This window comes from Phaenicophaeus curvirostris, chromosome 2 (assembly GCF_032191515.1).
Source record: "Phaenicophaeus curvirostris isolate KB17595 chromosome 2, BPBGC_Pcur_1.0, whole genome shotgun sequence".
NCBI lineage: Eukaryota > Metazoa > Chordata > Aves > Cuculiformes > Cuculidae > Phaenicophaeus > Phaenicophaeus curvirostris.
The window spans coordinates 40,592,157-40,880,514 of record NC_091393.1 but is presented as its reverse complement, the minus strand read 5'-3'; the positions used below and the strand labels follow the sequence as shown (position 1 = coordinate 40,880,514).

General features: G+C 39.4%; 1 protein-coding gene across 1 annotated transcript; it reads left to right on the top strand.

Annotated features, from left to right (window-relative positions):
- Window positions 1-75,297: 75,297 nt before the first annotated feature.
- Window positions 75,298-233,048, top strand: MAN1A1 (mannosidase alpha class 1A member 1). Its single transcript, XM_069851778.1, has 12 exons — window positions 75,298-75,882; window positions 114,064-114,160; window positions 127,012-127,127; window positions 140,143-140,223; window positions 165,737-165,831; window positions 203,753-203,876; window positions 206,226-206,319; window positions 211,252-211,367; window positions 223,755-223,974; window positions 224,789-224,961; window positions 230,232-230,347; window positions 231,697-233,048. Exons 1-12 carry the CDS (start codon window positions 75,298-75,300, stop codon window positions 231,821-231,823), a joined length of 1,944 nt encoding a protein of 647 aa, XP_069707879.1. The 3' UTR covers window positions 231,824-233,048.
- The last annotated feature ends 55,310 nt before the right edge of the window (window positions 233,049-288,358 follow it).

Here is a 288,358-nt window from a genome sequence, read left to right as displayed (position 1 = left end):
TCTCCAACAATTTCAAATAAACTTTCAAAAACACGGTAAAATGGTCATGTAAGAAAAATATTATAACATGTGGCCCCTGGTACTAATTCCACACTAAAAATAAGAAGAAAAATCCTGGTGTTAATTTCCGTACAATCATTTGAAGGGGCATCCCACATCTGGCATCTGTGAGATAACAGACATTTCAGGCAGGGAGAAAAGCATGGAGGAACTGCTGTGACTTCACAACAACCTTGCAGCTGTGCTAGCCCATTTGAAGTCACTGCTAAGGGGACTGAAGCACTACTTATAGCAATTCTCTGCAGGCTGTTGTAAATCTATACACATCATGAAAATCTTTTCTTATTTTGGATAAATCACCAGCATTCTTTAGCCTACATGACCCTTCTAATACAGAGACATGCAAAGTGATAGCCAGATCATTCCGATTTCTCCTCTACCGGTGATTACAATATTCCTTTGGAGTTATGCTCTATTAGGCAACACAAGCAGAGATCAATACTCAGATCTTTATCTCTTTCAACTTTATTTGCTCTGTGCTTTCTGTGGGGAAATGATATCTAGTAGTTTCTGGTTTATGGGATTTTGAACAGCACCAAGATAATACAGTTCAGGACAATTGTTTGCCTGAATAATAAACTCATATACATACCTCTGAAATTAAGTTAAAACTTTGTTTTATCAGTGGAAAAGGAAAGGAAATTATGAGTCTTTTTCTCAGCTTTAATCTTATTACACAATTTTCTACTTGGATTATATGAGGTAAGAAATCTCATGCCTTGCTATAAAACCCCCATTAGGGTCTCTGTGGTAGCACTTTATAAAAGCCTTTGAGCTTCCAGGCAATGGATGAGGGAGGTGGAAAGCTGCCTGCAGACCACTCTGGACAGACAGTCTCTTCCCAGATTGCTGTACCAAATGTGAGTATGGCCCCTCAAACTGCCTTTCCCTTCTCCCTTGCCTCTGGGCTACTATCGCTTTGTGGTAGGCTATCGCCTCTAACCTTTTCCAGCAGAAGGGACGGTATGGTAGCTTCAAGCAAAGCGAGTAAGTTATCTTAAACTGCTGCAGGTAGTGTCTCTCCTTTTCCAAAAGCAGCCTTATGAAAGCAAGACCTCTCTTCAAGGGGTGCTAGTCAGAAGCAGGAGGTAGCAGCATCTCCCATCAGCTCCATTCTTTACCAACTGAGCACAGATGGGAGAGGCACTTGGGTATTTCTTTGGACTTTCAGGTCTCCACAGACAGATGTGGAGAGCCTTGAGCTCTGCTACCTGTGACCAAAACCAGCAGTCCCTGCTAGTACTTGCCTGAGCTCATCAGCTGCAGAAGGGTGTATAAGTGAGGGTGCACTGATGTGCTAATGCAGCTCTAAGCATGGCCTCCTTTCCTCACATCTATGTAATTACAACACAAACACCTTCAAATTGCATCTTGAGTTTTCACAAGTACAGAAATAAGTATGTGTGGCAAAGGCACCAGAATGAAAATAGCTGAATTTTTTTAGACAGTGCTTCCATGGTTTCCTGCGTCTCCTAGGACTTTTCAATAGGGCTCGTTGCTGTGACCTTCAGTCTTCCCACGAGCAAGAAGTGCTCTGTCCTGCCCAGAGTTTTTACAGGTCTTAGTTCATTTGAAAGGCACATATTCCTAGAATCTCCACTGGAGAACCTGTATTAGGATTCATTCTTCCAACATGCCCATCTCATTGTGTGAGACTTAGTAGCGCACCCACACACTTAGGAGGGTTGTTCCTGCTTTAGAGTCAAACACGTTCAAAAAGCTTTGCTGGATCAGGATCAGAGTATTCACCACCAGAGGGCACCCACAGGTGGCCAGGTTTATTCTCTTTTTTACATATTTTTATGATTTTTCTTGTGTAGTATTGACTAGACACAAGAGTATCAGAGACTATCCTGGCAGCTGTGATTGTTTTTCTTTTGATTTTAATTTGAATAGTCATGTGAAAGCAGGTGCATCAACAGCACTACACACAAGTCAGACATGCTCCAACATAATATTCCCCTCTGTTCTGACTCACTACTCGACTGCATGTTCTTGCTTGAGGATCCACCATGGCACTGCAGATTTCATTTCACCCACATACACTCCCAAACCACAACACTGTGGACTGAGATGGAAAGATCACACACTATCAGAGGTATCAAGATGAGACACCGTAACTGCTTACCATGTATCTTATTAAGTAGGTCTGAAGAAAATATCTACAGCATCTCCTTTCAAGAACTTACCAACAAATCATGTCTGTCTGTACAGTGTCAAGATGTTACCACATCAGTTTTAAAAACTTCATTTTATTGTGCATGTTTTCAAGGCCAAATGTCACCCTGCTATGATTAGAGGTATTCTCAGATATATGGGAAAGCTGAGCCATATAGACATGGACAGTTTTTAACATCTTAATGTTTGTAAAAACTATTGTCCAACAAAGTTGGAGGCCACTAATTCCCCAGGTGTGTATGCTTCTGGAGAGTTTACTTGGTTTAATTAGCAAAGCCTGAAAATGTGCCTTCAATTCATTTAGGTGTGCTAGTCACAGAACCACAACACTTCACAGCAATATCCCTTGTCTATGTGGAACAAGCCACGCTCACATCTACATTGAGTCACAGAATAAAGGAGTGTTAACAGACAGAATTTAAAAAGAGAGGAAAAAAAACCCACAACATAAAAGCCATGTTATGTTTTCTTCTGGTAAGATAGAAGACATCCAGATGTCCAGAAAATCACATAGCCATATACACTATACTCTGGCTAGTCCATATTCCTAGCACTGCACATCTCTTGTACCTATATTCTTCTTTTCCACGGTTTCTCCTGCCTTCATCGCTCATGGAGGAATATGGACATGGAGAAGACTAGAGGCAACACAGAAAAGACGTCCAAGCAGACAGGGATCAGGCTAGGAAAGCTAAAGCTCTGATAGAATTAAATCTGGCCTCACAAAGTTCAACAAGGCCAAGTGCAAGATCCTACACCTGGGTCGGGGCAAGCACAAATGCAGGCTGGATGGAGAATGGATTGTGAGCAGCCCTGAGAAGGACTTTGGGGTACTGGTGGTTGAAAAGCTGGACATGAGCCAGTAATGTGCACTTCCAGCCCAAAAGACAACTGTATCCCTGGCTGCATCAAAATAAGTGTGATCAGTAGGTCAAAGCAGGTGATTCTCCCCCTCTGCTCTGCTCTCATGAGACCTCACCTGGCATGTTGTGTCCAGTTTGGTAGTCCTCAGCACAGGAATGACATGGATCTGTTAGAGTAAGTCCAGAGCAGGGCCACAAAGATGGTCAGAGAGCTCAAGCATCTCCCATACAAACACAGGCTGGGAGAGTTGAGCTTGTTTAGCCTAGAGAAGAGCAGACTCTGCAGAGACCTTATAGAAGCCCTCCAGTTCTTAAAGAGGACCTACAGGAAAGGTGGGGAGGAGGTTTTTATCAGAGAGTGTAGTGATAGGTTGAGGGGTAACGGGTGTAAGCTGAAAGAGGGAAGATGTAGATGAGATATTAGGAAGAAAATTTTTACTGTGAGGGTGGTGAGGCACTGGCCCAGGTTGCTCAGAGAAGTTGTGGATGCCCAGTCTCCGAAGGTGTTCAAAGGTGTCCATGCCCATGACAGAAGGGGTTGGAAATAGAAGATCCTTATGGTCCCTTTCAACCCAACCCATTCTATGATTCTGTGTAGGCCACTGTTATTGTTATGCAACTCAGAACAATATATCTAAGGACTCTTCAATTCTCAGGTCTTTTTTTTTCAATTTGATATTAAACTGGTTCTACCATGAGAGATACAGAAAGGTGCAGGCACATACAGGTTAAATAGCTAACAGTTTATTTGTGTTGTTTTAATACAACTTCTGGTAAACACTGGCAATGAAACTCAATATAGTTAAGTGCAGAAGGATGCAAGTAAGGAAAAGCAATCTAAGATTTACATCTGCAGGAAAAGGCTCAGAGCTGATTCCCAGTCAGATTGAGATTTTCATTGTATAATATGTCATTTAAAGAAAACATCAGCATGACATTGAGCAGAGGCCAAATAACTCAATCAAATGTTCAGAATTATGAGGAAAGTAAGAGAACTGCACTAGTTTTGGTTGCTTTCTTCATACTGGCTGGCATCCTGCTATGTTTTTTTATTTTTGCTGAAAACAGTGTTGATAATGAAGAAAAGTTTTCACTATTGCTGAGCAGTGGTTACGCAGATTGAAGGCCTTTTCTGCTTCCCATGCTGCCCCACCAGTGAGTAGGCTGGAGGTGCACAAGGAATTGTGAGAGGACACAGCCAGGACAGCTGATCCCAACTGATCAAAGGGATATTCCGTGCTTAGCAAGATAAAGCTGGGGGAGGAAGGAGGGACTTTCTAAGTGATGTCATCGGTCTTGCCAAGTAACTGCTGTGCATGATGAAGCCCTGCTTTCCTGCAGGTGGCTGAATGCCTGCCTGCCAATCGGAAGTAGTAAACAAATTCCTTATTTTGCTTTGCTTTTGTGCACAGCTTTTGCTTCACTTATTAAGCTGCCTTTATCTCAACCCACCGTTTTTCTTGATGTTACCCTTCTGATTCTCTTCTCCATCCCACAGTGGGAAAATAAGCAGCTGTGTGGGGCAGAGCTGCCTGCCAGGTTTGACTCTGGTACACCATCACACATATCTCTTCATGAATACTGTGTACTGTTCTTGTGCCCCTCCTCATATCAAAAAGGAGCTGAGAAAAGATAGCAGACAAGCAAAAGAACAATGAAGACAATTAAAGAAGTTGCCTGAAGACAGTTTCAGAACGGTTCCCATTACAAGGAACAATTGAAATTACTAGTCATATATTCAGAGTCCAGCTGAAGGTGCATTGCAACAGGGTATCTATGAAACCATAAAGAAGCAAACAAGGAACAAAGGTTGAGAGTTCACCAGCTAAAACTGGTGAACCAGTGGCATATTAAAAGTAAGCATGGCAGAAACACTCCCTATGAAAGAGGAGAGTTGGGGAATTCCTTGCAGCAGTATGCAAAAAGCTAGTTATTTCACATAAGTTTAGAGACAGATTGGATAAATAAAAGAATTCTAAAGACATGATGTGGTTCAGCAAGTCTCTGACCTGGAATATGTTAAAGCACAATGTGGGGACCTATCACGTTATGCTTGTTCTCTTACACACTCTCTGCACCTTGCTGCCCACATGAAGGCAGGTTTCTGTATCCATTTCTATTTTTAGAGGGTTAAAGAAAAAAATTCCAAGAAAATATCCAATACACCCCAAGAAAGTTAACAAAGACCTCCAGGGAAGAATCAGAAGGAGGAATTTTTATCAGCAGGTCTGAGTCAAGGAAATGTAATTGTCAGTGGAAACACAGCTTTCATCTGAGGAGATGAGAGAAAACTGAAAGGGAAGTTTTAGCTCATGGTTCTTCCAAAAATGCTCAAAAAAACCCCACACAGCTAAACAGGTGCAAATAAAATGTGTGCCTAGAGGCCTCTCAGTTCAATAGATCTCAAGAAACTAAACTGGCCTATCTAATTTATTAGGCTGTTAACCCCAAGAAGAAAGTTTTTTATGGAGCTGTAGCAACCAGAAACCACTAAGAGAGAATCTTTCCTTTCATACTGCTTTTGCGCCCAGGGCCTCAGACATTCTTAAGGCAAGTTTACATCAGATGCACTAAGAGCAATAAACTGCCTTCCTCTCCCCAGATCCCAGCCACAAATAACATAAAGAGCCCTCCCTGTAACGGAGAGCCTCTTACCTGCAAGAAGACTCCTGGAGACATAGAGAATCAAACTGTGACTGCTGCTTAATAAACAGACATCACCCTAAACAGCATTAATTAGATTCACATGATGCTACACAGTGGCAGGAATGCAGTATTGCAGTGCATGGTAAATGAGAAGTTGCAGTTACTTATTAGTGGGTATTTTTTTATTCCTGTTAAACATAGATCTGACTGGATGAGAGGTGTTGGCATTTCCCTGGCTATAACTGAGTACCAAGGCTAATACCTTAAAAATAACAGAAGTAGAAGCCACAGCACACAAAGCAGCATGAATTGAAAAAATATGAAATAGGAATTAAGGAAATGTTTGATTGGCTTAAACCAAGATATAGACCTTGTAGCCCATAACAAGCCTGGAGACTAACCACAAGCTAGTGCAAAATAGCACATGGGTTTAGAAGTTTGGAGGCTATTTATTTATTCATTGTTTTGATATTGATTCAACTGTATTTCATATTGCACCTTCTAAATCCAGTATAAACACTTGAATAGTGAGTTTTTCTTTGTCCTATCTTTCAACTGATTAAGCTAGAAGTTAAGAGTGAAGTAAGTTTCAGTTTGAATTATAAGCACAACAGCTTCTCTGGGCTATTTCTGGGGTTTTCCTACACTGAAAGCATTGGGGGAATGACAGTTTAGACTGCTCTAAAACCACACAAATGGGCTCTCAGTGTGTGATGAAGCATCCCTTTGGAGAGCTAATTGAAAGAAGCAGCTCCACAATAGCTGTTCAAGGCCAGATCTCCATTGGAGACTGTTTGGCCAAAATAACTGTTGACAAAGCAGCCAATATCTAAATCAGCTGCTTGAGCCAGACTCTGGCAAACCCTGCTCTCTGCCTTGCTCAAGCTCAAATAGAGTATTCCCAGAGCCCTATGTGGAGCACTGGTTTCCAGTGTTACATCCCTGCACTCCCTGCACACAAACCAGCTGATTCTGGAAACGTAGCATGCCAGGGGATGGTTTTGGTGTATCGGGAAGTCCTAGAGTGAATCTCAGATCCATAATTCTTGCATATAGGTTGACACCGGAATGATTTGAGAGAATATCTGCTGTTAGATCAAGCTGCATAGCTGGAAATTGTTTTAAAAGGAGGCATAAGTGTACATGTGTTTAGAGAACTAGTTGCTCAGCTGGATACTTGCAAAGCCTGCAAATTGGGTGCTGTTTGTACTGATATAAACTTCTTCTATCACATTAAAACTAGCCCTCTGTGGGATAATGAGTGTCCTCTTCCATTCAACACGGCTGGCACAGTTAGATAAGTCAAAGCAGAATGATCAGGGCATTTTTGTCTGCAAAACACCTTATTAAAGGATGTTGATGGATAAGCAAAGAATAATATGGTGGGGAAAGAAGAATATTACTCTATATATGAATTATTTTTTCCCAGGCTCAGAATTCAGGTCCTTCAATTTACAGTGATGTATAATGTCATGTCCACCTAAAAATAAAAAATATAAACCTACATCAGATTAGATGGTCTTTAAATTTTCTCTGTAAATTGGATCAGATTTGATCTGGAATTCACTGACACAAGCAGTGAACTCTAAAATGCTCTTTTCATCCAGACATTGTTCAGAGAAGAGCTGCACTCAAATTATTTTCACTGTTTGGGACAACATAAATGTCAAAAGAAGAATGATGCAAAAGAGCACAGGAGGTCATATAATTTTTCTCATTCTGATAATTTAAGATATTAATGATCTAGGTAGCAGCTATTTAAAGAATGCAATATATACTTTTCCATCCAAGCTTTCCAAAACTACTTTTTTTACAGCACCTGACAGTGTTTGCAGTGCTCTCCGCAAACTACATACATAATTAATTTATTGTGGGCTGTATGAAACTACTCCAGAAGGGGACATCACATGTGCAGCTGTCAGCTGCAAAACTCAGTTCTGTCCCTCAGCTTTGTCTTTCACATTTCCATTATGCTGCACCTGGAAGACATTTTCACCATTACCAGACACATATAAACAGTAGCTCAAAAGCATAAATAAATTTACAGAGGGGCTACTCATTAAGACTCAAGCATCGATTACAGACTGTCCTCAGCACTATACAGCACTAGACATACACCAAAAGATGACTTTCTCTTCCATTTTATTGATCCTGTGAAATTTTGCAAGTCTACTGCCTAAAATCAGTTTAAGGCTCAAATATTCACCTCCATAACTCATTCAATTACAACCAATGGTTTCCTACTTGATGACCTGACCTATTCCTCATAAGAGAAGACCATTTAATATATCATGTAAAAATACTTTTCTCTGCATTCTGCCCAGTGGACTACACTAACATCATTTGCAAACGTAAGTTACCACTGCAGAGTGTAGAAGCTTTCCTATTTGTTCAACAGATGAAACCGTATGGCAACGTGGCAAGTAACTCAGATCCTGCCTGCTGTCAGAAGCAGATGACAATGAATGAATGGGTGACAATGGATGACATTGATTTCTTTTTCTTGCATACTGATGATCATCAAGCATAAAATCACAAGTTTTGGTTAATCTGGGACTTCTAGAAGTCCGTTTGAAAATTGCTTTAAATGAGTGCTCAGGACACAAGGTACAACCAGCTGTTTGTGGACTAAATTGCTTATTAACAGGTGACCAAAATAAATAAGCAAGAAAAAAATGTTTCAAACATATAATAATTAAAAAACAATGTAAAAAAAAAAAAGAGTAGAATTCTGCATAGGAACGTTATTCTACCCTGTTTAGTTAATGCATTTTGGCACTGATTTATAGCCCTATCTCCTCAGTTAGCATTAATATTTAAACTACTACAATTCATTAAGCTATGGGTAAAAGCTAAAGAATGCTCATTATTTGGGCCAGAAGATTTGTTCTATTATTTTTCATACAGAGATAGGGTTGTCCCTTGGCATTACCTGCCTTGAATCTGAAAACTTCTTTTATCAGTTTTGTTTTAAATTTGCAGTGCCTTCCTCTCTTTATTTCATTATTGTAGTTACTCCTACTCTGGAACTATTTGTTAAAAAACAAAACCTAACTTGCTTTAAAAGTAATTTTAATTTTTAAACACAGAGATACTCATTAAAAGTGGTTTTATTTCAAGGTTTCATTTGTTAGCCCAATATACCAGTTAAAAAATTTTTGTGTTCAGAACACCTTCTCACTCATATTTTTCTAAGTGCTTCAGACACTATGAGAACTTCTAAGTATGTCATGTTTATTAAAATAGACACATTTCTTTACACAATTCTTTATCTCTTCGTAAATCCTATAGCATCTTGCTGTCTGAAAGCCACATCTGACCTTAAACTTGAATATGTACCCCCACATTTAATAGAGTAAGAAGCCCTTCTGTGACTTTTCGCAATCCAATATTTAAAATTACTCAGCATTGTTATTCTCCTATCACAGATGGTGAAATATGGTCAGAGTGCAGTGTGAAAACTGCTTAAATCAAAGTAAATTTGTGCTACCCATGAATGGAGGGCTCCTTCATTTCTTTCTTCACTTCAGGTTGTATATCCCTGGGCTCAGAGGGTCACAGAGGGGCAGAATCGCTAACTCAACGGGATGAAAAGCAGCTCAGAATAAACAGCAATTGAGACAAGTATCTTTTTAGTATATATCAGTGCTTTACACAACAAAACATGCAAGAGATATAGATTTCCCAAGGGCTGACAACATATAAACCAGATCCCATGATACACACCCCATGCACACTGCTGCTGTGCCTGGGCTTGTAGATCAGCTGTACTATGCAAACATTATCACAGCATAAATGTTTAATAATGGAAGGAGCCAATGTGATTGATATAACTAGAAAGCAAATCCAGTTGTGTATTGACTGCACTATTCCACTTCCCCTGCAGCCTAACTCTGGAACTTAATGAAACAAAAGGAGTACATTAAATTTGTGCTGACAACAAAAAAACAAAGCAAGGATCTTTTAGCTATTCTAGGAACCACCTATAAAGCTTAGTTGGCTTAGAGCAACAGTAAGTCAAAATCTTTATGGGGAAAATATGTGATGTTGTAATGTGGTCATCCCGAATGTATGGTTATAAAAACTTTATAGCACACCACACTTTGCAAGGCACTATAAAGATTTTATGGCTGTGCATTTGGGATGCATCCTTTGCTCATGAGTGATGGAGCCACCAGTGAGTTATGCAAGTCTTTTCCAGAGGAGTGGCACAGAACATAGACATTTTTATAGCACTCCACACCATCTCAAGTAGTAATCTGGGGATAGGCCCTTTCAGTTTCCCTTTTACTTTCTTTTTTGTCCCTGTTGGAAAAGCAGTGATTAGAAGCAACGTCATATGAGGAGTAATAAAATTAATTTCCATTAACGACAGCCATCAGCAACCATTTATATAACAAAGTTCTGTCAATTCATTTTGTGAAGTTGAAATGTGACTTATGAATGCCTGTTCTATGGTCAAGACCACAGATCATTGAATCATAGAATCACAGAATACCGGGTTAGAAGGGAACTGCAGGACCATCTTGTCCAACCTTTCTTGTCAAAAGCATGGTCTAGACAAGATGGCCCAGCACCCTGTCCAGCTGAATCTTGAAAGTGTCCAATGTTGGAGAATCCATAACTTCCTTGGGGAGATTATTCCACTGGCTGATTGCTCTTGTGCATTCTATGCATTATACTCTAGAGAAGAAAAGATAAAAAATTTCTTCTTTCCATCTCTGTTCACATACCAAATGCAGCAAATACATAGGGAGCTGATTTGAACTTCCTGATGTCATGCACCAACAGTGGTGTTTAATAGGTTCCAGTGACCTGAGCAAAATTGCAGAAAACATGAAGCTTTACAGGTGGCAGTGAGGTCCAGTTCAAAGACAGTAAACTCACTGCGGTAAAACTGAAGGTTTATTTTGGCCCTTCGAGTGCTCCATTACTGGCAATTACATAGGAGAAGAAAAGAATACAGTATGAACTTTAAGTCCAAGTTATGTTCACAAGGGCTGACAGGCAGGAACAAAATTGTCTTTTTCATTGTTCACAGAAGGCATTTGATATGGAAATAATTTAGAGATGATAGGCATGGAACTCCATAGTGCCATTTTTAGAAGCATTTTTCAGCATAAAGTTGTACTTTAAACTGCTGCCAGATAATCAAAGGATTTGGGAGCAGCAAATGATGCTACTACTCTCTGATGCTATTACCTTTCTGCCATAGACCGTCAATTTATGTGACTGAAGAGAAGGAAAAGCAAGAAAACAAAAGAAGACAGATGAAAAGATGAACCAATTGCTCTCTTTTCACCCGGTGGTACAATCTAAAGGAGATCCTCAGCATCTGACTTCAGCAAAATAAGGTTAGAAGAGTCCAGAGCTATCCATACCAGCAATGTATCAAATTTCTTGGGAGGTGCTCCTGAAAACTGCACTGAAACCAAGCTTCATGACTCACCTTGGACACTTCCCTGAATGTCTAACAACCCCCTTTAACAATATGAAAACTTCAGAAGTGGGAGACCACTCAATCAAAGATGAAGTAATGTTGGGGGAAGATGTCTGTTAATCACTAGCAATACAGGTTTCAGAGCTACATATGGGCTGTGCATGGATCTTATTTAGCAGAGCCCATTGTAAAGAAAGGGGGAACCTCTTTCATAAAGTTCAGTACGGCCCTAGAAGCACCAAAGCCAATTTGATGATGGGAGCCAGTGCATGGGCTAATTGAGCAAGACAATATTTAGAAACAAAGTGGAGGGCAAAGGATGGAAAGACACAGAGTCTTTCAAAGAGGCCTGGGAGGGTCAGTCAGGCTCTCACACCCACACAGAAACCCTTTCTCACTGACTGGCAGTGGGTTCTGCTCTGCTGCTTTGAGGGAAGCTTATCTAGCTTTGTTCACAGTGAAGCGTGAGATTAGATTAGACAAAATATTCATATAGCTGTTTCAAATACCTTTCTCTACTGCTTTTCTCTGTTGCTAAATGACAATGGCTCTGCATGAAGAAGTATGCTGGTCAAATATAACAGTGTTCAGAAATGAGGAATTGCAGGTGCCCAAAATCTAGTTGGAAATATAGGATGAGAGTAATTCACTGAGATACAGCAGTAACCTTATATGCTTGTCCTGGAGATGAATGGAAAGGGTCTGATTTGAGTTGGACTTTGACATTAGCATAACTTAAGTGCAAATTAATGAAAACGAACACCCTTTCAGCTGTACAGACAAGACTACAGTAAAGCAACAGGGATACAATACTGAAAATACAAACATGTCTAAAAGCTCCTTCCACACCAATGAGCATAGGAGTAAATCAGTCATCTCTAGGTGCCCAAGGATACAATGACAAGAGGCGAAAGCATCATGTGTGCCAACATCTACTGGCACTTTTTTCCAAAAAAATGTCGTTTAACATTTAATACGAGACAGCTTTTCAAGATTTGTTGAGTATTAAACAAAACAGATACCCATAGCTCACTAACATGCTTTTGTTATGCTCCATGGCTCAACATAGAGCACCCCTGGCTTGCCACTGAGAATCTGCACACACTGTAAAATAGACTGAGCAAATTAAGTACAAAACTTAAAGGAGATTGACTGTTTCTCAAAAAAAGAAATATCAAGTGCTTTGATTGTTCGACCCTACCTTCTGTCATTAGACTGGTAGTGAAAACTAAAGCCCTGAGCTCTGTAATGGGAGAGATGGTGCTCAGTGCAAGACTTCCTTGATATTCAAGGTGGACATTTGCTAACCCACAGCAAAGACCTATGCCTTTCCACTATCCTTCCATATTAGTTTGAACCGATAATTTCTCTGTTAACGTCCTGCTTACCTTGCTGACTGAAGAGAGATTTGTCAATTATCTTTGCCATTCAGAAGTATGTAGTTAAAAGAAGAAAGACAACTGTCAGAACAAAAGGGAGAATGTGTTCTAAATCAAGATTTGAAAACATCTATAAATATTTCCATTAATCCCATGATTTAAACCAATGTATTTTATTCCCCCATAAACAAAGTAAAACAAAAATACAGCTAAACTTCCCTGAGTAGATCTAACATTCAGTGTTTTCTGTCTTCTCATTGTACATGATAGGGAACAGAAAAATATTAAGAAGATGAGGAAGAGTTAATTATGTGTTGCCAATTTGAGTGTTGACACAGTTAAGACACAATTCCATCCTACCACTTCAAACTAGCCTGTGAAATCTGGATCTTGTACTGGGCCCAGATTCAAGACGTGGTTCATCTAGGATCCATTGTCTTTTGGAGAGACTGAAGAGTTATGGAAGCTAACACGATGGCAAACAAGAAAACCAAGCTAATATTTTGTACAAGATAAAATTTAGGTTATTTCCAACAGTAGAAAATCTCCTAAAGAGAAGGAGTAGAAACCCTTTTATGTTACGAAGCAGTTTATCTGCTCCAGACTGATGTTCAAGAGCTATAATCTTGCCCTGAGAGAGCAATGGGCTACATGACCCAAAGACTTCTATTTGCTATGGGACAGTTTTTTCCCTCCACCTACTTGTATAAATTCCCTGAAATTTCAGATTGACATTGTTGTAACTGGAAAGAAGGGAGCCTCATACTCTGATCAGCTGAGCTTCGCATAAACAGAAGTCATACCTAGAGCTCACATCAGCTTGCCACAGCTCTCCCTCTATTTACAATGAAGTACCAAAGATTAATTTCAATTTGCCTGCCCCACTTTATCACCACAAATAGTACAATTTTCTGCTTGTCCCTGTGATCCCTCAGAGGTACAATTGCAAATAACTCTTCCAGTGTTTCAACAGTATCTCTTTATGTGCAAGAAACTGTCTTCATCTCTTGCTTAACATTAGCAGGTATTGGGCATTAAGAACAGGTCTTTCATGAGATCATTCCAAACTTTTGGAATTAAATAGCCCATGAAAACAACAAATAGTGGGCACAGAATTGAACAAAAGAGAATCAAATAGAATTTTTTATTGGCCTGCCACCCTTCTTATATGGCAAATCACCCTGAAATATAGAGAACTGAACAGTAACAACACTATGATTAAAGAAAAGTGGTTCATATTTCAAATACTACCAAACAAGACAAAATATAACCTAGGACATGTGGACTTTTCCTGTTTATCTGTTGAAAAGTATCATGAGATCTTTAGCTTCTACCCAGTTGCAAATCATAAATTAACAGATAAAGTGATTCATCTTGCTGTCTTCTCCAAAGGCAAACATTTCCTAACAAATCACGAACACAAAGACAAAAGCCCTGAGGCCCTATCTGTATCTATACTAGCAAAGGAAATATGCCAGGGCCTGTTTTCTGGCTCTGAGATTAGCTGGCACAATGTGGCCATGTCTTTTCTAAGTTCTTTTAGCTCCAAAGCAAGGTCATTCACACTGCCATAGCAAGTACAGTCCCTCATGTGTTCTAAGCCTCATACTGTGCCTCAAAACTGTTTCATAAAATAACAATTATTTTAGTCAAAAAGAGTGTTGAGGACTATTCCAGCAAGTGCCTGGGAATGTTGTGGTATCGTCTAATTCAGCAGTATAGGTGCAGCTTAAGTGTCAATTGCAATTAGATGATCTTTATAAGGCCCTTTCCAACCCAAACCATTCTATGATTCGATCATTGAAATCTATAGAAGTAACAGCAAGGCATGAAGTTAGACCTGGGACTTCTATATATGGGAGTATCTTTAGTGTCTGACCTATTAAGAAAGTGAGACTGACTATGAAAGCCACTGAAGGCTTAAACATCCTCATGGTTGAGAGTTGTTCAGATCTAGGTTATCTGGGCCTGAGATTTTGGTTGAAGTACATCTCTAACTGAAACACTCTGCTGACATCAGTCTTGAGTAAGGAGTATAAGGTACTTCCCCCCTGTAATCACAATTGTAAATATTAGTGCTAGGCGACTATTTTTACAGTGTTTCTTTGGTACAATGAACCGATACAGAATTTATTGTACTTGGAGAACTCCTTCTGAAAATCTTAAAAGAAGCATAAAAGAACTGACCTTAAATACCCTCTTGGTCATGAATAATAATACCACAAAGTCCTTCTATCTTGATCTGCAGGATTAAGGAGGTAGACTGAAGTACGTAGCACCAGCACAGAGTTATTGCAAACCACTTCTGATTAGATAGTCCAGTCTATATCCAAACATTTAATCAAATGCTGAGCAAAAGATCAAAGGGAATTAGAGATGTATAGCTCTGAAAGGAACGCTGGATTTCTTTCCTCTTTTTCCTATGATCCCCAATTCCTTTTAAACCAGCAGGAATTCCAAAAGACTCTTGCCAGCAACAAGAGATGATTCTGTCTATGCTCCTGAGTTTCAAAAAGAATTTTCTCTTAAAGTTCAAAATCTACACAGTCCTCAGAAATCGCTATATTCACTATGTTCTTGAAGTTAAATCCACTCAGCGAGCAAAGCACTTTACTCAAGCTACTCAAAAAGAAAAGCAGCTCACATGGAGTAAGTAAACAGGAGTGAAGTGAGTGGTGGAGTATGGCACCTGCTAAGCATAGTCCCATTCTGGTTGCTAGATTGTTTTTGTCTCTCGCAAACCACACAGCTCCTCTTAATTCCAGGGTCACACCTACAGTTCACCTTGCTCCCTCAGCTGTTGCAGTCATGGGCATTGTCCCTGCAAGTCCTTCTGCTTCTGCAAAAGGTTATGCATGAGCAAAAGTCTGCAAGGCCATTTGTTTCTCCTTGGCAAAGAATGCAATCTCAGTTCTTCTTAATGCAATAGCATTAGCATAATCTTTTAGAGAGGGCTATCAGTGAGGATAGGAACAAGCACCCTGTCCAAGCAATCCCATGCAAGATAAAGGTACTATTTGAGTAGAGGCAAGTTATGAGGAGTCACATAGAAGTTTTTCTCATTCACTGGGATATCTGTATTAGGGACATATTTCGTGGCTTGATTTTACTCTCTGCCTATTTGCACTATAAATCCAGTATCTGAAATTTAAATGGCTACTTGACATATCTGTTTTAAGCAATTTCACCTCAATGAACTTACTTTGGCTTTGGTTGTTTACCAAAGCTCTGACCCTTGAACTTTATTTCCTTACTAATTTCATCTTTTACAGAACTCTAGGAGGCTGACATATGGATCAGTGTCACCAGAGTGACTGAACAAGGTAAACTTAATAATCCAATCTGTGGTTTTACATATTTACATAGAGGGGTGAGGCAAATGCAGGAGACTAATCTATGTTTGATCTTAAAGGAGAGGAGAACATGCTGTCCTGATTTTGCTAGATGGAGTGCTTCTACTTTCTCATCGCAAAATCCTAGTAGTGATATAATAAACATAATTTGAAAAATAAATGAATAGTTCATTTCAAGGCAATAAGTGTATCCTGGGCTAAATATAAACTTAGTAATAAGAAGCTGAGAAGTTATTTACTCAAATAAAAGTTACTGGTAGGTTAAAGCAAGTCTGTTTAAGCATCTTTTTCTTTAATCTGAAATATTTCTCCTTTTAAATATGCCCCCACTGCTTCTACTTCACAAATATTGCAATAATCTTGTTTCTGCTCCTGATCACAGCTGATATAAGCAGATGAAAGAGAAAATGTTAGGACTGGTAGTGCAGAGAAATGAGGCAATATTATACCTCCTTCCTGTTCCTATTCCTATTCCTATAGACCTAAATTCTGTTCTCTTCCCATTTACTGAAGGTTAAAACGAGAAAAGTCAATACCCTTTACCAAAAATAAAGTGCCAAGAAAACCATGAAATCTCTGTCCACATTTGTGAGAAATTCAGATTAAGATGTCAAGGTGGGAGGGCAAGAAGGTACTTTCCTCCAAGGCAAAATTTAAATGTCAGTATAGATAATCAAAGCTGTGTTATTTTGTAGTCATTCTTATGCCAAAAAAATCCAAGCACATACTTAATTATAGTAACAGAAACATGGATAGAGGATAGGTTTCCAATGTCATTTTCTTCAGGGAATTGGTATAGGCAGTATAAGCAATCTCCCTTTGCTGACAAATCTAAACGTACATTAGAACATTTTGTCAGTATAGTTAAAACAGTAAACCTTTCCCAGTATTGAGTAAGACCTAGTTTGGAAATCAGAGAAGACAAAAATCCTTATTTGTTTGCCAAAGAAAGAGTAGAGATAATATTGGTTTTAAGAAATGTTCAGCCCTTATGCCATGTACGTGAGTTATATCTGCAATCATTATTTACCTATGTTAACACAAATCCTCTGCCTTTTTTTCCTGTAGCTTATTCTCTAAATTCAGAGGTAGTCCTGTAATCGGGCAAACACCAAGGCCCAGGTTGCACAATTCATAGTTTTCTGTGCTATGCTATAGGCTTATACTGGAGAATAATCTGTTAATTTTGTAGGTTTCCCTAATTTGCAATAGCCAAAAGGAAGGCTAAAACGTATTAATTAAGTTTACCAAGGCAACAGCTAGACATGTTGATGTCCATCTGCTCTGAGCATGATATTGTAGGCATGAGGAACTGCTGTGAAACACTGTTTATGTCGCAAAATTACAGACAGGAATGTCCTCGTGCTTCTTGTTCACCAAGTCCTCTAATGACTGACATTTCCTCAACTAGGCAGCATGGCAGGGCTTGACATCATGTCTAAATCTCAAGTGGATGCTTATTTGTCTAAATTATGTCATTCCTTATACTCTCACTGACAAGTATTACCAAAACAGAAATAAACAACTTGCATAACCACTAATAGCTTATTTCCAAATAAGCATACCATTGTGCAAATCATTGCCATCCATTGTTTTTTGTAATTCTTTTCTTAGAGAATTTCCTCATTTCCACTAATATATTTTGAACTTTTACCTGAAACAGTGCTTCTACTGTCCACTCCTCAGTTTTTCTAAATTTCTCCCAGCCCCAAAACCCACAAAATACTTTCTTGTAAATCTTCCCTAACGTCATAATGAGAGCAATACAGTGTGACAGCATAGGAAAGGGAGCAAGAAACTGAAAGCATGAAAAATTTCAAGCTTGATTCTCATCCAAAACTAAAAAGAGGTTTGGGTTTGGGTTCTATTTTTCAAAAAGGTCTTATCTTCAGCTTTTTACTTCCATTTGGTTTCCAGTATTTTCTGGTGTTGGAAAAATACCCAAGATCAGAGCCAAAATAAAACAAGAGCTAGTCCTAATGATGTGCTCAGCAGTTTTGGAAATAGGAAGTCCCAAGAATTTGGGTTTGCCGTCAGCTTAGGTGGTTGGAAAATACATTTGTATTCTTTATCTATCTTTCCAAACTGAACTTTAAATGCTTTTGACATTTAAATTTTACCAAAATAGACATCTTCCTGTTCAACTGAAACCCTTATCAACATATATGTAGCAGTATTGTGTTGTATTGTGCAATACTGTGCCACGGTATTGTGGTAGTCACACCAGCTTTTGCCTTTAGAGACATGCAGTCCTCCTACACTTCCACAACAGAGATTAATGTAAGTGTAAAATTAAATGCCCAGTTCTACCATTTTAATACATATCCCATACAATAAAGTGCATGACTTCAATCCCACAAACATTTACACACTAAGAAAACCAGTTTCCTTGAATTATATGGAAGAAATGAGGTACTTAAAAGTTTCTCCCTGCATGTTTTCAGAACCAGGTTGCTACACACACATTAATGTTTGCTCTTTATAGATTTTATAGGTAAGGAACTGGTCAGTTATCACTGACTTGCATTGATGGGATGTCAACTGTACTATTCTATTTGCAGCAATATCTCCTTTCATGATCTGCTGTCCTCAGTGAGGCTTGGTTTGAATCTCTCATTAGTTTTAAATTAAAGCCCATGTGTTCTAAACAAAAAAAACATTTGCACTGCCTGCCCCTCCTCAGCACATCCCTGCCCAGAGTGAGGCACAAAGGAACCTTTCATCTTGGCTGCAGCTGAGCTTGTCATGGCAGTGCAAACTTGTCCCTCCTGGAATGTGTATGACAACAGCCAGGTGCTGCCACATATCCATCCTGGCACTTGGCCTCTGCTGAGAACAGAATATGGTGACAGCCAGACCTCTAGCTGGACACAGAGAGACCACTTCATTTTGTGTTGCCATTCCTCAGATGGGCACAGAAGGGCTTGCAGAGAAGTGGAGGGCTTGGTGACAGTGATGTCTTAAACCATTGCAATTAGGTCTGCCCCAGCCAATCCATCACAACACTGAGCTCCCAGTTAGACAGCATATCACTGTTTTAGAGAGTAAATTTTAAAAAGCCACAGAAACCAAGCAATTAGAGCTAAAGTTTTCAAATCTGCATGAATCTCAAAGCAAAACCTATCAAGGATTATTAGTGCCACCTTACTGCTAGGATTTATCAGACACTGCAGTCCTACTTCCTTCTATCCTTCGCCCTGTCCTAATATTTTAATTTTACAATTATAAAGCTTCACCTCATTAACAACATCCCACCTATCAAATCATTTTACCTTCCTGGTACAGTATTTCATCATCCTAATTCTACTGTCCTGTATTATATTGCTTACCATCTTTTATCAGATTTGATGGATTTTATCCTAGTTCCCTGCCTTTCATTTCTATTATGTCACATTGTTTATGCATAGTGCATGTATTTGCATTGTCCTCTGCAGAGTATCTTGCATACACAGAATATTTAAATGAGAAAAAATTCAAGGACGAGTGGAGTTTACATAAAGATACTCTACAGATGCAGTCATTTTTGCTGAGCTAACTGAACAGTTGTTAATACTTTACATCATCAAAACACAAAGGAAGACTTGTTCCTTGTCCTGGAAAGTTTTCTTTCAAGTTATTAGTGAAAAATATATTTAGGATATACTAAATATAATGACAAGTAGTTAAAAAATTGCACTTAAATAAGATGGTTTCTTAGGAGTCCCTAACTGAGTTGTGCCACTCACATCTCATTCTTCAGTTTTTCATTTATAAATTTCTTGATGATTAACAAGTGAATGATGCTTTCTGGAAGTGTTTAAAATATTTCCATACTGCAATGAAATTACTTGGTTTTAAATTATTATTTCAACTAAGTTATTGATGTTGAGGTAGAGATCACCTGTTTCTAAAGAAGTAGTAGATGAGGTCTTCTTCAAGATACTGGAAGATGTCTCATGCAAACCTTGTCCTCGTGGGGTACTTGAACAACTCCAACATCTGCTGGAGGGATGGTACAGTAGGAAACAAGTAATCCAAGAGATTTCTGGAGTGCATTTTCCTGACACAGAAATGGAGCTTTGCTGGACCCTGTGCATCAGCACATGCTGGGGACAAATTAGCTTGAAAGTAGGTTTGCAGAGAAATACCTTGGGGTCTTGGTGGACAGCAAGTTGAACATGAACTAGTAAAGCGCTCTCTGCAAAGGCAGCCGACAGCCTCCTGGGTTGCATATGGAAGAACATCACCGGCAGGCTGAGGAGGGTGACCCTTCCTCTTTACTCAGCACTGGCAAGGTACATCTAGAATGCCAGGTCCAGTTCTGGACTCCCCCATACAAGAGCGACATGGAAATACAGGAGTCTAATGAAGGGTGACAAAGGTGACTAAATGCCTGAAGCATCTATCATAGAAGGCTCAGAGAGCTGGGACTGTTTAGCGTCAAGAAGCTCAGGGGGTTCTTACGAATGAAGCGTATAAATACCTGACAGGGGAGGGTAAACAAAACAGAGCCAGATGCTTCTCAGTGGTGCCTGGTAAAAAGACATAATGCAGTGGGCACACATTGAAATACAAGAAAGCCTATTTAAAATTAAGAAAAAATCTCAGTTGCAAGTGTGATTGAACACTGCAACAGATTACCCAGCAAGGCTGTAAAGTCACTGTCCTTGGAGATATTCAAAACCCAACTGGACACAGAACTGACCTGCTCCAGGTAACACTGCCCTAAGCAGCTGTTTTGGACTAAGCAATCTCCAGAGGTGCCTTCCAACCTCAGCCTTCTCTCATTCTGTGAACTACGTTAATTTGATTTCTCAATGAGTAGGATCCAATCAACTAGCCTTAGGCACTCAGTTTGCACTTCCTTCAGTGCTCCCAATGTAAAGGTCAAAGTTCATTCTCTAATCAATGGAAAGACACTAATGTCTCCAGTGGCAAATTTTATCTGACTGAGCATGAGGGGCATCTAAGTTAAAGCCCAAGGTTGTTAGATGAATTACATACACTGAAATTCATCCATTGATTTTTCTGCTGACCGAAGGCTACAGCTGCAAATAACCTACTGAACACGGGAATTTGACTGAAGTTCAAGTGTTGCATTTATCAGAGAGTTATTATTCAAATAACTGGAGCTAGTACAAAGGTCTCATCCATGGCTGAGTTTATTGTATCTTAATGCCATTCAGCTGACGCACTGTAATATCTTACCCTGAAGTAAACCGTGTGTTTGTCTGAGTCAGTTCTGAGTACAGGGTCACATGATGCAGATAAGCCCATTTAGTGTTTACTGTGATTGAAAAGGAAGTCAAAGTCTGCAAACATACATTCCTGCATATGTTATATTTCCTGCCCCCACCACGCTACCTCTAGAGCACATCTGAACAAACAGTAACCAACTCACTAACATGGAAGAAAAAAATGCCTTTTTCTTTTTCCACTAGATTGATTTTCTACTGGTTGAGCAAGTTTGTATTGGCTTGGAGCAAGATCAGAGGAAGCACAGAGCCAGCTCAACAGAGAGGTCAGGCTTGCAAGGTGAGGAGCTGTAGGAAAAAGAGAGGAAAATGGGACAGAGGGTGTGAGACACAAACTGCCCTGCAGGCATCACTGAACCTCCAGACTGGCTCAAGCCCTGACACATAACTCTACCCTTACCAACCAGCTATCATAATTTATAACACCTCCAGGGATAAATATGTGACAAAAAATAGATTCTCAGTCATGGATGAAGGAGAATATGGCACTGGAAAAATGAAACCATGATGTGAGTTTTCTTCTTTAAGCACACAGACAGTGTAGCACAGGTATTCACATCCAGAAGGATGCAAGAGAGCAGATCAAGTATAACATCGCTAACAGAACAAGACAGGAGAAAAAGACTGAGCAAGAGCAAGCAGGGGAGAACTTTTTAGAGCTACACAAATGGGTTAGCTTGACATACCACAAGATGAAAAACCACAGCAGAAAAAGTTGTTGTAATAGCTGATGCTTCATTTCAGACTTGCACTTGTTTCCACCAATATTGTTAAGCTTTAGACAGAGTTTCACATAATGAAAACAATTGCTGAGAACAGAATGCTGCACCAGGCAATACATAGATCCAATCTGTATCTCCCAGGCCCTCTCGCAACAAAAATATGTTCTTCTCAGTGGTATGGCAAAAGCATTCATGTGGGTATGGAAGATTTCACCACCACGTACATGCAGGATAATACAGCCGATATCCTCACGCTCATTGGCAAGAAACCATGAGACAGTTAAGCAAGAAACCGTGGAACAGCTAAGTGGGAGGAGAGAACACCGAGCTGAGATAACTGCAGAAGAACTTCTGAGACCTTTTGGTTACTAGACAAGAGAAACATTTGTCGCAAGTAGAGTTATGCTGAATCGCTGCAACTGTTAGACTGAATGGCTGCACTGTGAGACTTTAGTGTGGAAAATCACTGGGATAGCTTGTGCATAATAAACAGGTTTTGTTACTGCACCCAAACGCAGTCCATGCCTTTAGCTGCCACAGTTCAAGACAATGATATGAAATGCTAAATAATTTTTTAAAAACACTGAGAAAAATACCATGTTTGTTTATTTAATTCTACACATAAACTATTTTGATCCCAAATCTGAGACTTTCATCAATCAGGTTAAAGACATAGAAATTTAAAATCTAATGTCATTTTTATTTCATTGTCCTGCATAAACAGAGCAGCATATTTTTTAGTGTTTTGTCTCTTCTCCTTTCAAGTGTGGCCTCGGAAGAAGCTGACAGTTCTCCCCATTTCTTTCTCAATATTCAGCTGTTGTTCTAAGCATAATTTTTTTTTCAACACTTACTTGTCCACTGTGATAACATATATGGTTGTTACTGTTGAATTTTATTTAAAAAAATAGGAATTTGTCATTAAATTTTTCACTCTTCTAGGAAAATCATTGTAATCCAAACATGTGTTATGTAAATCTTTTTCTAAAAACAGAGCTTTAAAAGTTATTTAGAATTATGTTTTCATTTCTAACAATGAAAGCATTTTTCCCATTCAAGAAGGATATCACTGAATAACTAAAAACACCTTGATGAAATGCGTTTTCTTGGATTTGTATATGCAAAAAAATAAGTGGGTATTGAAGTAGCTTCTTCACCCGTATGTCTATTTTGTTTAACTATTTGAATGTTCCTGGCATGGTTGTGCCTCGTGACAGCCAGTACTCTCCTAGGTAACACACAGGAATGATTTGGAGAATGGTATACGCTCAGAGCTAGTCCATGTAGACACTCTGAACACAATAGACTCATCTTGTGGCAGAAGTGAGATTATATATCATGAGAAGAACCATGTAATGAGGCAGACAGATAATACACCTTGGCCTTCTTCATTATGTGTCCCCAGAAAACATTTTGAAAAAAATATCAGCCTACTCAGTGACAGTTGTTTGAAACCTACATAAACCAAATAACTTCAGTGTAGTGGCTCTTGTACAGTGGCCAGTGCCCTGTGGCAGATAAGACAGACATATAACATAAAGACAAACTCCCACTAAAAAGTATGGGGCTTTTAGTTTTGATTTTCCTGTTTTTATAATACATTTGGTTTAAGCATTTAGTCTACCATCTGTTGGGGAAAGGGTGCTCCACCTAATGTACATTTTCCTGAATTTATGATCAGCAAACAAGAAAACAATCGAGGCAAAGACAGATAAGACAAACACAAGTAAGAACACACTAGATAGCTATAATTATATTTGTTTGCTTGATTAGATTGCAAATAGGTGTTTTTCTCTCACTTAGTAATTCTGTGAAATGAGTGAATCAATAAAAATAAATAAAAGAAAGTAGAAAGGAATTACATGCAACATGAGCACAGAAGGGGTGAAATGAACTTATTTAGATAGATCACATCAAACAAATGCTGACAAAACTTTTAATACCTCTCCTACCTCTTTAACTATTAGTAATTATATGCTGCTAGATGGCAGAATCTCAGGATTTAAAAAAAATGTTCATGATTTTCAGGATCCTTTTGCAACCTGTGTTTTAGTTTTCTGCATTTGTAAACCTAGGTACTCTCACTACAGCCTCAGATTGCCACTGAGATCCATGAGTTCAATGCAGTTATGATCAGAGTAACAGGTTTCCTAGAGCCTTGGACATGTCATTTCATGGAAATCTCACTTTGTATTATGGAGGAGGCTCCAGGATTCTCATTTGTGAAGGGCATAGAAATACTGTGCCATGCAACTTTCCAAAGAAAAGGAGGCAAAAGAAAGGACATCACAACAACACTTATGAACAAGTATTTCATAAAGTAATCAGGAGAAAGGCTCATGATTTAGGAATCAGGTTTATTCATAATGACGCTATGAGGAACAAGTTTTGATGCCTGTACAGTAATACAAGAAATGTAGTGAATAAGCAGGAGAAGGAAGTCTTAAAGTGATCATACTTCTGATTTAATTGCTGCAAAAGACCTAGTGAACTAGTTCAATTGGCTAGAACATAGCATGGATAAGTGATGGAGATCAGCCCCACTAAGATGGACTTGGGAGTACTGGTAGATAAAAAAAGCTGGACATGAGCCAACAAAGTGTGCTCACAGCCCAGAAGGCCAGCTGTATCCTGGGCTGCACCAAAAGAAGTGTGGCCAGCAGGTCAAGGGAGGTAATTCTACTTCTGCACTCCTCTCTCATGACACCTCACCTGGAGTACGGCTCTGGAACCCTCAGCAGAAGAAAGACATGGACCTGTTGGAGTGGGTCCAAAGAAGGGTCACAAAGAATATCAGAGAGATTAAACACTTCTTCTATGGAGAAAGGTTGAGAGAGTTGAGGTTATTCAGCCTGAAGAAGGCTCCAGGGAGACCTTATTGCAAACTTCTAGTACTTAAAGGGGATTTATAAGAAAGATGAGAACAAACTTTTTAGCAGGGCTTGTTGCAACAGGACAAAGGGTAATGTTTTTTAAACTAAAAGAAAGTATATTTAGTCTAGTTGTAAGGAAGAAAAGATGTACAACGAGGGAGGTGAAACACTGGAACAGGCTTCCCTGAGAGGTGGCAGATATCCCATCCCTGGAAACATTCAGGGTCAAGCTGGGATGGGGCTCTGAGAAACCTGATCTAGTTGATGATGTCCCTGCTTATTGCAGGGGGTCTGGCCTAGATGACCTTTAAAGGTCCCTTCCAACCCAAGTAATTCTATGATTCATTGATTGTAAGTACAGCTCTAGAGGAGATGTGCACAGAGAAAAACAGCAGTAGACATTACCTTGCATTTGAAATGCAAGTTGGGTGACGACATATATAAAATAATGGATAAGCAGAACTTTCCAGCTAATTAATTAATTTAATAGACTTTAAGAAGGTGCATTTTAAGAAATTCTGTGAACTGACCATTACGATCCAATAGATCTCAAGTTCCTTAAAGAAAAGGAAAATAGTGCAGAAAACAGAATAAACTAAAAAAGGGTAGGTGGGTAAATAATTGCTCATTCAGTAATCTTAAAATGAAAACACATAGAAACTGTAAATTAGGCAGAACTGATACAGAATGGTTTGAAAGAGCATATGCAGATGAAAGGAAAAAAATGAGCAAGTTCCAAAATGAGATATCAGAAGCAAGAGGAAACAAGCATATTGAAATTGATGCCCAAGGAAGGCTTCTTGCTCTGTGGTAAGTAGGCACTTACAGTCCAATGTTGCCAAGAAAAAAAAAAACACCACTCTCATATTAGGCACTTAGTATAACTAGCACCAGTGAGAAAGGAGTAAGAACTCAAGTGCAGCAGGGAAAGAATGGACTAGAAAATACTTTGATAAATTAGCTGTTTTCAAATCAGTTGGGCCTAATGAATTTTACTCTCATGCATGAAGCAGAAGTGTCTGAACAACTTCAGAAGCATTAGCAGTTGTCACTGAGAGCTAATGGAGGATGGTGAGATATTTCAGGAAAAAAGGCAAAAGCAATGCTGACATTATTCTTTCTTAGAAAAAAAAATTAAGGAAATAATTGGTATGTAAGCCCCTAGAAAATAACTATGGCATAGATATCACTCAGGAACAAATCAAGTCAAGATAATCTCCTCTCTTCCTGTGGCAGAGTAATGGTTCTCACAGACAGGGGAAAAGCACTGTCTTTGAAATATTTTTATTTCAGTAAGGCTTCTGACATTGTCTTGCATTAATCTCATGAGCAAGAATGGATTAGAAGGTGCGCTACCACGCCAAAGAGGTGCCCCTAATGGGTTCCCTGGTGGTCTGCCCTAGGTCTTATGCCTGCACAACTTAATGCTTGCCCTGACAGTTTGGGTGAAGGAGCAGATATTAGACGTGCTGCAAGAAGGGTTACAAACACACCAGAGGACAGGACTAGAATTCTAAAGCCTCTTACCAAATACAGAAAATGGTCTGGAAGAAAAAAAGACACGCTGCAGTCAGGACAAATAAATAAAGGTCTATGCTTGAGCAAGAGTAATCCACTACATAAATACAGAGTATACAATAACCACTTCAGCAGTCACCATGAAGAAAAGGATTTGGCATTATGAATTACTATCTGAACTTGAGTTAACAATGTTGCAATGTCTATAAAAAAAGCAAACGGTGTGCGTAAACTAAAGGTAAATAAGATCTGTAAGTATGAGTATCAGATATCAGCATAGATGAATGCTTCAGTTAAGCCACAGTAGTACAGTAAAACCCAAGTTCTGCATAGGGGACCTTGTCTTATCTTCCCACTGGAGGATTTAAGCCTAAGTTAGACAAGCATCTGTCAGGAACTGTACAGCTATGGCTGATTTTGCCTTTCAGCAGGCAGTTGGTCTCTATGGCCTTTCAAGTTCCCCTCACCCTTACCACTTAAGAGTTCTGTCATCAGTGAAACTCTCCAGAACAGCTTAGTATTGCAGCAGCAGTGCTGCCTTCTCCACTACTTTCTTGGCTTTAGGAGGGCAGCAGCAAGCACCGAGTGCTATCCTTTGGATGACATGCATAGTGAAATGATTCTTTTTCTCCTCTCTCTGCAGGCTCTGGTTTTAGAAGAAAACTCCAGCCAAATAGTGAACCTATGGTATAGTGCTTTGACAGTTTGAAACTGAGAGACAGGCACATATACCCTGATTTCCTCAACCAACGAAACACCTGCACAAATGTGGTTAAAGCAAGCAGTGTCAAATCAGGACATGTAGGCTGTGTGGGCAAACTTGACTTCCACCCCCTAAAGTAATGTTGAAATAAATTCAAAATTCAATTCAACAATGTTGGCAGAATGAGTTGGGTGTCTAAGAGATTTTAGAAACAAAAGAAGTCATGAGGTTGTGGGAACTCACAGGGTGCTCCAGGTGAAGGATTTTCTTTTTCTCTCTCTGCTTCCTCCACTTCCCACTCCACATCCCTTCCCAAGAGGGACTGAACCTCAGCATCACCTGTTTCACCTACCCTCTGAAATCCACTCATGAACAAAACATTCCTTATCTTCCTCCTCCCCTTCTATCTCCACTCCCAGTTTTTCAAAGGGATCCCCCTTGCAACTCTCCAAGGGGGCTGAGCAGGCACTGGCATAGCTCCTGTTGGAAGCAGGAGGCAGGGGAGAGAGTGAGGCACCAGGATAATCTGTGCCACCCACAGGGGTCTCTCCCATTGCATTATCCCAGCAGCATCAATGGCAGCAGCATAAGTCTTTTCTGGTGAGGAAGGAAATGAGGAATGAAGTGGGTACCTTCAACATGTTGTTTCTGCAGGCAACTGCCTATGTTAAATTTATAGAAAGCCCATTCTGGGTTGTCCATGATGGTGACATACAGCAGTGCCTGCTGCCTAAATAATCTGTGTTGTAAGAGTTTTGCACCCTTCCCCTTGTTCACAGGGAGCAGCTCAATCTTCTCATCTCCAAGCCCCTTGGTTTGGGGTTGTCTGTTTTCTAACCAGAAGAGAGTTTCAGTCTGTATAACGGACTGCTTAAGGTTACCGACTTCATCATACAAAGTAAAACAAGCAGAAGGAATTTAAGCAACATAAGAGACATAGAATTATATAAACATCAGGTTGGAAAAGACCTTTTAGATCATTGATTCCAACAGTACCATACCACTGTTAAACCATATTCCTGAGCAAATCATCCACCTGTGTTTTAAGCACCTCCAGGGAGGTGACTCAGCCACCTCTATGGGCTGCTTTGTCCAGTGGCTGATAACCATTTCATTGAAGAATTTATTCCTAATATCTAATCTGAACCTCCTCTGGCCAACTTGAGGTCATTTCCTCTCATTATAGAAGAGTATGATGCTTCTTTGAAATTATTACTGAAGAGAATCCCAAGGAAAATAAATTAAAACTTCCCAAACTCTTGTTTAATGAAATTACAGAAAACAATACCTGAAACAACAGGTACTGGAATGGAACTGTTACAGCCAAAATAAACAACTTGCATGCATTTTATGTGTAGAAATTAGAATTATTTCCATTGTTGCATCCTTGAGTTTTACACACTAAGTCAGCTACAGTGCAGCAGAGCTCTCACTGCAGTAACAGAATATTGATTGTACGATGTTAAGAGAAAAAGAACTCATGTTGCTGAACACCATACACATGCATGTTGTTGCAACGAGAAATTCCCATCAATATTCCTTGCCAAATATATCTGACCACCACTGTGCCTGATGGTGATTTAAGTACAAAATATAGAATTTTTGGTGGGACACAGTCAGTTTTTTATTAAACTAAAATGTCAGTAATGGAAATGACCTAGGGAAAAGAAAAAGATTAAATGTTCAAACTCAGGAAAGTGTGATGTTCATTTAGTTTTACTTCTTTGCTAGTTTATTAACATACAGGAATATATTTCAGAGTTGCCAGGACTTCTGTAAAGGTGAGTAATGTTCCTGTAGTGCAGATTTCACATACTAATTCATAATAGCTTGCATCTTTATAGGTCTGCCCTGGTTTGAAGCCCACTGTTAAATGAGTGATAATGAATCAGTGGTCACCATGCATGCATTATTCCTCAGAACAGATTTCCAATACACTTCTTCAAAACAAATCAATCATAATATTGGAGTAATTTGAGAGTAACACAGGCTGTTTGTCTCACACTCCTTGCCACTAGCTCTCCTGCAGGGGACACATCACACCCCATAGCTGGGGGCAGCTCCATCAACCACTGATGCTCAGTTCCTTGTTTTTGCTTCACCACTGAATCTAATCATCCTCCAAAAAAATCCTTTCTTAGCTCCTCTGTGGATTTTCCTGACAGTGTCATGAATATAATGCCAATTTTACATGTATTTCAAGGCAATTTCTATGTAAAGGTAGTTACAAAAAAAAATAAGAATAATCAAGTATTTCTTTGAGAATTTGTTTCAGAGAATTTGTTGGCAGAGAGAGGATTAGGAATCTAATCATCTAGCACTGACAACTCCTAAACAAAATATTGGACTGATGGTTTGATTCCCTAAGGCAGTTCCCATATTTCTGTTTTCTCATTTGGAAGATAATAACTTTATTCTATTTTGTTCACTAAGCAATATCCTACCAATGATGTATTATAAACATACATAGCCAATGAATCATAGAATCATAGAATAGTTTATGTTGGAAGGGACCTTAAAGATTATCCAGTTCCAACCTCCTGCCATGGGAAGGGACATTCCACTAGACCAGGTTACCCAAGGCCCCATCCAACCTGGCCTTCAATGCTTCCAGGAAGGGGGCATCCACAACTTCCCTGGGCATACTCTGGGATTGTAAGTTCCTTTAAAAAAAGTCTTCATGCTGTTAAAGTCACTGGAAATAACTTCAAGACACTTACAATACTTGCAGTATTTTTTCAGCTGTGCAATGTACAAAATGTTTTACAAACAAGATCTTTACGGTCTCTTCCAACCCAAACCATTTTATGATTCTCTGGTTCTGTATTCCCACAGTTTTGACTCCAGGTATAATTCAGTACCCCACGGAATACAGTCCACTGATAAATTAATAGAATCATAGAAGAGTATAGAAATAGAGTGAAATCCTGCCCCCATCCATTTTCTTCTCCTTTCTCATTATTCATTATGCTTGTAATGACCTTTCGTCCTGCAGAGACAAATATTGAATTCTAGGTCATGCATACTGCTGCCCACTAACTAAAATTTCCCACTATAATACACAGTGAGGGGAGAAAAAAAAATTACAGCGTATGTATTTGTAGTTTCCCCTGTGTTCCCATTAACTGTTAACTACAAAATTGACTTATGATTAATTTTAATCCTTTGGAAGAGGACAGCTCAGTAACATCAGCTGTTCAACTTCAGCCTTCCACCAATAAAATATATTTATTTTCTTTAAAATGCTAGAAGTTATTTAGATCCTAAATATGTCTTAATCTTACCTGAGAGGAAAAACATAGTATCCGTCTTTTTGATTGGTAGTCATTACAGTCTACTATATAATTACCTTTAAAAGTTATACAGAAGATACCCCTTGCAGCCAGCTTTGTATCTTTTTGTAGTGTCCCTTGAAGGCATTAGTTTCATATACTATAAAGTACAAGAAAGATGCCTTTATTGCCACAATTCATTAGGACATGCTAAACAGTGCCAAATGAAGAAACATTTTTTCATAGACAACTATTGTTATTACCTAGTGAAATATACATTTTGCTGAATAGAAGAAAAGAAAGTTATCTTTTAAAATCAAGCTTTTGTGACAAATAAGTTTGATTCTAAACTGCAGTGCAGGAAAGGCCCGAAGGCTCTTTAAATTTCCATTTTGCATTTGAAATCTATTAATCTGCACCAGAAACAACTTAACTGATCTTGAACATTTTTGCAAAAGTATGCCAGCCTTAACTACTATCTAAAACACCAACATACAAAAATAAAAGGACTTCTGCTGAAAGAGCTAATTTCCAAATAAAAATATAATCTTCCTGCACTCAGAAATATTTTTTTGTGGATGGACAAAAGACACTATTTAATAAAGTTCTCATTTTGTATGTCACATTTTAATAGCTTTCAGGATTCAAAAAAAACTTATGGATAATCTCCCTCCTAAGTTGTTGTTGAGCTACATCTGAGGAAGAAAAAGCTGTACAAGGGCCTATCTGTAGTTGCCCCTTCTGATTTTGGCCACTGGGAGTTCAAGTCATGTTGCAACACAGAGAGGTAAGAAGGCTTCATAGAGGATAATGTCCTTAAACCCACTGAGCCAGGTTCCCCACCACCTGGCTGAGGGTGGGAATACCTTCTTTCACTGGTCCAAACCCTTGTCCAGGAGGAAGAGTACTTCTGGTAAACAGCAGGTTATCTCCTTTCATATCTCTCTAGGGAGAGTACAGAAGGAGGAAGTTTTAGAGGAGATTTAGTCACAATTACCCAACACAGCCAGCTTTCTGAGCCATTTCTCCCACATGCCAATGGTCCACTGAGCCCAGTATTTGCTGTCAGGCCTCTTCTCCAGCACGGAAAAGAGGTCTATCTAAAAGACTCTGCACAGGCACAAGAAGCTGAAATGCTGTGACATGATACTTCTTGAGGGCATCCAAAGCAGAGAGATCTTATTCACACTGGGAAACAATCAGTTGTGTTTAGCTACTTCTCAAACAAAATAAATTAAAATTATGAATCTGCAGTGTTAAATATCAACACTCAGCAATGATGGCATCATCAGGACTGAAAGTCCAGTGAACTGTAGCACTGACAATATTCTTCAACATATGCTCAGTTGTAAAGGTCTTTTATGGAAAGTCTGAGATCAAAACCAATGGAGCATGGAAATCATTTTGCTCAGAGGGCACTTGCTCATCCCTAGAGATGCTCTGCCTGCACCAAGGTATCTGAAAAGTTGCTTACATTTTCCACTGTGGTTTCCCCAAGAGCCATATTGATCCTTTTTGCATTGGATGGACATCTGTATTATCTCCAGAAGGTCACAGAAAAAAGAAACGCTGACATTGGAGGAGACCGCAGTTTATGTTATGGAAGACAGAAGAAGAAAACCAAAGAAACATGTGGTAAGAGATTCCTGTGTCTGCTGACATATTACTCTCTTATCAGTTACAAAGTCTTCTGCAGTTAGTTCATGAATCTAACGAAGGAAGTAATTGAGGCAAACATAAGAGAAAAGGCTGGACCATCTTAAGCTAAAATAGAGTGCCAATAAAAATAATTACCATCATCAAGGTTTTATGTTAACATGACATTTGTGTAGTCAAAGACAATGCAGACCTAATAATTTTTGAAAATAGTGCCAAACGAGGGTAGATTTCAGTGTGGCACTGAAGCTAGCTGCACTGTTAGAGCAAGTGTGTACAAAGGATGGGCAGATACAACACTAGCACTGGCTATTTTAACTGCACATTAAAAGAATTAGGTTTTAAATAAAAATATTGCTCTTCCCAGTAACAGAGGAGGCAATTTGCAAGCTGCAGTCAAAAAAAATATAGGGTTATACAACAAAATTGATTTTAAAAGGTCCACAAAGATTAATGAGAACACATTTTCCCCTCTCTTTTTTTCCTGAGTGAACATTTTGCCAGGTCACTAACAGATTAACCCGAATCAGCCTCCTCCCTTCCTGCAGCCTGGAAGATGGCAAAGGTGGCGGTTCCCTTGCTTTCTGGAGTCCCCTCACATGGAAGAGAGGCCTTAGTTCTTGCCCAGTTCTTCTGCCCCAGCATCCTCTCCCAAGATAAAGTGCTCCATTAGACAAACACATATAACGGAGGAAATCAGATTACATATTTTGAAAGTGAGAGAATTTTTTTCCCCCAGAAGGGAAAAGCATTACAGATTGGTAAGGCAAAACTACAGGCCCTCAATCCTACTTCCAGTTTATCATCCTGATGTGAAGCTTGAAACTCTACCCCTGCACAAGAAGGCATCAAAATGCCTTCAGAAGCACATAAATCAAGAAAATGCCAGGCAAGTAGGAAATTAATTTGTAACAAATGTTATGGCTGGCCACAGAGTTCAACAGCACTCTATTTCCAAAGGTATCTAGAAGGAAAACGCCTGGGACATGTTAAAAATGAATGCAGAGTCTGTCAATGTCAGTGTACCATTGGGCAAATGAAAGGACATTTAGGAGGTTGAGGGGCAGCCACCTATTAAAGACTGCATTTAGAGGAAACACAGTTGTTCTAATATCAGATAACAGCAAAAGGATGCAAAAGAGTGAACCAACCTAGAAAACAGAGGCAGAGCTCTGCCTGTGCTTAAAGCAATGTTTGGCCATGCAGGCAAGGTTCAGAGCTGCCTATTGGCATTTAGGATAAATGAAGATTTAATTCATCACACACAGTAATTGATGCAGTACACTGACTTGTAGTGAATTTTAGGAAGCTTCTGGGTATAGTTTGTAAGGAAACTGCTGAAAAATGGAATTCAGGAATAGTCAAAGGGAGAACACTTGAGCAGACAATACACTCATGTCTGAGGAGTTTGGAACAAACAAATTCCAGCCTTGTGAGATCTGATAGAAATTCCATTAATTTTGAAACATCCAATTGTCTTACAGTTGCAAAGAGATCCCTTAGAGACATAAACAGAAATAGAATCCTGAACAAACTACTCCAGATCTTTTTTCTTTTTTTTTTATTTATTTTAATCACAAATTTCTTTAGCCATGCAAGAATATCACTTGCAACTTAACACAATTCCTTACTAAGGAAAGAAGACATCCCTTTTTAAATACTGACATAGCATTCTAAAATAATCAAGATTTACTTTTGAAGCAAATCCCTGCATGCTATTTAATATGTGCTAATATTAAACTAATAATATTGCAGGTCTTAATTATTTGGAACAATTTTTTTAAAAAATATTTTGTGTATGATGCTATGCTTCCTACTTTTGAGTGTTTTTTTCTATAGATCTGAATAAGAGAACTGTAAATAGAACACTGAACAGACATTTTTACCAAACAATTCTTTTCATGTGTTCTTGCAAATGTTGAAGGTGTATATTGTACTTATGGATTTCAGTCAGTTTTGATCTCTTTTTATTAGAAACTTATCTGAATGGCAGATTCATTTAAAAAGTGCTTTTTCTGGTTTTGCAGATTGTGTAAATTTACAGATAATGTATTCTGTACCAGCTCCCCAATAAGATAAAAGATATAATGACATTATACAGTAATTTGGGTATTTTACTGACTTTGTATTCTGGCAGTATGTTTCATGCCTCATTTGGTAGAAAACTCATTAGACTACTGCAAACCATGTTTTAATGCAATAGGTTGGGACTTGTTTCCCAACTAACCTGAGTCCCTGCCTGTTTTCTATACTTTCATGCTTGAGTTAGTAAATTGCAAACTTTTAACTCTCCAGTTTGCTCTGGTCTCCTTTACGTACTATGTAGTAGTAGCTCTATATTTTGAGAGAGAAGAAAGATATGAAAAGCAAATTATCCCCTTGGGCTCATGGAATAAATTCAGCATTCACATAATCTGTGTTCTTATGGGGCATTATATTTTATTGAGCTCTCAATTTGTGACAAGAGCATTCACTAAAACTTGAAAATATCCATAGGGATACTGAGAGCAAACAGCTAAGAAGTTTCAAACGCACACAGAGTTTTAGCCATGACTTTGGATTTGATATCAGAAACCAATTAGAAGATCCACTGCTAGGATCTAGTGTATTCAATAATCATACATAAGTAAATTGCTACTGTCATACATAAGTAAAATCCTACTGAAGGGAACCCAGGAGTGGGTCCTTCACCGACACTGTGCTGAAAGCTTCAGGACACGTAGGACATAACCACGTCACAGCCCTGGCTCCAATGTTCAAAGTGCTTACCGAGTCTAGATCTGAAAGTACATACAGTAACCAGCAGAAAAGCACTGAAATCTTATTTAGGTCATACAGCAAGAATGCAGTCAGGAACATATTATTTGCGATTACAAAACAAGAACTGACAGGATTGTTGTTGCATCATGCACATAATAAGAAGCAAGTAACATCAATTCTACTCTTGCAATGTAATTTTGTATTTTTTGGAAGAAGATAAATTTACAGTCTGAAGGACCTGGTTATGTTAAAGGATTTGGAACACAGAATAAAAGCCTCTTTAAAATTGCATTCTTAGACAATATCCTAAAATTACATCCTTAGACAATATCATAGCATCAGAGAATCACAGAACAGTTGAGATTGCAAGGAACATCTGGAGATCATCTGGTCCATATCCCTGCTAAAGCAGGGTTACGCAGAGCAGGCTGCCCAGATCCAATTCCATACAGCTTTTGAATAACTCAAAAAAGTGCTTTTAAGAGGATTCACAACCTCTGTGGGCAACCTATGCCAGCACTCACATGGGATCAACTAGTTTCCCTCTCTGCTCTCACCTGCAGACTTGATAAGAGTACAGTCCATCATTTCCAGCTCACTGATGAAGATATTACATGGGACAAGTCCCAGGATAGACCCCTGCAATACCCCATTTGTCAACAGTCTCCAGACAAAGTACAATCCATTATCTGCTGCCCTCTAGTTGTGCAAGTTGTCCCACCACATCTCAGCTATTCCAACAACATTGTAGGTTTGTGAAAACACATGGTACTCAAGATCCTCCTGCTTGTTTCCCTGGCTATAACCACTTGTGTGAATACAGTTACTGGATGTTCCACTATATAAATTCTAGAGCAGCCCTTGGACCTCCACAGCCATTGGCATCTATCTTATTGCAGCCCTTTGGCACGGGTGGAGCAAGTAACCCACATTTCAGCCCACCCCAAAGAGGTATTGAGAAAGCTTTATGAGGAAAAGTACATGTAATTATGTCCACTGGTTTGTTGGTGTTAAGATTTCTTGTCATCATTTCTTATCCAAGTCATACTTTTGCCTCAGGTTCACATGTATGCAATATACATTACTGTCAACCATTAGAGATATTATCATAACCAAAAGGTGCTGTCACAACAGCACAACTAGAACAAAATCACAGGAGTAATTTATAGGTCAATAAATATCACACTTGAAAGAAAAGGAAAATTAGTTTGTTGTTACTCAGGATTGTTTAAAAAAATTGAATTAAAACAATAATGTAACCATGTGTAGAAGTGATAGGAGATAATTTCACTTTATGCGTTTGATATCACCTGCACTCTTTGTTAATCATTTCAGAACAAAATCACATAGTTATATTTAAAAATAATTATTAAATTATCTAACAATTAAATATTTCTTTCTTCTTCCCTTGAAGAATGCATGTCTCCCAAGACAGAATCACTCAGTTCTGGATCAGTTATAAATTTCTGAGATATACATATATCTTATGATCCAAAAACCTGGAGGTTCTGCTACAGATTGTCTTTCCACCTCACCCACACTGAATTTTTCTGTCTCTTTTGGCTGTGAATGTCAATATTCTGTTTCTCCCACACCACGGCATTTGGTTTGTTTGGGTCTCCATCATTACGTGTGTGGATCTAAAAACATTTTCAGGTTGCACCTACAGATATACCTTTTTATAAATAAAATATGAACTTTCATGTACAAGCAGAAATAAAAATTCTCAATAATGAATATAAACAATTTTTGTGTATCACATAACAAAGAACAATCTCTGCTTAAGGTTCTTTTGGTATTTATTGGAATGACATACATAATTAAGCTTTGGCTTCTGCTTCTTCTGAGTAAAGCAGGCATCTCATACTCATGCTGATAAATTCTTTATATTACACTACAATCTCTTCCGTTTACATAATGCATCATGCATAGTTTGAGGGGTTTTTTGCTGTGTGTTTTATACATAGTCCAATGCACTTCTGTTTTCCTGAGGGAGATGGATTGAAGAAAATACGCAAACAGAAAAGACAAAGTGTTGGCACAGCATAGTATTTACTTATGCAGGCACACACAGCACATGTTCTCTTTAACTTAAGTTGTGCAACAACTGAATAATTCTGGCCCAGCACATCTGGTTGAAAACATTAGAATCACTTAAAAAGTTATACATAAAGCAGGAGGGGAAGAAATTAAAACAATATTTACCCTAGGGTCTGCACACAATTTTTTTTGATTCTGCCGACTTGATTCTCCTTAACTGACTTACTCGAATTGAAAAGTTACACATGAAGGTCACACTTGTGACACCCTATCAGGATTTTTGAGTGAAAAGTCATTAAAGAGAAACTGTCTCCCCAGGATGTGACAAAGCAAAGAGCCAAGTTTATTTGCCTTTCTCAGTGTCTCTCCTGCATACTCACTTTGCTTCCCTGTCATGGATAATATTATTCAAGAGCCTTTAAGGTACTGTGACCAAGCTGCACTATTCTGAAACTAATTAATCTGTTGCCCATTTGTAAGAAGTAACTGTATCTCATTATAGATATATATTGCTGTGTGAAAGAGCAGCTTAATCTTTCTAATATCTAGTCTTACAGGATTTATTCCACAGCTTCTGGTATGCTAATTTTTCACTTTTTTTGACTAGTTCTCCAATGATTGATAAACATTCCTGCAAAGGTGTTCAGGTGAACTACTCTGTTTTAAGCTGTTTTAATTGTGATTATTAATATCTTTGAACTGTAACCAAGACTAATGTGCAGGTATGAGGCCCAGGTCAGAATCAGAGGACCTGGCACTATGTGGTGTCCTTCCACAGTGCCCACAGCTTGCTGGGTGTTCACCAGCTACACTGAAATATTGCAGGTAAGCACACCAAAAATAATAAGGAAGGGAAAGATAGGACTGCGGTAATAATCATTACGTGACTGAGATAAATATTAACACAGTATCCCAAATTCCTCCGATTTGAGGTAAGACAACCAGCCACTTGTGCCTGTTGCATGTATCAGATGTTAAAATCTGGGGTTACATAACAATAAAACAGTACTGAGTTGTGCTCCATTAATCTCACTGAAGACAAATTCTTCTCCTCCTTGTATCTTCTCTTTCATGCACTAGTATTTTTCCAGTGGTACACATTAGCAGCTACAGAACAGAGTTATTTGCAGATGAAGTACAAACCTTAATTTAAAAAAAAAAATAGGAGTCTACGCTTAGGTTATGAAATCTTCTTTTTTAAAAAATGTTAAGCTTTCAGTACTGGTGTAAAAGCCCAAAGCTTTAATTCTTCGATGCAAGCATCGATGAGATAACTCAGATTTTATACTTGTGTTCATCTCCTCATAATTTAAACAGTTTTTAGAAGTGACTCATGCTACCTATGGTACCATTTTCAGAAAACCAAAAAAAATCCTGAAAATAATTTTCAGTAGACTTGAATATTTGGAAAGTGGCCCAAATACCCAAATACACCCAAATACCTACAGCTGTCTGCATGCATGCCTGCTCATTGTATGAATAATATTTGTTTTGAACTTCTCATAATCTTGTTGTTTGGTTTTTGTTGGTTTTTTTTTTCCTTCTACTTGCTTTGTTTCAATTACTCCATTATACGCCGGATCCAATACCATAAGATAGACATTTTTGCACACCATAAATATTCATTGCAAGAAAACGCAAACAGCCGTTGTACCTAACAACTATTCAACCAATTTGGCAACTAATTATAACTAACAAATACTTGCACAGAAATGAATGCACAAATCACGCTCAGAAAAGAAGACCAGTTTTAGCCATAACATATTTGCAAGGAGTACAATACCCAGCTCCAATCGCTACACAAATATTTGCCCCAAATATAGTTTCTCTAACATAGTTATTATTATTATTATTTCTTAAGTTATTTTTGTTTTGCTGTCAGTAATAGCTGTATTCACAGTGCATAATAGAAAATAGCTAATTTAGGAGAATGAATCACCAGATCATTTCACAGCCTAGCAATATAATATCAATACTTATAAATGCTATTATTTCTGTCATTAACAACCCATTCAGACAAAGCTGCTCAACAAAGATACGTTATCAGGTGGGGGATATGTTACCATTATACATTCATTCTGGATTCCAGAAGAGATGCTGATTTCAGAGAGAAATCTCTCCTTACTCACTTATCAAGCAGAGCTGTTGAAACCTTGATGCTTCCAATTTGCATGGATCTATGCAAACCTTTCTTTTGGCATGGATTCAGGTCTCCTGAATCTCACTGTGAGATTTAGGTTGTCCCACAGTAACACTCAGCCAAAATTGTTAATTTCTGCCAAATTCACAGAGCTTTGTATGTTTTCCATTTCTTGTTAAATAGTGCTGTACAGCTGGCTTAAAAATTGGTTCAGGTTTGGAAGCAAACTCACAAATTAAATCTGACTCAGTTCTGTACCCACACTAAATCATGCCTAGCAAGTGCAACAGTGCTCAGGGAGGAAGGAGCAGTGCTCCCACTGCAGGGAAATTCTCAGAGGAGCCACCCAGGGGCAGGTGTGAACAGCATGCAGCCCTTTTGGCTGCTGCAAGCATTCCCCTTCTAGCCGGCTCTTTACTGAAATTACTTACTTACTACTAAGAGGTACTCCTCAGGTCAAGCATACTCTACTTTCTGCCATGGACATTCGTCCACTGGCACATTTTCATTTCTCACTTTTCATGTACTTGTTCTGCCCTCATTATGATAGCAATCAATATATCCCTATTATCTAGCACTGACTAAATTTCAAGGACAAAAAACCTCCAGATACCGTTTTTCATCTGGATTAGAGCTGCCTGAGGCAGAACCATAGTAGTGAAAGCTACCTAAGATTCAGGGCTCTGATTGACAAATGAGGACTGTCTACCCTGGGATGGCAAACATGCTTCCCACTTCCATCTCTATGGTCTCCTTTTCTTCCTCCACTGTACAGGTGTGTAACATCCATGTTAAAGCTGCGCACCACATACCAAGGTAAGCTGGTTTTCATTTCATATTGCCTCAGTACAACAGGCCAAAAGCTATGGGAGCCAAGCAAACAGCTAAGCCATCCAACAGGCAGAGTGAGAAGCTCTAAAAGAGTGGGCTGAGCAGATGGAGCCAGGAGTGAATGTGGCTTTCCCCTCCTTCCTCATTTCTGAAGACAGCAAGTCAAGTGTCAGGTTTTTTCCCCGCAAAATTTAGGATTTGCTAAAGTTCAGACACAATTTTGAAACACGAGGACTTTCCAGTTTTCCAGTAATAGATTTTCCAACAATATTCTCCAATATAAAACAAAGTACACCCAATTAACAAATTTAGTTTTCTAATCCCAAATAAAGCCTTTATCTTGCTCTTAATGGGCTGTAATTGTTGTATATAAGATTCACCTCCATAAAGAAAAAAAGGCATATTAAAATCTTTGTTTGTCAAGATAAGAGTGGATTCCTAAACCCATCTCAAAAACACTCTAGCAATAACAAAAGGAACATTGCAATAAATACATCATAAATAAATAAATACATCATTGCAATAAATACATCTTGTGTAGAATACTACACAAATTAATTTGTAAAATGTTCCCATATTTGACACCATTCACAGCTCCTAAAAACAAAAGCATATTTAACTGTATCAAAAAGTTAGATGGCTTAGAAAATTCCAGCTGATGTTTAGATTAAATCTGGTGTCAGTTGCAACCAACTTGAAGCCAGTGTGCACTCAAATCTAAAGTAACAAATCATTTGAGTTAAAACAGCAGCAAAGTAAAAGAAAAGTAAACATTTAAAGTCTTTAATAAAAAGCTTACTTTATAGAATTGCCTCAGCAAAGAACAAAGCCTCTTTTTCCAGATGTGCTTACACGAAGCAGTGTACCTGCTCATTGTTTCAGAGCAGCACAAGCCAGATGAACATCAGCAACTGGTCTGAAAACAGAGTATCTTCATGTATTTTTTATCATTTTGATAAAAAGACACACTATTCCTAACAATTAATTTCTTTGCTAACAAGCTCTATAGGCAGATCAGTAAGGAAACAGACCTGGAAGGAGACCTGCCGCCACCCGAGGAGGAGTGTGCTTTGAGTCACAGGGCAAACACCTCAAGCGCAGCTGGTGGGGGACACCTATAGTATCAGCCTCCTGTGGCCTCCACATGGCAATAGTTTCTGAGAGGCTGGTCATACACTCAGGTTACTCATAGGATAATGCTTCGAAAGGGTGACAGTCAGAGAACTGCATTATGTTGGCAAAAAAAAGGACACCTGGTGTTTTCATCTCCTCATAAGACACTAGACCTCTTTCTGCTTTCCTCACCTCTTTCTGATCTCTCCTTCTCCTCCTCTGCTCCTCAACTGAATTTCTGCTTCAGGCAGATGTCAGAGGTCAAATTTTATTGCAACTTGTGTATAGCTGCTAAGTGTCACCTTAGTCAGTGGAGGTATTTCTGATAATGGCAATAGTGATGAGGAGAATGACATATTTCATAAATGAAAAAGTAGACTACATTTAGAAAAGGGGCAGGGCAGGAAGAAAAGCCTTGTGGCAGGGACCTGTTGGAAGATGAGGGTTCCCTTCACGGCAGGACCATCTCCATCACATTGGCAGGAGCTTCATGCTTATCCTCCTCACCCTTCCTGTTTCTGTCTTACCAATCCTCTCCCTTCCCGACCTAGTATTTCACACTTCATCCTCACGCTCCTGTCTTCTCCGTCCTGTTTCTCCTTTGCACTTCCTGTGTCTCAGAAACCTAATGTTCCTTCTCACAATGCAAAAGCCTGTTCTCCTCTCTATGCTGAGGATGGGTACATTTTCCCTATGTGAGCTGTCCCGTTGCTCCCCCAAAACCTGTCTCCACAGCTCCCAGGGGGCCAGCTCCCAGCATAGGAATGTCCTGTAGAAGGGATCTCCCAGAGACTGCCCTGCAGGTACCAGTAGCAGATGCCTGGCTCACCGGGGCCCAATGGGCTGCTCACAGTCAATCAGCATGAGGGCATTTTCACTGTAAGGGCAAGCAAAGGCGCTCATGGAGCCCCTCATTCTCAGATTTACAAATGTTAGAGCAAAACACTGATTTGTGTTGCTGAAATGAAAAGCTGATGGAGGTGAAACCAGTGCATGCTCCTAGTTACTACAGATACATGTTCTCTTTTGCGGTATCTCCACATGCATCCCCTATGGGATGGTACCAAAGGAAGTTCACAAAGTGAGCCCAGCAGTGCATCATGGATCAGATGGGATGAACACCAAGGAGGAAAAGTGAAAAGGTTTCTTAAGGGGTGCTCTGTGCCTCATCTTCCACTGCTTACAAGCAAACACTTCTTGCTCAAATGCTTGTGTCAAATGGATCCAAATCATCCTAACAGAAAAGCAGTACATTGAATATGTTCTGGGTATACTAGGATAGTTTCCATTAATCCTTCATGTAATGTTAAATTTTCAGTCAATAGTCATTCATTGTATTAACAATGGGTTCTCTAGTCATTACTTTATCTCCTACTGTTTAACATGCCACCAAGCATTTTCCACTTCTGCCTTAGGAACCATACTATTTCCTGCTTTATGCTAAACTTAAAACTCTTTCACATTCATTTTATAAATTCTTATTTCTTTTATAGAATTATTATGTTAATTCCAAGTCAATTGATGATCATTTTAGGATGTAGTTGTAATAGTATACTAAAATTTTATTGTTTTCACACAGTTGTACCATTTACAGTATAGCTACTTTTTATGACAGATTAAACACCTCTAAATTTATGAAAGCTATTAAGTTTTTAACAACAAGATTAAGCGATAGTAGAAGAAATAGAAATTTATGCATTCAGACCTAGAATAGACAAAATATGGAATAACTGGGCTGATCCTTTTGACAGAGAGAAACGGGTAAATTATTTTCTACAATGTTGCACGAGTTTACAACAGGATAAGCAATGTATGTCATCCAACAGAGACATTTCTGTGTTTCCTAGTCATTAAACTGGAAACAAATTGATGAAAATCCAACCCAAGAACTTGAGGACAAAGTGTGTAGCTCTGGAAAAAGGACAATTATTCTGTAATACTCTCTGGAAGGCTGTTCATGCAGGAATTTATTCTGGAATGGCTTTGTTTACTAAATATTTAAGCTGGTCAGTTTGTACATGTTGACAGTCCCTAACGAATAGGATGAAAAAAAATGGATGGAGAGAAAGAGGAAAAGGGCACAAGGAGAAGAGAGACATGGATCTATAAAACTGAAGGGTTTTGAAGCAAGAGTAAATCTGACATTAAAAATTGTGAGCAAAATCATCTGACCACCCAGAAGAGATTATGACCGTTTGTGCATATGTGCAAAGGGATACACCATTCCATGTATGCTGCAACATAGAAAATCGTGGAAAAGGGAAGATTGTAATGTCATCTAGCAAGTTGTAGAAGTGAACTAGCGTATTGCTCTTTGCACAGTCACTAATACCAGTATGCTACCAACAGGAAAGAGAAAAGGGACCAGTTGAGCGAGAACTGGGCTACAAGCAAAAATTAAATACACTAAAATAAATTAACAGAGGCAGCAGGATCCTGCCACTCACACAGGTGATGCCTTGCTTTGAGGAGGGATGAGGGGGCAGCCTCCAAGCTCTGAGTATGGAGACCCTGAGCGTCTTCCCTTTTTTTCCTGCTGCTTTTCTTACTCTGGTCACACAAAGGTAAATTAGTATGCAAGGTAGAAGGCAGAGGAGAATGAGGCAGCCATAGCAGATTTATAAGAGGAGACCTTGGCATCTGGAATAACACGATGCAAACAAGAATTCTGAAGCACAGAGAGAAGCTAGACACCTATTCTGCCCAAGAAGAGCACAAAGATAACAAGTCAAAGGGGAAAATTAGTTTCTTCAACACAAGCCTAAGGCAGGAATATGGAAAAAAGACCTTTACATCTTCTTACAGATGGTACTATGAGTGTACAGTTGAGAATCATCAGCATTAAAGCATGAGATGTGAAGGTCACTTATCTAAACTTCCATCCAGCCCAAAGCAATGTAGATGTTAATATATGCTCATTACTTTGAAAGCTCAGTTGACTCAAAAAAAGAGAGCTAAAATCTTCCATTTCCTAGGATTATTGTAGCATTTTATTAGTTAAGACTATAATACAAAGCAAATTCTCCCCATAATCAACATAACTTTTTTTCATGCTATTTAAGAAATGAGGAGTTAGCAACAAAACATCTATTTAGTATTCCTTATTTTTTTCTTAGCTGCTATGATTTTAAGCTGCCCCATCATCATCCTCCTCAATTTTCAACAGTTTATTAACAAAGATGTGTATAACCATAGATGCTTTCTAAAAAAATGAAAAATGCTACTTGGAGCTTCTTAGTAACACAAAGCATCAAGCTTTGATTGCTTTGTCTCAAAGCTGAAGGGGCAGGAATTGTCTTCAGGTTAATGCACCTAAATGTAGGTATTTTATCCACCAAGTTCACATATTGGCGTCTTCAGTTGGGGATCTGACTCTGCTACAGGGTAGCAATTCTTTTCCCTGTAGTGATAAAACTAATTGAATTGGTACAAGTGTTTTTCTTATTGCCAACCATGAGAGGAAATGACAGCAGTGGATACCTTTGCCATGACATTACAGCTTTTTCTCTTCAGTTGTAACGTTGTGAGTGTGCTCTTTTATCCTTGTTGTGGATGTTTGTTGCCATCTCTCTTGCAAAAAGCCACTGGCACCACTAGAAGCAAGGTTGTAACAGATGGATTTACCACTGTCAGAGATATTTTATTTGATTCTATCTAAAATGACTGCTATTATTAAAGCACTTCTCTGATTACAAATTATTTACATGTTCACTATTTGATGCTAAGGAAACCATTTGTGGTTTTGCAAGAGAAAATTATCAGGGTCATGTAACTTTTTCACATCTCATTTTGTATTGTTAGGTGGAAACACAGCATTTTCTTTCTCCATACAGAGTAATTGCAGCCTCAAAAAGGGAACATTTGCTGCTCGCACTACAAAGGCCGTGGTTTTCATATTTATTTATAATTTTTTGTGGGTCATTTATCTCAGTGACTAGAAACTCCTGTGATACTTCTAATGCAACCCAACAAAGCAGGTAACCTTCTTGTTCAAGGTGCCCCTCAACTGGAAATCCACCAATGCACCTCAATTTTCCTACACTGAACACAGAGTTCTCCCCCAGATGTCTGTCAAATCACTCTGATTGCACTGATAGTTTACTCTCAAGCTTTTATATCCTCAGAGGATTCCTATAGTTCCATCTCTCTATGTACAACAAAACCTTACCTACCCACAGATCTTGGTGACACTCCCTTAATATCTCACTTCATCAGCAAATATAAGAAGTAGGGATGCATGAAGTATACCAGAATTAGAATCATAGAATCATCATAGAATCATAGAATGGTTTGGGTTGGAGGGGACCTTGAAGATCATCTAGTTCCGATCTCCCAGCCTGTCCTCATATGGGAGGTTCACCAGCCCTTTGATCATCTTTGTGGCCTTCCTCTGGTCTTGCTCCAAGAGATCCATGTCCTTCCTGTGATGAGGATTCTAGAACTGAATGCAGTACTCCAGGAAGCGTCTCACAAGAGCAGAGTAGAAGGGGAGAATCACCTCCCTTGACCTGCTGGTCACACCTCTTCTGATGCAGACCAGGATGCAGTTGGCTTTCTGGGCTGCAAGCACACATTGCCAGGTAATGCTGAGCTTCTCATCCACCAGCACCCTCAAATCCTTCTCTTCGGGGCTATAATCAATCCAGTCTTGATCCATCCTGTACTTATGCTTGGGATTGCCTCAACTCAGGTGCAGGACCTTGCACTTGGCCTTGTTGAACTTCATGAAGTAGGCACAGACCCACGTCCCAAGCCTGTCAAAGTCCCTCTGGATGGCATCCCTGCAGTCAGTGAGTCAGCCACGCCCCACAGGTTGGTGTTGTCAGCAAAGTGGCTGAGGATGCATTCAATCCCACTATCAATATCTGTGACTAGGATGTTAAGCAATACCAGTCCCAATAATGACCCCTGTGGAACACCAGTCATCACAGGTCTCCACTGGGACGTTGAGCCATTCACTACAACTCTTTGATCGCAACTATCCAGCCGATTCTTTATCAGTAGAGTGGTACAACTGTCAAATCCATGTCTTTCCAATTTAGATACAAGAATGTCATACAGACACTGTAGAACGTTTTGCACGAGCCCAGGTAGATTATGTTGGTTACTCTTCCCTCACCCATCAATGCTGTAGCCCCATCGCAGCAGGCCACAAAATTTGTCAGGCACGATTTGCCTGTAGTGGAAGCATTTTGTCTGTCTTCAATCACCTCCTTATTTTCCATTTGCCTCAGCAGATTTTCCAGGAGGATGGGCTCCATGATCTTGCTGAGTAAAGAGGTGAGACTGACCAGCCTATAGTTCCCTGGGTCTCCCCTTTTGTCTTTTTTAAAAATGGAGATTCTGCTTCCCCTTTTCCAGTCAGTGGGAACTTCACCTGACTCCCACCACTTCTCAGGGATAGTGGCTTAGCAACTTCATCTGCCAGTTTGCTCATCAGGTCCCATGGACTTACACACCTTAAGATTCCTTAGATGATCTTGAACCTAATCCTCCTCCATACTACCAAGTTTATAACTGCAGAAACCAGACACCCCTTGGCAAGCAAATTAACAGATCTTATCCCCCAGGGCTTTCCATCAAACTGACCTGCTCTTGATGTGCTAGGGAAAAAGTTCCCTCAACCACCTCCCAAGACCCCTGCACAAAGTGAAAAGCGCTGGAAGCACCAACTCAACCACAGCAAACACTGAGGTAGTCAAAGCTTACAGCCCCCTCCCACCCCTCTCCATGCCCATGCAGAGGACTACCAAGGTCCACAAATTTAAGTCTGCTCTTGGCAGTATTCCTGGGTCAGAGCCACAGAGATTAGCACTGCACTAGATTCAGCTGTAAGCCTGGCTGATCTCTCTGGCTTGGTTCTCACCTTGAGCAAGATCACCTTTAGGAAGTTTGAGCTCCAGTTCACACTCACACCAAGGAAATGGGCTGAACATTCAAGTTGAATTATTTTGCCTCGAAGAATCACTTCCTGACTGCAATGCTGCTTTGATGTCTATTTGACCTCCCCACCCCTCAAAAGTAGTTTTCTGCCAGTATATAACATCATGCCTGATGACAATACGACTGCAATTAAAGCTCACTCTCTGCTGTAATTATACAGTCATGTAGTATAGCCAAATATGAGTTTACACTCTTTGCATCTACAATATATTCGCTTATTTGTACCAAGCAGTGGCTCCTCATAACACTTAATTCTTCATGTCATGCCTCAGATGGCAGTCCTCCTGTCTCCACATTCCAGTCTGGGCAGTCACTCAAAATATACCCTTAACAGCTTTTGTCTGAACAGAGGTTCTGAATTTCCTGTTAATTTTTTTTTTCTTAAACGAAGCCTACTCAGACCTAGCACAAGTAATTTGCAGTCTAAGAAAGTACAAGAAATATAAGAATTCTGATGGAGTAGGCCTGCAAATCAAAGTATTTCTTTGAACCATACCTGTCTACATTGGCAGGTGATGGGAACATTGACCTTACTTGGCACGTGTAAGGATAGTGACTGAATCATTCTCTCACTGCAGAGATATCCAGAAACTGCGGAGCAATATTTATACCATTATATAGCAGTAAGGTGATAAGCAAAAAAATCTAAAAGGAATGCATTGTGCTTTTCATTCCTTGATGTCTTCTGGAAGTTATGGATTAATCAAAGAACTGAGCCTGGCTAAAGAACTGGAAGAAACTCACACCTTGGTTCTCACAAGAGCGTACACTAAATGACCTCTTGATCTACTTTCGGCCTTGAAATCTAAGACTACTTGTCTACAAGATCAAATTCATACCGAGGGCTTTTTGTATGCAACGGTGCAAAAAACAAAGCAAAGTCCTTAACCTGCCCTCATGCTCTGAAAGAGGTTCAGTGTCCAGTTTGATGCTTTCCAGTAACTAGTTGGCTCAGTCTGCAAGTAAAAGGGAAAGCACAGAGCAGGCAGGTTTCCTGCCTGCCAGCCCAGCACAATTTTGTCCTTTCCATAACACACAGCAGTAGCAATGCAAAGGTTAGCCAGCCAAAGTGTGCACAAGCAGGAAAAAAACACCTTTTGCTAGTTGTCCTATCACAGCAGGGGGAACAGATGGGAAAATCAGCAAAATTTGGGTAGGCAAAAAAGCTACTTCACCAGGCAGTGTGCTCCCTATTTGAAAACATGACCTTCCAGAAAACAGCTTCCTGCTAAAATCACTGTCTTTAACATTGCTTTACATCAAATGTAAATGTCAATAAAAGAATTTGAGGTAAAGAACATGTCTGATACTTCCAGCTTCTTTCTTGAAAAGGCAAATTTACAACTGAATCAGTCATTAGAAAGTCAATTTGCAGCTGGGACAAACAAAAAAAGAGCTATTCAAGTCACGGTATCACCAATAGTATTAATGATCTTGGTAATGAAAAGCTGATGACTTTTAACAAGTGTTATCTGACTCGCAAGATAAATACTATTAAACATGAGAAGTCTCTTTAATTACATATGGAGTTTAGAGGCTTATAAAAGCCAAGCAAATTGGTATGCTGCCACCTCCTTTACCTGTGACCCAGCAGAATAATGCCATCGCTCCACTACTGCCCATGGCACTGAAGCCTAAGCCTTGGCTTCCCATAGCAGATGGAAGCACAGGCTTTGGTTCTTGATCTTCTCATCAGGAAATCGTAGGTTCAAGGCAAAACCAGTGCTGAGCAGTTCTGTACAACTGGGCAGCAAAGGTGGTACAGATTCCTAACTAGCAAAATTGTTATCGCATTCGAAAGGTTTTAACTGTGGTTTTGTTTTTCCAGTGAAAGAGCCTTACAGAGCGATGTCATGTTTTTTCTCTGAGACACTGATAGCCACAAAGGCAGATTGTATCTATTGAAGGAGAGTTAAAAAGGCACAGTCCAACAGTCAATTCTTGACCAGATTTGTAATTTAGAATTCAGCAGTCTTCTGTTTCAGTGCCCCTGATAAACACTCTGCTTAAATGCTTTAAAATGCCGATCCTTCTTATCACTACGGTGGTAAATTCCTGTTTAAGAAAAAAAATCCATTCCAGCCTTTGCACTTCCTTACATCTGTATTTTTATACCAAAATTTAGAACAGCAAATAAAAGATAAGTCCTTTTCATTTTAAGTTAACATGCTTTCTTAATACTTGTAGTGAATCTGTTAAGTTATTTTGGTGGGTTAAGTTTAAGCTAATTCATGAATAACAGAGCCACTACCAACTACTTCTACCATACAGCAGAATCACAAGAGAGAAATATGATATGATATGATATGATATGATATGATATGATATGATATGATATGATATGATATGATATGATATCACCTCTGGCTACATATTCTACTCTGTCCCATCAAAAGAACTGTGTAAAGAGTCTCATCTTTGACCTGAAAATGCTAAGTCACATTCACACTAGTTTGGAGGGTAGGCCTGGGGTGCAAGGCTTCTCTCCCAGGGATTGGGAGGAACCCTCCAGCCACAGAAGTATTAAAAACTCGGAGGAATGATTTTCTGTGCAGTCTTAAATAAATAAAATTTCATTTTCTATTAATTTGGACCCTTGGTCCATTTATGTCCGAAAGACATGAATAACAACATAATTTGTCAAAAATATAACATATATAAATTAAATTTCAATAGCATGTATACAGTTATGGAAATATTAAAAAACTCACAGTTTCATTTAACAGTAAACTACGGTGAATATCTAACCTCCTTTTCTGTTTCCCAGGGAAGAAGAACTGAGCTCCTAGGAGGTATATACAGAAGATCCATATAAAAATATGCAGCGTGACTATGTCATCCCAAAATTCCTGGACCCATTCAAATAGGAAATATTTCCTATTTGATTTTTATTTTTTTTTATTACAAATGCATTCATACTTGGTTGAGAAAAAATTCTAGCCATAGCTAGAAGAAGGAGGAAGAGAAGGGAGTGAATGGTGTAGGGAATGAATTCATGAAGTATCTTCACTTCACTTACCAGTTGTTTGAAAACAGAAGTAAAACCTATTTCTAAACCTGTCTTCCTAAATGACATTTTAGCTGTGTTTCCTATCCTGTTTCTGCCACCAGCACGGGAATGGTTTTGTAGGGATCATTCAGCAGTGCTTTGAGTAGCAATTTGGGTGTCATATGGGTAAGCATCTAAGCTGACAACCGCTAACTGTGCAACTCCAGCAGGAAATGAGACTGTTTTACCTCACAGGATTGATGTTTTGCATTCGGTGCTGCTACTTGTTGTGGGGTCACAACTGGCTGCTTTAAATAGGATTATGCAGTACTGTATAACGGACTCTTCTCCTAATTGGCAAAAGTTGCAAGACCCGACCCTGCAAAATACAGTGCTTCTCCTCTGAGATGTTCCTCTCTGTTGCTGCTGGGAGTTGAGGACCCTTGGTCCTTCCAGGAATTGCTTAGCTCACCACATGATCCAGACTGAGCCTGTTACCATTCTCCGTGCATTAATTATCATTGCCATAGAAACAGAAATAAAGTGCGTTTGACTTCAGGAGGAAGCACAATTAATATTTTGTAGTTCCAATTTAAAATATTATTAACCTTTCTTAATCAGAAACAGATACTCTCAAATTTTGAAATTATATAGTATTTTATTAAGTTTTCAAGCTGCCTCCATTAAAATTACTGGAGGTTTTAAAGACATGTCTTTGATTTTTAATAAGAATGAAGTAAATTCCGAAGTACCTGAACTAACCACAGGAATTCTTCATGATTCATAGGGTATGATGCCTCATGAGAACATGGAAAGAGATTCACACCTTTACAGTACTAAAGAGCCTTATCATATTTATTACTCACTTTCTCCTGACCCAAGCATTTGAGGGGTCAAAAGGAGATGATAAAAGATATGGATCAGCAAAAAACACAGTATCAAAAAGGTGTGAGGATTGTTAGATTGTCAAAAGTCAAAGAAAAGTTTAACTTATTTAATTACGGAATTTTTATAGACTTTGTAATCCAAACCATTGGCCAAGCAGAACTGAACACTGTAATTCATGATACCTCTGGCTTCCCAATACTCACCTGAGTCTACCAGTTCATTGCATTACCAGAACTAGTTTTAGATAATGCTTCTGGGTGGGAACATGGATTAAACATTTTTCATCAATGCACTGCTCATGGGCAGCTCAAAAGCACTGTGGGAAGAAGCCGTGAAACTAACCACCAGCTGCATCTATGGTAGCTTTAGCACCTCATTCTGAGCAAATTGTCTTCCTTGGGGAAAACTACAGTGTAAAGACAATGTGCACTGTCATATGTTACCATGCACCAGATCTTGGGGTGCCTTCAGCTGCACGCACGCACGATGCACGCATGATGTGTGAGTTGCCCTGAGAACTCCACAGAATCTTGGCTGATACTCTCAATGCAGTAAGTAAAGCCAGGGATAACAAGATAATATCTCAGTTCCCTTCACCTGTTGTAAAGATACCGCCATGAGTTTAGGAGGCTCTTGCTTTGCCCAGGAGGCACAGCAAGAGGACCACTGGAGCACAGTCTGTGCTTACTGCCACCTCCATGCCTACATTTCATCAAAGGCAAAAGTCCTGCTGACTACAATGGTGCAGTAACAGAGGGAAGATGCTCCCCAATATCACCTGGGGATCTGGCCACCCTCTTTAGATGTAATAGCACCAATGATGAATAGACTGCTGAAACAAAAACATTTTCTCTCTCAGGAAATTGAACTGTGAAAACAAAGTATTAATGGTTCATCTGGTAAAAGCTTCATAGCATGTTTGATCATACAAGTCAGAAACTGCCTTAACTTTCTCTTTGCTTTTAGTGCAAAGTACAATATAAAGCCTTCAAATGTAACAAAACCCCATGAAAAGAGAAATACCTTACATCTGTACACTTTTATAAAGATATTGTACTTTACACAGACTTTGTTACCTTTTGCACAACCCAGCCTTAAGATCACACTTTGAAGTAGCATGTAGATTTGTAACTATGAGTAAATTACATGAATATCTGTATACCAACTTGCAAACACAATGCAAAAGAACAACCAAAACTCAATATCTAGGGTTATAAACAGCTTCATAGCATGCTGTCTGGAAAATAAACACAAATCATAGGATCATAAAATGGTTTGAGTTGGAGGGGACTTTAAAGATCATCCAGGTCCAACCCCCCTGCCATGGGCAGGGACACCTCCCAGTAGATCAGGCTGCCCAGGGCCCCATCCAACCTGGCCTTGAACATCTCATGCGGCTTCCTTGGGCAACCTGTGCCAGTGCCTCGCTGCCCTTGTTGTGAAGAATTTCCTCCTTATATCTAGTTTAAATCTTGCCTTCTCCAATGTATAGCCATTCCCCCTAGTCCTATAAAACATGCTTCCCCAGCTTTCTTGTAGCCCCTTTCAGGTATCGGAAGGTCACTATAAGGTCTCCTCTGAGCCTTCTCTTCTCCAGGCTGAACAACCGCACCTCTCTCAGCCTGTCCCCGTATGGGAGGTGCTCCAGCCCCCAAATGATTGTGAATATTTATTTTTGCCAGTCTAAAATAACTCATAGCAATTTTTTTTTTTTTGTGAAAAAACAAGTGCTCAAACAAACCCCACAAATAACCATCAAAAGTTGAACATACACACAAATGCATATGTCAGTCTACGTATCTAACTCTACCTATCCATGTGATACATGATGCAGTTTTACCACCTTTACTCCACTAAGGAAAGTGAAGTCATGGAAAACAATAAGTGCATGCTTATTTTAAATGAATTATATTCAGCCCAGATTCTGTTGGCATACCTAAACCTGTACCCTTAATTTGTGTAAACTTTAGCATTCTCCATTGATTTGCATGTTTACATCAAAATACAGCTATTAAAATCATTGTAAGACATCCCAGGGAAACTTGAAGATGCCTTACCCCTGTTTTATAGGCAGTTGTGGGGCAGAGATAGAAAAGTGTGAAGCATCAGTCTATAGGCACAGGATGAACCACCATTTGAAGCAGGAATCATATTCAGAGACCATACTGGGGGATGTGAGGGGTGAGGGGGAGATAAATTATCAAAATTTGACAAATCCAAACTGCATAATTGCTGTAGAAATATACTGGGAAAGATCTCCCAATGTCTCCCATCGGGCAAGGGGGCAGTTGGGTCATTTGATGTCATATTCAGAGATACAAGACAGCTCTGTTTCAGAATGGCTGAGTAGTTCATATCAAATGTAGGTAGGAAAGGGGATTGTCTCTAGGCTAAAGTAGGGTATTTCAGTATTCCGTGTGAATGCTCCAAATACTCAGCTACTACTCAGTGGTAGTGCCTTCACGCCATAAATATATAAATAAAATGAACATTAAAATGTTTCATGTTCCTCTCAGTATAAACCAGGAAAAGAAGAAGGAATCTCAAAAATTTTCAGGGGAGGTAAAATACACAGGGAGCTGTATCTGGGAAGCATGAACTCCCAAACAGATATTTCTTTTGCCAAACTATGCTATTCATGTATGCTATTACTTCTATATCTTTCTATCACAGAAAAATGGAAGCAGTAGGACAGGGAGATGTAGCCAAGCATAGCCACATGCAGTTATTAGGGAAACCACAAAATATTTCCTGGAGCAGCAGATGCTGATGTTTAGCTTGTTACAGAGACTGAGGAAAAACAGGGGAGGGAAGATTCAAGCAGGAGAAAAACATGAGGAAAACTTCTGTGCTTAACTTAATGAAAGATACCATGAAGCATATGCAAGAGAACCGGGTGATCAGGCCCAGTCAACACAGGTTCACAAAAGGCAGGTCTTGCCAAACTAACCTGGTCGCCTTCTATGACAGTCACTCGGCTGCTGGATGAGGGGAAGGCTGTGGATGTGGTCTTCCTGGACTTCAGCAAAGCCTTTGACACAGTTTCTCACAGCGTTCTGCTTGAGAAACTGTCAGCCTCTGGCCTGGACAGGCGCACACTCTCCTGGGTGGAAAACTGGTTGGCTGGCCGGGCCCAGAGAGTGGTGGGAAATGGTGGGAAATCCAGCTGGAGGCCAGTGACAAGTGGGGTTCCCCAGGGCTCAGTGCTGGGTCCAGCCCTGTTCAATGTCTTTATCAATAACCTGGATGAAGGCATTGAGGGCACCCTTAGCAAGTTTGTGGACGACACTAAGCTGGGTGGAAGTGTTGATCTGCTGGAGGGTAGGGAGGCTCTGCAAAGGGATCTGAACAGGCTGGACCACTGGGCTGAGACCAATGGCGTGAGGTTTAACAAGGCCAAGTGCTGGGTCCTGCACTTGGGGCACAACAACCCTGTGCAGTGCTACAGACTAGGAGAAGTCTGTCTAGAAAGCTGCCTGGAGGAGAAGGACCTGGGGGTGTTGGTTGACAGCGACTGAACATGAGCCAGCAGTGTGCCCAGGTGGTCAAGAAGGCCAATGGCATCTTGGCTTGTATCAGAAACGGCATGACCAGCAGGTCCAAGGACGTTATTCTCCCTCTGTACTCGGCACTGGTGAGACCGTTCCTCGAATCCTGTGTTCAGTTCTGGGCCCATCACCACAAGAAGGATATTGAGGTTCTGGAGCGAGTCCAGAGAAGAGCAATGAAACTGGTGAAGGGGCTGGAGAACAGGCCTTATGAGGAACGGCTGAGAGAGCTGGGGTTGTTTAGCCTGGAGGAGAGGAGGCTGAGGGGAGACCTCATTGCTCTCTACAACTACCTGAAAGGAGGTTGTAGAGAGGAGGATGCTGGCCTCTTCTCCCAAGTGACAGGGGACAGGACAAGAGGGAATGGCCTCAAGCTCCACCAGGGGAGATTTAGGCTGGACATTAGGAAAAAAATTTTCACAGAAAGGGTCATTGGGCACTGGAACAGGCTGCCCAGGGAGGTGGTTGATTCACCTTCCCTGGAGGTGTTTAAGGCACGGGTGGACGAGGTGCTAAGGGGCATGGTTTAGTGTTTGAAAGGAATGGTTGGACTCAATGATCCGGTGGGTCTCTTCCAGCCTGGTGACTCTATGATTCTATGATTCTAAATTAAGAGATGGTTAAATGAAAATGTAAATCTGGGTTTGTATTTCTTTTTTGGGAGTTGTAAAGTGTGCAGAATAAGCAGGAATGTATAGGTTGTGTTTTCCCTTGATTCATGTCCACACTAATATTTCTGGTCTCAGAAATCTTCTCTGACATTGAAAATGAGGTGCTCCTGACAGAAGGAGTTTCACATTCTAGAACCGCTTAGTCTAAGGGTCTGAACAGAAGTGAATATGAGTCAATAATGCCAAGTGAAACAAAGTAAATAATGAAATCAATGACAAACTCCCATCCAGTTTAGCTCCCAGTGGACTACATATCAGGCCATAAGGCACTAGGGAGATATCCAGTGCACCAGAAATCCTGAGAGGAAAGCATGTTTAGGAAAAAATATTTCTACATTTTCTAATGCAATTAGGAGCTAAGTAAGGAATTCATTCATTTAGCATTACAATGTCCCTCCCCTCACGATGATGCAAAGGCACTATTCATCAAGGGCCCAAACACTGCTAAGGCCAGTAGGAATGTGCCACACTCGTGCAAGAGAGCAAATCGTTGCTGAGGAGACAAGCTATATCCCTTGAGTGTTGATCATATTGGCAATAAATTTACAATGAAGTCAATAAAGACTTTTAAATTTAGCTTTCAAGCTCAAAGGAAAAAAAAACACATTCAGCAGGAGAAACACTAGGAGGAATTAACAGATAGTACTGCTAATTGGGAGAGGTCATACTTTTTCTTCTACTTGCTGATTTCTTCTGAAAGGTTTCATTAGAACAATGCCTAAAAAAGCTGAACAATTTGTAAAGGCTAATGAAAAAGTAATATGCGGTTATTAGAGAAAAGCTAGGTTATATGTGACCACAGGATAGAAGTGTAAAAATATTTCTGTCTATCATTTAAAAGAATACATCTGATTACCTCCTTTTTCATCATTTTCCAGTTCTGTAGAATTAAAGTAGTTTAGTGAGTCTCCTCAGCTCCATTGTTTTCTACTTGGCTACAGCTTTTATAGGATCCAAAATTGCCAGGATTTTTCAAGCACAGACTGATTAAATGACTTCCACAAGGCAATGCAGGAAATCTGAAGCAGAACTGAGAAAGAAATTCATGTCTCCCCAGCCAGCGGGAGGATTCAGCACCGTAATACCTAGACCACACTTTTGTCCCTACCACAATGTTCTCACAAAAACAGAACAGGAATTAAATTCTGACAAATAATCAATTATGTCAGCAAGGCAATCTGTCCTGAGGAAGGTATGTTTTAATCACTGGTTTCCTTCAGTCTTCAGCCAAAGGCCTGACGGCTATGGTACTTAATCAAGAGCTCAGAATTGGCAGAATAATGCAGAAAAAAAGATACAAGTTCTTCAGTGTTACAACTTACCTTTACTTCACTAAGGGTAAAAAAAATACAATAATTGTCCTCTGTGTTACTGAAAAGACTTCAGTATGCTCACTGGAAATTAAGGGGCTGATTTCTAACTGCCTGTTTTTTCCCAATTCCTGATATCCTCTTAAGGACAGCAGAAGCATTGCTGAGTGGTCACTCTTTTGAAATTATAATGAAAAACACCATTCTACAATTATTCTATTGAATAAAGGTCTGTCTAAAGCAAAATTAGTCTAACACCTTTAAACGATACAGAATTTTCCATACATCTAGCAAATCAAGATATTCTGCAGCAAAAACCTGCTGGCTTGTTCCAACTTTCTATTTCCCCTCCCTACAAATAATGATGAATGTCCATGTAGGACGTTTAGCTAAAAATGTAACAGGTATTACTTTATTAAAGGTGCAGCTTAAATTGCTCTATATGTACTTTCTTGTGTAGGCATGCCTATAATTCAAGTATGTTTATACAGGCTCCCTACATAATTGTCTCCCTAAATAACTTAAAAATTACAGTCCTGACAAACGGCTAATAAGCCATTAGTGTTAACATAAACTTTCTCTTAACAAGAGTAAACTAAGTATGGCAAAGATATGGGAAATGGTTTAATTAAATTGTAAAATACCAGCTTTATTTAAACAAAGTTAATGTTGCCTGGAAAAAGTTTTCAGTGTTTAAAAGCTGGAGAGATCCGTGAGGGGTTTAGTGAACTACTTGTTGCTTCTGCTACTGGACTCACAAAAGAAAAATCTGAGAAAAAAATTGCACATTTATGCAACACACCACTACACTCAACCAACAGCATGGTCTGCTTTAAAAATGGTGTGGAAGAACTCAGTTGGAAATTGAGTGTCAGTGTTCTCTTGTATTGATCACAACAACATATTTGTCTTAGTGCTCTGACAGTCAAACAAGCAGGCATGCATGAATGAAGCTTAGGGATGGCACTTGTGTATGTAATACTTCCCGAAAGCTATTCAAGGACACATCATCCTTGGAACCCGCAATTCCAAATTCTGTCAAGTTTGGTGCCTCCACGGGTTATCTGCCAAGTAATTGTCAGTTCTTTAACCCAGAAGTGTCTCAGGACAACTTCAGAGATCAACAGGAACACAAAGATATTTTCGTTTTCTCCTCTCTGCACGTTTCAGTTGCAGGTTTTCCCCAAACTATACCCTGCTTTCATGTGTCTATGGCCTCATCAAACGGTGATTCAGCCATAACTTGCAGCAGTACAGAACAGACCTGCGCTAGCTTGCACTGAGCACTGCACAGCCAAGGCGATCGCAGTGCAAGGCCTGTTGCAACAAGCTAAAGCTTGAGAGCACTCCTGGACCTCACTCTAGTCACCTGCACATCCCTGCCTCTGTGTCATCACACTTCCACTCCTGCTCTCACCTCTGGCTGCAAATAATCTGTGTGCACACATTTCTGCTCAGCTTCCATCCCATTTTTTTTGTTGGGTTCCTGGCTTCACCCTTAGGTTGTGCTCAGTGCCGTGCTGCAGCACCTAGCAGCTCACCCTGCAGCCACCTCACACAGGGCTCAGTCCCAGTTCTCACAGCTTTGGGAAGAGGCATACAAATAGCACTGATTGCATCCTCAGAATATAGCAGCACAACCTGGCTAACCATTGCCTGATCACAGGACCAGACAGACCAGAGAACACCAAGCGTGCATATTGAGGGAGGCCAACGGCAAAATATGGGAACCCAATGCTGCCCTGATATCCCTAAACTGACCCAGCTTCTGAGCAGTTCCCTGGGCAACTTGTCAGTGGGTCAGGAGCACAAGAGCAGACCTGAGGGGTGAGTTGACATGCTTCATCTCCTTTTCATTCCAGAAAGGGATGACATTTATCTCAGAGACCCCCATAGACCTGAATCACCACCTCATCTACTTGGACTGACTCAGAGTACAACAGGCTGAAGGTGATCTGCATGGGGGAACAAAGTGAAAGTTAAAAGTATCAGCAGGGCAAGATAATATTATGAAAGATTTGAATGAGGTTTTACCCTCTAATTTCAACTGTAGCTTCCTGAGTGATCAAATACTAAGCTCACTTCTAGTTGTTTGCTTCACTCCTGCTTTGAAAATGCAGACAAACAGAGGTAAAAATGCTGTGCACAGTGTAGTCTTAAAGTGTTTAAATGTAATGTCATTTTTCTTATGGTAGAGAAGCAAAAAAACCAAGCTTTATGCTTATTGTAAAAAATAATATGCCATAAAATGTTATTATATACACCTCCACCCAAATACCATTTCATCTAAGTCTCCCTCTCCCAAAAAGAAACTGAGATTACTTTGATCCATTACTGGAAAGTGATAAAATAGCATGTGTTTTGCTCAGTGAAAATTATAGGTGATCTCTGCAATTTCTTCTTAAGACTAGTCTCCCAGTACTATCCTTGTAATTTGTCATTTTTACCCTGTCACTAACCCAGTTCTGTGCTAAAGATGCATAAAAATTTCCTTTACACAGACAGAAAAGAGCTTCTCTTCACAGACCTAGTCCTGCTTACCTACTGAGGTGGGAGAAGGGGAATGCCATCTTGGCAATTGAAATCAGGTGGTCCATAGCCGACTTCAACACCAGTCTTTTGACAAGAAGGAGACTGCAGGAGCAAAAGACACACCACTTTGCCTGCCTCAGGTCACTTGGGTGAAAGGGACCAGCTCCTGTTGCACCTTTTGGGTTCCTCCTACTGCCTACAAGCACACAGACTAACACACAGCACTGCCCACAGCACTGGCTGCAGGCACCAAGATGCTGTAGAGCAAACCATGGGATGCTGCATGCTGTCTATCCCTCAGTCATGTACAGGATAAGACACCAATACAAGGAGGTAGCTACGCCATAGTGCACTGACAAATACATTTGCCAACACACCGTTGCTGACCTGTGAGTAGACAGGAAGAAAGACATGGCCTTCTGCCTTCTTTTCTGATTTGCAGTTATAAGAAAAAAATAATTCTATTTTCATTTAGGAAAGGGGATATTGTTCTTCCCACTGGTGCTGCTAGAAATAAAACATTTATTAGAAAGTAGAGGTATGTCATATAGCTAAAAGCATATCTTGTTTTCTTTACAGCAAAAAGTCATAGTGTCCCTTCAACCTGCAAAAATGAAACATAATTGCTTAGTAATCTCATTTATTAAGACCTTCTTATATCAAAACCTTGAGACTCAGGAGTAAGGAATATGACTATGCTCTTCAAAGAGTGTGTCCATACTGCATATGAGTGTAGCACCTACAGTGCCCTCCAGATTGAGTCCCTTCATGCACTGGAGACAACCTAACATGAAGGAATCATAAAAACGCCTGGTTGGAAAAGACTTTTGAGATCATCGAGCCATACCTGTCCACTGCTAGATAAGGTCGGACTCAACAATCTCAAAGGAAAGCTGCTCTGACAGAAAATATCTCTTAAGTTGCTCCAAAGTTTGTGTTAAAATGCAGATTGAAAATCCAGAGGGCATCATGTAATCTCCCTGAAGTTTGTTAATGAATACTATAAATGCTGACTTCTGCCTCCTTCCAAAAAAAGCTATAAAGTCATTCCGCCATGTCCCGTTGTTCTCTAGAATTTCTACCTTAAATCATATGTCAAATTAGAGATGTTAAAAAATTAAACCGGCAACAGTTTTTAATTTCATAAAAATAAAAAATGCATTCATAACAAGTTAGAAAATAAGTAATGTGGGGAGTTTTTTAATAAATCAGTATTCTCTGACTTGAGGAGTGTTCTGCTACTGCTGAGAGGGTTTGTACAGTGGCAATGCAGTAAACAAAACCCATGAAACAGGAGAAAAAATCTGTAATTGGGACTGGAATTGTGGTCTCAGGTAATAGACGTTAAATAATAAAAAGATGAACTCTCTTGAGACATTCAAAGAAATAATTTTTCTTATTCCTTTTCTAGAAATACAACATAGACCTCTATTTCAACTGTGTGAAAGGCAGAAAACAATTCCATTCTACTGTTTCTAGATCAGGATCACTGCCTTTTCATTTCACTTCTGGTGCAATCTTGTTTCCCTTGTGCTCTACATCTTTGAAGTATGTCTTTTTTAGCCATCTGGCCAAACACTTTTTTCTGGTTAAGGAACCCATGTGAAAAAAATAAATGCTCACTGATTTTCAACTGTGCAAATAAGGCATCCATCACTTTATTTTCTGTCTGTTCTATATATGCTGACACAAAGTCTCCTCTTGTAGAATATAAGTTATTCATGAAGACAGGCTTGTTTGCCCTACACAATGCTCTGCTTTTAATTACATTGTCACAGAACAGCTGAACAACCCTCAGAGGAGTCCACTCTGAAATTCTAAAAAAAAATTACTTAGCTCAGACCGGACTTCTGTTTAGTACAAGGTGGTATTTATACTATGTATCTCCATATACAGATAGATACTTAGCTGAAGATAAAGTTAATAGCTCTGATACAGGTACTGCTTCTTGGCTAGTGTATCAAAGACGCAGTTTCTGTGTACACCTTCTGCAAGGCAGAAATACAACAGGACACTTGAACAAAAAATCCCCAAAGCTTTGGTCATGCTCCTTCCCACGCACTTCAACTCCAAATCATATAAGACCTACTGCTATAAAAGCTGCTTTTCTGCTTCTGTTTGTGTCAATTCATTTTCTCCCAGGTCTTTATTTGGTCATGTAAATGACATACCTTAATGATTCGGTGATTGATCCTGGTTCTACCTGTGTAGCGTGGCAGAGGTCTTTGCTCTATGCTCCGTAGTCCTGTTCCTCTAATAATGCAGATATGTTAGAGCTGTGATTTCCTTGGAAACTAAACTACAGAAAAGAGCAGTGCAGCGTGACAAGTATTGTGTTCCTGTGGGTCATACCTGATTCAATCAGCTGGGAAGAGCTCCTGGGTGGTATATGGGCTTGCTCTTTCCACATGTTTCAGTTATTTACAATAACAAGGAAAAATAAACAATAATTTATGAGGTAAGGGCTTTTTAACCTCTGTGAGACTGTGATACTGTTCTGGCTACATTAAGGCTGACAGTGAAAAATCTGTTCCCTGTAATTGCAGATATGTAAACTGTAAATGATCTAACTTAAATAACTTTCCTTATCTGAAAGCTGTGACCTAAGTCTTACAAGAATACTTCAATAACAAGAAGCTTCCTTAATAATTCATTCGGAATGATAATGTAATGAGTGATAAATTAAAACAAACAAAAGACTATGTTATTGGAGTCTTAAAGTAAAACGCCCATTGAAAGTCCTTCTAAAAAGGTCTGTTTTCTTGCTGCAAACATATAACACAAAAGAAAACACAGACTGACTGATAAGTTACAAATTTAAAAACTGACAATAAACTACCCTTAGGGTTTTTTTGCTAGCGCATCACCTCAGCTGTAAAAGCAACTCTGCAAAGCTGCCTTCTGGTTAGAATCTTCCTGGATGAAATTAAGTTACTTTTCAGTAGTACGGTACCTAGAAACATCACACAAGGCTTGATGTTTATTCCTAAAGCATTTATGAGTTTTAAAAGTCTCGTTTTTAAATTGTGGTTTTAAACAGATTGTTTCACAAACATTGCATGTTGTGTAACACACAAAAAAAACTACACTATAAAATAAAGATTTTATTAAAGGGTGCAAATGTGCTGAACTTTGCCAATGAAATGTTTACATGGGATTACAATTCAGTTCTCAGAGATTTAGCTGCCTGGTTCTTTCTGTCAGTGTTGAAACAGAGAAGAAGGAATTGCGTAGCTCTAATAATCTGCTTTTAACCTCCAAATAGTATTTTATGATTACTTAGGCCACTGACATTCAGGCACCTGAGCTTCCTTATACTATAGGTGGTGTCATTTACTTATAAATCAAATTTTCAGCCCCAAACACTTCAGCTGTTCACTGGTTTCCAGTGAAATAGTGTCAGATATTCCGAAAAGCAGCAGTTTTCTGCTGTTTGAGTATCTGTCAGAAAAATAATTTCTTCCACTGAAAAACTACACTTTGTGTTTCATTTAAAGCTGTTATAATTACAAATAAGTAGAAATGTACTTTACTAATATCTATTCTACATTTTCACATCTAATGCAAAACCAGCATATAGTACTTACACAAGGAAAGACTTGAGAGGCAGAGTTCAGCTTGATAAATTTGTGCATCAATACAGCCTTTAGGAACATACTTAAAGCTGTGTTTAAAAAGATGAACGTGATTGAAGGTTTGAAGGAATCGGGGCCAAGAAGACTAGCGCCTATTGCTGCAAAGTGAGAAAAAAGAATGTTATATTTGCTCTGCAATAAATGGTAGCTTTCAAATCACAAAAGACGTGTGAAACCACCTTGGTGAATTGAAAGAAGAAAGTATCTAAATCCGGGTAATAAATAATAAATCCATCAGTGATTCAAATGACTGTTAATTAGTAACAGAGTCTGAATTTTAATCCCTAGGTCATCCATTCAAATCCAGCTAAATTCAATAATAAAAGGTTATTGCTGTTTAATGACAGGTTCCTGAACAAGCAGAATAAGTGTGTTTAAAGATATCCTTAAAGGAAAACCAAGGACAGAGGGAGTCCTTTGAATGACAAGCCAGCAATTTGAAAAAGACACTTGCATTAATGCTAGCCACAACGCATCACTATTTTTCCCCACACTAATGGGGAAACTACAACAATATTACACTTCAGTAAGCTAGGAAGTTTTTCTCTTTGATGCCTTAAAATTATCTCAGTCCTTCACAGTGATCCATAAGGAAGCAGTTTCTGTGCATACAATATTTCTGTTTGCCTGAGTCACTGCACAGGAGAGGCTTTACATGGAGACGGCTTTTATAAGAGAGAAATTATTTTGTGAGGGTAATATAAAAAGCAGTGGCTGGAGGGAAAAGGAAAACATTGGAGGGGGAGGGGCTGACTCCATTCTTTCTTACATCAGTTTTAAGAAACCTTAACTCCACAGGCTTTCAGTGTGAGCGGTTCAGAGAGATCATGGGCACTGGCACATCGTACCATGGATACTCTATTACCTCTTCACAGGGTAAACAGTCCTTGTAGAAGTGAAAGGCAAAAGATGATCAGGACTATAGATGCATATCCTTGGGGGAAGAAAAATATCACCTATCGGCACTACAGTCAAGAACGCTGATAATGAACTGGATCTCACCACAGCCTTTGAACCAGATCTGTGACGGGAACCGGTCAGAGTGCAATTCAGTTACTTTTCATTAATGCAGTAACTCGGAACTGCATACAAGTCCTAGTGTTTTACTCAGTGCCTGCGAGAGGATTGTAAGAGAGAAAAGCCTGTCTTCACTAATAGTTCATGCTCTGTGAACAAGGATACAGAGCTATTACTGCATTCTGCTGTCAGGCAAGAGTGGTCTTGCTCTTGATATTATATACCAGCTCATTCACTTGCCTGCTTCCCCATCTGATTCAAAAAACAAAATCTCCAGAGCTTTCCTACACCTCTGAAGAAACCACAGGTACTTGTCAGCTGCTCCTGGACGATTATTACAGGCTTTACTCTGTAAACTCCAGGAGTTTTAGCTGTCGCTGATGAAGACAGATCATGTCTTCCAGGAGAGATTCAGAACAAAAGCCCAAAGTAGTTGTACGTTATCACGTCTGAAAGGGCTTATCTTTCTCCACCTACAGAGGAGTACATGGAAATGGCCGTTACTAGCCTAAGGGTAGCCTTCCTCCAGAGTTTATCCTTTCCCATTACCTTAATTCCTCCGTTTCCAAGCAGGCAGAAAAGGAAAGAGAAAGTTTGACCATCTACAACTTATCTTGCTTTGTAGGCTTTTTTTGTAATGTTTATAAGCAAAAAAAATCATGTTGACAAAATATTTTTTAGCATATACTTTCCAGACTGTTTAATGTTTTGACCTCCTAAATTACAGGCACCAAGAACAACAACAAATGAGAACAGAACAAAAGAAGCATCAACTGGTTTTAATGTCCATATTAAAAACTAGTAATATCACTTTAGGAGACAGATTTTTCTAAGACGTCAAGATTCAGACCACTTACAGAATCAAGAGGTCTATAGCAATAGTTTATATTTCATCTAAAAATAACTGAAATCTATTTCAGTTAACTAGATCAGAGTGTACTGTAGAATACTTTCTAGATACCTAGATTTCACTGCATTCCACGCTGACTCAAGTTTCTCCCTAGACTTTGGGTGTGTTTTAGTCTGACAAGGCAAAGAATTACAGTGAAGTAAAAGAAAGAAGGGAGAAGTGTTCTAAACTCACCATAGCTGAACACATGGAAGAAGCTGGAGATTTAGTGGGATCATAGATCAGGACTTAGTTCAGAACCACTCAAAAAAAGGGTCAAGGGTAAATTTTTCTCTTCTTGGTGTATTTCTTCCCTTATCAACATTATTTTGATCCTATATTGCACATCCTGAAAATTCATCTTCATCAAGTCCCAAACAAAGCCAGATCCCTCTGACTCAGTACTTGAGATTGAGACAAACCGAGATGCATTTTATCTGTCTACAGAACCCTACTGCCTGACCTCAAGATCCCTTTTGATGACTATAATCAACCTGATTATAATTGATTGCAGGATTAGATTTTTGTTCGTAAATATCTGAGTTCTGTGCTTAAAAAAAAAACAAACGCAAGCATATTTGCTTGTCCATTCATTGTAGTTTTATGTCCTTGAATAATGTCCACAGCGACATTTTTAGCGATACATTATAACTAACAGATTTCTGCACAGTATAAGATAACCTACTTAAATTCTTTATTCATTTTTTTTTCATTAAAAGCTAACAAAAGCAAAGGAAAATCAATTTTTGCAGCTTGTTGCGTTATTGCTGGATATGCGGTAGGAGAAAGGGAAAAAAGAACTTCTTATGAGGGGCCAGTACCTTACATAGAGACCAGACAGTCTGATGAACTTTACTTTTGATTATGCAAGGCTTGTTTGTTTTAAGAAAAAGCCTAAACTGAACCAAAACTCTGAACTGAATCAGAAGTCTTTTTAGAGATACCTTGCTGAGCAAACAGTTCACTCGGGGAACTATGTTCTTTCCCACTACTTTTGTTTTGTTCCTGTGGGAAACATTTAGGCAGGACATACTGTCTCTGTCAGTTTTCTACAGATAGTATGAGAAAGACAGTTAAGTATTGGCCAGTTGCCACCTCACGAACCTTTCACTAGTATAAATCTAAGCTACAGTAAGGGGGAAAACACTGGCAATGGAGAGGGAAATATTGGAAATACAATGTGACTGGCTTAGAAATACCCCTTCATTTGAAATTTATGTTTGTAATTATTTAAATATTATTCCTATTTAATTTTTTTACTATTATAAAAATATCTGGCTGGTATTTTTAAATCTTATAGCTGGTTACTTCACATATTCCCAAATGCTTAGACTTTCTTTGGTAACCAGTCTAGTTCTCTATCTCAATGATGGGCAGCTCAGATTAAATCTCCACAGCTAAAAACTGAAGGAAAGCAAAGGATAATGAGCACTAGACAGGCCTGACACAGGACACAACTCAGCAACTTCTATTTATGGATCTGCTTTCCATATCCACCCATCCTGTTTTGGGAAGAAACAGTAGGTTAATTCATTTTAGGTTAATGCACTAACCTAAAGCAACCCATTCATATTTCCTAGTTCTTAATGTTATACCTGCTTTATTTATGTATTTAGGCATTCATCTTAGAATTTATTTCACTGCATTAACCATTCACAAGCCACTTCACAGATGATCATCATAGCAACCCTGTTGCCCTGGTGGCTTAACCAACAAGCTATTCTTACAGATTCATCTGATGGGAACAGCACTGCTCCTATGCACAGTTTGTTGGTGAAAGCTTCAGAGCACACAGCTGACACTCCATTACACAGATTATTTCCACATCACAGTATGTAATTCAATTGACTAAAATAGGATGGAATTTGACAGTAAGTAACAACAGTAACAGTAACAGTAACAAAGCTGGCTTTAAGAAAGAACTCCCCCATCTGAGCAGCTTATACCATATCTGTATTTTCCCTCATGCTTGTGCACCATTCTGGTCAGTATCTGGATGACAGTAGGTCAGTAAGGCTAAGACAAGCTGGTGTGTAAAGGAGGTGAGGGATAGCTGTTTGAAGGTCTCGTTCTCTCCTTTGGCCAGTGTAAGAGACAACTAAAAATATATCTTGCCCTGGACAACAACTGTGGGTTGTGACTCTAGGTGGCAATAAATAATATCTTGTGACAACATCTGGTTTCCTGACACAGTGCCTCAGGGACATAGTTTTGTTCCCAAATGATTGCTTTCAACTCCTTACTTTTCCTTCCACACACAGCTCCCTAAGAACTGCCCTCTACCATCATCCTTCCAGCCGCCTGTATACCATATGGTCCATTCTCCATGGACAAATCATCCATATTTGAGTTGTCAATCATTAATCACTCTGGGTTAGTCCTCTGTTTTTCCCTCATGGAAGAGAATTACTGGACTAATGGCCCCTGCGGGATGTGCCAATAAGGCCAGATCCGGGTTGGGGAACATGACTTCTTCTGCGCAGCCTACAAAAGTATGGGAGAGTGCCAGCTGATTTGTCCTTCAAGACAACTGGATATAGGGAGATACCATAGTAAAGTTGGTAGCCTGGAAGTTTGACACCAGCCTATGTTCCTAATCTCTCAGATTTGCTATAAGATGCTGATGGGCAATGGCTTAAAGGAAGTCTTTCTATGAGACCATAGGATGGCTACGCGTGGCACAAACACATCAGTGATGGAAACAGCAAACAGAGGTGCAAAAAGACCTTGATGGTGAAGGTGTAGTCCCTGAGATGTTTTGTGGAGACCTCCCTACAGCCCCAGTAGGACTGTTAACAGGACAGGACTCATGAGAGAATAAGTCAGCACAAGCCTTCCCCAGTGCAACAACCCTCTTGAGAGCGAAACAGCACAGCGTTGGTCAGAAAGTAAATTCTCAAGTTTCTTTCCACTATATTCAGAGCTCTTCACAATTTTTTTCAGACATTCTGATATAACTTTGGCAAATTAGGTGTTTCCTTTTAGTACTGTTGCATAATCGGTTTTACACTAACATTCTGAGGCAAACATTTGACTATTAATTTTTCCAGCCACCTCAGTTTTGCATTATCAAATTGTCACTATGAATTGAAACAGAGGAGTAAACGTGAGGCAACACAAGACAGAAAATCTTTCTTTGAAGAGAGATGGTGAGGTTGTAGTAAAAGACAGCATGACACCAACCACTTCTGATAAAGATCTTTAAAGACAACCCCATCTGTTTTTTCAAAAGTGATACATTCCAGCTCTCACAGAAACCACAGAGTAGGTCATGCCAGCCCAGACCGTTAAAGAAACATAACTTTTCCCTGCCAGCTAGGTAGGACGGATTTATTCTTTCTTACGCTCCAGCTAGAGAGAAGAATGAAGTACTTGCAGCTGCTTAAATGTTATGTGGTAAACTTCATTGTCTTTCAGGGAAACACTCCTTATTGATAAAGAAAAAAGAAGTCTTAATGATCTATTTGAGATCAGTTTGCAAATTAGGGTCTTCCTAATATAGATCGAACAATAACGTGTAAGCCTATGAAAAGAAACTCCCTCTGCACTAAGCTTTGGTGGGGAAAATGTGGAACAACAAGGTAAATCTATATTTAACGTGTGACTTCAGGAGCATGTCAACCTTACCCAGATGCCCCATTCTGCTCTGTTTGGAATTTGTCCTCTGTGTTCACATACATACGTTAACAATTAACTTATTTTGCAGTCTCTTATCTGTTGATGCAAATACATAAGGAGAAAGATACACCAAATTGTATTCATTGGAGCAAAGTAGTTGATGGCACTAATGAGCCAAAACAAAAGGAGTAGACCATGAATATTTTTCAAATGTAGCCAGTTACTGGTTAACTTGAAAAAACACCTGATATTACCTCTTACAGTTCAACCACTGTTACTAAACCTAACTACTCACTTCTCACCTTTGCAAATGCCCTGTAGGTTTATTAAAGACAAAGGCAGGTTCTCACCCTGCTGACAGGGAGGCTAGAGGAACAGACTGTATAAAAGAGAACTAGAGAAGCACACAAAGAGGCATGAAACTACAAAAATCTTCGAGGACATTCTCCCACTTGTACCCCACTTTGTAGATTTAATTTACATATAAGTGTTCATCCTTTTCTCAAGATAGTTCTCTACATGCACGAAGACCTTCCTGTCACAGACACCAGTCCGAAAATGAAAAATACATTCTTCAGCCTTCAGCATCTTCTGTAACTCAGGAGGGTTTCCCTAAGAAATATTTTCTTCTGACTCAATAATTATCTTCCCTTTTCAGCCTTGGATATTTTCCCGAGTCTCATCTTAAATAGAAACCTGCCTGTCTGAAAGCTGCTTGCTGCTAATTCACTCTTGTCATTCTTGAGTCTGGGATCACATACTGCCTGGTGCTTTTAGGGAACATAAATCACTCAAAGATGCCTTGAATTCAGGAAATCATTGCACATTGCAAGTTCAGAATTGCAGCTATGGACCAGAGCATCAGATGATACTGAAGCAATATAGCTGTCAAAAAAGCAGAAGACTCAGAGACAAGTGGACACATGCTGAGTAGGAAGGAGACCCGTGTTTCAGGAAGACAGCTGAAAAAGTGAAATGAAACTGGCCTAGGATAGAGTGTCAGTGGTATCCTACAAGTCTTTGGATTAGTAAGGAACACAAAGCAAAATGTTGCACCTCAAAACAACATTTTATCTAAGGATATCAAAACAAACTCCATACATTAGGTGTCACTGTGGAATAGGTTAGTTCTTATCTTACAGCTGAGGAAACTAAGGCTCACCGTCACACAAATCATCAGACAAAAGCGGCAACACCATTTTTCTTATCCAGGGTTTTCAATAAGATCTTGATTTAGCCAAACAGCAAGAGCAAAGGTCAGATTAGCTCTGATTTTTTTCTGCATCATTTAGCCCAAGCAGTAAATCAAACAAATGAGTACCAGTAGGACAAAAGATCTGATTTGAACAGAGGCTGAAACTTCTGGGTCTCATTTAGAGAAGACAAGTAATTCACAACTGTGTAAGATCTGAGTAGACACGTGTGGGTTGTGCACACACACAACAGCTGTCAGTAAGCACCTGAGAGCCACTACTCTGGGATTCGCACATCCTGTCAGGTGGTAGCTGGACACATCTGATGCACCATCACTATGTGGCAAGGTGAGTCAGAACACACATGGCACAGACAGAAAATAAAATGATCTTCTATTAAAATGTGCTGTTGACCACAATTAACTCATCTAGGTAGGGAAATAACCATTGCAAAGAGAGGCACAAGGACATCTCTTCAACTACCACATGAGGGTGATTTACATAATTCACGTGGCATCACGTGTGGTTAGGGTGATAAAAGCTCAGGAACATTTCCAGCTTTGTTTTTGATGAAATAGCCAAGGTGCCATTAAGCATGGGATTAAAATCTTGTACAGACCAAGCACTCCCAATACAAAGAAAGAAATGAATAGTTCACCCTGTCCTGGGTTTAAAATCTCTTGTTGATATTTCAGTCATCTATTATAGTGTACTTTTATTCCTTAGCATGCTTATAGGGTTACTAATCTCTACTTTCCTTGGGGATATGTGAAAAAAAGAGCTAGCTTTGATTTGCAACCAAGATATCCAGTCATTCCCATCATTCAGCTGCTAAATACCAACACTTCTACCTTCTGGTTCAGGAAAACAATTCCACCTTGGCAAGAAAAGTAAACTTTTGTCCTCAAGCATCCCCTCACAAATTATTTGCCTCCTTATCTTGATTTAATCTTGTCAGAAAAACTCAAAGTTCATACCTGTAAATGTGGTATACAAACAAATATAGATGACCAAGAAAGCTCTGCTCAGAGAAAAGAGTTGCTCCAGTCAGTGATGGCATAAGATATTTTAGTGCTACCGGAGATCATTAAGACTGAAGGAAAGCACAGTAGTAAATCATTTTCAGTCACTCACAGATATGTGCCATCACTGGCTGCCTTCTACCTTTGCTTGGTATTGTGGATACAGAAATGGGAGATAGGAAGGAAAAGAATGTATCAACCTCCATGTAAAAGCAGTCTTTTATTTTCTGAGGGTCCAGGGAAGAGAACAGAAGTGCGTGTCATGACTTCTAATAATCTCTTAAAGATCTAAGGTCCAGATGGAATTTCTTGGGAACTCTTAAAACAACTTCATCCTTAATCACTATGAGAATAATTATATGAAACACCGACCTGAATCTTAAATGGCAAAATACCATAAAAACTAAACCATTTCTTAGCTCAGTAGCTAAAATTCTCTTCAAGTTTGTGAGCACTGATAAACTGTTCTGGAAAGAGGGAAAAAAGTTGGTAAGTCTTTGCTTGGTAAAGTCTTTTGGTTGGTAAAGTTCTTTGCTTTATTTTCATGCCTCTGCATTGTACACACAACACCATGGCCTTGTTTGCTTGCTCTGAGGGACTGCAAAAAGTCTGTAACAGAAGCAATAAAAAGAGGTGAAAAGCAAGGAGTATCTTGAGATATTCTCCAAGATGCCATCTGGGGTGGGTTGAGTATGATAGCTTCATGCTAGTACTGAACATGATCCTGCAAGTGGTCAGAGTTCAAATTTTAGACTCTGGCTTCTTGCTGTGTTGAAGAAAATGCTTTTAATCTTTCATGTTTTTATAGAACAAGAGTCAAATATTTTCTTCAGCCAGCATTTCTTGCAGATCATCTGTGCCTTCTGAAATGTTGGGGAATGGATAAAGGGCAGAGCTCCTCTGCCCTGAGCTAGATGCTTAGCTGGACACTTTCAGTGAACCCTCCCATTAAGCACTGAAAGCTGCATGCTTTACAGAGCCTTTGTTTTGAGAAATGAATGATCCCCCTCCCTCAAGTGGGGATAGAAGGCTTTATGAAGGATAACTCCAAAGACACTGGTAGGAAAGAGACCTTTCATAGCATTGAAGGGCCATGCCAGAAAAGGGTTGAACAAGTGGAGTAAGAAGTTCTGCAGACTTACAGCTCCTGTTAAATTGCTACTATAAAGTTTGGATATTAGCCATGTTCGTCTTATATGTTTAATTAGAGAAAATGTTTGAGAAAGACTGTTGAAGAATTTCATTTTCTTTCTTCTGTTCTTCATTCTCAAATAGGAGACCCATCTTCAACAAATGTCTCATTGGGAAAGGAATAAGCTTGTGTTCTCTCATCTGTCAGGTAGCACCCTAGCTCTTAGACTGTAGGCTTCCCTAGGAGTGTTCTTACTTCAGAGCTGTTGAGCAGCACTCCTTGTGGAAAACTTTTCTTTTCGTTGCCCTCAAAGTCCTGCACTCAGCTCTGAGTCGTAGCACTACTTCAAATGGAAAAGTGAGGAATGCACACATTCTCCAGGACATTTCTATAAGGCAAAAGAGGATAATTTGAATCCCCTGAAACTCAAAATATTTTGAAAAGATATCTCCAACTTCATCAGCAAGTGCCTTAATCACAGGTCTCCTAAATAGGTGGTCAACACTTCTTTCCTCTGAACTCATACAGAAAAGCATGAGGCAGTCCATTATTCTCAAAGCACTGAAGATCAAGCAAAGTTTTTGTGGCTGTGAATCACACTTTCCTCACATACCAGGCTTGGAACTGCAGCCAAGCACCAAAATCAGAGACAGCATTTCATACACATCTGGTCTTCAAATGTCCAAAGCCTCCTTACAGAATGCTGGGTGTTATGAATCCAGCTTGTGAGCACTGGTAACCCTGAGTCTGTCACACCACTTACTTACTCTGTGAAGAGCTGGATGTCTAACCCGGGTTAATGTAAGTCTGTTAAAAGTATCTCTGAAGAGCTGGGCTAAAGCATTGCACTTCAAAATGAAGTTGTTGAGTAATTTTTCATGGCAGTCTTAACCAGAACGAAACACTGGGAATCCCTTATAAGGGAGTGGTTTTGTTACAAACTCACTACCCAAAAAGATGTATCTCTGCTCCAGCTGAAGGTGCCTAAAGATGGGCCAATTTTACTACCCTCCTTATCTGTTACATGTATCGTTTAGACCATGTAGGCTAATTTCCAATCAGGAAGCAAGATATAGGGCTAGAATTGTGACAAATTTGGTGTAGCTGAATCAAAAAGAAACCCAATCAACCAAGCAAACAAAAGGAAACTAGTTATTTTTTTTTTCCAGAGCCTTTAGTCAATATGCAGCAAATTTGCCCATTCAGAACATTTATTATAGAAAAGAGCCTTGTCCCTTGATTATGTAAATCTCCCTCTCACTGCCTCTCATGTATCAGCTCTACCTTTCTATAAATGCCTGACCTGTGCATGATTGCTGGAAAATGATTCCTGATCCTGCAGCCGAACCTGCAAAATAGGCGTTTCCCTCCATGGAATAGATGCAGTCTAGTGTTTTGTAGGCACAATCAAATGGACCCAGCCTTATCCAGCACAGCAAAACAACTGCTTGAAGACTCGTTTTACTTTTTTTCCTATTTAGCTGATGTCATCCAGGATGTAATGCAGCTCAATTAGTTTGTTTGTTCTTTTTCAAAAAAAAAAAAAAAGAAAAGACACTCCCCCCACAAGTGTGTCAGTCAGTTCAATGTTTCCACAACGTGGATATGCTGACAAAGCTGTATCAAAAGAGGCTCTTCCAGTGCAAGCCCTGGTGCAGGGGGCCAGGCTTTCCACTGCTGTCGTTAAATTATTGCAAACACCAGGCTTCATTTGTTCATGCTTTATTTGGATTTTTGACGCTGTTTAAGCACCTATCGATGTGGTTTAACCTTACAGCTGCACTGCCTGTTGGACACAGCCAATCGAAACTGAGCACGTACAAGCCTTGGTTCTATTACTTGCATTTGCGATATTTTTTTCCTGAGATATCCTATTTTCATGTTCTTTGGACTATCTTGTGCAGTTCTTTATTGTGCCCAAAGTAAATATCTGACAAAAACCCAAGAGGCTTGTATAGTGATATCAGGCTGAGGCAGCTTGTTTTTTCTTTCAGTTTCCGTTGCTCTCATCTCATGAACAGCTCTGTATGCCAGTAACTTTGCACACATCAATAGTCCCACCAAACAGCTCCCACGTGACTTTGCCGGCAACTGTTTGTGACATTGGATGCTAACAACAGAAACACTCAGTACGTAAAACTTAGGGTTCTTCTCAGAGGAAGAGTCTCATTTTAGGGCCTAGATGATCATGGAATGGTCATCTCTTCACAGAAGCTAGAGAATGTTATAACTTCTCTCTTTGCATAGAAAAAACTCGTTGTTGCATCCCACACGCTGAGGAAATGAGCAGGATGCCCCAAAGATAGTGATGAGGGTGGCAGTGAAACCCCTGGTATGGATTCACATTTAACCCCTAGCAGTTAGGATGGACACCAAAAGAAGGCAAGAGGCTGGTGAGTTCAGGGGGCTTCAGTTTAGGAAGACAAGACATGGGAGCAGAAGCTCATGTGACAGTCTTTTCAATTCTTGTATCCATTCATGAAGTGCTATAGAAATATGGCAACCTACTGAATTACTTCAGAATACTGAAGAAAGGCACTGCTTCCAGCAATAGTTCTACCCCCTGATATTATTGTATAAGTAGCGATGAGTTTGGAGGGCAATCTGGGAAAAAGATTATACACCCACATACACAGTGATTGAAACAGAATATGCTGCTGAAGCTGAGCGTGGTATTTCACCATTTAGGGAGCTTTCTCATCAGTCAACTGTCTTTCAGTATCTAAACTCCATATATGCTACCTTAAGTATTGTTAAGGACAAAGAAATGGAAGGAAGGAAGGAAAGGAAGGAAAGGAAGGAAAGGAAGGAAAGGAAGGAAAGGAGGGAGGAAGGAAGGGAGCAAGGAAGGGAGGAAGGGAGGAAGGGAGGAAGGGAGGAAGGAAAGGAAGGAAAGGAAGGAGGAAGGAAGTGAGGGAGGAAGTGAGGGAGGAAGGAAGGGAGGGAGGAAAGGAGGGAGGAAAGGAGGGAGGAAGGGAGGGAGGGAGGGAGGGAGGGAGGGAGGAAGGAAGGAAGGAAGGAAGGAAGGAAGGAAGGAAGGAAGGAAGGAAGGAAGGAAGGAAGGAAGGAAGGAAGGAGGAAAGAAAGGGGAAAGAAAGAAAGGGGAAAGAAAGAAAGAGGGAAAGAAAGAAAGAGGAAAAGAGAAAGAGGGAAAGAAAGAGGGAAAGAAAGAAGAAAGGAGAGAAAGAGAGAGGGAAAGAGGGAGAGAAAGAGAAGAGAAGAGAGAAAGAGAGAAAGAGAGAAAGAAGAGAGAAAGAGAGAGAGAGAAGAGAAGAAAGAGAGAAGAGAGAAAGAGAAAGAAGAGAAAGAGAGAAAGAAAGAGAGAGAGAAAGAGAGAGAGAAAGAGAGAGAGAAAGAGAGAGAGAAAGAGAGAGAAGAGAAAGAGAGAGAGAGAGAGAGAGAGAGAAAGAGAGAGAGAAAGAGAGAGAGAAAGAGAGAGAGAAAGAGAGAGAGAAAGAGAGAAAGAAAGAAAGAGAGAAAGAAAGAAAGAAAGAAAGAAAGAAAGAAAGAAAGAAAGAAAGAAAGAAAGAAAGAAAGAAAGAAAGAAAGAAAGAAAGAAAGAAAGAAAGAAAGAAAGAAAGAAAGAAAGAAAGAAAGAAAGAAAAAAAGAAAGAAAGAAAGAAAGAAAGAAAGAAAGAAAGAAAGAAAAGATTCTCATTTACTTTTCCAAGCGGGCCGAGTTCTTCAATCTTAAACAGCTTCATCTCGGCAAAGCTACCAGGCTCCGTTACCCACTTCTGGGAAACGCGTGTCGAAAATCAGGGATGCTCATCGTTTAGTTTAAGGAGCAGCCTCACATCTAATATAACAGGGCTTAAAGACGGTGCTGAGGAAGGGGGGGGGGGGGGGTTAGACAAGCGCGCCCCCGCGCCTTTGTGTTTGCGCGCACGTGTGTGTGCGCGCGCGCCCGGGAGGGCGCGCGCACACACACACGTGCGCGCAAACACAAACGCGTCGGGGGCGCGCCTCGCATCTCCCACACACCCCCCCCCCCTTCCCGCTTCCCTTCCCCTCGAACCCCGCCCCGTCCCGCCCCCGGCGTGAAGCGGGGAAAAAGTCGCGTCTCGGCCGAAGTTGTCGAGGCGGGGCCGGGGGAGCGGGATCCTCGCGGGCGCGGGGAGCGGGGGCCATGCCCGCCGCCAGCCTGCTGCCGCTCTTCGGGAGCGCGGCGGGGCCGGGGGCGCTGGGCGGCCCCGCGGGCGGCGGTGGAGGTGGAGGAGGCGGTGGAGGAGGTGGAGGAGGCGGCGTGGGCGCCTCGGCGGCGGGCGTTGGGTTCCGTAAGGCGGCGGGGCCCGGCGCGTTCCGGCTGGCGGAGAAGTTCGTGCTGCTGCTGGTGTTCAGCGCCTTCATCACCCTGTGCTTCGGGGCCATCTTCTTCCTGCCCGACTCCTCCAAGCTCCTCAGCGGCGTCCTCTTCCACTCGGCCGCCCTGCGGCCGCCGCCCCCCGGCGGGCGCCCCGCGGGCAGCCTGGAGCGGATCCGCGCCGACCACGAGCGGGCTCTCCGCGAGGCCAAGGAGACGCTGCAGAAGCTGCCGGACGAGATCCGCAGGGACATCCGTCAGGACAAGGAGAAACTTCTGCGGGACGCCCGCGGCAGGAAGGAGGCGGGAGCCCCGGGGCTGCCCCGACGCCCTTTCCGACAGCCCCCGGGCGCCGCGGGCCGGGAGCCCTCGGACGCCGCCGTCCGCCGGCGGAGGGCCAAGATCAAAGAGGTGGGTGGCGGCCGGTCCCGCAGCCCCCGCGCGGGGCAACAGGTCGCGGCCGGGTCCCCCCTTTTCCCCCCGCGTCTACCCCGAGCGGAGCCGCTTTCGCCCCGCGGGGCCGCTCCGGCTGCCTGGCGGGGTGAGGGTGTCCGGCGAATCGCCGACCGGGGTTACGTGTGGCGGGAGAGCGTCCGAGCCGTTTGGCGTTTGGAGAAATTCCCTGAGCGGTCTCGTTCGTTCGTGCTGCTCGGCTGGTTCAGGTGCCGTTTTGAGGGCGTTCGCCTCAGCAGTTCGCCGAGCGGCGCGTCGGTGAAGCTGTTCTAGCGGAGCGGAGCTCGCCAGGGTCCTCTGACAGAAGGAGAATTTCCTCGATAATATAGTTCAACTTCCCGTCGTTACTGGCCGCTTTATTTATCGACCTGACAACTTGGGCTGCCCGCAGAGATTAGGATTTACGAATTAATTAGTCCTATACGTTTCCCGTTCCGTGGTGATGGAAATGAGGCAGGCTCACTTCTATACCTACTGAGTGTTTCTGTTCGTGAAACATCGTTAGCCTTATTTGGACTGATGTGTTTTTGTGGCGTGTTTGTACAGAACGGTCTGAAAAGTGAGTCCTGACATCGCACGGAGCGTCAGGTAATAAGCTCCCGCAAATCTCAAGTTTTGTGTTCTGTGCTCTGGAGTCCTTGCATCAGTTCAACTGTTCTAGCAAATCGTTCAGCAGTCATAAGCAGCAAATACCAACGCAAAGGTATTTGAGGGGAGAAACTCTCAGGAGTGTGTGGTATAGGCTTCCACTTGGTGCGCAGTGACTATTCTCTGAGCATGCAGCACAATTACAAATACCAGCGAACTCTTTTCCCAGTTGTTTTGAATTGCCATGTAGAGGTATTTAGAAGTAATGGGGCTCCAGACCCAATGTACGTGATTCTGTGTAGCATCGAAGACTGCAACAAGTAAATAACCAGCGAGAAGTGTACTGCTTTTGCTAGTCCTAGGCTGTGCCAGCTAGTCCAAGTTATCTTTTATTATATACAGATACGTGTGTGTGTGTGTCCATACATGTGTATGCTTGTGTGTATGTGTACATACATACGTAACCAGCTATTTCTTTTTTACCTTCCCTTTCCCTTCCATTTCCACTCTTTTTTTTCTCTTCCGCTGCTGCACTGGAGCTACCAGTAACATAGTATAACTCCCTAAACCAGATTTGGCAGTGTAAGTGTAGGAAATGACAAAGAGACTGCACTTAGTTTCCAGATCTTTATTTTGCTTTCATATCTCACTATAATTCTTCACTACTGTGTGTTGTTTCTGGGAGTTCCTTTTCCTCCTGATTCAGTATGTGATCGTAACATGTTGTTTACTTAATTGCTGTTGCCTTTTTGCAGTACCTTGAGTGGTTTGATTTTTCTTTAATGTGTTGGTCTTTATGTTGCTTTTCTCTTTCTTTGCAAGCGCTTGTGCTCATTTTTTATGTTGAGACTTTATTGTCAAGCCGCAGTTCTAATCTGTGGTCTTTTTAGAAATAGTTTTAAGTGGTAACTTTAAAGTATGAACTTTCACACTACGTTGTACAGGCATAGAAACTGGAATTGTCCCTTAAAGCTCCTCTCATGTACCTGGTGGTTCCATGCTGGAGTTGCAACTCTAAAGAATCTTTCTGCTTTTGTACCCTTTTGAGCCTGGTATCTGCATTGTATGATGTATGTTGTGTTACTAGAATTCAGAATTTGAAGCTATTCCTGTGGATATTCCTGACAGAAGGAAGCAGGCTAACATAAAGGAAAAGAATGCCAAGAAATAAAGTTGTTTTTCCTTGCATTTCTGCCTCGGAAAAACTCTGTATAAATCAACATACCAATATAGAGCTGAGGGAGGAGAGAACTTGGAGATGTTTTGTCCATTTACTGTTATAAGTTTCAAGTTGAAAAAAGTGTTTAGAAGTCTAGCAGGTACTAATGTGGATTGTAATCATGAAACATTAAAATGCCATGATTTTTATAGCATCTCTTAAAGTTTAGTCATAGAAATTTTGACTGGTTTTTTTTGGTATTTAAAAACAAGTGAATCTTAAAGGCAGGAATATGAAGATTTTTGAACTATTTAGTGTCAAAACCTACGTAGTATGACAAATAACTAGAAAAAAACTTAATAGAAGTTTAACAAACAAACAGGAGTCTTGTGGGAACATGCAGAAGTGGAGATTGTGTTACTGTCACTGCCTCCCACTCTGCCACAAGGATACGGAGAGTCTCAAGGTCTTCATCTGGTAACTCTCCTGCCTGTGCACAGGTGTGCCCATACTGATAGGGTGCGTAGGCTAAAGACTAGAGATACTAGTGTGCTGCGATATTCCTGTTTCTCCTCTGACTGAGTTACAGGCAAACTCAAAAGAAATAGGGTCTATCAGCACTGCCTGTGATGGGGTTTGTCCAGTACTTCCTGTCGTAAAACCACTATCAGTTGCTTGTGGCTGCTGCATTTATTACTGTCTGACTTCATGTTGCCTTTCCTGAGTGTCTTCCTCATGCCAGATGCTTCAGGAAGGCTTAAGCAAAGAGGCACAGCTGCTTTTGAGCATATCACTATGCTTGTATTTTGTCAGCGCTTGGATCCTTTGGGCAGTTACACATATGCTTTGGTGTCTCCGTGACCTGGGGCAGCGTCTGGGTACCAGGTACATCTCACACTGGTCTCTGTTTTCGGTCCTTCTGGGAGCCCCACCCCACACTGTGAGTGAGGAGGTTGTGGCTTGTATTCCTGCTCTTCCACTCACTGATCTGAGAGGTAGCCCCACTTTTGAGCAAGTATCTCCTGTGATATCTGTTCTCCATCTGTAAAGAAGGCAGTGATGACTCTGTTCCACTCAAATGAATTGCAAGTCTTCCTTGTCCCTGCTGTTGTCACTGTTAGTTGTGGCTGGACATCTTTATTTCTGATGTCCAGGGAAGACTTGCCAGTGCGCAGGCAATCTGGAAAAGGCGGCAGCTTGATATTAACAGAAGTGATTAGAAAAGAATGGTAATAGTGGGGACAGGCTATAGAGGCAGGAGACACACTGTTTCCATTAGGGAAATCTGATTTTGAATCTTCTCCAAGTCTCATTCCTCTCTTCCAAACAAACAACAAAAAAAAGTGATTGAATTATTTAGGTTTTAGGAAAATAGCAAACACTGAACTCTTCTTTTTTTTTTTTTTTTTTTTTTTCCTTCAGAGAAAAGTAATAGAAAACAATGAATGAGCTAGCTCAGGTACGAGAAGCAATATAATCACATTAGTGCAGTGCTCTACCCAGGCTAATTAATCCTACTGAACAGCAAGCTATTGGTGTTGGTGGAGTACCATACTAATGCAGCTGAGCTGCTCTTGTACAAGGTAGCTAGCTTGCACTGTACACAATATTGTTTGATGCTGTTTGGATGTACCTTCAGGATAAAAGCCTCCTTGGAAAACTGGAATTGATGTCTGAAGTTACCTAATCATGCTCTATACAGCTTGCAGTGCTCCAAATACTTGCACAGCTCTCAGCTGTTGCAGCTGTCCAGATGTATTGGAGAGGAGAATATTATTCACTGGTTGTACTGTCATTCCTGAGTATTAGCCCTTTGAGCTCCACAGGGCGATGGTCACAAATCGGCAAAACAGACTGCAGCTGAAGATTACTTCATGTTGTGTTTCTGTAAAGAACCAAATTGAGGTGATATTGACAGATTGAATTCTGAAGCTTCCTAGTCAGAGGTTTTGCTGGAAGTCAATAGGTTAAGCAAGACGTCTTAGAAATGTTGCATGGAAGTTCAGAAGTACCTTGAAGAAAGAAAGTTTATCAGCATGGAAATGAAGTGCTAATCAGAGATCTGATAGAGCAGCAATTGGGCATAAACACAACCTTCTGATGAATGGGAGGAGTGATGGCAAAGTTATAGCAGGTAGGTTGCTGCTCAAAAAGGTTGGTCAAACCTTTGTGCCTTCCTGCCTGCTTCCACTGCTTTGCTTTCCTATTGCCTGGTATCCTGGTGCTTGATCAACAGTGCCAGGTTGGGGGAGATCTGTTTTCGTTTTAGTGATTTTTATGAGACAAGGTGAGCTCACTAATACTGCTTGTTGTCGAAGAGGGGGGGAAATCTCTTCTTACCACTTACTCTTGACTGCCTTCTCCCACTGTGTCCTAATATGGATTCCACGATAGCTGTCTGTAAGCTCCTTCAGTTCACTAAACAATCAGAAAATTGGCAGAGCAAAAAAGTTGGAGTTTTCTACCAAGTTGGTGAGTCGCCTTAATGGAAGGGTTTGCTCAGTGCTAGTGTGGGCTGTGGTGAGGGAATGGTACTGTACGGATGAAGGAGGTACGCGACCTCTTTCAATAGCCTTCTAGGAGCTGGTATCTGATTTTCTAGCCTAGCTTCTCCATTAAATTTGAATCTCTGCAATGTGACATTTGCATAGCAAAGGTTCAATCTACTGTAATAACCTTCTGCAGCAGGCTGAAGTGCAGCGCTTCAGGAGTCTTGTTACCTTCCAACTCCTTTTGTCTCAGAGCAGGGAAGGGGAAAAGAAACCTGGTGGCAGGATTTACTAAAACCCCAGCTCCTATTGATGGAAATTCAGAGTGCTTTTACTGGGAGGAAAGTTGTGGGGCCTTTGTAGGAAGGGGGGAGGGGAAGAGTTCAAATACAACTGTAGGAGTATTGAGTTTGGGTTTCAAACAGAAAAAGCCACTTTCTCTGGTGGTACATTTCTTTAAGAGCAAGATACAGTGAAAGGAAAGAAATTGACATGTAGATAGTAAGCAGTGTGGTAATTCCTGGAAACGTGTTCATGATGTAATGCATTTTGAAAGAAGTGTTCTTAAAGTATTTTGTGACCTTAATGCTGACATCTTGCAGCTGTCATTCAGTTTGTCAAGGAGTTTAAAATTAATCTTGGATTTTTTTTTCTCCCAAGGCTTTATTTACCTACCTGTTGTCTTCAGTGTTCTTGTATCTGCTAATTCTTTGAGTGTTTTGTAGTGCCTTCCTTCCTTATAAATGCTGGGGTTTATAGTTCTGTTATTTTTAATGATTTTAGAAAAAGACACTAAGGAGGTGAATGAAGTGCCTGAGTAAAGGAAATCAAGTGTGGTACTAGTGAGGTACCTTATGCCCCTAACTTAAAGGCATCTTCATGGGAGTTGTAGACACTTTGCCTGGGTCTTGGGAGAACTGTGCTCTTGTGAAGTGGCAGCTGGAGGTGACAGAGGTTATCTTGGGGCATCAAAAATGTCACAAAACAGTAAGCTAAACTGCTTGCTTAGGGATAATGGCACTACAAGATACAGAGAAGCTTTATCTGAGTTACTAAGAGCATAATTCAGAGACTCTGTTAAGCAACCTCTTGGTTCTGTCACTTGGCATACCCTATGCAGAGCCAGTTCAACCTGCCAACCAGACAGAAAACTACCCCCACTTTTGTTGGGTTTGTGACTTAGCAGAGTGGAGAGCTCAAATGGCTTACTGGAGATACGAGCACAGTGGAACTCCACTAAGCCAATGAATTTGGAAGAAGAGCAGTGTGGAGGAGAATGGGACTGTGGCATCTTTTTGTCCACAAGATGTGCGATAGGGTATGCTTTGCCAAAGTAATATTCTTTCTGCTGGGAGCCCTTAAGGTTTTTTTTTAAGGGGAGGATATTGTTTCCAGCAGCCTGTTTCCAGCCAAATGACTTGGACTTTCTGTCATGCAGGTAAATGTCTGTCTGATTTGAACATTGATTGTGAGATGGAGGGATGTCTCAGGGTGTGATTGTGTGCATTTTTCACCAGAACAGGGTGTGTTCCCATTGCTTGTTCATGTTTTTCAGCCTTAGACCTATTTTCTGTGAGCTAAGAAGAATATTTAATATTGTATATTCCAACTTGGTCTGCATTCTCAACAGGTAAATTTACCAAAACTGACTGAATGTCCTGTGTAACTGGATCCTTAGAATTTTGAGAAAATGAAAAAGCTTTAAATGTTCGGTGGAAAACATCTGGCTTTCACAAAAATTCAAGTGCATGGTTAGTTCTTTAACTGAAAACCCACATGCACATTTTATATAAAGGCAAAACGTGAATTCCAGAAACAGGACTCTTACCATGAAAGCTAAATAAGATGGTGTAAAGACATGAAGTAAAGCTTAAAATGGAATGTCTCCTGCATTTTGGCAAAAGTTATATTCTCATGATGATAATTTTGTACCTTGTGTTAGTATAGCAACATATGGCAGCCGTTTAATACAAAGAAATAGAGTAAATCATAATGTTGCTGAGTACAGTTGCCTAAGGCTGTAGTTCTGTGCTGTGGGCAAACTGAAGCAGAAAAAATTCCACCTGTTTATTAAAGTCTACATTTAAGGCTGAAAAATGTCATGTCTTATTCAGGGGAAAATAAGAGTTGTAGACAGCCAGGCTTTGATAGCTTCTTTGAATGTTAATGAAAGGACAGGGCTATGAAAAGGAAATCACGGACATACAGGAGACAGCACTTCTCGTGGAGGCAATTAACATTGTTACAGAAGCACTTGCATGACTGTTGGATGGACAGAACTTTTCTTAAAGCTGTCTGAAATGTACTGCTGTAAGAATGGTTGAATCATAGAATCACAGAGAAGTTAGAGTTGGAAGAGGCCTTAAAGATCATCTAGTTCCAACCCCTCTGCCATGGGCAAGGACACGTCTCACTAGATCAGGCTGCCCAAGGCTCCATCCAACGTGGCCTTGAACGCCCCCAGAGATGGGGCATCCACAGCTTCCCTTGGCAATCTGTTCCAGTGTCTCAACACTCTCATGGTGAGGAAATTCTTCCTTATATCAAGTCTAAATCTGCCCCTCTCCAGTTCATGCCCGTTTCCCTTCATCCTATCACCACAAGCCTTTATGAACAGTCCCTCTCCCGCTTTCTTGTAGGTCCCTCTCTGGTACTGGAAGGTTGCTATAAGATCTCCTTGGAGCCTTCTTTTCTCCAAGCTGAACAAGACCAACTCTGTCAGCCTGTCCTCTTATGAAAGGTGCTCCAGCCCTTGCATCATCTTTGTAGCCTTCCTCTGGACCCATTCCAACAGTTCCATATCCTTCTTATGTTGAGGATTCCAGAACTAGAAACGGTACTCCAGATGAGGTCTCACAAGAGAGGAACAGAGAGGCAGAATCATCTCCCTCGACCTGCTGGCCACGCTTCTTTTGATGCAGCCTAGGATACAGTTGACCTTCTGGGCTGTGAGTGCACACATTTCCGGCTCATGTTGAGCTTCTCACCAACCAGCACCCCCAAGTCCTTCTCTGCAGGGCAGCTCTCAATTGCATCATTCCGCATCATGTACTGAAATTGGGGATTGCCCTGACCCAGGTGTAGGACCTTGCACTTGGCCCTGTTAAACCTCATGAGGTTCTCCCAGGCCCACTTCTCCAGCCTGTCCAGGTCTCTCTGGATGACATCCCGTCCTTCTGGTGTGGCAACTGCACCACTCAGCTTGGTGTCATCTGCAAACTTGCTGAGGGTGCACTCAATCTCACTGTCAGTATCATTGATGAAGATATTAAACAGCACCGGTCCCAGTACTGACTCCTGAGGGACACCACTTGTCACGGATCTCCATCTGGACTTCGAGCCATTGACCACTGCTCTTCTGAATACATTTCTTGGTATAGTTTCTTATCCACTGAACAGTCCACCCATCAAATCCATATCTCTCTAATTTAGAGAGAAGGATGTTGTGGGGAACAGTGTCAAAGGCTTTACAGAAGTCTAGATACATCACATCCATTGGTTTTCCCGTGTCCACTGCTGTGGTTACCCTATCATAGAAAGCCACTAAGTTAGTCATACAGGATTTGCCCCGATGAAGCCCTGCTGGCTGCCATTAATCACCTACGCATCCTTGATGTCTTTAGCATAACGTCTCGGAGGATCTCTTCCATGAGCTTCCCAGGCACAGAGGTGAGGCTGACAGGTCAGTAGTTTCCAGGGTAGCTTTTTCTGCCCTTTTTAAAAATGGACACAACATTACGTTTTTTCCAGTCACCACGGAGAGACTTCTGATTGCCACAACTTTTCAGATATTGTGAAGGGTAGCTTGGCAACCACATCTGCCAATTCCCTCAAGACTCTGGGATTCATCTCAGCAGGCTGCATAGAGTTATAAATGTTCTCGTTCCTGACTGTGTTAACTTTGGTTTGGGTTTGGTTTTGGTTTTTTTTCTAGTTTGAGGAGCCAGCATAGGTGTAAAATTCTGTGGTTTTCATCTTAACCAACAGTTCATTTATTTACGAATAATAACTTTGTCTTCCTAACTTACTTGGCAGAATAAGAGTAATACTTCAGGAAAGTGGCTTTGATTCAGTGTTTGATGCTGTCTAATGGTGCAGCACTTTTCTGGCAATAAACTGCCAATAAACAGAGTAACTGGGTTTTTTTTGGTAACGTGCTCAACTATTCAGATATGTCTCTGCATAAAATATGCTTTAGACGTTCAGTTTTCAAGGGTTTTATGGTCTATTTTTGAGTTACTTCTAGAACTGTCATTTTACAAATTAAGAAAATTATTGTTTAGGCGGGCTTATGAATTAAGCAATACAGCCAATGTACCAGACATTGTACATTGTACCATCCCTTAATATATTAGTCCCTTCTCTGTGAAAATCTCCTTTACCACAAAATTTGTTTAGGGTTTTTTTTTCCTCATTTTTATTTTTTTAAGCACACGATATAAGGAATGTGTGCATGCATCTGAGAAGCATCTGCTTTTCTATTTTTCATGACTTTTTCTAATTGGATCTGCAAGCCTGTCATGAAAGCATAATTGTTGAGTAATAAAGTACATGCTGGTCCTAACTAGATTAAAAGAAACCTTTTACAGAATTGTAGTTAAGTCGCTGTTGTATCGCAGTGCTCAGCAGCCTTGCCTGCGGAGTCTGGAAGATTTTGTAGTTGTGATAAAGCGGTTTGTTTTTCCAGGGTTGAGAAGGTTCTAGTAATTTGTGCAGGATCGTGCAGTGTGACAGTAAAGAGCAGAGCTTGACTATCTCTCTGCTATTCACCTTTTCCCCCCCCCACTAAACCAGGGTCTGTTGCTTTGTGCTGGGTGAAGGCTGTCTTTGTTCATACTCACGCTGCAGGTCTCTAGCCTGGGCACGTCAGCTCATGAGAGTTGGTTTAAACCTGGGGTTTGGAGCCTGGGTCGTGGCTGCACATGGGCAGCTGTGGTTTGCCGCTTAACTGCTGCCAAGTATGCTGTTCCTTATGGGGAAGCCTAAACCTGAGACTAGCTGCTTCTGTGTTTAGGTTACTAGCTCTAAGCTTTTTAAGCAATACTTCAAATCAAATGCTGTTTTGAAGTCCAGTGCTGTTTTGAAGTAAGGCAAGTAGGGTAGTAAAGCTCTCAGTTTGCCTTTCTTGCATCTTGAAATTTTCAGTTTGAACTCTGTTGTGACCAAGAAATGCTCGCATGAAACATTATGACAACTTGCTATAACTCCCTGCAGTAAGATGATTGGATTTTATAGATGGTGTTTATGAAGATAAAGATATTGCTCATGCTGATGCATCTAATTTTAAAAGCTTTTCAAACAGATTGGATGAGCACATAACCTGCTGTTATGTGCTTATAACTCTTAAAGTTAAACATTCACTGCCCTTGTGGGAGCACCGAGATACACAACCTCTTATTGAAAGGTAACTACAAGTGTAAAATCTAGTTTTGTTTGTCCTCCCACTCCCTCTCCTTGGCTTTTAAATTATCCTGGGAATAAAGCAAGTGAATGGAAGTCTGGCTTCTATGAAACTTGGGCCCTTTTAGTTGTTTGTTCGTTTGTTAATACAAATCTCTAATAAGAGACTTAGACAGCCATGCAGTACAATAGATAAGCTGCTGACTATGAAGCTGTTACAAGACTTCCTGTGTGCATCTCAAAAAATATTTCAGAAGAATCAACTTTTTTCTCTGATGCTGGACAGAAGCAGAAGTTGCGATTTTAATGTAAAAAAAACCCACACAGCTTTGCATTTCTCATGTGAAGGTATATTATGCTGGTACTTAGGTTAGAGGCAGAACTGGATGTTGCTTACATGAATAAAGTAGAAAGGATATCTGATACTTTTTTTTCCAGAATTTTACATTATCTGGTTTGTGTAGGGGTGTTCTGCGTGGCAACATAAACTCCTTTTGAATTATTTATTCAAATTCAGTATGTGCTTTTAAAGCATTGCAATAAAATTGCATTAGATCAGTATAGCTTGTTTCTTTAATTAGTATTCAGACCACTGTGAGGTTGCTTTTTAAAGTATCCGCATATTTTTCTTTCACTTAGTCCACAGCATAATAAACATCTCTGTGCCTTTTGAAATTTCTTTTGTTCAGGGACTTCTTTCTCCCAAGGAAATGGGAAGTAGTTCATGTAAGAGAATACCGAGCTAAAAACCATTTTGCTTTCAAAGTGTAGTGCTTAAGAAGATAGTAATTTTACTATTCACTGATCAACACGCGCAGATGCAGACCCAGTCTTTATTTCCACTGTCGGTTTTCTCACTGCCTTTGAGCACTGACATCTGTTGGTGCACTGAATGGTGATACTAATGATAAAGCTTTGCCCATAGTGCTGTCTGCGGGGATATCTGCTGCTTGTTACTGTGGTTATAGTTCTCCACCCATCTGTGATTTTGAGAATTGCACTTCAGTTTTTGTGGCAGACCTAGCTAGTAATACTCAGCTCTTTAGAGAAGAAAAATAAGTGTTAATCATTTGCAGTGATGGATTTCTCCCTGTGCCCTGCCCCACAACAGAAAACCTAATTACTATTTAGAGAGCAGAAGAGTTGTACACATTACTTACATAAAAAGTCATAATGTTTCAAAGGTGCATTCGGCTTTCTTTGTTTTGGTAAGATCGTCTGAAGAATCACCGTGGGAAAAACTATGCTGTGTAAAGACAAACTTCAAGTTGACTGATATTTTTGTGTTATTTTGTAAAGCTCTAGAGAAAGCATGGCACTAAACCTGAACTGACTCTTCCTAGAAATGTGTGTGATTTTTGTCAAGTGATATCACAGGACAAGAAGGACATTTAAAAAAATAACCTTCCTGAAGAAGAAAAGCCCATAAGTCTCTTCATACAGTTTCTTTAAAAAAAAAAAAGAGAGAGAGAGAAAGGGGGGGAAAAAAGACTATTCATATCGAGACAGAGATGTATTCATTTCTGTCTCCATGTATATGTTTTACATAAGAGCCAAATGTGTTGTACAGTTGGTAAAAGATAAAATCTGTTGTCTGTGACTGAAATGTAGCTTGTTGGGGGCAAGCTCTGATCTGAATAAACACCTTGAAAAAAGTAAAAGGCCTAATGTTTGGGGTTTTTTTACAAATAGTCATCTAAATTGAAAATATATATATGCTGCAAGCAAAACTCAGAACATTAGGATGGTAGAAAGAAATCCTTTTATTGCAATAATCAATTTTGTTCAAGTTATTTTTCATTATGTAAATCTAAACCTTGCAGAAAGTAGATGCTCCAATAGTAGTGAGAGTTTTTTGACTTAATGAAAGCAGCTTTCATTTGCAGCCTGATAATCTGAAAACATTATAGAAACATGGTTGGTCTGCATTTATGCACGCTGTAGTCCATCCTGTTTGTTCTTACTCCCAACCTTCTGCTTACCGAATGATTTTATTATTGAGAAGGGGAGGCATTCAAACTCGCCACTGGACCTCTGGAGATCTGATCTCCTGCTTGGAGAAGGGCTGACTTCAAAATCAAATCTGAGTTGCTCAGTCTTGTGCACTCATGTGTGGAAAATCTCTGTGGAGGCAGATTCTACAGACCCTCTGCAGACATGTTCCAGTGTCTAAAGACCCTTATTGTAGGTTTTTGAAATTTTTATTGTTGTACATAGTTAGAATTTTTCTTGATACAACTTGACCACTGCCCTTTTTCCTTTCATTGTCCACCACTGAGAACTTAGCTACCTTTTCTCTGTGGGTACCCACTAAGTCATTAAGAAGCGTTCTCTTCTGTGGTCTGAACAAACTCAGCTCCATCTCTCTTCTCTTATGCCATGTTTTCTCCATTTATTTATTTATTTACTTATCTCAGTTGGTACAAGGGAGCTGAAAACCAAGGACAGGGTTCCCATTTGAGGCATCAGGAATGTTGCATAGAAAGCGTTAATGGTTTCCCGTCACTAACAAGTACTCTTGCTAATACAATCCACTGTACAGTTAGCTTTTATCGCTGCAAGGATGCACTCTGTACTTGTGTTGAACAGTTTGTTCACAAGTACCACCAGGACATTTGTTGCAAAGGTATTTTCTAGCCTGCAAGTTCCCATCATGTACTGTGGCATGGGATTATTTCATATTAGTTATAAGATTTTTGGATTGGCTTTTGGTTGTCTTCAAGAGGTCTGTCAGCTCGCTCTTCCAGCTTGCTGAGGTCATTCATGTGGGAAGTCTACATTGCTGGACTTCGGTGTTACCCAAGAACTTGGTGAGAGTGTGTTCTGCTCTATTGTTCAGATTACCCCCAAGGAAGTGTCACTCCTATCTATCCACTTCAAACTGTTTCCACTTCTATTACACTTCAAACTGTTTACTGCTGCCTTGAGCTTGTCAGTCCAGCCACTTCTTTCATCGACCTTGTTGACTAGCCATCTAGTCCATGCGTTTTTGGCTGCTGTAGTGCTAAGGGGGACAGCATAAAAGCATGCTAAAGTCAAGGTAGATGATGTTTGCTGCTCTGTCCACATCCATGGAGCCAGTGGATTCATCATAATAAGCAACTGGGTTGGATGAGCATGTTTTGCCTTTGGGAAGTTATGCTTGCTGTTCGCAAAGGTGTTTCTGTCCTTTGTGTTCATGGAGATAGATTCAAGGAGGATTTGCTCCATTTTCTTCCCAGGGTTTGGAGTAAGGCTGACTGGCTTGAATTTCCCTGGATCTTCAGTCTTTTATTCCTCATTTACCAGTGACATGCCTTGATCACTGTAACCTTTCAAGAGTGATCTAGAGAGGCCTTGCAGTGATGTCGGCCAACTATCTCAGCACTGTCAGAAGCATATTATGTGGTCCCATTGACTTGGGTATGTCCGTTTTGTTTATGTACTCTGTCCCTTACTTTGTCATGATTTGATACCTTTCCCTAGGCCCTTGCCACCAAACCCCATGAGTATTCCTGGCTGGTAAAGACCAAAGCAAAAAAGACAATGCTTGAGCATTTTTGTGTCCATTGCCACTGGTTTTGTCAACCAGCTGAGCAGCATGTCCGTGTTCTGTTTGGTCTATCTTTTGCTGCTGATGTACTTGTAGAGGCCGCTTCTGCCCCGTGGCAATTTCCAGCTGGCAATATCCACCTATTTGCCCCTTGTGTCTGGGCAGCATTTCTGTACCGCTGTGCCTGCACTCCCTCTATGAGCTTCCCTGAGGGCTTGTGCTCAGCCAGACACTCCCCATGCAGACACTCTGGACTCCTACCATGTGCTATTCTCATGCCTGATGATCATCAAGGTCTCTTGGAGGTGCCATAGCCACATGAGGAACTAACTCTTCCTTGGAATCCTGTGAATCAGATACCTGAACAAACTAAGATTGTTCCTCCAAAGTCTTTTATTACTAGTCTTCCTCAGTTCCTCCAGCATCTTAAACTCTTCTGTCTAGCGTTTAAATAGGCTTGGGGTTTAGACATTTCTCATTTATACATTAATTGTTTTGAAGTGAGCTTTTATTATGGGAGTTGCGGTGGTGGAGGAAAAGGGCATACAGCCTTTCCTGGCTACTTTGCATCTATACCACCTCTCTTGTTTTCATTAGGGAAGCCGAGCAGGCAACTCCACGTTAGTTTGTTGGGTATTCTGAAATTTAAAAAAAAGAGGAAATGGTTACTGGACAAACAGATATGATTAGAATAGGAAATTTCTGTTTAAATTTTTGAAATACAAGCTGTTGGTGGAAAACAAAGCTCTTAGTTGCAGCTTTTGCCACTTTTGTGGGTGTAAATGGTTTACTAGCATACTCACTCAGGCTGAGAGAAGTACGATTGAAAAATCAGATGCTTTTTCGAAATGTCTTTCCTCTGCATACCACTGTTTGAAATACCAATTATCTGATGTTTATACAATGCAAATAGAAAACTAAGGATGTGAAAGATAATATAGCGTCAGTTAAAGTTGAGAAGTTCAGAGTTTGAATTAGGTACCACTGAATTGCATTTAAATCACAGTTCTTTTTGCTTGCTTTCTTAATGGTCTAGCTGTATTGGTAAGTACTTAAAATTAGCAAATTCTTCTTGCTAGCTTACAAACTTATTGGTTTTGATATAATTTCTATTTTGTTGCCATACTGCATGCTTTACAGCATTGTAAATATTTTTACAGTAGTGTTCTACTATTGCACTGTGCTACCAATTCATGAGACTCTTCAGCATTTGATTTTCTGTCACTTGACATCACCAAGAGGTCTGACTTTACAGAGGCTTGGTTTTGAAAATGAATTTTTTCTTTGTACTGCCTCATGTTCAGCATCCAAACTCACTCATCACTTCTGAAAGGGTAGGTTTCCAGCATTATAGCGATACGTGAGTGTCCCTTCAATTTGACATGCCTAGTCTAGACAAAACTCTTTCCATCTGTAACAGACTGTATAACCTTCCTTTCCCCCTGTCTTTATGATCCTTTGTTACAGGAACCAACCATAATTATTATTCAGCATTTAAAGCACACATGGGAAAAGGTAGCTTTAAAAGCTACACAAGTACTTTTGGTGGGAATAAGTTTGAGGAAACAGCTTCCAAGTTTTAGAAAGAAGTCACGCTTATTTTAATGTTTGCTAAACTTTTTTTCTTAAATTTTCTGCTGAACCTGTATGTGGAGGTTTCATTTCATCAAGAAAGTAAGTTATTTTGGATTTGTTTAGCAAACCAAAGCATGACCAGTGGCTGTCTCCCATTCTATGTTTTTTTTTCTGTAACTTGAGGTAAAATTTCAGCATTTAATTTTCTTCTGTAAAGCAGGTCCTGTAGTCTAAGCTGTTGAAGGTCACATCACTTGGGTCTCTTGCATGTGAAAAGAAACTTTAGATGAATGGTCGTCTGATCTGTATGTGCTGGGCATTGAAGAACATTTTTTGATAGCTGTAGCCTTGATCGTGAGAACCTAGAAGGATGCAGCTATTGCAAAGTTATTTTAAGCACATAATAGTGTACTGCCAGGTGTTATGCTCCTTCATTCTAGAGTGACTTTATAGTAGCTTCCTGGTGTGATAATTATCCATTACTGTGTTTTGTGATGGGGAGATTTTGTGGAGATTTTTCTTCCCTTCTGTTTGAACACAGTAGTTTTGTGATGCCTATTATATTCTTTATTTGCCATGAGGAGTCTTATCCACTTCGGATTCATGTCACTACTTGAAAAATGTGTATGTTTTATTTTTTGAGGAAGGAACAAAGCCAGCAGTTGATGCCAAAGACAAGTCTCAAAACCAGCTTTAAAAGTCCTCTGCGTTCATGTGAACACTGCAGTGCCAGTAAACGGGGACGTGATCTACTATCTCAATGTCAAACATGCCTGATGTCTGTTTTACCAGCCCTACCTTATGCCCACATGGAGAAACATTTCCCCAGGAACTTTGTGGCTGGTTTTATTGCAACCTCACCAATAATGATTCCCTTGTATTTGGTAACTTCATGTTGCTGTTAGTTCTGTGGGAAGCTTCTGCAGGCTGTAAAATATGCTGTGAATGAGCTATAATCAGAAAGAAAATAACTAATTCATGATTTCTCTTGGATATTCCTGCTGTGCTTTAACATCCAGTTTCAAATATCCTGTTTATAGGAAATAATCCTGAGTAGCATTGTACATGCTGTCATCAAAACAACCCAGAATTTGTTACCTGTTTGTTCTACCACCAGTCTGCCCCCTGCAAAAAAACCCACTGAAATTTCAACTTCTGTCTTTTCCTTAAAATAGTTAAGGACTTGACTGAATTCCTCAAAGACGTTATATAGACAGAGGAGAGAAGCTTTGTGGGCTTTCTGGGGGGATAAGAAACAATGAAACTATGTGAGGGAAAACTTGCTCCTCTCTCGCTTGAGAAATAATAACTGAGAACATTATGGATATGCCACATTTAATCAAGGAAACTAACATATAAAAGAGTGTCTGAAGTGAAGTGAAAGAAGCTTTGTGTATGTATGTGTGTATATATAAATATGTATGTGTGTTAATGAAACAAGACCAAAGAAAAAGCTAGTACCTTAGTATGTGGAATTACTGCCAAAGGAGTAGAGCCGAACTATAATTTTTACCATCTTTTTTAAACATGGTAAAGATAGGGTTATAGAAAGCTTTATCTCTATTTGCTCTTACTGTAATTAGCATGAATGATTCAGAGCCTTACGGTTTGTGTATGAGACTGAAACCTGAGAAAGGCTCTTGTTTTGGTTGGTTTGTAGGGAGGAAGTGTTTTTCATCTTGGATGATGAAAGATAGTTCTTGAAACTTGCTGTATATGAAGATGTGATAATGACTTTATTGTATAAAGCCTGATTAAATGTTTTCTTATTCATATATTTTACCTTTTGTCCTTTGCTGGGGAGAAATAACATTTTTCATCTTCAGAAGTGCTACTACTAATTAAGTATAGACCTCTTCAGATAAGAACAGTATTTGCTTGCAAATCACAACGTTTTAAAATAAATGTCATTCACTATTTTATACCTTACTGAAAATCCTAATAAGCAGTTCTCGATCAGCTTTTTATACAAGGAATTTGATAACAATTGATTTGTACTGTTAATCCACATGGTTAATCCCTCTTACTTTGGGACATCACTTAGTTTCATTCCTGCTCTACAGCTTTTGTGGTGTGGTATCATATAAAGTAGCTATGACTCCAGTAACACCTCTGGGTGAATTCAGATATATTTTTTTGGTTTTTTTCTAGTAGAATTTTCATGTCTTTTAACATCTATCCCCAAACCTATTTGATTCTGTTTCTGCAGACAAATATTGTGACGAAAATCAAATAATTTTCACACCTTTATGATACTTTAAGATCTATACAGCCAACCACTTTTCCCAAATAGGCACAAACACACGTTCCTTTCCTTTTCCCTTGGCCTTTGGCAGTACACTTAAAAATCCAAACAGACATGATTGTGCCAGATCAGAGCTGGAGGCAAATTCACCAAAACCCAGTGTTTCTTGGCACACACTTGGCTACTGAAAAATCTTCCCTGAAGGCAGAGTCCATGTGCTAGTGTTGATGATAGAAGAGGTGTGTGTGCACTTGGTATCAAGCCTTTTGAACTGCAGGGCACAAATGTTTCTGGCAATGAATGCAGATGTGGAATATTTGTACTACTTTTTTTAGCTTTGGTCATGTGATGAACCTATATTCCTTAATTTGCTTTATAATGTGGATGAAAGCCAGGGTAGCTATACTGTAGTTCACTTTGATCTGTAAAAAACATACCTTGCATGAACAAATTGATTACAATAGGTTGATCTCAAGAATGATATTAGTGTACACATAGCCAGCACATCCCTCCAGCTAGGGTGGGAGCATAAACTCTCCTACTATCCACCTTTTAAGGATATTAATAGCGTGAAGGCATGAAACTGGGTTTTCTCAATGCTTTTTGAAAACCTTCTAGTATCTCTCATTCAGTATAGAGAGTAGAAATAGGTAAGAACTTGGGCATTGCAGTGTATGAGTGTTCTTTATGGCCATATCTTTCTGTTTCAAGCAAGGCCAATGCTACTCCACAGGAACCACTGTTCCGGAGAAAGAAAGCAATAAGCAGCTTCTCTTAAAATCAATGAAAAAAACCCACTAGACTGCAAATATTAAATTTTTCAAGGGATGTGATTTGGAGGATTGTTATTTTTGAATTTGGATTTATTTGTTACTGTCAGGACACTTCAAATACAAATGTATTTCTGATGTCTTGCCTGTCTTGTAGACTCTTCTTTTTTCATTCTACTTGATACCCTGTAGGGTTTAGTTTGTGGTCTGATTACAGCACTAGCTTGCACCAGCAGGCATTATTGACTTTTAGAAGCAAGTATGTACAGTTGAAGCTGACTTTAAAATTTCCTCAAAAAGTGTAAAATATTTGCTTAGTTTTTAAACTTGATAGTCTCTTGCTGTGGCTTCTGGTTATTGCCTATTAGCAAGCAGCGGTAGCATCACATGTAAGGTAACCATGAAGTCAGCTAGAGAAGTTGGAAGTTTGAGCTTCTACATATTTTAATTACAGTGATGTGCTTGTGGGACCAGCAACGGGTCTATCTCTGGCTTTCAGTTGTTGGACAGAGGCCCTGATACAAGATCAGGTCCAGTAGCACCATGCATCACAGCAAAGCCTTCTCTTCTGTATTGCACTGCCCGAAGGCTTTCCTGCCACATCTTGCTGCTCTTGGATGGGGTTTGAAAAGCTCTGGGTTTCAGCAGTTCAGCTGTGGACTCAACTGCTGTGACACTTCTGGAGGGGTCCACTTTGATTTAGCTGGAGCAATGGTTAGTGAGCTATTTCAGGGTCAGTAGTAGATGAACACACGCGTAGTAACTTTTGTCAAAGCTACTGTGTTAGTACATGTAAAAGGTCTGGACTCAAAGCTGATTTCTCCTCAAAGAAGTGACAGCCTTAAAAGGATATAGGCTATTAATGGATACAAGTAGAATACAAAGAAATATGTCTCTTCTGTTCAGTAGGATAAGGCAGTGATAGAATTGGCTTGTTTGCTTTTATGACTGGCGGATGGGACAGTAAGATTTACCCTTCAATATCCACGTCAGCACTTCATTGCCTTCCTTATCTAGTGCAGGTAAATTTTTCACTCTGTTAACCATGCCAGATAAATGTTTGTAAATTGGCTTAACCTGGCCTGATTGTAACTGCATGTAAATCCTTTCGGTAACTAGCCATTACTATTACGAGCTGTTACTATGGCAGGAAAATCAGTGGTAGTACACAAGCTTGAGGCACAGTGTCGAGTTTCCCGGTATGCAATACTGTTGTAGATAAAAAGCTTATCTTCCCATACTTAGGTACACTACTTGCTCATAACTTAATGAAAAATTTTCACCTTTATTGATGGGCTTTATTTTTATTTAACAGATCTCACAGAACTGATTTTTTTTTTAATGACATTTCAGGCCAGTAGCTTTTTATTTAAGTGATAAGCTAGTTCTGTCAAGTCTGAATCTTCTCATGTACCTTAATTGTATAGAGGAGTCAAATTAGATTCTGATACACATTTCTGTGTACTATCCCTCAGCTCATATTTCAAATACATACAGGTTTGCTGTTTCATGAAACACGATAAGTGTATGAAAAAGGTAGAAGTGAAAGTCAGTGGACTCTTGAATTAAGTCTCCTTCTGTCTATCTGTAGTGGGCTGTAGGTTGCTTGGGTTATAAATTAATACCATACCTCTTAAAGAAAAATGCTTCCATTTATTTCTCTGAGATGGTGTATATATATAGATATGTCTCAGCAAAACTGCATTGCTAAAAATTAAGAACATGAGGTACTTTAAGGTATTCTGAAGTAGCTCCTAACAACGTGCTCCAAATAAAGACAGAATTGTTAAAATGAACTTGGACATATCAGAACAAGAGTTCTCCATGTTGCCTTTTTAAGCCTTGACAGTCAAACAAAGAGTCCTGAAATATTCCATGTGCTTGGCAGACCTAAATTGATAGATGCAGGGGATGATGAGGCTTGCTTTTTATGATTACCAGGAGACAACCAGGACACATTGTGTTCTACAGCAAATTTGTGATGCAAGAACCTATTAAAGCTTCCTGATTTTAAAACAAAAAAAGAAACAACCAAAAAATTATTATTATGGATCCAAGTTGTGATGTGTAGATGGGCTCTCTGTGTGGTAAATCATCTCCTGTATATGTGGAAAGTAGAATTCAGTGTTTTGTGAAAGTGGGAAGACAAGACAGGCATACAGATATGTCAGTAGGTTTTTTTTGATGATGGTTTTCTTTTCAGTTGGTCATTACAGGATGGAGCCCTTGAAATAAGAAACCAATGTAGCTTTTCTGTGCTGGTCTCAAGTACAGCAGCAGGGGAGCCTTCGGAAGAAATGAAATGCCTCTCTCAGATTCTTTGATGTCAGAGTGAAACATTTCACATTTTGGTGAAAATGTAGTCTTTGAATAACAACTATTTCTTCCCCTTTCATTTTTGAAGGGAGACATTACGAAAGAATAAGTCCTAGGAACGAAACATTGCTGTTTTGAGAAGACTGTAAGTAGCAGGCTAATAAATAGCTTGTGTGTTTGACTTCTGTGGTCAAGAAGAGAGCTTTGTATAGTTCTGGAGAAATGTAATATCCTTAGAAGGACTGAAACCTCTGTTGTCCTAAACTGTCATATCTAAGATGTGTAATTTTAACATGCTTAATGCTATATTTGAATTCTTAGAAGTTAAAAGCTCCTGGTTTCTGTAATTTCATTCTGAAATCAGTAAGTGTATGAAGACAGTGAAATCATAGCCAGGTAAACCTGCATGGCAGCATGAGTACAAGGGTGCTGCTACATGGTGTAGAAACTGGATGCTATGATAACACGTGGCTATTCTATGTGAGGTTTTTGTGGATGGACTTCATGAAGCATTTCAGAGAAGAACTGAACTTCTCCCCTGTTTTAGAACACGAGAAGTAAGGCAGATTTAAAGCACTCTAGTTCCTTATAATACTTAAATAGTAGATAATTAGAAGGAAGGTAAATTGCACATCTCTGACAGTCAGTCTGTTCTCCACTACAACAATCTTTACCAAAATACATAATAAAAGCATACGTTGTTTCAAAATCTTAAGATTAAATAGATTCAGTGTTTTCCAGGAAAGTAATGTAATTGGGAGAAAGAGGTAATAATGAGGTAATCAATTTTTATGGTGTATTTAGTGGTGTTATTTAAGTTTATTCTGAGAAATATTCCAGTTTGTTGAATATAGGGCACATCAAAGGAAACTACTAGGTGACAAAAATCAGAACAAACCTGTTCTTTACACATATTGTAGAGCCATTGCTGCAGGATGTTGTGAATATAAAAAAATTACACAAGTTCAGCAAACAGTTAAGTAACTTCCTGCAAGAAAACTCTAGTAGGGATTATTAATCATACGAGCATCACATCTGGCTCTGAAAGTCCCTGTCTGTCAGGCTCTGAACACCCTCGCTAGTCATAGGAAGTATTTCTGTTTGCTTATCCTGTTGCTAAACATCCATTAGAGATAGAAAGCTGTAGTAGATTGGCCTTTTAGACTCTCGTCTAGCATCATTTTTTTGTGTTGGGGATCTTTTGAGAACTGGAATGGTTGTTGCCTGGCTTGTACTGAGAGAAATCTAATTTTGAGAGACGAGCTACAATCAAACAAAGGCCCTGAAGATAGATGCTGGAATTATTTTGGAATGGCACAAACGTAGTCCTATTTAAGACAGGTAGGAATTCTGTTAGTATTACCCAAATGCTCAAGTAGTAAGCTGTAAATATTGGGAAAGATCTGTTCCATCCAGTACTTTGTTAGTATGTCAGGATGTTCCTTCTAGCCATTCCCATACCATTAGGAGGGAGAGCACCCAGGTTCCCCCTCAGTAAGTTAGACACAAATACGACCATAGCATCAGCAGATTTATTGTTCTGTTTGAAGATGCATTGATAATATTCTCTCAAACAGTTGATTTCCCCTTGTGTTCCCTTCTGCCAATTTTCCCTTTCTGAGGTCTTCCCACTTACCATCCTCATCACGTCCCAATTAAACATTTCAACCCTGTTTCCCTTTCTCCACTGGTTTCAGTTCTGTTGACTGGTAAATTCTGTTAAGCTAGCACTCTCCTGCTGTTGTCTGTAGTGCCTTCCTGTCCTTTCTTGTGTTGCTGTCTTGTCAGTAGTGCCACAGCCCAGGGTGAGCCATCTGCATATATACTACTCCTCCTCTCATATCTGTATCATCTCACATACGTTGGTGGTGTTATCTTGTTATACACCACAAGCCTGGGTGTGCCACTTACATGCTACCCTGATAAACAAAAAGTCTTGTAGTCTATAATTCTTTCTGTCTGTGCCCCAGAAAAGATTGCATAATAATATATTTTACAAATACCTTATTGTTTACATAACTAGATGTGGCTGGGATTTCCTAGAGTCTTTATATCAGGATAACCACAGCTGTTTGCATTGGAGATGACGGGACTTGATAGCTGGAAAACAGTAGACTTGTAAAATGAATCAAGCTCTGATGCTTGATAGAGAACATTTCTTGTGGAAAACCCCTGAGATTTAGGAAATAAGCGTGAGACAAAAGGATAACTTATTTTTCAAAAAACATTTCACTCAAAATTAGGATCTACAGAATTTGCTCGTGGGCAGCCAGTAAACCAGGAATGAAAATTGATACGACCTGTAAAGCAGTCTGCTGGGGAAGCTCAGCCTGTTCAACTTCTCACCCATCAACCTGCATGGAAGGGACTTGTCAAATTCAGCTTTCCACTTACAGCAAGTGAAGCTGATGTGCTTTTGGTACGTTGGTTGTTTTCAGTGGGGTGAGGGAGGGGGCTGATTTTTAAACATGGACAGCTGGATTTTTCAACAGTGAACTTCACCATCAGCTCTACTCTATCAGACACTTTGTAGCTCAGTGACTTGATATAGGTATTATTTTTTTGAAATTATTATGATTATTTGGATGCTGTGTTTTCAATTGTCACATAATTAGGCTTATCTTCGAAATATTTCTTAAAAACAGATGCAGCAAACTCCTTAGATTATTTTTTGATAGTTTGAGGGAGAACAAAGGCTTTTTTTAACTTTTGTATTGTAGTTTTAAGTAAATACTTTGATCTTCTGTGGAAAACTTCGAAATAAAGTGTGGTATCATCAGAGCTGTTGTGGAAAACTTGCATGGTTTTACATACCTGCCTGAAAAAAGCAAGAATTAAAAAAAAAAAGGAGTAGTGTATGCTAGAAAACAAGTCCCATCCATGGTCTATGCTGTCTCCAGGCTTGCTTCCTTGTTCTTGCGTAGGAAGGGACAAATTTCAGAGTTGACTGCATTATATTATAGAGGAGCAGCCCATCTTCTGTACTTTTTTTTATGATGTCTGATGCATTTCACTGAATCACTGAATGGTAGGGGGTTGGAAGGGACCTCAGGAGATCATCTAGTCCACCCTGCTGCTAAAGCACATTCGCCTTCAGCAGGCTGTACAGGAAGAGGCCCAGGCAAATTTTTAATATCTCCAGAGAAGGAGACTCCACTCCCTCCCATGGCAGCCTGTTCCAGTGCTCTGTCACCCTGACAGTAGAAATGGTTTTCCTTATGTTCAGATGGAACTTCCAGTTTGTGCCCATTGCCCCTTGTCCTATCACAAGGCACCATTGAGAAGAGTCTGGCCCCATCTTCTTGACAGCCCCCTTTAGATATTTATAAGCATTGAGAAGATCCCCTCTCAGTCTTCTCTTCTCAGACCCTGGTCTCTCAGCCTTTCCTCATAAGAGAGATGCTCCTGTCACCTAATCACCTTTGTGGCTCTCCACTGGACTCTCTCCAGTAGTTCCTTGTCTGTCTTTAGCTGGAGAGCCCAGAACTGGACACAGTACTCTAGATGTGGCCTCACTAGGGCAGAGTAGAGAGGGAGGATAACCTCCTTTGACCTGCTAGCCACAGTCATGTTGATGCACCCCAGGATACCTTTGGCCTTCTTAGCCATGAGGGCACATTCTGGGTCATGGCTAGCGCATTGTCCACCAGGACTCCCAGGTCCTTTTCTAAAGACCTGCTTTCTAGCAGGTCAACCCATAACCTGTAGTGGTGCAGAGGGTGCAAGACTCTGCACTTTGCTTCATTGAACTTCATCAGGTTCCTCTCCATGTAACTCTCTAGCCTCTCCACATCTTACTGAATGGCTACACAACCTTCTGGTGTATCAGCCTCTACTCCGCATTTTGTACCATCAGCGTTTGTGTGAGGCACCATATATGCCAAGAAACTTGTAAGTTTAGATGGCACTGCAAGGCTAAAATTTTTGCCTATTGTGGGAATAAGTCTTTCGTGGGTGGGTAGAGTCGAAGGTGTCTCCTCGTAATAACACTATGCTGCATGAAAGTCATCATGCCATTAACTGTGTTACAGATTTTGCTCCATTTGTGCTGTGAAAGCTGTAAGACATTTTAAGGGCTTTTTGCTAACAGCTTAGGAAGTGCAGTGTGAAATTTGGGCCCCGATGACCATCTGCTCTCTCAAATCCTTCAGTATTCTATTAAGTTGTTACTATGTGTTATTTCTGGCAGTGATTCCCCAGTGTTTGCCTTTTCAGTAACAAACCTGATTTTTGTGTGTTTCATTTTCTCCTTTTTTCTTTTATAAAGATGTTCAGGAAGAGCCCTTACTTTTATCTTGTTCTCTTTTTGTCCATTTACAAGTAAGAATAGCTAAACTTTTAGCCTTTCCATTGATGAAAATATCTTCTTGCCTCTTAATTGAATTCTTTCTATTTCTTCTGTATCTTATAGTGCCAGTAGGTGATTGGAACAGACCACTAGTATTAATCTTGGCTGGTTTAATTGCATATCAGTTTCATGGTTTTCCATTAACTTCCTTGTATGACTGAGTACTTCATTTCTCCTGCCGGTCATGAAAACATGAGCGCAGACATTTTCCATAAGCCTGTGACAGCTCTTCTCAAATTCACGTAGAGGTGTTGAAGTATTAAACAGTACTATCATTTGCTATCTCATTTATAAAGGATTCTTGCTGAGGAACATTTGGATATATAAGAAAAATATTGTGTAAAACATTAATATGGTGCGTATGGCACTGGGAGAGATGCTGTCTAAGTGTTAAATTACTTCAGTGCGTTAAAGCAGATTTGTATAGATTTTTAAGGTGTTTTAAAATTATATCCTTCTACGAAAGTATTTGCTGCAAATATTTTTCAGACTGAAGATGTCATTTCAAAGCTGTTGTCCTTAACTCTAGCTTGAGTGAAGGAAATCATAGAAACCAATAGGTGCGTTTCATCTGTTGGGTATGAGGGCAAGTGTCTTACTACTTTTTGCAAATGTGTTTATGTGAACTGGAAAGCTAACTTAGAAACTTAGTCACTCTTCTGTAACGCGTAGAATATATACTGTGGTAGCAGCATTAAGCAAAAGGTGCAAGGTCTGATGTCATGTGTTTTGGGAGCTTCACTAGCACTGTTTGCATCAGCATCCACAGGCCAGGTAATCGCATAAATATTTCAAGATGAAAACAAGTGCTACACAAAGAATGGTAATGTGTAAATTTACAGTATCAATTTTGAATGTTGTGCTAAAATTGCTAAAAGAAACTAACGGATATGTATTTTCTATTGTGGTTCTTTCACTGTTCATGCAGAGAGAAGTGATGACTAATTTACAAAAACAAATTTTCACCTCAGCAAATTTTCTGCAATACAGCCCATGTTTCCTGTAGACTTAAGGCTGCAGAAATAAATCTTTCTTAAAACAATTTTCTTCTGAAATCAAATGCAGCTCTGGGGAAGCTGCTTGATCAGTCCTGACCAAGATGAGTAGATGTAAATGTGAAATGAGCAGAAGTCATGAATTCCTACATAACACTGGATCTTTATCGTGTTTCACCAGGGTCTGATTATCTTTACTGTTCCTCTTGATTTTTTTCTGTACTAAGGCAATAACTAGATAGCTCTTAACTTGTCAGAAATGTGCTGGCAGTGTTTTGCATAGCTGAACTGATTTATTCAACATAGAAAATATCTTGAAATATTTTTGAAGACTGGGAAAAACCTTTAACAACTCATTATTCTCGTCTGGAGTATTTTAAACAGCCACAGCCTTGGGCTGAAGTTTGAGTTGTATCCTTGTTGTCAATAGAGAGAAGTGGATCAATTTTTTTTGATCTGTAGCATTTAGGTACATATGTGCAATCCGTACTGAATTTGATGGGATTGCAGGGTAACAGGCTGGAGGTCTGAGGAGGTCCCTGGTCTGGCCCTGCAGCAGCAGCAGGCTCAGTGCTGGGCCAGATGGGGCTGCTTAGGGGTGGGCACCCCAAAGCCACCACAGCCCCCCTGGGCTGCCTGTGCCTTTGTCCCACTGGCCCCAGGGGAAAAGCCTTTACCTTGGGTCCGGTCTGAACCTCTCTAACATGGCTCAACTCATGTCTTTTGTTTCTGTGGCTCATGCTTCTTGACCACCTCCTCACTGGTACAGGGAGGGTGTTTGCTGCCAGCGTCTCCAGGGCTGTCTCTGCACCAGTCTGAGCCTCAGCCTCTCCCCTGGGCAACTGCTCCAGCCACAACCAGCTTGCCCGCCCTGTGTCATGTGTGTGTCTGTGTCCGTCCGTCCCCCTGCCTGCTGAATTCGTAGCAGTTTTTTAAGATCTTTCCTATACTGGAAAGCCCAGAACTTGGTCTGTTGAGCAGTGAGAACAGAGGTATAATCTGGTCTTCTGTAGTCTCGCTGCTCCAGTGCTCCTGGCACATGCACAGCTCCATCTGCACCAGAGTCCCAATGCCTTCCTTGCAGAGCAGGGCAACTACAGCCTGTTACCAGGAGTTATGGACTTTGTTTTTGTCCCCATGGAATTTCATGGTGTTCTCATTGCTCTGTTCCTCCAGCCTGTCTTGACTGCTGAACGACAGCTCGGACTCACAGAGCCTTTACCCACCCCAACTTGGTGTCATCTGCAAATTTGATGAGGTTGCACTGCATCATATCCTCTAGGTCACTGGTAGAGAAGATAAAAGGGGGGGGGGGGCGGGGGAAGTCAAATTAATATCATCTGCTTTTGACCTCTTTGTAACTATTCTTCAGCTGTTGTGAAACAGTTCAATCCTTTTGCTCTAATTTCAGTCTATTACTCTGAAGGTACTTCTCTGAGGATAGTGGTAGTGCTGCAGACTTACCTCTTGATCCATGCAGCAACTGCGTATGAAACGAATTTATGTAAATACTTTTCAGTGAACAAGCTCGCTGACTTGTGAAAATGCATTTCACCGTGGCTGCAATAACTGCCTTTATCAATGGAGTATTTAATCTTTGGATGCTGGAGAGAGGATAGGAGAGTGGAAAGGAAAAATATTGGGAGCTGGGGAAGAGGAAAAAAATACAGCTGACAACTAGTGGCACATGGATAAGGATTTGATACGATCTGGTCTGGCCTCTTGTCAAAAGCTGATGTACTGAGGATAGGGAAAGTATTTATTGCCAGCACCCAGTAGTTTGGAAAGCTCAGAGTGCCCTGAACGTTGAGTTCAGCAGTGTCAAGCTTAGCAAGTTTCTCATTAATTGATATCTAATAGTTCTTATTACTGGTTTGTAGTTTTACTTACTGTTATTAGCTGCTTAACTAGGTTGGTGATGGTCCCAAATCTATTAATAATGCATGTCTCACTGTTTAATTTTTTTTCCGTAAAGAAAATGTTTTAAAATGCTTGCTTCAAAAGAATAGGAATTAAATAAAAGAGAATACAATTAAAGAAAAATTGCACTTGGAAAATACATCTGAAGTTTTGCTTTTTGGTGCTAATCTGGCAGTCCCATCACAACTAAAACTTCTTAGCAGCAAGGATACTCTCTTGTCCCTCCAATTTTCTGAGGGCAGGTGCCCTGGTAGGGAAGCAGGATTGTGGGTGAATGTAGACTCATTCTGCAAGAGGAAGAAACTTCTGGTTGCTTATTGTTGGGTTTTTTTCTTTGCTGTTCCTGCTTGTTTTTTGTTTTGAAAGACATCCTGGATAGATCTGAATATAGTGACAGTTTCCATATAGTTAGATGGACAAAAGTTTATTAATTACTGACTTTAGCATCAGAGTAAAACTTACATGCATGGGAAGGACGCTTGCAAGTTCAATATGTGGGAAATTAAAATAAACAGGTTCTTTAAATCTGCTTCACATCCTTTCATCTGGATGTGTTGTAATGTATAGCACTGTGACTATTTTTTATTTGCATTACCCCTGCTGAGACTGGGAACTTAAGTAGCAGCACAGCTATGTAGTGCCATGTACCTAATGAACAAGTAGGAGATACAGTCTGTGCCATGAATAATTTATAATCTAATTAGAAGTATGCCTTATCAAATGACTGTTTAAAGAACAGTAGGGAAAAACAGAGAGCAAAAGCATGATTATATTATGCAGTTGCAGGAGCAAAGCCGTTCACGCTGTTCTGCTTGGGAGTTCTTGAAAACTGTAGCAAGTCCTATGTAGACCAGCAAAAAAAACCTGACACCGAGTAGAATGATGACCTTAGTCAAATTATGGATGAACTTCAGAGGCTGCTACTAATTCTACGTGAGATCAAAGAAACACATTAGTTTTTTGTACAACTCTGCAGTGCTTTTCTGCTTTAAGTGAAAATACTTAAGCTTTCTGGTTTTTTTGTCAATAATGAATAATGACTTCAATTCTTCCACATTACCTTATGATGTGCTTCCCTCTTAAAAGATGTTTCGTTAACTCAAAATATCTGGTTTTGATTCTTTTAAGATTTAGCCATCAGTGATTCTCCTTAGAAATAAAGAATTGGAGCATCATTGATTTGTCCCATTACAGAGATGTTTTAAAAAACTAATTCCAAATGGCTGAAATTGTAGATTCTTTCTACCTCTTATACTAAAAATGAGGAGGTAATTTCTGAGTCTGTTCAAGTGTCCATCTGACTTTTTAGTTAAGTGTTTGAAGAGGATTAAAATCCTAGCTTACCTGGGGGAGAAACAAAGTATATCATCCAAACCCCTCAGTTTTAAAAGGAAAATGTGATTTCATTCCTATCTCTTTTTTTCTGCATATTGGGTAAAAAACAGCTGAAATTGAGCAAAAGAATCTAAAATTATGCTAAAACTTCTCTAATTTGAATGGCTCAAGGTAGGTTGAATGCTGTTATAAAAGATTTGGGTAACAATAGGGGCAAGGTTTTTGAACCACGCTCTTTTACTTGCCCTGAAATTGATAATTTCATTTGGCTGAAATTAGCTAGACCCTCGAAGTCACAAAGTGCAAAGACGGTGTTCTTTGTGGGGAGGGTCATGCATTGTTCTTGCCTTCCTAGCTTTTGTTTAGCCGAGGAAAGGGTGTCAGGTAGGATGCTTTTGTGCTGCACCAAATAGTTTGATTTTCTTATACCTGTGATTTTTGGATGGCCAAAATATATAGATAATAATGAATGTATTTGTAATACAAAGGTGAACCCTGCTCATCCTTCAGGTTTCTCTGCCTTAGTGTGACTTCTACTTAAGTGAACTGTGCGATAGCTAGAGCACTCACTTGGAAACTATCTATAAAACATCCCACTATCTCAATTTTTTCAATAAATTTGTTCTTTTAGTAGTGCTTTAATGTTCAGCAAAAAGATATGCCTGACAAAAGAGTAAAATGTAGCTTGTTATCATTGAGTCGTTTTTTTTTTTTCATGTAGACATATCAAAGCATCAGGCTGCCATTCTTAATTAATTATTTCTTACACAAATAGTCTCATTTTTCCTGTGTACTTGTGCATTAAATAAATTAGGCAGTAATAGAATAAGCATAGATAATACCTTACCTGCAAATTTCCTATTCTCTTTACTTGCCTTCCAATTAGAATTCTTGCTGCAGAATTAATAGGATAATTTATTCCTTTTAAGATGTGCAACAGAACGAAGCACTGTGCAGCGTCTGTCCCTGGTTAACAAATGATGCCCAGAACAGCATATGATGAATATTAGTCGCATAGTTTAATACACTACTAAGGAGGCTTACAAGATACTGTGAGGAGTAGAAAATACAAGAATAGAAGCTTATCTGTAACTTAACATAACCCATATGGGGATAATATTTAGCATTTCTGTCAGACTTACCATTTGAGGATTTTGAAGTGGTTTGCAGTATGAATGATGAATTAATCCTTAGAACAGTACTTAATGTTTTCATTTTCCCTTTTAGTTCCTTTTTTATATGCAGATATTAGATTTTTTGGTTTTAGTTTTTGTTGGCAAAAAATGAATTATTGGTAGGATCCTAAAAGACTGAGGCGTAGCAGGAGTTAGCTCACACATCCCTTTAATACAGAGCATTAAGTACAGAACCATATAAAATCGTTCATTATGTGTTATACTTGTTTAATATTAACGGAGAATTCTGTAGACCAGTAAGGCTACCTTAGCTCTATAGTAATTTTAAGAGTTCCAAGTATTTCCCCCACTTGATGCGTGGCATGCCCTGTGCTGTCAGCAATGCTTTTGGATGAGCTTTTGGGTTGTTAAGAGATCTTCATTCCTGTCACAATGCAAAATGCAGCCATGAGCTAAATCACAAGGGCCTAAATGTTCCCCAGATCTCTACCTGCTTCTTAGTGGAAAACAGCAACTGGGAATTCTTGTTACAGGCCCATTAACTAATACAAAACTCTCCATCAAGGATTTACTTGGCTACGTGAAAGTCCCATCAGGAAGCACTGGCAGGAAGTACTCCAGCCTATGTGCATTTCAGAGCATGATTGTCACTCACCTGCTAAATTTGAAATGGTGATGTTTTGGCGGTGACTGTTAAACAAACATTGACAGTGTGTAGACAGCTTTTAACTCCGGATGATGCCGTTAGGAAATAAAGTTATAAACAGCAGAAATCTGTCAAGCTGCTGATTTGCAATAATCTTCCTGCTGACAGATAAGTGGGTTTATATATATACAAAGGTTCATAGTGGCAGGATTTATTTTATGTGTCTTGAAGGAGATAAACAAATTTCTGTTGCTAGTAGAAAAAGGAAGTATGTTGTCATTTGTATCTTGTCAGCTTCAGAGAAAAAATTTAAACAGTATCCAATGAGATAGAACTCCTTTGGATATTTGAGATTTTTCTTGTTTCAGCTTTGTTTCTGGAGTAAGAAATAGTAACTAAAAATGAAGAGCTTAGAATAAAATTCTGTTGACTGTAAGTGGTAATTCTTAATTTGAAATCAAACTCTAGATGCAATTCTACCTACAGAAACCCTAATCTGAATATAAACCAGTTTTGTCTAGTTTTCTAGTGAATCTTGGTCGTCAGTCAAGAAGTTAACTTTGAGGTTTTGCTTTACAAAAGAGTGCTTTAAAACTGAAAATAAAACCCCTGAACCGGAAGTGTATCACTCACAGTCATATCTGCATATCTGTTTGGATAAAGTTATGATTAATTAGTGAACTTGTAAAGCAGTAGAACACCCTACTTCTTTACTCAAAATTTCCACTATGGAGCAAGTTGAACAGGGTAAAGGGCTGCAAATGACAGTATAAATTATTATCAAAATCCAGTTTAATTTTTTAAGGCAATTCAAGCAGTTATTTGTAATGGAAACGCTTCCAGATGGAAAAGACATTTTCAGAAAAGGTTGAAATAAAGGATCTGAAGTACTAAGAAAGCAATAATAGTAAATTGCAGCAGAGTAACAAACATCATGCCCTGAAACGAGGAAACTGTCAAATGATTTCACAATGTAGTTTTGCTTCCTGATTCTAAAAAAAGTGTTGTTTGTTGAGAGCTATAGAAAAATCCACTTATTACTTCATGTTTCTAAGATGCAAATTATTCAAGACAAGACCAATAAATAAAGTTAAAAATTTATATTTCTTCAGAAGTGCATTATTATTATAAGTACCATTATGAAGATGATGAAACATATATGTAATACTTCTGAAAGCTAAAATAAAAAAGACTATATTGCTGAAAATTACTCACAGTGATAATGAGTATATTCTGTAAGAGCATATGAAACAGAGCTCTTATATATGCAGCGTGATTTTATGAAAACTGATAGTGAATCAGGATCATACAGCTTTTCAGAGAGAAATCCTGATTGGTGACAGTACCTTCAAAAGTAATATTACATTTACTAATATCAGATTTATGGAATGGCTGTGGAATTTTTCGGCTGTACTGCAGTTTGGCTGGTACTTGGGACTGTGATCACAGTTTAGAATAGGTTTTTCAGTAGGATTTGGGCAAGATGACCTCCAGAGTCCCTTCCAGCCTCAGCTCTTCTTTGATTCTGATTCAGTGAGTCTCATTTAGGTTCAGCTGTTGGTTAACAGTAATGGGAATGGAAAGTAAAAAAGTAAGGCTCTCTGAAGCTTGAGGTTTTGCAAGTGGTTAATTTAACATTGACATGACAGCGAAGAAACCTGCTGGAGGTTGTGTTGTGGTCACAAAGTTCCTGCTTTGGAGATACAATGAGGCATTATGGTGGGTTCACCTGGGCCAGCAGCCAAGCACCCACACAGCTGTTGGACCACCTGGTGGCCTGGCAGAGAGAACAGGAAGAACCAAAGTCAGAAAACTGGTGGGTCAAGGTAAAGACAGTGTGTTAGGTGAAGGAAGATGAAGGCAGGGACAAGTGATGCAAAGGCAATCATTTGCCACCTTCCACAAGCCAACTGATGCCTAGTCAGTCTCTGAGCAACAGCCACCTTGGAAAAACCCCCCTTCTTTCTTTACCCCAGTTTTTATTGCTGAGTGTGACATTACACACTCCGCCAGGGGAGGTTTAGGCTAGACGTTAGGAAAAAATTCTTTACAGAAAGGGTCATTGGGCACTGGAACAGGCTGCCCAGGGAGGTGGTTGAGTCACCTTCCCTGGAGGTGTTTAAGGCACGGGTGGACGAGGTGCTGAGAGATATGGTTTAGTGTTTGGTAGGAACGGTTGGACTCGGTGATCCGGTGGGTCTCTTCCAACCTGGTTATTCTGTGATTCTGTGATTACATGATAGAGACTATCTAGCCACCTGAGGTCAGTTCTCCCAACTGTGTCCCCACCCAGCATCTTGGCCCCTGCCCAGCCTACTTGTTGGGGGAAGTTGGAAAGGAGCAGTGAGGAAAAGAGAAAGCTTTGATGTTGTACAAACACTATTCAGCAATAGCCAAAACATTGCTGTGTTATCAGCAGTATTTTAGCCCCAAACTCACAACAGAGCACTGTATGGGCTGCTGTGAAGAATGCTAACTCCCTCCTGACCCAGTACAGTCATCAACCATGTGAGGTAAATTGTACAGGAAGAAAGTTTGTGGAACATGTATAACGATTTCATACTAATTCTAGGGAAATTCATTTCCCTTATTGATACATTTTAGTTACAATGACAGAAAGGAGAGAAAATTCAGGGAGACTAGGCTGAGTGAAAATGTAGTTCTGGCAAGGAACAGTTTGGAATGTGAAAATAACTTCAATGTGTAAAAACTTCAGTGTAAACTGAGAAAGAGAAGATTATTTAATCTAGTAATGCGGATTTAGTAGAGATTGGACACGAAAACTGTTACGTTTTCTTCAGAGTTATGGTTTTGTTCTGTTTTGCTTTTAACTTGTCTTTTTATTTCTTGGACTTCAGGTAACCTTAATCTTCTGCCTTCCTCCCTTGTCTTGGCATTATTGAAATGGCTGTGTTGAAGATCAGGATGGTGCTTTTTCTTGCAACAAAACATTTTTCCTTTTTGAGCACGTTTTAGAACTGGGATAGTATTCTTTCCCTGATATCCTCTTTGGCATTTTCCAGCTTGTAACTACCTGCTAAAAATAAACCTTATAAAGTTGTTATTATTTTTACTTCACCTGGTACTGCAGTAGTTTGCATCTAAATACTACTGTTGGTGTGCTGATTCAGCATCACTCTTGTTTTCTGGTGATGTTTTGTGCCGGAACTCTTGTGTACTCCAGTTTGAATAGAACTGTATTTTGCATGTTTCATTGGCTTGTGTGTCCTCTATAGATATTGTGTGAGAGTGCTTTGGAAGATAGCAGTAAGTTAAATACCAACAAATCAGAGAGCATTATCATCATCTTTTGGTTGGCCAGTATTATAGCTGTAGTAAAGGGCTTGCTTTTCAGCTTCTGGAGAACAAATCTGATTTTTTTTTTCCCATGTTCAGTGGGTTGAGAAGAGTTTTTAAAATATCTTTCAGAATGCTTCCTTTACAGATAATGGAAGAAACATACAGGTCCTTTTGTGCATAATGTCAGACCTTCACATTTAAGTGACTTCACTGATATTGCTTACAATACCACACTTCATTATTCTTCAACAGAGGTGGGGTAGTACTTTGGCATTCTCTAACTTCGTAAGTAAAAAGCAGTGCTCTGCTTCTTCTGAAGGTGTAAAAGCAGCCATCTTACTAGTGAGACAATGCTAGCTATTCGAGCCTTCAGCTGCCATTTATGATTGTGAATGACCTTCGGTAGAGCTCTGTCAGAAACACTTCGCTAGTGTAGTACAGGGCTTCCAAGCGAACTATCAGGCTCTTCTAGAGTTTGAGGTTCAATGAACGTATCTTAGTAAATCTAGAAGAACTGAGGAATATATCTATGCAATTATATCTTTGCCTATTGACATCCTCGAGGAATAATAAAATTATTTGAAGGCATTCAGGTGAAATTGTATTAGTTACTCTGTAGAGGAGTTTGAAGAGTATCTGGAATCATCTGGTCAAGAGCTGTTAGACTCTTCATCATTAGGAATTTTTTTTTAATAAATTCCATAATGTTTTGAAATACAGATGTTCTCAGTGATCTTTATTTAGACATTTCAAGTGTTCAACAGTACTTGTACAAGTAGTCAAATACGTGATTAAAAGGGCCTTTGTGAATTAAAATCTGGAGGCAATGATTTGGGCATGTCTCATGGAAATAGAAAGGTGAAAACTACAGATACACATAGATTCCTCCAAACAACTGTTAAAATTTATTCCTGAACTCTTAGTGCTAGGAGCTGGGCCAAAGCAAAGGCTTAATTATCTGTGGGCTGGGTCTATTCAAATTGTTACTCAATATGGTAGAACGTTTTTATTTTTATGTAGAAAATAAAGCTATTAACAAATAACAAATTAATTTAAGAGTGAGACTTAATACAGTTTTGTAATTTCCACTGAGGGAAAAGCATGTAGAGTATTTGTGAATTCTAGAAATTGAGACTTCTTGCCAAGTTAGAAGGACAAACTCACTTGTCCAGCAGGCAGTGTTGATTAAGGTGGTTTTCTTTAGGCTACCATATCCATGGGCTATTTGCACAGTAAGTACAGTAACACTGAGACCTAGTAGCTTCAGCCATTCACATTTGTTGGAATAGCCTCTGTCTATTTGAAACACTAGAGGGCTCACCGACTGCTTTTGGAGTTGCATTTCGCTTTCAATGTTGCATCCATAAACTTCCAAATGTCTAAAGCAGCGAGTATGTTCTAAAGGTGCATTTTCTTCTGAGGAAACATACTCACTAAGCTTGGTGGTTTTATCTAAATCTAGACTTTCGGGAAGAGTTCTAAACTAAACGTTTGATTAGCCAAAATAGGTGAATTAAATCTTTTGCTATGTAGTTTATGTTGGTTTTTCTTCCCCATGCAGGCATTTCTTAAGGTTTTGGGTTTTTTTCAAATTATTGGTTTGGTGTGCAATCTTGGCTTTTTGGAGTCGCACACTGTTATTTCCTAAGAAGCAATTAGACAAATGTACCTGAGTACTTAGACTCAGCAAAATGGGAGGACGTTCTGGGAAAAAAAGAAGAGTTCTTGTTCATTAACATGCAATGATAAATGTTATTGTAAGGTAGTAGCGTCTACTGTGTTGGGTTAGCTTCCTGTCTTAGTATATAGGGGTCAACTAACATTTGGGTAATTGGAGTATTAAGAACTCACACATGCATTTACAATGTAATATGATCAAAATGTCAGTCAGGTGGAAAAGCTAAAGGCAACTGAGTACAAATGGGAAATCTTGTAGTGTCATGCACTTTGTGGCTGTTCTGGTTGATCTGAAATGGGTCTGGAGTTGTTCCTTCCTTTCCCGCTTGGTAACTGATACGCATGGCAATCTGACTTGGAGAACGAGACAGGGCAAAAATTATTCTGAAAGCAAATTTCACTTGCAAAAGCTTGTTTCCTGAACTGACTTAGTGTGGAATTACATGAGCATTGCATCTCTTATGCAACAGAAGGATCAGGTATGTGCTAGGAGAAGAAGTAGGGGGAATGGTAAAAGCAGTGTCAGTAGTGACTTGAGCAATTTCAGTTTTGTTATAATACTGCATCTTTAGGCACTTTGATTCAGACCACTTAATTACAAGTTTAGTTTTAAGAAAAAAACCCAACAACCAGTATTCTGTTTGATGTTGCCAGATAAAGATTAAGCAAATTAAAAGGTTCTGATATGATTTGGTGAGAAAATAAGCTTTATTTCAGCATAGAAAATGTCAGATACAGTGCAGGGCAGGATTTAGCCTGCTGAAAAATTTAAGAATTTTTATTTTAACATCTAAATCTTTCTTGTACAATGTGGAAAATTAGTGGAAAACTGCCCCTGGTAAATAAGAAAATACGGTGTGGCCAAATGATTGGATTTGTATGATCTTGATTCATGTAGCCAGGGTCTGGGTATGCTTCATAGGCATAAACTCTGACACTTTCCTGCCTATTACCAGTTCTGTGATGGGACAAAATGCCCTGACCTTGGAAAGTTCTGAAGCCATTTTGCAATGAAGTCAAGCAAGGGACACTGCCTCTGCCATCCAACATATTGACGCCACCCATGCCCTGAGACCACTTCCACAGAGCCTCTTACTTGCTGCCTTTCAGCTGAGATCTAACACCAGGCTAACCTTCTAGTTAAAAATGCTCAGGTATTAAAAGCAGATGCCAATTTTTGCATTTGTAAAGCTGGGCTTGTAAAGGCTCTAGAGTAAATTAACATCCCTGAATTTTCCTGCAGGATAGATAAGCATTTATGCTTCTGTAAATAGCAAAGAAATATTTATTCTCACAAGTGTAGTAGTACTCCAGAAAATCTGTTTTCATTCATTATAGTGTGGTTTAATGCAGGTTTTTAATTGACATAATTTCTCTGTGATTTGAGTAAAGAAAAGAGGAAGGAAGAAAATACTGGATTACTATTATCAGCATGTCCCAAGGCTGTTGCTTTTAAATTTAGGATTATAACTGTTATTTAACAGAATTATCCTTGACACACATGGCCTCAAGAAGAGGTCTGAAAGCAAGGATGAGCAGTGTCCTCAGCTGATACCCTGAAGCAGTACCTTCAGAAAGGTCTGAAGTTGTCACTTTTTGTTTAGAAGATGACCTTTGGCGTTCCCAGCACTGTTCTGCAGCGTGGAAGAGGGGAGATGGAACAGGGAAAACACAAAATCTTTTCTTTGGTTATGCAAAATCAGTCTGCGTGTGGTGGCCCTGAAAGAAAACTCTTCCTGAGTGGGTGTTAAAGCTGGAGTTTGGTATAGAAGGTGTTGGGTCTGCTGGAGTGGCAGTGATTCTTCACCAGGCCTGCAGAGCTTTGTGCATTGTACTTGCTGCATGTTTGAGGAGGGACATGTGGGCTCCTGGCCATGCAACTCGTCCACCCCCAAAAGGGACAGTTTGGGCTAGGTCTGGCTGATTGTGGTGAAGTGTTCTTGAGTCAACCTGCTGCCCCGCTGCTGACATTAGCCTCCTCTTCTCTGACCACAGAGCTGCTGTGTTCCCCAAGCCAGTATCTATATGTGGTGCAGCTCTTTATGCAAAACATGTTTTTGTAGTGATGTGTTTAGTTGTAAAAGTTTTTGGCTGTTTGTGCTAAATGACATGTGAAAGTGGCTACAGATAGATACAGTAGCATTTATAGTCCATAAGTTATATCATAACCTCAAAACCTTTCCTGGGTGTTCTGCCTGTCCACTTTAGTTTCCCTTTTCTGTTATTAACTGTATTGAGTTTGAACCACTTAGTTTTATGCAAGAAAGTCTTTGCCAGAATCTGAAAACTACTGTGAGCTTAATTTTGACATCAAAAATTCCTGCTTTAGGAGAAAATCTTTTAAAATGTTACTTCCCTCAGTTTCAGATGTGTATGCTTAAGGGAAATAAAATCTTACTTTAATTAACATCTAACACAATAAAATTCCCTTTCTAAAAATTCTTGACATGCCTTGACCATAAGCATGCAGGTAACAGTAGAGGTGGATGGAACAGCCATGGAATCCTTACAGGAACCATCCCACTGCCACCCAGAAGCACTGCTACTGTTAAATTCTGTATTACGTATTTCATATTTCTAGTGCATGCAACCTGAATTCAATTAATCATTGGGATAAATATGTTTAATATGGAGACTATTCCTAAGTCAATGTTTGCTGTGTGTTCTTGTTACATCAGGATTATAATCCTGCTTTTGTTTCCCTACAGATGATGGAACATGCCTGGAATAATTATAAGCGTTACGCATGGGGATTAAATGAACTGAAACCTATATCTAAGCAAGGACATTCAAGCAATTTATTTGGTGAGTAGAGTGTATTTTTTTGCTTAGCGTTTTTAGCATAAAACAGTAAAACAGCTGAAAACCTTAAGGTGATAAATGTGTTCTTTCTACTCTTCCTCATACAGTGTGGTATTTCTTCCTTACATTATGTTTAAAATGTAAATGAAAGTGATGCCTTTAATGACTTTTTTTTTTAACAGATTCCATTCTAAATGAGAATAAATGAAATGTGTCATTGCTGCATGTTAAAGATGCAGCTTTGTTGCAGTAAACGCTGCCATGCCTTAAGCTTTTCCTGTGAAGTGGAACTCACTGACACCACATTTAGTCAGCAGGAAGCAGAAGGGAGAAAATAAGTCCTGTACAAGGAACAAAAGATGCTCTCTACAGACATGAAGGTAGCTGAAGCTGATACGGTTCTTGGGAATTTATTTTTATTCCTTAATAAAATTTATTAGTCTATATCAGTTAGGGAGTCTGTTATCAGCCTCCCTTATCAGGCTTTCTCTTTCATGAAAATAACCGTTATTTGCACGTCTACATGCGACACAGGAGATGCTTAAATAATGCTGAAGTTATCAGTGTAGAACCAATACAGGGCTGAAAAGTTGTAGTAGGGCAGACACACTAAAGTAATCCAGTGTAACGAAGAAGGACTTTTTCAACTCCACATGGGGCATAGGGCTGTATAAATACCAGCTAAAGAGCAATAGCATTCTGAGGAAGCATGAGAAAGCAATCCTGTGAACTGTCATCATCTTCAGTTTTGCGGAAAACTGAAGAATTAAACTGTTTGACAGCAATTCTTGTATTCAAAATAGCTTCTGTTTTCTCAACAGAAAGATGGAAAATTAACTGATTTCTATAGCTGAGACAAAATAAATACGTTATTTTGATTTCAACAGGAATTTATTTTGTTGAATGTTTGGAAAAGATAGATGAAGTGAAAACATTTCCTAAAACAGCCCAAATAGAGCACTTAACAAATCTTTAACTATATTTGGAAGTTGCTAAGAGGCAGCAGTTGTGATTACAAAAATAATTTTGAAAATACAACTTGAACATTGATCTTGTTGCACTGCTTATCTACCCAGAATAACATAAAAAATGTTACTAGGTTATTACAGAATCAATAGGTTGGTAAAGAGCTCCAGGATCGTTGACTCCAACCATTCCTATCAACCACTAAACCATGTCCCTGAGCACCTCATCCACCTGTCTTTTAAATGCCTTGGGGGGTGGTGACTCATCCACTCATCCTGTTAGTTATTGGACTTTAAGCGTTAATTGAGTGTTTGAAACTGAAGTAGTTTAGGTGAACTTTAGGGTTAAGTCAGGCTTTTGTTTTCTTGTAAACTAAAATTATTTAAGTCAGATAATTGATAGTTGTGCAATTTTCTGTCATATTTTAAGAACAATTTAATCCAATACTGTTTTCTTTGTTTTCTTGGAGGACAACAAAATCACACCTGATGTCTTGAAAATTAAAACAATGTAGTTTCACTTGGAATCAGAAGCTCTATAAAAATTTGAGGTTTGAGTTCTTAATGGTATTCCAAGGATTCACAGAAAAAGCTATGTATGTATTGACTTGTGAAATTTTTAAGCAGGAGTCCTGTGGATGTTGCATAAGAATAAGTCACTGCAGGCACCGTTCAGTGTGAAACAGGACAAGTGTTGAATTTGAAAATAAAGCTGCATTTAAAGGACTAAGAGCCAGAGTCAGTCTAAATGCAGATCACTTTCTCATCATGGTTGTCTAATAGAAGATCTTATTACTGAAGAGATTTCCTTAGAAACATCTTCACTCTTATTGATCTTGGTGGCAAATGAAAATAAGCATTAGATCTTTCTGTTGATTTGCTTTATAGAATACTAAAGAGCAGCCTATCTGCAAGCAGTGCTGTCTTATAAGGTACCCTTTCCTGAATCCATAATCTCCTTTAGTTCTTTAGAAACAAATCCTTGTTTCTGTAATAGTGTCCTCAGCTCATTAGATCTGATCTGTACCCTTCATGTTTGAATTCAACAAATGCTGCCTTCTTCATAGAACAGAAGGATGATCATGATCTGTTTTTCTTTCTTTTTTACTCCCGTTCTTTTCTTTTTTTTTTTTTCCTTAAACATCTTTTTTTCTCATGCAAAGTCAAACAAGTTTTCTTATACTTATTTCTGGTTTTTACTTTAAAAAAGCTCTATCCCATGAATCTCCTCTCAGCCATTGGAAATCAAGACCTTCAGTTCACTGTCATCCACCCTAACTACCTCCAATTTGCCATGATCATCTTTTCTTCTTGCTTCCATGTCTCAAATACAAGTTTCTGATTGTCTTGATGGCAGTAAGATAAAGCATATTTCTGTAGCCAGCTGTTTAATTTTGAACACTTCCCCTCCTATGAATTAAATTGTGTAGCTGCATTACCTTCCATGTATTGTCTTCTATGGGATGGAGACTGCACCTCACTGTGGGGAACAGCAGGTTGCAATGCTGTAGGTCACAGGTGTGGTGGGTTACAGACAGTATAGCTCTCCTGACATAGAAGGGGAGAGTTACTTTCAAATTATACTGCTTCTAAGATTCATTTTCAAAGTCCTTGCTAGCACAATAAGGCGTTTTGTAGACAGATTGAAGGCAGTACACAACCATCATGATGTATTTCTCTGAAACACAAAATAGACAGGCTTTTAAGAAGTGTAATTGCATATGATACAGATGTGACTGTTAAGCAACATCACTGTGAATTTGACAACTATATTGACGCTATTGTTAGGCTAGGGGGAAAGGAATATGGCCAGTAGGTTGACAATGGGAAAAATAGATTGGTGACGATGGGAGAAAGGATAGTGATGACTGGTGTTTCTGAGCTCAGAGGAAGGAAAAGCATCCTGCTTTAGCACCTCATACAAATTAAGGGTAGTAGAGCACTTCTGTAGCTGAGAACTTCTTGCCAAACTTTGAAATCACTTTTTTTTTTTTTTTGTCTAAAATTCAGGCCATGCAACAAGCTTTTGAAGACAAGGACTTGGTCTTACTGGTATTCTGTGAGCAGCATGTCTGGAGGGTGTGTTTGATAAGCTGAGGGAGGCTTTGGATTGGTAGGCTATAGATGATTTATGTCATCAGCAGAAATTTCTTCCTCTCACATTGCAAACTGAAAAGAATTAACTTCTTGAGAAAAGCTGAAACATAGAATCATAGAATAACCAAGTTGGAAGAGACTCACCGGATAATCAAGTCCAACCATTCCTATCAAACACTAAACCATGCCCAAACGTGTAAACTGTAATATTTGTTTAAAGTTAAAGCCACGTACGTGCCTCTGACCATTGCAAAATATTCTCAGCACATCCATATGATGTTTTGATTTTTTTTTTTTTACTCGCTGCTTGAGCTTTTACCACATTGTCTTGGCAAATAACTAACATTGTTGTGGGGTTTTTATAGTTTATTTCAACTGCAAAGAATTCAGTTGGAATAACAACCATTGGACAAGTTATCAGTTGCTGTCTCTGTAGCATTCTTACTAGTTTAACTCCATGAACTGTACAGCTATTTCTAGACTAATCAAGTAAATGAGAATAGCTGTTTGCACCCTACCTGTGCATCGTCAAAAAAAGGCATGTCTCCTATGCTGGTAGGACTTGTGAGTACTAATTATTCTCTGTCCGTACCTGGTAAAAAGTAAGCCCTCAGTAAGTGATGTTAAATTTTAATACTTTAACCGTCAAAGTTTCAAATTACAGTTAACAATATTTGCTAAAATAGACTTTTATCCATCTACCTTCCTAATGTGGAAGTTGCAAAATAACAGTTTTGCTAGTTTTTTTTCACAGCATACCACTACCAGCCCCGCCCCTCCCCCCCAACCCAGCAGCTATTCCTCTTTAAGCGTTCTGTACTAATTGTAAATCTAATTAGCATTGCTGCACTAGCAGAGGGCTTTTTCTGGAAGTGTTTTCTGCACTTAAGTGAGTGTTATTAAAGGGCTTTCTAATTATCTGTAACTGTATTTCATGTTCACTATTGCCAGTTTAATAACATTGTAACTCGTGGGCATAGTATAATTAGTCTCTGCAAGTGAAAAAGAACCTTTTCTGGAGGGAAAAAAGGGAGGCATTTAATAAATATGCACAATCTGCAAAGCCAAAATACTATAATTTAGTAGGATCCTGTTCCTCCCACTTTGAACTGATTTTTGTAGTTTCTTACATTGAATATTGGAGTTTATAAAGGTTTTTAGATCCTGCCAAAATTCATATCAAAAGCTGTCTTGGAGTTTACAACATGTGTTTTTAAAATGTAAATTTATTAATATATCTCTAGAAAACTAATTGTACATGTATTTAAACAATATGTTCATTTAGATTGAAAGGCTTCAACATCATCTCCCCTCTATCTTGTTTCTCTTCACTGTTGCTGCTATATTTCTTGGACTTTGGGATTTCACTATGTGGCCTTAATTTTGGAAGTAAGCCTGACATCTTTCCCAAGTAAACTAATAGAAACTTGATTCTAAAGAATAGTATTAGCAAATATGTGGATGAATGGCTCAACACAGGATTTGTGAGAGGAGGTCATCCTGAGCACTGCTGTTTTTTCTAAGTAGTTGATCTATGTGAAGACATGGGAGTTTGTCTTTTTAGATTTCCAAAAAGCATTTTTGGGCGTTATTACTGGCTTCTTACAGGAATCCATTACTGCTGTGGCCATGCTCTGAAATTAATTTATCACAGTGCTGGAAAATCAAGTGACCAGAGTTTGGCAGTGCAAGTTGCTCAAGGTCGCTACAGGAATGGCAAACTGTAGTTGATTCCATGAACCCAGAAGGATTCCCTGACAGATGATAACTGCACTTTAAAATAGCAAATAGGGTCTTACATACATAAATCTAAACTGGCACGTATCAGCCTGGGAGATACAGTTCTAAGGTAATACACAGAACTGGAAGACTTGAACTCAAAGGAAGTGGTAAAGATTGAAAACTTTTCAGTATAATATATATTTTATATATATATAATATATAATAATGCCTATAAAATGTGGCATAGATGGGGTGAACAAAGATTTATTATTCTTTGTGGGGAGTAATAGCCATTGTAAGGCATGGAAATACCAAATCAATAGGCAGCATTTTTATCCAGGAAAGGAGGGTGGTTCATAATGAAACGTATAGGTGAGCTGCATGGATAACAGAAGTGTGGTAGATGCCCAAGGCTTCTGTGGAAAGCAAAGAGGTGAGCAATGGAGGAAAAATACACTGAACTGTATTATATACAAAGATGCCAGAGCTGGCTCAAAAATGCACAGATCTATAAAATACTAGAGATTTGGAAGAGGATTCTAGAAATATCACAGTATTGTTTCATGTTAAACATACGAAAAGTTAGATCTGTAAAAAGCCTGAAACTGTTTCTTTTCCCACTATTACCAGCTGATAATAGTGACTGAAATAAAAAGTGTTAGCATTGCTAGGGGCTTGTCAGTACTTGAGGAAGAGTTTCATGTTTTGGCATAACATGCTTTAGTAATTAATCTCTCATGACACTTTAAACTGCTAATGATATTGAATTGGAACCTTTTCAGTGAACTTTAAATAAAGGAAATCACTGTTTTAAAATCTGAGTCAGCTTTTGAAACAATGCTCTAAGAAAGCTAGAGCTCTAATCAAAGCATTAATTCTGTCAAACCTATATGTATTCTAGAATACGTTGAGATTAATAACTGGTGGAATCATGTGCTGCAGTCCCCGAGAGAGATGCACCAGCCAACTATGGCACACGGGTTGTAGGACTCCCCACCTTCCTCCCACCATCAGGTGGATGGAAGAAGCCCTGGAGATGGGGGAGGATATAAAACATGGTTACTGCTTATGGCTCAGGCAAATTCATTCTCAGCCTGCCTCACCTTCCCAGGTGCCTGTACACAACAAGTATGAGGCCATGGAACTGTATGGGCCTACAGCTGATGATGTGCGTGTAGATCCTTCTGGGATGAAGAGGTCATCTAGGCAGTCAATCCCCCGTATCACCACCACTCATGTAAAGGCAAAAAGAAGGATAGTTATCATAGGTTATGCTCTTCTGAGGGGAACTAAGGGTCAATATGCTGACTGAACTCGACCCACAGGGAGTTCTGCTGCATCCCTGGGGCCAGGGTAAGAGACATAATCAAAAAACTCCCTAATCTGGTAATGCCCTCAGACTGGTTCCTGCTAGTGGTTTTTCACGTAGGCAGGGAAGAGGTAGCAAGGAGAAGTCTTAAAGCAATTACAAGGGATTTCTGAGGCATGGGACAGTTGGTTAAAGGGTCAGGTGCACAGGTGGTATATATATAAATAATGTTGGCTCATTACTTGAGGAGCAAGGACACCTCATAAACAGAGATACAGACAAAGCAGAGACATTTAATGGTTTGGAGTTCTTTTTTTGCCTCCGTCTTCAATACTGATGATGGGCTCAGGCCCCCTGAAAGCCCTGGGCTAGAGGACCAAGACTGTGCAAATGATAAACTCCCAATCAACCCTGAGCTGCTCCAGCTGGATCCCTGTAAATCAGTGGGGCCTAATGGGATTCATCCAAGGGTTCTTAAAGATCTGGTTCTTAAAGGGTTACCTCTCTCAATTTTTCAAAATCTGGAGCGGTACAAGTTGACTGGAGGCTGGTAAATGTTGTCCCAGTCTTCAAGAATGGCAGTAGGGATGACTCCAGTAACAAACCTGTTAAACTCACTTCAATGCCTGGTGAGATTATGCAGAAGATTGTTCTGGGAGCTACTGAAGAACTACTGAAAGACAAAACCTTCATTGGTCCCAACCAGCATGGATTTATAGAGAGAAGGTCCTGCCTGACAAATTTATTTCTCTCTATGACAAAGTTAGTCACCTAGCTGACCAAGGAAAACCAGTTGACATAATCTTTCTGGATTTTTGAAATGCCTTTGATAAAGTCTCTCACAGTATCCTCTTGAACAAGGATCCAGCATCCAGCTGGATAAAGACATAATGCAGTGAGTGAATAATGGGCTGATGGGTTAAGTCAAAGGGTCATAGTGAATGGGGTTACATCAGGCTGGCAACCAGTCACTAGTGGAGTTCTGCAGGGATCCATCTTAGGCCCAGTACTCTATAACACCTTCATAAATGATCTGGATGCAGGTCTTGAAGGTTAATAACAGAGTTAGCTGATGAGAGTCTTGAGGGCAGAGAGGCCCTGCAGAGGGATCTAGACAAATGGGAGAGCTGGGAACTCGCCAACCATATGAAGTTTAAGAAGGGCAAGTGCCTGGTTTTGCACCTGGGACATGGCAAGCCTGCGTATGCATACAGACTAGGGAGTGATAGGCTCGAGAGAAGCCCTGGAGAAAGGGATCTGGAGGTTCTGGTTGATGGCAAGTTGAACATGAGCCAACAGCATGCCCTGGCAGCCGAGAAGTCCAACCATCTCCTGGGGTGCATCAAGCACAGCATTCCTAACCGGTTGAGGGAGGCGATTGTCCTACTCTGCTCTGCATTGGTGTGGCCCAGCCTTGATTTCTGTGTGCAGTTTTGGGTGCTGCAGTATAAAAAGGCTATGAAGCTACTGGAGAGTGTCCAAAGGAGGGCCACAAAATTCGTGAAGGATCTAGAGGGGTAGTCATATGAGGAGCAGCTAAAGCCTGTTCAGCCTGGAGTAGAGGAGAGTGAGGGGGGACCTAATTGCAGTCTGTAGCTTCCTTAGAAAGTAGGGAGGAGTAGGAGGACAAAGAGGTGCTGGAAGACACCAATGATAGGACCCATGGGAATGGCAGGAAGATGTGCCAGGGGAGGTTTAGGCTGGATGTGAGGAAAAGATTCTTCACTCAGAGGGTGGTGGAGCACTGGAGCAGGCTCCCCAGGGAAGTAGTCACAGCACCAAGCCTGACAATATTCAGGGAGCATTTGGACAATGCACTCATACACATGGTGTGAATGTTGGGGCTGTCCTATGCAGGGGTAGGAGTTGGATTCCATGATCCTTATGGATCCCTTCCAACTCAGGTCATTCTGTACTGTATTTTGGTCATTACTGTACAGTATATATGCATGTAAAGCTGAAAAACTGGATGCTTGATTGATATTTTTAATTTGCATATTTAATGTTACAAAGTAGCTGGTCTTACTCCCTCTGAATTCCCCACATTGAGAAAATCTGAATTGTTCTTAATGGCCAGATTAAGAAAACAGTGTGACCAATTATATTTCTGCATTTTTGGCTGGAATTTTGAGTCTGAGATGACAAACTGGAGGAGGGTTTCATGCAATATATCTGCTTTGATTGAGTGTTTTCAACTTACAGTAATTGGAAGGTGACAAGACAAGTTTCAGCCTCCCTGGCTGAAAATATTGAAGAGTCTAAGAAGGTAAGGGTGGGGCTGAGTGCAATTCAGATACAGCTAAGTTTAAAACTCTCCTTTTCTATTCCACAGTAATATGAGGTAGCCTTAAAAAACAGTTCCTCTGACAATAATAGAGGAAACTTTTTTGAGCATTTGCACTCTTTTTTCAAGGGATGTATTATTGTATGTTATGTATGTTCTGAATTTCCATCACTAAAAAAATTACAAATATGCATATCCTTAGTAATTGTCATGCTTCACATCAGAAACACAAACCCATAACTTTTCCCAGAAAAACCCTGACATCCTACTCCTCTTCTACAGTCATGCAAGATCAAGAAATCCTAGTTTATGACACTTGTTGGACGGTTGCAAGTGAAGGAGTTAACATGACCTGAGGCCACTTCGATGTTCATCTTCCCTTATTTTCCATTTTTTATTATGCTTTGTCACAGTTTCCTTCCAGTCAGAATATGACACAGTCAGAAAAAGAAAAGCAGCTGAATTGAAGAAGAGTAAGGGGCCTGGCTTTCATCCTGTTATGGACTGTGCATTATGACACATATGAAACTTTTCTCCACGTAACGTTCTGTATGATATGCTTGCAGATCACAGATCTTCATCTGTTTTCACAAATATGTATGCATATAAATGCATATGTCTATTGGATTGTGAAGAATGTCCATGCTCTTGAGAACCAAACCTTAAACTTGATACACAAGGGGTGGGGGGAAAGTTGTAAGCTATTAAGTGCACTGACATGCCTTGATTCTAGCATCGTGGCTATTTCAGACTCTTGGCAAAAATATAATCCGTGTCTAAAATCCTGGACTAAACCAATAAAAGCTTCTCTTGGCCCACTCTCCAAACACTTTGGCTATAAGCCAGTTGTGGTTCTTAAACCATATGGCCACCTAAGCACAGTCACAGAGCAGTGCTAATAAGCTTGTCATCCGTAGTGGTTCTCCCTGTAGTGACATCCTGCAGACTCATCCTGTGATCACTTTTTTTTTATTCTGCTCTGCCACCTCCACACCTGAGACACTACTCTGTTGTCTAATGTAGCATACTTTTCTTATTTGTGTGCCAGATACCTTTCTATTGCTGGATATTAAAAGGCATGCTGCTTATATATATGGACCTGCTGTGTACTATCCAGGCGTGATCTAGACTGTTCTGTGCTATATATCTTGCGCTATTCTGGAAGTCTGGGTGATCAGCCATCCTTGGTAGTCATCCACAAGTCTTGTGGCAATAGGTTCTTTTTATTTCCTTCCATATCATTGCTAAAGATTTCAGGTGTTAAACTAGAGGGGATGCTTTATAGATGCTGCTTGATGATCCATTTGAAGGTTCATGTTGACTGATTTCTTTTGCTTTCTCTTCAGTTAAGTAAATTGTAGGTTATATGTGTTCTTTCTTAATCATATACATGGAATAAATGATTATGTTGCTAAGAAGGAGAGAGAAAAACAGAGGGAGGTTTAACAAAGAGAGCAAATGGAGCACGTATGGACACTTGGTCTCGAGGTTGTGGTAAAGACTAATGTTTCACTTTGATAGGCTTGTACTTCTGTTTGTCTCTTTTATCATCAATTACTTACGTTTTATCAATTTCAAGTCCATTTTCTCTACCTTGGGTATGCTATTTTTTGTACTGTCTGCAAAAAATATATCTGTAATTACCTGAGGTATATGAACTTGCTTCTGCCAACGGCAACTGTGAAACTACCATGGTGACTGCAACTTCACTGGCACTTTTTATAACCCAACGATCACTTAATCAAATTTATAAAAGTACAATATGTATATGATAGAACAGTCCTCCTGTCCAGATATTCAGCGTCATATGAGTGTGTAGTATTATTGCCTAGCAATAATCTTTGCCTCTTTTAAACCAACTGCTGTGTAGTTTCTTGGGAACACTGTCTAGAAGTTAACATGAAAGACAGCTATATTTAACAATTTCTGTGGTACACTTTGAGAAGCATAGCATATATAGGCTTGTAAAATATTTTGTCTTCTGCAATAAGAAATATTCATTTAACTTGCTTTGTAATCCCCTTCTTCCTTCTCTCTTCCCACTTCCACAGCCCACTCCCACCTTGTTTGTCTGACTGGTTATAAATTAGTTGTTTGAATTACTCTGTTGGCTAACAATGTAAACTGCGATTGTTCACAAGTCGTAATTCTGGCCTCAAAACTTATACTATAAAAATGCGTTCTGTGTACTTTTATCAAGAATTTTGGAGTGTAACTTTTTAAGACAAATGTAACTATTTAATTGTCAAATTAGTTGCTTTATTCTGTTTTCTGGACCTAGCAGAATTTGTTTCAAATGAAGTAAGATCTACTTAAGTTCTCCCATGTTCTTCTGTCTGCCTTAACAGAGAGGTCATGCTCTAGAGCAGGCCATACAGGTCAGATTCAGGAAACAAAAATTCATAGAAAGCAAGTGACTTCAAAGGTGATTGACCTCAACAAGGTTGACTTCTCATTGTTCTTCCGACTCAGTAGTGAGTTGCAGTTCAAGTACGAATTCTTAAAATTGAAAGTTCAGCTGTTTAGAGGTGGTGTCAGCTGTATTACAAGAGTATCATGAAAAAATGTCATTGCATGGTGAGCCTGTCACAATCCATTTGACAAAGTCAGGCTGTACATGATTTTTCCTTAAGCAGAGCTCAGTTGTAAAAGTTCACCAGGAGCTGCTTTTGTTGAATAGAGTCACTAAACATCTCCAGAGCCTTTGCAGTAGTGTTCTTGATCAGGTCCTTCAGCAGTTTTCCATAATTGCTTTCACTTTCTCATGAGCTCCAGAAAAATACAAGTTACTTAGCCAAGTTTAAAGGGATGCTTTTGCTCTAATATGAGAGGGCAGCCAAGCTCCAAATAAGCTCTGGAAAGATGTGATATTCTTCTTACCAAAATAAGCTGCAATTTTATTAGTGGAATATCTGGGGAAAAATGCATAGATTATCCTTCAGAGTAAGAAAGAAATATTGCATAAAAGGGTGGTATAAGCAAGTAGCACCAGCTAAAACAGAGAGTGTGTTGTTCTGTTAAATGTGTCAGGCAATTGTTATAGTAGTCTTAAGTATTATTTTTTTACAGTGATACAAACAGAAAATTATTTTCTACTGGAAGCTTACCTTAAGAAAGTTATGTCAATCCTACTGTATGGAGATCTCCGATGATTTGTCTGTATCATGAGGAAGCAGAAAACCTTGATGGTAGTGAACACAAGAATTGACTGAACTAGTGGATTTCCTATTTAAACATGAGTAGTTCAATTCTGTTACTTGATAAAGTCTATAAAACTAAGTTTACTTTTTTGTCAGGTATTTCAGAGGCACTATGATAAGACAGCTTTACAGAACTTAATTATCCCCCCAGTGCAATCAATGCGTAAATGAATAGTCTACTATCCACCACAGTCATTAGTCCTGCTGGGGGAGAGAGAGATTGGACCTAATGATTTCCTCTGTTCCTTGCAACCTAACTTATTCTGCAATTCTAAATGCTTACCTCTATATCTAGGGTCTTCTCTAAAGAATAGCTTAAAAGTAGTTTGCATTCATAATGAATATTGCTGGAGTCAAATTCATGAATACAAAATGGAGTAAAGTGGCCGAAATTAAGCTTTTGACACTGTTAAGTACATAAGAATTCAAACTCCTTTTAAACAAAAATAGGGATTTAAAAGGTCATTGCAAATTTGAAGGAATCATGGGAAAGTCATTTGAGTGGCTTTATTTGCTCCCTGACCCTTTCAATACAGGATCATGAATACTTAATCCATGCCAAAGTGATGATATTTCATCTAGGTGAAGGCAGGTAAACTGACTCTTATCCATCTCCATAACAGATGCAAAAGGACACTACTTTTGCAAACAACCAGAAATTGCTCTGAAAACCAATGTCTGGTGGTGTGTCCTGAGCTGAGAAATTCAGATGTGTGCAAGTTTGCCTTTGCTCCCCCAGTGCTATCTTATTCATGTTACATGGTGATGCATAGTATCAGAGCTTTTTTTTTTCCCAGAGAGGGTACTTAAAGGGCTTAACTGAGATGTGATCACTACCTATCACCTTCTTAAAGCTTTATGTATGTATATGATTCAGTACAAAGCCAAAAAAGTAGTGGATTTTCTTCACTCTAAACTGGAAGTAGTCATTTCTCCTTTTACTGACATTTATTGTCTTCTATGAATTACATTTTGCAGTGAACTGTTTCACTGGTGTTTAAAAATGCAAAATCATAGCTGAAAGTGCAGTGCATCAGAAACGTTTTTCAAATCTTCATTAGTGGAAGAAATACATGAATATTATGATGCTATGTTGCGGCATGGGAATCAAAGTTAAGACTATAGATTACTAGTTGTCCACTTGAATGCTTATATGCCCACTTTTGAATTGCATTAGTTGAAACTGGATTTTGAAATGAGAATTAATTTGAATTAATTAGATATAACTGAAAAACCTTCATTTGGAAAGTAAATCATTGGCTCTTCATGTATTTCAGGTAATATACAAGGAGCAACAATAGTGGATGCCCTTGATACACTATACATCATGGAAATGAAAGAGGAATTCCAGGAAGCCAAGGAGTGGGTTGAAAAAAACTTAGATTTCAATGTGGTAAGTAGTGTTGCTTAATTAAATTGACATTTAATGCTTTGTTTAGTCTTCAGGGGCCAATTAAGCACTGGGTTCTAATATTAAAACATTGATACAAGTCTACAGAATTTAGATTGTTGATAGGTAAACCAAGGCAAGAAGTAGAAATATAATAAACTTACTTCTCTGCTTATACAGAGTTTTTAAATCTGAGAGATTTAGGTAGATAAGGAGTCAAAGAGCTGGACTGAAGGAAGAAAAAAGGAATAGAGTGTTTACCATTGTAAAGTAAACAACAAACTTCTCAGTCCTTTTGGGTAGAAGAATTGGGACACTTCAAGCATTGATTTTTAGTTATGTAAACACTTCACATTATCGCTTTGTCAAGTCTTCCACACATAAGGCTTGCATTTCAAGAAAACTATGTGCCATACATATAATTTAAGTTATTTCATAGAATCATAGAATAACCAGGTTGGAAGAGACCCACCGGATCATCGAGTCCAACCATTCCTATCAAACACTAAACCATGCCCCTCAGCACCTCGTCCACCCGTGCCTTAAACACCTCCAGGGAAGGTGACTCAACCACCTCCCTGGGCAGCCTGTTCCAGTGCCCAGTGACCCTTCCTGTGAAGAATTTTTTCCTAATGTCCAGCCTGAATCACCCATGGCGGAGCTTGAGGCCAGTCCCTCTTATCCTGTCCCCTGTCACTTGGGAGAAGAGGCCAGCACCCTCCTCTCTACAACCTCCTTTCAGGTAGTTGTAGAGAGCAATGAGGTCTCCCCTCAGCCTCCTCTTCTCCAGGCTAAACAACTCCAGCTCTCTTAGCCGTTCCTCATAAGGCCTGTTCTCCAGCCCCTTCACCAGTTTCATTGCTCTTCTCTGGACTCGTTCCAGAGCCTCAACATCCTTCTTGTGGTGAGGGGCCCAGAACTGAACACAGTATTCGAGGAGCGGTCTCACCAGTGCCGAGTACAGAGGGAGAATAACCTCCCTGGACCTGCTGGTCATGCTGTTTCTGATACAAGCCAAGATGCCATTGGCCTTCTTGGCCACCTGGGCACACTGCTGGCTCATGTTCAGTCGGCTGTCAACCAACACCCCCAGGTCCCTCTCCTCCAGGCAGCTTTCTAGACAGACTTCTCCTAGTCTGTAGCACTGCACAGGGTTGTTGTGCCCCAAGTGCAGGACCCGGCATTTGGTCTTGTTAAACCTCATGCCATTGGACTCTGCCCAGTGGTCCAGCCTGTTCAGATCCCTTTGCAGAACCTCCCGACCCTCCAGCAGATCGACACTTCCACCCAGCTTAGTGTCGTCTGCAAGGGTGCCCTCAATGCCTTCATCCAGGTCATTGATAAAGACATTGAACAGGGCTGGACCCAGCACTGAGCCCTGGGGAACCCCACTTGTCACTGGCCTCCAGCTGGATTTCACACCATTTCCCACCACTCTCTGGGCCCGGCCATCCAACCAGTTTTCCACCCAGGAGAGTGTGCGCCTGTCCAGGCCGGAGGCTGACAGTTTCTCAAGCAGAATGCTGTGAGAAACTGTGTCAAAGGCTTTACATTAATGAATACTGAAATCTGTGAGCTTGCATGAACTGTGCTTTGTACTGAAAACTTCTAAATGGTAGTGTCTACAATTTCAGCTCCTCTTGTTAATTTATGTACTTTTTACCATTATGTAGCACTTATTTTTGTTCTCAGTAATGCTTAAAAGCTATGAAGTCTTTCAAAATGTTGTGAAACATTATATTGCATTAGTTGGTCAATGCAGCAGTCCAGCAGATTTACTGAAACTACTTTACAGATAATACTAATGTGCATCAGCAACAGTATCTTGTGCCTGATAATCCTGTAAATAGGTGCCTTGAGTTTGACACCTCACAAAATTATTTTTGTAATACTTTGTAGTCATGTAGAAATGAGTTTTGCATTTGCATTAATAAGGAGTAGATGAATTTTCCCGAAGTGGAATGAGGAAATGAAAATAAATAACCACACCGCCAACTTTAATGATTGACGTCAATTTCTTTAATGGCTGAATTGTTTAAAGCTATTCAACTTGTACTCCTGTTTGGTTTTCCACTTTAAATATAAGTTTTAGTTTCAAATGCTGCTTTGCATTTGTAGATTACAGTTTGAAGTTGGAAATTACTTAACAGAAAGAACAGCAGGGGCCCTCTCTTTTGTATTTAAGGATTTATCACGTATCAGGCATTACTTGACATTTTCTGCATGTTTTGTACACCCTTACTTGCTCCTATTTTAGAAATCTTTCTCCCATGGAAGTGATTTTGTTAGTAACTAACACACTGGTATAACCTTAAGTGTTATTTCTTGTGAGTATAATAAAATGTGTTTGATGTTTCTGGTCACTTCTGAGGTAGTGACTGCTTTTTGGGAAGCATGTTTGGCCTTTGTATAAAGAGAATTATTTTTTTCTTTCCATTTAATCTTGGAACCATGATTTTTAAATATTAAATTTTCTTTAAGATGTTCTTTAAAAAAATAGGTATGACTGTATTCTCTGATGGAATCTTTTATCTGTATAAGAGATTGATAAAGCAAGTTTTCCTCTCAAGAAGTTCATAATGCATCAGATATAACATCAGCCAGCCTCCAGTCAGATGGAACTCCCCCAGTCAGCCAGGACTGCTGGAAGATGGTGGAAAGGGGTTTGGCAAGCACGTCCGCCAGCTCCCTCAATACTCTCGAGTAGATTCCATCCGGCCCCATAGACTTGTGAATGTCTAATTGGCTAACCAAATCTCTAATCACCTCCTCTTGGATCATGGGAGCTTTGTTCTGCTCCTCTAGCTCCTGGGGATGTGCATTTTCCTTGTTATTAAAGGCTGAGGCGAAGAAGGCATTAAGTACCTCAGCCTTGTTGTCATCCTTTGTCACTGTTGTTCCCTTTGCATCCAGTAAAGACTGAATGTGTTCTCCTTGGTCCTCCCTTTATTGTTAAAGTTTCTGTAGAATGATTTTTTGTTATCTTTCACCGACTTGGCCAGTCTGAGCTGTAGTTGGGCTTTAGCCCTCCTGATTTTTCCTCTGCACGATCTCACTTCCTCCCTGTAGTCCACCCAAGACACCTGTCCCTTCTTCCAAAGTTCATAGCCATTCCTCTTCTTTTTGATGTCCACCCATATCTCCCTGCTCAACCAAGCTGGTTTTTTTCCCCGATGGCTCATTTTCTGGCACATGGGGACAGCTTGCTCCTGTGCTGCCAGGATTTCCTTCTTGAAGAGCTCCCAGCCCTCTTGGGTTCCCTTGCCCTTAAGGACTGTCTCCCATGGGACTTTATCAATCAGCCTTTTGAACAGCCCAAAGTCTGCCCTCTGGAAGTTTAATGTGGCTGTTCTGCTAACCCCTCTTCTCACTTCACCTAGAACTGAGAATTCTGATGTCTCATGATTGCTTTGCCCCAGGCATCCTCCAATCAGCACATCCCCCACAAGGCCTTTTCTGTTCACAAACACCAGGTCCAGGAGGGCGCCTTCCCTTGTTGGCTCTTTCAGCAGCTGTTTGAGGCAGTTGTCATCCATACACTCCAGGAACCTCCTAGACTGCTTCCTCTCAGCTGTATTGTGCTTCCAGCAGACATCCAGAACCTTCAAGTCTCCTACAAGGACAAGAGGTAGCAATCTTGAGACTCCTCCGAGTTGTTTATAGAAGAGCTCATCAGCTTTTTCTTCTTGTCTGGGTGCTTTATAACCAACTCCGATCACAATATCTATCTTCTTGTGGGTTCCTCTGATTTTTACCCACAGGCACTTGATCTTGTCATTACCATAAGTGAACTTGAGCGTATCAAAGCACTCTCTAACACAGGGGCTACCCCTCCACCTCTACTACCTTTCCTGTCACACCTGAAGAGTTTATATCCCACTATAGCTGCACTCCAGTTATACAAGTCGGCCCACCACATTTCTGTGATGGCAACTACATCGTAGTCTCTTTGCCCTACAACAGCTTCCAATTCCTCCTGTTTATTGCCTGTGGGTTGTCAGGGTTACTCTTGTTTATCTTTCTGATGAAAACAAACTGGTTTGTTTTTGAAGGAAGACTCTAAGTGCCACCTTTCTTGGCAAACGTGTGAAATTTACTAAGTTTATGAGTGGACATGTTTAGAAGCTTCTCCGTTTGGCATATAATACACTTAAGCTATATTTTATTATACTTGGAGCTGGTAGCTCTTTGATTTTGTAACTGAGATATCCACATTGTAATGCTTGGAGATTTTTTCCTCATAACTGCTGAAATTCCTTGTATTTGATACCTTGCTGAAGTTTCATCCAAACTGAGTAGTCTTTCAGGAATTAAGTTGTATTTTCTGATTCTGTCAGTATTTTGAAAGATTTAGACATACTCGTACCTTTGGAAGAAGTTGACAGCAGCGGCTAAATCCATGGCCTTTGCATCATGGGTGTGTGCTCTGTTTTCCCATAAATCACTTAATCTCCATGGGGGTGTATCTTTGCTCTTTTGAGGATTTGGTCTGACCTCCTCATGCATGCCGCTGCCTGCATACCCTTTTCACAGTGTTTGTGCGTGGCCCTGCCCAGGGCTGCCCTGGACTGGGTTGTATATTAGCATGTTACAACAAAGGGAAAAAGAGCCAGTTTTTCACAGGATCACCGGGGAGCTCGGCTGTTTCCTAGCTACAACTACGCATTGCCGCGTGCTTCTCTGTTTTTATTTTTTTTCATTCTTTGCTTTAGGACCTGCACACACACAGAGCATTCATAGCTTTCTGAAAGAGTTTTTTTATCGCCACCCAACTTCCACATCATGCTGGGGAGAAAAAAAGCTATCTGTCCGTGCAGCGCAAGGGGTGAACCACAATGAATCAATACTCGAGAAGAGATTATAAGAAGGATCTTAATAAGACATATGAAGGGATCAGGAGTCAGGTAGTCGTGGTGCAGGAGCTGAGCCACTTGGCACAGCAGTGAAGGGTTGGGAGTTATTCACTACTGAAATTGATGGTGCTTTGCTTCTACGCTCAGACACACCCCAGCTTCTTTAGGATGAGAGACTTAACTGATCCTCCTCTTCTTCAGCCCTGCTAAACTCCTTCTCCCAGGAAAGACTGTCTCACCCATACTGCATACTGGGAACAGTCCTTGGTCAATATTGTGTCCTAAAGTGTGTCCAGATATTGATTGAAACAATTGGGGGCCAAACCAGAGCAGAAGGTGCTAACAATTAAATGGTATGTGGGGCAGTGCTTGAATTCATGCTGTGATGCACTGATCAGACATATGATGTGGGTGTAGTCAGGCAGGACCAGAATGTGAATAAGTTAAGGAGCAGGAAGCCATGCATTTGTTAAGAGAAGAGGAAAATTATTTCTTCTACCAGAACATTTCTCAAAGATGTATTTGTATTCAAACTAAAATAACCTTCGTATTGTTTATTAGTGGATATTGCTTTGTTTCCTGATCCCTCTCTACTTTTGGTCAGAATGGTGGATGATGGGAAGTTATGATTGCTTGGTTGGATGAAAGTGACAGCGCTCTGTGCAATAGCTCTACCTATATGGATATAATTTAGTTGACTTTAGTTGACATTTTGTGCGAGCACTGACTCATTGTGCATTATTCATCTTATCATAGATGCCTTCCCTTGTTAACTGCACTGGACAGGTCAACCTAGGAAAGAGTTGATATCCTGTGGGGAAAGTATGAGGAGTGTTCTATTACTTGCTCTCAAAGATAGGTACTAAATGAGTTTAGGAGCTGCATTGAGACAGGGGCGTGAGTAAGATGGCAGGAATACATTCAGTCTTGTGTTCTGCCAGCACTCTGAAGCAAAGCTGTTTACAGAGGTCCGTCAGTTGCTGTATCTTCAGCCACCCTGAAGCTTAAAGGCTTACTCACCAGTTCCAGTCCTTGTGTTTGTACTTAGTTTTGCAAACTTGGATATCTTTTAAAGAAGCTTTATGTGCAGCTTCATGCAGTGTAAAAATTTTGCATATAACACGTCTACTATTTTGGGAACTAGGAAAGACTGGAAAAAGCGTAGAAACTCGAAACTGTGTTAATCTCTGCTGCCATGTTTTGATTGTCCTACCGCTTTTCCAAGATCCTAGAATAGCAAATATTATTTGGATCTAATTATTGATGCTTCCAACATCTGTCTTTAGCTCAAATTTATCTGTGGTGTGGTAGTCAGTAACAGGACAGACTTTTAGAATCCAGATTGGTTATTTCAAACTTTTGCATTTACAAATTTAAATCCTACTGCTCTCAAACTCTCTATATTAATATTGACTTGCCATTATATTTAACAGCCCATAATCTAATGTTCTGGCTTGGAGGCAGATTTTTTTTTTGTGCTTTATTCCTGCTGGTTTTTTTCTCATTAAGTGAGAAAACCAAAAAGTTTCCTAATATAACAATTTGCAACGGGGTACCTTTCCTATTTAAAAAAAAAGGTATGTGGGAGGTGTGAATAAATGGACCAAATACATGTGTAATGGGTCTGTGAGAATGCTTAAGAAAGGCAGCAATTGACAATGGTTCTTCAATTTGTGGGACTATGTGTTTACTTGTTTGCCACAGAACTTGTTAGTGCACTTTAAATGCCGGACTTCAAAGTGACTTGATTTTGTTTTGATTACGAATAAGAAATTATTTTGATGGGCGAAAAGGAGGTCCTGCAAATTTACTATTAAGTGCAGTTCTTTTGCTGCTAGAGTTCATCAGTGTCTGTAGTAACACTTTATTTTTGTACCTGTTTTAAGATTTTACTGTTTGCCATGTGGGGACTTCAGCAAGGTTAAATAGCATGTTATGCAATAACCAGGCTTTGACATTTACAATAAAAAGGCTGCTAAAATTGTTTCCCTTGCCTATGGGAACTGAGTGCTTTAGCAAGCTGCTAGTAGATATTACTTGTGGAATATGAATGAAACTTTTTTTCCCTACAATAGCAAGTAATTAAAGTGGTTTTTGATTACAGTAGCTTAAAGTGAGCTATTGTAGTACTCTTTGTGCCTCTGTCATACTTTCTGGACTGCTTGAAAATGCTATGATTTGTTGTTTCCAACCTTTGTGCTTCAGTAGTGGGCTGTCATTATTGAATAGTAATAAATGCAAATCTCTGTCATATCACTTAAAATGGAGGCCCTTTGTGTCAATTTTTTGTTCTAGTGTTATATATATTATTCAGCATTGTTCAGTGTAGGATCCCTGACATTCTCTTGCATAGCTTGTGAACCTGCAGGATATGGGCTGTTTGCAATAGTACAGTGTGGTATGTGGACATGGGGGAGGGTCACTGTATACCTTGTATATTGGGACAAAAGAGGGAAATGCACATGAGGGGTGACTTAATTTTTATTACCCTGTTGAGGAGACAAGAACAGGAGAACTAATGGAAAGAAAGTTTTGGAAAGAACCACTAGAAGTGCAATAAAGGCAAGTGAAACAAATTATTTAGTAGGATTTGTGGCCTTATAAAAACTAAGAGAATAAGCTCTTTATCAAATATAAATTAAGGTGACTTGGTTGCTGTGAATGTGTTCATCCACATAAAGACCACACAGAATTTTCTACAATCTAATTATGAATGGCGGAGCAAGTACCAGTGCTGCTGAGTGCCAGATGGAAGCTGATACTAGATAAAGAAAATCGGGTTGTATTTCAGATGTTTTGTTTGTAAGTGATGATAACTTCCCATGAGGAAACATAGACAGAAATTGCTTTGGCCTTGGTCTGCAAATTTGTGGAGAAGAGGACGTTCAAGAAAGAGATGTGTTAAGCAGATGATCCTGAAATATTTGAATACTGATGTTTGGGAAGCCGGAGGAGTCCAATAGGAGAAGGGCTTCACGAGAGCCCAGCTGACAGTAGTTTTGTGATCTGAACATTGCTTTCAACATTAAATTCAACCACAGCTGCTTGCAGCTTCAGCAGTTTAATAGTTGTAGACTTAATCCTCTGGCTCATGGAAAAGTGAGGGAAGTGAAGTGGTGTAAGGTGCAGCTTAGATCAGATCAGCCCTGTTACAGGTTTTCAAATAAAATACTGTCGCAGTTTAACTTGGTCTTGGCCTGATAGGATAGTTTGGTCAGTTTTGAGTCACCTGTCCCATCCGCTCCTATTCTGTGAGCTTTTGAACAACACCTAACAGACAACACAGTCGTCAGTCTCAGATAGCATGGGTTCATAAGGGGAAGGCCCAGCTTAACAAACTTAAAATTTCTTTCTATGACGAGGTCACCCACCTAAGTGACCAAGGGAAGCCACTTGATGTAATCTTTCTGGATTTCAGTAAAGCCTTCAATGCAGTGTATCCTTTTGAACAAAATGTCCAGTATACAAGTAGATAAACATATAACGCAGTGGGTGAGCAATTGGCTGGCGGGTCAGGCACAAAGGGTTGTAGTGAATGTGGTTACATCGGGCTAGCAACCAGTAATTAGCAGAATTCTGCAGGGATCCGTTGTAGGGCTGGTACTCTTTAATGTCTTCATAAATGACCTGGATGCAGGAGTTGAAGGTTTAATAACTAAGTTTGCCTATGAGATGAAACTGGAGGGAACTGTTAACACTCTTGAGGGCAGAGAGGCCCTGCAGAGGGATCTGGACAAAGCGGAGAGCTGGGCAATCACCAACCACATGAAGTTTAAGAAGGACGAGGGCCCAGATTTGCACCTGGGAAAGCAGCCCTGTGGAAAGGGATCTGGGGATTCTGGTCAATGGCAAATTGGACATGAGCCAACAGCGTGCCCTGGCAGCCGAGAGGTCCAACCGTGTCCTGGGGTGTATCGAGCTTGGCATTGCTAGCCAATCGAGGGAGGTGATTGTCCTACTCTGCTCTGCAGTGGTGTGGCCCCACCTTAATAACTGTGTGCAGTTTTGGGTTCCACAGTATAAAAAGTATATGAAGCTACTGGAGAGTGTCCAGAGGAAGGCAGCAAAGTTGGTGAAGGGTTTAGAGGGGAAATCGTGTGAGGAGTGTCTAAAGTCACTTGGTCTGTTCAGCCTGGAGTAGAGGAGACTGAGTGGGGACCTCATTGCAGTCTACAGCTTCCTCACAAGGGGAGGAGGAGGAGCAGGTGCTGATCTTATGTCTCCAGAGACCAATGGTAGGACCCAAGGGTATGGCAGGAAGATGTGCCAGGGGAGGTTTAGGCTTGATATTGGTTTCTTCACTCAGAGGGTAGTGGAGCACTGGAATGGCTCCCCAGGGAAGTAGTCAGGATGCCAAGGCTGGCAATATTGAAGAATCTGGACAGTGCTATTGGGCGCATGGTGTGAATGTTGAGTCTGTCCTATGCAAGGACAGGATTTGGACTCGATGATCCTTGTGAGTCCCTTACAACTCAGGACATTCTATGATTCTGTGATAGTGGATACAGGCATTGCTTTTGAGTTTCTATTTCTCTAAGTACAGTGAACAGCAGTCAGTTTCTGTAGATTTTGTATGGTACTGGGACTATCTTGTTTATGATTCACTTATCAGAAGATCAAATAGCAGATGATAAATATTGGTCTAATGTAAGATGAAAGACTAAGTTGCTCATACACTTAAATCAACATAAAACCCCTGGGAATAAAAAAAAAAAAAAAAAAAATTGTTCACAATAAACATATCACTTTACCATGCATCTACATATTTTCAGAATCCAAAATAGCAGCCAGGTCAAGATGATATTGCATTGGAACAGTAAGAACTTAGCACAGATTTGTAATATCATAGGTGTTTAGGTGGTTTGGGTATTGTCACACACAGCACATGGCCATGCACTGTAATAATGAAACAACTCTGCAATTAGAGATTGCATCTATCCTGTTGGTCAGAGTCATCTTACTTGCTTGGGATCTTACAGAAGGAATATCATAATCATTTAAAAATGAGTGTGTGCAGTCACTTCTCCGTACAGAAGTTCCATTAAGTATAATGGAATTAATCCAACCACTTCTTAGACCTGCTGTGTAACGATACAGTGATGGTTTGAAAGAAAAGGCTAAATTTGAAATAAAAAATAAATTCAAATCATTCTGGCCCCTTCAGCTGATGAACTAGAAACTTTTGGAAGTGCAGATAAAAGGTCTTTTCTATGTTTTGGCATTTTTAAATGGATTGTAAGTTATTTGTGCACAGCTGGATCTGAAAGCAAAATAAAAAATAGCATTGCTTACTTAGGATTTGGCTGCTGAGTAGAAATAAACAGACTTATTTGTGCAAACTGTATGTAGGTGATGATCACAGTGTGGCATCTTAAATTTATAATAGAAAAAAATTAAAAATCAAAACACAAAGAAGGGTTAAGTTGCTGTAGGAGAAATCTGCTACTCTTAGGACAAATTCACTTTTTTTAACAGACTACTTCTTCACACAATCTTTCTATGTAGAGGTGAATGTTTCTTTGACATTAAATTATAAAACTGCTTTAACTGTTTTGCGAATTGCTATAATTCCTGTGATTTCTGAGTGTACTGCTAGCCTGGTATAATGAATTTAAAAATAACTGTGAGTTAAGCATAGAGCTTTCAAACCTACCATTAATGAAATGTCTGTCCATTTCATTAATTGCATCTGTTTCAATGACTTATGTAAAGATTCTAGTAAGAAACAAGGTTTTCGAACAGAATTTCAGAGATGTGTGCAAGTGAAGTATTGGGAATCTGATAACATCAAAACAATGGCTTCAAGAAAAGTCCTGAGAGGTGACCACTTCAGCAAACATTCAGGATTACAGCACAATCTGTAATCTTTGTGGTTCAATAATAAAATCTGTATTCCTTTTTCTTTAAAGTCTTCTTTTTGTCTGTAACTGAATTCCAGAAGCAGATGTCAGTGCATACACACTGAGCTTATCTTAAAGGGCCTTCCCTTGAAAGCTAGCAGTAGTTTGTGAGTTAAGTGGCCATATTAAATCCATAAAGGCAAAATGTAAGATTCTGGAGGCAAAATAGCTGGCTCATACATCACTCAATTAGAGCAATTCAAAATCGGCCAGTTATTTAATTCAATCCTTACAGGAAACATAAGTGTCTGGTATATCTGATTAACTCATTTCCCTGTTTAATACCTGCCTTGTTACAGCTTCAACCTTTCCCACATCAAAGAAAAGTTCTTGGCATGTGCTGAGGCCTATGACTGAAATGGAAAGAACCTGAACTTCTGAAGAAGGTTCTTAAGTGAAATACTACTTACAGGAGTTTCAGCTAGCTCAAGGGAAGAGAAGCTGCCTCTAGCACTCCTTTAATCATGCTTGCTTTAGTCAGATCAGATCAACCTTTCTTAAGTCATATCAGTTCTCTACAAGTTGTTCTATTCATTGGATTTAGTTAAGGTAAACTTCTTTAATTATTGTATAGTTCTTACATAGGTAGCCTGCTTAGCAAGTGAACAGCTGTAGTGTCTAGTTAGTTTAGATTTCTGAAGGATTTAAATGCTTTTATATCCTTCTCCCCAGGTTAACTGTATACCATGGTATAATATCTAGTGTGATTTCTGTGAATTTCTTTTAAAGTCGAACACCTGCCTCTAATTAACTTCATTCTCTTTCTTGCTGGATTCAGTGAGACAATGATGGAACACACAAAAGTAGAAATAGCTGATTAATTTTGGAAACAGAAATTAAGCTTTTTTTTTTTTTTCCTTTTTTCCTTTGTACTTTCTTTCAGAAAGAATAAGAGTAGATCAGTATTGGGAGGGCAGTGAATGAGAAGAAACTGCAGTTTTCATACATCTAAAATAAACTAGGGAAAATGTAATGTTCTGAATAGTGCAGCAAGGTAACTTTTTCAGTTTGCAGTCTTAATATGTAATGCCAGGTGTGAGTTTTCAATAGGCAGATGTGTGTGATGGCTTTACTTTGACTGCCCCTTTGAATTGTGCTCACGCGTATCAAAAAACTACAGGCATGCACATATATAAAATAAGAGCAGTTCTGGGAATTAAATTCTATCCTAAATTTTTAGAGGGGAAGTGCAGATCAGATTTCAGAGGAGAAATCTAAATGCCTGAGGGAGGGTGAGTGGATAATGATTGTAGCAAGTCTGTAACTTTACAACTGATGAAACACTGGACAACTTTCTGCAATGTGTCTAGATACCTTTGCTTAATCAGAGTGCCTCGCAAACTGGAAAGTGTGAAGTAGTATTTCTAATGAGTAACCTAGTCCTGTTTTCTTCTGCTAAGACAGTTTACTAGAATTCAAAATCCATAGAAAAAAGATAGCAACTTCTTCCTTCCTGTATAAACTGACATCTGGACATTTAAACTGGAAAACTAAAAAACTAGCTGCGTGAGAAATGTGTGATGGGGTAAAATTGTAACTGTCTTGGTAAAGAACAAGAGAAAATAGTGATCATGAGACTCAGATTCTTCATTTAGGTTTGAATTTTAAAAAGCAAAGAAGAATGTGCTTTGAGTTCTGAAATAGATAATGGCTGTATCTATACTGCTCAGTACAACAAACCTAGTCTCTATCATTGGTAAAGACCAGGACAGCTTGGGAAGGGCTATCCCTGTAATAGTAAGAGAGCATCTGTTTCCTAGTGAGTGTATACCAAAATTACACTTTTATCATGTAAATTACTCATTCTAATGTTACCTAACTTTTTTACAGTAACCTGCATTTTTACTTGAGCTATAAAAATTCTTGTTATGACATTCTAATCAAGCCCAGGTGTCTGGGAAATGATGCTGTGAAGTGAGATAGTGCAGGACTTAATATCTGAAAGCACATCTTGTGAGCGAGCACAAAATCTGCAGGGAAATACATAGATATGTAGATTTATAGAATGCCCTATGTCCAAGTGGAAAAAAAGAAGTTAGAAAGGATTTGGGTAACAGAGAGGCTATTTTGTTAGCGTGAGGAAGAGAGGGAAATACTTTAAAATGCTCTACCTTCACTTATGCTGGCTTTCCCTATACCTTCTGGTTTTTACCATTTACAGCTGTTGTACCTTAATACCTGTGTGTATATAAAAAACCCAAAACCAAACAATCTAAACCATACTGAAAAGTATCAGGGAATAAAACTATCTGTTTGTTCCAACAGAACACTGAAATTTCGGTATTTGAAGTGAACATCCGTTTTGTTGGTGGACTACTTTCAGCCTATTATCTTTCAGGAGAAGAGGTAAGACTGTACCACATGGTTTATCTGATATATTGTCGTCTAGATAAGTAGTAAGCTTTTAGTTTAATAGTTTTATTTATCAGAATTAAACTTGTTTAGAACTTTGAAAATTACTTGTACATCAGTGACCTGTCAAATGGGTTTTCTTGCTTCTACTACTGTTGCTTTGTGTAAGTCTTAAAGTTTTAAATTATTATTTTTTTTCCCTGAGTTGCAACTGTACCCAGTACATTCTTACTGGGCTTAGTGTTGTAATGTGTATCATGGAATTCCTTTGCAATGGTAGTGGTAGATTTGGTGCATCAGGTTACCTACATGACAAATTGTTTTGGAGAATATTCTGTAACTCCTATAAACTACACTTCTGTTGGGCTTTCGGCAGCTGACGATTAAATGAAGACATCTTACGAACAAAAGGATAACTGGTAAACCTATGCATGTGCATGTCTTTAAAGCATTAATATCCCATTAATCTCTATTTTCTGTCATGATTTCTGGAGAGAATGAAGAAGCAATTTCATCTGAGAGCTTTGACTAATGCAATTATTCCTGTAATATATTTAGAGAAGGCTAGATGAAGTCCACAGGTACTGCAGTATTTTGAATTTTCAGCTTGTCACTTGAAAAGTTTTTAATCTTACTAGTTTAAATTCTTGTTACTATCTCTGGATTACAGTAGTATTTTATTATAGGATTAATTTTAACCATAAGTTGAATTTATCACTGGATTTCTTTAAATCCAAAGCAATTCCTCGTAGAAATTTTAGAAAACCCAAAAGTTGTGTCATTTTCTTTCATATGTAAATTTCCCCCAAACTGAGTAAAGTTCCATTTTGAACCTGTCACTTTACATTAACTGAAACTGTGGTGTGCATGGGGTTTTCTGTTCAAATTTATTATGTTAAATCTATCTTAGCAGGTACTTACTATTGGGTCATGTACCTCACAAAGTAGTTATAAGGAGGCAATGTTCCTCTGAAATTTTTACATCTGCAGTAGACTTATCTATTTATTTCCTGTGGTCTTGTTTGGAGTGTAGGGGTAGGTGGTACTGAAGAAACATTAGTGTTCCAAAGTATTCAGTTTTTCATATTTTAACTGTCTTAAAATTTTTCTGGGGAACAGAATGTGCTTAGACCCATTGCAAATTCACACTTATTAGTAATGAGAATGGTTGAGAGTTGCTTAGTAGCTGGCTTCTTCATCTTTACACTAAATATTGTTTTACTTAATATTTCATCTCTGACTGTAGAAGGAAATTGCTTGTCCTCCTACAGTAACTGAGCAACCAGAAATAAGCATATCTAAGGACATCTAGAGTTGAAGGCTCTTCATTCTGTGATTAAATAGCTGTATCTTTCAGTGCAGATCTACTTCTCTCAAACAGGAGCGAACCTTTCCAGAATAACTTATTGCTACATTATAATTAACTGGTTCTGACAGAAGCAGAGAATGCTTCTTGGCAGACAAGGAGCTGGTAGAGGACTGTACGTGAGCTTTTACATTAAGTGGCAGTTGCCTGCCAAGAAATGCCTGAACCATTTGTCATCAGTGCTGTTGATTTCATATATATGTTGATGGTTTGTATCTTGTGTCTGTTACTGTGCAGTCACACTTTCAGTCAGTGCATATACCACTAGTTTCTCCTGAATAACACCTAGTCATTCCTTCTTAACCCTTCCTTCACCTTTAGAAAGGCAGTTTTGCCACCACCTCTTGGACTAGATTGATAGCAACATTGGTGTTTGTAACACTCTTTTGTACAAACAAAATAAGGAAATCTTTAAAACAAAGTTAAGTGTTTTGCTCAGTAGATAATTAAGTGAAGCTCTTTGCAGTGAAATATTGGTGATACCTGGATGCCAGTGTCCATTGAAAAACAGACGGACTCATTAATGAAAAGAAAATAATCTCCTAAACACAAAGATATCTTGTATGATTAAGGAGGATCCTGAGCTCCTGTGGGCTGGGAAGGACACTGTCCATGCTTGCCACTGGTTGTCCTACTCTTTGGTAGACATCTGCTGTCCGAGATAGAGAGGTGTTCTAATCTCACAGTTGGCCTAGTGACTTCACTGAGTGCATTTCAGGATGCAGTGCCTATATCAGATTTGGGGAAACTTTCCTATTTGTCTCCTAAATCCAAGACAGGATGAAGGAGTAGCCAGCTGCTGGTATGGGAGGAGTGGGGTGCAGCCACTCTGAGGACAGAGCAGCCGTGCAGCAGTGTGATGTTTTCCATATTGGCGTGGGTCTGTCCTTCACTGGTGCTGCTAACAGGTATGGAAAGAACTGAGATCCCCAGAGGCTGGCTGCCACCATAAAAAATATGCCTTTAATCAACCTTTAGTCCGTTTTGTTAGTGGACGTTCCTAAGGAGATGGAACAACCTGCATGCAGGCTGTTTTGAGAGTTAAACTTCCTCAGTTAAAAGCTCACTTTACTCTTTATCAGATTAATTAGTTTAAGATCTTATATTTGCTGTACACACATATCAATATCCTAATCAAAGAAAGCTATGTTTCGGTAAAAAGAGTGACAGAAATAATTATTGTTTGTACATCTGAATTAAATTTCCATGGTTAATGATCTAAAGCTGCAACATATTGTATGTCCCATAATCATTTGTAAGTCTAACTAACCGTGATTGAAAAATATCCTATCATACTGAGTAGTTCCTAAAACCTCCAGCTCACATAATTGTTCATTTAGTTAAAGGCACCAATATGAATAATTCCAAAAATTAACACATTGAATACTTTGCCTTTTGATAACTGTGTTGTGCTTACTTGCAAATAGAACTGAGATGCATTATTTTAAACTTCCTAGAATTTCTGCCTTACTAGAATTAATATGCAATGCCTAAAGGTGCTAGAACAGTGTCATACACTTTAAGTCACTTTTATTTTTAAATTTTATGACTCCTATTTAAACTCAAGCTAGAAAGAATTCCAGTCAAATATAAAACTTCATTTGCAAAACAGATACAAGTACCAGAAAATTGGATTTCAAGGTAAGTAACTTTTTAAGGACTGCTCCTTTTTCCCTTTGAAGTCACTCCTAGTAATATTACATGTGAATGCTTCCCTGGGATTTTTCCATGAGTCAGTGGCTGAAGGGGATTATTAAAAACAAACCTGGCACCTTTAAAGCAGTACTAATACTGATTTGTTTGTTTATTTGTATGAAAGCATCTAGGGGAGTCTGTAATATGGTAAATTTAAACCATAAGAGCAGGACAGATTTATTTGCAAACTTGCTTGATTGTTTTGTTTAAATTAAACCTGAATTTATTGGTAGATGCGATTCCTCTACTAGGCAACTTGGTATGTGACATTTTTTGGTTTTGTACTGGAAAATAAGAAGTCTAGTAAGGGAGAGATTTGTTTTACAGATGCTTTGTGGTACTTACTAGTCTGCTGTAAAATCCTGGTATACCAGGGATTAAGAGTGTTGTATGCAACACAATCCCCTGTTTTGCAGACCCAATCTTTTTTTTCCTCTTACTTAAAACATATTTTCAAATGTAGTCATTCATATAAGGAGTTAATTTTTCAAGTTTTGGAGGAGGACAGCTCTGTGTCCTCTAGCAGCAGCTAAGACCTGTCTTGGAATTCATGGAAATAACAAACATTGTTTCTGAGCACTGTAATATTCAATATTGGGAATATCTGTCACACTGGCGCTGAAGTTAAAATAAATAAATGGTGCTGCTTGTAGAGAATACACAAGCCTAAAGACAGATCTGACTAGTTCTTCTGGTTTACTGATAGCTGGTTCTTACAGGTACTGCTGAAGCTGTGTGATAAGGGGACTGTTTTACTTGAAGGCTGGTTCCACAGTGGGTGAATATGTTATATAGGCAGAAATAGAAGGAGCTTTTAATAGTTGCTGTTTGTATGAGTAGCAAAAAAGTAAATCCAAAAAAGCTCTGAAATAAATAAGGAGGGTGTGAGTTTCAGATCCAGCTGGTAAGTTCCCAGTTTCCTTTGAAGCTTTTCCTTTTTTTGAATGGAGTAGGGTTCCCCCGCTGCCCCACAGTTAAAATATTTTGGATTCAGCAACTGTTCTTCCTATGTAATATAACCTTCACTTTTCTAGGACTAAAGATCGTTGTCTTCACTGGAGAAAGACAAAATAAAGTTGATAATGATGTTCATATTACCATTTCTTTCTATTAGATGAAGCAGAAATGTGACAGTATTGTATGGTTTTGGGGTTTTTTTCACTCTGGCTGTATAGCCTATTATAAGAAACAAATTCATCCTGATCAGGACGAAGGAATTTAAAAAAGAAAAACCACAACAAACTGTTCTTCATGATGATAAATGTTGGACTTCTGAGTTTCATCTGTTAGTCTCTACCAACTGTTAATTAGAAGTAAAAAAAAGAAAAAAGGGAAAAAAAGTGATGACATATCACTTAATTAGTTAATATCTGCATTTAGAATAGGAGTTACAACGCCACTACTCAACGTCATTTGATGATCTTGATCTCTTGTTTGACTTCAGACCTAATTGTTGCCTACTTGAAACAACCATCCATCAGTGATGGTAGTGCTGTCCTATTAATGAGGAGCAGACATGAAATAATGATGCAGATGCTGTTGATCTAGAGCTGACTTTGCCAGTCTGACCACAAAACATTTCTGACTCTGTATAGTGCTGGGATATTTTCCAGAATTTAGCTGTAGCTATTTTTATCTGTCTCTCCCTCTCTTATAGGTCTCCCTTCATAAAGAATATTTAAATTCTGTAAATTTAAAAATGTATATAATTCATCATTTGCAATCTTGAACAGTAGGAGGATTAAGTTTGTCACCTATGCTAAGGTTTTGTCCTATTTCTGCAAATCAGGAATGTAAGTTCCAGTATAAATGCCTTGGGGATCTTATCTCAGCAGTGTGAGAATTGACCTCATGTTTTATCTCCACTTCCTTTCACTTAACTTGACACTAATTAGCAAGAGGACTTTTCTTTTTATGTCTTGGAAGCTTGATTTCTAATGCTGTTTCAAATTCCAGGCATACTGTATCAGCTTGATCACTTCTGTCTGAATGCCGCTTAACCCCTCCTTAAGCATGTTCACGATCTAGCAGTAGAATTCCCTGAATGGTAGAAACTAGAAGACTGTAATTGCCTGTAGTTTTCTGCAGCCCTGTTTTCAGACTTGGGTCCTGTTCACCACCTACTATCCATCTGCTGCCACTTCAAGCGATACATCAGTACTTCAGTGGTGTCATGTTTTAGTTCCTTTAGAGCTTTGAAATTATGTTCATGATTTGGTTCATTTTTATCAATTTATGATTTTTTTTTTTTAACTTCTATATTTCATAGAACTCTGGAAACATTCAGCTAGGAAGGGACCTCAAGAGGTCATCTAGTCCAGCCTCAATATTGGAATGGTGCATTAGGCCTGTCCTTTTAAGAATCTCCTTGCATGGGAACCTTCCTAGCCTCTTCAGGACTTAACAGTGGGGCAAGTTTAGCTTTTCTGCAGTTGCATAAACTATGTTCTTTTACATAGACATCTCTTAATTGTACCTCCTAGCTCTCTAGTAGGCCTCATGTTTGTCTTATTTTTAACGTGTTCTTCAAAAGTTACTTTTAGCCTGACTTAGTAGTTTTTCCTTTGACTTGCCAGGGATTACCAGTTTCTGTATTCCTTAATCAAACTTAATATACTTCTGCTTTTAATTACCTTCTTTACAGTCACACCAAAAAGGTAGAAGTCATCTGAGCCTGTTGATTGGAGAATCTTGTGACTCTGAACCTCATCTTTCTCCAGTCACCTTCAAGCATTTTACCTACTTGGCTCTTCCTTTCTAAGTTCATTTCAGCTAGTCATCTTGCTTATCTTTCAAACTCAAATGTTATCAAAGCAAAGTTTTGTTTAGAACAGCGTGTTGAATTGGAACTTGTGGCCCCTGATAGACAGTAGTATGTCAAACTAAGTCAAGAGCTACTTTTTCCTCTTACAGACCCTTGAGTTTCTGCAAGAAGCTGTCATTACAGTGTATAAAAAACGTGGTTTATACCTCCTCTGATACAGCACTTAACAGCCTACTCAGAGACAGAGAAGGACTTGAAATCTCTGTTTCCCACAGTCAGTCTGTAATTTCCGTTAGTATTTCAGTCTCTTCATCACCTTTAATAAGATCTAATGCTGTTCTCTTTCTATGCTAGCTCCATCAAAATGTACTTACAGAATCCCTGTGGGTTCACATTCTGGAGATAACCTTGACTACTAAGATTTTCTTTGACGTAGACTGCTCTGCTGCTGTTCCAAGCAGACTGCCCTTCAGTCTGCTATTTCTGTCTTTTAAGTTCCTGCAGTGCAATTATACTGTCGCTGTTGATGAAACCCATCTCTTGTTAAGTAGGTTCACTATGCTGCAAAAGTTTCCTCGTTCCTTGTACTTCTGTCCACTTTATCCCCATGCTGTTTGCTTAGCTACTCTGTGCAACTCTGCCTCTCAAGCTGAGCCTGCACATTATGATGAGAAAAGCTTCAAAGAATGGTAACAGAGGTGCTGATTCCCAATCTTTCACTTAATTCAAATTTCACTCCTTGTTTTTTCTTCTTTCTTCTTTGCTTTGTCGTTACTGATACTGTGTATACCTATGACAACTAGGAACTCTTACTCAGCTCTGAGTATCTGAATGTGGACCCTCTGCTGCCTTTACACCAGAGACACAATCAGTTGCCATCACCAACAATTTTTGTGCCTCATAATAAAGACCTTCAGGCTACTCTACTAATGTAAAGTGAAAGTAGTGGCAACTTACATTAATTCAGTGAATTGCTATCTGCTGGAGTTCAGTAGTGGGTATGTTTCTCTTTCAGATGTCTATCATCAGCATCAATATCCACAGCAGGGCGACAGAGCAGTTACCGTGATAGCCTGCTGTCGCTGCTATACTTAAGCCTACTAATCTGCTATGAAACCAGGAGCCAGAGTCCTGGTTTTGCTCTGAGAAACATGAGTTTAGAACTTTGACCTGTACATAACCACATTATTCACTTTTAGTGTTTTCCTTTTTGTGGTTTGCTTGGAGAGCTTTTTCAAAACAACAAAAAAAAATTGGTCTGTTCAGTGGCAGCCTTGTTTGACGTGTTTTTGCATTCATGCGTTGACTAGAAATACCTGAACAGAAATGCTTTATTGCTCATTACATTAAATGAAACTCCCTCCTTACCTCCTGACTACTGTAGTCTGATGCTAAAGCTGGTAAACTAGTAGAAAGGAGAGTGGATAATAGTGAGAGCTGTGTAATATCTGTTTGTGATTGTAACAGCTGGTATATTTGACATGAACTCCTGAGCTGTATTATTAAGTAGAATTCAGGCAGATGAGAGGGAGCTGGTTGGTTTGTTCTGAGGATTTGGCACTCAACCAGCTCCTGCTGTTTCACTCGATTGTGGTTCTACACAATACTTGAAGACGGCATGTCTGCTAGAAATACTAGTGTAGGTGCTTTCCTTTTGAGCAGCAGCATTACATAAAACCAAAAGAAGAATTCTTTGCATTTGAGTTAATATACTATACAGAAGAAATTGTATGCTATTAGCAGTCTGTCTAGAGTCAACATATGTCTACAAAGAAGTTTGGTTTCCAAAACATTTTTCACTTTCATTTGTCTTGGTATTCAGTTCTGTCATTTTGCAGCACCAAATGCAGTTGCAATAATAAAGCAGAGTGAAAGGAGAGTAAAAACATAAAACATATTGCCCAAAAAGTTGGTGGGGCTTTCTTCTTCTGCAGATTTAATAATGTACAGCATATGGTTAAGTACAGGGTTCTATGGAGCTGTTTGTAAGCAGTGTTGAGGTTATTGCAAATATACTGTCCATATCTAAAGAATAATCCTTATGTATAATTTCACACATGAGAATGACTTTTTTCTGCACATGAAGGCAACATTAAAATATCTCACTCAATGATGACAGTGGGAATAGATCGGCATTAAATTACCTTCTTTTAATTCTAGGCAGTATAAAATATTTGGGAAAATATATTCTCTCCATGACTGTATGATAAAAGTTCAGTTAGGTGATAAGAAATAAATGTTATCAAATCATGGTACTGAATTATTTCCTCCAAAAGTGCAGGTGAAAATAGCAGGTACCTGCATTTTACTCTATGCATGGAGTAACTCGTCATTTCTTCATCTAAATTTTTTACAGTGCATGTCTAGTTTGTATAAAATTCCATTTTGAACTTCTTCTCCATAGGCTTAGTCTGATCCAGAGATTATTTTTCATTAAGCTGGGAGTTAAGTAGATGATAATGTCCTCACCTTACAAGCTTAGAGAAGATAAAAGCATAAACTATCCAGTAGAAGATTCCTTTGTTTTTCATTCTGTTGGCAAGTACTTAGCCATTCCATCAGAGTCCAAAATCTGACTTTAGCAAAGAATGCCTCTACTCTTGTATCTTCTTGCAAATATTTAAATTACTTCTGTTAAAGAATATGTAAGCATTAATTAATTTTAAGTGATGCAAAGTGAATAGAAACCTATGATGAAGTTGGGAAAATTCCTCATCCAATTTGCTGTTCGAAGGATCAGATTAGTGATACAAAATGCCAATTTATGCCACATGCAAGTCCTGCTGCTTCAGGCTAACTGAAAATCATTGAGAAAATTGAATGCCTGAAGTCAGAAGCAGATATCATTACTGTTCTTGCATTCCCTTCATGCTTCCAGCAAAAGGTACAGATAATGGCATCCTTGCTGGAGAAGAAGCAGATATCCTTTTAGTCTCCTTTGAATTTAGCAATACATCTTGCTCAGCAGATCAAATCTGAAACAGATACAAACTAGGTTTATTGGCTTTAAGTTAGCATGAACTCCTGGGATCTATTTATAGAGAGTGCTAATTGGCCTGTGTATTCTTTGGCAGGATCTATTGTTTATGCTTTTCAAACAACAGAAATCTGGAATATTTGAATGGAAAGATAAGGAGGGAGCTTTTTACTAGGTCTTATCCACATGCTTGCTGTTTGCAATTTGTTTGTAAAAATGCAACAGTTGAATAATGTTGATTAATGTTGTGGTTGATAAATGAGTGCAGTTCCTGTCTCTTGTGTGCCAAAAGCTTGCCTCGGCCATCTGCAGACTGTGTTTTGCACCCATTGTGCAAAGGATTGAGAAGGAATTTGGAAAACATCTTCGCAAGAAAATTCCTGTGCACCTTCCAGCACAAGTGCCAGGGAGAATTTGGGGTTTGGGCATGTGATTGCCCCTAAAGGGAGCTGTTGTTAAGCATTAGAAAGACAAATCATTGTTTTCCTCAATGAATATAAGGGCTCGTTTTGCTTGAGGCTGAGTGCACAGGAACCGGCAAACTGCAAACTTTTCTTAAGCCAAAGGGTGAGAAAAGGTTGAACAAAATCACTTCCATGAAGATTTGAAAAGTGCAGAGTAGTGGTACGTAGTGCTAGTGTTTCATATAAATCTTACTTGCTTTCCTCAAGGAAAAATAGTTTAGATTGTATTTAAGCCACAGATTCAGTTTCTTAGCTCACTGTTTACATTGCAAGTCTTTTGTCAACAGGTATTATATTCTGAAGAACTTGGATTTTGATATTCTTCTCTCAACAACTTTGATTGCTTATGTTAACCCATCTGACCTTGATAACGCCTTCAAATACTAGCTAATTAAGATGGTACATTATGAGGAGACTCATCATTCAGCTACATGAAGTCTCAAAAGCTTATTTTAACATCCAAAAAACTCCAGTCTCGTGTAAACTGAAAAAACTCTAAAGCAAACGACTAAGATTATTCCAACAGTGTTAAGTAAAGTCAACCATCAGTTAACAGAAAGTAATCTTCCTTCTGGCATCAAGGGCCAGTTATGTTGTTTCTTATATTGCATTGAACTACCAAAAAAAGGCTCTGTAACTAGTTAATCTGAAAAACTAGATGCGTCTGGTTTGTTTCTTCTTCAGCCTTTAGGCAGACATCTGCTTTTGCAGGCTAAGTAAAATAACCATACTAGTTGTTTCTGGAAGCTGGTTCAGTCCAGTTAGTGCTTTTAAAGTTGTGTTTTCCCTTGGGGTGCAAGTTGTCCTTAATTTTTGTAGGCATGCCTAGATGATTTTATAGTCCAGTAGATACTCAGCATCATCCCGTGGAAAGGATATGCTGTGAAATTCATTCTCTTCCATGTTTCTTTGAAAACTCAGTTTTGTTTTCTTCAAACCGACAGCTGCAGAACAAAGTCAGCAGCTCACAGTGCTGTTTCTTAAAGGATGCTATTTTCCCCAACTTGTTCTTAAAAAACTATTCATGGTATACAGACAATTTCAATCGCTTTCCTTTTATCATGCAAAACCAGTGAATAACTCAGACCTCCTCATCAGCATTTGCTGCTTGTAGGGTGTCTCTTGCAAATATCATTCAGTCTGCGATCAGTCTTTTTTCTCCAGAGTTGCTTTTATTTCCATTTATACTCTAGAGGGAAGAACAAATAATCTCCCTGATTCCAGGCAAGGTCAGTAACAACCGAGGTGCTCTGGGTAAACACTGCCACACTGCTATGGGTGGGGATGGTACTCAGCATATCTGGGCAGACATACTCCAATGTTAAATCCCATCAGCCTTTCTGATTTGCTTGAAGGTTGAGTGTTGAGTTAGTATGCTTATTAACTGATTGAAAGCCAAAAGTAAAGACTTTACTGAGATAGCGGGAAGAATTCCTTGCTCAATCAGTTTTTTCTTGACGGACTATGTCAGTTGTTGGTAGAAATAATGAGTGCAGCTGGTGCTAAGAGGCTCCTTTCCTCAGTCATATTCTAAAACTTTTTGTGTATCTTTTTCCAACTTGAAATAAGTTAACATACTGCAATGTTATAATTTACATACCATCAAATATAAAAATAATTTAGTGAAACGTAACGAGTATTGTCTCTAAGAATGATTATGTAAAATGGTCTGTCAAACAGTAAAATAAAACACTTTAAACATGTCATTAGTTTGGTAAAAACTGAGAGAGTTTACATGACTGTCATTTCCTTTTTTCGTTTCTCTTTGCTTCAAGTGAGAGGATGGAAACAGTGTAATGATACCTGTATATGCTAATATGCATACTTGAAATCTTTATGAATACATCTAAATGTTTTTTCTCCAGATATACAGTGCATTAAAAAACAATGTTAGTCGTTGGAGAGAGCATCTTATGACTGTTTAATTATAAGAATGATTTTGAGGTTTAAGTGTAAAAAGAAGTTTTAACTGCATGAAATTCAGAGAAGCAGCTGAATTGCTCATAAATTCAGACTTGCTGGCAGGATTGTTCTTCAGTCAGAGCACTTGTTTCTGACTCTTAAGAACTGGAAATGTTTGCTTGCCTCCTTATATTATAGTTACTTTAGTTTTATGGCTTGTCCAGTAAGAGAAATAGTCCTACAGTAATTGGAAAGGAATTGAATTAGTCTGCCCGATGATTTAACTTGCAACGTAAAAGCAGCTTCTTAAATCAAAGTTGTTCTCTGTTGAAGCCCCCTGTTTGGCTTACATAACAAGAGCTACAAGAAGGTTCACATTTCTTAATTTAAGGAAAATACACAAGCACTTTATTTAGGCTTGTTTTAAATGTGCCCCTTATTCATTAGAGAATTCAGTGACTATGGTCTTCCAGAGAAATCTCAACAATAAGAAAGCACTGAGTTAAGAAATCATCTTTTCCTGCTATACAAAAGAATTTTTTTTTTCTTATTACTTACGTAAAAATCCAGCTAGATGGTGTGTTGGAGGTCTTGTGAAGGAAGTAACCTGAAGCATATGCTAGATTTTAACATGTTCCTCTCCCGTGAAAAATAACTTCCTTGGAATGTTTTGTCATACAACTGCTAATGTTACAAAGCTTCCATGTAATGGAGACAAGCTAACCTGTTTGCCCAGTTGCAAATCAAAGACGAATTTACCCAAATAGTACCTTCTAGATACCATTGTTTTTAATGGAACAACTGAATGAAGTAGTTTCTACAAAGTTAGTGGTTGTGAGTTAGCAACATTTACATTTAATCTGAGAAGCCACTGAAACATTAGAGCTGGAATAGATAAAACTCTTGGTTCCTTTTCCATATATGTAAAAGCGAAACAGAAGTAGTCTGTAGCTGCTAGTGGTAGAGGCAGATCAATGAGAAAGTTTTATGATCAAATGGCTTGTTCCTAAGTAAATCTGTTAATTGCTGTAAATCTAACAGAGTGGCCATTGGCAGTGTCATTGTACTTGTGATTATTTTACTTTTTAAGATATTTATGATGTTTCCAGTGTCTGAGATCACAAAATCTGGAAAATCATGTCTCAACTTTAGTTGTAGCATAAGAATTAAAAGAAGTGCTGTACTGTTTAAACATGGGACAGCCTTAATATACGACAGTAATTTTCAGTGAATACTCATTACATTTGATATATTATTCAAGAGTAGGAGAAAAACTCTAAGAAAGTAGCTTTTGGTTTATTCTGCTTGTATCCATGAACATATCAAATTAATGGTCAGTCGAGCTGCCTCTACCTGAAGAGGAACAGAAGATCTCTGGTAAAGGATATTAGAGTAAACTTTAAAGCAAATGAGAGTCCTTAAGCTTTTTGTGTTTGATGAAGACTATTTAAAGGCTGGAACTTAGTAGTTCTGTGCCCAACGTCATGACTTGTTTTTAAAGCCTCGGTATTCAAATTTGTTAGTCTGGATTATCATCCTGCTTTGTTCCTTGCCCTAATCCTTTCATCTCCTGTGTTGCATGTAGTTTGCTAGTTATTAGTAGTTGTTCTTATCATTATTATTATTTTACTGCTTGCTTCTTTCTAAGCAGGCTGCCACAGCCTTAGAAGAGAAGACTTTTGTTGATAAATAGCATGTTCCAGTGTCTGAAGCTATAGCTTGGACAAAAGTCACTTAGGGCTATACTGTGATGCTGCCCTGTATGTGCCCTGATGCTGTGCCACAATATATGTATAATATTTATGTAAAACTTTCAACAGAAACTGAAACAGAGGCGGTTCCCTCTGAATACCAGGAAACATGTTTTTATTTTGAGGGTGACTGAGCACTACACAGGTTAGCCAAAGAGGCTGTGGAGTTTCTATCCTTGCGAGATACTGAAAAGCCAGCTGGGCATGGTCCTGGGCAACCTGTTTGAGCAGGGATGTTGGACTTAGATGACCACTGGAGGCCTCTTCTAACTTCAACCATTCTGTGATAGTGTGAGCTTTTACTCACAACTTCATGTGAAGTGAAGTGAAGTCTCACATAATAGCTCATTGGCCATCAGGAGCACTTTGTGTGAAATCCAACAGGGAAAAGGAAAACTCTTTCCTAGAGCCCACAGCACTACCACTGCAGACCCCTGACTACTGTTCTGCAGATACAGGAGTAATTCTCACCAGAAGGAATAAAACCCTGAGCTGGCTGGAGAAGAGCTACTCAGTGCTACCTGGCCTGAGGACATTTCAATATAAATGTTAGCCATTTGAGGACTGACCTAAGTAATATAGATACCTGACTTAAAATATTTCTGTTGTTGTCAGAGAGGGACCAGAGCAAAAAGGCAGAGTAGATATCTTTTTCTGCTGGCTCAGCGAGCTGACCAGGTTTATTCTGCAGGTGCCCATTAGCTAGTGGTCAGTTCAAGGAAGATGGCAGCATATTAGAGATCCTGATTTTTAGATCCTTTTGTCCAAGGATGCTTTTGATTCCAACTGTTGGGAGTAATTTCATGAAGCTATTATTCTGATGTTGGAGTATAATATTAAAGTGAGCAAATCAAGTTAGGAAAAAAAATGATCAGGCGATCAATTAAAGTAGGCATACTTGGTATCCTGTTCACATTGTATACTTGTATATTTGATAAGCATCATTTAAAACTCTGCATTAACAGCTGGAACAAACTTAAAAGTATTAGGTAACACTGACTGAACAAACAGCTCTCCATTTACTGTTGAGTTAACATTTAAAAAGCAGACAGAATATCCTTTACCTATGCAGAGTGATTTTAGCCTGTTCTGTGCCTGCCACCATGGTTTAGGAGGGTACTTTAGAGTGAAGGCATCACTCTAAATCACTTAATGGTATTGGAATTAAAAGAAGCAGTCAAATTTACAAGGCCAGGAATGAATCTCCTGTTAGCACTTTATGCTACATTAAGGATGTAATTATTGATTCACCATGCAAAGTTTATTAGGCTTCTCCACCCCACCCTCTGCTTTCACGCAGATGGTGTTGCAAATCACCTCTCAACGGTCACCTGCTTGACAGGAGAGTTTCATATGCAAAGTGCTATTCTTTGTTTAGATACCATAGCTTGCAAGATGTAAAATGAGGCAGCTATTTAAATTTGTTCTTACAGCGCTTGGGCTGGGAACACAAGATTAAATAAAAAGAAAATTAGGAAGCAGATGCTTGTGGCTTAACAGAGAAATTGTTCTAAAAGATACTCTTCGTTACTGGTGGGTATGAGTAATTTTACTAAGGCAGCTGTTTCCTTAATCAGGAAGAACGCAAACCTCTAACATGACATCCAGATGTTTTCCGTATCGCTTCACAGTATAATGAGTTTCCATTGTATATGCTGTATTTTAAATTCCATTTACTTATATCCAGTATATTTTCAAATACACATATAAGGTTATTTGTGTACTTGTACATTATCCTCCTTTATTGTAGGAGACCTGAGCACTAAATATGTGACATGTTTTGTGCTCTTAACGTCTGGCAGGTTTGAAGAGGTTTGTTCTGTTAGGGATGGAAGGGTCTTGGGAAGGAATTTTTTAGGGATAGTGTCTGTTTGTCATTCATCTGTGGTGTTGTGTGATGCCTCTTATAGTTCTGCCTGTTGTTCAGAGCAGCAGGACGTACCAGTGTTAATACATATATAGTGGGTTTTGTATCTTGTTCCAGTTACATGAATATTGGGTAAAAAGGGAGATTTAAAAGTTAGAGTAACTGTTAGGTGTGGGCTGCTGACAGTTTTAATGCCTGCTGACATGCGATCTGCACTTCTGACAAATACATGCTTTGTTTGACTGGAGACCTGAGAGTTCAAGCTTTCTATTGCTGACAGGACACAAGACTGACATCCCAAATCTTCGACACGTTTACTGGCACTGAGCTGTTAGTTGGGGTGATGTGGGATTTCAAAAAAGATTTGAGCACTGCTTTTAAAGGCATGAGTCTTCTTATGTGCAGTTTGGGTCTCAGGAGCCAGTTGCCAGTGTACAATTGATCTGCACGTATGCAGTAGGTCCAACTCACTATTCATTACTCTTTGTGGATGCTGTGCATCTCACCTCTTGAAAAATTAAGGCTGCCCTGAGTTGGGATGAGGATCTCTCAAAGGCTTTTACACCTAACGAATTCCTTTTATTGTGGGCAATTGTTAAAAGTTTGTTTGCTACATTCATCACAACCTTTCCTTGAATAATTGCAACAGAGATACTATTAAATGGTCAGTTCATGTGCTTTATGGGTACTAATGGATTATAGCTAAGCTTTTAATTGTGCAACTATCCATAAGCTTTAAAAAAACTAACGCATTCTTGATATTACAGAATCACAGAATAACCAGGTTGGAAGAGACCCACCGGATCATCGAGTCCAACCGTTCCTATCAAAACACTAAACCATGCCCCTTAGCATCTCGTCCACCCGTGCCTTAAACACCTCCAGGGAAGGTGACTCAACCACCTCCCTGGGCAGCCTGTTCCAGTGCCCAATGACCCTTTCTGTAAAGAATTTTTTCCTAACGTCCAGCCTAAACCTCCCCTGGCGGAGCTTGAGGCCATTCCCTCTTGTCCTGTCCCCTGTCACTTGGGAGAAGAGGCCAGCACCCTCCTCTCCACAACCTCCTTTCAGGTAGTTGTAGAGAGCAATGAGGTCTCCCCTCAGCCTCCTCTTCTCCAGGCTGAACAACCCCAGCTCTCTCAGCCGCTCCTCATAAGGCCTGTTCTCCAGCCCAGAGCCCAGAGCTTTGTTGCTCTTCTCTGGACTCGCTCCAGAGCCTCAACATCCTTCTTGTGGTGAGGGGCCCAGAACTGAACACAGTATTCGAGGAGCGGTCTCACCAGTGCCGAGTACAGAGGGAGAATAACCTCCCTGGACCTGCTGGTCACACTGTTTCTGATACAAGCCAAGATGCCATTGGCCTTCTTGGCCACCTGGGCACACTGCTGGCTCATATTCAGTCGGTTGTCAACCAACACCCCCAGGTCCCTCTCCTCCAGGCAGCTTTCTAGACAGACTTCTCCTAGTCTGTAGCACTGCATAGGGTTGTTGTGCCCCAAGTGCAGGACCCGGCATTTGGCCTTGTTAAACCTCATGCCATTGGACTCAGCCCAGCGGTCCAGCCTGTCCAGATCCCTTTGCAGAGCTTCTCTACCCTCCAGCAGATCGACACTTCCACCCAGCTTAGTGTCGTCCGCAAACTTGCTAAGGGTGCAAATAGTAGATAAATAAGCAGTTACTTTTTCTCTTGTGGTCTAAAAGTTCTTCCTGTTAAATTGTTCTTGGAGTTTGTATAAGCAATCTTAAATACACATGAATAGCACAAAAGGAAATAACTAAATATGACTGGGATAAATTCTTCCTTTTTTATTTTTTTATTCTGCACTTATTTAGCAATTCCTTTCTTCATTCCAATTTTGAAGTGCAAGTCAGATGTGTATAAATTACTGTATGTTAATAGTTCTTTGTTTTATGCCTTTCCTTCTTTCTGCCAGTTTGCACCATTTATTACTGGCCTTCTTAAAATGCAATTTTCAAACACAGTATATCTCCTAGACATAAAAAAAATCCAAACAACTGAAGTAATTATATGTTTTAGGTACAGCTGATAACTTGAGGGGTTTTGTTCTTGTTGCTATGTAAGTTTGGATTAAATCTGGAAATCTCTCACTAATCGAGTTAATTCCATTTGATTAAGTTCTCTACAGTGTTTTCAGGGCTAGGAGGGTGGCTGTCAGTTGGTCTTCATCTCTGTGGTGCTATGTAGCTTCTTTGGTACAAGAACCAGGTAGAAAAGACAGGGTTGTGGTTTGTTTTTTGGGGGTTTTGTTGGGGGTTTTTTGCCATCGATGAAACCATAACAAAACCGGTTAATTGAATAAAAGGAGTGATTCTCCCCCACTCCCCAGATGTGCTCTAATTTTTGTAATGAGCATATTTTTAAAGTTTATTTGCTTCTGATGTTGACCATCATACTAGAGTATTCTGGAGAGGACAGTACATAGCTAACAGTTTACCCATGTTTATTATTTCCTCACGTTGTGAAAAAGACACATACTGCTCTAGCATTTTGCAGGGGAGATCGCTAACAGAAACCGCAAGCTGTCTGAATCTCTCCAGTGTGGTTATTTGCATACTTCTACAATCACAGTTTCCAAAAGGTGGAAACTTATGTGCATCTTCTTGAATCGCCACATCATCTTGGGTGCCAAGAGCTTTCACAAGGTTTCAGTATTCTGACCCTGCTGCTGTCACAGATGTGTCAAATACAAGCTTTGGCTTATCATACTGAAGGTCTCATAATAAATTCTACCCCAGGGCCTTTTCAGCCTTAGATTAGGATAGAAAGTCACCTTTTACTATAGAATCTGTATTTTCCAGGTGTTCTTCACAGAAAACCATTTGCTTTTTCATACGTTCCAGCTGAGCACTGTATGGTAGGATGGCCGATGCTAAGCAGGATTGTCATTGTTTTTCAGTGAATCATTCCTCCTGCTTTATATGACTGTGATATTGTTTATATGTGGGAGATTTGTATGAATGCTAGTGCTCCTTTGAGAATTTTTATGAGAGGAGAGCATCTGGAGTTATTTAATAAACTTGGTTTAAAATTTAATCTTTTTTTCCTGGGTTTTCTAACGTCTCCTAACCCCAAGATGCCCCTCCACTGTGCTGTGGTAACAGCTAACTTGTGCTCTCTCTGCCGGTATCCCCATGCGATGGAAACCCGATCGGCTGAGTTCTGCTGCTCTCCAGGGAAGGGGTGACTTGTTTAAGTTCTCAATAAAATAAAATAAAATAAAATACTGCTCTCTCTGGTCAAAATTCACATGTGAAGGTGTGATAGATCATGCTTTCTAAATGAGCTAAAGCAGGCTTTGTTTCTTTCACTGTGTTTTTATGGAAACAGTGCTCATATCATTATGTTTCTGGAGTGTAGCCAGCTCATGATTGTCCAGTTTGGCTATGCCTGGGGTACTCCTATTAATGGGTTTGGCAAGGGCAGTATAGGCAATGTGAGGTGCTTTATTAAGTGTAGAAGCACCCCCTTGTCCCTGTAGGGGAGCCTTGCATCCAGCTAAGCCCAAGCTCCCTGTCAGTGCAACCCCAGGAGAGCCCTGTCTGCTCTGCTCGGCCATCAGTGATATCCTAGTCCCCAAGACCCTGAGGTCTTATTAGCTCTGAGTGAAGAAGTACAGGTGGGCAAACGAGCTTTGTGTCTGACACTATGCCTGCAAACTGTAAAGCCTTCCCAGAATTAAGACTGCTGAGGAGCATGATGCTGACTTGTGTCAGCATGCGTAGTCGCGCTGATTAGCTCTGGCTTTTCTTTGACCATTCTAAGCGTAGCCTCAAGCAGAGCCACTCATTTTTAATACACTGTCCTCTTCTGTATTGTGGTAGGAAGACCTGAGATTAGGTGCAGCCCTGGGCCGGCGATGGGCTCTTGCATTGGTGCGGCATTTCACACGTGCTTCTCTCAGGTCCAGCAGGACCAGAGCTGGCCCAGACCTAGCAAGTTGATCTTGGACCCTATCTGCTTCCTGGGAAAAATACTCAAAACATGCTCTTGGCACTTCTGGATCTGCATGTACAGTAAATACTGTGGAGCTCCTAAATGAAGTCCACTGGGCTCCTCCTGTTGGCACTAGTTACCACACTGATGTCAGTTGTTACAATGCTTGTTCCAGAAATGTTAACTGTCTCCTCGCCTTGTATAGCACAGATAATTTGTAACTGACTTGGCTCAGCCAGCTGTAAGTGAGGACTGCATTAAGTTAAACTCAAAACAACTTGTTAGTGTCAAGGTGATGGTAATTGTAAAAGCAGTAATTGCTGCTGAATTAATGTCAGCAGCTGAGTGACTTATCCAGATGTCATAAACACTGAAAGTATCTTATAGGAAATGTTTTTAAATAACATGACACTTTAAGTGTATTATCCCTTGGTATTGAAGATACTGGAAGAATTCAGCTTATGCTATTTCATATATTCTGGTATGTCAGGTGGAGTGACATTTTCATAACATTTCTAATCTTTCATTATAAAAATAAAACAAATGAAAACATAGCAAAAACTCTGGATTGTTTTTCAGCGAAGACGGTATTGGAAAAAGTTCTAAGAGTTCTCTTTTGTTAGCAGATAGCTAACAAAATCAGCATTTGTTACACTGAACGGATTGCTAGTCAGTGTTCTCGAGCTGCAAAGCAGCCTGTCCCTATTCATTTGGTTTCTGATTTTGCTTTTAAATATTTATTCCTTACCCTGCTGGGAAAGGCAGTCAGGTACAGGAAAGAAAGCAATAAATCTTACTTAGTGGCTTGTCAGTTTCTATCTGCAAATATAAAACAAAAATGAAAAAAAATGCGTAATTTGACAGAATTAGAAATGTGGAAAAAATGTCTTTGTCAGTTGAAAAAAAAAAAGGATTATTTCTTCTGGTGTTAAATTTTAACTTCAGGTTACCCTCATATGGAGGATTTTTAAGGCAGAATTCTGGCTGTTCTTTAATTTACGATTATGTAGCATGTTGTGTTTTCTTTTCTTCCTGATTAGCAACAGCAATTAAATCTATGATGAGGTAATCTAACATTTTCAAAGGGGTTTGTTATTCCAGCTAAAGGAAATGTTTTTGTTTATCCAGAGGAGGTAACATTCTTGTGCTGTAATGAAAGACAGTGCTCTCCAGATGATCTGGGCTTAGCTCTGCAGTTGCATCATTGCAGGCAGATCCTCATTTCTTTGTTGGAATGCTGGTTTTCCTAATAAGATTTGATAATGGACACAAGAGTCTACAAAATCTGATTTATTGTGGGGTTGGGTCTTCTAACACGCGCAACACAGGTCTGAATGTATGATCTCTTGTAACAGTCCCTTTTAAAAGAAATATTTTTTCCCTAAAGCCATTAAACAAAAAATTACACTTTTGATATCTGCATGCCACAAGGTTGTATAGAGAATGTAACTGCTTTAAATTAAGCATGTTTGGGAAACTTGGTTCATTAAATTCACTGCTTCTTTTTCATCCAAAGTTTGTGTCTCTGTCCTAATTCACATCCAAAACCTCTACATTTGCGTCAGTGACACAAAATAAGCTGAAGCAAAAAATACCCATACCCAAACAGCTTTTCTAAGCCAGAGTGCCTTACTGAAATACAGTGATATTTGAGAAAAATAAGGATATTTTTATTAGAAAAAAATTACTGTAGGAAAACTGCTGATGGAAGTACTGTATATGCAAATGTGTTTACTTTCCTTCCCTTTTTCAGTAATAATGCTACCAGTCTTACTTGAATGGGAGATGCAGATAATAACTTGAGGAACTGGATGAGCTTTGGTGTTGGGAATTATGACGTACGTAGGTACGGTGTCATACAGAACCATACCTCCCAGCAGCTTGTATTGAGGTTGTGGGGTAGGCGAAGTTCCCGAGCTAGTTTGTTTTGTCTTATGAAGACCAAAAATAGTTATATGTATTTCAAAAATAATTAAGAACATCTCATGGAGTGATAAAATAATGTTTTGCTCCCTGGCTTGGTGTGTGTGTTGCCTGTGGAACAGAGACAGGAATAGGAAAGCTGTATGTGTGCAGCAGTGAGGTGGATTTATTGTTTACGTATTACTGCATACTCAAACATTGTTAAGAATTGTTGGTTTGGAGTGATGGTGACAGAATTTCGCATGCTTTTTGTGTTGTAAGGCACTTGAGAGCAGTAACTTGGAGGAGAATGCAGGTGCTGCTTTACTGAGCATTGAGCTTATTTTAACTAACAATTCATAGCTTACTAATATAAACAGAGATGTTGGTAGAAGATGTAGCGACTCCATCTTTTGTGTCATCTATTATGTGACTATAGTAAGTATCTAATTTGTTCTAGTAATAATTTTAATTACAAGTATGCATACAGACTGGGATGGAGTCGGTATTTATTCCATGGAAGAAACTTTCTTATGCAAGACTGTCATACAGTGAGAATCATTATCATACAAGTTTGTTAGAGAACTTACATAAACTTTTTATAATGTTAGTAATACTTCGAGTTTAAAAAGGGTTATCTCGCATCCAAAATCTGTCTTCTGGCAAAAATTAGATTAGAGAGAAATGCTTGAGAAAGTACTTAATATTCTAACTAACTATAGTGTTACATACTGATCATGTATTTCTGACTGGTTTCAAATGTTTTCTTTCCTGAGTAATATTGTTTCACTTAGAATAATTTTCTTTCTTTTAGTATAGTGTCTAGCTGAGTTACACCTTGGTGCATTTTTTAGTGGTTTGGGTGCTTTTTAAAAGTAGGCATATTATTTTCCTCTGAAACCTCAATTTAAAAGAAGGGTTTGGTGATGATGTAGCTTACTGATTGCTGAAGAAGGGACAGTCCTTTTCCTTAAAAAGTATGCAGTCTGCATATGATGGAACGGTGGAACAAGTCATGGAGGTCTTGGGACTGGTTTGTAGACTTTAATACTTGTAGGTAAATATTTAAACCATTACAACTACTTGTGGAGAGAAGGGTGGGTGCAGGCACAGGACCGTGACAGCTTCTATCAGACAGGTGTGATCCAGTTGAAGAGCTTCATGTGAGTCAACATTTATTACTGCTGGCTGAGCACTGATGATGAGAGGCCAGGAAAACTTGAGCCTCTCAAGATAACCACTGGGATGGAAATTTTTGCTGTAGATCTTTTCCTTTATTATAGATATGATGTCTCTCTTTTTTTTGCTCTGTCATTTCTGCCTTTGCTCTGTGCATCTCAGTAATGACTGTCATACTTATTGCCTACCACGAAGTGACTTTACTTGAGGAATAGTGGGGAGAGCTTAGGCCTTGGCAAAAAGTCAGAATTCATGTCAGCAATGGAGATGTTATGTAGAAGATTCTATCTTTTGTCTACTTTTATTATCTGAAAAAATTTCTTACCCTGTGCAATAATTATTTCTTGTCCAATATTAGAAGATGCTGCAAAAGAAAAACACAGTGAACAGTGTGGATGGTGTGCAATAATTACAACACCCACTTTTTCTATTTTTATTTTTTAACTGTTGAAGCTGCAAATTAAAAAAATACAGTGGTTCCTTCACCCTTTTACCTTTGCTGAAAGAGTATAATTCTGCTCTGTAAAGTTCTTGTCTTCAGTCATTCAGGGTGTTGTTGTATTCTTGTAATTCTTGCCTATACTGTTGTTCTTAACAGATAGTGATTTAGCAGTCGGTATTTCAGCCATATTACATTAGCCCTTGAGACAAAATTGGATGATGTCCATAGCAGACTTTTTTTAACTTCAGAAGGGGGAAGGGAAATCACTTGCATGCATTAGTAATAAGCTGTTGGAATTCTCTTGTAAACAAGAAAAGCATCTTCGCCTCAAGACTTCTTCCAAAATTGTTTGATGGTTTAAAAATTTTTTTTTCAATTGTGATTTTGTAGTTGCCTGCTAGGAATATTGTTTACTATGTGGAAAGAGGTGCACTTTGGACAAGAAGTTAGAATGCCCAGCTTCACTGTATGTTCCAGTGTTGGTGTTCAGAGCACTGTCCTTATTAGGAGTGAATTACATTTTCTTTGTGTATCCCCATATGAACAATACTTACTGCTTTGTATCAGATGTCTTTATTTTTAAATAACCATTATTTTTGACATTTCCATGAAGCAGGCAATTTTATTTTGAAAGTAATTGTTAATTTAGAAAAGAAGTACAATAGAAAAAATATGTGATTTGGTAGAAATATTTGAAAATAAAGCATTACTGCTGCACGTCAGCTCTTTAATTAAGATACTAAAATGTTACGTTTTTGTCCAGAAGCAGTTATTTTAAGAGACCTCTTTCTGAGCTTGCATGTAATCTTTTTAATGATGAAGGATTAATACAGCTTATAAGGGACAGCAGTTACTGATTCTTCCTGCCACTGTTATGGTTAAAATGTATGTGCTATTTGGAAAGGCAATCTCCTCTTGTCCTCAAATACATATCTAAAGAGAGCACCTTTAACTTTATGGCACCTTTAACCACATTGCATAAAATAAAATATCGGTCGCCTTTACATATGGCAAAAGATAGGATTTTACGCTGTGCGTCATATGCTTCTACAGAAATTCGGGGTCCTTGTGTGCCCAGTGCTTGAGAGGGACGTAGTAGCTGCTCTCCTGTTAATACTTCAGTGTTTCAGGGCAGACATGCCAAGGTAAGCTGATGAGTTGATAGGGCCAGATGTTGTGAATTGCTGAGGAGGCCTCTCCTGTGCTGAAAGCAAAGCAGAGGTTTGGGTTCCATAGACCAAGGTGAAAAACGCGGCTGCACAGTGTGGTGTAAAGAAGGGAAAGCTTATGTGCTCCTGGTATTCCTCTCAAGGAAATGTATTAAGAGATAATTGTGCTCTGCACCAACTGTTTCTCAATATTCCTCAAGGTTTTGACCCTTGGGGAGACTAAATTATGTGCTGGATGAAGATTACAAATCCTAATTCTCATCTGAATCCACGAAATCGGTAAACCAGGAAGTCAGAAATTATATGGATTATGAAAGGATTTCCAGGCAAATTGTTTTCCATGCTTCGAGTTTCTGCCAGCACTCACATGCAATCCACTTAAAAAATTCTTCTGACTCCAGCCATAATTTGGCTTCAAATTACTTAACCTCCCTCAAAATATATTGCACTGCAATTCTAAATCTTGGGCTGTTGTCATAGAAATCTTGAGATCTGTGTCATGTGAATGGACTGTGGGGTAGTCTGGAGCTTCTTTATGGTAATGTGATTATCTCCAAATTTGTATTCTCTCCTGATCACGTATTTTACAATAATAAAAAGCCTTTGCTCAAAGTGGCTTTTAGAAAGTAGGATTTTATAAATTGTATTTTATTTATGTGGAAATTTCATTACCTTCTTTTTTCGAGCAAATGTCTTTATTTATGTATTCACATAAACATATATGAATTTTTTCCTTCTCTGAAAATTTGCTATACTGCACTTGGCTACATCATGACATGCATCAGATGTACGAATTGGTTTCTAATACATAAATAAATAAAAATTCATCATAAATATGCCGGGAGGGAGAAAATGAATTGAAGAGAGACATTAGAAAGAGAGAATGATGAAGGTGACTTTGCTATTTTGGCTACTGCACCTGGGATAATCCCTTTCAGTGTTGCACAGAATCCCAGTGTAATTCCAAGCAAATAGGCCTTGAACATCCACATATTGAAATCACTAAATAGGTTTCTATATTTAAGTTGGAACAATATTGCTTCTAATTAAAAATTCTCTTACTAGAGCACTCGGTGTTCAAATAGTAAGGTTAATGCAACCTGAGCTATGCTGGCAGCTGAAGGAGAGCAAAATCCTCTTTTGTTTTAGCTTTGTAACTATTTCTGTGGACATAGAAGTTCCTGATGTTAAATTGTTTGTCATTCCTGTGGGCGCGTGTTAATCATTTGATGTCTTTCCACTTCTTGTTCTTAAGAAGAAAGCTGAAGTATTTTAGGTACTAAAGATCAGTTAGGTCTCAGTTATCTGCAGGGGTATATTCCAATTTTGCGAGTAATTATTGCATTTATCCCTATCTACGTGTAAGCCATCTGAGTCCATAAAGGTCCATAAAGACTGTGGTGCTGCAAAAATGTCTCTTTTTGGGGGTGGGGGGGTTGGGGAGGGCTCGAGAAAGGGAAGGAAGTGGGAAGAGGGGATAGAGTGCACACGAAGAAGGGTTGTTTTTGCTGTAGATTGCCTGTGCAGCACATTTGCAGTACAGCAGGTGCACAGCAGTTTGGCCTGGGTTCCCACAGCACACTGAGCTGTGGTTAATAAACCTCACACAGAGCAAAGGCAGCATTTCTGCAACAGTGTCTCCGCTGCTCGGGGAGGAGGTTTTACTCAGGGCAAGCAGCTGCCTGTGAGCCAGCCTGGATCCAGCAGCGTGCCCAGCTAATGTCCTCCTTTTCCCAACCCCAGAGCACCTGGCCCGCACAGCAGGGAGTGTGCAAGCAGCTCTGTGCCAGCCAGAGCAGGTCAGAACATGCTGATGTCTCTGGCTTGATGCTAGCCATGCCAAATGCAGGTCCTCTGGGCATCACGACTGTGTGATCCTACTGTTTGAGTGTCCCAGTACCGTGTATAATGAAAAAGAGGTTGTGTTGCCTTGTTCCTTTGACATCACTCTAAAACAACATGCTTTGTTGTGTTGACATAACTTACGCTATATGCTCAGTCATGGTTTTATCTAAACTCATGTAGTGGGAACAACAATTCGTTTTCCAACACTTTGTTTCTTCCTAACTTCCAGGTTTTCCGAAAAAAGGCAGTGGAGCTTGGAGAGAAATTATTACCTGCTTTCAACACTCCCACGGGGATACCTTGGGCTTTGCTTAATATCAAGAGGTAAAACAAGTGCTTTTTGGTGACTAGAGCATATAAAGAAAATTTGTTGAAACCGTATTCACCTCAGAACTATTACAATTGCTCCACAGGTTTTGTCTTTCCAGCTAGGTAAAAGTTGACATAAGATCCTTGGTTCTACAGTTCTGAATTGGGAAATTTAAGTAGATATATGTTGTACATGCAAGAATGCATACAGAAATACATCTGTGCACCTCTGAAGTGGCTGCTTTTTTCAGTTAGTATGTTGTTCATCACTTTTCCTGAAGCCCTTCATTGCTTTTAATATTGTTAAAGTGGGATAAGAACAAAGGGGCATATGCTACTCTGAAAGGGTAAGATTTTCAGCTACTTTGTGCTCTTATTTTTACTTCTTCTTAAATGTAGTATCAGTATGTCCTTCATATCAAGAAACAAAAGTAATACCTGCTACAAATAATGCACTGTTTTGCACCCTTTCTGAAGGAGTGGTTTTTCTTTGGCCAGTTATGCTTTGAAGACAGCTACTTGTTTGCTATGGGAAGTCAGTTTCTTTACCCTGTCTGGGGAAGAATATTGAAAATTATGCCTGTGGGGTATATTTACATATTCATAGGGACACATCAGCTTTTTCATACTGTGAATAAACCCCAGCACCATACATCACAAGAAAGTGAATCAAGAATTTCACATGTATGCGTTTTGGTGTTGTGTGTTTTTGCATGCAGTCAGCCCCGACAGTCAGCATCTTCCACTGTTCTCTGCTTGATCAATATTTACGTGTACACCTTTTCCCCAGAGTGGGACAGAGGTTGTTGTGCTTGCTTGGTTGGCTATGTTTGTTTCAGGCTTCCCAGTAAACTGCTCAGAGCCGGTCCTACAGAAACCTCTGGTGTGTCATGCTTATCTTCCGCTTTTCTTTCAAGGGGAACTCATGTCGGGAGGCAAAAAGCACATCTTTGTGCAGGAGCAGGAGGGAGTTACCGCTTCCTGAACTTTCTTGTCATTAAGGGGCTGGTTAGCAGCTGCCTGGTGATGATCTTTGGACTTTTGACTGGTTACTTACATGCATGCTAATGATTTATCCTCAACAGACTTCAATGAGTTCTGCACAAGTTCAGTACAACAGCTTGAGGGGTTTTTGCTTATTTGTTTTTAAGCTGTTACAAAAACTTCTGAGTAAGAGACTCTAGCATACACTTACTTGCAATGCAACAGTACCTTATTCTATGAAGTATTTGTGAAGATATTAGAAGTATTCAGGCTAAAAAATTGTCTCATAAGTAAGCCTTATCTAAATCCCCGCTTATCTACTAACTGTATCAGGGATTTTGGCAAGTAGTTCAAATTCTTTGGTAGGTCTTTATAGCTTTGTTCCTAGCTTCTCACAATAACTGCTTTGGTGCACTACAAATGTCAGCCACAGATGCTAAAAGGTGGTAGTGCAAAAGGGATTAATTTCTTATCTGGCACTGAAGTGCAAGAAGATCTCTGCTGAGATACATTCTTCTGCTGTGGCAGAAAAAGTTACATCAAATGATGTCTTCTTGGTTATTTATTCTGAATCTTTGCACTTCCATTTAGATTTAACCTTCAATAGATGACTCTTCCATAATACTGTGTGTAAGCAAATACACTGTCATCCAGGCTTAGGAAACGCTAAGCCACTGAAGCCTGCATATATTACGGATTTAATATGCCTCATTTCTGATTAGTATTTTATTTGATTTTATTTTGATTTATGCTTCAAATTGGAAAACACAATAGATTGTGGGTGTCAGTGGTTATTTTTAAATTACTATATTTGGATTAAGAGATGAGCTGGGTGTTTGTTTCAGTATGCGAATAATTCTTCACAAAATAGTTTGTTTTCTCCACTTGTCCTGTATCATCATAGCCTGACTTGCTTTCTCCTTGAGTGCTTGTGTGTATGCACGTATATATCTGCTTTTGTCTGAGTGTGTCCTTACATATAAAAGGCATCCACTTCAAATCTTACACTCTCTTTTCCATTCTTTTTCTTCATCCTACTTCTTTCGTCATGACTTAATGACCATGGGACACTTACTGTTGATTTTAGAACCCTAATTATCAAATATAATTAAAGTTCACTGAGCTATTCTTTAGCTAAAAGTATTAGCCAGTTCTTGAGTGTGTGTGCTTACAAAATTCCATTTTGTCTCTGAAGGACATTTAGAGAAATTAGATCAGTAGTTTGTACTAGGATTTCCTTGCCTTTCTAAATGTTCCAGTTGCATTTCTGTATTTCTGATGTTCTTGATATTGCTGTGAATCTTCACTTCGTCTTCAGCATCTGTTTTTCACGTCTGCTTATACTGCCAAATTTCAAGTTCCTTTTAAACTGCAGTTGCTTGATTGAGTAACCAGTGTTGTATTAACACTTTTTGGCTATTCTGGCTGAGAACAGTGGTAGAAGGAGAGGTTGCAAAGAAAAAATGTATTTAAAGTGGTCGTGGCTTGACAGATAGGTTTGAGTCTTCTTATGGAGATCAGGAAAACAAGCTAGCAAAGCAACTTTTATTTATTTATTTACTCACATATTTGTTTCCTACCTCACTCAAATCCTTTGTTTAGATATTTAATCTTCAGTACATCTAAACCAGCAATTATAACAGCTTTTTAAAATACTGTGATCCTTTATTTTTCTTCTCAGTGAGCCCTGACAATCTGGTTTCATCATGCTAAAAGTTTCATTTTCTTTTCTCTCTAAAAAACTTCAAGTAATTTATGACTGAGCAATCTAATAGCTTGCATATTTCTGTAGTATGACTCTCAGATTTATAGACATAAAGAAATCTGAAATTATAACTTTCTTAGTGACTTAAGTAATCTTAACAAATATCCGGCTTGCACCACGTTTGCAAGATCAAGTGAACTTTTTAACGTATCTTTTTATTTTTAGCCCAGTGTCTATTAAAAATGAAGATGTAAGGGGCTTGTGTTTATGGAATAACACCCATCTGTGGAATACAGAGAAGACCCCAGATTGTTGTCAGTCTGTTTGATCAGTCAGGAATAATCTTCAGAGAGTACGATCCTGTCCAATGTTTTTTTCTCTTTTGGGTAGAAATTCTTTCTTCATGTAACTTTTTCTCCCTTTTAGAGCAGACCTGTATCCTTTCTTAGTCATTATTAGTTCCAATAAGACCACATTACTACTTTCTAATAAATAACCCAGAAGCATTCTTATAGGAAAAAATACATTTTTTTCTATAAAATCATAGAATCATAGACTACTTTGGGCTGGAAGGGACCTTAAAGATCATCTAGTTTCGACACCCCTGCCATGGGCAGGGACACCTCCCACTAGACCAGGCTGCCCAAGGCCCCATCCAACCTGGCCTTGAACACCTCCAGGGATGGGGCAGCGACAACTTCTCTGAGCAACCTATTCTAGTGCCTCACTACTCTCACACTGAAGAAGTTCTTCCTTATGTCTAGTCTATATCTTCCCTCTCCAGTTTATACACATTGCCCCTAGTCCTATCATTACATGCCTTTGTAAACAGTCCCTTCCCAGCTTTCTTGTAGGTCCCCTTCAGGTACTGGAAGGTTCTATAAGATCTCCTCAGAGCCTTCTCTTCTCCAGGCCAAACAACCCCAACTCTCTTAGCCTGTCCTTGTATGGGAGGTGCTCCAGCCCCCTGATCATCTTCGTAGCCCTCCTCTGGATCTGTTCCAACAGCTCCATATCCTTCTTCTGTTCAGGATTCCAGAACTGGACACAGTACTCCAGATGAGGTCTCACAAGAGAGGAATAGAGGGGCAGAATCAACTCCCTCAACCTTCTGGCCACGCTTCTTTTGATGCACCCTGGGATACAGTTGGCCTTCTGGCCTGCAAGTGCACATTGCCGGCTCATGTTGAGCTTCTCATCAACCAGCAACCCCAAGTCCTTCTCTGGAGAGCCATTCTCAATCATATCTTCCCCCATCCTGTACTGAAACAAGAGATTGCCTCGACCCAGGTGTAGGACCTTGCACTTGGTCCTGTTAAACCTCATGAGGCTGTCAGAGGCCCGCTTCTCCAGCCTGTCCAGGTCCCTCTGGATGACATCCTATCCTTTCAGTGTGGCAACTGCACCACTCATTTTGGTGTCATCTGCAAACTTGCTGAGGGTGCACTCAATCTCATTGTCAGTGTCATTGATGAAGATACTAAATAGCACCAGTCCCAGTATGGACTCCTGAGGGACACCACTTGTCATGGATCTCCATCTGGACTTTGAGCCATTGACCACTGCTCTTTGGATACGTTTCTTTGAATAGTTTCTTATCCACTGAACAGTCCACCCATCAAATCCGTGTCTCTCCAATTTAGACAGAAGGATGTTGTGAGGGACCATGTCAGAGGCTTTACAGAAGTCCCGTTGATCACATCCATTGGTTTTCCTGTGTCCACTGCTGCAGTTACCCCATCATAGAAAGCCACTAAGTTAGTCATACAGGATTTGCCCCTTGTGAAGCTGTACTGGCTGCCATTAATCACCTCCCTATCCTTGATGTGCTTTAGCATAACTTCTAGGAGGATCTGTTTCATGATCTTCTGAGGCACAGAGGTGAGGCTGCCGAGGGACAGGAGTGAGGCTGATGTTGGCTCTCTATACACTGACCAGTTGAATAGTTGTTTTAAGGTTATTTACTGCTCCCTGTGTGCTTCTATGTAGCAATAATGTTAGACATTAAGGTGCATAACTTTGTGAAGAATCAATGTATCATATAATCTTTAGGTGCATTTGAAACTTTGAAAAATAATTATGCTTAATCATTGAATAACCAGGTTGGAAGAGACCCCCCGGATCATCGAGTCCAACCATTCCTATCAAACACAAACCATGCCCCTTAGCACCTCGTCCACCTGTGACTTAAACACCTCCAGGGAAGGTGAATCAACCACCTCCCTGGGCAGCCTGTTCCAGTGCCCAATGACCCTTTCTGCGAAAAATTTTTTCCCAATGTCCAGCCTAAATCTCCCCTGGCGGAGCTTGAGGCCATTCCCTCTTGTCCTGTCCCCTGTCACTTGGGAGAAGAGGCCAGCACCCTCCTCTCTACAACCTCCTTTCAGGTAGTTGTAGAGAGCAATGAGGTCTCCCCTCAGCCTCCTCTTCTCCAGGCTAAACAACCCCAGCTCTCTCAGCCGTTCCTCATAAGGCCTGTTCTCCAGCCCCTTCACCAGCTTCATTGCTCTTCTCTGGACTCGCTCCAGAGCCTCAACATCCTTCTTGTGGTGAGGGGCCCAGAACTGAACACAGGATTCAAGGAGCGCTCTCACCAGTGCCGAGTACAGAGGGAGAATAACCTCCCTGGACCTGCTGGTCATGCCATTTCTGATACAAGCCAAGATGCCATTGGCCTTCTTGGCCACCTGGGCACACTGCTGGCTCATATTCAGTCGGTTGTCAACCAACACCCCCAGGTCCCTCTCCTCCAGGCAGCTTTCTAGACAGACTTCTCCTAGTCTGTAGCACTGCACAGGGTTGTTGTGCCCCAAGTGCAGGACCCGGCATTTGGCCTTGTTAAACCTCATGCCATTGGACTCAGCCCAGCGGTCCAGCCTGTTCAGATCCCTTTGTAGAGCCTCCCGACCCTCCAGCAGATCAACACTTCCACCCAGCTTGGTGTTGTCTGCAAACTTGCTAAGGGTGCACTCGATGCCTTCATCCAGGTCGTTGATAAAGACATTGAACAGGGCTGGACCCAGCACTGGGCCCTGGGGAACCCCACTTGTCACTGGCCTCCAGCTGGATTTCACACCATTTCCCACCACTCTCTGGGCCCGGCCAACCAACCAGTTTTCCACCCAGGAGAGTGTGCGCCTGTCCAGGCCAGAGGCTGACAGTTTCTCAAGCAGAACGCTGTGAGAAACTGTGTCAAAGTCTTTACTGAAGTCCAGGAAGACCACATCCACAGCCTTTCCCTCATCCAGCAGCCGAGTCACTTTGTCATAGAAGGCGATCAGGTTAGTTTGGCAAGACCTGCCTTTTGTGAACTCATGTTGACTGGGCCTGATCACCCAGTTCTCTTGCATGTGCTTCATGATAGCACTCAAGATCACCTGTTCCATGACTTTCCCTGGCACTGGGGTCAGACTGACAGGCCTGTAGTTCCCTGGATCCTCCCTGCGACCCTTCTTGTAGATGGGCACAACATCAGCCAGCCTCCAGTCCAGTGGGACTTCTCCAGTCTTCCAGGACTGTTGGAAGATGATGGAAAGGGGTTTGGCCAGCACATCTGCCAGCTCCTTCAATACCCTTGGATGAATCCCATCCGGCCCCATAGACTTGTGGGTGTCTAGTCGGGCAAGCAAGGTTCTGACCACCTCCTCTTGGATCATGGGAGCCTCAATTTGCTCCTCTAGCTCCTGGGTTTGTACACAGAGGGAACAACTTTCTTTACAATTAAAGACTGAGACAAATAAGTACCTCAGCCTTTTTCTCATTCCCTGTCACTGTTGTTCCTTCTGCATCCAATAGGGACTGTATGGTCTCCCTAGTCCTCCTTTTATTATTTATATATTTATAGAAGGATTTTTTGTTATCTTTCACAGACTTTGCCAATCTGATTTCTAGCTGAGCCTTAGCCCTTCTGATTTTTTCTTTACACAATCTCAGTTCCCTCCTGTAGTCCACCTAAGAGGCCTGTCCCCTCTTCCAGAGCCCATAAACATTTCTCTTCTTCTTGATATCACTCAAGATCTCTCTGTTCAACCAAGCTGTTTTCTCCCCTGCTGGCTTTTTTTCCAGAGCATGGGGATGGCTTTCTCCTGAGCTGCTAGAATTTCCTTTTTGAAGAGCTCCTAGCCCTCATGGGCTCCCTTGCCCTTAAGTACTGTCTCCCATGAGACTTTGCCAACCAGCCTTCTGAAGAGTTCAAGTCTGCCCTCTGGAAATTTAATGCTACTGTCCTGCTAACCACCCTCTTCACTGCACATAGAACAGAAAACCCTATCATCTCATGATCACTTTGTCCTAGGCGTCCACCTGCTGCCACATCCCCCACAAGGCCTTCTCTGTTCACAAACAGCAGGTCCAGGAGGGCACCCTCCCTTGTTAGTTCATTCATCAACTGTGGAAGGAAGTTGTCTTCCACACACTCCAGGAACCTCCTAGACTGCTTCCTTTCTGCTCTATTGTACTTCCAGCAGATATGAGGAAGATTGAATTCTCCCACAAGAGCAAGAGGCATTGATCTAGAGATTAACCCCATCTGTTTATAGAAGAGCTCATCAGCTGCTTCTCCTTGGCTGGGTGGTCTGTAACAGACTCCCATCACAAAATCTACCTTCTGGTGGGCTTCTCTGATTTTAACCCACAGGCACTCAATCTCCTCATCGCCACAATCCATCTCAATGCTGTCCAAGTCCTCCCTTACAAAGAGGGCTACCCCGCCTCCTCTCCTACCCTTCCTATCCCACCTGAATGAAAGAGTTCTGACTGGGCTAAATAATATTTTTATTTCTGGAAAACTAAAAAACTGAAAATGGGTTTTTTGAAGGCCCAGACAGTTTGCAAATATTATTTTTCTAAGGCATATATTGTGCTTGCTCCCCTGGCTCAGTGAGGAAAGCAAATAAAGTAAGTATTTGTGGATATAGGGACCCTGGGAAGTTTTGTGTAAAAGGAGAAGCCATGAAGTGTGCTTGGAGTGGGTCAGAGTGGGGAAGCTTAACAGAAGTCAGAAAGGAGGAGTCCGAAATACATTTCATCTATTTGTGTTAATATCAACCACAGGGAGTGGTAAGATTCTCTCAACATAAATGTAAAATGTTGGCTGTGTCTCATGGCAGTCCTGGATTTTTTGCTTTTGCACTTTACCAGTGATTATATGTAAATGGTGGGCATGAGTTGAATTCAATAGTACATGTTTTACAAAGTGAGATAGCAGAGGCCTTGCTAAATTGTTTGAACATAGTATTTATTTATTTGTAGGCAAGTGAGGATGGAAGGGACAAAACTGCAATATTTATGCTATTGGGATGTTCTCAGCACAAATTTAAAGCAAGATCCTACTTTTAAAAATTATCATTGTTTTTTAAATTATCACATTTTGTACAGAATATTTAAGTTATACTACAGGCCTTTTCAGGCATCAGAGCGTTTCAAGGTTTGATCAAAAGTTTCTTGGAACTACTGAGCCCTCAGAAGCACTGCATGGTTTCAGACAGCACAGGAAAAATATTTTTTTCTCTTATTTTGTTTTAAAAAAATTAATAAGGTAAAATACATCCCTATTTTTTTATTTTGAATGCTTGGAGTTTTACTGCCACCTAAGATTCCTGTTCCGTGATAGTAGTGCCAAGTAGCATGGCTCTTCCCCACCGGTCTGGCTTGCCCAGCAGAGCATGGCTGCTTTGGAGAGGAATTTTATGCTAAAAAGCCGGTGTCTGCCAGGATGACACCAGCACAGACATTGCTCTCTTCTGGGGCACACACTCTAGTGTTTCAGAATACTGACAGTATTTTAGACCGTGAGCATTTAAAGGTGCTTATCTCTTAGCACCTTCCACCTAGGAGGTAACGTGGCTGGTATTCTACACCTAGGTGGTTGTTTTATTGGTCCTTAGTCAACAGGACTTGCTTGAAAAAAAATTGTTTCCCTTAATTTCCAAATTCAAAACACGTTTAACGTCTCACGTGCTTAAATCACTTGAGGAATACATAGCCTTCAAGATGTCTTTAGTGTGTTACCTTGTTAGAAAAACTGTAGTATTCCTAAGACAACATTTTAACATACAACAGAATGGTTCTAGGACTTCTTCCAAAACCTTGTAATCAATGCATTCCTTTATAGTTTGTAAAGGAATCTCAGTGAACTGAAAAAGTTCGAAAATATAAAGAAGAAAGGATCCAAACACAGAAATTCAGTAAAACATATTGGACTGTTTAGTTTCCCCAGTTATACTACTGGAAATATGATTGTTACATTTTTGTAAGCATCAAGATGTTTGTATGATACCGTGTTCTTTAACAGAATTAGTGTTTCATGCTTTTTACTTATCCTAGTGACTCAGACACTTTCTTGCAGAGATTCAGTCAGCATGGCTAATTAAATTTTCTGGTTTGCGCTATTAAGTCTAGTGCCTGAAATAAACTGAAAAAAAAAAATAAAGCCTACAGAGTTAAATAAAGCTTGGTCTTCAAATTTGACTGTTGTTGGCAAAAATAAAACCTGGTTTTGAAACAGGTAGTTGTAGTGCCATGCAGAAGTTGCGATTAGACTTAATCTTTAATTTTATCTCTTCTTTCCAACTTTGGTGTCATTTTAGAGGAAGAAATCAAAACTCTCTAAGAAAAAAAATTGAAAGTATCCCAGTTTGCATGCTTAATAGAGGCTTTATGTGTGCGGTTTTGGCAAATGTTCCACTGATATAATAAATTAAAGTGGTAATAGTTACAAAAAGGATTTGGATATTGTGTTAAGCTCTGAGGTTTCCCTAGCAGCAAAAGAGAACATTTGAAACTAGACCTTTTCCTTCTGGCGTTTGGATCACAGCATGGCTTTGTTTTAGCACTGGATGCAAAGGCATAAATCCTAGCTGAACTTTACTTGTCTAAAAATTATTTGTCTGGTGTTGAACATACCTTTTGGCGTAGAATGATTTGCCTTCTAGAGATACCAATCTCTTTCCATTGTCTAAAGAAGACCTTAGGCAAATAATTAGAACAACTAACCTCTTGAGTTGAGGAAGTGAATTGCATAATTTGTATCTAACTAGTGACAAGTATGATTTCAGCAAAGGGCACATTTTTTTGAGCACTGGCATTTCAGGTGCTAGTTAACCCACTGGTGTGTTGCATGATTCATAAACTAGTTTACATTTATTGAGTTAGTACTGGATGCAAAATAAACTTGAAAAATAGATTTGTGTTTGGGTCATTTTCATATATGATGTCTGATTTGCAATTTCATTGTTTTAGAACATGTCAGAACACGACAGTAAGCAAATTGCTTGCCATGTCTTTGCTTAATCTGAAATGAGTAGTCAATACTGCATTGCATGACTAGTGTGTTATATTCAATGAGAGTCAAATGAACTATTGTAAAATTATATTTCATTAATTTTTTTTTTTAAAAAAAAACAGCTTTCCTTTTTTCCTTTGAGTTTCTGTAAATAATTCTTCCAAGGTCACACGTAAAATTAAACAAACTAGTCTGACAGTATTATTAAAACTTAGATTTTCTGATTGTAGGTATCAGAACACGTCAGTATTGTTTCAGTACAGATACCTTTTGAACTGTGGTGGTGTCTGATTTGCCATTGAACAATGCAAAATATCTCGTTATAAAAATACTAGAAAAATTCCATGAGATGGTTCAAGCCACATATCTATTTGGTGGGGGAAAAAAGGAACCATGAAAATATTGTTTTGGTGATAGCCCATAATGTTATGCTGTTGTTACTCAAACAATAATGTTATGCTGAATTTGCATGGGAGGCTGCTCTCTAACAATAACGTAGGAAAGATTTAGGACCTATGATTGCTATTGCAAAATATCTTTTGTAGTTCACATGCTTTCTTTATAGCCAAAGGAAAGAGATTCTAATCCCAAATTCTAACACTTTCCACACGGTTTATTAGTGCGTTGTAAAATGAATAGATACTTACAAGTGCCTAATTATCATACTACTCATCTGTGTAAAACCCTATGTGAATATTAGTGACGTGATTCCTCAGCATAAAATGCATGATTGTAAACACTTTATAGATCTCTGTGGTGCTAGCTATAGGTAGTGTTCTTTTATAAAACAAAACAAACCTTTTGACAAACTGTCCCACAGAAACCAGCTGGTTACAGGAAGATCTTGATCTTCGCTCCATGGCTTTTGCCTTCCTCCGCAGCACATGCTGTCTTCATGGTATCAGAGTCTCCCCTGGCTGTCACAAATTTTTGTCTTGATGCCTTAAAATAAGAGGGAAATGGCTTTTTTGTGTTTATGTTCTTTATAAAGAAGCTATGAAAGTTTTCTATGTTAAAAGGGGAGGGATTTGAGTCAGGGTAAGCAGGTTGCATTATTTTGTGTTTTGTCCTGGAAGAAATCAGGAGTAGGAAGTTCACCACAGTTACCTAGGGCGTTTACCAATAGGTGACATGTACCAACCAGGTACTTCAAATCTTATACTAGTCTGGTTGTAAATTACCAGGCCCTGGCTGAAGCACAGTGACATAGGGTGAATGATGAGAAGCATGGTAAAGTTGTATCACATACTCAGTTTGCTTCCTGATAGTTAAAATACTGCTTTTGCTCCGCAGTTAAATCTGCTTGCAAGATCTTGAAATTAAATATATTGAAAATAGGATTTTATAAATTACTATATAGATGTTGATGTTGCTTGTGCTCTTGCTTTAGCTGGATAACTGTTGCTGTTGCCTCAGCACTGGCAGATAATTAGGAGGTTTTTGCATGACATGTTTTCCCACTGCCTGAGAGATGCAAGGGAACCATTACTATTGAGTTACCAAACATATCAAACATATCTGAGAGTTAGAGTTCTACATAAAGGTGTGCATGATGAAGCTTAGCTCGAGAGCTGTTTGTATGTTTTACCAGAGCTGCAGGAACTACTCCCATTGTGGTTATTAGGGAGCCAGGCACTACAAAGTAGCTTGAGGAGCCGTTGTCTTGCCCTGAAATAAGTGCCTGGTACCTGGCCTGCTAAGCTACCCTTCCTTGACTGTATTGACTGTGCTGGGAAGTCTGACACCTGAATGTAGGCACATTAATCTTTGCACTGGTTAAAGATCATTTCCCTTTCAACTGGTTGTATCGTGTATGTCCTAATTTTCATGTGGCCAATAACTGATTATCTTCTAATAGACAAAATGTGACTATTGGAAGAAGCATCCTTCAGAGGAAATGGAATCAATTCGTACAGACTTCAGGTTTCATTAAATAAAATGAGCTCAAGAACTTCTCAGTCACTTCCACCATGATTCAAGTCACCTCAGGGGAACAATCTAAAAACAATAGTTGCATTAGGAATGTTTCTTCTAAGACGTTTCTAAATAAGATATTGTAAAGACACTTATAAATTACTAGCTTTGTGTATTAGATGCAGCGTAAGCATATTTGTATGTATTTCATTAGGAAGCTCTAAATGGCCATGAGAAAGGGGAGGGGGGGGACTTATCAAATGCTTTGCTTGTGTATTTTAGCTCAAATGTCTTTTAATACTTCTACCTGGATAAATTATAGAATAGTGCACATCATTCTTAAAAACTGTAGTTTCAAAACAGAAGGGTGTCTGTTGGGCTTTTCCTGCTCTAATTCAAGCATGTTTGTGATGTGGTAGATAGTAAGGATTGAGATCTACCAAGTGCTGTACTTTTACCATCTGACAAAATTGTTGGTGAGAGTATGCATAAGAGGATGATACCTGTTAAACACTAGAAGACTGGAGGAACAAGATTTTAAACTAGCATCAAAGTAAGGACTGTTTTAGATTCTAAAATAAGCACTAGTTTGAATAGGTGACTGATATTTGTAGTTACTCTGTCTTCTTGTAGTCCTAAAATAATATGTGAGGAAGATTTGCTAACTACATTTCTTCACAAACCACTACTGAGAACAGATGTTAACTGTCTTCTTCACTGAAGTCTACTACTTTTTCCTCACTAAAGACATTTTTCCCTTCAATATTTCTCTAAGTACATTAAGTTTTTAATACATCTTTCACTATAGATATGTGCCCACATGTATGCACATATATGTGTCTATATATGTAGCTAAATCTTTATTCTTCATTAAATGGTTTCTCATTGCTGCTGATAGAGGAGAATCTCTTCTTACCCTCCTCCAAACTATAACCTCCCAGCTGGACAACTGAAACCCTGCCTGTAACTGATACAGTTGCGGTGCATTGCGTATATCATAAATAACTGTTTCGGTTATCTGAATTTTAAACTTGCCTTTATAGTGCTTCATAATCCTGTTAATACTGTGAAACTTGAATTTTGTGGTTTTCAGTTTCATTATACCAGTGCTGACGGGTGCTTTTATACCATTTTTGTAAGCATATTTAATATTAAGCTGACTAGTCATAACTGCCTGCGACACCTTTTGTTCTTCTGAAATTCATGCCATATCCATTTTCATGGATACATGAGATACTTCTTCAGTGCAGTTTTCCTCTTAATCTTTTAGGGTGACCTTAAAATAACAAATTAGCTTAAAACAGGTTTTCTTTTTCTCAATAAATCAGTCTGTTATATTTGAGTAATAAGAACAGTCATGCAGACTGATTTTTAGCTTTTATTTCTGTGATTTTCTTTTTAACTAAAGCTAAAGTTTATTATTTGTTAATTGTTCAGTTATATTTAGGATATGGAGAGATTTGCGGAGTTTCTTTTCTTTCGGGTAATCTTAAAATTATGGAAGAAGGGTTGCTGGCTTCCTTGCTTGCATAATTGCTGATCATTGACTGTATTTTCTTAGGTTTATGACCAGCTTCATACATCCAGATGAATACAGAACGCACCTTTGTTTTCAAGTAACAAACTCAGCATTAATTACAGATACCTGAAGTGTTCTACGTGTTACTTGCAGTTGTCTCAGTGTTACTTAATGTAGCGGCACAGTTTTTGGTTGGAAAGCAGCTACGTTGTTTGTTGTAGTCTCTTCAGCATCCTGAGTATCTTTGAATCCTTAATCTAAGTTGCAGGTTTTTATTACAAACTTCTGAGATCATCCAGTGCCTCTCAGTGGTATGTTTTCTGTAAATCAAGAGCCATCACAATCCATCTTTGGCCCTGTTCTAATTTATGCATTCTCTTAACCGTGCTATTCCTCTTCCATGCTTCCTGCCCTCTTCTGATCCACTTCTGTTTTGGAGGAAAAGCACACCAGTGGTGATTTTCAGCTTTAATGGATGTTTTTTCTACTGAGCTGTGATTCTGCCCTTGCCCCCACATCTTCTGTAAGAGGAATCTGAATCCTGGATGCATCATGCTTTCCATATTTATGAGTTACCTCTCTGAATCTTTTTCAGATGTTTAGCTTCATGGCTTGTAAAAATTGTTTGAGAACTGTACTGGGTATTATTCCATGTGTTTCTGAAACTTCAGGGCTGTTTTTCAGCCCCTTCCTCTTTCCTTCCTGTGTTTGAGGTTGTCTAGTTATCTGCTTCTCTTCCTCTCTGCACTACTCAAAATGGGACATATGCTAGAGTTGCCACCTTAAGGTAAGAGGCCTTTTGGAAGAGCTGATCCATAAATCCTACTTCTGGCGTATTATCATGTGTTAAATTGTTCCTTAAGGTCTTGAATGTATTAAAATACTTGAATATTCTGGAAGATGGGATAATCAAGCTATTCTTAGGTATATTTTAGTATATGTATATATGTATACACACATATAGATATTTTAGGGGTATATATATATTTATATGTAACATTTTTATTTATATATATTAGACTGCTAGCAGTACGAGGCAAATTGGACTTATTAAGGGAAGTTTTGAACAAAGGTTAAATAAAAACGGATTTTGCTTGACATTGCTGCTGAAGGCTATATATTCTTTAAAAATCTCTTTTCCTATCTCCAGTTTCTCTCAAATGCAGAATCATGTGGTTTTTGCCAACCCATGGAAGACTTTAGAAGCCTTTTTTGTTTGTTTGTTTGTTTGTTTTTTAAAAAAAAGCCGAAATATTTTCAGCCATCATTTACTATTAAATATTCAGTTTTCCCTTTCCAAAACCTAAGCAAACTACATGAAAAATTCCATTAGATCAGAATAAGACAGGTTACTGCTCTTTGGAAGCTATGGTGTCACAATTCTTGTATTTCTACACTTGTTCTTATCTTTTACAAAGCAAGGGGGGGGGATACAAGGGGGAAGAAGGAATAATTTTTAAGCAGCAATGAGGCTGGAGAGATAAAACGTCTTTTGGGCACAAATGGACGATGAAAAAAAGCACATTCATTTTATTTGTTTCTTCTTTCCTCACAGAGGACCCATGAATAATCCTTTCTGTTTTATAAAAACACCTTTTGATGCTAATGCAGATATAGACACAAGGAAATGTATGCTGCTTGAATGCTGCATTAATTATCTTTGGAGTATTTATAACTGAACATTCTTGATCAGAACTCTGGTGAACTTTGGTCTGTGTTTCTATGAAGTGTTTTTCCATTACTAGTTCTTAAAAGTTCTTGCTATTTGTGGTTTGCAAAGGCCAAACAGGCACAGAGCACTTTTAATTGTTTCTAATGGCAAAATCAGCTGACAAAGAAATATAAGTCTCAGCAGTGAAGTCTTTCAGTAATGCAACTACAAGTCCAACTTCTTTTCTAGTTGAAAATATGTTGAAATACTATGCATCTCTGAATTTTGTCATTAAGAAGATTCTTTAAAAATTCATTTTTAAACTTATGTAGCTTTTCTATGAACTATATTAAGTCATATTATAATTTATCATTTATTTGCCTTATTACAACACTTCATTAAAATGTCAGAAGATACAGCTTCTAGGCAGAGTATTACACAAGAACTGTGCATGAGGTGCTTCTCACATATGGAAATAGCTACAGCAGTTCTGTTCTGCAGTGTGAATTAACCAAGATTGATTGCAATCTGTTTTTATTAACTCAAGGAAGAAAAGCAGTGTAGCGATATTAAGAAAATTAATTATAACTTTCTAATCTGGTAATTAATGTGCAGCTGGGCATGAGTGCAGTTAGTGCAATTCAGTGATTTGGCAGTCCTGACAAATTAACATCATCTGTTTTAAGGTAGACAACTGGGTTTTAATCTTTGCTCAAATTTTTATAATCTTTTCCATTTCAGAATGGTTTCAACAATTTTGGTGTTAGATAGATATAAGTAATAATGTGAGCTGCAGTTTAATTTTATCTTTTACGTCTGAAGTTCAGTTGTATTTTTCCAAACTCTTATATTCTTTTCCACTGTTGTACTGAAGTTTCTAACGAAGCAGTTGTATGAAACAGTGATTACTGGTAATTGACCTGCATATGTTGAATAATCTGAAAATGCTACTGAGAATTTAATGTACCCTGTAAATTGAGATGGTTCCAATTAAATAGAGTTCTTAAGATAATCACTTTCAAAACTAGTCAAGTGATATAATGATGTTACTAGAACTCTTATTGACTTAATTGTGACAAATTAATACAGCTAACCAATGCAATTACTGTAATGGTCATAGTAGTTTGTGTTTTTCATAACCTATCCATAAATGTTTTTCAGAAATACAAGGGGAAAAATAGAAATAACCCAGGTGTTTTGAATTCGCATGACAAGGTGACTTGAGTGGGGAGGTGCTCGTGCCCTTCTTGCCTTCTTTATGAGGCGTGAAAGTTATTGTGGATCACCCCATGCTCAGTGCCTCTCATCTATTAGGAAAACAAACGCTGCTGAACAAAAATAAGAACTAGGTTCCTAGCGCTGGAATTGATAAGAGAAAATGCTCTTAAGCAGTCTGAGTGGTTTTGCTACTATCAAATTTGATCTCTTAAAATACACCAGTTAACAAAGCATTGTAGTCTTGTCAATAAGGTTTATCTAGTGTTATTTTAAATAATGAAATGGGGAAAAGCACAAAGTATTTTAGTACATCAGACTCTGAAAACTGCCCCAGACTTTTGAGTATCCTTGCACGTGAACAGGTGATTTAAAAAAACCCAAACCCCACTTTGTTTACATAAGACTTTTGGGGAACTTGCTTGTCTTCCATAAGGGCTTTTTTGGTTGTTGTTTAAGTATTCATTAGGAGTGTATTAGAGGAGTTGTTCTGGGAGACCAAAAGCCAGGAGTTTTCAGCCCAGTGAATCTGTTCTTTCGGTTGTTTTGTGACACAGTTTCAACAGGAGAAAAGATGGGACAGCCTTTCTCAGAGCAGCTTCTTGTCTAGTACTTAAGACATTCTCCAGGAATTTAGCAGGCATGGGTTTGAACCTTCTCAGTTGGAGGAAATTTGAACTGAGGTTTTTCACTTCTTGGACACGTGCTTTAGCTCCTTAGGTTATTGCTTACTTTAAAAGAAAGTACTAGCTATTGAGTTTAAATCAGTCTGATTTTACTAATAGATGGAAGGTGGATATGTTATGGCTTAAGGGCTTGTGAATTATTAAGATCAAGGAATCAATGTGGGTGTCCTCATTAGCAGGTTAGTTCAACTCAGGAGTTAGCTTCTGAAGTGTTTGTCCCAGTCTTCCCCACTTGCCGTGCTGAAGTTAATGGTTAAGCACAACAGTGCCTAAAAGTGGGTATTTGCTTGGCACCTTTGTACAATATATTCTCAGAATGTGTGAGGATCACGAACCTGATCTTAGATCTCTATGCTTTAGGCATCTATATCTTTTGTTTGATGTAGCTCAAGCTGAGCAGAGCCAGCCAAATCCAGGAATTTAGGCAGAAATGCGATGATCTTACTATTCCATAATGACAGTAAGATATATAAAAGATGAGGAGTAGGGAAGAGGGTTACTGAGGTTCCGAACAAATAAAAATCTTTCAATTTTATAGATGACCTACTAGGAGATTTAGTTGTGTTAGTGGTAGAGAGTAAGATTCAAACAGATATCATATTGGATTTGCTTTATGAACAGCTCCTGGAGACACACGAAAGAAATGAAAAAGACCCCTCTCTCCCTCCCGAAAAAAAACTTAAAAAGAGCAGAGCTAGAAAAGTGGCAGAGGGTTGTTGGTTGATGTTAATGTCTGTGAATAATGAGTGGTGGTGTTCACCCTGTTATGCCTTCTTCTAATTTGTGTTTCGCAGTCAGTGTCATATCAATGGGTTTAGGATCCTGAAATATTCCATATTTTATCCATATAAAAAGTGTTCATTGACTAAATTAGCTTGCATTTCAAAATAAAAAAATAAGCAGCAGTGCAGTTTATTGTATTAGTGATATTCAACAGTTCATTTTGGAACAAATTAAATGAAGAAAGAATACAGCAAATGTGGCTTTTTTCCTTTCTGTTTAGACACATGGTTGTGAACAATTCATGTTTTCATTGTTTTTGCCTGCTTCAAACCAATTTGTTCTTATCTTGAAGTTTTATGTTGTCTTATTTCCAAATTTGCTAAGCGTTTTCTTTGCACTCACCAATGTAACACAATTTTCATGAGCATTCACAGTAATAAAGCTCAGTTTGCGCATGGCAAAATAGGAATAGTTATATGATATGCGGCTGTTTGTAGAAAGAGATATTTTGAAGTGTCATATGTACCCTTTGAAGTCATTCTGTTTTGGATTAGGTACTCCAGCACTGCAAATCAGTTTGATCACTGTATAACTTTCAGATAGATTAGCTGTACTTTCATTGTGTGCTTTCATGTATTACCAGATATTACAACTGACAAAGAGCACACATTACGGAATTAGTTTGTATATATGTAGGATAACATATAACCCTGAGTGATAGTCAGTGGTATAATTCATCCACCTGTCCTGACAAGATTAATGGTTGCAGATCTGAGGTGGGTAACGAAGTCTAAGACACCCTCCAAAAGGCAAATTCAGTCATATATATGAATGCCTCAAAGCTTTTTGTAGCTATCTGTTGTTTTTCCTCATAGTATTAAAAAGTGTGGAATGTTAACGACACCACTTGAATCCTTCCATTTAGTTTTGATAGATAGATTGGCTTTTAATGTCTTTTTATTTTTCTTTTTTTTTTTTCCTCCTAATATTGCCATATAATTTGGAATTATTATAGTAGAGGGCTGCTGCCTGGATAGTCAACTGTCTTAGCTTGTGTCAGAAATGGTGTGGCCAGCAGGACCAGGGAAGTGATTCTCCCCCTGTACTCTGCACTATGTTATCAAGCACTGGCACAGGCTGCCCAGGGAGATAGTTGAATCCCCGGAGGTGTTTAAAAAGCAGGTAGGTGAGGTGCCTGGGGGCATGATTTAGTAGTAGACAGGTATGGTTGGAGTTGATGATCTCTAAGGACATTTCCAACCTAATGATTCTGTGGTTCTATGAATTACATGAATGAACGACTCAGTGAGCAATGCACGATTGTGTTCTGCTCTGACTGGCCTTTAACTCATTACAGGCTGACTTGGGTAAGGTTAGACTAGAGCAGGAATTCACAAGTGCATCTTTGTGTTGCAGAAAACAAGCAGTCTGACATTTTACTCCTTAGTCCAGCACGCTGATATGGACTGTCTTCTTTGTGTTGCATGAGGTGTATGCATATAGCTAACACCCAAAACACATGATGTTCTCCCATGTGTTCACTGTAGTCATGGTAAAAAATGAGCAACTTTGCATTTACTGCTTTTTGATGAGCAGACCTTGCTCACTGTAGTACGTCATAACCTAACTAGGTGGACCTGGCTTAGAAGGTATGGTATAAGTGAATGTAATTTTTAAGGATTTATCAGATCAGTAGGTTGCTCTGTATGAAAGAACTCACTACTCATCAACAAGCAGTAATAAAATCCCAGTGGTAGATAACAGACACATGGATGTTGCTGTAGGAATCCAGATAGAAGAGGGTAAAGGCAAAATGAGGCTTGTGCAATGGTGGGGTAGTTTGAAAGCTATTGAGATGAAAATGAAGAGGCTAGTGAGCCAGCTAAGCAGTTTGTTCCAGAAATTTGCCTTCATTGGTTTAAACTTCATGTTAAAATTACATTTTTATTGGTACAACACTGACACATCTTTACAAGGAAGTTAATAGGAGTGAATAATCTTTCAACAAATTAAACGAAAGGCTACTATTTCCAGCTGACATCTGTGAAACTGCTGCTTCATTCCTTACAGTAGTGCTTAAAGAAATAAATGACCACATATTCATTATAATCAAACGTTAATGGTAACCATGCACTATATATCTCGTAACAGTGCTCGTGTTGTGTGGTTTCTGTGTAGTATAAAAAAAATGAGGATTAGTCTATCAAAGGCCCACTAATGTAAATGTCTTGATTCAATACTTAGCCTTGTGAGGCTTGTGTTTTTTAATATATCACAGCAAATCGTGGTTGGTGCAGCAAATCTGATGATCTTTCCGGTTGACCTTTCAGTTTGTCAGTTCCTTGTCATACAGAATACTTTCTATATAATGAAATGTGTTGGAGCACAGAAGATTTTAGGTGTTTCATTTTTATTTTAATTCTTTTGAAATTAATATTTTCTAACTCACATTAGAAAGTGCAGTCTTTTAACAGTGTTGTTTCACATCATGCCATGATATTCTACTGAGGCCACAAATAACCCATTTTCTCTATCTTCTCCCCAGAATTAATTTTGTAAATTAATTGAGCTTTACTTGTCTATGTTTTAGTCAGCATTGTTTTAATAGCTAGTAGCTTTTGGATCTGTTTTTGAAGGCTTGAATGTGTCACTTAACAATACAATAGGCTGAATACTTAAGATATAATAGCATCCAAGGTTTTCATAAGCAGTACGAGCTCATAAACCTGCTTTTGAGAAACTAAACTTTAGATAGTGATTCAAACTGGCTTCTTAGAAAACGTTTTTTTATTGGCTTTACTTGCTTCACTCCTTCTAAAATACACAGGGATCGTATGCAGTAAAATTTTATTACTGTTATTAAGCAAGCTTAATACATGAAGAATGTATGAGTCATTTCTGTTGCTTTATCTCATCTTTTTGGAGATTTCAGAAATTCATTTTCAGAATTAGATTTCAGAAGACAAGGTAGAATTCATGTCATCAATCTGTATGCTCCAATACTGAACACTGAAACTGTGCCTAAGTTATTCCAGACGGATGTTTGTCTAGCTCTTTCTTCAAGACCTGCAACATGGAGATTCCATGCTTTTTCAAGGAAGCTGATTCCAGTGCTTCTGTGTCTTCACTATTGGTAGTTTTTTGGGGTGGAAGTTACTTTCTCTGATGTCTATCCTGGAACTTAAGTTTCTCACTGTTTCAGTGAAGATTAGTCTCCTTTTACATGTTCAAAGAAGGCTCTTGCTGTGGCTAATCTGTTATCCGTATCTTCAACCCTGAGACAATGCTTACTGTGTTCCTGATAATTCCTGTTACTCTTCTTTAAGCCTTCTAAAATTTGTCCCTGTCTTTCTTGAAATATGATTGGTGTCCAGTCTTGGATGAAGGTCAAGGAAGGCATTTCCATGGATGCATTAACATACACCCTTCAGCATCTTCATTCCTCAGTGCACATTTAGGCCACAACATACGTCCCACGGTATGTGTAGTTTGCATTTCCATTTAACAGCCTGCACGTTTTGAAAACCTCCTTCCCCATTCCTTCTTCTCCAAACTTTTTGGAATGCTTCTGTAGCAAATTCTAAACTTGGATCATAGCTTCATGAGTTTTCCACACCTCTTTTCCATACACATTTTTTTGAGCCAGCAAAATACTTGTGTTCTCAGGAGCTCTGACATACACTCAGCATCACTTAAAACATTGAACAAAGCCATGGCATCACCATCACCTTTGTGTATTTTTTGTGTTATTTTATACCATATCAGTATTCGATCCTCTGATATTAGAGACTTTATGTTTCAGTATCTCTTGAGCCTCTTTAAGTAAACAAGCAGTTTAAGTTTTCCTCTTTTTCTTTTATGATCATTTGTAATTGTATGTCTTTTTGTGTGTGAGCCAGATTGGTTTGTCATTAATCAATCAATCATGTAATGACTAAGCATGTCTTGGATACTTCAGAGGATTAGAAAAAGACCTATTGCTATCCAGAGAGATATCAGCTGTAACAGAGGTTTACTTTTGCAGCTGTTAGTGAGAAGAAGGAAACCTAACCTTTTTTATTCCATCCTTGCATTCGCCCACAAATCAAAGACAATTTGGAGTCTGGTTGCTGGCCCTTGAAGACACCCTTTGCCAGCCTGCCTACCTGAAAAAGATGGGAGGGAGAAAGAGGGGGAGCCATCTCTACTTTTGTGGTTACTCCAGTCATTTTGACTTGGGCCAATGTATTGCTGTCATACTCCCAGATTTGTATTATAGTAAGAGCGAAGAAATAAATAATTTTGATAGAGCGGCCAGACACTATTTTAATAGTTTATTTTGAAACGAGTACTTTTCCATTCAAAGTCCCTTTTGTACCCAAGAGACAATTATGCACCTTGCTAAAAATGCTTCTTTTGACTGTCATTATCTTTCAGAAGTATCAAGTAAACTAACAAATATGCTGTATCTGTCCAGACTATACTCCGTTCCTGACAAGGTCTTCTTTTTAGTTGAAAAAAACACCAAAACAAGAAACGCACTTAGAATCATAGAATCACTAGGTTGGAAAGGACCCACTGAATTATTGAGTCCAACCATTCCTATCGAACACTAAACCATTCCCCTTAACACCTCATCCACCCGGGCCTTAAACACCTCCAAGGAAGGTGAAACAACCACCTCCCTGAGCAGCCTGTTCCAGTTCCCAATGACCCTTTCTGTGAAAAATTTTTTCCTAATGTCCAGCCTAAACCTCCCCTGGCGGAGCTTGAGGCCATTCCCTCTTGTCCTGTCCCCTGTCACTTGGGAGAAGAGGCCAGCACCCTCCTCTCTACAACGTCCTTTCAGGTAGTTGTAGAGAGCAATGAGGTCTTCTTGCACTAAACCCATTAAAAGCAGGGAGAGATTACAAAGAATATTTAAAACTCGTTGACCAAATGTTTTGCTGGAATTTGGACATAAAACTGATTTTCTTAAATGCTTTATTAAACTGTAACATCATTGTTCTCATTGATAATTTAAAAAAGAAAAAGAGCAATATGCTTTCCCCATGTACATTTTTCAACGTGGTGTATGCTGGTACAGGAACATAAAGTGCACGTACTAGCTCCAGCAGGATTCCAAGGAGTGTGGGTTTTTCTCTGAGCCTTTGATTGTTCTATTGTTTTAAACAGTAATCCTTTCATGCTGATTTCACTTCATCCTTTATTATCTTATTTTTCTTGTATGGATTGAAATCCCGTTATTGTTAAGAAAAGCTAATTTGACTACTTGATGCCAGCCCCATTATTATCTGATAATCTGGTTTACAAAAATCCTCCAAAGAATATCTTAAGTATAGTCATAAGTATGAGTGGATGGATTGTGCTTATATTTTTAGGAAGTACTTTTAGAATAAATTTTGGTACTACTCATTTTTCTACTCTGCCCAGATAGTGTAGGTATTTCAGCCTTTTTCAGCTCTATGGGTTTGTTAGGTAGTTGGACAGAAAACTCCTTTCCTTGTTCAGGATATTCACTGCTTTAAACTATCATTGTATTGCAATTTAAAACATGAATTACTGCAAAAAGATTATGGTACAAAATTACTCTTTCTTTAAAAATACGAGTCTTGCCTAGTCTGACTTTACTGAGTTTTCAGGGTGATGTTTGTCCTTTCTTTTCTTACTCTTTCTCTTTATATTATAATCAGATTGTCTGGGATCATAATTTTTAATGCATATCTGAAAATTAAGCTCTGTTGTGCTGGGCCTTGCTGTCGGAGATAGTTGGCATCATTGGTTTCTTGCAAATAGCTCACCTATAGGATGAGCAGCAGCTGTGTAAAAGTATTCATTGCTTGAAGTAATAATAAATAGATTAGAGGTAAAGTTCTGGGTTTGGTTGAACGTGGCTGAATAACCGATAATAGAGACTTTACCACAGAAAAAGTGTAACGGGGTATTTTCCTCAGGTGAGAATCGGGTGCATATTAGATTGTGTGTGGAAGGTTCCATCTGCTTACTATACAGTAGGAAATATTCCTACTTAATCATACCTTAGTGAATGAATTCGATCATATTTTAGCCATTGGTTGATTTTCCTTGACACAAACAATGAGAGACTTGATTCATTTATAAATATGTGATGAAGTCACATTTAATATTTATTAAACCATATTGCATTATGTTTGGAGCACAAGCATAATATTCAGAATCAGAAACTGATAAATACCATGGCTATCTTCCACTAGCTTAGTGATATGCTTGAAACTAATGTCATTTGAGAAGAATAGGAATAGCACTTTATTGTTAAATTGACTTGATTATACTGAATAAAATGTATCTTCTAAATTGTATAAAGTGGGGGAAAGGAGTCTGTAAATTGCATGTAAATACATCTTTCTTTAAAATAATTGACTTCAATCTCGGTTTTCAAATATTTAACAGGCATTGAAGGATAAATCTGTACATAAAGGAATGTGTCATGTGCTGGGGAAAAAAAAAAGCAGAACCATCTTTTTATATCTTCTATCACTGATTTTCAGAAAGAGAACTGATTCCCAGTTCCCAAATCTGAATGGTGTTAATGGAGAGGATTTATACAGTGATACTGGTGTTTCAGTCAGGATGCAAGGATTCCCTGTATTCCTCTTAACCTGTTGTCTCAGCAGTAATTTTAATAACAGTTACAAGAAGTTAATGCTTGATCAGTGCCTGTTGAAGCTACCAGGAGTTTTTTTATTCGCTGAAAGTAAGGATCAAGCCCTTAGTGACTGGCTTTGAGAAAAACAAATGTTTATCTGATAACACAACAAATGGATTTATATGACATAGCAAAGTGTGGGTAAAGAGGAAGGAGAAGATTGAAGCAGACTGGAAAAAAGGGACATTTATACTTTTCTTAAAGCATTTGTCAAAGCAGATTATGTCTTTAGCAACACTAGTCTGAAAAAGACTACTTCAGGTTTTTTTATCTGGAAAAGCTGTCCCTTTCAGTGAACCAAAATGCCATTTCAGTGGTTTCATGCAGCTGTCACAGCATCTGTGAATGCAAATACTGAAGTGAGAAGTTTCCCTCGACAACAGTGGTGTCTCTGTATTGTACATGTTTAGATTGATGCACGTATCTGTAAATGCATATGCAAGTGTAATTTATGGTATTTGTAAGTTAATGTTGTCAGATGAGCATCACAGCTGCAAGTTTTGTGACAAGCTGTCCAGTATCTGAAACCATTGTTTATGCAACAGCTGTATTAAAAGGAGAAATAATTGACTGTCAGTCAGAAAACCTTTGATATAGGCTCCTTGCAATGAATGGTATCTACACAACTGCTTAAAACAGAGCTTTGCAACTTGTCATCCAATTATTTTTCATAACGGAGCCATGCAGATAGTGTAATGATTTTGATTCTCACTTCAAACATTTAATGATACCACATCCAATATCCACACAATAAATGTGACTAAATGATTTGAAAGACTTTTAAACTTAAATAACTGAATCAACTTAGAATATTTTCTTGACATGAGAAGCTAATAAAAGCTTATTCAGTTCAGAGAAGTAAAAGATTAAAAACACTTTTTAAAATTACCATCTGGTGGTAATATGATCTGGATAAGCAAGATACAGATATATTTCAAATAACAGATTGATATTAGGATGATCTAGGGTTTTATAAAATAAATGTTGGGAAGTGGGAAAGTGGGAATTAGTAGCTGGCGAGTTTCATATAGCTTGTCACTTGCCATCCATTTCTTTGATGCTTTGAATCTTTACCTTCTTTCAAAAGTCCTTATCAGACTAAAAAGACTAAATATTTGGATTTTGCCCTGTCCAGAAGATAAGTAGTGGTTTTCCTTGAAAAAGTGACTCCCACTTTTCTGATAAAGAAGCCACTGCTTTCAGAATATTTCAGTACACAAATATTCTTAATTCGCTTGTGAGTGTCCTTAACCTGAACTGGAGGTGACCACTGTTGCAGGATCTTCATCACAGAAACACGTCTTGCTGCTTTCCACTTGAGGTTGTGAGGAAACAACTTAAGACCTCAAATGACTAGCAGAAGACTGAAGAATACTTGGTAGCATGGAAGTCAAAAGGAGAGTTGTGGGCCAGAAAGAAAGCAGCAAAACAAAGAAACAGAAAAACCCAAACAAACAAAATAAAAACCCGCTCCCAAACAACAACAGACACAACAAGAAGAAAAAAGAAAATGGGAAGTTCTGGGTTCAATCACCAATTCTCCACACTGTTTCTATATTACCTAGTCACTTCCAAATGTAAACTGCTTAACACTTATAACAAGCTGTTTTACAACAAAGGACATTAATGTTTATTTTTACTTGGACAATGCAATTGATATGACAAAAATAATTTAGCAAAGCTTGACTATCAGGTATTAGTAAAGGAATCCTGATGTGGGATAGAAACTTGCTGAATTCAGAAGTTAATTAACTCATCAGGGAGGAGGCAGGTTTTATTACAAATCCTCAGCAGAACAAAAAATGGATAACATGAAAGTTGAATGTTGGAAAAAAATATAAAACTGGGAGCAGGGTCTTATAAAGAGGTGTACTGAGCAAAGCAGATCAAGAGTGGTGATTGCCATGGCAATAGTGGCTTAAGGCAGCAGGCACTCTAATGTGAAATGTAGGGTTCTGAAACAGGCGTTAGACTTAAAGTTAGTTCAACTTTTAGTATTAAAAAACATAGCAGAGAGGAAGAGGCCATATAAAAATGGCTTTTTCTCATGGACTCTTCCAATATTCTGATTATGTTTCTTCCTAGTCAGTCTGTTAAGAGAGTTTTCCATTGGCTTCTCAGAACCAGAAGATTTTGGAGTTTCTCTTGCTTTGTGGGTTTTGGGGTTTTTTTTGAGGTGTGAGGGCTCATTGTTTGATTGGGTCTGGTTTTGGGAGGTTTTTTTAGGCTGTCCCTAACACTGACTTGAACCAGTTGCTCCACTAGGGAGTTTTATTCTAATGCCTTCTTCATTTACACTGTTTTAACTTCTTATTGCATGGCAGAACTGCAACTTCCATTCATGACTTTTCATTTCCTGTTATTTCCACTTTTCCTTGGGGACCTGATTAAAAGTAGACTATGCTGGTACTTATTATCTCTAGCCTTGCTCTGTTGTGTTGTTTCAGCCCTTGGAACTGATTAATTAAGCCTTTAGTGCATAAAGCAATAGAAAACTTGAATTGTTTAGTTTCTTCATTAGTCCATGATGGGGAAACGGCTAGATCTGTGCTGTGCTCAGATAACTTTTATAAAAAATGATTACAATAACAAGTACAATTTTGGTACAGTTTTAGATGGTGACACTTGAAAACTATCTTTAAACACTTGACATGTCTCATAGTGACCTTTCAGATCATATACTGCTTGACTACTAATTGTCTCTCCCTTTCTCACACTCCTCCATGTGGGAGCATACATGTGAGCTTACTGCTCTGTTGGTTTGCTGCAGGGTGCCAGTTCCATAAGCTTTGATGACCCTTTCGAGCACCAGTAATGTGAAATTTGTCACAGGGCAGACATCCGTAAGGAAAGGATTGAACAAAACCTGCCAGTGAAGTCCTGAAGAAATTTAATATTTTTCCACAGAGAAATGCTGCAGGAATTTGACATCAACGAAGCAGCCCAATGGTCTGAATAGACTGGTGAGAATAAGATACTCTCATTATTTTAAGTATCAATAGACATAGTATTGCTGGATCCAGATGTTCAAAAGCTGTGTATCAGATCATGAAAGCAGTATCCCAGAGTGTCTAGTGGTGTTCAGAGCCCGCAGATGTTTTATTTTTTATTCTCAGCAGCTGACAGACTTCAATGTCTATAGTAAAGCAAGATCTTCCTCCAGGCAATTTCACGGGCTTTTGCTTATTCTCTGCTGCTTCCCAGAGGCAGATGAGGTTTTTGACTCTTTGTCTTGGTTCTCTGGGGCATTTTGGCCTCCACCTGCATCTTGGCTCCTCCTATTACCTCTGCCACTGTTCACATTGACTTCAGTGTCCACTCACTTGGTGTTTCTCCAGAACCCATCGTTAGTCTGACATAATCATGAGCAAGTGGTGTTCGCCACAGGGGCTGGTCCTGTTGCCATGACAGTGAATTTGATGGTGGTGTTGAACATGTCCCTTTTTACTGAGCAAAGAGTGCTATGGACTATGACTTGGATGTGGAGCAGGCATAACTCCCCAGCCTTTTATGTGTGTTTATGTGCACATTTCTCCAACGCCTCCTCCACCACTGACTTCAAGGAGGTGCAGGCCTATCCCAGCAGAGGCTACAGCACAGGGTGATGATACTGGAAATTTCATATCTCATGGACCCTCTCCTTCCTCCCTACTTTTACATTAACAATGTCCTTTAGTCTCTGTTGCTGTTCTGTGCAGATTCAAAAGGAAAGCTGTTGAATATAAACCTTGAGCAAGATCAGCCGACTTAATAGCATTTCATAGGGCTGAATTTTTGAACAATTTAGCCTTTTGCCTGCAGGTGCAGTAAGGAAATAGTGACCATTCTAGGACAGTCTTGAAGGTCACTGGGTAGGTGAATGGCAGAAATGTTGGGAGGAGGACGACTTCCGTTCTTGACCTGATTAATCTTGTGGGGAAAAGCAGAGGTCTTGGTTTAAAGATCTGTTTCCTATTAGCATCTTTTTGGAGCTGTGCTGGTAGTTTTTCTCACAATGAACAGTCAGCCAGAGTAATCTGACTTTTCCTACTGTCATTTCCAGCCAGATGATTATGTGTATGTGCCTCCAATACAAATCTCCTGTACTGGCAGAACTGAAGTGACCAGGAGGATCAGCATATATTAATGCTGACACTGCATATGACTAGGCAAATACACAAAATTAATGTTCTCAAACTAATAGCTCTTGAGGATATACCTCTTCATTAGCCTACTTCCTACAGTAGAAAAAATAAATTGTATTCTGTCTGACATAACACTATAAAAATTTCTTTTCTCCCCATCGTACTGTAAAATTGAGTAACCACTTTTGTTGTTAGTCTTCATGGTGCAGTTGCTGATGGTACTAATTCACTGTCTGCCTCCTCCTGCTAAATCAGCATCCCTAGAAATCACCTCACCAGGTAATTGGTGGTGTCAGTCAGCCTTGAGAGAGGGCAACTCAGCTGAGCAGGAAGCTGCCAGCTGGGCAATGATTAGGCAAGGGCAATAGTTACACATTCATTGTCACAGCTGAAAAACTAACCAGCTGTTAGCATTTCCCTAAAAGATTCTACTGACAAAGAGGAATAAAACAGACATCAAAAACTACCTCATAGGCTAGCTAGCTGATTTAAGTTTCTCTTTCTGCCATCTCCAGCTGTCAAGACATTGTGTGAGATGCTTAACTGGATTATATTAGTTTTCCTTTCTCAGAAAAGGGACGCTGTATAAAAGTCAGAACTCCAGCAAGAGTCTGACTGCCTTGGTTAATGTTGTCTGGGGGGCAGATGAGGACCACAGATAAGTGGAAAAAGTTAATTGTTGCTTATTGCAAGCTGGACAGGAAGTGTTTATGCCTTCTACCAGGGCTAGAAATACACAGTTACCATGCAAGCTGTGTCAGGGATTTCCTTGTTTGACTTTGCTTGCAAGGTACTATCCTGGAAGCTCCTGCCATTAGACTTTGGTACAAAAGTTGAGTACCACTGGTGCAGGCAAACCTGGGATTTCTGTGTTCTTACCTTTCTTCCGTCAAATAGGGATATGGATCATTTGTCAGGTATGGCAAAACCAAGAAAACATTAAATATCTTAGAAATGTTAACAAATAAATAATTGATTTCAGTGCTTGTGAATCATAGAATGGGTGGGACATCTCTTGGGTTTGAAGGGACCTTTAAAGGTCATCTAGTTCAACCCAGCTGCAGTGAGTGAACACAGACTGTTACATCAATTTCCCATATGTTATACCCTTGGTATATATATATGTGTGTGAAGGAAATTTCAAAAAAATAACCTTTTGAGCATGTAATTTATCAAATACAGTAGTGGAACCTTTACCAAGTGTTGCCGGTGTGCCTCATGGCTGGGTTTTTTTTGTTTGCTTTAGAATGTATGAACCTATAATAAAATCTCATTCTTCGTCACAGCTTCTTGATAAATTAAATTGAAAACCGTATTTGATTAGCATTGCTAGTCAGCTGCAATACCAAAGGAGGAAGAAGCACCAGAGGAGTTCGAAGGGGATCTCTTCTGAAAAATATCAATAGCAGATCACTTTTTAACTTCCTCAGTCTGGTTTATGGGATTGAATTTATCTTCTCTTTTAGCAAGTTGTTGGCAAGGACTGTATGTCTAATGATCAACATTCATTTCTGGGAAGAGAGGAAGCCACTCTTCATTTATTTTTGTGACACATTGACAAATGGTTCCATTCAGGTCAAAATAAAAAAATCATTCTTATAAAAGCATTTTCAGATGTGGCAATCCTAAATAATATATGAAGCGTTAGATATTCTATGAAAATGACCTCTGAATATCATCCTTTTGGCTGCCATAGTGACTCCCTTAGCTTGGGGATCACACTGTGCAACTGTAGTATCCATGAAGTGTTTTTTTCCCATTATTTGCTTATCTTTATGTTGGGGTGTGTTCCACAAAGTATACTTGAAACATATTAATTGTTTGGGTTTGAGTTCATTCATTTGCCTCGGACATGCTGAAAGCAATTATATTTTATTTAGCATTTTGATGTATTTTGTGCCATCGGTGGCTCTGTAGCAATGTAATCTTTTAAATATATTTTATTTAAAATTAGAAATAGATACTGAGTATGTAAATAAGAACCTGACCCCTTACTGACCTCTCTTCATCTGTTCTAAGGAGACTTAGTTGACTTAATTCACTTAAAGTATTATTATGAAAGAAACAGACTGAAGGCTTTTGCAATGTGCAAATACTTTATTAGAAATGCAGTAACTGGCCATTTTATAGTTATAATGACTTTTTGTAAAAGGAAGACTTTTGTTTCAAAAAAAGCCATTCATAGAAATAATGACCAATTCTGCCCAAATGGATTGTACCCTTGGAGATTTTTCTGACTGAACTGAAATATAACAGAGAAAATAACAATAAATTGACATGTATTACATACGTGAGAGAAATTTTGGCCATAATGCGTTGTGTTAACTTCTTTATTTTACTAATTCACAATATGGAGCACAGTCTGTGTGGTCTTGGCTGGCTAGGTATAGAAGATCCATGGACTTATCTTTTTCATGTCTTAGTACTTCAGAAAAATTTTCTCTGTTTGTTTTTGTAGGATAATGTGCCAAAAGTTATCTTGCATTATTTTATAAAAATTACATGTAAACATGACCTGTACAAAAAAGGACCATAAAAAAAAAGTGAGCTAGGAAAAACCTTATTTTATAATTAAAAAAAACCCACATTACAAAACATTCATTTCCAGATCTACTTTTTGTTACATATCTTAGCCTGCAGAGAGTTAAAAATTCCATCTGATACCTGTGAAGCTAATTGAAATCTTAGGGAGATTTGGGCACCTGGCAAGGGGTAACTATAGATGAGAATGGTCTGTGAATGGAGAGACTCCACCTTTACTTTAATCTCCTCTGTGAAGTAATTTAATTCTGTTATCTCCCTGTACTGATTATCAGAGGAGCCCTGAAGAGATGCGTTTCTCTGAATACCCTTGCTGGAGTTGCACTGCTCTCGCATTTCCCCATCACTCGCAGTCAGACCTGTGGCTGCTAGACACTGTCCCTGTGCTGAATCACACGGTTTGGAGTATGAGCTGTGCAGGCACATCACATGTGGTTGTCATCTTAAGGCTAAAATGTGGAAAAGTGATCCTATGCTTTTGAAATTGTCTGAGGACCACGGGTTTCCTTTTGGGGGGAAAAGCAGGGGATGATGTTTTTCTTTCACCAAAAGAAAGCTAATAATTAAGACCTGCATGCTCAGGGGCTGAGAGTCATGAAGCAGCAAGAAGTGTGTCCTGGGGAACTGGGAGGGAGAAGAAGGAGAAAAAAGCTACAGGAATGTTTGTGTGGCCTTCGCATCGCCCTCTTCCTTTCTCTTGAGCCCCATTTGGGGAAGTCCTTCTGCCTCATGGATGTTGGATGGAGGGGTAGCTGGTGGTACGGAGTGAAGCGAGCAAGCCAAGGCCTGTGGATTGGGCTGGGTAATGTTCTGCTCATGTGGGTTTCTGGTAAAAGATGACTGAGCCCAAGCAATTCCAGTCATAAGTAGTATTGTCTGGGCAGATCCTTTGTTCTCTCATGCATTTTGCATTAAATGTTGAAATTCTCAAGTCTTGCTCTGCCTCCAGCTTGTGGAGTTCTGGTTCCTTCCAGGAAAGGGTGGAGGATAATAAACAATCTCTTTGCAGAGATTGAAACGTTTCTGCTCACTGGTGGCATGAATTTTGATTTGCTAAGTGTTTTGACCCTTTGTATTTGTGTAGTTTCCCTGAGGATTTGCTGTTCCTTTCAGTTGAAAATTAGCTCCTTCTTTATATATATTGAGGATGTAATGTAATTTAAAAAAAATCTTGTAAATATTGTTGTGCCTCTGAATTTCAGTAATTTAAGAAAAAAAATTTAAAAATATTTATGTGTCTTCTGTTGTTACCTCTTCTGGTATGTTCTGTAAGTTTCAGAAGAGATACTGATCTCATACTTTCTGTTCCTATGTACAGAACGACCAACAGTGGTCTGCTGGAAAAATACTGAGTTGGGTTACCAGCAGCCTAGGTCAGTCAGACTCATATTTGCTGAGAATGAACCACAGCAGAATTACAAATACTGTATTTCGGATTCTGTGGCACTGGATGTCCAGTAGCAAAATTTATAAAATAAATGGGATATATCATAAAACAGTGATGGCCTGGCTCATGGCTTGGATAGGCATACATTGCACTGATTAAAACTGGCTGGATGGCCAGGCACGAAGAGTTGTGGTGAATGGAGTTAAATCCAGCTGGCAGCCCCTCACAAGTGGTGTTCCCCAGGGCTCAGTGATGGGGCCAGTTCTGTTTAATATCTTTATCAATGACATGGATGGAGGAATCAAGTCCACCCTCAGTAATTCTGCAGATGATACTAAGTTGGGTGGGCACGTTGATCTGCCTGAGGATAGGCAGGCTCTGCAGAGGGACCTGGACAAGCTGAACTGGTGGGCTGACGCCAATGGCATGAGGTTCAATGAGGCCAAATGCCGAGTCCTCCACTTGAGTCATAACAACCCCAAGCAGTGTTAGAGGCTTGGAGAGGAGTGGCTGGATAACAGTGTGTCCAGGTGGCCAAGAAAGCCAAATATCATCCTGGCCTGCATCAGGAGTAGTGTGGCCAGCAGGATTAGGGAAGTGATCCTTCCCTGTATTTGGCGCTGATGAGTCTCCACCTCGAATACTGTGTTCAGTTTTGGGCTACTCAGAACAAGAAGGACATTGAGATGCAGAGCGCATCCACAGAAGGGCAACAAAGCCGGTGAAGGGTTTAGAGCATAAGCCTTTTGAGGAGCAGCTGAGGGAGCCGAGGTCCTTTAGCCTGGAGAAAAGGAGACTGAGGGGAAACATTATCACTCTCCACAAATACCTAAAAATGGGTTGTAGTGAGCTGGAGATTGATCTCTTCTCCCTTGTAGCTAGTGACAAGACAAGGGGAAATGGCCTCAAGATGCACCAGGGGAGATTTAGGTTGGATATTAGAAGAAATTTCTTTATTGAAAGGGTTATCAAGTAGTGGCACGGGCTGGTTGAGTCACCATTCCTGGAGGTATTTAAAAGAAAAGTAGTTGTCATACTTGTGGACATGGTCTAGTGGCAGGCTTAGCAGGGCTGGATCGATGGTTGGACTTGATCTGAAAGTTTATTTTCAACCAAAACTATTCTCTGATTCTAAATATGCTTTTCTGATCCAGATCCTCACTCAAATTTCACTTAATTAAATAATACTAGTTATAACACTAGTTATAAAAATATGGAAATAACTTCTAAAGTTCTGTTAATATTTTACAGATTTTTTAATAGGTTTTAAGCAGTTTAAGCAGAATGATTTTAGACAGAAATGATTAGAGAAATGTTAAAATACTGCCCTGTAAACTGAAATAATTTCAGAATTGGTCTGGAACTCCAAGTGTAAGTAGTGTGGCTTCTCCTTCCTTCCTGAAGCATATAGAAGGAGTTTTGTTTCTGATTCTGATGTCAGTACATAACTGACGCGTAGTACAAGTTGTATTGAGTAGCAACATAGGAAAACTAAAAAAACACAGTGGCAAAGTAAATCATATAAGGAAAGCAAGATAAAGGAATTTAGCTAATGGAAAGGGTGAGCATCTTACCTGGGGCTCCTTGGCTGTCCTCTGCCAGTGGTGCTATGTATTTATCTCTTTCTGAAGAGTGCATTTGTCAGCTTACAAGTCATTTAGGATATTAAACCATTTTGGAAGAACAACTGAGTGGAAATAAACTGAAAAAAAGTTTTCAGCGCTTTACAAATTTTGATTTGATTGAGATGAATGACCTGCACATAAGTTTGTGCAGCTCACAAACAGAGCCTTAAGATGCCTTTTGAAAATCCCCCAAAATACTGTTATCATTCAGATGATAGATTGCTGCTGTAGTTTCTTGACCTGGGTAATAGGTGCCCTTGGAAGAAAAACTGTAGGAACTTGCAATGTTATACATGGTTTTGCTAAAACTTGGAGTAGAAATAAAACCTTTCACCCAAGCCCCAGGCTTCCAACTCAAGACTTCAGGAAAGCAGCCTGTAACTTCATAACCGAAGAGTAAATAAATACTCAGCACTGACTTTGTGGCTGAAGAGTAAACGGATACCTAGCATTGAGTTTCTTAACTTTGGAGAATTTTGTGGCCTCCCCAATAATAATATTGGTGAAGAGCTTGAAAAATGTCTAGATGCGTTCTTATGCATGGGCAGAAACCAGTGTTTTACTATGCCTGGTTATTAAGATTTACTGGGTTACCGTGTCATTTAATAAATGTACTTATTGTTTATAATTGATTTTACAGAAGTCTTTTTTGATTTCACCCCATCCCTTCACTTGTTTAGGTTCTCTCTTGATTAACAACTGTTCTGTTTAAAAGTATACAATATTTAGGAAAATATTTTTGGGAGTGGAAAAAGGCTGTTAAACAAAAGCCAAAGTCTACTTTCTCTAGTCAAAAAAGACCAGACCGTGTGAAATGTCTCTCATTATGTATACGGAGAACTTTATTGAGTATCCCCCATGCTCCAGTAATTTCTCTTCAGGAGCTGACTGTCTGCATCACCATTTACACTGGGCTGTTGCCTTAAGATAAGGATAGACTTAAATGGAACCAGAAGCAATACTGTGACTGCTTCAGTTAGGATGAGGAAACGTGGAAAACTTAGTGTTTCATTTCCCCCAAAGATGGAGATATGAGACAATATCAGACATCCACAGCTGGAGGTTGCATGAAAGTTAGTTATGGCACTGAATTGCAATTCTTGAGTTCTACCACTTGTTGAAGCAAGCGTCTCAGTTTTGACTTAGAGCACCTGTCTGAGTCTAAACCAACAGATATCCTCATTATTTTGCAGATTTGCCAGAAATATGTTGATGCCTTTCTTTTTTTCCGTAACCAGCTGTCCCAACTGTAAATAATAAAAGCTACATTACATAGTACAGAGATGCAGTATAGAGGTTTCTTTCTACTTTTCTTGCATTAAGGGTAAAGAATGCAAGTTTACTGTTTTCAAATCCTCTTAAGCAAGCAGGATCTTCCACATATGGTAAAACACATTGCTGCATGCAGAAAGGCTGTCGGTAATCGTGCTTGGAAATTTTTCTCGTTAAGAAAATGCAGTACATTAAAATGTTCTGACAGGTTGTGTTGATATGAACAGACATTGTGGTGGAGTGCAAGTATGGACTTCACTACATTTTCTGCCAAGTTTGGTTGGATGCCTTGCTGCAGCAACAGCTCAGTGTTTCCACTTGGAGATTTATTGAGAAATTTAATAGAAGAAAATGTGGACTTTTGCCAGTTATACCATAACATGATAACTTTTCAAAATCTGGAAATATTTCACTTTTTTTTCTGGTGAGCTTTATTTACTGGTAGCGTCTTATGTCATCTCTTTCAATCTGGGTAATTTGGAAACAAGCTAAAATATTGTCATCTAGAATTCAGCAGTTAGGCAGGACTTGGGCCAGTGTGTCCTAGAGATGGTGCCTGTTCTTGGGTGAATAACTAGTCTGTAGGTGTAAGCTCTTCAGTCTGTAAATAAGAGGTTTTCAGACATCTTTCCTACAGTACTCACCCTGATCTTATTTTCTGTAATATCTGATGCTTTTATCTCACCATTTGGAAAAAATTCTGACCCACAATATATTGAAGGCTTGTAAGCCAGGTGGATTTTTCTCCTCAATTTTGTTTTCATCAGAAGTAAAAATCACTCTAATCATTGTAGGAGTGCTCTTAAAATGAAAAATTCAGATCCCATAGAACTTGTGTTCTGCTTCTGTTTTACAAATATTGTATCAAAGTTGGATTGCATGCATCTTTGCGATACCCTGATTTCATTGTGTCATTGATTTTGGCTGCAGCTATGAAGATAAGAAATGTTTTTCTCCTCTGGAGTTTTGAGCAATCACTTGTATCAGAGGATTTGCATGTGTCCCAGCCTCTTGTACCTTTATGGTCAGCCAGCTCACGTGATCTCTTTTCTCCATCAAGTTCTCCCTCCGCTCAGCACTCAGATGAGCTTTGTCACCTCGATGCTTTATGATCTAGGGGAAAGAAAATCTACAGCAAACCAGTGGGGAGCATTTGACAGGTGCTGTGATACTTAAGAAATGGGACAATCCACCACAATCCACCTATCAGTATGTAATATTCTGGGTGTATTTTTGGTGGCACTTGAGTGAGTTCCAGCAGTGTCTTCAGCTCAGGGCCAGGCAGCCAAAGGTGTTGCGTGGTTTAAAGCTGTGACATTTAAGTAGAAAACAAATGTGCTCTTTATTTGAAGCTTTTACTCTGCTTTTGAAGTTTAATGACTTGTTTTTATTTTGTGTGTGTGGTGGAAATCTGAAAATAACATGTTAATGTAGCTAGTGGGGAAATTAGTTTAATGGCATCTTAATTTTAGTATATTGGTTAAGCTTCAGTTACAGACGCTTGACCTTTTGAAGAAGAAATTTTAGTACAGCTGAGGACTTCCATCATGGTGAACTAAAGATGGAGTTTCTTGGTGGTTTGCTTTGTTTTGGTTTTTTTTTCAATATGAGTCACGTTCTTACTCAGGAACAACACCTGATTTTTATGATTGTGCAGATGCTAACTGATGACTGCCGTGGCTTCTTATGTGTAAAAGTGAAATTAATTTTTTATTTATAGGTGTATGGGTGTGTGTAAAGCTGTTTTAACTTAAAAATAAGGAAGACATTCCAGTACATAATGAGTGGGTTTATACCTGACATTCATGCTAATAATATGCTGGTTTAACATGTCATTATTCACTTAGATGTTCTATAAAGTTGACTAGCCTTTCTTTATTTTCAAGGGGGGTTCTGAGTATTGGTGCTGGAGATTTCAAGGGAAAATTCTGTAACTTTTTCTAATGAAACTTTAGGAGACTTTTCATCCTGAATCTCAACCTGCATTAGTTTTGGATGGAGATTGAGAAATAAGTGTGCTTTTTTCTACTCGAGGCACAAACCCCAGGATTAATTTTGCTATGAAGTGTGCTTAGGCCTTAATTAAAACTGAAGTTACTCATCCTGGTTAGAGGACCTGGATAGACAATACCTACATATCTTACTCTATTAAATTCCCTGGTATTAAGAAGGGTATACTGCATGTAGTACTTTTAACTTGAAGCCTCTCCTGTATATTCCAGTATTTTAAAAACTGTTGAATTGTAGAAGGAAGAGTTAAAATTAGTGTGTTGTGTTGGGTACAGGGGAAATGGGTGAAGTATACAAATCTTTTCTCATATTCTGTTTTTGTAATGTCTTTAGACACGATATCTTACAGTGAAACACATGTAGAGCGGTATGAGTATTCAGCTGTTCATGAGCTAAAAAAGTAGCTTGTTGCAAGAAGCGATTCTACAAGCCTGAGCAGAACTGGATGAAATAATTCAAGGTCCCATAGTAAAATCATTGAAGGCTGATGAAGCATCATTTCTTACACAGCTATTACGTACATTTGAAATTAATTCTCTTGATAATAGTATATCTACTACCTGTTATATTTTATTAGCATTCCCTTGTAGATGCTCATGTTTATTTTTCTGTATTTCTCTTTCCCTCAACGTAGTGGAATTGGTCGAAATTGGCCGTGGGCCTCTGGCGGCAGCAGCATTTTGGCGGAATTTGGGACTTTGCATCTGGAGTTCGTACACTTGAGCCATCTGTCTGGAAACCCTGTCTTTGCTGACAAGGTTAGACTGTTCAGTCAAAATCATGTTGTAAAAGATAAGTAATGTGTTGGGAGACTTATCTCTGGGGAGAGATCTGGATTTTTCCTTACTTGTAAGCATTTGTCACAAGAGATAGATGTTTTCTATAGGTTTCCCTAATCACCTTGGCGTGTTCTTGTATTATGAAGTCAATTTTTTTTTCCAAAATCATTGTGATTCATTGTCTTGTATATAGCACTTACCTGACTGTATAAAACACACCATTTCTGATGTGATCTAAATTTGAATAACATGAAATAATCAGACTCTAGAGCTTGCTTCAGTACTTCACCTGAATGTGGTGAAAACAAACATTGACATTATATTAGAGATAATATGTGATGCCTACAGAAAGCAAAGCACCACGGCTAACTCGTGTGATTTCAGCAAGTTTAGTCTTCAAAATATCATATCATCACTCCTATGAGTCAGGTCAGAAAGCCCTTCCATTGCACTTATGTTTAAGAGGTGCTTTGAACTTTTGCAGGGGATGAAAGTCCCCTCTAAACATTCTTTGTCAAAACAGTTGTTTGTGCTTACTAATTCTTCCAAAATTTGATGGAATTTTCTTCTGGGTACTTTTTATTTTCGTGAGCCATGGAAAGCAATTCTTCTCTTTCCCCAAATCCCACCTAGGCCCTTTGCTGTGCTCTGCTTTTTGCATAAATAGTCAGCAAGTGCTGTTCTTTATAATACATTGTATCATTTATCTTTTTTTCCCTAATTAAAATTTCTACTTGTTTTGGTTTTGTGTTCTTACTGTAACTCTCCCATGTTAGCTAAACCTGGTATTATCTATCTAATGATATCGCTAACAGTGAGAATTCAAATGTTTAGCAGCAGATTTAAAATCAGTGGTGAAATCCAAAATGAACAATAGTTGTATCAAACTTCCGAAGGACTGAACGACTTTGCTGTGATACTGTTGTCAGCGCTGGAATAAATTCTGTGAAACTAACCCCCTACCAATTTGAATAAATTTAGTGATGAATTTAAAGACAGAGTTTCTCTAAACAAATCTGGCCGGGGGGAGGGATAGGGTCGAGGAGAGCAGCCACCAGGAACAGCCAGAAACAAACTTGTTAGGTAACTTAATTATATTTTGACATTTTTGCTAATTTAATGTATAACATCTGTTCTACTAAGAGACAAAGTGCGATGAAAGTGTATATGTTAAAAATCCTAGCTTATGGTCCTCTGCTAAAGTGGCATTGAGCGATAGGTGCAAGATGCTGGAAATCTGTTTATGTAAACTGCTCTTAAAACTCTGTAGAGATTTGTGATTCCATGGCCCTCAAAGGGAAGCTGTTCCAGGGCCGGTACGCATGATAAGGAAGAAGAAACACTGCAATAAGCTTTGCATGGAAGTATTCATAGAATAATTCATTAAACGAGGTTTAGAACTCATTGCAGTCTGTATTTGGGCAATGTCTGTTTGCAAAATAGCGTCAAGATGCAGAAGGCAGTGTAGCACAACAAAAATCCTTCAGCAGCTTGGTGTAAGCTAATTTAACTTCTTTCTTAGCAGCTAGTTCACTTGATCTCTAGGCATTCAGGGTGTTATAGTGAAGCTGTCAGTACCTTTTTGTTGCAGTTTCTGGTCTGTGGTGTTCAAGATCTCCATTCTCCCAAGCTGCTACATTTGCTTTTTCTGTGAATATTAAGAATCAGTATTAATTATTTCATATGCTCTGCAATGGATGGTGCTGCTAATGACTCCAACTGCAGAACGTCTGGACTGTAACTGTTTTCCCAAGCCTCTCGTTTGTAGCAAGCTCCTTAACAGTGTTGGTGGGGATCTCGGAGCTGTATGAGTTCCTGTTGGGCAAGCTGGTTTTATGAAGCTCAGTTCCAGCAGTGCTCTCCTTTCCAGGCACAACTGCTTTGCAATTCACTTCTTTCTGCATTTGAACTAGGTCATAGCCTTAATAGTGAATATCATTTCTAATTTGGGTATATGAGGAATATAATGCTGAAGTAGCTGAACTTAGTTGAGGCAACTATCCTTTATGTAATTTGGTATCATCTGGAGGGGTGAGATACTCTGTTTGGCAAGTCCTGAACTTCAAGCTTGCTTTTTTTTTTGTTTCATTACTGGCGTTGACACTGAAGCTCCAGAGTTTTTTGAGGAGCTAATTTACATGCTAATATCAGCTTAGGGGACCCTTTTTAATAGTAGTATGATTGCACAGAGGTATTCACATGTATGTGTTGAATAAGACTATTTTTTTATTTTTAGGGATATTTGCACTTTAAGACTTTTGTACCAGCACTGGTTTATTTTTTTGGGAAAAATGGATCAGTGATCAGTGCTTTGTACCCTTCCAATAGGTAATGAATATTCGAAAAGTTCTAAATCGACTGGATAAGCCAGAGGGCCTTTACCCCAACTATCTGAATCCCAGCAGTGGCCAATGGGGCCAGCGTAAGTAGATAATTTCTTTGTTACTAAGACCAGTCTATCCATGTGCTGTTTGCTGTTGTTAATTTCTTTCAGTCACTGTTATGTGCTTTTTGTATGTATGTAAAGAATTTTTATGAAGTATAAAAAATCACATTGCATCAGGGGCTCTGTACAGTGTAAAGAATACTACAGATATTAAAATAATAATCCTACTTGCTGTATTTTAATGTAGTTTTCTTTGATCTTTCAGTGTGGCTTGAGCAAGCAGGGAAATACCTGAATATGTATTGTTTGGAAAGGAACTTATACTACAAGAGCCTTTTATTCAAAAATTTAAGGTGATCTCTAAAGTAGCTGTTTAAGGAAAAATTATTGGCTCATCTTAATCAAATATTCATATTTTTAGAGTAGTGTGGCTCCACTAAACATTAAAAATAAATAAATAGTCTTTCCAGTCAATACCAACTGTGATTTCTGTTCAAGCTTATTGCCAACAAATGAGGAAGCAAACTAAATAGAACCATGTCACAACATTAATCCCTTTGAAACCATTACCGGAGGCACTAAAATTAGGGAAAGAGTGTCTCATGGTTTAAACCCAGCTGGCAACTAAGTGCTATGCAGCCTGTCACTCACCTCTCCCTCATCAGTGGGATGGGGAGGAGAATGGAATAATAAGTAAAACTCTTGGGTTAAGATAGAGACAGTTTAATAGGACAGCAAATAGAATATACAAGACAAGTGATGCACAGTACAGTTGCTCACCATACATTTGGTACAAATGACTACCAAAGCTCAACCTACCCCAAGCAACAATTGCCCCTCATCTTACTTCTCCGTGCAACCCCTCCACCCCCTACTCCCCCCGTTACATACTAAGCATGTTGTCATAAGGTGTGGGGTATCCCTTTGGTCAGCTGGGGTCAGTTCCCTCCCAGCTTTTTGTGCACCTGCTCACCAGCAGAGCTTGGGAAGCTGACAAGTCCTTGACTTACCATCAGACTCCTTAGCAACAACTAAAAATATCAGTATGTTAGCAACATTATTCTCCTACTAAATCCAAAACATGGCACTATACTAGCTGCTAGGGAGAAAATTAACTCTATCCCAGCTGAAACCAGGACAGAGTATAATAAAATGCTTGAAGTATTTGAACTTCGTAGCACCTTCCTGATGACTGAGCCTTTTCTTGTTATATATTGCATTTTCTGATCTCTGTAACGTGTCCAAAGCCTATGTAGTGTGCAGAGTCACAATTCTAGAGACCCTGCTTCTTTTTCCACTTTCCTGTTTAGGTTCAGTCTACCACCATCCCATTCATGTGACTCGGTGTTCTCTTATTGAAAGAAAACAAGCAAGATATGCTGCCTTGGTCTGAAAAGACATGGGCAGATGAAATGGTCCTGTAGATTACCAGTGATTGAGCTGATTAGATAGGACAGAGAAAAGGACTGGAGAAGTTTTTGAAAATGGTATTGTGTTTAGGATGCAGCCAAAGTGGAAATGAGGCTCTGGAGCCCTTATGGGACTGTCAGTGGTCTGGATACAAAGGCAAAGAATGAGCGTATTATTGAATAAAATATGTTTTTTAATGCTTTGTGTCACTCTCTGAATTAAATAGATGTCAAAAAAGATTGTGCTGCTCAGTTGTATTGTCCTGTCAAGGAGAAGGCAGATACCCTTTATGAATTACAAGTATACCTGTTATTTTAGAAAGCCTTCTAGTCTGCTAGGCTGTGAAGTTTCCTTTAGGTCATCGTGCTACCAGGCCTGTGGCAGGTCTGCATGTGTAACCATTGCCTCCAGTTGGCATTTTGGTATAAAATTTGACATGCATTTACAGATCTGAGACATGTGCCCACCTATTAGCCACATTGTTTTAGCACAGCTTTGTAAAACATTAAAACCTCTCACTGGAGGTCTTGATCGTACAGCAGTAGGTACTGAGTTTGGTTAGAAGGCCACCTCAGCATCTATGAGCCAGGTCCAGTTACCTCCTTCCTCGGAGTCACCCACAGAAACTCATCTTTTTGGTGAGCTGCAATGACAGCCAATCTTACTAGAGGCTGATGCCATTAGCAGCTCTGCCCTGTTTATTTTAAAGCAGTCAAATACTTACTATGCTTTATGGTCTTTGCTGTTTTCCTATTTTTAATATGTCTTATATACTACTCATTCACACTAAATGCCAATTTTTGTTGGTGTGCACAGGAAAACTTACAGTCTGTACTAGCTTTGTTTTCCAGTTGCATGTAGTATTGATGCAGAAATTAACTTCCTGCACATGCAAATAATGGACACAAATGTTGATGCAGGTCAGCCTCTAGCATGCTGAAGCAGCAAAAGCAAATTTGATCTTGTTACATATCTTACCATTCAGTTGCCTCCATTTGGAGACAGTAATTTTTTTTTTCCCCATAGTAGCAGATCAGAATGTAAGACTTGAGAGATGATTTATTTGACATTTCTTTTCAAGGCTGTTTTCAGCTGATTACAACAGGAAAAAAATCTAGACCCCTAATTTGTACAAGGCAGAAGTATTATTTCTCAAACATCAAGCGGGGAGGAAGGGGAAATATCTTTGGAAGATTGCTTTTCTAGCAATGCTATAGCTGTGAAGGACACTGCTGGATCACTGCCATTGTTCCTGTAAATTCATTTAGCCCTTGTTATTTTGACAGTAAACTGACAGTGATTTGCTGCAGCATGCGTCAATTGGATTTGTCTACTGCAATAATGTATATAATAACAGGGCTTATTATTGATGAAACTGTGCTTGTGCTATTTAGTTTGCAAATGTCAGAGGTTTCTATGGTAATTTATTTAGGAAACCATAAAGGTCATTTAAATGCTGCTGTTCAAAGATCAGCTTTCGATCATGGAAAATGTTCTCATTTTTTTTTAAGAAGCTCCTTTTCCTTTTGGATCATGAACATTTAATTAAATAAATGGTGTATTCCTTCCAGAAATTTAATACATCTCATTCAAAAGAGGAGAGGGCACGGGAAAACTGTTTATAACCCAGATTTGATGATACAGTGTTATTTGTTAGGCAAAGGGACAGGATACATTTGGAGCGCTAAATTATTTTTTTGTATGTCACAGGGTAGTGGAGGAAAAAGACACTGCTAATAAAGTTTGAATAGAAAAAAATTGTATCTTTTACATTTGCATGGTTTTGCAACCTATTCAGAAATTGAAAGGGCACATTTCAGGAGGTGAAGATAGAGTTTAAAAATAAATTCCCTGTGTTCTTTTAAATTCCACCAACAGAGACATAACTTTGAAGCTAACATCAGAGTTAGGTGTTGGGAAGTATGAGTTCTGTACCACTAACCCTTCTGCATCTTGTTTTATGAGCCTGGATTACACTGTGTTTTGCTTTTCTCATGCCCAGAATTTTGTGGTATGACTCAGAAACTTGCTGCATGATACGTGAACTTATATGTGTACAGTCTCCATCCTGGATGCTTTGGGTGGAATTAGTGGACCACTTCCGCACTGTAAAATTGATTGTTATGAATGAGTAGTCATGGTAAAAAAGCACTTAGAAATCCTTTCACTGAAGACTCAACAAATCCCAAATCCCTTAATGTTACCAGGAAGCACCAACTTAAAAATGCAGACCTCTAGCTAGTGTTCTTAGTTTGGTGGATCTCAGAGAAACACTTCATATGTATATATATATGTATATATATACATATGTATATTAATACACACACACACATGCACACACACTACAAATGCAGATATAGATTTGTAGTATTTTATAAATTTAAGGGCTTCTACGCTGAAATCATATGATAGCCCACTAAGATTTTGCCAGGAGTCTTTTAGGCTCTTGGACACTGAGTGCTACCATGTGCAAACAGCTACAAGCATGAGCAACTTTCACATCACTAGTGCAACTGATACCAACCAGTCTGACTCCTGTGGCGATAGTGTTTGCAGGGTCGCATCCTAAATGTGTGCAGTTGAATCAGCACAGCATCTGTAGTACCAGATCATTTCACACAGTAAGCATAGCGCAGAATAAAGCAGTGTGATAGCAATGATCATCTGTAGATGGGGTAAAGTCTTGGGGATTTTTTTTCTTTCTTTTTTTTTGCTTCCTTTTAGGACCAATGCTGAGTTCTTAAAGCAGCCAGATGTTCAGAAGTGTAGTGTTATTTTTAAACACACAGCTCAGCATTTTGAAATACCATAAAATAACCTGAAGTTCAACTCTGCAGTAAGGAGCTAAAATAGTTTTGGCAACTTTTATGAGGTGACTTTAATAGAGCATTAGTGAATAAAAGAGCAAATAATAGAATAGTTAGGGTTGGAAGGGACCTTGAAGATCACCCCCCTACCATGGGCAGGATCATCCCACTAGATCAGGCTGCCCAAGGTCCCATCCAACATGGCCTTGAACACCTCCAGAGATGGGGCATCCCCAACTTCCCTTGGCAACCTGTTCCAGTGTCTCACCACTCTCATGGTGAAGAAATTCTTCCTAATGTCTAGTCTAAATCTTCCCCTCTCCAGTTTATGCCTGTAACAAATGAAAACAATGCCTGCATGTTAAGACCGGTAAGTCTTTGTAAAATTAGAGAGATCTTTCTACTTTTTTTTCCCTGTTTTTAGGATAAAAAAGAACTTTGATTAATACACTTTTGTATAGGATGGACTACATTAATTAGATGTTACACATATAAATTCTTGTTTCTCTGCCATGAACTCTGTGACACATTATGGATATTAAATAACTATGGTTCCTTACCTTGATGAAGAGGTTAGCAATTAAAGAAATAATTCCCTGTATGTACCAGTCAAGTTTTCCCTGAGGTTCCAGACATAAATTTGTTTAAGGCTGTTGTAGGAACATTAAATGCACTGTTCCAAATTGTATTTGTATTTTAATGCTCAGACTGAAGATGAAATTGCTGCTGAATCTCTTTCTCCCCTTTCTAGATCATGTCTCCATTGGAGGGCTTGGGGATAGTTTTTATGAATATTTGCTCAAGGCATGGCTGATGTCGGACAAGACAGATGAAGAAGGGAAGAAAATGTATTATGATGCTGTCCAGGTAAATAATAATCTAATCTACAGTAATCCTAAGGAGACATGCTCTGGCAACAATGTGAGGGATTTATGCTTTTGCCATCACAGTGCAGTTTTTTTTTAAAGAATTAGTTTCTCTTTTTAAAAAAACTTTATCAAATATAAATGCTAGAGGAATACGGATACTGTGGGAGAGTCTTGAAGTGTAGCTATTTTTTTTCCAACTGAAATACAGTCAGTTTTCTCTGACAGTGGAGAAGAAAAGTATAAAATATTCAACAAGAAATGTATTTACAAGTAGCTCTCAGAAGTTCAATTCTTTTTTCCTTGGTTTTCCTTAAATGTATTCCTTTTGTCTTTTTCCCTTATATCCAGGAGGGAGTTCCTCTCTTGGGTTTCAGCCTTGTAATTTAGCCATTAGAGAATTTTGATTGTGGTCAACATAGGGAGCAATATATTATGATAGATAATTATAAATGAAAATAGTGTTTGTTGCATAGTGACATTTTGTTACAAGCATATATTTGCCAGCTTCTGTGAAACAGCTGCTTGTTCAAATTGAACACAAGAGAAAGTTTTAAAAAATCAGAATTATTCTTACTTACATTTCTACGTAGTATTTTATTTATGATCCTTCTGTCTGCAATTTGCTTTGTTACTGATGGTGTTTCCTTAATATACTGTTTGGGGAGAAGTAATGGTTTTGGGACACTAGATTGAGGCTCAGGAAGTATTAAGTTTCAATTCATATTTACTGGCTTTCTTTGCAGTCTTGGGCAAATGACCTATTTTTTCAGTTCTTTGCTTTCAGATATGTATAAAAAAGGATAATATCTCTTTTTTTCCCCATCTTTTCATTTCTTTTGACTGAAAGCTCTCTGGGGCTAGGACTTTTATTTCTTCTTAACTGTGTGTATGTACAGTGCCTCTGTAGACAAGGCTTCGAGATGCTAAGCAATATCTGCCTGTTCTTTCATACATTTGGAAATGTGCTGTCCCTAGAGGAGAGGCATAAGTCTCCTTTTACTTCCCACACTGAAAAAAACAGGTGACATTTTAAAAAAATACAACTCTGGCTCATTGCAACTATTTTTTGTTGTTGTTGTTAGAGAGAAAAGTCATATGTGATGATTTGAGAGAGGGTGTGGTCTCTGGTGGTAGTAAATTTGACAACCAAGTATCCTCTGCTAAGAAAATCCTACCTTTAATTTTTGTAAGTGCAGATTTGGATGCAGTCATTCTCATTTTCACTGCTAACGTGGTTTCAGCTTCAGAGCAAAAGGTGGGTTTTAAATTAGGTTTGAGTGCATCTGAGGCTGTATAACATAAGAACAGTGTTACTGCCATTAGGTTGGCTCAGCTATTAGATTGGCAGCCAAAAAGGGAGAACAAAGTGTCTGATAATACAGTATCAGCTCATCCTACCACGGAAGGCATTTTGAAGCACCTCAAAGCTGCTTCTAGTGTTCTGCTTCCACTGATTTAATAACATCAGGTTTTTCTTTTAAATACGTACTTACACAGGGTAAGTGCTAGTGCATAGACACATGCAATAAGAGACATGGTTTTGCTAGTACAGCTATTCTGGAAGCTGCTGTGAGTAGAATGTTTTAGAACTGTTGCAGCTGTCACCCTTGTTGGCAGGACCATGAACGTCTTGTCTCCCACCCTGCCAAGGAGCACCAGAAGCACGTTGATCCCAGCTGATAACAGAGAGTCCAAGAGAGCCCAGTGCCTCAATGGCCAGCACTGGGTAGCTCCTACTAAGGCTGAAGTTTCACCTTCTAGCTTGAGCACAGCTGGAGTGAGGTACATGAGGAAATCTCTCTTGCCTTACACCACGTAAGTGGATGTGCTGTTCCATGTCAGCTGCACAGTGGCAGTGTGCCTGGGTCACTCCTTAGCCAACCCAAACTGCCCAGCAGGTTGGCTGGGTGGAATGCTACCTGCTGTTGGCTGGTCATCGCGGGGAGATGGCCAGGAGTGGCTGTACATCTCCAGTGCAGCAGGCAGGGCCTCACGCTCCAATATGTGTCTATGCAGGGTGAAACAGCACAGCTTTGTTTAAATGCATGTCTTAGCTATACCATGATAACAGCCTCCTTGAGTATGGAATTTGTCATCCTCAGGTGTTGGCAGGGAGAAGAAGCAGTGATGGCGGGCACAGTATGCAGCCAGCTCTCCCTGCTCTTAGCATTGAGCTGGGGGGCAGAATTGCCTGGTCAGCAGCATCACTGAATGTGGCAATATCAGTGACAGCGTCTGAGCTCTGCTGTATATGACTAGATTTAAAGTACCTACAACCTTAATATTTTTTAGTAGTACTAGCTCTTAAGCCATCCAACCATCGTGTCTGTCCAGAATGTCAGTGTTTGGGAGGGCCAAGTGGTCACTAAACACATGCTATGTTTTGCCATGGTGCTGGCTGAATGCTATTTCCAGTCATTTTTGAGCGATGGTCTTCATGTTCTCCTTTTTCTATACCGAAGTACACTTGTACTAAAGCTGAAAGTGTACATGCAGCATGTGGAGGTACAGCTTGATGGAGTAATGTAGCTTGTTCAAAAAACAGCAGGGAAGTTGCAGTACTGCAGAAACTGCAGACTGCTCAGGCCCCATTGAGATGCCAGGTCCTTCACTGGAGTTACTAGCCTGTTTTGAAATCCGTCCTGATATTTGCTTTATTGCTATTGATAGCTTATTTACCTAAATTAAAGCTAATTCAATTCTCTGCACAAGCTGCAGTCTTTCTTTATGACTGAGCCTACAGAGTTTGGGCATTCTGAGTCTGCTTCTGCTATTTTCTTAGATAAATTTCCCCCGACACTTTCAGAGTCTTTTAAGATTATGCCAAAGGGAATGGCGTGATTATTCCTAGCTGTTCAGTCCAGAACATACTCACCAAATTCTGCAAGAGCAATGTGAAGGTTTGGTGCCTAATTCAATACCTTCCGCTATCCAGAAACCATGAATGAAAATTCACGGTGAGTTATAACTCACTATGAAAAACTGAAATTTATTTAGGTAAAGCTTTGGGCTTGTTTATTTCTTACATTGTTCTGTTGCTTATATTAAAAACAAAGACTTATTCTATTAGATTTTTTTTTGTAGCACCTACAGATTGGTTTATGGTATAAGTTGAAAGAAATAACTAAGATGTCAAACTGGATTTTAAAACTATTTCTGCCTGGCATGAATAAGATGCCTGTTAGGCTGATGTTATCTAAAAATCTTATTTCTAATGGGAAAAGGGACAGAGATAGTCTTATTTTGAATACTAGAGCATAATATGGATGTATTTCAAGGCCATCAGAGGGATTCATAAAAAAGACAAGTGCAAAAAGACAAGTGAATGTAGTTTTACATTAAAAATGCTTTTTTAAAAAAAGCAAGGCATATAATGTTCTGATTCACATAATGTAGGAAGAGATTTTCTTTAACTGGTTTCAACAGGTAGAACGTAACATTTAATTACAAAACAAACCTGTTAGAGCTTTTAGTCCTGTTTTGAGGATGTATCTGCCCATAGAATAAACTAGCAGTCTTTGCAAGTATCAGGACAGGAACCATCCCACTCTTTTCAGTTAACACAGCTGATCTCTGTGATGCAATTGAGTAGGTCTAGTAAGAGAATATGGTAATTTAGAGCAAAAATGGACCTTGTGGGTTCAGTTAATCTAGTCTAGCAACAGGCAACTGCATCAAGTCCTCCCCTCTTGAATGTGTCAGCCCTCATTTTTTAAGTTGAAGGACAATTTTCCCACTACTTCTGTTAGCAGGTTGTCTCACACTTTATGTTTGTTGGTCAAGTATCTTTTCCAAATTTTCCCATTACATTTATGTGTGGCTATTGGTGCAAATTTCCTGCAATATTCCTTCTCTCTCTCTGACACTGCCTTCATCCCCTTCTCAGTGTGTTTCTAGAGAAGTGGCATATCTAAAAGCTGTAAAGCGAGCAGTAACTCGGCCCAGAAGAGCTTCACAGCAAGAGGGAGGTTCCCTCAACAGCAATTCCCAAGCAGCTCAGTTCAGTGTAGTGCACAGTGGTCCTGTGGTGCCAGAGAGGCAAAGCCACTGTGATCTGCAGTTTTACCTCTAGAAAGGGTGCTTTATGTCCAAAGGAAGCTATAGGGTTTTTATTTTGGTTTGGGGTATTTTTGGCTATATTAACTTTGTCTGCATTGAGCAGTGAATATTTTGCAGAGCTGTCAAGATTTCCGCCTTTCAGATAAATAAAACAAACCCGTGTAGACTCCTTTATCATTAAAATGAGGGAGAGAACAAAGTGCTAGCAAAATGAAAACATGATATTGGCAGATAGGCCCTTTTCATCTCCAGACTTCCATGAGGGTCTGTTCAGCTGTGGTGACAGTCTGATGGCTGCTCTGTGCTGATTGCAGTTTCCATTAAGTTGCTTGAAGTGCTTTGCTTTGTGATCATAGTGATCTTAAAAATTACATTACTTGTTTGGACAGTGACAGAACTGCAACAACTCAGAATAGATTGCCGTATCGGGTAAAGCCAAAAGTATATTAATGAACTGAATATTCAATACTTGAACAGTTCTTGGCATTGAAGGAAGTACATAAATAGGACAGGCAGGGAGGTGTAATTAAGAGCCTGTCTTCAAAATGGAACAGTTAGTGCAGGGGACTCAGCATTCCTATTGCTTACATTTGGGCAGAGAAGGGGGTTATTTTCTACAACTTAAATGTGTAAGAATGAAAAAATATGCAGTTTATTTGCATATTTTGTCAGCTGTCATGTTTAAAATATTTATCACTAAGCTGCACTGGTGTTCTGCAAGTAGCGATAGGGTAGCTCTATTATGTAGGAACACAAGATTTATTACATTTAACAGATGAGAACGTCCAGAGGACTCACTGCTCCTTTTTATTCTCTTTGCTATATTTCCCCACTTGACAGGAGTTTTGAGGCTCTCTCAACTGCCTAGAGAAACCATCAAGGCTGGAAACAGGCTTCTGCAGATTTTTTAATTCTTAATGATTTCCTTATGACCACACAATGTCTATATTTTGAACTATAGAAAGTACTTAATAAGAGATTACGTTGTTAACAGGCTGTCAGGAGAAGCAGCAAGCTATGAGGTTGTTAGGACTCTTTAAGGAAGAATTTAACTAGAAAAGTCCTGTGAGATAAATGTTTTGTTTGTGACTTGGCTCTTGTCAGAGCAGCCATGTCCTTAATATTTGTGCTGGTTTTGACAGCAAAAAAAGCTTGTTGGGGCAATAAATACTCTAGAATATTCAGGAAATACATAATATAACATTTTGAGAGTGGCTTGCTTTGATTCATGACATTCCATTAATACTGTTTTATGAATAAATCTAGCCTTCTTATAGCAGACAGCATTATGCACATTTACTGCAAGAGCATTGGTGCTCTTAGAGACACTAATAGATCTGTACAGGGAGGGAAAAAAGAGTAAGTAGATTTTCAGGCAAAAGTAAATTATCAGCTCTCCTCTAGAAATTAATAATTTCTTTAGTGATCAGATGGATAAGTACCATAATAGTTAAATGCTTGCCAACATTTCCAGTTTTAAAATGTAGGCACCTCTATTATAAACATTTCATTTCACATGTAAGCTTGTCTGTGTAACACGTCTTAAGTCCAAAATCAGTAAGTACCCAGTTGCTTTCAAAATGTTTCTTGTATATTATGTTTAAACAAATGAAAGTTCTTCTGTGTTCAGATTTCAGTTTTGATTTTTTAAAGTGCAGTTAAGTAAGCAGTGAGGACCTCAAGATGGCAGTTTTCTTTGGCAGAAGTGTTTAAACAAATTGTAAGAAGGGCTTGAACTTTCTATTCCATTCTGTTATTTCTGGCAGTATATTTCCATGTGACTCATGCATATTGCAATACATATTTAAAACTCATATGAAGGATATTTAAGAGAACATAATCAACCACTAAATATAAAGCTTAAAACAAAATTGTGTAATGTTTTTTGCCATCTCCAAAATAGCTATAATAATGCAACAATGCAAATCTTAAATCTCTTATAATAAACTCATTGGAATTTTTGATAAAGAATAAATTTGATCAATTATGAAGATTGCTGAAGGAAAGTACCTACTACATTAGGTCAACTCCATACAGAAAACATGAGTGAAACTCAAAGTCAAGAAAATTTACAAACTCACACATGCAAAATTGCCATAATCCTGACCTGCCTCTACTGTGTGCTGTCTCAAAGCAATTACATGTATTAGTGCAAGCTGTAAATATTAAAATAAATAAGCAGTTGACATTATACATCTTTGAATTATCGGAAATGTCACATGGTAGAATTCTCTTTCATATTCACTGTTGCTTCAAATCATCAAAATACTGTTTATGAAGAAGCTTCCTGGGGGAAGATAAATATATTAGAAGTTTGGACCGAAATAATTTATAGTGCTTTGTTATAAAGAAGCCTGCAGAGTTGTAATTATCCCCAAAACAAACACTATAAAACCTGTAAATTTAGAACTAGGATAATATTTTTGTAGTTTCAAATTTATTATGCTGTGGAAGTCTGTAACTGTGACTTGCAACACAGTTTCTTCTCCAGCTACAGTGACATCTTGAGGTGGGAAATGAAACCTGGTTTCATTTTAAAAAAAAAAAAGTCATTTAAATTCATGAATCATAATGAAACGATTATTGTAAAATGAGAGATAAAATGCCTAAGTGCTAGAGGAAGTAGGACTGCAGTTTTACATTCCATTTTGAGGTTTTTAGTTTGTTGTCCCTGCTCCTTTAGCACAACTATTTTGTGGCGTATGTTTATTTTGAATTGAGCAACTTTGACGTGCAGAACATTTTTCTTGAGAAGCCTGCCTCTGTGCTCTGTGAGCATTAGTAACTGTCAGTATAATCCACCAAGCGAATACCCTCTATTAAAAACAAGCTTGTTGATTGGGTTTTTTTTACTTATTTAAACAGTGAGGTTATTTCAGTTCTGCATCCTCTCTGTAAGCAAACCAGTTCAACATCTTAAACAACTCAAAGGGTAAATGAAGAAGTTCCCAAACCCAAAATCAAGTTGCAGATTGAGGAACGGGAGCTGGGGGGTGAAGACAGTATTATTATGTTAAGTTATTATTACAGTATTAATTGCTTCTCATTCCTAGCAATCCCCAAGGGTCAAGAGAAGCTGGCACAGTGGTATAAGAGGGTCCCAGCTCCCTGGCACACAGGTTCTTCCGGTGACCCAGGACAGGCACAAAAGAAGAAAGAAGGAAAATGATTGTTTTTTAGTAGGGACCAGTTCTGCTTATTTTTGCAAGTGTTTGGGACCAGCAGTATAAAGTATAAAGACTAAGGAACAGGCTGATAAGCAGAGAACACAAAATATATTGCCTTAAGAAAGGAAGCAGGAGAGGGAGGAAACTAGGTTGGGAAAAATTGGAGTTTCTTTTTTGTGCTGTCAATAACAGATTACACACACAAGCAACGTGCAATCCTGTAACCTAAATGATTCATAATGTCTCATTCACTGCAGTTCTTCCAGTGTGGCAGAAAGGCAAGGGTATAATTTTAACATGCAAACTCATGAGGAAGATGCCAGGAGTAATATAAAGGTGCACTCGAGTTACAATTCAAACTGCAATAGGGACTTTCAGTGTTTCTAATTGAGTGCTTAAGCATTTTTACAGTTGTTGTATAGAAGGAATAATCTCCCACAAGGTGGAAAAAGAGTAATTTAGCTAAAGGCTTTATTGCAGTGAGGACTGTAAGCCGAGCCTTACATAAAAGCACAAAAAAAAATTGCCAGGAACTGTGTCAGCTGTAAAAGTTAGTCTGGCTGTAAGAGTTTACAGGTACACTACAAACCATGTGTCATATCAGCTTTACATGTAGGAAATTTATTTCTTTAAATATCTGGCAAATCTTCTTTATCTTTTTTATTTTCCTTTAGTTTCCCTTCCTTCTTCTCCTTTTTGTTCCACTACAGGCTAGAGTCACATTGCAGAAACTGCAGCAATACATTTTGGAAAACAGTAATGTGAAATTTATATTCCCTTAAAAGACAAACTGTGCCAGTCCAAACAATTATCCATCAGTAATGTATTTTCAGCTAATCAAAGGCCACATTCCTCTAGCTTTTTTGATTATTTTCAGATACTGTACATTGGTTGATATTGACAATATCCATTACAGTAAAATGAAATAATAATCTGTGTTATGATAAATGTGACACCACTTGATCTGCAAGCAGTGCAAGAAAAAATTATTCATAGGTGAGGACCAAGTTCTAATAGAGCTGCAATTCAATTAAAAGTGTCCCTTTATTAACTGCATAGATACTTATATCAAAATAAAAGTAAATTGATTCCAAGTATGAAATTGAGAATTAATTCTATGAAAAAGAGCATTTTACTTGGGTGGATCTTTGTCACCATACTACCTATTCTCCTTTTATAATAACTTGTTTTATTAACTTGATTTTCCTGCCAGAACTGTACCCACAGCATTGCAGATAGCAAGTAGCATTTCCCTATGTGACTGTAACCTTACTTTTCCATCCTACTGCTCAACTTTGGAGACCTGTATTATACCTTCATTGAAATTGATAGTATTTCTTCCTCATCCCAGTACTTTCTTGATTTTGCATTCAAGGTTTTTCTTATATTTGAAACAATTGCTCATTTTTTCAGCTCTTCTGGACCTCACGCTTATTTAAAAAATTAATCTTTCAGAAAGTTCAGTCCAGCCTGGTCATGCCACCTCTGTAGAACTCACTGAAAATTATTTCAATGTGCTTCTCACAGAAGTACATACCATTATGTTATAATAAAAAATAATATTAAAAATGTATTTTGGAATTTCCACTAGATGGATGATAGATGGCACTTTAGTAGTTTAAGTATAGATTCAGAATTGGTAATTGAAAGAGTACTGGGTTTTGTTTATTGTTTACATTGAAAATATTTTATTATACTAATGCATTATACAAACTGCATTTCAGAAAAAGGGCCTTAATAATATTTGAAAGTAAATTCTGAAATTAAACTATAGTTAGGTTGGACTTACAAGAAAAAGAAAGGTTTTACCACATCTTAAGGCTGCAAGTAGTGTTATCAGTAAAAAAGTTCAAAATGTCAATACATCCATCAATAGTTAATGTTGGGGAATTTCTTTTATATGTTCTACTCATGCAGGTTATACCTTTTTTTTAAGATCAAAAGCATTTACGTGCTGATTTTTTATATTAACTTTTTTTTTATGTTGAGTTCCTGAAACAACGGGAACACACCTAAAAAATTCATCAGAATCTGACACTTCGATACCATGCTGGAATTATTCCAAACTTCATGCAACTTTTGATGCTGCAAATTCAACTGCAGGTCTTTGGAGAATGTTGTTTCAGGGCAAGGAGAGTAGATAATTAGTGATGAGAGAAGGGAAACTTTTTTCTGATTAAACCAGTTTGTCTATCTCAGACCAAAACTGGCCCATGAAGCTTTTGACCGTCCCCTTTGTAGGCTCCCTGGTCTTGGTTGTGTGAGCTCTGCTGGTACACCACCCAGTACCACAAAAAAGAGCTACTGGCTTTCTGGGAAGGGACAGTTCTCTGCCTCTCATGCATTACAAAAGCTATTTGTTTGAGGTCATTTTGTATAAATGATGTAACTTATACAAACTATTAATGCTTCATAACTTCATAGAACTTAAATGAAGCTTAGGCTTCATGGAGACACAGTATTTATTTTCCTGTCTTCCAACATATGAGTTTGTTGATGGATTTGCAAGTCTGGCACACTTAGGGTTGTGGCTTCTGAAGGTTATTTGTATATATGGAAAGTTACTTGGATTTCATTTCTAGGTATAAATGTTCAGTTACCTAGCATGCCATTAGTAAGAGTATATACAACAGCATAGGTATTATCTAGCAGTCAGGGACTCATGATTGTACAAAGTATGACAAGGCAATTTGAAAGTCTGTTATATATACCTCGTAAAAAATAGCTTTAAAAAAGATGCTTACATAATAAAAATAACTTTAAATAGGCTTATGTACTAGTTCTTAATAGGATACATTTATAAATCTAAAACTATGTGCTTTACTAAACATGAATAATTAATTTGGAAATATATTTTTATTTTGTAACATCCTTAGCATCAATTAACCTCAATTTGTTAGTTTCTCAACACCAGTTTTTAGATTAATATTAAAATTTCCCAAGTGGAAGTCATCTTTTTGCAGCTTGAACTTTAATCTTGAGCCAAAAGAGACGGAAAAAAACTCTGAAAGACTAATTGATATTGCAAAGTCCATTGTTGTACCACAAGAATCAACTCTGGATAGTTACTGTAGTTCTGAAGATGCACGATTAATGGTGTTTCCGTCAGGTACAGCAATACTTCATTCTATCTTTGGTTAATTCTTCACTGAAAAAAAATTGCAATATAGGTAAACGTAGTCATCAATCTATTTTAAAATTTGCTTAAATTTTAAATAAACTCTGACTGAACAGCTAAGTGACTGGTAGAGTTGCCAACTATTGTCGCAGTTTCTGATTTGGTGAGAAGGAGACATAGTGCTGAAACTTTGAATGAAATGTCACAAAATGAAAAGTTTTTAATTTCTGAGCTTGGTTTTATGTAGCTTATTTTTTAGGATGCCTGAGTAGACTGAAATCTATGTGTTTTTAACAACAAGGCATCCTATTATAAAATATAAACCATCAAATAAAAATGCGAACAGCACTCTGAGGAATTCTGGAAGATTTCCAGTTATTTCTGTCTTCTCAAAAATTTTGCCTGTTTGTGCATTAATACATTTTGTAGGTTCTTAGAACTCAATTTTTCAATAATAAATTCAAATATTTTATACCCAAATGAGCACAAAGGACGTGTTTTAAAGAACGTTATTTAAAAAAAAAAAATCTAGATATTCCACTACTAGTTTCCCAGCTTGACAGAAAAGCTTTTTTATAGGTTCTTGGAATACACAGCCACCAATTAGCTCGGCACCAGTGGCATCTGTGGTTTAGATGTTCGTGGAAAGTGTTTTCCCACCTTTCTCCTTTCATGTTTAATTTCTCTTTTTTTAGGTTAAATTATGCAGGATTTGTTTAAAGCACAGGAATCTTCATTAATTACTGCTGCTTTAAAATTTAGGCATGCTTTTCTGTAGGTACCTAGTAATAAAAACATACAATCAAGGAGAGTACAGAGGGGTGGAGAAGTTTTCTGTACCAGTAATGGGTCTGAGGGTGGGCTGAAAACATCCTTAGTAAATGCTTTGCACTATTATTAGTGGAAAACAAAGTGTAGTTTTCAATGTGACGTTCTTGGCAAAAAAACTCTACTTGGTGAGTACCAATTGTACAATTATTCTGCTGATGCTTCTAGTTTAGAGAAGATTTTTCATGCTTATAAAAACAGCCTCTACAGATGTTTAAATGGGAAGAAATAGCTACAATCAATACCATCTCTTTATAACTACTTTTCAAAAAAACCTGCCTTTTTTATTAATAGTTCTCTGTACTGATATTTTATTCATGTTTTCTTCTCTTGTATAATGCATGTTGAGTACTGTTTCTGGATCTTATGATTTCAGTAGAATAAACTTAGAGCACTGCTCGATAACTGAATATATGATAGTATTTGTCTCCTCTCCATTACCATTTAAAGAGCAATAGCTTACTTTCTATGCGGGTTTCTAATTAATTTGTTGTTCTGCATCTCCTCTATTGTTTTAATTTTGTTCTTTACACAAGGGACGGCTGTTTTGCTGAATTTCATAATCAATGACCATAAATTGCTAATGGCAGCAACTCCTCTCTGTTTTTTTTTATTTGGCTTAGTTATTTTCCTAGAAATCTCAGTGAGACTGTACTCTTTGATAACTATGGAGGAGTCCAGTCTGGTAGGGGAAACTCACTGGACTTTGGGAGTACCACGTAGACTCAAGGGCGTAACATCATCCAGTGCACTCACTGAGTCAGGTGTTTTGAATATGAGTTATGTCTGCATGTAATTGACATCAAATAATATCAGTAACCATATCCTTTAATTCAGAATTATGATGGGAAGTGAGGAAGCTGAAGTTTTAGCTGGTTACCATTAAAAGTGAAATTACCTGAACTTGCTGAAACTAGATATGAAAAGAAATAAAATACTTTTAAAATTGAATTGAGTTTTTTAGTTCTTTTCAATATTTTAATAAAATGTACTCCATAACTTGCTCAAAATTGTAGCAAAATTAATCATCATTACTGAAGTATGCTAATCTGTGTTGGTTTGGCTGTTCTGGGAGGTTACGCTAGCTCATGTTATCCATTTTACTTTATAAGTAAAGACAGTATGGAGGAAAAACCAACCAACATGCAAGACAACTTTGTCCTTTGTATTTTACCAAATGGTACCTTTGGTTTGAAATCACATGCTTTTGCAGGCCATAGAGACCCACCTCATTCGCAGATCAAGCGGGGGGCTGACATACATCGCTGAGTGGAAGGGTGGGCTGCTTGAACACAAGATGGGACATCTCACCTGTTTTGCTGGAGGCATGTTTGCTCTCGGAGCAGACGGAGCACCTGAAGACAAGACGGGCCATCATATTGAGCTTGGTGCTGAAATTGCTAGGACTTGCCATGAGTCCTATGATCGTACAAGTAAGTGCTGTATTGCAGAGCTTAGCTTCACAGTTTGACTTTGGGAAGGCAGACGTAGGTATTTTTACATAACATTGAATGAAACTTGCATGACGGTGAGAACTCTTCGTCCTTTATGAACAAATGCTGCTTTGCTCTAAGCTTAACTTTAAGAATGGCTGCTCTGTTCTATAAATAATTTCTGTGCACCTGAATCATATCTACTCACTCTTATAATTAACATGACAGCTTTTTTTTTACTTTGCAGATTTCTCTATAGCCGAATACAAATAAGAGAGGGAGCCTGTTCATTTATGCATCAATAAAGCTATTAATCATTTTTTATGCACAAAAAAATCTTTTATTCACAGTTCTGTTGGTACAATGTTGCAAACGCTAGACGTGCACAAAGGAAGTGGATTTCTGTACAGGAAATGTCTTTGGATTCTTTCATCTTCTTATAAAAATAATACTGGCAGCATTTCAGGTCCCAGAGTGGTTTTTCCAGTTTGATACAGAAAAGTAAATATCCTCATCTTTTAAGCAAAATTTCACATTGCTAGTTATATGAAGTCTTCTAGGATGCAAATTAATAGTGTCACTGTTCATATTGGAACTGCTGTTTAAGGCAGTGATGAAGAACAGCTCTCTCCTATTCTGAATTATTTACAAAATATTTCAAAAAGAAGGTGCTGCAGTATCTTTCAGAAATTATACACCTTTTGAGTAACCTGGCTTTGTGCCACATGAAAGGATAGTTGACTTGGTAGGTTACAGAATTTGAAACCTTTTTTCTTAATGCCTTTATTGTAGCATGTGTTTTTATATTGGCTAGGCATGAAACTGGGACCAGAAGCCTTCAGATTTGATGGTGGTGTTGAGGCCATTGCTACAAGACAAAATGAAAAATACTACATCCTACGACCAGAAGTCATAGAGACCTACATGTACATGTGGCGGCTCACTCATGACCCAAAGTACAGGCAGTGGGGATGGGAAGCTGTAGAGGTAATGTCCTATTGAACTTTTTTCTTATTAAATCCTAATATCTTGTTAAGTGAGCTGTTAAGCGATACCTGGGTATTGTTTAGTAGTCGGAGGGTAAATATTGATTTTAAATCAGTAATAGCAACTCAGATTTCTGGAGATTCATTTACTAAATAGATAAACTAAGATCTTTTTTGACAAAACCAAATACTGCTGTTATTGTATATTAGACAAATACCTTGTGGTTTCTCAGATCAGGGTCGTATTTGGATGTACTACTCAAGTTGTTGAGTATTGCTGCATATGAGTGCAAAGTGAAAAACGTGTCAGATTTGAGCCTTGGACATGGAAATAAGTTTTATGAAGTGTATTTTCAACAGTAATTGTACAAAGGTGATTTTAATTAAGGTGATGAGGACCAAGATGAAGTACTAGATGGTACCAAACATTTGAAAGATGGGTCACTTCCAAAAAGCATAGGTCATCTGGACTGAACCCCATTAATGATAACAATCTTTTCTAGATTTAAGTTTCTATGTCCCACCAGCCTTTGAGTCATGTTGAGCCTAGCTATTTGTGTTTGTGTAGCACAAGCCTTCTTAGAGGGCAGATTCTCTACACTGCAGAAACTGGTTTGCCAAATCCATTGTTTCCCCTTATTTCAGTGGTTAATCACTCTTACTGTTAAGAAATGAGAGCCTTTGGATTCACCATGTTTGTTCTCCAGCTATGAGTACTTATTGCACTTCTAGAGTTCTCTTGAGTCAACATTGATGTTGCCCTTGCTCAATGATCTGCCTTTCAATTTTTGGAATTTCTAATCAGACTTAGATCTCACAGAAGAACATTATTTTTGCAGCTCTATATACTTGAAAAATGCAAAAAAAAAAAAAAGGCAAAAAGGAAAACACAACTCCATGCAATGTTTTATTCACACTTTGCAGAGTTATCACTTTCCAGGATCTCAAAAATGTCCTTTTTGTCAGTCTGTCCAACACCTCTTGTTTCCAGGAGTATATGATTATAACTTTCTTGGATGAACCTACACCTTTGTATAAAGTTGCTCTGTACTGTATGGTGTAATTTCTTGTTCTCATGGGACCCTACTAGAGAGCTGTTAGTGGCTTGTGACTCCATATACCTGGCAGCAATATGACATCTGCCAGTTACTTGGCTCCCTCAACAGCAAGCAAGATCTGTAATTGTATTGACTATGCACTGTGTGAGATACTGAATGTATCTCTAATGTTGTGTCAGTGTTGTTGAGTTTTGTGAAAAAAGTGTGTTTCGAGTTTGGTAATTAGATATTCCTGAAGAATGAAATTTCTGGTAAAATCTGTTTTTCATAAAAGAATAGCTACTAGCATTAACTATGCTTCTATTCTACAGCTCCTCCTTGTTTGAATATTCATGGCAATTCCATATCTGCAGTCAACACTGCATTCAGCTAAGTAGACTGTAGTTATTTAGGACATTTTATTTGCCTCCCTGAGGCACTGGCTCTATCAGTCCTGAAACAATGTGATTCTGACTTAATGATTCCAAAGCAATTTTTTTAAAAAAAAACAACAACTCTTATTTTGAGTGCTGTTCCCTTACTTTTCTTCTTTGCTAAAACCATCCATAGGGTTACATTTTACTACTGGAATCTTCCCAGGCAGATTATAATTGGAATATTTACAATGGCTGTTTGTGGAAGTCATCCCACCGGGCTTCAGCTAGCCAAGTGTTTCTTTTCCAGGAGATGTTTTTCCTGACTCATTGTTGCTGTCCACAGTGATAACATTGTTATAAACAATTGAAATATTTTCCTTGTTGTTATTCCTTACCCTGTTGGTTCAGTTTATGTTGGTTTCAAGTTTGTACACTCGTTTACCTTCTTAGTGGTCCCCATGTGTTCACTGTTTAACATTGTTGTGGTTCCTCTCATCTGGCTCTAACGTGGTGGATTGGAGCCCATGTGTGGGAGATGCAGCTGGTCCCATTCTGTACAGACCCATCTTCCACTGTCCTAAGGTGCAGTTGCATGTTTCACAAAAACAAATCTTATAGCTTCACAGAAGTCAGTTCTAAGTTTCAAAATTCCTTCTTTTTTTTTATTCTCTCTTTTACTTGATGTTTATAGCCTGTACAGCTCCACCTGATACTGTGTTTTTTGTTCCAGCACGTGTCATGATAGCTTCACTGTTTCAAAAATCCCGCTCCCTCTTGCTCAGAGAGCACATCACTCCCCCATTTTGGTCCTGGGAAAGTCCCTGACCACAGATTATGATTGATTTAATACCAACATCTGTTCCAGGAAGAGGAAGCTGAGGTTGAAACAAGAGAAAAAAAAAAGGGGCAACAATCAGACCACACGTTGTTGCCCAAAAAAATTGTTCTTCAGGTGTTACAAGTTCATTTTCAACTCATGATGCTGGTGGCAATAAGAACTCATTTCATTTGTTTTGCAGTGCCCTTGCAGTAGGAAAGGAGGCTGCCTTATGGGTCATGACTTCTAAACTCTGCAGGAAGTCTATTAATTCTTTCTCTAACTTTTGGAGACATGCTCATTTTTCTTTGGAAACTTGCTTTGATGCATTACTCTGAGTCAAAGAATTTTGTATGTATTTCAGCAGTTGGAGAAAATGCAGCTATGACCAACATCAATATCCACTGTTACTAAGTTAGAAAGGTTTTATCAGTTTAGCTCTGGAAAGTCTCCCTTTCTGCATTATAAATTTCTACATTTTGAATTCATAACTCTTCTTTTATTTTTTCCCTTTATGATACTTTGAGACTATCAGCCAGTTTTCACTGTGCTTGAAATGTGCTTGATGTTTTCCATTACTCTTGCATAACTGATCTTAGCCACCCTCATTTTCTGAGAACTACTAATTCAATACGTGTTTGACTGTTCTTCCTGCCCACCACTCCCCACTGTCCATGTGAACATCACTGTACTCAGGAACTGCAGGTATGGGCACGAAAGGCCACTATTGCCAGTTAAAAGAGGTTGACAGCCTTTTTATCATACTAATGCCATACGTGAATGTCATATTCCTTCAGTTTAGTGAAAAGTAGCTTTGAGGGGTAAGATATTTCACATCTGCATCAATTAGCTACAACGATGGATAATATGGAGCAAGTTAACCTCTTAGTTTCCATCACAGCAGGTTGTTCAGTTGCCTGCATGGTATCTCCCTTCAATGAACTCCTAAAGAAGGCACAAACTACATGTTGAAACACATAAACCTCAAATGCAATTTGGTTTTATTTTACTTCATCCTATTTAGAATGCAGCTGTTTCCTTGAATAATAGCTTTATCCTTCAAGTTCTCCTTCTGCTGTGCCTCAGAAAACATAATCTTGTGTTTGACATTGAAAATCTAAACACAGATTCAGCATTTTGAATTCATTGCAGGTTGAAGTAGACAAGAGAGAAGGACTACCAGCCAGGGGAAATTACTTGTTAAAACTTAAGTATATTTGTCACTTAGTAAAAGTGTCCAGGAAAATTAAAGAACCTAAAGACACATAAGAAAAGACAAATAGGCCTGTTACATTTTAAAGGATCTCTCCCAGAGAAAAATCCCTTTTAAATATACAATAGGCAGCTTACTCTCCAGTGAAAACTATGGAGAGGCTGACATGCAAGCTAAATATATGCAGATAGCTTGCAGGGACTCCAGCAAAACCAAGGACATTTAGGATATCTACTCACAGCAAAATACGGATCTTGGACAGCCTTTAGAGCAGGTAGAGGTGATGGATCCCTCAGTAATTATTAGTGACTTCTAGTCCCATCTTTTATCAGAAAATGGTTATTCTGCCCATTTGCTTTTTTTAGATGTATCTTCTGCTTTTTCTTAGTTTTTTTGCCTTGTGTGGTTTCAAATGCAGCATCTTTCCCTAGATAAAATCTACACATCGTGTAAATCTCTTTAGTGATATTTGTTGTAGCTTCAGGAATTGAGGGAGTAGTTGTTTTCCGTCTCTCCGTTGGGGGGAGGCTGATAAAGCTCCAGGTATTTCTACCTGAAAGTTGCTCCAATACCTGTCTCCACAGCAAGCACCATGTAGTAATCCATCATGCATTCCATCATTTTCTTTGTGAGAATTATTTAGGGCTAAAGAGTATTTTCTGCGTTTATTTTGGAATAATGAGTTGTTTTAAATATAATCATCTTTGATTCTCTTCACACATTTACTTACTGCATAATAGCAGAGAGTTATTATCAAACAGAATAAGAAAAACAAAGAGGCTAAGAATATTTTCGACCTTGTTAAATAGGTCAATTATAAAGAAAAAAGATGAATTAATATTTTTAAATAAAGCAGTGATAAGAGAGCTAATATTCAAATAAAGTATTAGATGCAAGGAAAGAAAAGCAGAAAAGTTTATCAAATAATACAACTGTATATACCTTCTACAGTTCCATCTCCAGGTACATGTGTTTTGCCCTTGTGTATATACCCTTCGCCTGATCATTTTTTTCTTCTTCAAAATTAGCTGATCATATAGACCATTCCTGTGTGCAGAAAATATATTTTTACATGTAAAATAAGAAACAATCATTGGTTTTACACCTTTTAAGTGAATACACAGTTTCACAGTTTAGAAACTAGTAAGAGAAAACACATTCTTATTCTAACATGATACCTTAAGCCCAGCCATATGCTAGCTTTCCGCCTCATCCTGTGTAACAGAAAGCTTTTCAGAAAGGTAGCAAAAAAATAGTACCTTCTGCAGAAAAGAAATTCAGTTACAGCCATATATTACAGCTTTCCCATTAAAAAATGAAATAATTGCAAAGAGAAACCAAGCAACTTACATAGAAAATGGAGAGCTGCCTTTCCTTTTCCAAAACTATTTACAGGAGGTAAGGAAAAGACTGGTCTTTATCATGGCATTCGATTCTATCACAATTTTTAAGCAGTAAAGTATGACCAGGAAAGGTTTATGGAACACAATCTCCAGTGGCTGATGGACAAGCCTGTGAGAGAGAGGCAACTGTTATTCCTATTAAAAAGGAGGAAAAAAAAAACAAGTGAAAATCCACGTATCCTTCCTTCTGAAAACTGGTTAAAATTATAAACTTTTAATAATTTATCTTTTTTTTTCTCTTCCCAAGTGTAAAATTAGATATGTGTGCCCATGTCTTTTCTATTTAGGGTTTTATCTAATTTTCATCTCTTTATAAAAAAAAAGGTGGCCTTTTTTTTTTATAGCTTTATTGTCAAACAAAGTAAAACTGACAGATGATTCATTTTGTTAATCCCACTGTCTTTTCTTCCTCACTTCTCTTCAGGCCCTGGAAAAACATTGCAGAATAGATGGTGGCTATTCTGGCATTAGAGATGTTTATCACAGTCATGAAAGCCATGATGATGTGCAGCAAAGTTTCTTCCTTTCAGAGACACTCAAGTAAGTTAAGAAGGTTGATTTTCATTAATATGAATTAGTTTTATGTATCATCTTTACAGATGCATTTACCATTAGTACCCTTGACATTCATGTGACAAAATCTGACTGAAAGAGTAGAGCTTTTTCTGGGAGACAGCAAGCAAAATCACTTTTTTTTTTTCCCTTTTATATCAATAAACTAATTTCTGTGACTTCTGGAAGTTATCTTTGCTTCTGATAAAGGTACTTGATAGTCTTTGTTGAGAAATTACATCTCCTAGCTTTGATAGGGTCTAATTATATATGCCAACACTAGTGAAACAAATTGACTAGGCAGAAGGCTTATCAGGGCTGTGTTGTTTACTTCTCATTTTAAAAACTACAGGAAAAGGAAAAAGAAGTCAACTTGCATGGTAAGCTCTTATGGTCTGTTAAGAGGAAAAACAAAAGCTTTCATTATCTATAACCATCTCCTAAGTTTTTAATGAAATGAGGAAGTTTTGTCTTGGTCTCTACAAGTTTTTTTCTGAGAAAGTTGCAAAGATTAGACAAAAGCAATTGTGCCCTTTAAAAGACAGTGTAATACTCAAGTGAATGAAATAGCATAAATCTATTTATGTACGTGGTGGCATTTTTTGAAAGTGTGCAGCCTCCACTATATCTTTTAAATTAGCCTATTGGAATTAGACCAGGAAAAGCCTTCAGGGAAGAATGGTGATCAAGAGAAAATAAAATTTCATTTGCTGAGCAGACTTTCATCGCTAAGCAGACTTCAGTAGTCATGCTACTCTAGCTACCACCTTGTATCATGACAATAAATAAAATGTTGGATTTCTTTATTGGTTACTGCTGGGTTTAATAGACCCTATCTTAGTAAATGGCTGTCCAAGCTATTGGTCTAGTGCTAGTTTTCATCTTTAAAAATCCTACGCCAGAGGTTGTTCTTAGAAGTAAGACAGAATTGGACTACAGTACTTCCATTCCTACATCTTGATATATGTGGACTTTCAGGAAGAAAAAAATTACTATGGTTTTATACTATCAAAACAATATGTAATAAAATTACCAAAGATTAAATGGAAGTGAAGTGAACTGGTATGTAACCTTGATAGCCTAAACTTCTTTGTCCTCTATCAGGATAGGAGTGTTCTTTTGTTGGTCTCCAGTTGCCATCATCCTTGAATCCAATCTGAGTTGAGTAATCCCAAAGTTTTGTACTAATCATTGTGATGCTTATTGGTGTTTTGTGTTTGGTCAGCTGTTTCCATTGACCCATTCATCTAGGGAAACCAGGCATTTATGTTTTCCTGAAAACTATTGTAGCTTCACTTCCCTGATGTGGTCATGTTTCCTGCTTTTTTTCTTGCCAGGTACTTGTATTTGCTATTTTCTGAAGATGATCTTCTTCCATTTGAACACTGGGTCTTCAACACAGAGGCTCATCCTCTCCCTATTCTTCACAAAGATGATGAGAATAAAGAAGAAAAAGAGAAATAGATGAAGATTTTTGTTTCCTTCCTTACGTCTCTTTCCAAGACTTGGGCACATGATTAGGTTTTAAATTCCTGTGTTAAATTTTTAAATCAAGTGTTTTGCAGTCTGTTTTCTTTAACAGTAAATATTTATGAAAGGACCCCAACTCTTCATTCCTCTTATCCAGCTGGACCAGTTCCTGGAAGGGATATAGGACCTCTCTCCAGATTTTGTTAGGCTGCAGTATCACCTTGGCCAAAAGGAGCAGAGTGTCTGTGTGTTGTTTCCTTCATGCTTTTAATTTGACTGCAAAATTCTTTTCTCCTCTGTGAGGAGATGTCTGCTTTAAGCTGTAATATTTTGCCATGTTGCAAAAAGCCATATTGAATTACGTATAAAGAGCTTTTTTTTCTCTTTTTTTTTTTTTTTTTGTTCTATGTTAATTTGTTTTGTGTGTCATTCAAGACAAATCTTGTGACTGTGACAGCCTCTTCTTATGCGGGTCTATCATCATTTGGTAAAGTATCTGATGTATTACATTGTCAATGAGGTCTACATAGGAATATTTTCATCTCATGCAGACATAACTCTGAAACTGCGGTATACACTGAAGTTAGTCTAAACTTAGTTTTTATGAATTTAGCGCATTAGTTAGCAGACATTAGTTTTTCAGGTTTTGATTCGAATATCGTAATAGAATAAAATTGTTTCCTTCCTTTTCGAAGTGATGTTATTCTCATGTCTTTAGTCAGGCTAATATGGAGTAAAATAAGATAGTAATTTCATATCAAGAAAGGGAGTCTTGCCTTCTTTATGTATTTAGTCCAGTAGCTTTCGTCTGGTTGGATGGTAAAAACACAAAAAATACTGGATGACCTTTTCTTGGTAGCTGAGAATTATACCAGAACAATTTGTTCGGTTTTCTGGCACTCAAACATTCAGATAAGTTCAGACTTGACACCAGACTTGGTAATTTATTGTCACAGAACAATTTAATGTAGCTACATGAATAAAATCAGATGTCCAGATTCCTTGAAGAAAATTTGCCTCCTTAAAAAAAGGTAATTATTCAGAGCAGAAAATATCCAGTGTAGAACTCAAACTTTCTGAAAGCACCGAGTCTGTTTGCTCTGAGTGACAGAAATGCAGTGTGCTTAAAATTATTCCCTAGATTAGAGGCCTGGCTTACTAAGAAGGGTTACAGCTATGCCAAAAATGTTTTACTTTGTAGCATCACCAAAGGGAAAAATATTAGGCACAATTAATTCTTGTTTCTACTGAAGTGTAATTTGGAGTGGTTTACATGATTATTAAGTCTACCTAGGTTTTCATTTAATGACAAGATAACTTTGTTTGGAATAGGGTATAACACCTGGCTTCCCATTCTGAGAAAGCACATTATTCACTGATTTGACTGCAGCAAAACAAATACGGTTCTGAACAGTAATCTTGTTTAAAGGTATTCAGTAAGATAGCTCACATTTCCAGCATAGCTAATCACAGTAGAGGAAGCACATTTGTTTAGGCATTACAGAGTACATTTTTTTCTGTGCTGATAGATGTCTGTGATGTAGTTTTTCGTAAGTAGAAGCCAAGAGCAAAGATAACACTTTTGCATGTATTAGCCAGAGGCTGACCCATAAACGTGACCCTCTGGAGTCCATAAAGACAGCAGTGCTCCTCTGCTTCCCCTGCGAACAGAGAAGAGGGTATGTGCCGCCTGAGCTGCCAAAGACATTTATGTAGAAGGCAAGGCAAGAGGATCTGTGGTAACGCAGCACAGGACTGGCAGAGCTGTGCATTCCTACATGAATGGGGCTGAGCCTGCGCAACCCAGAGCTGGGAGAATGGATAGAAACGTGTGCATCTGCCTCAGATAAAGCCTGCTTACCTGGAACTGGTGCATCGAGTCAAGACTTTTTACTTTACTGCTTTTATTTTAAATTGTTATTTTATGTTTTAAAGTATGGATTCCCTCATGTCACAGTAACAGTTTTCTGAAATTAGAATCATAGAATTATAGAATAGTTTGGGTTGGAAGGGACCTTAAAGATCATCCAGTTCCAAGCCCCTGGCCATGGAAAGGGACACCTACTGCTAGACCAGGCTGCCCAAGGCCCCATCCAACCTGGCCTTGAACACCTCCAGGGATGGGGAACACCTCCTTGAACTAGCCAGGATGAAGCCTTAGCTCTCCTCTGTTGGTAAGCAGAACTACTGCTGATTTTGATACTCCAGAGTTTGTGGCAGTAGAGACCTACAATATTTCATTTTGTTTCTTCAGTATTTATAAAGGAGCTCTCCCCCAGTGCCAAGTAGCACAGAGAAATTCTGTCTGAGGAGTAAAACAAAAATTCTCTTCCCTTTGTAACCAAAAAGTAATAATTACTTTTGACTCAGTTATCTTTATTAGGTCATCTGCTGCTGCGTATCACATGGTTGTGCATGTGCTGCTATATGCCTCATATCTGTTAAATATCTACAGTAGCTCAGACAAAAACAGCCTTTGAGAAATGTGTTTTGTAAGCCTCTTTTTACATCGTTTTCTTAATCACAGTATGTTTTCCCTAGAAGCGTCTAGTGATCTTGCCTTTACTTAACAAGCTGAAAAGAAAGAGTGGAGAACCAGATCGCTCTTCTCCGTGTTTCAAAAAGCAGGCTACAAACACACAACTACCGTATGCATTGGGTCCTTCGTAACATAAATATAAGCATCATGACTGTTTCCTTATAACACAGACATTTAGTATGAATAGATATATATTTTTTTTTTTAGTTTGGGAGTTGCGATGAGTTGTGAAAGAGCACAAATTTGATGTGACTGGTATTGGTATTCAGGTTGTATGTAAAAACTGCACTATACTGTACTTTTTGTAAACTAATGTAAGTAGACGAGAAGATTGTACAATGTATAGATCTGCCAACTGTAAGAAAAAAAAAACACTTTTCATAAACTGAGAATATATTGATTTTTCTTCCTTTTTTTAAAAAAAAATAACCCCAGAACACCAAAGTTTGAAACAGCCAGTACTTACGAATGCGTATTAGGTTGCTGAGATAACATGCATTTTATTTCCTATTCATGAACTAGCTGCGTGGAAGTGGCTGGTGATGGTCACTGTGTTCCGAGTCCTTCATAAGAGCAAAAGAAATTGCTTGGCGGGGGTGGAGGGACATTATCTTTGCATAAACACGCTGCCTACACTTTCCATTTCTTTGTAGCATAATAATGAATTTGAAACTGCGTATGTTAAATCCTAAGAGGTAGATCACTTTAAATGGCACCCACATTGTCATGGGAAAAAAAAAATGTTTTAATTGTTTGTGAGATAAGTATTGCATATGTGTTGGTTGTACACAGATTTCTGCAATGCCCAGTGTTTCTATGGTGACTTCGTCATACATATTATCCATTTCTATCACGCATTTAAATTGGTTTTGGTTTGTACATAGCCCATCTAGTCTTTTCATCTTTGTATTAACTGAAATTATGGAATACATAATAGATCAAGATGCTTAATTTTTAAGAACTTATATTTGTAAAAATTTCTCTATTGTGAATAAAGTCTTTTAATATATCTGTTCAACTTGTTAGAGTTTTCTCCTGAGTGTGTTGCAGAACTAACTGCAGGAATCTGCTGCAGAGTCTGGTTTGGCTGTCAGACTCATAAATTTTCATCAGCAGAGTGGTTTGATACGGCTTAGTACTCTGTGTACTTGTTAAGATACTGTTGTTAATTAATGGCAGTCAGGGTATAGAATTGCTACCACAGAAATAAATTCCTAGAATTTTTTGTCAATAAAATTAATCCTATTTTGGCAGAAAATGAGATTACTAGTGAAAAGCAAGTCAGAGGTGGCAGGCAGGAAGCCTAGTGAAGGTCAGTCACTCCAATCCATTGTTCTGCACAAAACAAGCGGGCTCAGCTAAATGCCATTTAGGAGCAAACACGGGAGCAGAGATGACAAGGCTGTCATAACGCCTGGTGTTACATGACCGCATAATGAAAGACGTATCATTAGTCCGTGCTCCGGAGGAGAGGGCAACAGTTGTCATAGGAACTGTAACTAAACTACATTTTGTGTCAGAAAGGACCTGTCGGTAAGATCTTCCATCTAAATATTGAAATAAGAGCCACACTTCATAGCTAACCTTATTTTCTCCGTTTAGTGGAAAGCCTCAGCCAAAGATTATTGCGAAATAAACCGCCATGATCTGACAGAACAGTTTCAGTAGTGTATAAATTTCTGTCAGAGAACTTGCTAATTAGTCCTGCTTAAGTAAGTGATTTTTGAGGGTACCTCTTCTATCTAGAGCCTCATTTTCCAGCACAGTTGCAGCGCTACGATGCCGTCCTTCAGGGAGTAAGCAAGCAGTTCCCCTCCTCCAGAACCACACAAATGCTACTCAACAAGTTAAGCGTGAACTAATGCAAAACTTAGTGCAGCAAACTATTCACGAGAGACATAAATACAAGCCTGAGTTAGAATTTCAATCAATTTGGTCTCTTAATTGGATCCTTGGTGTTGTTTGTTTTCTGCAGGGAAAAGGAGGAACTAGGACCAAGTTGATAATTAGTCAAGACTGAAAGGGTTTTGCCCTGCTGTCTGCCTTGCCCTATGGTTCTATCACAAGAATAACTCAGCACTCACATATATAACCGCATCCTGTGGAAACAGCTCTTCCTCTGATCCACCTTAATCTTGGGATTAATCTATCCTGGTTGATCTCAAATGCAGGAGAAAAGATTATGCATCAAAACGCAGTCTGCCAAAGCCAAAAAATGGTTGCCGAGACTGAGAGTTCCTGTCTGAACACTACAAGAAGAGATAACACAGGGGTTTGCTCTCTCCTAGTTTTACTCAGACACACAGAGCCATGCATGGAGCAAGTCACACAGCTGCAGAATCCAGTTAGAGCCCAGCAGGCTGTTGGCATCCAACAGCACCTCAAAAGCCAGCAGTTTGATCCTCATTTCTTGGGTATCTGCTCTTCTATCTGGCCCAGCTCTCACTCACCTTGTCATTAAAATGACTAAAAATCAACCTTCCTTTTGAAAACCCCTCACTAAAACTTTACATGCTCTTTCCACTTTCTGTGTACATTTTGTTGCTTATTTGTGGAAGGTTTTTTGCATTTCAACATATCCATACTGACATTTTACAGGACATTAAAGACCCCTCTCTTTATTAGTCATAGAATAGTTTGGTTTGGAAGGGACCTTAAAGATCATCCAGCTCCAACCCACCTGCCATGGGCAGGGACACCTCCCACCAGCCCAGGCTGCCCAAGGCCCCATCCAGCCTGGCCTTGAACACCTCCAGGGATGGGGCAGCCACAGCTTCCCTGGGCAACCTGTGCCAGTGCCTCACCACCCTCTTTATGTCTAGTCTAAATCTGCCCCTTTCCAGTTTACATCCATTCCCCCTCATCCTATCACTACAAGCCTTTGTGAAAAGTCTCTCCCCAGCTTTCTTGTAGCCCCTTCAGGTACTGGAAGGTCGCTATGAGGTCTCCTTGGAGCCTTCTCCAGGGTGAACAAGCCCAACTCTCTCAGCCTGTCCTCGTATGGGAGGTGCTCCAGCCCTCTGATCATCTTTGTAGCCCTTAATATTTGGTCCTTTTACTGCAATTGTGTGTTGCTTTCATACCATCAGAGCAACACAGAGGTACTATCAGTGTTGAGCACCTCCAGTTAGAAAAGAAATAATAAAATTGTCAGTGTGACTTCACTATACTGTCAAATTCTGGTCACTGATTCAGCTGCCAAGGAATATCACCCTATGACAAGGGGACTTGCTGGTACTCACAAAGCTCAGAGGGACGTTATAATTGGCAACACACATGACAGAAGAGCCCGAAGTTACTTAGTTCAGCCACGGGGGACAGTTAAAGGATTCTGATGCTGCAGCTGGTGGTCCTACATGGTAGGTTACATGATTTTTAAAAGCTCATCAGCACACATACAAAGGAGCACACAGGCAATAATGCACTAAGGCACTGCGTAATGCTACTCCCAGACCCGTGGGAGTCAGCCCATCTCCACACTCCCAGAGGGGCACACAGGTGGGAAACCCAAGCTTCCTCTGCCAGAGGAGGTTGAGACAGGACATCAGGAAAAAATTTTTGACAGAAAGGGTCATCAGGCACTGGCAGAAGCTGCCGGGGGGGGGGGTTGAGTCACCATCCCCGAAGGTGTTTAAAAGATGGGTGGATGAGGTGCTCAGGGACATGGTTTAGTGGCAGATAGGAATGGTTGAACTCGATGATTTAAGAGGTGTTTTCCAACCTAGTGATTCTATGATTCTAAGACTCAGAGGAAAGTACATCCTGTCCAGGCCCCGTCCCAGGGGCTATCCCAGCAAAGCATCAGTCCCAGCGCCCAGCCATCCACCCATCAGTAACAGGAGCAAAGTGCATTTTGGGGTTTGGGGCATGGGCATTGCCAAGGAGCAAGGAGGAGAAGAGGATTTTGTTATTGAGCAAGACTTGTAGGATGTTTAGAGGGCGCTTCAAGGTGGGCAAACCAAGGATATAGGTGATTTCCTAAGGATGGGATAACAGAGGAATAAGTGGCTTGTCTGAGTGCTGAGTGCAACACAAGATGGTCCAGCAGCCAGGCATGAGGATGAGACTTGGGGAGTGCCTGTGTGATAGGCAGGCTTATCACTAGTTAACAGCAGCTGGTTTGAAATTTGTTTACTAAACTATGTGGTCAAAGCTATTCAGCTTTCTTGCACTGCTGTAATATCTCACAGTTGTGATCCTGCTGCTCTTACTCAGCAGTTCAGATGTTACAATCCATCTTTTATCCCTACCTGGAGTCTACTACTAACTTCTACCTGCTAAATAGCTAATACTGCTATTTAATAACCAGCACTTTCCCTCCCAAACTACTTCCCATCTTGTTCCTTGAGGTGCTTTAGCTGGTATAAAGCACAGAAATGTTTTGTCCTACTTTTCTCAACCCGGCACTTTATGTTTAACTGCTGAGGGCAACTCTGCTTCCCTCAGCTCAGAGGAACTTGGCTCCCTCTGGCCCCTCTCAAAGGTAAAGGCTGTTCTCACAGAGGTGCATTTTCAGAGCTTGCTCCTCTACTGCTGCTTGAATCTTATAAGCCACAGCTGCTCTCTCCTAGCATGTTAAATCCCTTAACTTCAAAATACTCAGAATAAGAGGAGGCTCATAACCTTCCTGTGTATTCCACTCTATGGGAAAAATGGTTTCTATGTACTGTGAAAAGCTATATTCATAAGCTTCATACCGGTCCCTCAATTTGAAATTTAAAATATTACAATGCTCTGTTACAAAATTACAATGCAAAGAACAGTGTATAGGAAAAAACCATATGGAAACAGATACAGATAAGTATAGTGGGAGGGATAAATTAAGGGATGTGCAAAACAACACCAAATGCTGTATTTACAAGAGGGGGGTGTTATAATTTGATCATCCTTTAGCTGTTCAGCCACTCTTTCTTTCCATTCCATTTGTTTCTGAGTTTGAGGTAATTCCTAGATCCTCTTGTGTGTTTTTCAAGAGCTTTTCCTAAGAAATGTGCATTCAGCTTTCCAGTGGTAACCACAAGCCACTGCAAGACTTGATGTTACTTTAAATAACAATATCCTCAACATAAAAAGGATATGGAGCTGTTGGAATGGGTCTGGAGGGGGCTACAAAGATGATCAGAGGGCTGGAGCACCTCCCATACGAGGACAGGCTGAGAGAGTTGGACTTGTTCAGCCTGGAGAAGAGGAGACCTCATAGCAACCTTCCAGTGCCTGAAGCAGCTACAAGAAAGCTTGTGAGGGACTTTTTAAAAGGAGTGATAGGATGAAGGGGGAATAGCTATAAATTGGAGAGGGGAAGATTTAGGCTAGATATTAGGAAGAAAATCTTCACTCTGAGGGTGGTGAGGCACTGGCACAGGTTGCCCAGGGAAGCTGTGGCTGCCCCATCCCTGGAGGTGTTCAAGGCCAGGCTGGATGGGGCCTTGGGCGGTCTGGGCTGGTGGGAGGTGTCCCTGCCCACAGCACGGGGCGTGGAACTGCATGATCTTTACCTACGAACCCAAGCCATTCTATGATTCTATGAAATACTGGGCTGCATTTCTATGGTGCTCAAGTAATCAGAAAGAATGTATTCTAGAAGTATTTTTCTTGCACTGTTCCAATCATTAGTTTATATAACACCTTCTAACCCACAGCAGCACGCAGGTTTTGTGATTTGTCTCAGCCATCCTCCAAGAAACCACCCAGAGCTAAGAAAGGTCAGCAGCAGCGAATTAATACAACACTCCATAGACATTCTGGGAGGGAGCTTACAAACATCAGCTCACGGAAGAAATTCAGGGAAAGCAAAACATAATGGCTCAAAACACCTCCAAGGAAGTCTAACATCTAGACATGTTTACTAAACTGTTCCTGGGAAGGGCAGAGGTACAGCAAGAGACTCAAACCAGCAGGTCAGGCATCACAGAGCTCCTTTTGTGGTTCAGGAACAAGACAACTGGTCCCCGAATGTCTTCTGTGTCTAAGAATCAGTTTGCCACCAGACTCCTTTGCTGTCTGCCCACGCATAACCAGTAATGCTTAGCATGGGTGCTGCCACAGTCCTGCTGCCCACCCCTTAGGCACTGCAGGGTGGCTGCAGACCAACACCTTTGGGCATGCGACAACAGAGCTGATGATCCATGATTGTGCCCCAAAAGCCTCTGCTCCCAGCTCCTTGCCTGCAATCCAGCTGACCTCTCACTCTAATGACTCAGATTGTTAATGCAGAATACACAAAGTTCCACCACTTCCAAGCCTTCCCCAATGAATTCAAGGCTGTGGAACCTCCTAGTTGATGAAAGGCTTCTACTCTGTCCAGAGTGAACTGAATCCTACTGAGACATACCATGAGTTGTAAGGGAAAATTCTCCATTCCCTTCTGCTACATGAAAACTGAGGGAAGGGCTAGTTAGGGGAGTAGATTTGCTAGCTATGAAAAGCCATAGTTCTTCACAAATCCACCTTTCAGTTACAGAAGTTTTTTCTTACTGTCACTGTCATCTGCTCACCAGAAATGCAATCCAGACATCCAGAGGCTCGGGTACTTACTTGGACAGTGAAAGATGCAGGTCGGGTGTTTGATCCAAGTTGCAAAGAGCCCAAATCCCATCCAAGGGGGTGACTGACCTCTCCTCCCCACCACATGTGCCTCCTTGGTCCCATTGAGGTTCCTTCTGACATATCAGAGCAGGACCTCACAACAGAAGAAAGGCCTTTCATAGAATCACCAGGTTGGAAAAGACACATCAGATCATCAAGTCCAACCATTCCTATCAAATACTAAACCATGTCCCTCAGCACCTAGTCCACCCATCCCTTAAACACCTCCAGGGAAGGTGACTCAACCACCTCCCTGGGCAGCCTGTTCCAATGTCCAATGACCCTTTCTGTGAAAATCTTTTTTCCTTATGTTCAGCCTGAACCTCCCCTGGTGGAGCTTGAAGCCATTCTCTCTCGTTTTGTCCCCTGTCCCTTGAGAGAAGAGGCCAGCTTTGGAACTGCTCAGCGGCCACAAAGCCAGGTATCAGTCAGAGCATCTCAGCCAAGAAATGCTACAGAGCTGAGCACTGCCAGCACCATATGGGAAGGAAGGTTAATATAATGGCTTGACTCCTCCTGCAGGTAACTGCGCCAAGGATTCACAATAAAATGCTAACCACCCACGTGGTGTCTCGGTGTAGAAAAGCACAAAAGCAGAATTCCTAAAAGCAGGCACGGCAATTTCTCACAGCACAGCAGAACCACTGCTCAGACAGCCCAGGAAACCAGTTTTGGTGACTAAGCTCCAGTGCAAGCCAAGCCAGCAAAAGAACAAAAAGTAGAGGAGGAGGAGGAGACTCAGAAGGCTTGGAAGGGCAGAACCTTTAAAGAAAGATCATAGAATCATAGAATAACCAGGTTGGAAGAGACCCACTGGATCATCGAGTCCAACCATTCCTATCAAACACTAAACCATGCCCCTTAGCACCACGTCCACCTGTCCCTTAAACACCTCCAGGGAAGGTGAATCAACCACCTCCCTGGGCAGCCTGTTCCAGTGCCCAATGACCCTTTCTGTGAAAACTAGATGCTAGAAAAAACTGAGAGTCTTTTAAAAAAAAAAAAAAAAAAGAAATGTGTTATTTCCTCTTTTTCTCATGAAGCACCTTTGTACTCTAAGTGTCATTGCAAAAGTACAGATAAATGGGAAACTAATTAAAACACACCTTCACAGTCCAGTGAGACGGTAACAGAAAAGAGGAGTTTATCATCTTATTGATCCTGCCACCCACAGATGCAAACAAAGGGGAGAGGATAAGCCAGGACCTACATAATGAGCAATTACCTGGGAGGCCTCCTTGGGTTCTCCCAGCAAGACCAAAGCAGAGCAATGCCAGAGTGCCTCTCAATTTCTGCAAGGGCCCTCAGCTGCTACCATAACCACTTCCACCTTGAGAGCTCTAGAGAAAATTAGTTTACAACAGAAGCCAGTTGGTCTAGCACCCACATAACTATATTAAATTACAAGAAGTTGAGGCTATAGGGAAAAACAATCCTGTTTTTCAATTTGATATTTTTTGCCTCTTACTTATCTCTGCCTGAATAACCAATGAAGTATTCTTTGATCTTTTTTCTTAGATCCAAAATTGAATACATTTGTCCAGTAAAATGGTATTGTCCACATCTTACTTTAATCTAAAACCTGAACATTCCTCAATAAAAAAGAAGTGAGAGTACACGTACACTCTATTAGTGTTTTATACTGCTATATTTAGATACAAGCAATCCTTATAACTATTCACTTATGCACTAGTATTTGGTAGACTGTAACACAGATCTCAGTATCCAATTCTATTTTCTTTGCGTTCCAAAGCAAAAAAAAAAGAGGAGGAAACAGCCTCACACTGAAATGTATGAATATTTTCTGACTAGAGAATTGGTTACTCATGGTCACAACCTGTTTGGGACACCAAATCTTGCATCTTTATACCCACACTGTCATCAAGGTGGGCTAACTGGGGAAAATTTCTTGCACTGATGAGCATTTTTCTTCCTGAAAATCACTTAGACAGCAAGAAAACCAGCTCCATTTAAGTAACTGGCAAAACTGCTGTTTATTTTAGTGGGGTCAAATTTTCACACAGAGAAAGCAATTTCATAGAATTTTACACGGAGATTTATGAAGCAGATACAGCCTGAGGAACCCTCAAGGAAAACAAAGCATAGGTGCTCTGTCTCCTCTTTTCTTTCTTTTTTTTTAAAAAAAAATATCTTATGGATGATCAATTTTTCAACTGTGGTTATTCCAGGCAATAAACACTGTGTCTGGATTTATTCTCTCTGAGTAAACAATCCATTTTCTTATCATTCAGAGCTATGTTGTACTTAGTGAAGATGAATCAGTGACCAATGATGTTCGGCTTCTTTAATTAAACTGTGCATATCTTAACATGAATAGTTTCAACAAAATTTGAAGCTTTCTTTCCTCTTTTACGCTCAAATGTTTTAATTTATCACACCTCAAGCTCCTTATCTCCCCCTCTCCCAACACTGGCTGCCAACATATGAAAAGGCAAACCTCAAACTTAGTAATTTGCATACAAAATCCTGCATCCTCTTTCCACTTCTCGGCAAGAATTTAACAGCCAGACAGAGGAGCAAGTTCCCATTTTGTAGGAGTCCATTAATTTTACAAAATCTGCTGCAGAACACTTACAAGCATGCCATAAATATTAAATATTAAAATAAAAGTACACTTGTCAAATAACAGACCGTTTTGCAATGCATTATTAATAAAAACCACTTATACTCTATAATGCCATAAAGGCAGAGCAAGTTATACACATTTTCTTCCTGAAAATTTTTACAATAGGTGATAAGATAAATGTCAGTCGCTGGGCAATTATTCAAATGAGAAAAGGGCATAGGGAGCTCAGTGGTGAAAAGAATAAGGCAAAATATGTTCCTGGAACCATTGGGTTGAAATTAAGGTGGTGAAGAGACAACAACATAACTTTTACAAGCTGGAGCCACACACACAGAGCACACCTGCTCTGCATCTGCAGGGGTACCGACTCTGGAAACCTGACATAAGAACTGAACATTGAAAAGAGGACGTGCTAGCTACAAACAGAAAAAAACCCAAACCTGATATGACCCCACATTGCAGACTGACCTCCTGACCTCTCACCACTCCAAATTTCCCCTCCCTCTTCCCAGTGTGTCCACAAACTCCGTGCTTCTCCACAGCACAAGCAGGTGTTGGTAGAACAAAAGGACCCAGCTGCCAGGAAGAGCTGAAAATATTTGTGCCTATATTTCCTTCCCTGGCTTATTAAAATGCAGTATGTGTTACATCCACTTTTGTCTTAATCTGTATTAAAAGAACAAAGGAAACAAACAAAACTTATGGGGTGATTATTTTTTCCCTGTTGTGGAGAGGCAGTCACAGGTTGTTGGTTGCTCATCAAAACAAACATCACCTAGCAGTTTTACTGGTCATCCCAGCATTTTGTGTAGCCTTAAACACCTCACAGCCTGCTTGAACATCTCACCAGATTTGCCCTTTTGCCAGGAGGTAGCTATAGACAGACTTCCTTCAAGTAAATCTCTTAAAGAGATGCCCATAGACCTTTCAAATGTTAGGGGCATGGTTTAGTATTTGATAGGAACAGTTGGACTCGATGATCCAATGGGTCTTTTCCAACCTGGTGATTCTATGATTTCCCTGAGCTCATACATCTCTTTCCTGCCTATCCAGACCCTGAGCTTTTGTACAGCTTCCTTAAATCTGAATAGGTTTTTTAAATCCTGGTGGTAAATCACAGCCTGGGCTGCAAAGCACAAGGATTAGTACTCCCTCCCTCTAGAGTGATCACTGTAGACTTCCGCAAGTCATAGGCCAAAGCGATTTGCAGTGTTTAGTGAAGATCCCCAAACTATTGTAAACAACATTATTCACAGATTTGCAGCATGATGAGCTGATTAAAAGCACAGAAGTGGAGTGCACAGTAGTGCAGCCACAGCAGCATCTTTAGAGTAATTTAGGGGAACGTTTTAAAGAGGCACAAGTCATCTCACTGTCTCCAGTCACCAACAACAATGTGTAAATAATTCATTAAGAAAGGGCAGTCTGCACACAATCACCACTGAGAGGAACCAGAAAGCCTACAAAAATGAAAACAAAAACATGATCATTATATTAATTACTGATAATGCAAGTTTTAGCATCTCCATTTCAGTCTATAATATCCCAGCTTCAAAAAGAGCAGGAGCAAAGACTTACAAACCAAAATGCCAGTAGAAATACGTCTCATTGGTTAGTGTTCTTGAGAGTCCAAAAATGCTGAAAGTGACCTAGTTAGGAAGAAAATAGACATTTTTGGGGTTTAATCCATTCACACCACTAAGCAAACACTGTTTTGCACTGTAGAACCAATGAATTTTTGATAGTCCCACTGATTTTTCTAAAGCGTACCCTTGAACATTCAAAACACAAAGGCCATGTCAGAACCAATCCAACTTACACTCAAATCTCCTCTCTCTGTCTCACCTTCAAATATGAAACACACCACAACAAAATCTGCTGTCTTTCTCCTTCACCATTTGGGGAAACAAATTGCTCCAAAGCCAATTTATGCAAAATCTCTAGCTCATTTCATGCATCTTTTAGCATTTACCTCACCCTTTCCAGATCTCTCTCTTATTTCAGGCCGTCTCTACACCTTGAGGAGAAGCCGCTAGTCAGCCCACACCATGAACAAGCTCTGACCATCCTTTAACTCGGGGACTTTCACATCATTTTCACTAGTAACAAGGGGAATTTTTTTCTTGCTTAGCTTTACTCAGTCTCCTTTTTGCTTTGTGTTTCTAAGAGGCAAGTCCTGGGAAAGAACTTTCCAGGCACACATCATTTCTGGAGGTAGGTACTTCTTCTGCTTCTCATAATGCCTAGTTCCACAGGCCCTAATCTTTTTGTCTTAATATTGTATATCTTTAAAACCAAATTATATTTGCTTTTATTTCAGGATTACCTTCCACTCTGTCCCCAGGAACACTGTGAAGGCTGAAATACTTTTATGGAACAAATCTATCAGCCACAGGAGCAGAAAAGAGGAAAAACTTATTCGAATATGGCAAAAGACCAGATCCACACTGGAGCACTATTTTCTGGTGCTTCACATGGGGACAACAAAACCCTCTACAAACTAGCCAAGAATTAGATCTGTATTTACAGAAGGGAGCATGTACACAAAGTGACTCGCCCACGGTTAGAGAGCCAGGCATTCAATCCCCCTCAGCACAGCTGCCAATTCTCAACTCCACTCTGCTTTCCAGCCTCTAAACAATATTCCTCCTCCCACCCCCATGTAAGACATGAGCCAATTTTACTTTTATGTGACTAAATTACCTCTATTCATCTCCTGTCACGGTAAATGAGTTACTAGTGAACTCTCTCATTTCTCAAAATTTTATTCACAAAGACTTGTCTTTATAATTCCATTTACCTGTATGCGAAGAAATACATGCTGTTTATACAAGTATGAATAAATCAGGTATGCTTTCCTTTGCATTAAGTTTCTGGGTTTGGGTGGTTTTTTTTTACTGCAGGGGAAGAGATAATCATAAGTATTGGGGGAAAAAATGAGAGATTATGGATAATACACCTTAAATGGGAAAAGGTATTCCCAGTTTCAGGAGGCAGACTCAAAGACACATCACCACGAAGAAACAACCACAGCACAGGTCTCTCAGCTTGCAGGAGCTGATTCGGGATGCCTCCTGCATCCTCTCTTTGCATTTCTATGAGGGAAGGAGGAAAAGTCACACACCATATAGATTGCTCCACAAGCAGTCGGGTGCAATCAGAAATATACAACAGAAGAGCGTAAGAATAATATTAAATAGAGTAAAAGGTGGAAAAAATACCCAAAGGGATACTAGGAGATACTTGTCTTCATCTTTCACTGGGAGACACGGCAACATGCAAATTATCATGGCCTGAGTGTTCTCTTAGAAAACCAGTAAATTTCTAGCTATAATCCATTTCTAAACAGTCATTTCTTCTGCCCATGTTAGTTTGTCCCTCTCCAAGTGCTTTCTAAGCTATCATGCTGATTTCAACCAAATTTTTCTCCAGAGATGAAGCAGTTGAGTCCCACTAATAACTGCATGCCTAGAAGTTCTTAAAAATACATTGTTAAGAAAAGCAGAGGGTATTTAAAATAGCTACAAACTTTTGACATTATCAAATGTGGTGGTGAGGGAAAAATCATTTGGGAAAATGGGACTACTCATTTTATGGGAAATGGGAACCTCACAGTCAGACATCAGTGACTTGGAGCCCAGCATCATTGGCTGCTCTCAGCAAGTGGAATACAAAGCAGGGGTCAGGGCTCTGGTTGCACCGGGTGAGGTTGGCTCTGGAAGGAAGCATCTTTGAGCAAAGACTCTCTTCTTTACACCAGTGGACAGGGAGCTCCTTAGCATCTGTACCTGCAGTCCAATAGTCTTCACCTTGTGGGAGTGTCCAAAATGTACTGAGAACGCCTCAGGTCCTTCTAGCCCAAAGCAGAGGCAATGCCTTCCATTGAGAGTTTACAATTTAGCAAAACTAAAATTAAATTTCAGTTACTAAATAGGCATCTTACATGCCTGCAGTAATTAAGTTTTCCTGTCTTTTGACTGCTTTCTGACTTTTTTTTCTTTTCTGGTGATTTGGAAGCTATAATCATATCAGCATTTCTGTAGCCAAAAGTTAAAAAAACCCCAAACTTGTAAGAACCATGTAAAGGAGATGAATATTTAACAACTGTTTCTCCTTCACTAAACAGGAATAAGCAAGGACCTGGGAGGTGTTTGAGTTTATTTTAGGGCAGAGGAAGAGAAGAGCCTTGTAGTAAAAACTAAGTCTACTACAGTTCAATGGATTTTGAATTCCCAAGTTTTTAATTAAAAAGTGGATCAAAGTAACAACAAATGCCAGTTGGAAAGCCTGCATTCATTTGAAAACAGAGACTAACCAATCCAGAGCTTTCCAAACTCATCACATTCAGCAGCCCCACAAGGGATGGAGGGGAACAGTGCAGACCTGCTCAACCAGCTGGGCTGTCAAGTGGCTTTTATTTCCCCCGTGTGAGAGAGCAGCAAAGGTGTGGAGCAAACAGATGATGAAAAGATGGGGGGGGAGGAGGGCAGAACATCAGAGGAAATGATTTCACAAGAATAATTTAATTTAGAACATAAAATTAATCCAACAAAATAGAGGAACAGATGCGAAGGGATTTGAAACTCCTTCTTGGATCATATCCCCTTAACTTTACTATACTCACAATCTGAATATGATCTTATTTATTCATTATATTGAAACCATATTAATTAAGCAATAAAATACTCCAGACAGCTTATTGTTAGAATTATTTACAGAATATGCGTACTAAAGAGGAAGGAGGAGAAATTAGTGGCTCCATCCTGAGAGGTGACTAAACACTAGAGGAAACAATTCCTAGCTTTTTATAGCATGAAGGATTCCTCTTGCTGTTGGAGCACTTCCCACAAACAGTTCTTCAAAGAACTTTGCTAATTAAGATATGTACTCATAAGAGCAAATATTTGGCTATCTCAGTGCTGCTGTTGCCCCCCCCCCAAGAAGCTGAGAAAACCAAGGTAAACCAAGGAATAAGGAGATCTGAAATATTTTCCAGCTCTGACCCCACTAAGTAGGCTAAGTCAGTCATCTGCTTTAACCACAAGATGATTAGTAGAGCAATGACAAACAGATATAAATCTGGATGAGCCCTCAGGGGATCCTGCCCAGGAACACACAGCTTTTCCAAGCAGAAGACGTGCCATTCTTCACTCTGCCATATAACAGATGTGTGACCTTGCACAGCTCACTACAGATCTCAAGGATGTTGTGTTTCCCTCCAAAAGCAGCAGAATAGAGATTGCATTGCTAACCTCCTCTGCTAGCTTCTACAAGCCAGCCCTGTCTGTTACTACAGAGCTGTGATGTGCAGGACCTGGCTGAGTTTTGCCTGCAATTTCTATTTAGAAAGCAAGAAAGGAAGAAAGGAGTTAATCAACAAATGCTTACCTAAGTATTTGAGACAATGGACAAAAAGGCCTCTTACTTGGCAACCCTTGTACTACATTCAGGTTCAGGGAAGATGGACGTATAATCTCTTTCAGCAGGTATTGCTAAAGCTAGATTCACCTTTAAAGGGCATCACTCATTTCATCAGTACTTAACAAGTACAGGTCAGGCCATCACACCTGTGTAATATACTAATGAGACAGCTGCATCTGTGCACCAGGTGCCTTCACTATTTTTTAATTGTTTTCCTTCGGAGAGGGATAAATCACTACTGCCTGAGCTTTGCTTCACAGTTTTATTCTTCCTAATCCCATGCGCCAGCCATTCCTTGCAGAGCAGTGAGGAACAAGATCTAACTGATGCCCAAGCAAGTAGAGCGGAGGGAGGAAGCTGGAATGTAATGCCTGTCATGGGCATGGGCTCATGGTTCACAACTGACATCAGCAGAATGATGCTTGAGGGAGCTCAAGTTTTTAATAACCTCACTCACTCTCACTTTAGGAGTGAGTGAAAGTAAAAAAATACATCTGCAATAAAATACATCTGCTTGTTTTAAACGCTTCCCTTTTCCAAATATAAAAATTTGCCTTTACCTTGGGATTGGAGATAATAAAGTATTTCTCCCTAATGTCACCACTTTACCAATCTTCTTTAGTTCATTTGCAAGTGACTTAAGAGAAAAGCTTGCTTTTTTTTGTGTAGAAAAAAGCATCTCATATGAGGAAGACTCAGTCATGTTGGGACCCCTACATATATATTACAGTAGTTATGAGTGGGAACTTCATCATTGCCGTAGACAAACTCTTACCTTCTACATTGTAAAGTCTAGACACATCTTTACTTTGGGAAGAGAAAACTATTTTATTGATCTCCTTCCAAAGACTAATGAAGAAGATTTCAAAGGCTTGGTAAGAAAAAAACTATTTAGCCACCAGGCCATTACTGACAATATGCTAGGATGCTGCAATTAGCCTGTCTAGCTTTTGAGACAGCTGCTCAAAATGATCTTCCTCCTCTGAATCATTTTCAAAGATTTTGGTTTTTTCTTCAAAATAAAAATTTAATATTGAAAACTCTATTCTAGGTTGCCTTCAAATAAACATCTTGTCCATACATACAGCAACAAAAGGAAGACTTATAGTCATATCACTGTACTGAAACCCAGAAAGCCTATGTCTGGTCAGTCACAAAAACAAATGGCTCTGAGGAATGAATAGAAGTGTTTCTATCACAGTAGGAGATTACTGATTTAACCTAGTTACTTGGGAGGCCCAAGTCTGGATAGCTATTTTAAATTGTGTCATTAGACAATAAAGAATTAGAATAATTCATTGTGTCTAACCTAACCTCATTACAGCCTCCAGTGGGAATAATTATTTCAAAACGTTTCTTGCCCTTCTGAACCTAAGGGCACAATTCATAAGCCTTCCCAAGCTTGTCTCAAATCACTCCTCTAAATTCTGGAGAGCTGCTTAGGCTCCCAGCACAAACTGAACCTACCTAGGAACTAATCTTATTTGCAGCAAAGAAATGCAGGTGACTGCTCATGCCTTCATGTATCTGCCCAACCCCAAACAACACCATCACATCGCAGCCTGTGGCCGTGTCCCTTTCCATCACAAAGATTCATTTCCCTGGGTGGGGGTATCCCAGCTTTCAATTCAAGGCGATGTTATTGCTACCAAATTGTTGCAAAGCAAACCTGCCAAAAATCAGGTGCTTTCCTTCTTTATAGCAGAAACAGGGATATGTGTCATTCTATGCAACATGCAACTTTCTGTACATTTTGGAGAAACACCTCACACTCCCCACATCCAGCCTCTGGCACACAAAGTTTACTAAAACAATGACTGGGTGGGGGAGGAGTACACAATACTTCATTTGTAGAAAATCAGTCATTGCAAATATTTCTTTCAGCATCTTGTCTGGTTTGTGAACATCAGAGTGTACTGAATAAGAAATATGATGTCAGCAAAATAAACTACATGAAGTTCTAGCAATAATGTTAGTACAGCTGCAGGAGATTATCAAATCACTGCTTAAAGGAGTAACTAGAATGACTCTTTCAGTACTATTTCATATACTTTTCATAAATACAAAGTACAGTTCCAATGAAAGTGTGTGCTGTGACTTCTCTCAGCCAGGTCTTGACTTGTTTAATACCACTTTTTAATAGTGTAAATTTGCATGTTCGTGGCTAACCTTTGATCTTTCAAGGATTTTTGATGACTTTATGAAAAGATGTAGAGAGCTGCCATCCAAAAGGAGTTGTTTTATATACTCAGACACATTGATAGCTGAAAAAATGGTATCAAAAAAAAGTACTGATGATGCTAGAAACAACTTCTAAATAGTAACTAAAATCAGAAACAGAGGTGAGAGTTAACTGGAAGAGACAACCTTCTCTCCATTCCTTTCAGTCATACTGGATTTCAGTGTAGGGGGTCTACCAAGTTTTTCTACTGTTGAAGTGCAGGAATAATTCTTCCACAAATAAAAAGCTTTAAAAGTTTACAGAATATTAAATCTTCAGCTCAGAAATTTTCTCATGCATTGTTCTAATCTTAAATCATGACTGGTATGAAATAAGTATGAATGTTGGCCTTATTACCCTGTAAGCTACTTAGTCTTCTGGAGATGATTCAAAACTGCAATAATCTCTCCTGGGATTATCAGACAGAAAATAATTTCATCTGCACAAAAAAAAAGAGATTGTGATGCATTTCCTGATTAGCTAGAAGAGCACAGCAAGACAAGATTAAGTAAAGCAACTGACATAAAATCAAAATATAACGTCTCATCTAAATGAACCACTGAAGAGCTAAAGAAAATGAATTAAGAAAATGGCATTTGTAAAAGTAGCCCAGTGTTTGTGTGTATATTTTTCTTTTTCAAAGCAGCTCTTATATAACTCAAGTCATAAATAAAGGATGTTTATTTCTGTAGAGTTCCAGTAAACACCATTTGGTAGTTATGTTTTTTATCTCAGATTTACAGTGACTTTCAAGCTACATCATTAATGCTTAGCACAGGTCCAAATCACATCGACATTTTATAATATAAAACTTTTCTGTTTGACCTTTAACCAATGTGCCCCAGAAACTTTGGTCTGCCGCGTGAAAGCTGACTTCTCATTCAAAACAGGGGAGACAAAGACTATTCCTGTTAATAGAGGAAATGGGCAAGGTTTCCTTTCTGTGCTCAGCTAGCTTCTTTTCAAAATGCTATTTTTTACACTCTATCAGGAAACCTTTTATTAGTGCAAAGAACTCTGGATGATCCTTCCAGAATTGTACTTATTGTTTTCCTCAAAGAACAAACAGGGTTCATGAATACTGTTTTAGACATATGTGTATTCTTATAGCATGTTACCAACAGCCTAGCACCTTAATTTCTCTTAATTGGGAATGTGAGAGAGGGTTGAAGATTGTATCATTTTTCAATGGTGGATTTAGATCCAGTTTTGGTTTAGAGGGTTTGGAAGTGGTGAGTTTTGGTCCAGCGGTTGGGTTTGCAAGTTTTAGTCCTGCACTCAGCACTGTAAAATTCCAACCTGTTCCAGTAGCACATGGAGCAATTTGTTATTTCAGTATCTCCATGGGGAAAAAAAATGAAGCATTTTAGGGCTCCTGGAAGCATATCTCCTTCTATAGTTGTGGTCCATTCCTCCCTACTACAATTTGAGTGTGCCCTTAGGAAATTTGCAGACGATACTAAGCTGGGTGGAAGTGTGGATCTGCTGTAGGGTAGGGAGGCTCCAAAGGGATCTGAACAGGCTGGACCACTGGGCTGAGACTAATGGGATGAGGTTTAACAAGGCCAAATGCCGGGTCCTGCACTTGGGGCACAACAACCCTGTGCAGTGCTACAGACTAGGAGAAGTCTGTCTAGAAAGCTGCCTGGAGGAGAAGGACCTGGGGGCGTTGGTTGACAGAGACTGAATATGAGCCAGCAGTGTGCCCAGGTGGCCAAGAAGGCCAATGGCATCTTGGCTTGTATCAGGAACGGCGTGACCAGCAGGTCCAGGGAGGTTATTCTCCCTCTGTACTCGGCACTGGTGAGACCGCTCCTCAAATACTGTGTTCAGTTCTGGGCCCCTCACCACAAGAAGGATGTTGAGGCTCTGGAGCGAGTCCAGAGAAGAGCAACGAAGCTGGTGAAGGGGCTGGAGAACAGGCCTTATGAGGAGTGGCTGAGAGAGCTGGGGTTGTTTAGCCTGGAGAAGAGGAGGCTGAGGGGAGACCTCATTGCTCTCTATAACTACCTGAAAGGAGGTTGAAGAGAGGAGGGTGCTGGCCTCTTCTCCCAAGTGACAGGGGACAGGACGAAAGGGAATGGCCTCAAGGTCCACCAGAGGAGGTGCAGGGTGAACATTAGGAAAAAATTTTTCACAGAAAGGGTCATTGGGCACTGGAACAGGCTGCCTAGGGAGGTGGTTGATTCATCTTCCCTGGAGGTGTTTAAGGGAGAGGTGGACGTGGTGCTGAGGGACATGGTTCAGTATTTGGTAGGAATGGTGACTCAATGATCCGATGGGTCTTTTCCAACCTGGTGATTCTATGATTCTAATTTGTACCAAGGGTTCTTCACTCTCTCCCAAGCTAGAGTCTCATTACCACAGTTGCCTGATCACCCTTCCTTACACTAAGATACGGTCTGTTTGTTGTTGTGAGAGCAAGTAGCATTTTTATAGTACTTAATAAGTAAAAGATTGGTGACTGACCTCTTAAAGGCAAGTTTTTTCTCTGCATACATAGACTATAAACTTGACTCATGGTTTTAAACTTCACTGCCTAAGCTAAAGGCAAAAAATAGTATACAGCTTAAAACACACGAGGCAAACAGAAGTTATTTTTGCCCTGTTGTAAAGCAAAACAAAAAAATATATACATTTAATTAGAAGCAATTGTGTGTGAAATGTTCTACACCCACTCAGTGCTGCCAAAGCCTCTACAATTCGAGTGGGTGAGCTCTGACAGCGCTGTGCTGCCACCCTCTGTCCTCAGGCCTCCTAAGCATCAGCAATTAATGGGGCATTATTAACTTCTCTTCAATCTGGGAATCCATGAAGGTTAAAACTGATATCATATGAGCCGCTGATGAGTTATCAGGGCATAAGATCTTGTTTTTCTTCTCAAACATACTAACTAAGCCTTGCTGAGCATACTGTGCTATCCATAACACTGTGGTTATTGCAGGACCGTTTGGGAAGCTTGTGGTAAAATGTCTGGAGTTGGAGGAAGTCTTAGTGATGCAGACTTGTATGTACCTGCAGCTGCACTCAGCATATCAAAAAAGGGGAAAAAAAATCTATAAAAAAAAAGGAAAAGCTGACCCACATTCATGAGGACCTGACTACTGATGCTTTGGTGCTTTTGTTTAGGTTTTTAAGGTCACCAGGTCTGTTTTACTAGTCCACATTTACTCTGTGATAGCCTTTAGAAACAAAATTAAACATTCTTACTTACCTATACTTCCTATACTTCAGGGTATGTGTATTCAGTATTCCTCATGCTTGAAATAACTGTAGAAACATGCTTTCCCTTGCAAATCTCAAAATGTCCCAAAGGACTGCTGTTTCGCAAGGCTTGTCAGCATGAAGAGAGGTTCAGGATCTTCCCCATCACATTGGCAGGCATTGACTGGCTCAGGGTATTTTCCATGAAGTTGAGAACTAGGATTATTTTGTCCACAGAATCTTTTCTCAGACTGGACTTCTTGAAGCATTTCAATTCAGCATTTGTTGCTTTGTGAGAGAGGGAGCAGTACTTAATGTAGCTGGAGAACTGGAAACTAACACAGACCCTCAGCCTTAAAGGCAGAGGAGCAATATATTAATAATCCAGCAGAATGGCATAGCAACTTCCACATTCCTGGTGTGTGCTTGGCTTCAGTTCTTCAAGTCAATGCCAAGTAACTCTTCCAGTGCCATGTTTAGGCAAGTTCCACCAAGAAAACAAGAATTATGACAGTAATTATGACTCTGAACAGTAATTCAGTCAAATACATACATTTCTATCCTAGCTATGTAACAACAAGCAAAAGAGCCCTGTGGCTGGTGACATGGGAGACCAGAACAGAACATAAACAGCCCCGAAGTGCCCTCAGTCTGTGAAGTTCAGTTTTCCATGAGAACGGCCAATGTTGCTTTTAATGGCTTCGGTTTGCTCCATAAGGAAAGCATGAAGAATAACACCTCTTTTGTGTGTTTTTGCCACAGAAAGGGAAAAATAAAGACCATAATCTGCTAAAACAAGTCCAGGGAAAGCCATGTATTTCTCAGGAGGCTGCCAAGCATTAAAAATATTTCACCGTATAGCAGCAAGCTTAAATGGAAAGGATTTTTCATGGTGTTAGCAATGCACCAATGCTTTGTGAAGCCTACATTTAGGCACACTTGAAATACCTAGGCAGAGCTTTATTAACTGCAGGGGGAAAGCTACATCTTCAGGGTGAGGCAAAGTCATTCCACGACAAGTAGGTATTTCTAGAGAGCCTTGCACCATCCTGCTCACCCTTCAGTGTTCTGCTGTTTCTGTTCATTTTTATATTGTCTCCCCCATGGCGCTACTGTGTCTTACAGTGTTTGGAAATTATAAGTGCCCTTTTGCCCTCATTAAGCTCTCAGCAGAAAGTTGCTCTAAGTGCAAAAATAAGTCAGGGTGTCAGAGTGTCTGGCAAGAATGAAAGCAGAAAGTGTGGGAGAAGTCAAGAAAAACACAAGGGCATGTGTCAGCCCCTCCTTTCCAGGGCAGGGGAGAGTTCATAAATTGGCCAGGGGTCACTACACAATTGCTGATGCCAACCTCCCCTTAGCAGGCTGTTAAGCTGTGTTTGGGCAGGCAGTGGAAGAGAAGGACAAAAAAGCTGGTATTCCCCTCTTTTCTAGTTACAGCTCCCAAACATGACAAGCAGAGGGATAAAAACAAAGTCACCTTACATTTAGAGAGGTCACTTTTGCTGGTGGTTGTGGCTTTGTCACAAGCTGTAAAAGGCTCAGTGAGCAGTAAGCAGTTGTATACACACATGAACACATCCACATACACTGGGAAAGGTATGATCTATATAAAGACATTCTAGCTATGCATGGACTTCTGAGGCTAAAGGGACTCTCTAGAAACTTTAATAGGTGTGACTCCACTTGGAGACCTTGAAATCACAGTCCTAAGAAACCCTGGGAGATGTAAGTAATGCAGGTAATCACGTGCATCCCCAGTGGTACATAAAATTTACTGCAGAAGAGAACAAACAATTTCACTTACATCAATGACAGCCTTTTTCCTAGAGAAAAAAAAACCCCAACCACCCTTGTATAAAAATAGCCTCTATTCATTGACCCTAAAAAAGAGGGCAAACATTGCTTTTCTCCTCCCTTTGCTTAACAGCAGCTTCAAAATAGCTTTAGAAGAGAACTTTCCTAGCCCTCTGACCCAGAACTGCTCCTTCACTTTTCATCCTTGCGAAAATATTGGTTTTGCAAATTAAACCACAAAGCACACCACCAGCATAAAGACAGTCTCTTGACATCATACTCCTTCCCCTCTGGCTCTCAACAAAAGCATGCCCGAGGCTCCCCCCTTCTCAAAAATATCTTGCTAGAGACTGACCTGAAAGAAATTCTACCTTGAAACTACCATGTCAACTCTATTTTTCTATCACATTATCTAATTTTCTCCAGCTCAGCTTTCATCCTTGTCAGCATCAAAGTCCCTCCTGAAATTCCAAATGGCACCTTCCTTAGCAAAGCTTGTATTGTTGTATTGTCCGTGAACATACCTAAAAAAAAATAACCCACAAAGATACACATGCATGGAAAATTATTTGTATTTTTAGCTTCTACAACACCTGCAGCAATGAGCTCTCCATCTTCACCATACACTGTGTGGAAGACCGCTGCAATCTCCTCTGCTCTAAAGTTACTGCCTGAGTTTTATGACATGCCTCTTACTCCTTATGAAGATGACAGAAGCACACGATTGAGTAACAGTTCACTACAGGAGATATATATGCAATCCACAGATGCTGAAATAAAAAAGATATTGCTCTTTCTGAGCAACTTTGACAGGAGAGATCTTTAATCACCATTAATTATAAGGCAAATTTAACACCCAAGTTGCCTGAATACAGTAAGGTGAATGTTTCCCTCCCTCCCAATCTGCCATCCCACACTTCAGCATTGTTTGAAGGGAACCTGTCAGTGGCTGTAACTTCTAAGCCTGGACTTTAATTTTCTCCTGGCAGTCAGAGTTAGCTGGCAGAGAAGGCAACAGCCTGACAGCCTTCTGTTAGTACTAAAGCACTGTCTAATACACCTGCTATCAGAGGTAATTTTACAGAGAAGCCTAGAGATAATTTTTCAATTTGCTGTCTGGTGAATCAATTGCAGCTCAGTAATCAAGACAATGGCTGTAAAATGCAATGTGTGGAGTGTAAGTGGAGTGACGGTTTCATGCTGAAAACCTGAATCAGAGCAGGGTAACAGTATTTTCCCTTCAGCCTATGAAAGCCACAGCAGGACCTCTGAATTTAAATGGGTAGAAGCAAATTAAAACTGCTGATACTCCTGAAGAGTGTTCTTGCTTCTGAGGAAACTATTGTAGTAAGGAAATCAGTGTAGGCAGGCTTCAGTAAAAGCAATGTGTAAGGCATAGGTGAGATCATGCCCTTCTTATAGAAGGATTGAACAAAAATTTAGAACTGTTATAAACTGGGCAATAACTCCAATTCACAGACATCACTGCTGCTCTTGACTTAAAAGATCTTTAAATGAAATATACCATCCTAAAGGCAGTTATATCATTGTGTCAGTCAGTCTTGTGTGAATAGCTTTGAAAAACATTCTGGCTGGATTTTTGTTCTGATTTTTAATGTATATTTTCTTGAAGAGGGAGGAAAACTAGGAGAAATGTAACAGAAAAAAATAAATGAAGTCTAGGTCCCTGATACTATAACCTCAAAATTAAACAAAGAAATCTTTTATCTGTGCAGAGTCCTATCTGGTAGAAAGGGATTTCAGTTATAAGCAAAGCAAATCCTTCCTCTGTCCTCTGATCCCCAAGAAATAGGATTTCCTCTAAGATATTTGAACTTCTAAAAGATCACTTGTGAAGCTCCAAAGTTTGGCTGACCAAAAGAATTTCAATTTCACATAAAATTAGAAGGAAGGCTCTGTACACTGCTCTTCTGTAGATGGAGGTTCTTCCTGTATGCCATAATTTTTAATTCATTTATTGTTTATATTGTACTGAAAAAGAAACAGAATTCCAACAGGCTACACAGTGCCCATACTATCTCAAGGAATCTTAAATGCTGAGAACTTATAATAATGCAAGAAAAGGAACAGCAGCAGCAACAGGCTAGTTTGTAACCTGCCTAGAAGTTGGATCTTGTACAGACCCTGTAAGAGATGGTCTCTGTCCCAAACAAGTTATAGCCTAGATGGAGAAGATAGAAAGGAAGCCGTATTACTGAAGTCCCAACTGAAAAGAGTGGTTAACCTGTTTAATTTGTCCATAGTAATGCAGGAAGGCTACAGCAAATTGAACAAATTTCTGACCAGTGCTTTAGCCACAAGTCCACCCTTCTTTTTAGCTCCCAAAGGAGGTTAAATATCCAAAGGGCACAGATTTTTTTTTTTTTAATTTTCTGCTGCTGAAATGAAGCTGAAGAACTATCTGCAATTTCTTGTAGAGTAGTGTAAAAACTAGCATATCAGGATAGATGTAGGTAGTACTACAGCTATACATGACTTATTGTGCACATGAACATTTGCAAAAACAAAGAGCCAAACCCAAATATTTCACAGCTTTGGACAGATGCACCATTTTTAGAGGTAATAATTTAAATTCATTGCTGGAATAAGCATACTTGCACTTTAGCCTGCTAATTCATCTGTCTGGGAAAACAGGTTTTGCATACAGAGCACTGCCTACTTTGTTATCAAATGCTTAATAGAATTGATACTGCAGGCTGTTAAAGCCCAGTTCATGAGCACACAAGATCAAGAAAGATAGTTTGGAGACTCTTCTGGTTTTATTAGTACATTGATTTGTAGAATAGCTATTAAAACACATCTCTGTTCTAAGAGACCAATTAAGAATACTTGATCCAAAACCACCTACTGGATTATTGTAGCTGTTTTAGTACTGGATATTCACTTCAGGTACATAAACCTGAAAAAAAAAAAAAGGCAGTACATCCAACTTAAAATTGGCTAACCATCTGTAAACAAGCACATGAGCCAGTTATCCATCCCTTTGTGTAAACCCCATGCCTAAATGTCTGTGGTAAGTTATTCATAGCAAAAGCTTTCTGTGAATTAAGAAAAGTACTTCTAGGCCCACAGAAGTTGTTCCATGCATCTCCCAAGACCTCCATTTTCTCACAGCCATCATCTGCTCCATGAGAAGTGCCACTGCAGGGACTTGTGTGAGAAAATAGGCATGGCAGAGTTAACCCAGGAATAAGTAGCACCCAAAATATCCACAACCGAAAAAAAAACATAGCGAGACCATGTGGGGTAGCAATTTAGGCCAATGCATGAGACATTATGACTCAGTTTTCATTTTCTAGTATTCCAATATTTTCTCTTCAGTCAGTCTAACCTCCGCTTACTCATATACAATACTAAAAACATAAAGTCAAAGCTTGTCTCTGCAGCAGGGATACAAACTTTAGTCTCTTATATCACAGTGGATGTCTCCCTGCTACTTCAGCATAATGATTTCTTTTTCTCCTTTCATATGGGCTGAGCAATATGAACTAGGCCATACAGTTTGCTTCTATAATCCAGCATTTCTGACATGTCTAATATGACAAAAAAACCCCACCCACACAACCAAAAATCCATAAATCCAGAAGACAGAGCAGTCATCTGTTGTGAAAGGTCATTGTACCTCTGGCAGGTTTCCTATACCACTGGGAAAAGCTTTGATCATTGCCAAATTTGCTGCAATGAATCCCAGCTTGCCCTTGCCATGCTCAGAGGGAGACAAGCTAGTCTTCTTTCCAAGTGTACAGCTGGTAGTTACATATTAAATTAGATATCTATTTATCTTTGGCACTTCCTGATGCCTTGCTTCTTTGACTCTATTGGTGTCCAATGATCCCTTTCTTAAGCATCTAACCACCGCACATTACCTGTAAAGTCTAGCAACCTAGCTCCAGGATGAATATTTCCTTTTTTTTTTTTTTTTTTTGTCAGAAGGTCACTAATTCAACATCATCTCCTGAACATATTTGATTATTTGAGCCAAATCCCACTAGTCTTATTACCGTACCAACAACAATATGACAGTTTACCAAGAATTTTTTTTCACTCCTGGAGAGTAATTAAAACCAGGCTAGTTCAAAAATTAAGCTGGAACACCACACACAGAAGATACTGTAAAAATGCATCCATGTGAAGTACAGGTGACTGACCTGTGCAGTATCCATGCAGTACTTCTAGAATTTTATGTTGGTTACGTTTTACCCTGAAGGAGCTACTAGCATTTTATTGGACCACATATTTCACTGTGTCAAATTCTAACAGAAAAATCAAAATAAAATGTTTTCCTCTCTAGCAGGTCAGGAACTACACCATTGCTTACTTGACCTGTAATTTAAACAGAACTGCAAACTGCTCTGCACTTAAAACGGCAGTTCAGGTTATTTCCCATTTTGTGTGATCAAGGTAAGAACCTCTAAAACAAGAATTTTCAGGTACTTAAGCAACTTCTGTGCAACAGGTTAATGGTTTTCACACTGATGATCAGGTGCTCTTCTTTGCCAAGACCCCTTTCAGGTAATAACTTGAACTTTAGGGGCTCTAATAGCCTCTCTGGTTTCCACAAAACAGTTTCCACAGATCACAGATAGAAGACTATCTCCTTCACTGAAAGAACAGCAGGAGCAAGTTTCACTCCTTTGTAAAGGTTCAGTTTTAACGCAAAAAGAAATAATAGCAAACAATGTCTCTGGTAAAGATAGGTCCTAGCCAAAGAGATCTCTAAATAGAAAGACTGGCTGATAAGAAAGGGACAAATTCTAAGAACTTTTTTCACATTTTTTTAAAGAGAGGTAGGAATTGAAGATTAAAGGCATTCAATGCTATTCTCCTCACCCTCAGAACAATCCTACAAAGAAGGCAAGAGCATAGCACAAAGCACAACAATGAAGTAGTTGGACAAGTTTCTAGACAGCAACACCCTGAAACCCTCCTTCAGCTGGTCTTAAAGTTATAGTGATTATTTAGAAGGTAAAGCAGAAAACAGGACAGATGAAAAAATCGCAGCAACGCACCACCACAGCTTTGTAAATTATATGCTCAAGGAGGTTATACAGAAGGAGCAAAGTAGGGAAACTTTTTCTCTTGCTGTCCATATTATTCTGAATATGAGCACTGTTTACCTTTGAGTAATTGATGTCTGGAAAGGCAGTAGCTATTAACCATTATTTCTCAATACACAAGGCTGAAAACTTCTGGCAGCGTGACACCAGAACAGGGATTTGCCATAACAAACGGCATTCGCAGTGTACTTGCTTATATAAATAACTTATGGGTCAGTTTTTAGGCCTCCTGTATCCAGTTTTCTGCCTTAAATCAAATAACAGAATACTGAACTTTTACACTGATTAATATAATCTTGGCCTCAATATCCAGTAATTTCAGCCTCATCCTTCTTACCACTGAAGGCAATTTGTCAGAACTAGACGGACAAATACGAGTAAAGTATAAATCCTTGTTTCTCACCTTCCACAGAAGTGCACTAGTCACCAGTACAGGGTTGGTGTGTAAAGACACAGTCCATTATCCCTGGTCAAGCCATTCAATGTATAATAAAGGAAAATCAAGATTAATTGAGCCAGAAGAAGAGCATAAAAGACCATGACTCTACATTGACTGTAACCTACAGTTACAGTCTGTTGGGAGAAAGAATTAATTCTTTTAATTTTCTCCACTAATTGTTAACTTTCAGTACAGAAAATTGCTCAAAGCAAGGACCAGAACCTAAAGCATCACCCTGCAAGTGAGTGACTTTATCACTATACACATTAGGAAACAGCTGAAAGAGTTTGTTATTGCAATCAGCTTCAGTTTGTCTCCTGTTTTCTAGAAGCATTTTCTGACCAGAGATATGGCTATTTCTACAAAAAAAAACCCTAATTAGTGACAGAGCCTATTTTCTGGCCCTGGTACTAGCTGTTACAAATTAGTCACATTAGTCCTTGGCATTAAATCTCTTTCCCCCCAGAACAGTTGTGCCTGGTCCAAACTGCACATTGAGAATACTCCTTGGCCTGTGTTGGGAGAGCACTGTTTGACACACCCAAGAAGTCAGACACCATATGAATAAATTAGCATCCAGGCACTATTCAATTTACTGGTATAGGCACAATTTATTAATCACGTTCATTCATTTTTCTGCCATTCAGACACATAGCAACACACAGCGGTTCAGCACATAAATGCTTCCGAGCTTCTGGAAGACTTAATTTCAGAAAGCTGGTCACTACAAGTTAGGTATTTCTGCCATTGAGCAACAATTCCAATATACGTTGCAAAGGTTTCTTTTTTTACTCATTTTTTGTATTCATGTCTCTTTTGGAGTGATTAGGAGAAATATTCCTGGCTGCTCTCATCAACATAATTACTTAGCTCTGCCATGCAGCTCTTGTTGCTTTTTTCCCTTGGTTTGTTAGCTCTTCAGAGGCTACTGATACAAGCAAAAGATAAAAGCAGAACATTACACATAAATGTGTTGGGAAGAGTGAAGAAGGCAGGGCAGGGTCTGAAAATAGGATTCCTCTCACCTATAACTAAATAATTAAAAACCTTCACTACATGAAAACTCATCAGAGGGGGTTCAGGAGCACTATCTCAGGTGGTGCCCTCTCAACCCAATTATTATTTGCTATTTTTAATCACTCCTTACAACTGGGCTTCAACATTAAAAGGCAAATGTTGTATAACGGGTCTCAGAGAGAAGGTTTATTTGGTGGAATTCACCCTCAAATCAAGAATCAAGCAAGCACAATTTCAATCACAATGACTTTCCCTCTCTGTACTCTCACACTCTTTTATCTGCAAAGAAACAGCTGACTAGGGATCACAGATCACAGGAACAAACCATGGCATCAGTATCACATAGACGCATGAATCTTACAGCAGTGTATAAACTACTCTGACTGTCTGAGCTTGTAGTCATCACCAATTCTTACCAATACCAGTGAGGGCACATTTGGGGTTTCTAAGGTGATGTTATTTAGTTTTGATTTTGAGCCAAAAAATGACTCAAAAAACCAACTATAGAAAGTCGAGTTTATCTTTAAAAAGATATAAAAAAGCCATATATAAGATATAAAAAAGCCATTTTCAATTTCCTCTGGTCTTTCACATCTCCCCTCCCCATTATCTATCATAAATTCACATCGCTAATGCTTTAGAATGAAGAAGGGTTTAATTTTGATGAAGACACAGACAATTAAAAAAAAAGGACGGTGTGATCCTCTTCATAAAACAAAGCAGTCGACCTCCATATTTTTACGAGCTGTTTTGGCACTCTTGAAGCGTACCCGCACTGCAAGGTGCAGCTCGTTGCAGTCACTTCCCTATTGATCTGTCTGCTGCATCTCTGGAAAGGTCAAGTGGGATGAGGGCCCTTTCCAGTGCTCTTTCAAAGCACTTCATTCCCTTCCAGAAAGGGCGAAAGCTCTCAGGTGACAAGCTAATTAATTCAGTCTTTTCAGCTGTGCAGAACTGTGACATTTATAATTTATTATGAAAGGAGAATAAATATAATTTAATGCTGTTGAAGATATCACCATATCCCTTACCAAAATCTTGTATTACACTGTTTTATTCAGACAACACTTCAAAGATGTCAGAATAACACTTCGTACTTATTTGTATTCTGCACTTGCCTCTTTCAAAGATGGCTCCAGTGCTACCACATGCAAATAGCATTGTATTTATATAAGAAATATAAATTATAGAGTATTTCACAGCAGTACCTACAAACTCTTAAGCAGAGCTATTGTAAACTACTATTTTAAGGACTATTACTTTAGTATTTTCCATAAAATGAGGGGTTTGACTTCTACCCATGAGACTGCTGCTTCAAAAACAGTACAGTTACATATTTCAGTCAGGTATACATTTATTTTATTTTATATCAAATAAAGAATTCTTTGTGCTTTCATAGAATCATAGAATCATAGAATAACCAGGTTGGAAGAGACCCACCGGATCATCGAGTCCAACCATTCCTATCAAACACTAAACCATGCCCCTTAGCACCTCGTCCACCCGTGCCTTAAACACCTCCAGGGAAGGTGACTCAACCACCTCCCTGGGCAGCCTGTTCCAGTTCCCAATGACCCTTTCTGTGAAGAATTTTTTCATAATGTCCAGCCTAAATCTCCCCTGGCAGAGCTTGAGGCCATTCCCTCTTGTCCTGTCCCTTGTCACTTGGGAGAAGAGGCCAGCACCCTCCTCTCTACAACCTCCTTTCAGGTAGTTGTAGAGAGCAATGAGGTCTCCCCTCAGCCTCCTCTTCTCCAGGCTAAACAACCCCAGCTGTTTCAGATAGAGAACTGAGACTGTGCTTCAGGAAATGTGAATGCAAACAAGAGATGTATATAAGAACACGAGCACTGCAGAGCAGTTAAGTTTGGAGAAACTTTCAATAGATTAAATATTTAGAATAATTTCTGATAGACGCCACACGCAGACAATTTTTTTGTTGTGTTCAAAAGTGCCTTTGCTTTCCTTAGATGCAGAAACACACAACAGCACTCTCTATCTCCTTAGCAGGATGGGACCCTTGTAATGGCTTTAAATGGACAAGGCTGAGTCATCTGTTAAAAGAGGTCTAGTTCAGATGCAGCCTGTCCTTCAGAAAAAGGGATTCCTGTATACAGTCTGCCTTCTGTCAAAACCAGCAACCAGAGCAATTTTTCAGCTAAAGGTACCTTCCCCTTAGGCCAAGGCAAAACAAAACCATTTACCATATAGCTTCTCACGGTAGAAGGCCGTGACAGCTGTATGGACACTGGTGCAGACAGTTCTTGAGCCTAAGCCTCCTTTATAGTAAGTACCTCTTACTTTTTCAGTGGCGCGAGATGTCCTAGATCCCTTGGAGAAATAACAATCTTTTAATATTAATGACATTTAAGACTCAGAGTGATTTACTGTAGCTTTTCATCAAACTGCTCTGCTTATACTTCTAGAAAGACAATGTCCTTTCCAGCCTTATGTTCCAAAGTCATCAACTTTTGTCCTTGGCTGTCCCCACAGCCACACCAAATAATTTATTTTAACAGCAGATCAAACACTAGCCAAGGCCTAGATAATTTTTAAGCCCTATTACTCCTGCTGGAAAGCTGTTTCAGAACTTGAATGCTGTGGTGGTTTGTAGCTTTCTTCAGTGTTTCCTACCTTTATACCCAGCTACTCTGGGCTTACTATCCTATCCTGTATCTTAAACAGGCTTTCTTCTACCATTAATTTTACCACCTTGATGTACTTGAAATCATTAAACACTTTGATTTTCATCTAATCATTCCAGACTAAGTCAGTCCCACCCTTTCAAGAAAATAAGCTCTTCATTTCCCCAAATCCTGATGAACTTACCTATATTTGAACAAATTGTTCCTGATAATGAATACTGCAGGTGTCTGTCGGTCATCTTAGAACTTTACCTGCCTTTCCCATGGCTGTGTCGGTACTGGTGGCCTAGTCAGGTAGTCATCGGCAAACACACCTTCATTTGACCAGGTTATTCCCTTCAAAACCCTTATTTTCCTCAGGCTTTTATATATCAATGCATAAAATAGTTTCAATGCTGTAACTTCAGTCTTATTTGTTTTTGGTCTACCCACTAATCTTCCTGCACATAAGCAGCATTACCCAATTTTTCTCAGCATTCTCCAACTGGAATAAGTGAAAGTATTTTAAGAGTCGCAAAAGTCCATGCTTGCAAAAATACACAGATAGCATCCTTTCATCCATAAATTTTGCCTTGGAAAAGAATATTTCAAAGAACTGTAGAATAATTTAATTTGAAAGGGATCTCTGGACATCATTTAATCCAACCTCTCACTCAAAGCAGGGTCAACCTGAATATTAGATGGGATGCCCATATCAAACATTGCTCTGAATCTCTTCAAGGGTAGAATTTTCACATTATCTCCAGACAACTTGATCTATTGTTTGACCCTGCTCACTGTGAAAAAAAGCTCTTCGTAATATCTAATCAGAATTTCCCTTGTTGCAACCTGTGTCCTTCACCTTCCATCTCATGACTGCGTACCTCTGTGAATTGTCTGGCTTTCACTAGTTTTGTATTTTTCCACTAATTTATGTCTTCTTATGTAATGGTTTACTCCCTAGCATTGTATGAAGGGCTTTATTGAACTACAGAGGGCTAATAAAAATCCTATGTTTCATGTACAAGTCTCCACATATTCTTACTTGAAAGCTGGTTATAACAGTATCTATATTTTGACAAACAGGTCTGTAGCAACCTGACTCATGCTTCTTTGCAGCATATGTATTATTTCCCTATTATTTTAGGATAACATTTGAGCTTTTTAAATCAGATAAACTTCTATTTCCAAACACAGTCATAGAAAATTTCGATTTTAGACTCATTTAATTGTGCTCTAACTGCATCACTGTACTTAATTGTGTTACTTTACTAAAAAGTAAGGCAGACTACTCCTTTTGTTCTACCATACTAACAATGCTTGTAACTTCTAGTCCATTTCCACTTCACACTATCACTGTGTCATCCCTCATTCATTTTTGCTGTTTTTCCTTCAAAGCAAGTAAGCTACAGCAACTTTTGGCCAACTGTCAGTCCACCTAATAAGCTGCATTAGTTATTGATGGTTTGAGTTTAAAATCTCTTTTTTCTGGTTCCACTCTGGCCCTTCTTTTTACGCAGCAGGTCCCGCAACTATTGACAAAGATAAAACACCTCCAGATACCCTCAGCTGCAAAGCCTCCATCTTCACATCAATGCACAGCTCTCAAATAGTGTGTGAATTACCACCAAACCAAGCAAACCCCTACACAGATAAATGAGTGTACCCTCTAGAAAACATAATTGCCTCTTCAGCAAGAACAAGTTTAATCTGAATGTCCTTATTTACTGCTTTCTATTCCTCAGTCACCTCAGTAACCACCAGCTGTTCAGCTTTCTACAGCTTTTCCCTCATCTGGCTCTTTCCTATTTACCCTCAGTAGCTAGCTCTAAGCTATCATCAATAGTAAGTCATGCCAAGTTACTGGGTTATTCATAAAATACAGCTCCCAAAAGGGAACTAAATTGCAATTGAATCAACCATAGTATAACAAATGAGCAAATTCTCTTCACCCAGAGAAATTGGGATGACTCCCTCCTCATACAGGACAAGCCTCAGGCAGCGTCCTGGGCTCACCATGGCTTGTTCATTGTACCCACCCACCTTGGGAAGTAGAAGAAGACAACGTCCAGCCAGGCAAGCCCAATCCACTCCGAGGCCCAAGAGGCTGCCAGGGCTGCTAGGATGTGGCTGGGCCACTCCTGAGTCTTCTGCCAACTGAGGAGATGGAGAGGAGCTGCTGGTGAGACAGGGCTGGAGGTGGCTATAGCAGTGTGAGATGCAGCCACGCATGATGGACAGTACCCTCATGGATGCAGAAAACTGGAAGGGGCTATGGGGGAGATGTGTGAGTTACAGGTGGACTTCACAGGGAACTGGAGGGGAGTAATGAGGACATTTTGGGGAGTACAGTCTTGCAAAGCCAATATGACGTAGGTTGTTATTGTTACCAATATTTCCATAAAAGGCCAAGCTCACCTAGGTAATGGTATCAGAAATACCAAATTTTGGTACAGATATAGTAAAACAAGGACCACTGCGGGAAAAGTAATCGGGAACAGACTGCTTTTTCAGTAGGGCACTGGAGTAGAGAAGGGAGGATGCAAGGACACAAATGCAGGAGACCAGGGAAAAGGATAATGCAGTGTGCTCATCATATGCCTGCTGCTGTTAGGGTGTTCCTGTAAGGCAGCCCTGCATTTGACCACTGCAGCTAGAGCAGGACAATAAACAAAACACCTGGTGCTGATCATACTGTAGGGGTCAGGCCTGGTCCCACTATCTGGGATAACAAGACAGGTGCCGGGCGGGCGCCTCCCCTGCCTGTCCAGGGAGTACCTGGGCAAATGGACCAAGTGTCTTGGTACCATCACATTGGTGCTCAATCCAGGCCTAAGGGCGTAAACATCATCCACCACTTCACAACATTATTAGCGTAATTCTTGTTGGCATATCTCTGCAGAAGTACACCCGTCACTGTTCCTAGGATTCACAGCAAGACTGGTGATTCCAAAGATGCTGAACCTGATGAGCATGCACTGCAGAGCCTTACATTGCATGCAGCACACGTACGGTAGGTGCACTGACTCCAAGGAGTGTCAGACTGGGTGGGTGCATGCTGCACAGCTGCGTGCCTGCAAAATGTTTTCAGTTAGCCCATCACAGAGTCAAAGCTGCTCTTTCAGCAGCTCTAAGGAGGCCTGGGCTACATATGGAGTCTTCTGACTTCACATGGATAGAGTTTCTAGAAATGTCAAAGAAGGCAAATATGTGGCGTCCTTCTATCAGCTCCTGGCTTCCCAGCCCATGAAAATATAGGATTATTTAAACAAAATTGATATATTTTGGTTCTCTTGCTTTCTTAACTCCCTTTGTTGACTAGCTCCATCATCAAATACCTTGACCCTCAGTACAAAAGTTCTCACCGTCACTTAGGTTACAGGACTTTACAGTTGCCTATAAGCTCCAGCAGTCTCCAGTACTCTTTCCAGTTCTTACTTCTGTTTAATCAGGCTTATATGTTTTCTCCCCAGACCACAAGGACAGTTTTAGGAGCTCCTACTAGTTTTCTCTCCTAATCTTGCAAGTTAAGTAGCACCTCAGGACTTTTTAGTTCCCTTCTCCCCTCCCTCCTTTTCTTTGGTCAAGTATTGAAGAAGTGTGAGCAAAATCACCTCTTTTTCAAATTAGCTCATAATCTTTTATTCCCTATTTCTCTCTCTTCTCATGTTCAATGTCATCCGAACCTGACCATGAAGAAAGCAAGGGGGAGTTTTGCTTGATTTCAGTGACAGTCTTTGTTGACAGCTTTCCAGACTAAAGGGGCTGGAGAACAGGCCTTATGAGGAATGGCTGGGAGAGCTGGGGTTGTTTAGCCTGGAGAAGAGGAGGCTGAGGTCCGGAGACCTGATTGCTCTCTATAACTACCTGAAAGGAGGTTGTAGAGAGGAGGGTGCTGGCCTCTTCTCCCAAGTGACAAGGGACAGGACAAGAGGGAATGGCCTCAAGCTCCGCCAGGGGAGGTTTAGGCTGGACATTATGAAAAAATTCTTCACAGAAAGGGTCATTGGGCATTGGAACAGGCTGCCCAGGGAGGTTGTTGAGTCACCTTCCCTGGAGGTGTTTAAGGCACGGGTGGACGAGGTGCTAAGGGGCATGGTTTAGTGTTTGATAGGAATGGTTGGACTCGATGATCCGGTGGGTCTCTTCCAACCTGGTTATTCTATGATTCTATGATTCTAAGCAGAAGCAAAGCTTGAAATTCTCTAGAGACTGGCTATCCCAAGTTACAAATTGCACCAGACAATTTCTGACAGGCTTTATTTGTAAGCTGCCATGAAAACTTCTGCTTGTAAAGCTCAGGCTTTACATACTAATACTATTTTAGCTGATGACTTTTTAATTGATGTTACTGTGTTGGACAGAAAGGCTCTTCCTGTAAGTCTTTTTCCTATATGAAAGAACAGTCACTGAGCTCTCCTTAAGGGAGGAATTTTTCCCCAATCAAAAACCAGAGAACACAGCCAGAACCTGAATCTTGGATCTAAGTGAAGCTTACAGCAGATGCAACACCTTGAACCAAGATACAAATTAAATCTTTGTGATGTCTCAGAAAGTTCATAACTCAAATTTTGTAGTACAGAACCAGCCAAAGAAACATCAGCTCTAGTCACTAAGAAGTGTAATATAGAATGTAAGGAATTTCCTCGTATTTTTCTTTTATTGATCGCTTGTTTCGGGGCACTCTGAAGTATAGCAGTAATTTAAGAAACAAGCAAACTAAAGTTTACATCAATATTTGTTTTGGTTATGCTCTTTACTAATGCAGTCTAGGGAAAATGGTTCATACTATCATTTTGTCAAGATACAATCTGAACACATTACCATAAAAATTTTAATTTATATAAAACTTAGTTTTACAATAGATGATTTTTATATGTACAGTTTTCATGAATTTGGAATATGCTCATCATTAGCCAAATTGCATAATCCACAATAGGAGCTATTAAAGGACACTAAGTCAAAAGCCCCAGAACAGTTTCATCAACTGAACCTTGTAATGCACGTGTCATCAAGGTATTACTGACTTTCTGGTGTGAAAATTAACACCTAAATTTAAACAATAAAAACAAGTTAAGTGACTTGCTCAAGGTCCCACAGAGATAATGCCATAGCCAAAACCTGAGCCCTATGATTCTCAGATGCTGAACAAATAACCTGAGCAGTTCTGCAAATCTGAGAATTGTGAAGTCCTCCCATGAACAGGAAGGGGATAAAATAAAAGCAAACATGATTATGTCCATATCCGTAGTGAACAGAAACACTCCCAGATCCCCTGAAATGCCTTACAACCAATTCTCAAACATACAGATAATTTATGTAATATGGATTGACAGTGTCTACAACTTCAGACCTTGATCTCAGCACAGAAACAGGTTTTTTTACTATGTGAACCTCAGGACAGCTGTGTTAAGCAATCTGTGGAAGAAGACAAGCAGCAAAAATTAATCACTCATGTTTCATCTATGCACCATCTGCATAAGTAACAATCCATTTGTCAGAAGAAATTAAGACATTGCTTTTGTTGACTGCAAAAACAAGCTGGCAGTTCATTCAGTGATTAAACTATAGTAATTTGATGCACTTCATACTGATCACTGTTGTATTGTATTTTTATTATATTTGTTGATACTTTAAGTACTCCAAATTGGGCAAGAGAGCATAAACTATAATATGCAGAAGGCAAACTATTATTTGAATCACCATGTATGTTTCTCAGTTTGAGTGAAGTGTTTATGAAACACTTAAAATCTAGGGCTAGATCCTCTGTTTCTACAAATCAGTCCTTCTCCATTGGCTTCAGTGAAAAAACTGTAATTTACAGTTCTTGAGGATCAGACTTGCAATTCTTGTTCCTTTTCTGTGGTTTGCAGACATGGGAAAATCAAAAGAGATTGCCATACTAGATTCTTAAAAGTACACAGGTTTTTAGCTTGTAAATGCACTGTATTAGAGGAGTTGGAACAAATACCTGTGAAATGGGATACACTTATTTTACCAGAGTACAAGAAGGATGGTTAAATATTATAGAAACTAATACGTTGCTTTCTTGTGCAGACAGTCAAAAGTAATTTCTTACCACAACACCTCAGTAAAGTTGCTTGACTCGATTAAATTGAAACAAATATTACAAAACTATCCAGACATACTTAGAAAATATTCATGCCACAACAATTTAATTACCTCTACTTGTGCCACTCTCATTCTTTTACATACTTAATTATTTCTTTATTTGCCAGATACATGACATGACTTTGTCACCTACTATTTCATATGCGTTATCTACAAAATGCTAAAATATATAGAATTATTAACTGGGTTGTTTTGGGTTATTTTTTGCAAATTATCCCAAACTTCCTTTGATGCATCTAGATTTTCCTGGATATTTTGGTGCCTAGAATGATTTCAGTCCTGCAGATTATTAAAATTACTTTTCTTACTCTGTTCTACATGAGCCTGATGCATGCAGGCTTTAATGCCTTTCTGTTCTCTACTAGGATCCACCATATGTCTCAATGAGGAAACCTACTACAGTAGTACAGGGAGTGCTATCTTGCATCACCAACTATCTTCCAACTTTCTTTTAGAGAGGGAACAAGGAGATAGTCTGATAGTCCGGTTTAGAAAATGCAGATGTTCAACGCTTACTCCCAAACTTCTCAAGTTCTATGTTAAGGCTTGAAAGATTCTTAAAAGTTCCTGCTCAAAGTTCAAATGGGGGAAATTGCGTTGTGAGCTTTTATAGACTGGAAATTGAACAAACTGACCACAAAGTCAGATGAAGAGATGACTGCAAGGATTTACTACCTATCTGGATCACTAATTTGCAGCTAGAAGTTGTTAAACAATTTTATATAAACACTTCTGCTCCACTCTGCTAGAGCAGGAACTTGGTAGTCAGGACAGAATGATAATCATTAAGGCATGTTTTGTGGCTTGTCTGAGACTTGAAGTTCTTTGAAGACACTGGGAAGGAAGAATCACTCACGTAAACTGGGATTAATATTGGATTTCAACTGCAGATGGCAGCAAACCCCCAAATATATCTGCAGTCTCACCCAGGTAATCTTTGCTCTATGTATAAAGAAGAAAAAACATGGTTTAGGAAATTAGAAATCAACAAAACTGTGTCAAAAAATTTGCACACATTTGCTAAATTAGAGGGTGGCATAGCTCATGGAAACAGGAGTTTTTAGAAACATTGAAATGACAGTGAACAATGAGACATCTCCCCCAGTGAACGTGCCAATCAATTGCATAGAATCCCAGAAAAAATGACAGCAAGTATGGGCCGTAGATTCTCCCTGCCTTCTGTCATGCCCTCCAGCAGTCCCTGCAGCTCTGCAGTTAGCAGGAGGAGGAAGGAAGTCTGCTAAAACAGGACACTTACATGTCCTTATCTCATAATTTAATTCAAAATAATCAGGAGACATCAACTGAGGACACTGTTAGGGAGAGAGCTAACAGCCAAAATGGAGACAGCAAAATTTCCAGCCAGGAGACCAGCCTGCACACCTACGCACTGACAAACACCAAATGTAACGTCTGGATCAGGGAAAAGGGAGGTGAGGAAATTAAAAGAATAAAAGCCATGAAAGGTAATTCGCATCTGCCTTCAGAGAGGAAACAGATGGCGTGCCAGAGTGCATGCACCCTAGCAAGGGATGGGCTTGTAAAAGAATCACTGAGTTAGGGATGTGCTATGAGTAGCAACCAGCCAGACATAGAAAACAGAGAGGGAGGATGATCTGAACACATCTAAGCGCAGCAGCTTAGTGGGTACATTAGTGAAAAGGTGACTGTATTTCCAGGAATCCTAGAGTTGCTTAATAGCCTGGGACTACGGGGACAAGCTTGTCTTATGGGTTAAACATCTAGTTCTTAATTTCTATACTTTCCTGAGACAACTTACAGCAGTAGAAATGCACATTCAGTCCATCACTGAAAGAAGAAGCAGTGAGATAATGTATTTGTCTTATATTTTAACACATGAAGGGAATTTAGGGCTCATTCTTATCCTCTCACCAAGAAGGAGCCCTGGGCCCACGCATCACTGAAAGGCAGGCCAACAACTTCAATTTATCCATGTTGTTTACAGAACTTTGTTCACATTCAGACAAGCCTATATAGGTTAAAGAGATATATCTACTCTTTTCTAAACCATTAGGTGAGTACTGGTCAAGATAATTACTAGCAAAGTTGATTGCTGCAGTTGATTCGATAAAATGTTTATTGTTTTTTCCATTCCCTTTTACTTCAGCTCCTATCTTTGTCTTACATGCATACCCATGTCTTTCCCTGATGTAAAGGGTATTTCTATTTAAACTTCCTTTAATTTCCTTTCTGAATGGCTGCGATATCACAGTTGTATTTTCATGCATCGTAACTGAGGTGCAAGCTTTATCAAAAGGCAAGTTGAGCATGAAAAATCCAGTTTGATTCCAGAAATCATGTAACTGAGGGTATTTAATCCATCAGCTGAAAAACAGGTCTGTGGGCTGATTCTTAGTACTTATGCATGGCTTCTTTGTATGTTCCTCAGCACCAATAAGTCCTGTTATCTATAAGAAGACAAGAAGAGGAAAAAAACTTCAAGTCAATGCTAAAATTGTGAGTGAAATTAGTGGAGTGAGGATTTCATACTAAACTAAACCTGCAACCCAGCGATCCTCTGATGATCAGTGTAACAGCTGACCTTTTTTTCTTCCCCAAATGAAAGGAAAACATGCTGGCAGAAACTCAGCAGGACTTTGGAGCTGCTGTTTCCCATATATGTTTTCTGCTTTTAATCCACTTCATGTTGGAATCTCGCCTCAGTGGGACTCTGGTAGAGTGAGCCCAGCGGGAACTGAGACATGAGAGCTCTGTCCGACCGTGCCTGACCCAGGGCTCTTCCTGCAGCAAACCCAACATCACAGTGCTGCTTCTGTAACAGGAGAAGGGTGAAAGATTGAGTCACGATGTCTTCTGGAAACAGTTACTGAGGTTTAGCATTCTCTTCTTTAGAAGTGATGAGAACTACAATTCAAAAAAGGTTTCCCTTGGAACTGTCAGGACCCTGAAAGCACCCATAGGTCTTAGTGGCCCTGATCAGCCCTGTCTTTCACCTCCCTCCACCTCTGTCCATTTCAGCCCAGCTCGTGGCTATCAGTCCCTGTCTGGGCTGTGCTGGAGCCATGCCAATGTTCTGCTTTTGCCTCTGGCCCTTCCTTCTGGATGCACATGGACCTGTGCTGTGGGCTGCCTTGGTGGCCCCTTCAGTCACCTGCTGCAGCTTGTTTCCAGTCCTGCCTCTGGCTCTGTCCCTTGGACAAACTTCATACCCATGTTGCAGCCTTGTCTCTGGTCTTATCTCCAGTCCCCTCTGCTTTACCTCCTGTTGGGAGCCTCTGGATGGTCCCTGGCCCTGGTTCTTCACTCTCCATATCAGGGGCTGTCAAGGAACCCTGTCAGGGCCAACAGCTTTGCCCACTGCGGTCAGACAGACCCACCAGTGAGGGCATGGACTGCAGTGGGATCACCCACAGGAACCATCTCATCCTCCTCTAGGCAGTAAACAGCTCTCCTTGTGCCCTGACAAGAAAAAGGCAGGAAAACTATCTTTGACTGTGAAGAGCTGTCAATGTTACTTCTTTATGAGCTTTCTGAGGAAAGGCAAGGAGAACTTACTGTTAGCATTGGAGTAGTAAGACTGTTGTTGGAAGGACTTGTGCTGAGTGCATAATGAGAGGCAAGAAACTCTCCAGTCTCAGTGGCATCTTTGCAGGTAATCTACTTTTCCATCACCACTGCTTGACACGGCATATTCCAAGCACAATCCAACCCAAATATTGAAGAACATCATTAAGGTACATTTGGGGAAAACTGATTTTATTTCCATCTGCATGTGTGGAATTGAACAAATTGGTTGAACTATAGAGAAGTAGACAAGAGTTTGTACTCACTGGATGGTACTGGATGGTACTACAGCTTCTTGAGGATCATTGACATCATCTCTACGCTGAACTTGCACTATCTTGTTTCACAGCCTTTATCATTCTGCAAGTTATAAACTTGAGCTTATTTGGTAGATACCAAGGATCTTGGAAGGAAGGAAAAACACATATAACTTTCATCAAACCTTCACAATGAACACTGGCAATCTTCAGATATGTAGCTTTGCCTCAGTCTATTATGACAATACATTTTTTTTTATATCTCTCCTTCTCTTCCTTGATATGGGTTTTAGCAGCAAGGACCTTTTTCCATGTCTCTAAATACTGCCTTCAGACTGCTAGGGGCCAATGCATGAAACGACATGGCTTTTTGGGTGCAGGATTCTTCCAAAGGGTATTTTTAAACTGATGCTTTTTGCATTTTGAAAAGGAACTCTAGAATGTATTCTGCTTAGCATAACTTTCCCTATACCGAATAAAGGTAATGTGAACACACGCCACAACATTCCCTGGGAAAACTAAACAAAACCAGAATAAAATCTGTATTAAAACTGAGCAGAGCTGATGCAAGGCTTTTTGCTGCCCTAAGCAGATAAAAATTGCTATCCTCTTTCCCTATCAGTACTTGCTCTATTTCAAAATTTTCCACCCTGCCCTGTGCAGCTGTTACCTCTTTGGGTTCTGACAGATGTCCTCTGGCAAATCTTTGCAGGGAAATCTGAGTCCTCAGATATCTACACTGTCCCCACGCCAAGGGATGCTGCTCCAGTAGCAGCAGTCAGAAAAGGGGAAGTGTATCTACACTACTACTGCCCTGACCAATTGTCCAAGCTATTAGAGCAAAACTAAGCAGTGAACACCCTAACAAACCAGAATTAAAAACAAAGGAAAAAAATCATACCTCAAAATTTATAGTATACCTGAAACAGTGTTAAAAATACAGTCTTGCTCTTATTGAGTCAGCCCTTGTTGCTTTAGTCTTTGACCCTCCCTTGCCTCATTTACAGCTTATAGCCCCGACACGATGGTTCAGGAATGCCAACCTTAGAAGTGATGAAAGGTTTCATGAGACATACAGACATACAGATGTCAGATCTTTGGATATGCAAAACAGGTTCCCACTTACACATCTGCCAATTCAAAACGCAATGACTTTTCTCCTGTGTTGCCACAGACTTGTGAGAAAAGTTCCTTGAAAACAAAACAGCTTGTTCCTTCTGAAGCCTCAGGGTCGTCGTCAGAGCCTCATCACAACACAAGTTAATGTTTTTAAGCACAGGTATTGCTGTCTGTCAAGACCAGCAGAAGGGCAGCACTTGCCTGATACTACTACATTTGTAATTTCGGTATTATTTCTATTCTAAATACAGTCTGTGAGACTTTGTAACTTAAAAGGCAATTGCATGTTTTATTCTACAGTAGGTCCTGTAAAAACGTCAGGGTTTTTTTTTATTATTATTCTTTCCACATCTTGCAATTTTTTTCAGAGTAACTCTATGGAAATATATAAGCACGAATTTATAAAGAAAGCAGCCTTAGGGAAAGCTGATGTTAGGTATGTGTAAGACAGTTAATACAAAGAAATAGGTTCACTTAAAATTCAGTGCATCTTACGTGCTTTTCCAGAAAAATGCACAACTCTCTTAGAAACACACACACATATCAGATCCACTTTTCAGCATTATTTTGTACCACAAATTCACACGATGAGGCAGGATTTTCCCTTTCTTTTTCTTTCTGCTTTGTGCTTATCTACAATTACCTTGCTGTGTATGCTATTTATTTATGTGTGTTTAGCATAAGCATGTTTATGCAAATCCATTGGCTCTTTTTAAAAGGAGGCCTTACAGTACCAGGAAGCCACATTGCTCTCAAGATAGATTTTCAGAAAAATCTGACTTATTTAAAGCTTTCAGTATTTGTATGTTCAAGGCTGTCTCTATTTTTTACCTATAGGCTGAGTCAGAAATACAGCCAGGCCTGCAGCCTGTAAGAAGGCACACAGGTCACAGAACACTTTTCCTCCCAGGACAACAAAAGCCCTCTCCCTGTCACATATCTCAGTGGCTGACAATATTAACTTCTCACAGACTGGGATGATAGTGCTTGGAAATGCAGCAACACACCAGGAAGGTCAGCATTCACACTAAGCAAATGTTAACTTGTGCACAGAGTTCAGCCCTCCGATTCGCTTCAGTAGGCAATTGAGGAACACGCTTCTCCTGGGTTCTTTCTCAGGCTCAGTGGACGCATATCAGAGGCCCACGGGCAGGGAGAAAGCACCCAGCAGGAGGAATAGAACAATTCACACATTTCAGAACTTTTGTCTTCGGCTGCTTTCACTTCCAGACTCTTTCATCCAACTGAGAAGATCTTTAGGTGAATAAAACACATCACCTTGAAATGCAGTTGCTTGCCAGTTTAAATGAACCTAAACTGGGTGCTTATATGACTAGAGAGGGAGCTGGTTCAGGAGCTGCACCATTTGAAAATTAGTCTCACTTAACAAATAACAGTACTTAGTTTTTTACTGATCTGATGCAATTTCCTGAATGCCTACAGGAAGAAGGTGCAGAAACATGAAGTCGGGGAAGAGAAGACAGGACTGCAGCAGCTTATCCTAGGTAAGCTTTGACTGCGACATAACAGCTTCCAAGGTAATTTAAGCCAACATGAGTCACATGCTTCAAGCCCACCTGCAGCTTTGACTTGTGCTTTCATACTGCTGTCTATAGTGTTCATATTGACCTTCTGATGAGTTGGATTGGAAGGCTCGCTTGATAGAAAATTAAAGCCACCAGAAATTGGCACTGCTACCAACAGTATCAGCTCTCTCCACCATCAAGCCCCTGCCCTGGTGCTGCCTTCCAGTCAGTCTTATCAAAGAACTGATCCAGGCTAAAAAAGCCATCTTTTCCAAGATGAATTTTCATAATAAACTGCAAATGCAGTGCTGAGCTGTGGAATTTTTAGTACCTCTCTAATTTTGCACTATGTTTATGAAAGGAGTACATTGAAAAGGCCTCCACAGTCAGAAGTCTGTGACTAGAGTAGATAACAAAACTACATATAGAAGTGGTGCTTTACTGTCATGGGCAAAAGGAATCTTTTGAAGATTTTGTAACATCCATTTCCTAAAATTTAACAGGAACAATAAATCAATTGGGGCTTCTGCATTAGAACGCAGTATTAAAAGATACAGCTACATGGCATTTATCAAATAATGCAACTATGCATTTGCTGTAACTGTAAGCATACTTAAGGCATTTAATCCTGTTTACTTAATACTGTATACTTACTCTGTTTTCATTGTGTTAATGGTCCAGTACATTTCTTGTTACTTAGATATATTGCCCTCAATTTAATTAGTCAAGAATATATCTAAATAACATTAACACAATCTATTTACCAGGTATTTATTTTGCGTTAGCTCTACAACCCTCCTGAGGTAAAACAGCAGGAGGTTAGGCAGTGAACTGTGAAAATAACTTACACAAAGAGGTGACCTATATTTGTCAGAAATTTTTCATTGCTTCTTCTTTCTCTACGGATAATTTTAACATGTACTGTACTTTCCACCCATGTGACTATGTGTAGGAAATAGTCCCGCATTGTATGACATTATAATTTCTGCCTCAAACATGAGAAAAAATGTGTATGAAATTACCTCTTAGAATGTGCATAAATCAAAGGGTGCACGATTACACATACTGACAACAGGATGTTCTTTTCTTGATATCTTCATATGTAAACATACATTCTCCTGTATACTGTTGCAAAATATTTTGCAATGGAACTTCTTTCCCTGCTGCCAAAGACAGCTCTGAGAAGCAGCTTTGTACACTCCAAACTTATATACATAAACTCAGCATGGCTAGAGCTACCTGCTACCTGCAGGAATTGAAGTCACACCAACACAGCTGACAAGTGAGCACCGTGTCAGGCGCAGCATGGCCTGATGAGTCTACCCTGGAGCAGCCCCCAAGAAAGCTACAAGCTGGTGGTCAAGCAGTTTTGTGGTGAGGTGGGAGGCACAGCACAACTTACCTTCAGCCATGTCACAGACCACTCCTTTTGCAGAATATAGAACACAGAAGTTCACATTGCTATAGGCAGACATATAAATATATAATTATTGAACCTTGAAGTTCTGTATCTCAGCTCCTCAGATTTGCAATACACTTTGCTAAAGTCACTAGATACTTCCCAAAGTTCTCAGAAGATTCTTCCAAGCCTCCTAACACCTGTGGTTTATAGCTGTACAATTCTCCATTCTTTCTGTAAGCATCTCAACTCCAAATGCATGATCAACGAATCTCTTTTTTTTAACCTGTGTGCTTTATTACTTTGAATAAACAGGTAAACTGCATAAGTAACGTGATTTTTGAAGTCTCATAGTATTACCAAATAGAAATCAATGCTCCCTTTAACAAGAAAAAAATTCATTAAGTCTATTTCATGCCACATTTTACCTTGCAATTTGGGCATCTTCACTGCATCTGTACAGTCTGAAATATTTTTTAACTTTTCGCTTTAAAAACCTGCAAGTTAGTTATAGTCAAAATCATTATACCTATAATTGTACATCTATGTCCACTTGATGGCATTCCAGCCATTCATAAACTCAGAAAATTACCAATGTTGCTTAACAGCGTAATGGAAGTCTTCCATTTGTTTATTTATCATTCACGCAAAATGTATACACACATTAACTTAAGCCATTGCCTCTTTTTTCCAATAGTATCAAGTTGAAGCCCTTATCCATTATTGTCCTCTCTCCATGTGTCAGATGGACAATTATCAGAAGACAAAAATTATGTGCATCAGTGGGAAAGGACGTTATTTTTTCTATAAGAATAGCTGTAAGTGGGTGGATGGCTTTAGCCATGACTGAACGGACTAATTTGTAGAACAGTAAAGTGATGAGCAATTGAAGAGCAAGTCTGGGAAGCTTCTAATTGTTTGTGCTAAAACTGTGTAGGCTGCCTCAGGCCAAGGAGAGATACAGTCTTGAATCATAAAAATTTGCTTTCTCTTCTTTTCTCTGGCCACTTCTGCCAGATTTCAGATGGACATGGCGGTTACCAAGCCTGGCATAAAAACATTTCAGAAATAGCACCCTGAAATGGACTGGTGATAATCACTGCAGGAATAAGTAAGCCATGATCAGGCAGGGGCTCTATTTCAGCCCCTCCAGGCATCATGTTTGAAAAGTGTCACCCATGCCACAACAGGCATTTGCAGGGTACTCACACTCCTTTGTGGTTGTTAGGTAAAGCATTCAAACTCCAGTTATGAAAAATAAGATAAAAATTCCCCCTGAAAATCAATTACTGGTAAGTACAGATGTATTAAAGCATTCCAAGGGTCTCTGAATGCTTCCGAGGCCTCCCACAGGCTGTGGGGGCACTGGAACAAGCAGCAGGCAGAGCTGCATGGATTTGCACACAGGCCCCCTGAAGCACCTGCCATCCCTAGAGTCGTTGAGAATGGATTAATGGGAAGCTCCTGAATTGCATTCAGAAACATGTTGAGTTTCAGCAGCACTCAATGAAACAGGCACCTGCTCAGGACACAGCTGACACTGAGAGACAGGATGGAATCATAGAATCACAGAATGTCCTGGGCTGGAAGGAACCCACAAGGATCATTGAGTCCAAATCCTGTCCCAGCACAGGACAACCCCAACATTCACACCATGTGTCTGAGGTCATTATCCAAATGATTTTTTTAATATTGTCAGGCTTGGCGCCGTGACTACTTCCTCAGGGTGAGGAATCCTTTCCTAATATCCAACCTAAACCTCCCCTGGCACATCTTCCTCCCATTCCCTCAGGTCCTGTCATCGGTTGCCAGAGAGAAGAGATCAATGCCTGCTCCTCTTCCTTCCCTTGTGAGGAAGCAGTAAAGTGCAATGAGGTTTCCCCTTAGACTCCACCAGGCTGAACAGACCAAGTGACTTTATCCACTCTTATAAGGTTTCCCCTGTAAACCCTTCACAGACCTCTGCTGGACACTCTCCAGTAGCTTGATATCCTTCCCATACTGCTGCACCCAAAACTGCACACAGTACTTAAGGTGGAGCTGCACCAGTTCAGAGTAGAGCAGGACAATCACCTCCCTTGACCTGCTAGCAATGCCGTTCTGGATGCATTCCAGGATATAGCTGGCCCTTGTGGCTTCCGGGGTGGCTCACTTGCTGGTGACCATAACCTCCAGATGCCCTTCTGCAGGGCTGCTCTCCAGCCTCTCACTCCCCATGGGATGGGATGGGATGGGATGGGATGGGATGGGATGGGATGGGATGGGATGGGATGGGATGGGATGGGATGGGATGGGATGGGATGAGATGGGATGGGATGTCCCTCCCTCCTCCCCTCTGTCCCAGCTGCCCATCACAGGTCCCATGGGAGCCATGCAGGTGCCAGACATCTCAAACCAGGAGGCAGCTGTGGACATCGAGGCACATGCATGCACTGGGGATGGCAAGTGCAGGCACCGTGTGAGCCCAGCAAGCCAGAGGCAGCCATGGTAACAGCAGGTAGGAAGACGAGGGGCCTTCCTGCCTCATCCTAGTGGGTAATATCCCTAGGCAGGGCTAGCCCCGTGGCCAGGCTCGCCTGCACCACGGTGAGGGACGGCTGCATTTCTGCCTTACTCCTGTGCTGGGAGAGCCCAGAGCAAGCCAGGCGGGCACGAAGTCCACCTGGGGTGGAGTGGGAGCACATTGCAGCCTTTGGACTCAGAGAAGCCCCTGTTTGAACACTTTCTTGGGGAGGGCATCATTGGGAAAGGGCACAGAGGTGGCAAATGCTACTGGGAACAGGAAGGCTTATGAAAAAGGGTTTGTTTTTTTAAATGGTGTTGGAGTAGTGTTTTATACAAAGAAACCATTAACATGAGTGGGATTTTATGATTCTATGCTTCCCCTGTGTAATCAAAAATTTCTTGCTAATATACAATCTAAATCTACCTTCTTCCAACTAAAAACCATTACCCCTCGTCCTGTCACTACACTCCCTGATAAAGAGCCCCTCCCCAGCTTTTCTGCATGCCCCCTATAAGTACTGGAAGGAGAGAGCCCTAAGGTTTTGCCATGGTGCTAGGAAGCTTCCCTTGAAGTTTTATGTGGAGTCTGGATGAGAAGTCACATATTCACAAGCATCTTATGAATATAAGCACCTTGAAAATAAGGACTGAAACCCTACTGTGTAACCTCATAAAAGAAGCCAACATCAGAAACAGAGAAAGCTTGGGTTTGCTCATAGTAGTCACTGCCATGGATACGTGTTTCAGATTAGGCAGTTTCCTATACTGCTGGCTTCAGGTACTTTGCAGTGCTGCAGTCCTGTGGGGATACCTTTAGTTGTTTCCCAGATGAAGTCAGTTCTGTAAACCAGGATTCTATAATTTCTTCTACAGAGAATATAAAATGTTTTTCATGGGTACCATACAAAATGAGTTAATTCTGGCTAAAATCTTGCTCTGTTTGCTTCCTTTTGTCCTCTTGATGCCGCTAAAGTAGATAGACCCAAGGGTTACTTCCATATCTGTCTACTTGTTAGCATAAAAAAGATGTAAAAGTAGACACTGAACAGAACCAGACCAGATTGATCTTTCTGGGACTCTCCCAGGTAGTCTTTATATGAAGTGCCAACTGTATTCTGCTCCTGTCTCCAAAGTCTTAGTGGACTACATGTTAATATAGAACCAGTCTAAACCGTGCATAAAATTTCCTAAAATAATTCCTTCTATTGTCAGTCAAGGAAAGGAATAATTCATTCACCATGGCCCAACAATGTTCACTGAGACAGAGCAAAGACAGCCCCAGGTTACTGAAGTGACCTAGTTTCATCCTATATATTCACCACAGAGCAGCATTATAAATTCTGTGACAAGTCAAAGAAAGACTGAAATTTTAAAGTGGTAAATAAGAAATTTTACAGCAGGAAGAGGCAGCCAAATAACTCAGTTACTTTTAAAAAATATTGTAATGTTACCTTGAAAAAACATGAGGGTTTTTTTATCACTGCAAGTGTTTACAGTGGACAGTTTACTGGTAAACAATATTTTCATTGCATCCCTAAATGAACGGATTCTTGATAGTATAGAAATCAGAAATGGGAGGCTGACATTGTGCCTCAGCCAACATTATCAGAGAGATGCCAAATACTTGGTGTCAATATTTCTTTTGTGGATTTCCACTGCTAAAACCTTCAAAAAGAGTAGAGAAAGTTTATGTCAAGCTGTAACAAATTTTGTAGCATATCAATATAGTATTTAATAAGTTAGAAAAACACCATCTCTGATAACATTTGGGGCAACCTGAAAAATACTTTTGCTTTGGATTCTGTCTACAGTGGTAACACTTGCATCCTCCTGACCTTGTGAGCATCTGAGACACGTTCTTGGTATAACCCTGAGTGTAGCTGACTTGGTTCATGCCTGTACACAGGTGAAGCTCTGGAGAGGAGCCCCTCTTTTTCAGTTTTGTCTTGGGCTTTTCTGTTACCAAGATAGAGCAGAGCAGATGACTTCCCAGTACCTCTGTTGTGAAGGATTATTTAATTCTTGGATGTATTTTCATGATGAGAAAGGCTGTATGTTGGAAACTTTAATTTAAATGCTTGGTTTAATCTTGTAGATCTTGGGCTGTCTAGCAAATATTATAAAGGGCTATGAAACAAAATTTCTACAGAAAGAGATATCTTTCATCTTATATGATGGTTTTATATTAAAGCATTTCTGCTGTCCTGGTCAGGCTTCACTTTGGTATCACCCTGCACATCTGGAAGCGAAACACTTCTTTTTTATCATATAAAATTTGAAAGAAATGTGTCTGAGAAAGAATTCTTTCCATCATCTTTCTACTTCCCACACAGACAGAGTTAAAGGAAAAAAGCCTTACATAAAACTTGATTTAATTGAAAGAAATCTGAGCCTCTTTGCTCTCCTCCTTCTCTAGTTCCTCAAACCCTGGCCATAGAATTACCTCTATTCTTAAATAAAGAGAAGCAAAGGCACAGAAAAATACCAATATCCTTAAAGAGCTGTTTTGTTAAATTCTTGTCTTAAAAACATTATCTATTGTTTCACATATCATCCTTTGCTGGGAAAAAAGCATGTTTATCACTTAGGGTGATGATTCAAGTAGTACAAGATTTGTTAAAGGGGGTAGGATAAATACCATCTATACTGCTGGTTCACCTAATAGCTATTTGACAAAAGTGCAGTTCAACTGGTCCTAACAAAAGCAAGGAACCAGAGGGAGGGACTTGTCACATGTCACATAACCCTTTAATAAAACCAAAACCTAAATAATGCAAGACGGTGCTGTTGCAACTGCTTTCTTTTGAGCTAGTCAGAATGGATTTGCAAATGCATTGTTGCAGTGTGTGCAGCCTGTAGAAGAGAAGGCTTAGGAGGATCTAATAGCAACATGCTAATACATGAGTTGTCAAGAAGTTAGAGCTTTGTAGTAGGGCACAGCAAAAAGATTTATGACAGTGGCCTAAACTGAAACAACAGAAATTCAAACTGGAAGTAAAGGAAAACTTTCCCAATGAGGACAGGCAGGCAGCGTAGCAGCAGGCTGCCTAGAGAAGTTGTACTGCCTCCATCATTGGAGGTTTTCCAGCCCTGACCAGGCAGAGCCTGGCCTCACAGCTGAGCCTGTTGGGGGCAGCAGGTTGGACTAGAAGCCCCCTGAAGTCCCTCCTAACCTAAATTGTTCTAGGAATGCTTAGAATTACAAACCCGTCTGGGGGTCATTACTTTGTGTCATAACTGCTTAGCAGAAACATACTTGAAGTAAACTGTCTTTTGGTTCAGTGAAGTGATTTTTAGGTGACATGGTCTATTGATTTCATGTCTAATGTTAAGATTCTACAAAAGCTGTTCTGCATTGTAAGAGCTGTTAAAGAGTGGAACTGTCATCAGCCAGAAAGGGGTTTGCTCTGACATCTGGCCTTTCATTTGAAGCCCTGGATTTTCCTTGCAAGTGGCATGGGGAAGTGAAGTCCATGAAATGAGTTTTGCTTATAACAACACATGAAATTCCTTTCATTCTTAGACACATTTATTGCCTAAGAAAAGAACTACAGAATAGTAAGTTATGTTAAAATGGATTAACATAGATGTACCCCAATTATTTCTAAGTGATATGTAATTCTGCTTTTTAGCAGTCATTTTACTGCAAAATATTACAAGCATAATTTCTCAAGTGATTTGGAATATAACTTTGGATGCATTTATTTAAAGCTGGTCCATGAATTTTAAGTTTAATTTTTTAGTATTTGTGTGAAATACGTCGGTTTTCAAGTGGAGACAGTGACACTACTGTAGAAATGTTACAGACAAGAAAAATATCTTACAAATACAATAATAAGGAAAGAAATATTTTACAAGAAAATTATGGAAGACTCATTCATTACCACTGTGATTCTTTTTTTCTATGCATGTGCAAGACTGAAAAGAGATGACTGAATTCTGCAGTACAGAGACACTGCTGTAGAGGTACAGAGGCACTGTTCATAGCTGAATTGTTTGGGAACTACAAAAAATATCTCACAGAAAATTAAAAGATCCAAGAAAAGAGAGAAATCTTTGCTGCATTATATGATAGTGAGGTAGTAGTACTTGGTGAACAAGTTATGTAAAGATATGATAGGGATTTCTCACTTGCTAAGATGTCAAACCTTGATTAAATTAGCATCATGTAATTAGATTCCTAGATCTGTTCTTCTTCTGTACACTTGTCTTGGGATCATAACATGAAACTGATAGCAGAAAGAACTTCTAACAGCATTGTAAAAACGGTTTTCTCTAGGTGATACAGATTGAACTGAAGATTTGAAATTGTCTGTAAAAGAGAAAGATATTCAGTCTCCCTAGTGACTCTGGTATCCTGCCAGACAAAAAAATAACTATCACCTATACCCTAAGTTAGCTCTACAATATCAGAACTACTGATTCTTTGAAGTGCCAGGTGTCACTTAAAGAGGCTTGTTAGTGGTACTCTGTATCAGCTCTGCATCGAAAACAATGCAGATAGTTTATTTGCTCCTCCTCTAGGAAGAAGTGATGTTCTGGCTGTTTTGATCCTCTACTCCAGGACTAGTATCTGCTGAAGGCAGCTTCACCACTATGCTTATTGAGGAGGAATAAAATGCACAAGATACAGGTATTCAGACAGAGTATGAATTCTTCTTTTCAGCCTTGTCAAATCCATTCCATTTTTCATACTTAGTTTCTCAAATATAGATATAACTGGAGCCGCAGAGATAATCACCTCTCCTGAGTAAACATGCATCTTCTTTGCATATGGTTATCTCCTCTCTCTTTATTTTTATCATAATGGCGTGACAGAAGAACACGTTTTCAACAGCACACTACATAAAATATTAAAATTAATTTTTTATAAATGGATTTTAAAACTACTTGGTGTTTGGCATAACATTTGTTTCTTTAGCATGCATCTCCTACCTGATACTGTGAAAGACAGAAGTGTGCTACACAGCAATCTGTAGAAATTCTAAGATATATGCAAAAAAAAGAATTTGTATTTATAAACAGGTACAAACGTATAATTAGCTGTAAACCTTATTATTAAAAAAGAAATAAATTTAATTCAGCTATTAATGGAAGGTATTGGTAGCCCATTGATAGCAACATATTTTTTTTTAAAACTCTTTTTCAGCCATCATGCTTTCATAAAAGAAGTAGTTGAAAATAAGTATATTGATATCTCTTTTAGTTCATTGATTTTTTTTCCCTAAGTACTTCATCTGACCAGGCCAAGCAAGTTCTCTCAGCTGCAATTTGGAATTAGACTTTTCCTTCTCCATAGGGAAGTTCAGCATGGAAGTAAATACCATGATGTATTCTCATTGAAATGAATTTTTCTTTTTCCACCACTGAGGGGATGCACCTGCACGCTAATTTGGATTCTTTTAGCTATTATGTAGCTCTCCGAATAACACCAAAATATTTACAAAACAGAACCAGAATAATCCAATTTAACTAAATGTTTAAGGACTAACTGAAGCAATTGAGCACTAGGATCAAAAATAGACAGTTTGCTATCTAAGTATAAGTTTGCTTCATTCTTTGTTGTTGAAAAGGAAAATAAATGGAAGGTAATTTACAAAGCAAACACAATGAGAAGTGCATGATAAGCCTGTAAGGCTGACTGATAATTCTGAAAAAGCTGGTTTACAATGAAAATTGAGTTTGAGTGGTGGGTGCTATTTCCAAATTAGACACCTTTATCCCTGAGTGATGTTAGATGAGAGTTGAGCAGTTGAATTATGTATTATCATCAAATAAATATTAATTTCTGGCATGAAGAATTAAAAGAATAATTTAATTAAAAACAGCTGTGTGTAGATCTTCATAAAACAGGTGTGTGTACTATATGACATATATGGTACTATATGACACCACACTCCTATATCCTTTCCCCAAATATGAAGCAGATCTTTTACTAGTCTTAGATGTTCCAGATTTCTCAGAAACAGAGTAAGGATTGTGCCACAGTCTTTTTACTACAAGGATTTTATTTTAGAATATGAGTATCGGATTCCTATGTGTGTCAAGTAGGTTACAAGGTAAACTGGAAATCTGCATTTATCTGTGTATTTACATAGAGTAGCTCAATAGCATAAATTACGGTTTTATTAAAATGGCTTTCCACCTAGGTAAGCACGAGTTAGGTTTTTTCCCCCCATAGAAATATGAGTTACATGTGGCCCTGAAGGTCTTTTGTACAGCCAGGATATTGCAGAGATTTATCTTTTAGGATCAAGGCTTTTTCCACTATTTCTGCAGGAGTTGATCTGAGCCTATTTTTATTACAATTCCTGCTCTGGCAGATTTGACATCTCTCCAGAGTACACAATGTATGACAGCTACATGGAGTAGAATCAGTCCCTTACTTCTCAATATCTGCTTGGCCTTGCTCTCAGTTTTGGGTGGATGCCAAATTGAGAGCTACTTGCTTCTATGATGGACCCATTTGTGCTGCAGCAGAAGCCGTGGCTCAGAAAAAAAAGCTTCTGAAAGGCAAATGGGTTTGCTACCAGTTA

Bases quoted from the DNA above. Each gene is read 5' to 3' on its own strand.
- MAN1A1 (XM_069851778.1), top strand. From the start codon at position 75,298: ATGCCCGCCGCCAGCCTGCTGCCGCTCTTCGGGAGCGCGGCGGGGCCG. The intron at 140,224-165,736 runs GTAAGACTGTAC...CCTAACTTCCAG, and splicing joins ATTATCTTTCAGGAGAAGAG to GTTTTCCGAAAAAAGGCAGT. The intron at 230,348-231,696 runs GTAAGTTAAGAA...TTTTCTTGCCAG, and splicing joins TTCCTTTCAGAGACACTCAA to GTACTTGTATTTGCTATTTT.